The sequence below is a fragment of the Pteronotus mesoamericanus genome, unplaced genomic scaffold (genome assembly GCF_021234165.1).
Source record: "Pteronotus mesoamericanus isolate MK-2021 breed Mesoamerican mustached bat unplaced genomic scaffold, CSHL_Meso_final contig_20, whole genome shotgun sequence".
Taxonomy (NCBI): Eukaryota; Metazoa; Chordata; class Mammalia; order Chiroptera; family Mormoopidae; genus Pteronotus; species Pteronotus mesoamericanus.
This window is the reverse complement of record NW_026555085.1, coordinates 85763193-86021650: the sequence shown is the minus strand read 5'-3', so window position 1 is coordinate 86021650 and position 258458 is coordinate 85763193. Positions and strand designations below refer to the sequence as shown.

General features: G+C 41.2%; 1 protein-coding gene across 2 annotated transcripts; it reads left to right on the top strand.

The window, feature by feature from the left end:
- The first annotated feature begins 137356 nt into the window (after window positions 1-137356).
- On the top strand, window positions 137357-257156 carry NHSL1 (NHS like 1). Of its 2 annotated transcripts, XM_054570027.1 has the most exons (8): window positions 137357-138162; window positions 200576-200728; window positions 220359-220486; window positions 236081-236273; window positions 240793-240924; window positions 246445-249684; window positions 250206-250332; window positions 254435-257156. In XM_054570027.1, the coding sequence occupies exons 1-8, from the start codon at window positions 137961-137963 to the stop codon at window positions 255168-255170; spliced, it is 4911 nt and encodes a 1636-aa protein (XP_054426002.1). In that variant the 5' UTR covers window positions 137357-137960; the 3' UTR covers window positions 255171-257156. The 2 variants fall into 2 exon arrangements, with proteins under 2 accessions (XP_054426002.1, XP_054426003.1); XM_054570028.1 differs by lacking the exon at window positions 240793-240924.
- The last annotated feature ends 1302 nt before the right edge of the window (window positions 257157-258458 follow it).

Here is a 258458-nt window from a genome sequence, read left to right as displayed (position 1 = left end):
CGACCTGAAGATCGGACTGTCACTCCTAATATTGTTTCTATGAAAAGCTTACTTTGAATTCAGAACTATTTACAAATTAAATTCTGAGGGCACCCTGATCATTTAGCCCTGATGCTGTCGACCCTTCCTCTGCAGTGCTGCCCACAGGAGCAAATGCAATCCCTGAAATGAAATGGTGTGCGCTTTTTTTCCAGGATGAAAATTTTCAAAAACCTTTTGCTTCTCCAGTCCTCATAAATGGGAGGGGTGGGGAACTAAGTAAAACAGAGAACTATTTTTTCCTAAGAAAAACAAAAATAGAAAGTTTTAAATGTTCAAAAAAAGTCTTCAAATTAGGAGTAGCTAGATACTTGTGGCATTCATTCATATAGTGACTTTTATTTAAAAATTATTCTTTATTTCATGGTAATACAAGCTTATTCATTCAACATGTATTTATTAAGCATCTACTATATACCCCATATTTTCTAGCTCTGAATAGTGCAGACAAAAATCCTGTTCTCGTGGATCTTGTATTCAAAGGTGAGCATGGCAAATTATAAAAGAATAACTGCAATAACCAAATCACTTCTGTAAAATAGAAAAAGATAAGTATTACAGAAAAAAAAATAGTCTTGGGAAAGAAAAATGGGATTACCGGTGGACAGTTGCAATTTTAGATAGGACGGTAGGAGAAGGCCTAATTGAGTGGGCGAGTTTTAAAGAGTTCAAAAAAGGGAGGAGACTAGAGAATGCGGAGAAGGAAAACTATTAAAGATTGAGCCCTGGGAAAACAGGAGGGACCAGCAAAATTAGAAAACTGAGACAGAAAAAAACTAGAAAAGGATAAAATAAAAAATACCCACCAACAGCCCTGGCTGGTGTGGCATGGTGGCTTGGGGGCTGGCCTGTGAACCGGCCTGTGAACCGAAAGGTCACCGGTTCCATTACCAGTCAAGGCACGTGCCAGGGTTGCTGGGTTGTGGGCCAGGTCCCCGGATGGAGGTGCGCGAGAGCCAACCAATGGATGTATCTTTCGCACATCCTTTGTGCACATGAAATGTTTCTCTCCCTCTCTTTCTCCCTCCCTTCCCCTCTCTCTAAAAGTAAATAAATAAAAATTCTTAAAAAATAAAAAAATAAAAATATTGAGAGGGTAAAACATGTTAAAATAGAATCTTAACTAGACTACCCAAAATAAAACAACCAACTAGTGAGTAAGGACAGCTAGGAGTTTTACCACCCCTTAACTTCTGTTCCCTCTCAAAATTAACTTGTTAGTAAAATAATTCTGCAACTGAAATATCTTAAACAAGAATGTCTTTATCTGTACTCCAATATACTAATTATTAGTAGTATAATACCCATTACAATTACTTTCTACTGTTATTTTTCTAAATTACAAAAGTAATGTTTATTATAGAAAATTCAAAAATAGAGATAACAAGAGTAAGGACATTGTTACCTGTAGGCCCACATTGCAGGGGTTGGAACCCCCAATTTTAATCAACAAAGCACTTTCCTGATGTGGATCCCTGTATGAGGATTAGATGGCGTTTCAGAAAAGGCGAAACTCCAGGGGAAGAAAACAGTGGTTGCCAGAGGCTGGGCTACACAGCCGTACTGCGGTGGACAGAGTGTTCTGGTATCTTTGTGGGGGTGCTGGCTACACAACCGCATGCGTTTATCAAAACCAATAGACCCTACAAGAGTGCATTTCATGGTATATAAAGTATACTTCAATAACCCTAGTGAAGAAAATTAGCACCTTGCTGTATATTCTTCTATACTTTTTCCTATATATGTATTGTAAACATATATCTTTAAAATAGTTTGTCATTTTTATTAATATACATTAGCTTTTAGGGCATTTCTAGATTTACAGGAAAATTGCAGTTACTACAGAGTTCTCATTTTACCCTCTCTCACATTAGCATTTTACATTAGTACAGTACACATTACAGCTTATGAGCCAATGTTGATACCATTATTATTCATTAAAACCCATAGATTATTCACATTTTCTTAGTTTTAACCTAGTGTCCTTTTTCTGTAGCAGAATCTCATCCAGGACACCACATGACTTTTACTTGTCAAGTCACCTCATGGTTCTGACAATTCCTCAGGCTTTCCTTGTTTCGATGACCTCGGCAGTTTTGAAGTACCGGTCAGCAATACTGTAGGATGCTTCTCTGCTGGGATTTGTCTGATGTTTTTCTCATGGTTTGACTGGGGTTATAGATTTGGGGGAGGGAGACCACAGAGATTAAGTACCATTTTTATCACATCCATATTTTGCTTTATAACCTATTTTTTTTTCATTCAAAAGTATATCTTAAGCATATTTTCTACTCACTGCATGTAAATCCTCTTAATGGTGACAGTAATATTCTGTTGTATGGGTGTAGCAAAATTAGTTCAATCACCTGTTATTGGACACTACCATGTTTTTACTATTACAACAAATGCTACAATATATACATTTGTGCAAGCATCTTTGCAAATTTATCTGATGATTTGCTTAGGATAAATTCTAAGCTTTAGAGCTGCTGTGGCAAACTGTATTCACTCTGTTGTTTCCTTCCTTCCCTCCCTCTCTCCCTCCCTTCCTTCCTTCCTTCCTTCCTTCCTTCCTTCCTTCCTAGGCTTTGGTACCAAAGTGCCTTCCAGAAAACTTGTTGCCAATCTGAGCTTCTAGCAGTAGTTGTTCAGGGCTCTGTTACCTCACATTCTAGCTACTACTGGGTACTATTCTTTACAATTGTAGTATCTTTACAACATTTGTCAAAATGTATCATCTTGTATTGTATTTCTTTCCCTATTGGTCTTCTGCCAGAGAGTGAGCTCCTAAAAGGGAAAAAAAACCCCAACAAACTACATTCTATTCATTTTCTGACACCCAGACTCTGAGTTACTGCCTGAAAGAGATAGGTACTCCAGAGAGGGAGGGAGAGCTGAGTCATCAGTGAGTGTGAGATCCAACGAGGGAATCCATGCTGAGGAGAGGAATAGTTTCACCATCGCTGGGTGCAATTGTATCCTCTGGGCCAATGCCCCATATGCATTATGTAATCCGCAGGTGTGGCTCTAATAGTGTGAGCTGCAGACCAGGTAGGAAAGAAAGCTATACTAGACCTAAAGAGGCTAAACAGGATCTTGCTGTTTTCCTCAAATAACAAGCAAGTGTGTGGGGGTTAATTTTACCAACTCTGAAAAAGAGAATCACCTGGTAGTTCCTTTAAAACGTAATGCTACCAATATATTCTCATGCCACTTTTTGAAACAATCAGATATATTTGTGATTTCCAAATCTTTCTCCTTCTGTCAATACCATCTTCTATTTGTAACATTACTTATCAGTCATAGATGCCAAAATTTTTATTTTTTTCCTACATACTTCTCCATTATTTTATTTACATTCTTTCTTATAAAACCTTGACTTTCTCCTCCTACCCAGACCTTGCTGTTCCTAAATCTTGGTGTCATTTATAAATGTGTTATATACAATAAAAGATTGGTATTATGATAAATGATATTTCTATTTGTCACTAGAAGAGGATAGTACAGAAAATGAAAGGAAATGTGAGTTTTCATATAGACTATTTTTAGTTTTGTTTTCTTGGTTTGCAAGATTGACTCATTGAGGAGGTTCTGAAAAAAAGAAAAATGTGCCCTGGCTGGTGTGGCTCAGTGGACTGAGTGCCAGCCTACGGACTGAAAGGTCGCCGGTCTGATTCCCAGTCAGGGCACAGGCCTGGGTTGCGGGCCAGGTGTCCAGTTGGAGGAAGGGGAGTGTAGGAGAGGAGGCCAACTGAAGTACCTCCTGCACATTGATCTTGCTCGTCCTCTCTTTCTCTCTCCCTTCCCCCCTTTCTAAAAATAAACAAACAAACAAAAAAATAAAATCTTTTTTAAAAAAAGAAGAAAATGTTTTTAAGGCCTGATGGTAATCCAGCAGACTTCTGAGATTATTAAATTTTTCAATTTTCAGTGGGAGATTTTCTTGAAGTGATGCTGTACAGAGTATACCTTTCACGTAAGAATTCCTGTATGTTCTTCACAGAGACTTTTCCATTCCTTCCAGTCATCCCTTAACCTCTCTCAGGGGTATTTTCTCCCAATCTAGGCCAACAAAGACTGGGCCACAAATTGTCAGATAGGATAAGAGAGAGAGGGGTGGGGCTGGGCGTGGGGGGTAAATATCACAACATATATTAGAAGTTGATGAAGAGAAATTCAAAGATTTAGACAAGCTCCTGGTGTAAGAGGTACATCAGTATTAAAATTAACTTTTTGATTTGGATCTTTTTATGATCTCTAAAGATCATAATCTATGATCTAATCTATTGGCAGAGGAAAGTAAATGATGCTGTTTTATTACGTAGAAGAGAAGGGCTTACAAGGTGGTGATAAAATATTAAAACAAATATTTTATAGTGAAACAAACCAAATCACTATTCTTGTTTGTTTATTAGTTAATTTCTTATAAAATTATTTTTTCTTTACATACTTGTGGAGCTATAGGCATTTAACCTGAATGCTTTAAAATGATGACTTTAGTTTTATCTCATGTCTTTAGTAAGTTCTCTTATTACTTTTGTTGGTTTGATTACTTAGAAATTACTCAGTAATTCTTTTCATTAAAACATTTTCAATAATTATGATATTTAAAAAGATAAGTCTATTTAAGTTAAATTATTTTGTCTTAATAGAATATTTTTGTTGCTGTGAATAAGTTATAGTTATCATTCAACTAGCCAAGCCTAGACAGCCTTACTATTAACTATATTAATCTAGAGTTTAGAACTGTGTTAAGATAAATAGAAGTCAAAAGAATAGAAGGTGGGAAACAATGAGGAAATTAAAGATCATTAAAGTATCAATGTTGTCCACCTGAGACTGTAATTGAGAGAGAAGGAAGGATCAGAATTGAGTTACAAGAAGGAGCTTCTTACTATTTCTATCTTTACAGGATCACACTTGATAAGGACTCTAGAATGTTTCCTTGGCAATCTGAGGAAAGGAGGCTTGGGCTCAAAAAGTCCCCTCTGTCCACTAGAGTTTAGGCAGTTAATGATCAATTGATAATGATGAGTCATCTAGGTAAACTGAAATGAACATATCTGACTGAATCCCATCACTTCAATTCCAGAATGTTCAATCTTTTAGAGTAAGCAGAATATTAGAGCTACATAAAACCTTTCATACATGAAGTGAGGCATATGGAATTCCCAATAATGTATTTCAGAAAAGACATTCCCCAGGCCTGTAATAGCTCCTTGGCAGACAAGCATGCAGAATGATGTCAGTCTGGTCGAGCGTTTTGATAAAACAAAACCTGCAGATGGAATGATAAATTTAGCCATTGTTTAGATCAGTAAAGATTTTTGTAACATCTCTGTAAACTTAAGATGGCAGAGGCAAACTTTCCCACATAAAACAGTAAGGGAACACATATGTAGCATTTTCTGTCCCTATACTCTCTTTCCATCATGTCTCTGTCTTGCTCAAACCTCCTATTCTCCCCTATTTCTTAGAGGATCATCTCCCCAAATCTGTGCCACAGAACACTTGGTATCTATAAGACAGTAATAGACCTTGCTGAAAAATTCATACCAGTGGATTATTTTTTTTCCAAAATGTATTTTTTAAATCTACAGATAGAAGAAAAATTTTAAGTACCTTTAAGAAGTTATTCATATAGGGTAATGAGCCTTTCAGGAATTGAGTGCCAACTTCTGTGTATCAAAAATCACTTTTATCAAGTTAAAAGACACTAGAGACTGGAGGAGTTAGATGGTACACATATAACTGACAAAAGATTGGTATCCAGAATATACTACAGCAACCTGAACTTGAGTCTTGGCCTCTCGCCTTTCTCCCTGAAATTAATGACTGGGAAGTGAACTATTGAAAATATTACAGTGATTTTTTTTTGGAACAGCCAAATTCAAAAGTACCTGGATATTGCAAAACGTGCATTACTCCCTTTTCTGTGATGCACCTTGTGAAATGTAATTTTTATGTTATACAACAGGGAAAGCAAAATGAAGGAGTAGGCTTGATGCTGCATCTGATAGGAGGACCTGACCTACAACACTATTACTTCACATGAAATATCCTCGTCATGGGGAAAGGAGAGCTTCTTCTCATTTAAAAATATTTCATCATGTTATTTTGTAAAATAAAAATATAAAATGAGAGCCATTTAACGTATTCATTCTTAATAAAAACGTTTTGAATTTTCTGTGGGTGAGTCTGTTAAAAATGAGGAAAAATTAAATTTTGATCATTTTTTGCTCATCTGAGGGGACTTTTTTGGCTGCTTGCTTTAATTTAGGCAGACAGCATACCCACTGATTTTCTGATGCCATTTCATTGAGATGCTATATTAAAAAGCATTTAACTCCTGACGGTCATCCATGAACACATGGTAATGTTAAAAAACACTCTGGGTTCAGTAGTTAGAGGGAAGGATAAAGATGAAACTCCTCAGCCCTTCTTATTCTGGTTCCCACTCTTCTTCTTCCCTCTTACGAACCTGTCTTTTAGCCAAAATGTTCTAGCTTTGTCCCCTGCTTCCACTTCATTTCTTACATTTTTCAGATCTTGTTTCTATCCCTTTTCTCACCTGGATTCCCATGCCTCACCCTCCACTTTTAAAGCTATGCTTTAGGCCTTGACTGGTGTGGTTCCATTGGTTGGGTGTCATCCCACAGAGCAAAAGGTCACTGGTTCGGTCCCCTGGTCAGGGCCCATGCCTGGGTTGCCGCAGATCCCAGGTTGCGGCGTGAGGGAGAGGCAGCCGGCCCATGTTCCTCTCACACATTGCTGTTTCTCTCCCTTTCTCCCTCCCCTCTCCTCTCTCTAAAAGTAAATAAAGTCTTAAAAAACAAAACAAACTCAAGCTTTCCCTGACCATCCCAGCTGCAGTGACATTAAACTCCACCCAAGTCCTACCACATACCGTGCCTTTACTTCACTAGGTCATGATCATTTACTGGGTGCAGTATGCAGAGTAACGCCGCTCCCCAAAGATGCCCGTGTTCTAATCTCCAGAACCTATGACTATGTAGTAAAGGGGAATTAAGGTTGCAAATAAATTAAAGTTGTAAATCAGGTCATCTTAAAGTAGGCAGATTGTCCTGAGCTATCCATATGGACCCATATAATTATAAAAGCCCTTAAAGGTGGAAGAGGGTGGCGGCCATAAAGATGTAGCATGAGAGCCCAGCCAGGCATCGCTGGCTTTGAAGGGCGCCATGAGCTAGGGAGTGGGGGCAGCCTCTAGAAGCTGAAAGAGGCGAGGAAACAGATGCTCCCACTAGAACCTCCGGAAGGATTGCAGCCCTGCTGACACCTGGTTTTAGCCCAGCATGACACAGGCTTCTGACCTCAAAACTGTAATAGAACCAACTTGCACTGTTTAAGCCACTAGGTTTGTGGTAATTTGTTACAGCAGCAATAGAAAACAACTATACTAGGATTATTTTGGTATCTTTTAGGTATTTTGACATCATCCTCTGAAATGATTTTAAGTTTTGAGAAAGTGGCCAGCGAGCCTTGTGTGTCTTTATAGGCCAACATCATAACCATATATTGAGTGTAGAAATTGTTATAATCTGATTCCGAACATTCAGGGAGGAGAGGGGAGAGTTAATCCACTGAGAGACTAAATGCTGATGTACAGATGTCTTATTTACACACATAGGCTCTATCTACGAGGGCCATCATTCTCAGCTGTAATAGTTCTGACAGTGGCCATGAGCATTTATTCAGCCATGCGCCACATAAAGATGTTTCAGCCAATGACAGAAGGCATGTGTGCCAGTGGTCCAATAAGATTTCAATGGAGCTGGAAAATTCCTGTCACCTAATGACATTGTAGCTGTCTTAACATTGTGGAGCAACTCATTATTCACATGGTTGTGGTGATACTGGTGTAAACAATCCTGCTGTTTAGCTAGTCATATAAAAGTGCAGCACATACGGCTATGCACATACAGTACATAACACTTGATGATAATTATAAGTGACTATGTTACAGTTTATGTATTTACTATACTTTTTAATGTTATTTTAGAGTGTACTCTTTCTGCCTATTAAAAAAAGTCCTATTGGGTCTCTGAACATTTCACTGAAGTAGCAGGCCTTTGAATCTTTGCAGGGTATATTCCCCTCCCTCAGGCACATAAGAGTCTTACTAGGGCATGCAGAGTTCTTTCTATTTGCCAAGTCCATTTAACATGATGTCATAGTGAGCCAGCTTGGTTTCTCTGGAGAATGTCAAGAGGATCAGGAATTCTGCAGGCATTTGCCCTGACTGGTGTGGCTTACTTGATTGGGCACCATTTGGCAAAGCAAAAGGTTGCTGGTTTGATTCCCAGTCAGGGCACATGCCTGGGTTGCAGGTTTGGTCCCTGTCAGGGTGGGTACGAGGGGCAACCATTCTATGTTTCTTGCGCATCAATGTTTCTTTCCCTCTCTTTCTCCCTCCCTTCCCCTCTTTCTAAAAAGAAAGAAAGAAAGAAAGAAAGAAAAATTTAAAAAAAAAAAGAATTTTGCAGACATTTTGAAGAAAGGAGAGTTTATATAGCCCTGAGTCAAAACAGTAAGATATACTGTTGTCCTCCTCATGTAAAAGTAAAATTTTTTGATCCTCTTTATTATTGGGTATTGAAAAGAATGTGCTTGTAAGATCAAGAGCTATACACCACATCCAAGCTTGTGTTGGTCTTTTCTATTAGAGATATTCCATTCAGCCCATCAACCGCAGTTGGAACTACCAAGTGGTTAAGTTTAATAGATAACTGTTAACCCACATGATCCATTTGTTTTTTGCTGGGGTCATACAGGTGAATTAAACAGAAATATGATGGAAACCATCACCTTTGCATTATTTAAATATTGAGTTGTGTGAATTTCTGAAATTCCTCCTGGGATATGTTTGAAATACTATATTGGCACTTCGACTACGGCAGGGATTGGGGGAGGTTGAGTGGGTATGTCTTTAAGGATTATTTTTTATAGCCCTTCTTACCATAGCTTTTACACAGTAAACCAGAGACTGGGAAACCTGTGCCAAATGAGTTTGATCATTCAAATTTGATGCTTGGAAACTGGGGAAATAACCACAGAATATGTTATTTTCCATCTTCCAGATTTTATTTTGCAGATCTTGGGGTCTCTGGCCTTGGGCCACAACCGCACTTATCACCTGTCCCCATAAGCCCTTACTCTGCGTAGGGGCCTATGATAGCACTTGGGGCTGGCTTGTTGTGGTATCAGTTCAGACCCTGTCATGTACCAAAGAGGTCTAGGAAGACTCCTTTCTTCAGTACAGAGTTTCTATAGTAAATGGCTGCAGGAGCTTTTGGGGAATGATTGGGGAGGATTTATTGTGTAAAGAACACCTATACTCGTCTTTAATCATGGGCCCTGATCTATGAACTGACTTAAAACTGGATGAGAGGCTATCGTATTTTTCTATTTTGAAGCTGAAGTTAATCTTTTAGCAGTTTTTGTTTTTTGCTTTATAAAGCAAGTATGTCAAGTAAGACCTTGATTGGCTCTATCCATCTGTCTTGACCCTAGGACCATCCTGATCTGTTAACTGCCACCACAGGCTTCTGTAGGTCAGGACACTGGCTGCCAGTCCAGCCTTGCTATCTGTTATGACAGTTCTGTCCACATTGCCTCTATCAGTTAGGTGGCACTCCCTGACCTCAGCCTTTCTAGAATCCTGCTATCTCTGCTGGTACTCGAAGGGCAGTTTCAAGGCCACCTCTCATCAACATGAAGTAGAAATGTATCATTGAGTTTCTCAAAGATCCCAGTGCAACCTTCTTATACATTCCTATTCCTTAGTGAAGCCAGTGTCCTCCAGGGCTTCCTGGGGAGTAGAGTCAGTGGGTACTTGGATCATAATGTAATAAGTGTAATCTTTTTGAACATCTTCACTTTCCTGAGTCTTATGCCTGCCCTTAATAGTCTCCCAAAATAGTTCTGGCATCTCAAGCTCATTTATAACAGGACACCTGCATGGCCGAGCTTCAAGAGCCCATGTCAGCAGCATGTTAGAATGACCCCGGATTTCCTTTCCAGGAGGCTAAACCCCAAGTCACAGGAGAGCACTTCTAGGTCAGCAGGTTGTGAACTATGCAGATATACAGGGTGGGGCAAAAGTAGGTTTACAGTTGTTTGTATGAAAAATAATACCATAGTTTATAAATAATAATATAAGAAGAAACTTAGGTGTGTCGCATACTCACAACTGTGAACCCACTTGCGCCCACCCCCGTGTATTCTTTCCCTCACCACCACGCAGCTCGACACTCTCAAGATACACTCCCGCACATGTTCTTCCAGTTCTTGCCAGTACTTATTATTCTGGTGCTGTGATTTCTTTGATTCTATAAGCTATTTCCTCCCGGGGTAGGAAATGTATTTTTCTACTAAACCCTTGTTTTTCCTGATGCAATGAAAGATATGGTGGCAGACCTTAGACAGAAAAAAGCATTGTCTTGTAAGATGCCTGACCCACATGAGGTTTTTGCATAGCTTCCAGCTATTGTGAATTTTTCTCTTAGCAAGGAGAAAGGGCTGCTGCTTCTGGAAGAAGACTGATAGGAATCAAGATATTTCAGTTTATCCACTCAGATGTCAGGATAGAACTTTTCCTTGACTTCGGCACCGAAGGCTTTTTGAGGCCGTGTATTCCTTGTCCTTTGCAGTTTTGCCACCGTACAATGAAAGCTTGGGTCTGATTTTTCAGCATACATTGCTTCCCAGCTATGGGAAATAAAGGTCATTTTATATCCCCCTCTTTTTATTTACTTTTTATCAAGGCATAACTTACATATATTTAAATGTACATATATTTTACAGCAAAGTACTGTACATACGTATTAAGTGTAGAGCTTGATACATGTTCACCTGTTCACGCACCCATGTAACTCCTGCCCAGTCGGGACACAGATCACGTCCAGCACTCCAGAAGGCTTCTCCATGCCTGCTTCCCAATCCACATTTTCCCCACAGTGGTACCGCTTTTTAACCACTTGCATCATAAATGTAGTTTTCCTATTATTATTTACCTTCATATAAACGGATCCATTGTTTGTATTCTTGCTCATCATTATCTCTGTGAGAGGCATACATGTTGTGTGAAGCAGTAGTTCTTGTTCATTGCTGTTTAGCCTTCCATAGTATACCATAATTCATTTATCCATCCTCCTATTGATGGATACTTGGGTTATTTCCAATTTGTGCTACTATGATAAAACTGCTATGCACACTTCTACTTGACTTTTGGTGGACCTAAACGCTCATTTATTTTGGGAATGGAATTTTTAGGAGTAGAATTGTTTAGTTATTGGCCATATATACACCTAACTTAGGTAAATACTACCAGGCAGTTTTTCAAAATGGTTGTCCTGATTTAAATGCCTCCACCAGCCAAGTGTAAGGTTCCAGTTGCTTCACACCTTCACCAGGTACTTACTTAGTATTGACAATCTGCATTTAAGTCATTCTTCTGGGAGTGTAGTAGTATCAAAATATACTTTTAATGTGCATTTCCTTGATGAATGACACTAATCATCTTTTCTTATGCACTTTGCCATTTGTTTATCCTCCTCATGAAAAGAATTTGGGGGGAAGTTTTTAAAAATCAGGCAGTGTGGATTTTTTCCCCCTACTGATCTGTAGGAATTCTTTATATATTCTGGATTTAAATACTTTGTTGAATACATGCTGCAAGTCTTTGGCTTGCTTTTTCACTCTCTTAATGGTGTCTTTTGGTGAATGGAAGTTCATAATTTCAATGAAGTCAAATTTTCAATCTTATAGTGTTCTTTATGTCCTATTTAATCCCAAGGTCATGAATATGTTCCTGTGTTTTCTCCTAGAAGCTTTGTTTATTTACATAAACGATCTACCTAGAATTAATTTGGGAGTATGCTCTAAGTAGAGGTCAAAGTTCTCTTTTTCCATATGGATGTCTAGTGGATCCAGCACCAATTATTGAAAAGACACAGGCATGGAAGATTTTTTTTTTTTAATAGTGGGCCTGGAGTTGCTAGTTAGATGACAGGAGTATATAATTTCCTTTTTTCAATACTTAAAAGCAATCAACAAAAGCCAGACCGTTGTATAATTCTTATAATTACTATTGCCACCTGGTCCAATGCCCAATTACCACATAACCCATGCTTTGCTTTCTACTTCCACCACATTCCAATCCAACATAGATGATTGCAATATGTGAAGCCATTGCTACCAGAGATTATAACCATACTACATACAACCAACAATGGGGTTCTTTTTGCTGCATGATCAGGGGGAGATTCAGGTTTAGAATACTGTCTTGCGGGTTTTCTTTCTATGGCCATTTCTGATAGCAACTTGCTTATTTTGGGTTTCCCCAAAAGCAGAGCCTGGGTCTAGGGTTGCATGCAGGTAGTTTATTTGGAATGTTATTCCAGGCAGCAGAAATGAGAGACCAAAGACAGTCAGCTAGGGAAGGAGGGAAGGCTGATACTAGACTGCTTTATTAGGAGACTGGTGCTTATTACTGCTGAGTCCTTCTGCAAACTTCTGTCGAACAGACAAAATGAGAAGCTTTGGGCTGCGTTGTCCTTCACCGCAGCATCAGAGAAGCCCTGAGCAGGAAGCAAGAGTGTGCAGTCCACGCTCGAGGTGAGATACTGAAAAACAAAAGGAGCTGAAGCCTATGTGGAATCATTTGTGTTGTCAGCAGTGAGAAAAGATGTGCCCAAAAGATTTCCAATGCATATGTTGATAGAGCTTATGAGACTCAAGGGTAACATTGCAACCTGGTATCAAAAAGTATCTGAGGTCAAACAAAATCCCATTAGGTCCTCTCTCCTGATGTGCTTATCTCTGCATATTTGCTTCATTTCCTGCTCCTGGTAGTCCAGCTTTCGAGTATGGAGTGGTGGGAAATGACCATCCCTGTCTTTTGTGTTTCCATGTTTCTTGACTATAGCGACAAGCCTGAACTATTCCAAGCTGTTTATTCCGAGTCCAAATTCTTGAAAAGTAAATTTGATTGGTTAAGCTTGGGTCAGGTATCCAGTGCCGATCCGGCATTTTTTGAGCTATGTGTCCAGCATGGTTGCTGAGAATGCAGTCTAATGGATTTGGTACGGGACAGGGTTGTTGGCTCATGAGTTAGGTAGACCCTCTCTTGGAGGGGACCACATTTTGAGGTATGTACTACAGCAATGAAATCTATGAAAACCTTATGACTTCTATCTTCAATGTAAGGCTGAGAAAGTCCTTCTCTAACCCTGAAATATTTTTATGATTCCTTTTTTTTAAATTGACCTAGAATCTCTTTAGGTGCAAATTATGAGATAAGGACCTAATTTTTAAAAATGGGTAGTCACTTATCTCATCACCAATTATTTAATAATTCATCCTCTTCTCACTGATTTAAAATAACAATTTTTCCATATATATCAATTTTTTAAACTTTTTCATTTTTTTAAGAATCTCCATACTGTTTTTCTTTTCTTTTTAAAAAATTTTATTTATTTATTTTTAGAAGGGAAGAGAGGGAGAAAAAGTAGGACAGAAACATCAATGTGTGGTTGCCTCTCATACATCCCCCTGCTGGGGACCTGGCCCACAACCCAGACATGTGCCCTGACTGGTAATTGAACCAGCAACCGTTTGGTTTGCAGGCCGGCACTAAATCCACTGACCCACACCAGCCAGGGCCCATATATCATATTCTTATACATGTGTGTATGTAGGTATAATACTGTTTCTGGAGTTTTCCATTGGGTAGTTTATTACTGTTTTAAATATATATTAATACTTCAAAATTAACATGTATGCTATGAAGGCAAATACTCCTTTTGGTTTTAAGTTCCTATAGTTGCTTAACACAGTATTTTATGCATGCTAGATAATGATGCCAATAATTATAGTTTCTAGAGAAGACATATGTATAATTAAATATAAAAATGCATATTTATAGTTTTCAGTGTGATTTTATAAAGTATTGTACATTGTATGGAAAAGAGCATATTGATATATCGATACATTTCTCTATTTGATACAGTTTATATGGTAAACTGGTAGATTTTTATTATTGTTCTAAGTAATTTCTCTTCCTGCAAGAGGATTATATATCCCTGCCCATTACAACTTGCACTGTCTTCCATGTCAGGAGTACACATCCTTGCTCCTTTGATACTGGTCTTAACCATGTGTTAAGCCAGTGTTTTTGCCAGTGACATGCGAACAGATATGACTACATTACACCCAAAGAGAAGTGTTGATTATCATTGTTTTTGCTACCCTCTTTCTCTGTTTCCTTGTTATGAGAAAAGCATGTCTCAGATCTTGAACTAGACACATGTGGCAGGCGAGAACTGCCATCTACTCATAGCTAATGAACAACATGAATGAGAAATAATCTTTTATTGTCTTAAACCACTGTGCTTTCAGGTTGTTATTGCAGCCTTACAGTGAAAGCTAATATATGTGCTATGCTGACTGTTGACAATCGGGTTTTGACTGCAATTATCAGTTGGGTAGATCTGGTTCAGACAGATATCTTTAATGATAACCTGAAGGATTTCCTTAAGTTGGAGTTTTTAATTAATATAGCAAAAGGATTAATTAAAATAAGTAGCACCTCACTACAGACGACATGTGCCACATAAATTTTACTCAGCTGTTTTCTTACGTACAGCCAAGATATTAAGCTCTTCAGGTTACAAATAAAATAGACACGTTTCAGCAAGTTCTAATAATTATGATAATTATAAAGATATATTTGGCAAAAAGAGAGATAGAAACTTAAGAGCAGTAGATACCTTCAGAATCTGGAACATGTCACTAGGTGTCACTGTGTGGGAAGAGTGGAGCACGGTCCCTTCAGTGCTCTGGTAGTAACACGGCTCTGTACTCTTGATCTCTACTTCTCTTAGTGTCTTTTTGCTTCTCTTGGTGCCACCAGCTGGCTTCCTTACAGCCTATTCTGTACCCTTTCTGTTCCTCATTTTCTTCTGTATTTGTGATTTCTGATTTTTCATGCCTTTGTCTTGCTTGTAAATTTGGTTTGCGCCTGGCTCCATCTAGGACACCTTTTAAACTTAAGCTCCCAATATTAAGCTACCTCATCTACTCTCTCCTTTTTCAAATTCCTGAGAGGATGATTTTGGTTGACTCAGCTATAGCAAGTAAAACAGTGCCTCCCCCAAATTCCTGTCTACTCACACCTCAGAATGTGACTGTATTTAGAATAAAGGTTTTTGCAAGTGTAATTAAGGTATGGATAGCGAGATGAGATATCCTAGAGTTACGTGAGCCGTAACTCTAAAAAAAGGAGAATACATAATGACACAGAGAAGAAAAGGCCACATGAAGAAGGATGCAGAGATTAGGGGACAGCCACAAGCCAAGGAATGCCAAGGACTGTCAGCCACCACAAGTGAGGAGAGAGGCTGGGAATGGACTCTCCCTTAGAGCTTCGAGAAGGAATCAACCCTGCCAACACCTTGCTTTCAGATTTCTGATCTCCAGAACTGTGAGAGGATGAATTTCTGTTGTTTTGAGTCATTCGGTTTGTAGTCGTTTATTACGGCAACTACAATAGTATTTTCAGTTACCCGCTGTCAATTATGGTCCAAAAATATTAAGTGGAGAATTTCAGAAATAAAAAATTCATAAGTTTTAACTTGGGCACCATTCCGAGTAGCATGATGAAATCTTGTGCTGTTCCACTCCGTCCCTCCTGGGACGCGAATCTTCCCTTTGTCCAACATATTCATGCTGTAGATTTTCCCTGCCTGCTAGTCACTTGGTTATCAGATCAACTCTCATCGTATCACAGGCTTGTGATCAAGTGACCCTTATTTTACTTAATAATGGCCCCAAAGCACAAGAGTAGTGATGCTGGCAATTCATATATGCCAAAGAGAAGCCATAAAGGGCTCACTGTTAGGGAAAGGGTATGTATGTATGTATAGGAAAACACATAGTGTATGTAGAGTTCAATACTACCCCTAATTTCAGGCATCCACTGGAGGTCTGGGAATGTATCCTCTGTGGAGAAGGGGAATTACTATATAAGAAACTAAAACCCTAACTTGTCCTTGAGAGGTTTCAGCATCTGTAGGCCATTGGTTGTGTTATAGAGCGATCACTCCTGGGTGAAGGGCTTAGAGATGGATCATCAGTAGGGCTGTGGACATGCTGATTTTCTTTGAAAAGACAGTGTACATGAGAGACATGTAACTGGCATGTCTAAAACAATTTACTGCTGGGCTTCCGGGCATCCATATTCTTCTTCTGTTATGAATAAAAGTGTCTTACCGGATGCCATGCAATTGCCCCTCATAGCACTGCCTATGTCCAATGGGTGAACACCTGGGGGTGATGTCACAGAGATGTTTCAAAGTGTACTTGTCATTATCAGAAGGTTCGTTGTCTGGGCAATATCCATTTTTCCTCAATTTAATTGATATCCTGCTTGTTGTTACATCTTTGCTATTCAGTATCCTATCGATGAAATAGAAGTTCTCAAGTTTGAGTGTGCTCTACTTTAAAATGACAAACACTGCTGAAGATCCCCAGTCTTGACTTAAATCATTTAACAATAATACTATTTTAAAAGCATTAAAATAAACCTGTAGGTATAAACCTACAGAACAGGGGTTGGCAAAGTTTTTGTGAAAGGGTCAGACAGCAAATATTTCAGGGCTCATGGGCCACGCAGCCTCTGCTGCGACTATTGTAGCATGAACACAACTACAAACAGTACATACACAAATGCATGTGGCTGTTCCTCAAATTTTACTTGGGGACACTGGAATTTGGATTTCATGTAATTCTGACATCATGAAATATTCTTCATTTGATTCCCTCCCCTCAACTATTTAAAGATGTAAAGACCATACTTTGCTAGTGGGCTGTGTAAACACAGGCGGGGGAACAGACCTGGCCTAGGAGTGAGCCATAGTTTGCAGACCCCTGCTGTAGAAGATTGTTGATCCTTCTTGTCTACCCAAACTTGCCCCTTATTTTGCTAATAAAACACTCATTTCACTTGTGGAAACTTCCCCCACACTGACCTCTTGTTGAAAACAATCGGTCTGTGAGCTCCAGCTTGTGCCTCAGGAGCACGTGGCCTTGGTGACAGAGGTTGGTTCAGCTGGAGTGAATATGGGTCCACATCCTGTCTTTCCACAGGAACTTTTAGCTGTAAGGAAGGTGTGAGCCCAGAGATACCAGAGGCCACTGCATGAATCTTAAGACAAAGCTGACACAGCAGAAGGCTGAGCCAAGGAACTAAGAAACTGAATTTCAATTACATTTTTGGAGCTACTGGATCAAGCTACTCACAACATGAAACAACCCCAAGGCTGTTCCAAAGCTGCATGAATATATACATTTTCTTTCCTATTTAAGTTCGTTTGGATTTGGGTTCTCGGTCACAACAGGACACTAACTGAAGCAAAACCCGTTACCCCTAACATTTATTTATAACTAGAAAACAAACAGTTTTAAAATTAAATGCCAATGTAACTATTAAACAAGGAAAGTTCAAAGGAGCAATGTTTTCATTTGATTATTTTGTTTCATTTTCATGACACTAAATTCCTTCCCATTGTGACTTTGGCATTGGCTGATACGTTGTGGGTTGTTTTCAGTTCTGCATATTTTTGTGTCCCACACGTGCGGTGTGTGCTATGCTTCATCACTTCTCTCTGTTTGGACTATTGCCAACTTTCATTCACAGAGCTTGCTACGCCAGCGTTCAGCCTTCTACTGGTACACACATTTACCTTACACAAGCTGTCTCTGCACTTTCCTTAGTTGCTAAAAGAAAGAAGAACATCATTGTGCTTGCCTTTCAAATTATATTGATACTAAATTTGTCTCATTTTATGAAATTACTTAAGCTAAAGTCTTTGATCTGTGAAAATATGTTTAAATTATTAAAAAGAAGCTTTGTGCTTTGAACAGGAAGTGAATTCAGCTGTGGCAATTTGTGTCAGTTCGCCATTGGGACATGCCAGTTCTCAGTAATTAGGCTCGCCTGTGATGTCTAGACCCGTGTCCTTCATTCTCGGCCCTGTCTCTACACCTTCCACTGACTCTCACCTGTGTCCCATAATTCCACTCACCAATGTGGTCTGTTACTTCTGTTAGGGAGTTTTAAATTAATTGCACAATTTTTTAGTCTCTTTGTCTATAATTGCATAAAATGTGTTCATACTCTCTTTTAGTCAGAGTGTGATAATCTATATATATAACCTGCTTATTTTAACAAGGAATGATGAATTAATCACCTCTTGCTCCAAAAATCTAGCAAAGAGACCTCAAAAACACTGTGGCTGATAATACAAAGCAACCATATTCTTGCTCACAGGTCTGCAGGTTAGCAGGGTAGCTCTGTTTCAGGCTGCAGGTCAGTTTGGCTTGGCTCTTGGCTTTCAGTCTAGTGTCTGTGACTGCCTGTGTATCTCACCCTGGGGCCCAGACTGAAGGAAGAGGAGCTAGCTGGTCTATGTTCTCTTTTTGGCAATCACGGGAGTGCTAAGGACTGAGCCAAAGAATGCAAGGACTTTTCATTCCTTTGTGCGTGTCATGTTCACTGATATTCCAATGACTAGAGCAAGTCATATGTTGCAACATCAATAGAATGGCGGAATGCAGCCATCCACTCTAGCGTGCTGTAGGTTTAATGGCTGGGGGGTGGAGGGAAGAGTTGTGACTAATCCAATCTAGTACATATGGCTTTACTTTGTATGAACTCTGTCCCTGCTCCTCCAACCCTCTGATCTCAATTTCTATTGCTAATGTGCCCTGTGGGAGTGCGAGGGCTTTCTATAGCTAGTTTGAATTTTAAAGGAAGAGAATAGTTTCCAGATAGCTTAATGCCCATAAATTCAGTAGCTGTTGCAGCTGAGTTTCCATTTTGGCTCAACCATCTGGCTTCTTTGTTGATTTATTTTCATGGTAAAATATTTTAAAATATATTTAGCTTTAATTTCATGTTCTAAGGTAGTAAGAAAAAATGTAAATGATTCTATCATTTGACATATATTTATGTATACAAAGTAACCAGTAAGAAACGCAGGGGTGTCCAACCTTTTGGCATGTCTGGGCCACACTGGAAGAAAAAGAGTTGTCTTGGGCCACACATTAAATATACAAGCACTAATTAAAACTGATGAGCAAAAAAAGGTTTTAAGTAAGTTTACAATTTTGTGTTGTGCCACATTCATAGATATCCTGGGCCGCATGAGGTCCACGGGCCACGGATTGGGCACACTTCACTGGGGACTCATTCACTGCCAGACGTAGAGGACCTAGCATAGTGCCGAACCGATAGTATGTGCTTAATAAGTACTTGTTCATTGAAGTACATTGTTTTCTTATTCACTAATGATTATTACTGACCCACAGATAGCAACTTATACCTTAATAGGCATTTTCTTTTTTAATATAATTATGTATATATAGTCAGTGTCCTCCAACTTCATTAGTGTCTGTTACATTAAAAAAGTGTTTATAAAGTGAAATGTAGGCAAGTGATAATTATGTGTTTGCTCTTTTTAGGACTAATACCAATTGTTGGTTGCTTTTGTTTCAGGCTTGTTTTTAAAATTATTTATTTATGTCGCCTTTTAATGTGCTAAGAGTCCTTAGAAGAAGATCTGAAGAGATAGAAATATTATCAATATAGGAAAAACCTACTAATTTTCAATTTATAAATATCAGCCAGTGAAAATACCATTTAAAATTACTTTTAAAAAACATTTAAACTTAAAATTATGTATGACGAAGATATAAAAGGATAATAATGCATGAAAAGGTAGTAAAAAGAGTAAGTGCTATCTGAAAGATTATTTCCTCCTTAGAAGGAATTAAGTGAATTCCTAGGGTTGATTTTATGAAAACTGATTAGATCATAAAGCAAAAAGAACTTAACTGAAAGGCAAATTGCTTTTTATAATAGGTCATCCACTTAGGAGAAGAAGACTAAAGCAACTAAATGCCTTCTTGGGTCTTTTTCAGTGCTTCTGAAAATTCAGGCAATTTCTTTTGCTTTCTTACAGGAAACATTTATTATAGTTTAAACATGCACTAATGTCTCAAGTTATAATCATCTTGCCAGATATGCTTCTGGCATAAAGAAAGGAAGGAAACTAATATTCATAAAGTGTCTACTCTATGCGTGGTAAGGTGCTGGAAACAAAGACTTGCTGAGACGAGAAATACTCTCATTTCAGAAACTAGGCTCAAAAAGTCTGTGATAGTCTTTTGACTCCAAAACTATGTTCTTTGGCATGAGCCAAAACCCAAGAAAACTGTTCATTTGATAATATGGTAAACTGGCATGAACTACACTTGCAAGTTCAATAATTGCAGTGTAGTAAAACCAAGTTTTATTTAGAGATAAACAAACAATAACTACATACACATGTGTTGCAATAGAAAAATCACAGTTGTCCAAAGTCCTGCAGTGGGTATTCCCCAATGCCACATTAGAGGGCACTAAGAGTGGTTCAAATGTGGATCTGCCCACTAGGATGCTTCCCAGCCATGGACCTGAGTTGACACATGGACTCCTCCTGGCTGGAGTTTCTCCTCTCTCCTGTGGTGGTCCCTGCAAAGTCCGCAGGGCTGACCTTATCCCTAGCTCTAAATCCACTTCCTCTTCTGGTGGTTTCTTGTTTTTCTCATGTTTCTAACCCACTTTCCTAGTCTAGTGAACCCTCCAGACATTATTCTGTGACATTTCTCCTTCTCCTCCCCCCGTCCCTCTTCCTCCTCCTCCTCCTCCTCCTTCCTTTGACAACTTTATTTGGAATTTATTTTTTACTGTTGGATTACTGATTTTTCCTTCCATGTGAGTATGTGAAAGAAAGCATTTCATATAGATTACAAGTTCTAAAAGTAAGGAATAAGGATGAACAATTTGTATACTATAAAGTTATAAAATTGTATAGATTGCAGGAAACTTATTTTCCTAGAACAGCATAATTTAAATTACCAAAATGGTACCTTGTTTAAAAAGCCTTTTATTATAGTGTCAAATAATCCACAATCTATAAGGTCAAAGAGATTAGTATAATGAACCCACATGTTCTTATCACTCAACTTCAAAAATTAACAATTCTTAGGCATGAAAAATACTTGACAGTGTCCAGTAACTAAGAGGTAAAGGAACTCCAGTCAAGCTGAGTTGACATATTCTTGTTAAAAGATATCCAAATACAAAACTGTGTGAAGTACAATCAGAATACTCATGTCTCCCGTCATTTGTTAATAATCTCTTTAGTAAGGATGCTGTATCAGTCAGGGTTTATAAAGTCACAGTGTCATAATTTAATGAGTGATTGAATGATGGATAAAAATTCTGGTTCTATTCTTACAGAGGATGGTTCTGACATATCAGTTATACAAAAATCTGAGTTTTTCAGAATAAAGCTCTTTAGCTGCCCTTGTGTTTTAAATCATTATAATGCACTTGTTTTTTGATAAATACGGGTTACAAATTTTACAAGTTTCTGTAATTATGGTCACAGAAGAAAACAAAAATATACATAAATATAAAAATAAATGACTCTATCTGTATTACAGGATGGTATATTCTAATGATGCTTTGAGTGAGGGATTATAAATGAGTAAAAGAAAGCTCATTATCACCTGGTAAGGTTCAAAGGCAACATCTTTTTGGATGAAAGGTGATTCTGATATTCACATTTAATTTATAAGAAGGCATCCACATTCCTCCCAAATTAGACAGGAGCTATCCTTCATCAGATCCTTATCCCAAACTGAGAGGATCCTCCTCCTGATTATCAATTATAAACATTTAGCAAGTGCCTACTGTCTTTATACTCTATTTTTTACCTGTCCTTTCTGTTCTCAAAGAATTTATAATCTACCTAAGGTGAAAAGTCACTCACATAAAAATAAAAGCTGTCAAGTGAGAGTTGCAGCTAGAACAGTAAGTGTTGTAAGACTTCACAGGAGGGAAGTATGAGTGTGGACTGTGGTTCTGAGGGACTTGAGACTAGAGTGGGCCTTGAAAGCCAGTGTCGGCCACAGGTCCTCCACTGCCTCCCCTCTCCCAACATGCACCGCCCCAAGCTAACTCCACGCTCTGGCTGGCATAGAAGGGCACAGCACAGATGTGAGGAACGCCGCGGAGCCACCATTCTGGAAAGACAAGGGCATCACCACACTCTTTCTCCTATGATGAGTCACCTGCCATGACCCCTGCAAAACTTTCTTCTTGGTCCCTGACTTCACCCTCAGATCCCTCTGCTTAGGAGAAAAGAGGGCCTGGCTCTGCTGGGAGCTTAGCGGGGAGACCTGCTTGTGGCTTCTGTCTCGTCTAGCCCAACTCACAGAGTAGGAGATAAAGATCAGGCAGAAACTCTGCTCACAGGAATAACCAATGAGCATGTCCCTCGAAAGAGCTCTGTCCTGTTTCTAGAGAGCTGAGGCGGTATGTATAGCAATGAAGAAAAATGGCTCAGGGCTCAGGTTTGGGAATAAAAAAGTATTGTCCTTAAAGCAGTTGTGTCAAGAATAGCAGTAAGAGATCAGAGAGAGGTTCAGAAGGCTTCAACAGAGCCAAATTCATAATTTGGAAAAATATCAGATTGCTCCAGGATAAGGCAGTAGTCAGTGCTCAGGATAGCTGGGACCAGAGGTTTCTATGCTTCTAGGTGCTTCATACAAGTTCATGGGGTCAAATATACCTGGTGAGGTGGTAGCTCCGTTATAACAGACGAGAGAAATTAACTTGCTGGCATTAACTTGCTGGCATTTATGAAACTATTAAGTGACGGATTAATTAAACACCTGTTGAAATGTGAGCATAAATTCATGGATTGCACTGATTTTTACTTAATGCAACTGAAGAATTAACAACCTGAGAGTCAAATGAACCGTCCAAGACTGTTCCACTGCTCTCATTTACTAATTCCACTCCATTGCAATGTGTATGGGGAGGCAGATGAATTAATGTTACCTCTCCCAAGTAGTATATTTACATTTATAAATGACTTTAGGGTATATCTTAATCCAGCTATTGCTTTCTTTTTTTAAAGCAATATGAACTTGCTACAAATGAAAACTTACTCCGAAGCCCCTTTAGTAGAAGTCCCTAAAGCGCAGGCCATCAAATGTGATGGTCTAGGGGAGCTGGTGGACTTATGAAGGTCTTTCCTTCCTTCATTTTTACCCTCAAGGTAGCCACTGAGCAACCCCAGTGAAACACTATGCCCTAAATTATATGTGTGGTGACTGACCGCTAACTCAGTCCCAGGAAGACGAGAACTCTGAACCAGCAGATCCGAAGAGATCTGCAAGTGTACGCCCTGCAAGTGGACACCGCGCCCTTGCAGGCAGCTCAGCTTTGCCTATGGCTCAGAATTAAGTCTTTTTCCTTTGAGGGGGATTGGCCTAATCTAGATAGCAGGAATCTTTCTTCAGTGGAATGTCCAATTATGTCATTTTGATTATAAAAATTCAAAATAACCAAGACATCTCCAAGATTCACATCACTTCATGGGTAGGGGATTGGGGAAGGGAGTGGTTGAGTGTCAATAACTGTATTTGGTTTTGAGAGTTGCTCATATTTACTTACTTCACCTACCCCACCCACCCCACCCAGAATGAAAAACATTATGCAATTGTTTCATTGTGATATCTCAACTTAGAAATAAAGAATGTTTGTAACTTCTTTAGAAGAAAGGAACTGAAAAGACTGACTCTATTCTATATCCACAAGTTGGAATTTCATTGGTATTCTTTAAGTTATGTATTCATTCTCTATGAAAATAAAACTTCAAAATGTTTACTTTTCTCATTAAGTTGATTCTGGTAATAGGCACAGGAGAGCAAAATTCATATTACACATTATGTAAATTAAGTTTCTCAGGCATTTCTAGTGCAATTTGATAAAACACCTTTTCTTATGTGCCTTACAGTCTCTGGAAAAATAAATTACTAATGTCAGGGAGCAATCCGTTCTCCCTGGTGTATTAATTTTATAAGTTGTAAGTGTATTTGCCTTCAAGCAACTGAAAACCCAAGAAAGAGAGGCATAAACAAATAAGAGATTTATTTGCTTTAAGAAACAATGTGTCTGGGGACAAGCTTCCAGAACTGAAATGGTGGTTTAGCAATGTCTTCATGTGGCTTTCCTTTTTGTGGTTGAGAGATAGCTTCATTTCAGGCATCATGTTAGAGTTGCAAGTGGTAAGAAGGAGGAAGAAGGAAGAGTGAAGTGTAAAAGAAGTTGCCAGGCAGGTCTTTTAAAAAGCTTTTCTAGAAGCCTCACGCAGAGACTTCTGTTGACACTACGTTGCCCAGAACTGGATCAGAAGGCTGCTCCACATCCATCTGAGGAGTCTAGGAAGGCAAATATCTCACTTTCCAACTTAGTAATAAAGAATGTTTGTAACTTCTTTAGAAGAAAGAAACTGAACTTCCCTAGTCGAGAAGCCAGGTAGCCAAGGCGGTGGGATGCACGGTGAGGGAGCCAGTCTATACTATCTGTCGCCGCTGACTGGGATTTTTTTCTCTTACTGATCCCCTGCCATGTAGAATTGTTTTTCAACAAACAAAAAGTTTTCAGTTCAGAAGTTCTAGAATAGAATGCAATGCCCTCACCACTTATTTCCTCTTTAAAATGATAGATTTGGGCTGTCTTGTCTCTAAATAGCTACTTATTGCTGCTTGTGTTTTGAGAGCAGCATATCTAAGATCAAATGATAAAATGAAGGGAAACATCTTGTGACCTTTTTGGTTTTAGTCATTGGGAATGTATTTCTTGCCAGGACAGACAGTTCAGTGTTTTTAAATATTCTGCTGTTTATTTGTTCAAGGCCAAGACAGAACCATCAAGAATAACGAATATGTGAAAAAAGAGCCAAACAGTAAGGTAATATACTTGTGAAATTCACTTGAGTTTATTGAACAAACACAGTTCCAGTTGAAAACTGCAATGATTTTCCTTGGAGGGAAAAATTCTGCTAATTTACATGGCTAAAATTCTTAAACTCTACTAAAGACAGCTAAACATTATTGATTATTAAAATATCTAATTTGAGTAGCAGATTCTACTGTAATTATAGTCATCAGGTTATTGCAACTCAGAGCTTTAAAAATACTTCTTTTTACAGTTAGAATAAAATGCTCTCAGAGAAATGTAAAACAAGAGAAGATCCCTTCATACATTCTCTATGACAAATACTTAACATTTTGATGTATTTCTGTTTATGACTGGGAAATAAACAACAGCAATGTTAATTGAATACATACTCTATGCTGGTAATTTTAGACATATCATGTTATTTGTTCCTCTTAGAAAGCCTAGGATCGAGGTACAGTTTTATCCCCATGTTTACAGAAGAAGATAGTTGTGGTTAAGCAACTTGCTCAAAGTCACACGGTTAGTAAATAGCAGAGCTGAAATGTGAACTCCACATGTCTTCAAAACTTCAAAATTCTCAGGACCCAAACAGGCGGTGCCAGGTACCTAGGAGGCTGGAAAAGAAAGACCTCAGGGTTTGCCAGTGTTTTTCTGTCCTTGTATCATTTGATTCAAGGTTGTGACTCCCAGGGAAGACTGATGGCTCAGCTGTCTATCAGGGGCCTGGATCCAAGAGCCACCTTGGTTCTTGTTCTTCCTGGGAGCTGAAATTTCATGTCCCCTCGCATCCTGTGAGCCCCTTTTTGCCTAATTTCCAGAGTATTTCTAATGCTTCCTATCAAAGAACACTGATAAAACAGATTTTTGTCATAACTAGAAAATGTCAACATTTTTTCCTTGGGAAAATGCAACAAGAAACCTGTAGGTGAACTTCTTAAGAACAATCCATTAAAAAGTCAGACATTGTATTCATAATTATAAAAAAATTATGTTCCTTCTGTCCTAATCGACCTTTTAAAAAAGGTCTCCCTCTTAGTATTACTTGGTCATCTTAATGTTGTAAGTACATGCATAGGCCCCTTATATATGCATGGGCCCCTCATTGGATAAATATTGTGTACATTTACCCATTTCCATTGGCAGGAACCTTACTTATTTTATTACATAATAGCTAGTACATTGTTTATACTTAGTAAAACTCCTTCCCATGCATTCGTTTGTTTTAAAGTTCTAGTGAGTTTATTTATGTGTAAAAACTTCAAGCAAAACATGCAAAGTGAAAGTCTTCTTGTACCTTCACCCAATTCTCTCCCCTCCCTAGAAGTGACCTCAATTACCAGTGGATGGAACCTTCCAGTTCTTTTGTATTCTTTTACTTACATGCATGCTCACCTCTATATAGAAACATAGAGGTTTGTGTTGTATTTTATTTTTAAAAACATACACGCTAATGAATGAAAGTGATTTACTTATTTCACATAACAACATATCTTAGAGCTCTCCTCTGTGTCGGTACAAAGGCATCCATCCTGGTTTTTAGACTGCTGCCAGGCATTCCATGGTGTTAGTCCACAGTGGCTTACGTTCTGATGGACATTTCAGGTGTTTGTAATTGTTTATTAGTACAATGAAGCTGCACTGAGTATTCTTATACATTTCTCCTTGGGCCCATGTGTCTGTATTTCTCGAGGATAGATATCTAGCAGTTGCTTTTTTGAGTTGAAATATGTGTGCTTTACACTTTGAATAGATTGTAAAAACTGAACTTACAGCCAGCTACATGATCTTATACCACTGGCTCCTTGCGATCACACCAGATGTTTCGTTTTTCAACAGTTACTCTTACAGAAAATCGTTTTACATTTCCTCTTTTGGTTCCTCCCTCTGATACTTCCATTCCTCATAGTAAAGTGACTCATATTAAAGACATATTTTTGGTTCCAAGTTTTAGAAAACAATCGAATCGGCTTAGACAGAAAGGCTCGCGCATAGGCCAGGTGAGCGGCCTGCGGGGAGGGCCCCAGCCCAGGAGAGCCAGCCCTGCGGGCAGAGCACTGCCGGGGCTCTCGCGGTTTTCTTAGCAGTTTCTCCTGTTTGCTGCAGGACAACTTCCTTTGTGAGGTCTTTGTATCTGGACACAAGCCTCTCATTAGACATATGCCTTGCAAATATTTTTTCCCAATCCATGGCTTGCTTTTCTTTTGTTCTCTTAAGATCCTCCAAAGAGTAGAAGTTTTAAATTTGGAGTAAATGCATTAATTAATATTTTTCTTCTACAAATTGTGTTGTAGCTAAGAAATCTTGGCCTAACTGAAGGTTACAAACATTTTACATTTTATCTTCTGTTTTCTACTAGAAGTTTTGTGGTTTTAGTTTTTACATTTAGGTCAATGATAAATTTTGAGTTAATTTTTGTGTATGGTGCAAGGTATGTATAGAAGCTTATTATATTATTTTTGTATATACTCATTGATATCTGATTATTCCAGCACCATTTGTTGAGAAATTATTTTTTCTCCACTAAATTGCCTTTGCACCTTTGTTGAAAATCAGTTATACATTTATGTGTTGGTGTATTTCTGCACTCTCTATTCCATTCCATTGATTTGTTTGTTTTTACTTCATTACCACGCTGTTGTGAATAATGTACCTTTATAGGAAACATTGAAATCAGATAGAGTTATTCCTCCAATTTTGTTCTGCTTTTTCAAAGTTGTTTTGGCTATGTCAGGTCTTTTGCATCCATATGAATTTTAAAATCGATATGTCAATTGCTACAAAAACACCTGCTGGGATTTTTTTTCAGGTAAATTTTTAAACATTGAGATAAAATTCACATCACATAAAATTCACCATTTTAGATATTCTAAAGTGTATAATTTAGTGTTTTTTTTCATATATTCACAAGGCTGTACAACCATCATCACTCTTTAATTCCAGATTTGTTCATTATGCCAAAAAGAAATCTTGTATTCTCTAGCAACCACTTCCCATTTCCCTCCCACCTCCTTCTTTCGATGGATTTGCCTTTTATGGACATTTCATTTAAAGTCTATCTTCTTTCATTTGGCATAACGTGTTCAAGGTTTGTCTCTGTTGCAGCATGTATCACCTGCTGGGATTTTGATTGGTATTGCATTAAGTTTATGTATCAATTTGGAGAGAATTGGCATTTTAACAGAATGAAGTGTTTGGACCGATGACAAGGTATCTCTTCATTTATTTAGGACTTCTGTAACTTTCCTCAGCTGTGTTTTGTAGTTTTTAGTGTAGAGAGCTTGCACATATTTTGTCGGAGTTACCCCAAAATGTTTTATATGCTTTTGATGCTATTGTACGTCATTAAAAAATCAATATCCAATTATTCATTGCTAATATATAGAAATACAATTGATTTTTGTATTGTTTCATTGATTTTTGTCTACTGTTTCTATGCTAGTTTTAAAATTTTCTCTATAATCTTAATTATTTCCTTTCTTCTGCTTACTCTAGTAGGTTTTGATGTGCTTTTCTTTTTCTGATACTTTAAAGTGGAAGCTGAACCATTGATTTGACACTTTTTTTTCCCCTAATACAGGTATTTAGTGCTATAAATTTCCCACTTAATTGTGTTTTAATTTTCAATCAGTTAAAAATATTTTCCAATTTCTCCTTTGATTTCTTTTTTGACCTGTGGGTTATTAAAAGTATGTTATTTTGTTTCTAATTATTTGAGGACTTCCCAGAAATCTCTCTGTTACTGATTATTAATTTAATTCTATTGAGGTCAGGGAATGTACTATGTGTGGCTTAAATCCTTTTAAATTTATTGACATACTTTGTGGCCAAGAATATGGTCTATCTCAGTAAATGCTCCATGTGCAATTGAAAAATTATGTTTTCTGCTGGTGTTGGGTGAAGTATTCTATAAATGTCAGTTAGATCAAATTGATAGTGTGGTTCACTTATTCTATATCTTTATTGATTTTCCTGTCTGCTTGTATTCTCAATTATTGAGAGAGGAATATGGAAATCTCTGACTTTAATGGTGGATTTTTCTCTCTCTCCCTGCAGTTCTATCCGTACTTGCTTCGTCTATTTGAAGCTCTCTAATTAAGAACACAGACCCTTATGATGACATATCTTCTTGATGGATTGACCCATTATTATTATAAAATGACTTCTTCTTCCTAGTAATATTTAAAGTATTTTCTATAGGAAGCATAGGGCTGGTTCTGTTGTTTTTTGTCTTTTTGGGTTTTTTTAAATCCAACCTGACAATTTCTGCCTATTTGGGGGATGTTTAGATTATTTACATCAAGATTATTTTTTTAAAGATTTTATTTATTTATTTTTAAAGAGAGATGGGAAGGGAGGGAGAAAGGGAGGGAGAGAAACATCAATGTGTGGTTGCATTTCGCACACCCCCTCCTGGGGACCTGGGCCACAACCCAGACATACACCCTAGACTGGGAATCAAACTGGCGACCCTTTGCTTTGCAGTCCAGTGCTCAATCCACTGAGCTACACCAGCCAAGGCTACATTAAGATTATCGACATGCTCAAGTTAAGTCTATCATCTTGCTATTTATTTTCCATTTGTTTGATTGGTTCTTTGTTCCCTTCTCTCTCCCTCTCTCTCTCTCTCTCTCTCTCTGCCATTTTAAAGTCTGAGTATTTCTATAATTCAGTTTTATCCCCATTATTGTCTTATTAACGATAACTGTTTGACTTCGCTACTTTTGTGGTTCCTTTGGGTTTATAGCATACATTTTTAACTCATCACCGTCTACCTTCAAGTGATATTATATCGCTTCCCATTTTTTAATGTTAAATAATAGTACACTTTCGCTTCTCCCCTCTCCCTTCACTCCTCGCCTTTATACTATTGGTATCATTTATTTTATTTAACAAATGTTTAGTGTGATACATTTAATTATATATTTGTTATTTTTTAAAAAATTTAATTATGCATGCTATTAATTCTATAGCACATCATTATATTTGTTTAAGCATTCGCTTATCATTTTAAAGTATTTAAATAATGAGAGAAAAAATTACATAAAAGCCCCCATCGCTACTCTTTCCATTGCCCTTTCTTTTTTGGTTTAGACCCACATGTTCATCTGGTATCATTTTTTCTTCTGCCTGAATGACCTCCTCGCTATTTCTTAAAGCCTGGGTCTGCTGGTGATGAATTCTTTCAACATTTGCATGTCTCAATAACATATGTAGTTTGTGGCGAAAATGATTTAGTCTTTCTAATTTAGTCTTTTAAAATTAAGTCTACAGAGATTGTGTAGCTCACTTAATGACAATGATTATTTTGCCAGCCAGGATTGTTTTACAATTTATTATGGGCTTGAATGTGGAATGTATACTTATTCATGTTTCTATTTGTATTTTTTCAGCACAGTAGTGTCTTACTTTTTTAACTGGGATTATTTGTTTTAGTGCCTACAGTGGGTCGGGCTCTATTTCCGCGTAAAAGGCCTGTCTCACAGCACAGTGAACACCGGTTCCTGGGGTTCATGGGGTCTCCTGTTCAGTGCATCCAGCTCCCAGTCACCACTGCATAACACTTGGACCTGGATGGCTCCAAGAGAACATTTTCCTTGTAAATCCTGGGACCTTCCTGAAAGAGTTTTCAGCTTTTCTCCATTCCCTTCTTGAAATCTGGGATTATTGAATTGCTCGGTCAGTACTCATTTAAACTTTTTTTTGCAATTCTTTAGGCAAAAAGTTCTTGTACGAAGAACATCAGAAAAACAGAGGAACGTAACTAGTTTTCACGACTTTCTGCTGAGTGGCAGTCATTATGTAGTCCAGCTTGTTCTCGTCCGAGCCACCAGCGGGCACCTCCCAGGTCTCCACGGAACTTGGTTTCGCGGGGCAGCTGATGCTTGTTAATCTGACTTTGTGTCAGTAATTCACTCTAAAGGGCTTATATAGCTTGCTTAGGGAAAATGATAATTTTGCCAGTCAGATTAACCAGCACTAATTTAATAAGAGAAAGTTATTTGAAAATATATACTGAGCAACATTTTTATCCAGTTCTCCCATGTTACCTAACAGAAGTAAATATATTGCTTTGTGTGACATTTGCTCAGCTAGCAAATATAATTTTTAAAACATTTTATAAAAAATATAAAAGCATCAAAACTAAGCACATTATAAAACTTTCAAAAAGATGTTCCATTAAAAAATAGCCATTTTATTTTAATAAATCATTTTGTTGCTGGACTATGGGTGCCGATGGGTCAGGGGTCAAAGTGAGTGAGAGGGAAGCCAGACTGGAAATGCGGGACAGGTTGGAATTGTTGTGGACAACAGCAAGATGGAGTTAAAGGGCACGGAGCTTGGTGATAGAACAGTCAAAGTGGAAGGATGGAATGGATTGCTCCATGAAGTGGTGAGTTTCAGTAGATGTGCTCAGCAGAAGCTGGACCATACGGAATGTCATAGGATATACCTGAATTAAGGAAATGTGGCTTCTGAGATCCCTCCCTATTTTAAGAGTCTTTTATTTTAGTGATGCTACACATTACAGCAAAAGGTTGGAAATAACACAAATGCTCAACATCAGGGTAAAGATTACACAAAAAATGACATGCATACTTTAGAATATATAAAGTTACACGTCTACAGGCTGAATTATTAGTGTTTTGCATAAATAATTTTTAAAAGCAACTGAAATCACAGGTTTATATTTGTTATAGTAGTATAAAATGTTTGTTAAGTATTATATAAAGAGAATATGAAGTAATAAAAATTAATGTGTGTGGTTTCTTTGATTTTAAAGGACATCTTTTAGAGTCAGAAATTTCATTTTAAAGGTCAGTCTATGTATTTTCTTTAACAAACCCTCATTTAGTGCTCAGGGATGAACTAAGGATTAATTCATTAATCCTTACAACAACCCTAAGAAGTATTATTATTATTATATGTTTTATGTTAAAAGAAAACAATGTAGCAAGAGTACAATACAGAGATAGCCTTGTATGTGATCTAGAAGAATAGTTCTGTCTGTGTTTCTCTCCGTCTCTGTCTCTCCCTCCCTCTGCCCCACTTTCTCTCTTTTTCACACACACGCGTACGCAAACACACACACACACACACACACACACACACACACACACACACCCCCCCCCCCCCCCCCGCCTCTGGAGAAGAGGTCCTGAGTTTGAGATGAGTTCAATAATTTTTATACTATATAACTTTTTAGAATTTGCATGCATTACTTTAAACACTATATGAAAAAATGAAAGAAATCTTAGGTTCTGAATGTCAAGTTCAGAAAAAGGATCTAGTAGCTTGAGTAGAAATGGGTGCGTGAGATGGGTTAAACTGCGTACTTGAGCAGTATCCAGAGGTTCACATAATGATTGAAGATGCAGACAAGAATGAAACCAGCAACTAGGTAATGAAACAGATTATGACACAACAAAAGTTGATGTAAGTTAAATGAGAAGTCATAAATCAGTAATGAGAGCAATTTCTAGGCAAATGTTATATTAAAGGGTAATTGCCACCGGGTGGCTGGACTTAAAGATGGTAAAAAATTCACAACCATCAAAAGAGCAAAGAGTCAAAAGGACTGGAAGTCGATATCCGCAGTGTTTCATTTAAAAGCAACAAAACTTCAGCCCTAAGACAGCTTCCTAAGGGTGACCCAGGCAACCTTTGTACTTTTCTTATTGAGGCAAATGGCCGTCCTCACTAGGCACACACAGGCCTCGCAGGGGAGAGCAAATCCCAAAGCATGTTCATAGGGAAACATTTCTTTCCCTCTAACTCACCCTTTGTCAGACATCCACTGCCTAGTTGTGCACTGAGCACCTACTCTGCACCATCAGCATTTTAACAGGTATAAGCTAATATATTTAAAAATGTAGGGAGAAGAGGGCTATTTTAACTTGTATAATAAGCAGTCTAACCCTTGAGTTTCTAGGCAGGTGTTGTAACTTAGTACCATCTGGCTTACCCTATCATTTGTGGCCTACCAAACATTACAGATGAGTGTTTTAGTTTCCTGTTGCCACTAAAACAAAGTGTTACAAACTTAGTGACTTAAAACAACATCAATTTATTTTTATACAGTGCTGGAAGTTGGAAGCCCAAAGTCCATTTCAAAGGCCCACAGGGCTGCATCTCTTTGGGAGTCTCCAGGAGTAAGTACATTTCCCCGCCTTTTTCTCCTCTTAGCAGCTACCCACATTCCTTGGCTTGTGGCTACGTCACTCCGACTCCTGCTTCTGTCCTCACATCTCCTCCTCTGACTCTCTCCTTGCCACCCTTTTTCCTGGTAAGGACACTTGTGATTGCTTTGGACCCACCCAGATAATCCAGGATAATCTCCCTTATTTAAAATCAAATGATTGTGGACTTTAGTCACATCTACAAAATATCTTCACACAACACTGACATGTGTTTGATAAAAGGAGGGAATATAGCCCCGAGTGGTGTGGCTCGGTGGATTGAGTGCCAGCCTGAGACCCAAAAGGAGGGACTGTTACCGAGCCACAGGGCTGATCATCACATTTACTTAATAATTTTCTTTCAATATGCTCACTCTTAAGTATTTATACTGAAAAAAGGAAATTTTGTTTTACTATATAATGAAAAACCCATGTTACATTCCATTCACATAAATATGTCAAAATAAATACCGTGAAAATATGGTTGAATGCCAGCTAGATACCACTGCCTGCAACAGGCTGAGTCTGGACACGGTCTTACTGTTCGCACAAGGAGAGGGGCCAGGGGTAGAGAGGTGTTGACAATTCAGCAACAAACGGAGCCTTTCTCTTTGATAGAAAAAGAAGGATTGAAAGACCTTCTAAAAAAAATGAGACTTTCTCAATATTTAATGAATCATCTGTGCATCAAATAAAATCTTATTTGCCAGAGAGATTCTGTTTTAAAGTTTGGGAAATATTGGCATAATGTTTCCAAATCCAAGCTCTTGAGTCAGACAGGCTGAATTTAAATCCAGTCTCTTGCTCACTTCTTGGCTCTTCGTTGGTATACCATCTCTCTGAATCTGTTTTCTTACCTGTCTGGTAGTAATAATAAAACCTCTTTCACAGGCCTGTTTATAGATATTTAAATGAAATAATTCATGTACAGGCTTTGGCATAATGCCCAGCATGTGGTATGAACCTGGAAAATTTTAGTCACTTTTAAAGCAGGAAGTCACTATTGTAACTCCCGTATCAGGACACAGTGTGATGTTTTCAGCTGTCTCCTCTCCCTCACTACCCTGAAGTTGACACTCAGCCTTGACCTAATGTCTTCAGCCTCGAGCTGCAAAAACACACCATTGAACCTTGTATATTGACGGTGAAATCCGTAGCACAACTCATGTGTAAGTGAGTTTGTGGAAGGGGCACAGAACTTGAGCATGGTGGGGATTGTGGGCAAGGCTATCTGAGCAATAGATAGTTGATACCGGCTTGCTGTAATCATCATGGAACATTACCAACAAATATGTAGGGGTAAGTACCTACTATGGGTAAAACTCCATGACAGCTTTGTGTAAATTATGTGAGATGGTCTTTGAGAGCTTTAGGCTGGTTGTTTGAACACACTCTGAGGGGCCATCTGGAAGCCAAGATCATTCAGTCCAGCCACTTGACAGCTGAGAGGCACAAGCTGCAAGAATAAAATTACAACTTGTTCAGAATTGTACTCTCTAGTTCCTTTTGGCAGTCGTTTTGTTTCTCTGTATAATTTGAGGTATTGACTGTGCACCACAAAAATCTAGGTGGTTTTGGGTACCAAGCTGTCTTATGAATTACCTTTCTCTCTAACTTCCTGGTAGCCAAGATTAGTAAGCATCATTTAGGATTATAATTGCTGGATTTAAACTACAGGAAGAGTGTTCTTTGATGAAAGTACTCATATTTTGTAAATGTTCTGATCTGATGAAACTCTAGCCTCCTTACCAACTGGTCATAATGGATATGTAATTTTTTTTATAGTTGTTATAGTTTTTTTTAAGAAAATATGCTTTGTCTAGAAGGGAAAATGCTGGAGGAGGCATATTATTTTGATTCTTTACAGGCACAGATTATTAAAAATCTGGTTGTGTCTGTGAAATGTTAATTAAATATTGACCCATTGCCTAGTTCTCCTAGTTTATTAGGAAATATGAGTTACGATTATATTATGAATAGAAGTTAAAAGCTAATAATTGAAATTACAGTTGGACTTATTTGAATATTAAAAATGCCATTTTTCCCCAAATTGTATTTCCATATTATCTTAAAAATAGCCTATATAAATGGCCCACATAAGCACACATTCTTCCTTAGTCTTGCGGAATTAAAACAGTGTCTTATAGAAGAGCACTGTTTCGCAGAATTACTTTGGAGAAAAATAAACTACCAAATTGCTTTTCACTGAGATGAGGCATAGATCCAGGTTTTATGCAGCCTGAAGCTTATGCAATTTTGGAGACCCTCTTTGAGAAAAAAAAAAAATCAAACAATTGACTTTTGCAAACTTTACAAAAATATGTGACCCTATGAACCCATTGGTAAGGTCCCTGAGGCTTTAGCTTCATTATCTTCACAATAAATTCCCCTCTGACTAAAATATATTATTGTGGAAATTTCCGGGAATACTCCAGTTTCCCAAAGTAATCAAAAAGCTCTTTGATTTTGACCCTTGGGGGTGGGCAGTATTACAAATAATCAATTACCTACACAAGATGATGAATTATTCTGTTATTGACAGTGTTTTCTTATCAAGTATATTTATCAAATCATGATACAGCAATGAAAAATTGTAACGTGTTGCATTTTTCAAAAGATACAGCCAGATTTACAAGTAGCCCTTGTAAGAGACTTGGGGAAAACAGAAACAAAGGATTATACATATCTGAAAGCATTTTTTCCTTCAGTGTAGATTTTTCTCCTAGAGACTTAATAAGTAAGGAAATTATACATTTCTTGTATTTACATAATTAACTTTCCAAAAGAGTGTTATATACATGTATTAGGTTTAACTAGTGGTAGAAAACTAAGAAAAAAAGAGGAAATCAAGGAGCTTAACCTTAAAATAACTCCTCCATAACCAGGAAAGACAAAATTTTCCTGACCATACCTTGCTTAGGTCTCCAAGATAAAAAAGATGTGGACAATTCAGACATTTACTGCAGGAAATACAAGCAAGCTTTACAGATAATTCAAGAAGAAACTTTTTTTTTCTAGAGCTTCCTGACATAAGAAAAGAATGTCCTTAATTTTCCATTTGGATTGTAGAGAACTGGACTTTGAGTTTTTTCTTCTCTCAGGTAGTTTAAGCAGCCTAATATTTGGTTATGTTTTTCCCATTTCTTCCTTTTGAAGATGAAGATTTAAATAATTAAATGGCCAGAAGAGGGAGGAAGGAAAGAGGCATAGAATAAAGATCCTTAATTAGAATTTGGAGAAGGAAAATAATATAAATTTATTGAATAGCAAACTCCCTGGGCCCCACCTCATTATCTCATGAGGCCACGTTTGGAGCCTGGACGCTGGACCAGAGGAAGGTCCGCTGTTCGGATGAGAGGACCGGCGCACCCAGGGGGCCGGCGGCCGCCGCGGTTGTCAGGGGGCTCGCCCGGCTCCGGTGCCTCCCCTTGCTAATGCACAGACTCGGTGTGTGACCTTAGAACATTAAACACAGTGAGAGGGATTACTTGGGAATGACGTCATCCATATTAAATAATTAATGTATTCATAATTTAAACTTAATGTATACCTCACCTTTTTCAACCAAGGATTTGAGGTGACTCACCAGATGTAAATATATAAATATATATATATATTTATACATATACACATATACATATCTGTGTATGTATAAAACACATTTTAATAAAGGTACGGCCATGGAGAATAGAGTAAATGTTAATAATTGTGGTGGCAGTATTGGGTGGAAATAGAACACATATGTCGAGGAAAACCAGCACAGATACTACAACAGGGCAATGAATTTGTCTGTAAGCTTCATAGACACCAAAGTTAAAAGGGAACTACAGTCAGGTAAAAATTTTTGATTAACCCTGAGAGAAAAAAACATTCTCATTTCTTCTTGGAAACAGTGCTTTCCCTAACGTAAGTTTTAAAAGGAATGTCTCAAATGCAGCTGTAGTAAACAATATTCAGAACAAACGAAATAATGGGTTTCTAAGCTATTTCTTGTGTTGTCAGTTGATGAAGGCCAGCAAGTATTCAAAAAGCTGCTGGGTAGAATCAGCTCTGCTGGGGTTAGTCCATCCTGTGGAAAGAACCAGATAGAGTTTGCTACTAAGTTAGTTAGCCAAAGTATAAATATGAAAGCAACAAGCAAAACAAATAATAATATGCAGTATAATACTGGTACTCTGAATTCCCTCTCTATAAGATGGTGAAATTGGCTAAGAGAAATGTTTCTGTCCTGGTTCTGATTTGGGTCTTCTTTTATTTTTGCCTTTGTTCTTTTGTAAGCTTTGTGTATTATAGCTGAGTAACTCTAAAGAACTTGTTTCTAACTGCCCTGGTTGAGATTTTAAAGGCTATTTATTTGGTGCACGTTATTTTCTATAGCTATTTTGTCCTTTTGGACCACATGCCCTTCATTGTTTCTCGAGGTGGATACTTATAGAACAGGAGAATGGCAACATGATTTCAGTAAGGTGTTTTTTATTTTAATAGACTAGATGGTGGAATATAATTTGGATGGCAGGTTTGTAGCCAAGTGAGGAACTATATTCTAAAGCTGTTGACGGATAGATGGCGGTCGTTCCGAGGGGAGGGCTCTGGCAGGCTGTGAGGATTAGTCTAGGTGTAAGATATGCTGACAGAAGGCAGAAGAATGGGAGAGGGGTGGAAGGCAAGGGACTGGATGGAGGAAGGAAGGTCCAGACTAAGCCTCTGGGCTTTCAGGCCTTCATTAGTGTTAATCCAAAAGACAATGGAAAAGGCTTAAGGTGTTTTTTACAAATATTTTATTGTTTATGCTATTACAGTTGTCCCAGTTTTCCCCCTTTGCCCCCCTCCGCCCAGCCTGTCCCCCACTTCCATGTCAATCCCCTGAGGAGGGATGCCATCAGATATGTATTTGAAGATCTCTCTGGCTAATCAAAGACCGGTGTCATTTTTGATTTGGGGACGATTACCACGTGTCTATCTGTGTCTGTTAGAAGCAGAAAGGACTCTTTGTTGTACAGAAGTCTCCAGCGTGGCTAGACAGGAGTTTCTATCACTTGGCAAATCCTGCAGATGAGCTACAGTATTTCATGGGCAGAGAGAGTTACATGCTACAGCTCGTTATACCTGTTGCATCTTTTTCACATCATAATAAAATGTACTTTTTTTCCTCTGCTGGGCAAGATAATACTAACAATGCCTCAACCACCAGACTTTTAATACAATAACAATTTGTACTATATATCAAAAGTTGGTAAACACTATATACTATTTTAGGATGTCTTATTTTGGTTTCCATTCATTTTTGTAGTCTTTACAACATACATAAGCTTCTACCACTTTGGTCTTGGGATTGATTTAATAGAGTTCCCCTTTTTCCGCCCTTCGGGTACGTTGGTGAACCAGTGGGGCGAGGCCGTGCTGGCTGCAGTTCACAGGCAGATGCAGCCCAGGGCCTCAGGCCTCCGTTCCTGCTTTCCCAGCTGTGGATGACTGTTGAGCAGAGGTTCATGGAGTCATGGGACAGAGGCCAAGCCCCTCCTGAATGTGTGGGATGTGGAGGAGGGGTGACACCCACTCAGGAACAACCCGCAGGAGAGCTGTGACCAGAGCCCCGACACCCCATCGCCCGGGGTCTCTATCCTGCCACCCCTCCCCGGCGCCCCCTGCCTTTCTCAAGGTGCAGAACCAGGACCAAAGAGAAATGTACCGTTGTTTTTTTGCCTTTAGTAACTCAGGCATGTAGATTCTCTTGATCTCCATAATTAACCTAAAAAGAGTTTGTTTCTGTCATCTCACTGGGTTGGTGTTAGTGGTTGAATTGTGGTTCCCAAGAGATATGTTGCAGTCCTATCCCCCATTCCTCAGAATGTGACCTTAATTTGGAAATAGATCTTAGTGGATGTGATAGGTTAAGATGAAGTCTTACTGGAGTAGGGTGGGCCCTTAATCCGTTATGACTGGTGTTCTTATACGTGGGGAGGCACAGAGACAGAGACGCACAGGAGGAAGATGACTGTGGGAATATGGAGGCAGAGACTGGAATGACGCCTTCATCTATAAGCCAGGGACCACCAAAGACTGTCAGCAAATAGCAGACGCTAGAGGAAGCAAGGAAGGATTCTCCCTCGCAGGTTAGAGAGGGAGTGTGGCCCTGCTGACACCTTGATTTCAGACTCCTAGCCTCCAGAACAGTGACACAATATATTCCTATTGTGTTAAGCCACTCAGTTCACGGTAATTTGTTATGACAGCCTGAGGAAACTAATATAGTTGGCTTCAATTTTTATCAGAAGCCCCTGGGGGGATGGCCAATATCTATTATCACTTAAAGTATGAATCAGTTTTTATGATTTACTGAATACTGTAGGGGAAAAAAAAGATTTTATTGAACACCATAGAAAATATTTTTCAAATGGAATATATTATTTTATTTCTATTAAAGATAATTTTAATTTTTACCTTTTGGATAATTATCAGGAATACATCAACTATATATCACTTGGCCAGTTGATGTAGTTTCCTTTCCATTCTCATTAAGAACAGTTTCTTTTTTCAATTCACATAATTTTAAGTCATTGTTTTATCTCTGAAATTTCAAATTTGGCACCCCCCCTTTCTCTTTTTTATATTTTACTTATTTATTTTTAGAGAGAGGGGAAGGGAGGAAGAGAGAGAGGGAAACATCAATGTGTGGTTGCCTCTCGCGTGCCCCCTACGGGGAACCTGACCTGCAACCCAAGCATATGCCCTGGCTGAGGAATTGAACCAGTGACCCTTTGATTTGTAGGCTGGCACTCAATCCACTGAGCCACACCAGCCAGGGTTTGGTGCCTCCTTTTCTAATGCTCCACATTCTTGCCTATTTTCTAATCCTCCACAGCTGCTCAATGTCCACTTGGGGCCTTTCCAGGACTGCAGGATCGACATTCTCCCACTGAACCCAGGCCATTGACTCACTTTTGTCCACTGCTTTCTTTCCACCTTATACTTCATATTCAGCCTTTAAGTGATGATCTTAATCATGACCTTGATCCCCCACCCCACCCCCGCCCCCGCCCCAGCCAAAGTTTCCTCTGTGTTAACCTGTAACCATATGCTATCTGTGTTCTGGAGCTTTTAGAGGAAAAGTGAGATCCATAGACCTCTAGCCCCTCCTTCCTCAAGCTGTCCAGCTTACTTGAGCCCTCAATCAGTGATTCTTTGACTCACCACTTGCTGAGTCACTAAGAAACTCCCCACCACTTCCTCTTTCTGCGTCCACTTCAAACAGATGATCCTTCTGCTTTCTCCTTACTGTGGCCTAGGCCACTCCGTAACTTCACTTGTGTTCTTGGTCTCATCCTTCCATTTTCATTTATTTCCCTCCAAAATCCTCAATCCCTTGATTGCATTCTCTCCTTGTATGTCCCTATATTTAACTGTAAGTAAGGGAAAGCCCAACCAACAGGAACTTACACTAGCGCTTCTCAGATGAGAATACAGGAGTCAGCTGGGGAGAGAGTGGGGGCTGAGATTCTGAATTTCTAACAGGCTCCCCAGCGATGCTACTGCTCCTGGTCCCCAGACCTCAGGATTTACACCTTAAGTGCATGGAGTCCTCTTTATGGGGTACGCTCATCATTTGCATGGCGCTCTGATCCTCCCTGTCTGCCCTTCTTGGTCTCAAGATCTGACGCACCTCACCTGCGTGCATCCAAAGGCGGCAGGTAGGGGTCTGACCGGAGCGATGAGGATGAAAGAGCCTCTCCCCTCCTTTTCTCCTCTGATCAGGGAGCTGAGCGTTTCTCAGAAGCCTCCCGCTTCCCCTTACCGTTTCATTGGCTTAGAACTGGCTCTCACTTGACCCATCACGGTCATAGCAGAATGGGATAGGTGAACGATGATTTATCTCAAGAGGCTGGCCATACCGGGAAACAAGGTGGGTTCTGTCAGCAGAAGGGAAGGCAGGCCCGATGCAGTGGGCGTTTCAGCCAGACTTGGTTTTCATGCGGCACAAAATATGTTCTATAATATTGCTTCATCTAACGAGTTTTTGAGCTTCTCTCCGTGGCAGCTTTCTCTATGAATGTTCCAGGTCTGTCATCTGTACATCCTCTCCAGCCATCACCGAGACCCGGCCTCTGCCCCCACTGTCCTAGTACAACTGCACCTTTGAAGGTTGCCTGTCGCCCCTCCCCCGCTCACTTCTCTCTGCCTCTGTTGACTGCCTTCTCTATCTTAAGCCTCTCTAACACTGGAATTGATTTTCTCCTCCTGTTTCCTTCAATGCTCCTTTCTCCTCCTCTTGCCGTCTGGCTGCGGGCTTCCCCTCGCTAGGCCTTATCTCTCTGCTCATCACCCTTCTGCTCACCTGTTCCCGTGGCTGTAAGCATCACATCCGTGGCTCTCAGTCCTTACCCGAGTTCCACTCTGCATCTTCACCAGCCCCAAAGACGCTTCTAACTGCACATCACACCGAACGTTTTTCCTCCCAAACTTTCTTTTCCTACTTCCCTTAATTCAGGGGGTGGCATTAAATTCTTGGAATAACTTAATATAATATTTGGTCTTGTTTTGTATATTATTTTGCAAGATGCTAAATGGGAAGTTGTGACTGATGTACCAAGAAATGATGGATATCAGCTACCAGAATGCGTTGTGATAAAGAGTAACTATGGTGTGGAAATTTTAAATGGTTGAAGACTAATGAGATCCTTGTTCATACAGAGGGTACAAATGACTCAGGTGGCCATTAGGAAGGTTTCCGGGAGGACGGTTTTTAGATAGGAGTGGGAGTCCAGCCCTCACCCCCCAAAATGGGCTGGAGCACTGGCATCAACACCAGGCCCAGGGAGCCGGGCTTCCCCGGACCCCCTCAGAGCGCTTGGTGGGTGCTGCTGGCTGACTGCGAGGAGACAGGAGCCAGGCTCCTCCGTGGGCAATACGCTGCAGCCCACAGCACCTATGGCAGCAGGGTAGAGGCCTGCGCCTGAGAGGAGATTGTTCTGCCTTTCTTGTTTTTCCTTTTTTTAAAAAATCCTTACCTGAGGACATTTTTTTCATTGGTTTTTTTAGAGAGAGGAAGGAAGAGAGAGAAACATCAATGCGAGTGAGAAGCACTGATTGGTTGCCTCCTGTCCAGGCCCAGACCCGGGATCGGATGTGCAGGCACTGGGGAACCTGCAACCTAGGTATGTGCCCTGACTGGGAATGGAACCCGCAACCGAAGGTTACAGGACGAAGCTCTAGGCAACCGAGCTGCATTGGCCAAGGCTGTTCTGCCTTTCAACCACGAGCTTTTAAATGGTAGGTGGATCTCAGAGACTGCATGTGAAATCTCCAGTTGGATAGTTGGCCCTGGATCACTTTAAAAGGGATTCTGCTTAAAAGATCTTACCTAGATTTTTAATAGGACCCCCAACAGTAAGAGTCTGTACAGAGTGGGCAGAAGGAAAGCCAAGACTGAGGTGGTATAAGCAGTTAGAAGAGGATTCATTGCTCGCGCCTTAGGAGGTATGGTTAAATACTCACAGTAAGGGACCACGAAAGTGTTTGTTTATGAAAGGGTCAGCTTCAGACACCCCCAGGCCCGGGAAAGCGATGCCATCTTGTCAGAGCACTAGTCCAGCGCACACAGGGCTGCCATGGCCCCCTCCCTCCCCAGGCCACGGTTAGCCGCCCGGTGGGGGCGGGGGGAGGGAGGGGACCAAGCCCTTTGCCCTGACCCCTGACCACAAAGGGCCCCTGCGGGGGGAGCGGCAGGGTCTTAATTATGGGCCACCGCCTACTTACAATGTTTTGACTTTACAGTGATTCAAAAGTGATACATGTTCAGTAGAAACCGTACTTCGAATTTTGACCTTTTCCCGGGCTAGCAGTATGCTGTAGGACATTCTCTCATAATGCTGGGCAGTGACAGTACGCCACTGCTCCATCCTCTACGTGATCAGGAGGGCAAGCGACCGATGCTCTACAGTGTAGTATTAAATGCACTTTTGACGCTATTTTCATCTTAGGATGGGCTTATCAGGATGTAACCCCATTGTGAGGCGAGGGACATCTGTACTGAATTGAGAGCATGTCTTATCTCTTAAAGTAACAGTAGGGTTTTATGTCACCTGGGAGAGAACAACATAGTTATGGGGGTGCTTGAGTTGCCACTCAGTAGAAGAGGAAGAACAATCTCATTGCACATGTTCTTAAAGAGAGAGTGGGCAACAAAAATTAAGTTGCTTTTATGGGTACATGCCATGAATCCTGTTTTTTCAATGTTCAATGGTTATATAGAGAGTTCAAGTTCAGCTTCTGGAGCAGTGAAATCATTTTATATATAAAAAAAATTCTATTCATTGTGCCCCAGGATTACAAATTTATAAAAAGTTTTTGCTCTGTTTATACTGCATTAGTTTATGTGGTTAAACCATATTTCTTTTCAGATCAAGAAGACAGTCTCAAAGGAAGAGAAGGATGAATGAATAAACTAAAGAACAATTCTTAACTACAGCAAACTGTTGAAGCAATTAGTAAGTAAATGTTATACATGATACAGGATATGTAGGTAGACTATATAAAGACCATATGTATGCATATATATATTAAAACTTAATAAAAAGGCAATGATTGAATTTTAAAAATGGACAAAAGATCTGAAGAGACATTTCTCCAAATGTATGCAATCATATTCCAAAGAAGATAAATAGACAGCCAATAAGCACATGAAAAGATGCTCAAAATCATTGCTATCAGGGAAAGGTAAATCAGAACCACAATGAGATTCCACTGTACAACCAGTAAGATAGCTATAGTAAAAAGACGTAACAAGTATCGGGGAGGAGATGGAGAAACTGGAACCCCCATACATTCTTGGTAGGAATGTAAAATGGTGAAGCTCTTTGGAAAAGTCTGGCAGTTTCCCCAAAAGTTAACCATAGTTATAATAGAGCAATTCTCCTATGTGTATACTCAAGAAATGAAAACATGTCCACTACTTGAACAAGAATGTTCACACTAGCAGTATTCACAATAGCCAAAAAGTGGCAACTCAAATGTCCATCAATGGGCTTCACAGGTGGGGATCATAGGGCTGGGTGTCATCCCTCAGGGTGGAAGGTCGCTGGTTCAGTCCTGGTCGGAGAACATGCCTGGGTTGCTGCTTTGTTCCCCAGTCAGGGTGCATGCAAGAGGCAGCCAAACGACCTCCCTCTAAAAATAAATAAAATCTTTAAAAAATGTCCATCAGTGGATGAATGGATAAACAAAATGCGGTATACCCATACAATGGAATATTATTCAGCCATAAAAAGGGATTGAAGTACCGATATATGGTAATGGATGAACCTTATTCTAAGCTAAAGAAGGCAGACACAGAGGGGTACATACTGTATGATTTCCTTTATGTGAAATGTCCAGAAGAGGCAGATACATTGAAACAAAGAAACAAGTGTGTACTAAAGAGAATTGTTTTGCTGGCGGGGCGGGGCGGGAGAGAAGGTGTGATTGAAATGTGCTAAAACTGATTATGGTGATGTCTACAATATACACTGTGAATATACTAAAAACCACTGAAACGTACCCTTTAAATAGGTGAATTGTATGGTATATGAATTAAAGACTGTTGTATGTAGTCCCCCAGACTGGCAGCCTCATGACGGCAGGGAAGGAGCATATTTCCAGCCGGTGAACAGCACACTTTTATACTGTACCTGATGTTTATACAGCGCTTCATAAATTTCACTTTTTTTTTTTCATTGATAGCAGCAGCTCTTTTGTGCCTAACAACCCTGAAGGTGGTCAAAGTGACTATGAGACCAGAATCGCCCATATTGCGAAGAACGATCGGTTACACGAGAGGAAAGACCAAAAAAACATTTCTCTCTACCAACTTTCGCGTGGAGATGCTTCCTCACTCTCGAGCCTGTTTGCCTGGCATTTCTCATGAGGGAGTCCACTTTGTAGAGCAATCAGCACAGCTCTGTGACACCGGGTTCCCAGACTGCGACCCAACAGTGCTGCAGAAACCAAAGGAGGGGATATTCCTATTTTGAGCAAACAGTGATAAGGCCAGCGGGACTTTAGTTCCGGGATATTGGGCTCAGCCTCGTCAAATACTTCCAACCAGAAGGTGTGAGTTAGTGGGGTGTCCCACGACCACGATCTCAGCAGCATTTAGTTTAACCGTCTTCCGGGCATCAAATTCAGGGTTCTAGGTTAGGGTCCCGCCCCTCATCCCGCTCCCGTGCGTGGGCGCTTTTCAGCTGGGGCCTTTCCAGTTGGAGGGAGAGGGAGCCACTCCATTAAGAAAAAATCTCTTGAACGCCCTCGCCCCACCTCCCCGCCCGCCAGAGAGGTTTTTGAGTGGAAGGATTCCTAGTCAGCTACGGGACCCTTAGCTACTGGGGGATTTAATGTCCTCTTTTAGGTCCACCGAAGCGACCAGAAGCCCTGGACGCCCTCCAGAGTGGAGCTGGAACCGGCCAGGTGGACCTACTGAAGTCTCCGAGCGTTTCCCGTGGGGCGGGGCGCGCCCGTCTCACCGGCCCCCGCGGGCAGGAGCGCAGGTGAGCGGCCCGGCAGGGCTCGCAGCGGCCGTCCCGGCGCCTCCGCCTCCGCGGCGCCCCACCCCTCCTCGCGGCGGGTCCGGGAGACGGGCGGGGACTCCGTCCACGGCCGGTGGGCTTTGGAGGGGAGCGGGGCGGCAACGTGGGCGCCCCCGGACAGTGCGGCCGTGCGGCCCCGGCAGGGCGCGCTGAGTCGCGGGGCCGCCAGCTCCCCGTGGGCGCTGGGCGCGGCGCTGCGGGAGCCGCAGGTGGTTCCTCGGGCCGGCCCTTTTCTCCTCCCCCTTTCCTTTCTTTCGCCTCCCCTCCCTCGCGCCCGGTGTCGGCGGCACTTCCCCCGCTTCCTCCTCCCTCTCCAATCCGGAGGGAGGGAAGGAGCCGCCGGCTCTTTCCTGCCTCCCTGCAAACTTCGGCGGGACTCCGTCTCCCCTCGCCGCCGCGGCCGCCGCGCCCCCCGCCCGGGAGCTGCTGCTGGAACTTCCTCTTGCCGCCCGGCCCGAGCGCCCCGGCGGGTGGGAGGACGCCGCCGGGCGCCGGGCAGCCGCTGCTCGGACCGTCCGGAGCTCTTGCCCGCGGCTCCCCGGGCTGCCGCTGGCTCCTCTGCCTCGCTGCCTGCCCGCGCGTCCGTCGGTCCGTCCTTCCCGGCCGCCTCGCGTTTCCCAGCGGGCAGCCGCCAGCAGGCTTCCCCTCGGCGCCCCGCCGCTGCCCGGGACTTTTCTTTGTGTTGAATGCGGACTCGCGCCCCGCGCCGACGGGGGGCGGCTTAAGGGCTTTGCTGGCCCCGGGCGGCCCGCCGCGCCGCGAGCCCGAGCCGCCCGCCCCCGGCCATGCCCTTCCACCAGAGGACCGTGGAGCCCGCGCGGCTGCGCCGGCCCGAGGCGGCCGGGGCCGGGGCGGGAGCCGCGGGCGCGCCGCTTTTCCGCTCGCTGGAGCAGGTCAGCTCGCATGCCCTGGTCTGCGTGCTGGCGCAGCTCGCCGACCTGTCGCGATTCGCCGGGGACATCTTCGGCGAGCTCGAGGGCCAGGCGGCCGCGGTGGGCCGCCGCCTCGACGCCCTGCACCACCGCCTCGACGCCCTGCACGCCGCCGCCGCGCGCCTCGACCACCGCCGAGTGAAAATCCGTGAGTGGCCAGCGGGTCGGGGGAGGGGAACGAGGCGGGGAGGCGCCCGCAGAGCTGCTCCCTCCCGCCCCCTGGCGGCCCCGGGACGCCCTTGGGCTGCGCTGCGAAGCTCCGCGGCCCCGCAAGTGTCGGGCTCTGGGGTGTAGACGGCCTGAGCTGAGACCGGGTGGCCGTGCAGGTGGCCGGCACGTGCCGCACTTTTCGACTCTCGAGTTCCAGGAGGTTCTTGGTCGCTTTGATGGAGTGGGACGGAGGGAAGGAATTGGGCTGACCCTGTCCCACTGTCCAGCGCTTCTCTTTGTGTGGGAGACTGAGAGGCGACCCTGGGCTCTGTAGACAGAAGAGGAGCCAAGGTCCTGGGCACTGTCTTAGCGGAAGGTCACCTGTTTCAGAAGCCAGGGTACAATGTAGATATTGATGTAGGTAATGTTTACAGTTCTGGAGACCTCAGGAGGATGATTGTAAAAATCTCCGTGGATCTCATCTAGCGTTGGGGCTGCCCGCCCCCTCTCTGCCCACCATCTACCAGTGTTCTTGCCTACCAACGAAAGTGTGCAGACTTTTAGTTTAGGGTTTTCTTTTTTGCTGCTAATTTTTGTCTTGCTCTCCATAACCTGCCAGCTTTTGGTGACTCATACATAGGTCCTTGACCTTGAGCTCAGACTCTGAATCCCATTCATCTTTGTCTGACCTCCTCCAACCCTGAAAATCAGGTCTAAGTTCCAACGCAGTGATATCTCCAAGCATCCATTTCAGCAGCTTAACTAGCTCCAGTGAATGAAGTAACTGGAATTTCCTGCTGGCCCCAAACAGAGAAACTTTCAGTAGGATGTTCGTGTGGTTTCTCCCCTTTTTGATACGTGGACTTGATCGTGATCCTAAGTGTGAAGAGTAAATTGAAGCTGGTTTGATGGATTGCAGGGTGGGAAGGGAGATGTTGGTGTAAAACACGGAGAGATGTCAGCGGCTCTTGGTGAAATACGGGGTCTCTTGGCACCACTTCGTCTGCGATCTCGAAGAGCTGGTTTTCCATGTATTTCCCTGCTAGAAAAACGTATCTCTGCTTTAACTAACTTACAGCTGGAAGAGTTCAAGTTTATAGTACTTTAATATCAGTGAGATTACTTGCTAGAGTACATCTTTCTTCCAGTTGTGAAGTTATCGCGTGATGGTTTTACACTTTACAGTTCATCTCTTTGATTGTGCTGTCAACACTTCCTTATAAGCTGTGGACAGTTCCCAGCTAGGGGAAGTCTCCCTGTCCCCAACTCCTCCACTCCCCACCCCCCCAAAAAAGAAAGTCAGAGAGGGGAGGGAAATATCAAAGTGGTTTCATTAAGTTGTTGGACATGAACAGAATATATCCGCTTAATGTGAATAGTGATCTCATGCATCAGAATATACTGCCCTGGTGGACTGGCGTGGTCATCTCTGTAATCACTAGTTGCCGCTCTGCTCTTTCTGTGCAGAGTGTCTGTGTGTGGGTGAAGGAGAATTTCACCCTTGAGGAATGAGGCGATGAGGCAGATCTACTAGGTAAACAGATCTATTGTGGGAATTAAGAAACAAGAAGAAACACCCTGAAGGTCATGAACTCCTTCTTTTGCCAGTTTTGTTTTACGTTTAAACATTGCTTTTCTCTCTCTGTGTATATACGAACCAATAGCCAAAATCCCCCAAAGTCCCTAAATAAGTTAAGGTTGTCCTAAGGGACTGCAGTAACTCTTTTGAAAACTTTTCACAAATTTTAAAATCATTTGAATCTTAAATGGCTTTGATTTCTTACCACAAAACCTGGCTCATCGTTTTTTCTGTTTTATGATTGAGGAAGAAGGCTTTTATTGAATATAATTATGTCTGAGAGTAGAAGTGCACGCACAGAGAAGAAAGTCGAACTATGTATAAAGACCTTAGTTTTTGTGGGTTTTCACCTTTACACACTTTTTTATATGCTAAAAAGCAGTGAAACACATACGCATTCATTTCATTTAGCTTCTGTTAAGATTCTTTTGAAAAGACGCGTCAAACGCTGTCACTGTAAAAGCTACATTTTGAAATCATATTGGTACCTTTTTAGGCAGGGCCTTAGAATAACATACTTCTTCACTAGAATGGATGTGTAAAATTCTACATTTGGAGTTGTCTGTAAAGACCATCATATCATGAACTCTTTTTAAAAATTTTTAGTTTTCAGCTACAGTTTACATTCACTGTTATTTTGTATCAGTGTCAGGTGTATATTTCATGTGCTCTTAACAGGAGTGGAAGTCGGGCCTGAGGGAGTTGAGGTGATTTGCCCAGGTTATGTGGTGAGGTTGGCTCACCTGCTGTCCCACTGCTTCTGCCTCTTCCCTTTAGGATGGTGTGGAAATGGGACACAAAGTTCAAATACATTTAGTAAACAGTCCCAAGGATAACTCTGACTGTTACCTTCACCCCTTCTTGTCAGGTGAACTTTTTAATGAGTCTCCTAAGGAGCAAGTAACAAAACTGAGCAGCTTACAGAAGTCCGGGTGCAGCAGGAGACTGCGTATTTCCCCGCTTGATGGCCTTCTACGAGTAATAAAGGGTGTGAGTGGAGCTATTTTAAAAACCTGTGGACTTTGTCTCTGCAAGATAGAAACAGCGTTTTAGTCCTGTGGGCCAGCCCTGCTGGTGGTCTCCATGATTCTCAGAAGTATTTCATCAAGTTTGCCATTCCTCCAAATCTCATGGGTAGAAAGTCATTCAAAATAATTTCCTGTCATCAGCTGGGGAGAATGCGCATTACTGTTTTTCTCTTACTTATCCTTAAAGCCTTGCCTAATGCTTTCTCTGAACCCCCGGATTGGAGGGAGCGCTCCCACGGTACCCAGCATGGGCATCGCGTGTGCACCTCCAGCACTGCATTTAACGGTGTGGACTGCAATTGTGCATTCACTTCAGCTGCACCTTTGTGTTACTGAAGCTCACAGCAGTGCCTGGAGTGGGCTGGCTCAATAGGTATTTGAACTGAATTAATATATAGTTTCTTAGTGATCAGTGTCAGGAAGAGTAAGTACAAAAGTTTTTGGGAGGGCCCTGGCTGGTGTGGCTCAGTGGATTGTGCCAGCCTGTGAACCAAAGGGTTGCTGGTTCAATTCCCAGCCAGGGCACATGCTTGGGTTGCAGGCCAGGTCGCCAGTAGGGGGCACTCGAGAGGCAACCACACATTGATGTTTCTCTTCCTCTCTTCCTTCCCCTCTCTCTAAAAAGAAATAAATAAAATCTTCAAAAAGTTTTTTTGGGGAGGGATTACTATACTGACTGGTGGAAATCTAAGTGAGCAAGGCAATTACCTTAAAAACAAATCAAAAAATAAACTTTTTACCTTTTCAAGGTTTTGTGCTTAACTACCACTCTGCTTCTTTCTATAAAAGTCAAACTTCATTTATTTTGTTGACACAGTAAGCTCTCATTGAAAGTAGTGATAGTAGCCAGAAATGTGGGTAGTTATATCTTGGCTCCTTAAACAATCAAAACAAACTTTACTGTGTAGAAATCAATAGGCACCCAACCTGATAGCACTGTTTTATTTTTCAGCCCTGTGTGATTTGTTTCTTCTCATAATTAATAATAACACTATATTTATGTAGTGCTTTTATGATTGAAAAAGTATTTTTCATATTCATTATTTGACTCAACAGACTCATCAGGTAGTAAGGCCAGGCTTGTATCCATTTTACAGACAAAGAAATGGAAGTTCTGGAACCAGTAAGAGGCATATATAAGACAGACTTTGAGTTTTCTGATTTCTAGGCCAGAACTCTTTCCGCTTCACCTTAAAAGTACTTCCTAGGTGAATATAAAATGTATTGTTGAAAGAGAAGAGGAGAAAAGATGACTTGCTGACTTTTTTTTTTTTTTCCTTACAGTGTTAGAAAAGCAGATTTCCCCCCCTAAATTCTAGAAGTATTCCAAGTTAGGGAGGTTTGTTTCGTTGCGCAGCTAAAAGGGTGCACCATTCACATGTCAGTGTGTGTGATACGGAGTTGACATGGTTCTCAGCCCGTGCACCTGTATGCGATGGCCTTGGGACAATGTGAACAGTTTTTATAGGTGAGACCGGTAATGTTCAAGGCAGCTGGTTGGCAGACAGGTTGCATGGCCACTCTGCATAAACAAGGCGGACACTGGAGCCTTCATACCTTCTGGGTGGTGCTCAGGCTGCATTGTTGCACCTCACAGGGGACTGTCCCTTAACCCAACCAGAGGGTTGGCTGGTCCTGATGTCAGGATTTTTTGCTTCTTCCTCAGAATGCACCTTTTATGTGAGGTGCTTGTCAACGTTTTCAAAACAGAGAGTGGAGCCTTCACTGCACTTCCAGAACAGGTTGTGCCTTCCTGCTGATAAATGTTTGTATTTCTGGTGAAATTGGCACAAGACTTGCTTTCATTGAAACATCCCACAAAGGAGGGCGGATGCTGGTGTTTGAATATGGTCTCCACCTTCCTCTAATCCCTGGAAGTCCCTCAGTGTAGAAACTGACAGCGGAGCACCACACCTCAGGTTAAGGAGGCGCCGTGAGATGGAGCAGTGTGTCCCATGCTTGCTTGACCTTTCAGTCGCCTGGGACTCCTGTGAAAGTTACAGATTCCCAGATTCTTCCAAAGCCCTGCTGAGCCAGAGAGTCCAGTCTGTGTAACAAGTGCGGCCACCGCGGCCACTGTGTTCTCTGAGCTCATTGGCTTGAGAATCAGGAGCCTTGAGTTTGGCATCACCTCTGCCATTTTCTAATGCAGTTTTTGAGCAACTTACTCATCACCTCCAGGTCTTCGTTTCCTTATCTGTAAAATAGAGATTTGACTAAATTCACTTTTATGGGCCTTTTTAATTTTGGCATTTTATAATTCTAATGAGGGGTGACTATTTGATAACAGCAGTAGCTCAGGTGACCTTGTATATATGACTTTGATCAATAATCCCTCTCTGATTCCTATAATTAGGGATTAAAAAAAATCTTTGTGTCTCAGATAAACTCTTCATGACTGTGTGGCCTCTTTCCCCTCACATTTTACCAACATGGAGAGTGTGGAGCTTCACGGCTAGAGGGCTTCACATCTGGTTAGTCATTTTAAAACAGATCAGGCAGGTACTTGTTTCAAATTTGTGTATATCCTGCCCACAGTCCGTTCCTGGCCTCCTTGTCATCTTTAAACAGTGCTAACATCATTATGCAAAAAGAATTGTTTAAATTCATTGCCATATGTCAGATGTCCAAAAATTGAGAGTTAACTTTTTTTTTTTTTTTTAAATTACGAGAGTCTATCGTTTAAATCAAAACATCAATTTACTCATTGGCTCTGGGGTATTGAAACCATTATTATGTGGTATATAATGCTACCTACATTTAGGTTGAAACAATTTATCTAGCAGTAGTCTAGTTTTCCTTTACATTAGAAGAAAAGCCAATATTAAAACTTCATCTGTGTGTATTGTTAGGATTGAGACTAGCAAATGAAAAAAATCGATGAGAGAGAAATATTTGCGATTCTTAATATTTTGGAAGAAAATTCAGAATCAGAGAAATAACGTAGTGTTGTCTTGGTTCTCATTTTAATATCTTTTATAAAAAAGTCAAGTTTTAAACATAAAGTAAAATGGTTTGCACCAGAGTAGACACTTAGTAGTCGATTTAGTTATTTAATTCTATTTCTCCTCAAATCGGTTCATGTCCTGGAGTGAATTAATTCTGCAGGCTTTGAAGTTCAAAATCAACAGGACGGTGCTGATGGCTATCTTGCTTTCACATGTTCCATTTGTTAGCAGCACTTCAGACAAATGTAGCAAAAGGGATGGAGCTTCTGTTCTTGAGTGAAGGCTCTTCTAAGAAAAGGCCCTGGAGATCCCCCAGCCTTAGTAATTTTCCTTGTGGATTAAGTGACATGTCTGAAAGCATTTAGTATCATTCAAACAAACAGTGACATTCTGATATCAGTATCGGGGCAGCAGCCCATTCCGATTTCTGATATTGGGCTGTATTTTTGGTGACTTTTTATTGCCTAATAATACAGACAGCTAATGAGCATTTGCTATAGGCCAGGTACTTTGATATGTACAACAGCTGTCTGAAGTGGATACTGTTATTATTTTTGTTTGACAGATGATGCAGCTAAGAATTCGTTCGCTCACATTCACAACTTGTCAGTGATAGAGCTGGGATGCGAACCCAGGCAGGCTTGTCTCCTGACCACCCTCCGGTACTGTCTCTTCAAATTATGACATTCTGTGTTCACATGAGGCAAACCAAAGCCAAGAAGATATGGCAAAAGCCTGTCAAATATCTGAGAGGGAAAAAAAAAACCCCTTAAGTCTTTGGTCTTTTCCCTTTTTCTTCTTTTTTTGTTTTGAAATCTCTCAAACTACTAGCAGATGGCCAAGAAATTTGAGACATACATCTAAAGTACTTAGCCTAGTGCCTGGCTCATAACTATCATACACTTAACATTTACTGTTGTTTAGATGACAGAGAAGGCTGAGTTAACATCTGTGTGTACATTGCTGTCCATATATTGCCACAGATGGCCCGGTCTGTGTAACACCGCCCCACTGAAGCCTGGCAGATGAAAGCTGACCAAGCCGGAGGAGAGTTTGTATCAGGCCTACACATAAAAATACTTCTGATTTGAAAACTGGACTGTTCTGCCCAGGGGTCCTAAAGCACACCCATAAAGTATATGTAGTTCCTGACAGGAATGTGCGAAGAGTGGTTCTTTCTGCCTCACGGGGGTTGGGCTTGTGGGGGCTGGGGGGCCGGCCCCTCTCTTGGGGTCTTTATGTAGACGTCCTCTTTCTCAAAGCCCTTCTGGCCTCCATTTCCTCCTATTGTACGAACTGCAGACCCAAGTCAGCCCCCACTTAGCTTCCCTTTGGCCTCAGTCACCCAGGGGCTCTCAGAGCCTAAACCCTGCTCCTGTCTGATTTCCTGTCCACCCTCAGAACTGAGCTCAGCCTCGAGCTCTGCTTTCCTTGGGCATCTTGGAGCTCGGCAGTTGTTCACACTGTTCATTCATCCCGTGTTTCCCACAGCTTCTGAGTCATCAGATGCACTGCGGGCTTGTTGAAAAGCAGATTCCCAGAGATTCTGGAGATTCTGAGTCAGCAGGTCTGGGGTGAGGCCAGGAGCAGGCCTGGCCGACAGGTACCCTCCGGTGATTCTGATTAACTGAGTTTTGGAAGCGCCAGTCTGTGTTGTGTGCTAGGAATCTCGTCCATTGAGGGTGGCAGGATAGTCATCGTGAAGTATATTTTGGGTTATTCTGCTATGGCTGAGTTGTGGGGATTATTAGATCAATAAAACAGAGTCTTTCCTTCAGGTCCTTTACAGTTTCGTGTGAGTGATTAAATATGTAAATAAATATTTAATAGAGTAAATCATCATTTATAACATTTTTCAGAGAAAAATCTTCTGAATTCCAAATTGCCAATTTAAATTGGATTTTTAGAAGCTATTTTAACTTTTGAGACCTGCCGGTAAATTTGTGGGACAGTGGCAGTTTCGCACATATAAAATACTTATTTTAATTGTTTACAGCATATTTCATCTAAAAATTATATTCTAAAATATAAATATAATCATCTCTGGAATAAGACTTTTTCTCCCCGCTGTGAGATGGTGGAAATATGCTTCTGTTAGTATTGCTTTATTTTCACTTATTGTTCTGATTTGTTTCACAAGAAATTTTCCGCATGTAGAAAAGCAGTGTCTTGCTTTGGGAGGACAGACAGCTGCTTCAGGTTATTCCTGTAGGGAAGTCCTCGTAGGGATGGGAGGGTGATTGTATGGGGGGAAGGCAGAGACAAATGTATTTAAAAAGTAAATAAATTAATTAAAAAAGAAAAAAAAAAAGAGAATAATAGCTGGGAGGATTGTGCCTTCCCCTGCCCCTGCCCCCGCCACCCCACCCCATGGAAAGCTGCTAAGGGTGTTATCTGTAGTATAGAGAGGACTGTGTAATAATTGGCTGATTTAAATTCCAAAAACACATGGTAAAACATAGTGGGGGCTTTCTATGACAGTGTTAGATATATGATGTGTAGCAAAGGAAGTTGAATTAAGCAGGGGCTATGCTATCTACGCATAATCTAGTTATGCCAGATTATGTTGGCATCGGAGAACTGCTGAGGGCACTGCCGTTCCCAGCTGGTGGTCTGGCTGCCCTGGCTCCGTCCAGGCCAGGACGCTGCCCTCTGTTTCTCAGGGTGGGACCGTTGTATTCATTAGTGGGCTGGGGACATCTTAGAGAGCTCCGGGCGGCCGACTGCGTGGCCTGGGTTCTTCATCTCCTACTTGTCCTGGAGCCCAAACCATTTTAGCAGACATTTTCATTTAATTTATTGGGTAGGCAGTACATCCACGTTGTTGAAAAAAAAATAAAAAGCTGTGCAGAGAAGTGTCATTTCTACTTCTGTCCCCTATAAGCTTTGTCCTTTGCTTCCCTGGAACAACGACTTTTTATCATTTTCTCCTTATTCCAGAATTTCTTCATGCAAACACAAAAATATTGATTTATGTTATTTACCTTCCATTTGTTGTACACACAATTTCTGGGTTATTCTTGGCTTTTCTTTATTTGCAAATATTACCCAAAGTGATTATATTTTTAATTTTTATTATTTTTCTGTGTCTTTTAGCCAGTTTCTTTCCTATTTGCAAAATCCCAGTTAACTTTTATTATATTTTTTTACCTGAGAATGCACTTGATTCAGAAAAAATAAGATGAATTAAGACTGAAGTGGATTGTCAGTTCACATTTTCTTAAATTTTTTATTGATAATACTTTGATTTAGCTATATTTAATTAATGTCTTTTAGATTTTATTTATTTTTAAAGAGAGGTGAAGGGAGTGTGGAAGAGAGGGAGAGCAACAGCCATGTGTGAGAGAAACATCAGTTGGTTGCCTCTCATATGCTCCCTGACTGGGAACCGAACCCGCAACCCAGGCATGAACCCTGACCAGGAATTGAATCAGCAACCTTTTCTTTTGATTTGTGGGATGATGCCCAACCAACTGAGCCACACCTGTCAGGGCAACTTAGCTATATTTTCAGTCTGAGCTTCCCAAGGTATGATTAAGCTTTTTGTGTATTAAAAAATGAAAATGGAGGGGCAGTTCTGTTAAGTATCCGTAGTAACACAGTGTAAGTCGTTGATGTAAAAGCTGGCACTTTCTGCATTTTATCTGGATACCCTGCACATTGAGTATGAATTACTTCCTGACTTGGGCAGGGGTATACTGATTTAGGCCTGCTTTTGAATTTTAGTGTGGAGTGTTTTATTCTGAGATAGTGACTTCATTAGCTAAATACATGGATTTGATCCTGGGGTCAGCTGGGTAGCGTAATTTCACTGGGTCGGTTATAACCGCCTTGGCTGCAGTACCAGGCCTGCTCTGCTAGGGCAGTTCCATGGACGGGTATCCGCATGAAGCAGCGCTAGTCATTGGAGTTACTTATTTTTTCCTCGTTGTTACCTTGCTTAAGACTAAGGGTTGGTACTAAATTAGTGTAGAAATGACTAAGTAAAGCATTATTCGTGACTGTAGACTCACAAATGTAGTCACTGAATTACACACCCTGCAGTGTAAGTTTTGTGTAAATAAAAGTACATTAAAAAGCTTTCAGCCTTGTCCTGCCTGGGTGGCGCAGTTGGGTGAAGCATCGTTCCCATATAGCAAAAGGACACCGGGTTTCCTTCCCCGGTCAGGGCACATACCTAGGTTGCAGGTTCAATAGCTGATTGGGGTGTATACGGAAGGCACCTGATTGCTGTTTCTCACATAGATGTTTCTTTCTCTCTTCTTCTCTCTGTAAAATTGATAGAGGGATATATCCTCAGATGAAGATTAAAAAGAAAAAGAAAAAAAAGGTTTCAGCCTTATAAAGTATGTTATAAAATCATTCTGATTATAAAATTAATGTATATTCATCATAACTTTTGAATTTATGAAGAAAAGATAAACTATCATGACCTAGATAGTGTCCATTTCCTCTTTCTCTTTTTAGTTAAAGTCTTGATTGGTCTAGCTGTATGTATGTATTGTAAGGATAGTAATAGTGTTTTTAATGGAATGGGGTACATCCCTATCTGTATTTTGTTTTGTATCTTGATTTTTTAAAACTTAGTTTATATTGTGAGATTCCCCCCCAGGTCATAGACATTCAGAGACATTTGGGTGTATCTTTCTGGCGAGCTCGTATTTTGCTTCGGCTCCCAAGCAAAGTCCTCTGATGTTCTCAGGAGCCTGTGTGTTCACAAGAATTATCACGTGGACTGAAGTTTGTTATTCTGGCGCTTCCTAGGGTTTCTTCTCTGTGTCTAGTTATTTGTGAATCTCTCAATTGCACTCATAAGGTAGCTGAGGAGATGACATGGGATTTCTATCAATTAGTCTAGTATATTACTAAGTCTTTGATATTATTCCCATTTTCTGAAAAAATGAATTGTATTTTATATCTAAGATTGTTTACCCTCAATGACAGTTCTCTGTATCTTTCGAGCAAACAGATCATTGAGTCAAAAGATAGTTGTCTCCTTCCTTCCTTATTTGGTCTTTAGTTGAGCAGTGCACCTGTTGTACTAATAAATTATGTTGCTTTTTTCCATCTGAATTTACATTTCTCTTTTTTCGCTTAGGAAACAAGCAGATTTTTCCCTTCCCCCTTCACCAAAATGGCAATCAGACATCTGTCTCAAGGTTTCTCACCTTGGCAGGTGCCTGCTCTTGGCAACATTTGGGGTCTGTTTAAAGTATACTCAACAAGGTTTTAAAAACAAAGGCCTGTCAACTGTCTCTTGCTGTAACTGTGGTTCTTGTGTTGTGGAAGAATGAAGAGGAAGTTTGTTCCTTTTATTCTAAAGGAGCATTTGAAAAATATATAGTCTATAGAAGAATTCGGGGACTGGGCAGATTTGCCTGTGGTAATAGCGCAGGAGACGAAGGTGTGAAATGGGGTGGGAGAAATGTCTTTGAGTGCTTTTTACATAATCTACATATGTTGTTTGCAAATTGCAAGGTCTGCTCAATAATAATCTTAATAATAATTTACATGAACATTAATGGGATATTTATAGCTAACATTTATTGGATAGTTACTATATGCCAGTTTCATATAACCCTCATAAAAACTGTATCAGAGACATATTATCACCCCGTTTTTACTGATTTTACTGAGTGGCACAAGAGAGGTAAAGTAACCTGCCCACGGTCACACAACTGGTAAGTGGGACACCAAAATATGGTGTAGGTGAGTTCTGTGTTTAAGCACTTTTATTTATAATTGTAATTAATTTTTGTGAACTTTTAAGTTCATTTTAAGATAGAAAATTTTCTGAATTTGGCTAGGGGTTGATAGGCCTTTCCATTTTATTCTGGTTTTTTAAATCATGTGCCACTGGCCCAATGGCATGACCTGTGGCGATGCATTAGCAGCCCATGTGACCATGCCGTTGTGAATCTGCAGAGAATTAATAATGTTTGTCTGGTGCTTTGAGCTGCACCGATGAAAGGTACTGTAGTCGCTGAGCACAAAGTCTTTTTGTTCATGCTTCCCATCATCCTGGCCTCTTTTCCTTTGCCAGGCATCCAGATCAGTGTCAGAAGATAGGTGATAGAGGACCAAATCAAATTTCTGGCTTATTTTTCTTTGATATGCTAGGGGACTTTTATTTTTTTTTTTCCTCTTTTTTCCTTTCCCCTCTCTCTCTGAGCTTGTGGTATTTAGTGTGACTGTAAAATGCCATCTCAAGCCTATACCCCCAGGGCATTGCTTAGTTTGTCAAGACTTTAATAAGGGAGGCAGGGAGGGTGAGGAGCCGCGAGGAGCCTAGCTGGCTGGTAGTCTCCTCCCTGGTACATTTTTATTTTTACTTTTACTGATGAGCAGTACCTTTGACTACTGGTGCTGACTGGCTGTACCAGCCAAGGCGGCTGTGACCCATAACCATTAACTGAAATCAGAAGTTCTCAAAGTGGAATACCTGGGCCAGCAGCAGCAGCATCTCCTGGGCACTTTCTAGCCATGCAAAATCTTGGCCCTACCTCAGCTCTACTGAGTCAGAATCAGTGGAGGCAGACCCATCGGCCTGAGTGTTCACAGCTCTCCAGGTGACTCCCATGCTGAAGTGTGAGAACCATTGTCTGCAACATCAGCTGGCCTGGGGCCAGAGGAGTACATCTGCTCAGAGACCTGTAGCCTGTGTTGTGCTTGTGCCGGGGCTGCCAGAACAAAATTCCCAGGGGGTCCTTTAAAAGGCTCCTGCCTCTGGTCCAGGACAATACAGGTTTATGAACTAATGCTTCATTACCATACAACAATGAGAGTCTGGCCGTCAGAGTCTCTGAGTCCCTGCCAATGTGTGCTTTAGAGACACGCTTGCTTGTGGGCCTTCACTGGTTGCAGATTAGTAACCTGGCCCCTGGATTGTTCCTGTCCTCAGGGCTAAGAGCAGGCTCTCTGATTTCCTTTTTCCCAGAGACTTTAAACAGCATCCAGAGAGCAGGGAGGTGACTCACCACAATCACAGGGTAGGGACATACATTCTAAACAAAATATGAGGAGAGAGGGTTATTTTTTTCTAAACACTTATGATTACATAAAACTCCTTTTTCGATATTTTAGTGCCTCCTAAAAAAACGTAACTAGGAAAACTTGAGGCAGACATGGGGAATTTTACTTGTTGATTGGACATAAACGTTTGAATAAACACGAGAAAAATGCACAAGCATGAATGTACTGAGTAGTTGGTGTTTTGTTGTTGGTATTGGAATCCTGTTTTGCTTTACCCAATATAAATCAGCTTTTCAATTGATTACTTTCTTCTTTATGTAATCTATCTATAAAATAGCTGTTAGTACAATATAATTCACCATAATTTGGAGAAGTCGAAGATAATTGAAGTAGGTGATAAAAGGCAGCAAAGCACAGTGGTTAAAAAGATTTATTAGCTGTATGACCTTGAATAAATTACTCAACTTCTTTGTGCTTAAGTTTTTTCCGCTGTAAAATATGTACTATCCTTCCAATTGTTGTGCGGATAAAATGAGATATACAGAACAGTGGCTGGCCTGTAATGAGCAATAAATATTAGCTGATAGATACTTTGGAATGGCCCTTCCTATTTTTTTAAAAAAACAATTTCTACTTTTTTCCTGAGTACATTTTAAAATCAAAATGTAAATGAAGTTAAGACCTTGGAATAAAAGATTGGATTTAATCATTTGATTGGACTCTAATAGTGTAAAATTTCCTAATGAGTGTACTTGTGTTCTGGTTATTTGAGTTTCTAGAGAGCTGATGTTAGGTTTGATAATTGGGTTTATTATGGGACTTAAGATCATTGTTTTGAACATCATGCTAATTCAGTTATGAAGGTCCAGAATATTAGATTAACTTTATTCAGCATGTTCTCTAAAAACTGTTTTGATTACATCTCTGATATGAGTTTGTTTTGATGTCAGTTTCCTCTTTTCAAATTGAGATCAGATAAAATCATGTTAGGGGTTTTGGCTTGTTGAGTTCCAGTGAGTTGGCTTTATTATACTTGTAATCTCTAATTTAGAAACCTGTCAGATTATAATAATTTGTAAGCTACTTGGAAATTGTAATACATTTTTCCCTTACAAACCATGTTTCTAAAGCAGGGCCAGGTACAGGGCAGCCCCTCAAAGCCTGTCCAGCCTGAGATAGAGACCTCCAGAGCTCTAGGGCCACAGGACCTGATCGTCACGTAAGAATTTTTTGTAAGGGAATGGCTGATGCATGACAGCCAGGATACAAGATCACATTTTTCTGTCCTTTCAACCCCTTCCCCATGCTGTGTGATCTGGCTGCGTCATAGCTGGATGTGTGAGTAGAAAGCTTTGGACTTCTGGTCAAGATGGAGGTGTAGGTAGACACGCTTCACCTCCTTACACAACCATAGAAAGAATTGCAGCTAGATCTCAAAACAAGTAACACCCAGAACCATCAGGAAAGTGAGCTGTGTGGAAGTCTGACAATTAAGGATTTAAAGAAATCACATTCATCGAGACAGGTAGGAGGAGCAGAGAGTTATAGAGATGCCGTGTAGTATGGGGAGCCAGCAGTGGTGGTGGTAGTGGAATGGATAGTCCCACATTCACGTGTGGTAGATAAAAATCGTGAGGGATACCTTGGGAGTGAGTGATTCTAGCCTGGGGCCAGACTTCACAGCCCAGGATTCCAGCGCCGGGAAGATAAATCTCCATAACTTCTGGCTCTAAAAACCAGCAGGGATAGGGGCAGCAGAAGAAACTGTCAAATTTTTAGAAGACTCTGTTTAAAGGGCCTGCACAGACTTAGAGCATAGACAAACTCACCTACTCTGGGATTCACCACCAGGGCAACAGCTGGAAGGGCACCAGTCACATACGGGAAGTGGGTGAGGTGAGAATGGGGAAAAGGTTCAGGGTTAAAGAAGCATAATTGGAAGGTGCAGAATAGACAGGGGATGTTAAGAATAGTATAGGAAATGGAGAAGCCGAAGAACTCATATGCAAGACCCATGGACATGAACTAAGGGGGGTGGGATTGCTGGAGGGAAGGGGGTACTGAACGGAGAGGGGCAAAGGTGGAAAAATTGGGACAACCGTAATAGCATAATCAATAAAAAATATAAAAAAAAAATAGAAAGCTTTGGAAGCAGGGGATAGGAGAGTCTCCAGGGTGAATGAGATGAAGCCCTTTGGGCCCTGCCCTCAGCAGAATCTTGGCTGCGTGTATTCACTGCAGGTGAGAGCTCGGCAGCTCCAGGGCCGGTGAGCCAGCAGTGCCTGCAGGTTCCTGTCGGGAAGTTCGCAACTCTACAGGGCCCTTGTATCTGTTGTAAGAAGTGGGCTGCCTCTAGTAGGGCCTGTTTTAATTTTTTTTCCTAGGAGAGTTTAAATGGATGAAGGTCAGCAGTTTTATCTGTTTTAAAAGCCATTTGATTTTTTTTTTTAAGCTTTTACCCCTGTTTTCAGTGGGCATGCATTTACATTTGATTTCTGTTCAAAGATTGTGGGTTTAAAAAAAAAACTATGCAAAACATTAAAGACCCTTTCCACTTCCCCTGTGTATTCTCTGTAAAAAGGATCTGAATTGTTTATAGAATCCAACAAGCTTTTGGTCAAGTACATGTTTTTAAATTGTGTTGAACATGCAAAAAAAGACAGACTTGAGCTTGTTAAAAGTTATTCCTGTCAAGTCCCATGTAGCTTCGCATGTCAAACATGACTTGAAAATGTTTTCCCCAAGTGGCCATGTCTTAACAATTTATGTTCTTGAGGGAGTTCCTTGGAAGGAATTAAATTCTGGGAGGTCACATTTTTCTTTCAAGTTTGATTTCCAAAGTGAAAATGAACTTCTGTTTTTTAACTTGAACTTTGAAAAAAATTCAATGAAGAGCTTTTAGAATTGTGCAATGATTGTGTTACATGGAACTGGGCTTCCCCATCTCTGTAACCAGAAATGAAGCTTGACAGCTTTCTTTGTAGCTATAAAAAAGAAGATAGAATGAAAAGATGAGGTAAAAAAAAATGCTGAGTCTGGGAAACTGTTCTAGTCACTTGAATCTTAGTGACATAAATGTCTATTTACATGAATGGGGCAGGACCAAATAACAATAGTTGTTTTTTTTTTTAGTTAAATATTTCCCCCGCTGGGAAATCACTTGCAAATTCCGCAGACTTTTTCACAGGAAACATATGAGTGGCCAAAATTTAGTATTTAGCATAATTAGGAAATATATGGTTTTTACAGTGAAATTCTAATCAAAGTGGTATATTTGGTTACTCTTTTTTTTTTTTCTTGATTATTTGGGCTAATGGAGAAGAGGTAATAAGAATACTCTAGAAATATTTGTACTATGCTAAGTCTTTGAAAGGAATATATTTCTTGTTTTGAGTCATAATGTAGTACTTTAAGTTGAGCCATGGTATCTGTTTCAGAAAGGATAGGAAAATGTGTTTTAAATTACCTGTTATGTCCCTTTTGTTCAGATATATCTTGTACCCCATTTCATATTAGAAACAGACCCCATCACCTCTTAGGTGGCACTGTGGATCTAGATCAAGTTGAGGTATTCTTTTAATATACTGTGGTTTTTATTTTTTTCTGTTAGAGATAATAAATGTTAATTTTAAGTGTTGTTGTTGAGTGGTGGGTGGTCAAAGGAAAAACTATAAAGGGGAAAGAAAATCAAGGAGGAGGCAGTGATAAAATTCGTTATTGACTGATAGTCATTGCAACACCTTGGAAGGTAGTGTATTATCTCTAGCATTCCAAGATGTAACTGCTAGGGGACTGTCAGACCACCTGCTTTGACTTTTCTTTAATGTCTGTAGAGGACTTACGGTGATTCATCTCATCTGTATGCATGTTCCTGCAGGATGAGCTGGCTTCATGGCCTTGGAAATGAGCAGTGGGGAGTGGCATATGTCAAAAACCTATGGACATGGGTAGTTACTTAAAAATTTTAGCTGGTTTTTTAAGAAATTTACTTCAATCTCTCTAAACATCATGCTGTTTTTGTTATTCGTGATTTTTTAGTTTAAGTTTTAAGGTATTTCCTATTATCTAAATCCTCAAGGTGAGGCTTTTGCTCTTTTTCCCTCTCTCCACCCATCCCTGCCACACATGCCTACTGCCCGGCCCACATTCAGAGTTCACCTTTGACAGGGTACCCGTTCTGAGCAGAGCCAGCCAGGATCACTTTCTCTTTACCATACACCTTTTGTTGTCGCTGACTTTATCAAGGGTCCTTTTTGGTATCTATGGGTTTTTTTGTATGTGTGTGGTTATCTCATCTTCCAACTGCCCTATCAGTACCTTCTTTTTATCTTAATTCTATCAATTTCACCTTTTTAGAAGTTTCTCCCAGAGCTTTCCGCTCTAATCTAATCTAGGTGGTTTTTTCCTGTGGCCAGTGCGTGATCTCCATTATTATCATCCTAGAGATTTCCTCGCTTCCGCTGGTGGTCTCCTCTAACCCAGCTCCAACGTGGACTCTGTTTGGGTGGAGCTCTGCCTCTGGGCTGATTTTAGGGTCAGCTGTTGAATCCCAGTGTTCTGGAATTTCAAATTTTAAATGATGCCATTTGGCGTGTGTTTTAATTAATATTGTGGGGTGCTTGATGAGCTTTTTGAATGTAGAAACTCTTTTGCTTTAGTACTGAAAAGAAGTTTTTGAATTAATTCTTAATTTCCTCTCTGTAGTTTTCTTTATAATTTCAGATGTTAGATCTCCTGGACTGATCCTTAAACTTTATCTTTCCTTTGTGCTTTTCTGTGGCATTGTCTCGTATTGCTTTCCGAGATGATTCTTACACTTTTTCTTCCCATCCTTCTGTGGCATTTTTCATTTCTGTGGTCAGGTTTTTAGTTTCCAAGAGCTCTTTAGTGGTTACTCTGAGTGCTTTTACTATAACGGCCTGCTCTTACTTCATTGATATCCTGTCTCCTGTCATCTCTTTGAGAATATTAGTGAGTTTTCTCAGTTGTCTTCACCTTGAATGGCATTTCTTCCAAGCTGTTTTATCTGTTTTGGTTTCCGTTTTAGTGACTTTTTTCTGAGGTGTCTGGTGGTCTTCGGTTGTCTACTGTTTTCCAAGTGGAGGAACAAAAAGGCTGCATGGGAAGGTCTGAGTGTTTGGACTGAGCTAGTCAGCTGGTGGGCAGGTTTTGTGGAGGGACCCCTGCTGCCGGTAACTCTAGGTCATCTGAGGCTGGTCAGATCTTCCAGAGAAAACTCTTCTAATCTCTTAGCTAGAGGGTAAAACCTGGCTGTCAGCTTTCCAGGGACTATGTGCCGAGAAGGCTGGGGTCTGAGCATGGAGAATGCATCTCTTTACTTAATCCCTCTGCTTTTGGGAGGTTCTCAACTGTGCTTGTATTCTCAAGCCAGAAGCCCTGTGTGAACTTCCGAGAATTAACCTCCACCCTTCTGCTGGGCAGGTGAGAGATGGTCACGGGGCTCAGGGGAGTGGGGTGGGGGACGTAGTGTTCAGGTTGCGTAGGCAGTTTGCAGCCAATCCTCACTTTAACTGTTCCCTCTTTCCAAGAAAATCAGTTCACCTCTACTCCAGAAGTGCTTCTCAGCACCAATGCCTGTGCTTTGAGAACTCGGCAGTGTAAATTGTGGACGTTCTTAGCTTTCCTCCAGGCTGGGTTAGAATCAGTTTCTTGAGTCGCCAGTCAGATACTGCTGGTTATTTTCCTATTCCAGCTTCTCATTTTTTTCTTGTTTTCTCTGCTCCTATTCTCTCCATTTTCTTAAATACAGTTCCTCTGTTTCAATGGGACTTGGAGAGGGTTCTAGATTCGATGCTTATGTTCAATTCATCCCCTTTACCTAGAGCCCCTGGACACTTACGCGTGTATGTTCCTCTCTTCTCCAACAGAACACCTTCCCCTCTCTTCCTCCACCTTCCCTGTTCTGCTGGGGAGAACACCGTCCTTCTAGTCATCAGACCCAAACGTCGGGGCGGCTTTGACTTTTCCGTGTCCCTTGCTTCTCCCATTATATTTCCAACCAGGGAACAATTTCTTCCTGAACAAAGTGTCCCTTATTCTGTAGTCACAGGGCCACTGTGTTCCTGAAGAGATCGTAAAAGTAGCAGAGCGGACAGCGGCTGGATTAACAGCCTGTCCCAGTGCGCCTCAGTCCATTCCTAAATGAGATACCTTATTTGGAGCATCCTGTCTGGTTCCTGGGGAAGAGGCAGAAACTGGGTCTTCAGGTTCTCTCACTTTTTTTCTCTCAGGGTGGAGTGATGTCTTTTGGGTGAAGTGGACACTCCACTGAGGGTTGTCAGAAGGGAGGAAAAAACCCTGTTTATTTATTCACTTATTTTTTTCCTGCAGTTTTGCCATATCACCAAGACTAGCAGGCCAGCCACATTTCTGACACCAAATGTGGGAGTTTCCTCCGTCACATCAAGCAATTCGGACACTAACTCCCTGGAGCCAGTGAAGACCCCACAGGTCAAGGGCTTAGTCTCATAAGACTCCCCCTCTACTTCAGTTGCCAGTTGCAAGTCCCAGGTAATCACCTGTATTTGTGACCAACTGGCTATAAATTGGGGGATCTTACAGCTCCCTCCTCAGGTCTGATAATTTGCTGTGAGCTCATAGAATTCAGGGAAATGGTTACTTGACATATTGGTCTGTTAGAAAGGATATAATAATGGATACAGGTGAACAGCCAGACGCAGAGGTGCATGTGGCCGGGTCCAGAACAGTCCCGAGCACAGGAGCTCCGGTCTCTGTGGAGCTGGGTGCGCCACCCTCCCGTGGACGCGGTCATCAACCAGGATCTCCCTGAACCCCGTCATTTACTGTTTTTAATGGAGGTTTCATACATTGGCACAGTGGATTATATCATTGGCAGTTCTTGCTTGAACTCAATTTTTAGTCCATCAGTCTGTCTTCCCCAGAGGTTGGAGTAGGGTGCGGCTTCAAGTCCCAGACCTCAAACAGCTTGGTTGGTGCCTGTGGTAACCAGTCATCTAGAGTCGCCTCATTAATGTACATTCGGATATGGTTGAAAAGGGCTCAGTATGAATAACAAGGATACTCCGCTCGCCTTTATCACTGAGGAAATCCCAAGGGTCCTGGAAGCTCTCTGCCTGAACCCAACGTGTGTCCCGGTTCCTTCCTCTGCAGCCTGGGAGAACTGTGACATCCAGATTCCAGAGCTGGGTGAGGAGCAAATGAGGTAAATCTTGAATGAAACAATTTAATGAGCTGAACGTCTTACGAAGATCTAACCTTTTAAAAATTTATATGAGTAAGTGTCAAAGTCTGTCTCCCACTTTTCTCTGGTGTTAACCTTTTTTCCCCCTAGCTAGGCTAGTTTGTAACAGTTCTCTGCATATAATGTGCTCATTTTTGCCCCCACACTTTTTCTTTATGGCAATATTTGGAACTGATGAACAACTGGATTAGTAATCGATTGTTTAAGACTGACATCTGCTCTGGTGGGTCAGGGTCCGAGCATGGTGTCTGTGCTGAGCGTATTGTTGAAGGTTCCAGTGACTCTCCTCTATTTACATTCTCTCCTAGGAAGATCTGCCCTTTCTGTTCTCTGTATCTGAAATGGTACCTGTATTTCTGGGCTGAGTTCAAAATCCCCTTTATTTCCAAGTGTCTTTCCTACTTAAATAATGATGCTTAGAAAATGGTTTGCCCTACATGTTATATATCCCGGAGGCCAGTTAAAATACCAACCCCTCCAGAATGGGAGCTGCCTGTGTTTCTGAAGGTTCTTTATGTGCACACATTCCGCAGCATTCCAACAGATCCAAGCGTAGTGACAACGGGGGAACTGAAAAGAGTTGGAATTTCGAAGGTTTTACATTCTACTGTTTGACATTGTGACTGACACAACTTGGCAAGTTATATCACCTCTCTAGTCCTCTGCTTTCCCACTTGAAGCATAGGTGAATGAGATCACATGGTCTCTAGGATCCAAAAAAAAAAAAGGTATTTTTGTTACTAAATTCCCGAGTAGCTGCTCAGTATGAACTGTGATAGTATGAACAGATGTCATATAGAATGGATGGGTAGGGTAGGAACTGGGTTTCTGATGATTTCATTCAACAGCATGGCTCTGGTTACTAAATGCAGCTGACATTTCTCCATTTTGGGTAAAAAAAAGGGAGTTATATTTTCCTTGGAGTCCTGCTTCGAGACTACCTGTGCTGGTTTAATAGCTGGCATATCTATCTATCTATCTATCTATCTATCTATCTATCTATCTATCTACCTATCTACCTATCTATCTATCTATCTATCTCCATTAAATGAGTTCTTTCAGAGTGGTCCTAAGTTTTTCACACAGTCCGTAACAAAGATAATAGAATTTTTTTTCTGATTTCAGAGGAACAGCTCAATATTAAATATTAAAATTGTAGAACTACATAAGTAAAGAACTTTCTCTATAGTCCTGTTTCACAGATTTAACTACCGTTGGCCGTTGATGTGTAACAAGGATTTGAAAATTACAGATGCTTGCCAGTTACCAATTCCTCATTTGATGTTTTCCTTTTTAAATTAATGTTAATGAGTATATGGCAAGGATATGAAAGTAGAGAAGATAATGAACAAAATGAAGGTACACATTCCTTGAGCAGGCAATTAAAGGGTCTGAAATTTGTTCTGTTAGCTGTTCTGCATTTTGACTTACTTGGGATTTGGTGAGTGAATGAAATTCTAGAAGAGAACTGAAAACATTGTGGTTGACCAGACATTGACATTTTATCTGCCTTTTCTTCCTGTTCTTCAGAATAATGTCTCAAGTATATGCATTTCTACTTAGTCCTTTCTAAGAGAAATTATGTAGTGTTGAGTGATGATCATGCTAGCCTCTTTAATTTTTATATACATTTACTTGAATGGTTTTTGCATTTCTCAGAATGACATAACATGAAAATCCAAAATTTTGGTGTAGACAAGAAGGCAAAAGTATTGAAGTGTTCTGTTATTTCAGGCTATTTTAACAATGCCAAAGTTGCTTCCTTGTTTTTATTTTTTTGATTTCTTTCCTTCCTTTTACCTCCTATTGACCCATTGTAGAAAGAAATATTCTTTAATTTCAGTAAAGACATTATTATATGGCTGGATATACCTTTTCCTGTCTTAGAAAAAGTCTTCAACTAAAACATTGATGGTATAAACTGTTAATTGGATTTGAAACACTGAAACAATCCCGGAATAGGCATTTTAAAAATTCTGCTTTGCTTTCTCTTGTTATGCTTGTGCTATTAATTAGGTTCAGAGACGCGACTCTGCTTGCCTGTTCCTGCACATTGAGCTCGGATTGGGGTTGCACTTTGCTGAGGAATTGCCATATTAAAGGGATGTTGACAGCAGTAGTAATGAGGGCCCCAAATTTTCCCATGGGACGCAGTCTGGAACATTAATGGTTTCAAATAGACATAATTTGACATTAAAAAAACACGGACAAAAATATTCTATACATTTCAATGAAAGCATTCTTTGCATAATAATCATGTTGAGAGAGTGTGTGTTTAATCCACTGTGGCTGATGTCGCTAGAAACATTGTTGAATTTTAAAAAAAAAATTGAACCTGAAATCTGTTAACGTGTTTATAGTTTTGGTTTGTAATCATGTATTAATTGTATAATTAAATTCTTCAAAGGAGCCCAGTGCTACAGCATTTTATTCCCCACACTCACCAGCTCTCCTCTCCTCTTCAGAGTTAAATGCAGTCAACATTTTTGTGTCTGTCCTCGCAGCCTGCAACCCATTATTTAAACGTCCTCCTCTTGATAGACGTTTGGGTTGTTTTTCAGTTTTTACTGGTACCCACCTCATTGGGTAGTAGTATTGACAATATTTGGCATTGCTATACAGCTGTCCTTTGAAGAGCATGGGTTTAGTTTTTGCCAAAGTTATATATGGCAAAAATCTAGTGATAAAGTATGTGCTTACACTCTTTAGGTATCCTAATTTTAATATAGTGTGAGAGTTTCCAGACTTATTCCTGGAATAAGTGATTCAAGATCATTAACTTGAAAGCTGATATTGATCTAGATCAGCGATTTTCAGCTGGTGTACTGCAAGAATTTTTAAACATGCAGTATCTGAATAATTCAGTCAGGGGTGCTGACCTCTTTTCCCTTAGATTATCAAATAAAAAAGAGAACACCTAACACAACAATAGCTGTCCTGTGTGAATGAATCAATATTATACCTATTTTTTTGTCAGATTGGGAAAAAAAAATTGTACTTTTTGGTGTGCCACAGAATTTTAGTAATTAGCGTGTATGTGTAATGAGATGAAAAAGGTTGAAAATCTCTGATCCGGATATATCAGTCCCTGGGGTATGTGTTTAATTCATCTTATTTTCTAGTCAGACAATTAAAGTCTGTATAGCTTTAGAACTGTGTTTAGTTCTAATAGATGATTTCTCTGAACCTTTAGTGAAACAGATGTATTTTGATTCCTCATTTTACTCATTGACTCCTCCCCCCTCAAACTGTTTCCTGTAGTCTCTCATACTGTCTGAATCTACTGATTCTTCTAAGGAGGTGGCATTTGAGCAATGCTGTGACTATTTCCTGATGCCTCACTGTGTTCTCAAGATCACCTGGTACCTACCCGTCTTTTTAGCATCTATATGTTATGTTGTGTTCATTCTTTACTCTTGTGCTCAGACCAAGAGTGTGAGAACTGGTATTGTTTTATAGATCATTTCATCCCCAGGTAGACAAGTGTATGTTAAATACGTGTCTGAGTATAGTAGTGGGGATACCTGCAGCGAGAGCCTGAGGCTTAATTGGGAGGGCCTTGGTCACTAGGTAGAAAAGCCTGGTGCTGAATTCAGTGGCAAACGAATAGATGAGCAATAGGATTATAGCTGTAATTAATACTATTGAAGGTAGTAATGTATAGGATGAAATAGAAACCTGAGGAGTTGAAAAACAAGGATATGGTTAAAATGATCTGGCTTGTATTTGTGTAATAATAATGGAAAAAGAAGGGGTAATATTTGAAATAGAATTCACCACAAGTGACAGTTCATTGGGGACAACATTTACTTTTTCATCATCGTCTTTTTGCGTAGCGTGATGTGCCAGGAGCTGTGTTCGGCACTGGTGGTAAGGTGCAAGAGCAGGTCCGAGCCGAGGGCGCTGAGCTTGTTTGGAGAGATGACCTGTGGGATGATGGTGGTGGCTACGGACAGTTGTAAACCCAGAAAAGAGGAAATGGTTTTGTTGGGCAGTTTCATTAGCTTTTGGACTTGGAGAGTTTAAGCTGCCTGAGGGTATTCAGCAGAACTTTGCATTGTGAGTGGAGGTGATAGTTGAAGGCACAGAAGTAAAAATTACAGAGCATTAGATTCTGAGTGTTTGAAAGTTAGGCCGATCTGTGGTGTGCTATGGCATAGAAGCCCAGGATTTCTGAAAGCCCTCCTCCTCTAACAGTAAGGTCAGTAGGCACCAGAGATGAACACTGAATTTGGGTGAGAAAAAGGGAAGATGGAAAATAGACACAAATGAATTGAACATGAAGAGCTGATGAGAGCTCCTAATTTTATTGCACCTGTCTCTTACTTCACTTTTCTGACTTGGCTTTTGCAATGGTTGATTTTACGTGACAACTTGGCTGGGCTGTGGTGCCCAGATGTTTGGTCAAATTCCAGTCTGGATATTGCTAAGAAGGGTTTTTTTTTTTCTTTTTTCTTTTTCCTTTTTTAAAAGATATGATTAACATTTAAATCAGTAGACTTTGAGTAAATCTGGTTATCCTCTGTAATGTGGTTGGAAGGTCTCATTCTACCAGGTGAAGTTCTTAAGATAAAAAACTGAGGTTCCCTGAGGAAGAGGCAATTCTGCCTCCTACTGCCTGTGGACTTAAGCTGCACCCTTAACTCTTACCTGGGTGTCCAGCCTGCCAGCCTGCCCTGCACATATTGGACTTGCCAGGCCCCCCCAGTTGCATGAGCAAATTCCTTGAAATAAATGTCTCTCTCGATAGATAGCACCACCATACATCCTCGTGGTTCTATTTCTCTGGAGAACCCTGAGTAATACAGATTTCAACTTAACTGGAGTCAAATTGTATTTTCTGTTTACTGAGCTTTTTCTTTAGGACTTAGTTCCATCCAGATTCTTCGAGTCTTTTGACAGACAATTGTCTTCCCCGGTGGTTATCTATTTCTGCTCTTGCTCGTACCCTGTGTGTAACTCGCCTGTGCCATTATATTACCGTAGTTGTTGGCATGTGTGCCTGTTTCCCCAAAGGGCTCTGTAAGCTTCTTGCAACCTAAGACTTTCTCTCCTAGCTTGTGGAGCTTGGGCAACCCACCTGGCTAGCATGGAAGAGCTTGTCAACATGAATCTGTTGAGCGAAAGGATTTAGCTCTGACCTGATTCTAGAAAGAAGCCGAAAGAAGTACCAAAATTGGAAGTGTGACCCAAAAATGCCAGGAGAGGTCGGCAGCGCCTTCTCGGAATAGTCTTTTCTGGGCTGGCAGCTGTGAAATGTATTTTGGTTATTGGGACACCACAGTGGACCATTATCTAATCAGTGTTTGTTTGTTTTTAAATTTGTCCAATATTTATTCAGATGTGACTTCCCTAGTCATTGCCAGATAAAGCTAAACTTTAAAACATTTCAGAGAAGTTTTCAAGGAAACCCAGAAGCATCAAGAAGGACAAAGAAATTATTGTAACCTTATTACCCACAGTTATCTGAACATTTTTTGTGTAGATCTACCTAGAATTTTTAATAGGCTCAAACATAAGTAATGATAGCACATCATATATGTTTTGTTACTTTTTTAAAGTCAACATGTCATGACATCTTTTGCTGAAATTCATTATACATTATTTTTAATACCTGTATAGTATCCCATTATAGGGAAATATACATAATCCCCTTATTATTGGATATTTAATATCTTTTTTTCTTTTTGCTATTTTAAACATGGGCTCAGTAAAAATATTTGCACATCTATCTTTATACTTGGCTATTGTTTCCTGAGAATAACTGTTAGAAGTAGAATCTCTGGGTCGCAGGTAGCCAACTTCATTTTTAAAGGAGTTTTTTGCTATGTGTTACCTAAGCACCCTCCAAAAATATTTTATCAACACACACTACTGCCAGCGGCGTAGAGAGTCCTGTGAAATGCATTCTTAAAACATGTACAGGTATGTGACTGATTTGTCTCTGTTCTTGTAGGCCAACGTGATTTTTCTTAAATCTTGAATATTCTGCATATGATCTTGTTCAACCTGTTAAACCTATTAGTGATCTTACCACGATACATTAACAGTCATCATATATCCATGCTTGTTTGAACAAAATGCTCAAGCATCTAAAATATGAGTAGCCAGTCTTGCAGCATTCATGTGTGACTCACTTGTTTGTTTGAAATGAGAAAGATGGGAGGAGGCAAGTCAAATGACTGTGAATCTTCTTTAAGACCCATGGTGTATATATTATGTAAGACCAAAAGACTCGCTGCAACCCCAGCCCTTGAGGAACAGAGTATAGCTCATTAAATCATGGTATATTGTCACAGATTTCCAAATATGACAAGTCATATAGCTATCAGTTACAAATAATGCTTTCTCAAGACACAGATCATAACATTTTAATTCATACCTTAATGTATCTTTTGTAAGAAATGTTAAAAGAATAATATTCTTCAAACTGAATCTTTCTTACATAGGTTCCAATTAAACTATACTTGTAATGTTACTTAATGATAACCCAGGAACCTTTTAGAACAGAAAGGAATCTATGAAAGCTGTGGTACTTATTCCTGTTTGTTTGTTTGTTTGTTCATAAAGCTAAATTTATTTAACATATAGGATTAACATTTATTCTTAGATTATTTTATTGGAAAACAGGTTTATTCTAGGAATAAATTTGTTTTCTCATTTAAATTATTTAAGAGTCTTTTTTTTTAACCTAGATTTTATTCTCCATTTAGTTCAGTGACATTCTAGACACTTCGGATTTCTACCCTGGAAATGAAGACACGATTTCATGGGATCAGCCCCGGTTTATCTCTGTTTACTACTGTTAACTAATGGAATAAAAGACCAATCTGTTATATGAGAAATGAAGTGTAAATTTTTGCATGTTAGCCATTTTTATTTTTATGATTAAATTCCATTAAACAATTACTGGAAATTTGAAAGTGTATGGATAAGTTTAAAGCAGTTCCCATGACACTGATAAATTGAGGGGGCACGTGGGAATGAATAAACCTGGCCTTCTGTGTCTTTGGTCACAGTTCTGTATTTTTCTCAGAGCTCAAGGGAGGAGTACTTTCATGAAAACATTTTAATGTAATCAGGTTTGTGAGTTTGATTCCTTAAATATTCAAATGGAAGTACTAAGACACACGTTAACCTAAAACTTTCTCAGACTTTTCTAGTGTACATCATTGATACCTTAGATGTTCCAGTACTGCCTAAGTAAGAGGTAGAAGAAGTGTAGAAAATGAACAAGTGATTTAAAAACACAGTACTTACTGATCCTGGATGTGCTCCTGCAGACAGGGAGTTCTGTGGGCGCAGGTCCTACTGCTGGTTGTATTACACCTGCTAGGTTAAAACCCTGGGGCTCCTGGGTCTTCAGTTGTGCAGATGTTTTACAAAAGATGTAGTATTTTGAATCAGCAAAGGAATAAGAGGAATGGGAGGTGTTCTGTGAAGGAAGGACATCATACAAGTTATGTATTTTAGAAAGGGTGTGGTCAGGGAAAGTACTCGCTCTGCTAATTATTACTTTATGTTAGTTGCCTGACTTCAGATTACATTCAATTAACATAATAAGTCAAAATGTCATGAAATGTTTTTCCTGCTGGGTTTATTTTATAATTCCTGTGCTCTGAAGCTATCAATGAGTCAATTGTTAGATGTTAGAACATCACTTTCTTAACCCCAGATCTGTAATTTGGTAGTAGATGCCCAGGATCGTTTTGGCTTTTCTTTGGCGGTAGAGAACTATGAATTCTTTTTCACAGCTGCCATTTTGAAATGTCTCAGATTTATTTATACTTTCACTAGTAGTCAGGAGACATATGAGAGTAATTTTATAAGATAAAATTTAAGAATTATATAGTAAGTACCTCAAGCCATATGCTACTTCTCGTTCTTTGGCCCTTCGTCAGGATGTGTGGGCGCTCAGTGTGGGTTCCAGCCCTGTCTTTGTGCAAGTACAGCTCAGCTCACTAGGCTGTAGATACCACATGTGTGTAAATTACAAACCCAATAAACACAACTTTATAAACTCTGGTTTCCACCAGAACAATACCTGTATTGATTGTTCATGTACCCTGGGTTAGGTACCTTCCTGTTTTTTTCTGTAGTATTGAAAATAAATCACGCAACCTTCTCAGCACAGCTCGTTAGTGGGTGTGATTTCCTAATTACTCATCAGTGTGGTCAGCATGGAAATGCAGTCCAAATAGTAGAACATCAGCTGTGTGTGTGTGTGTGTGTGCATGTGACACAGAGGTGGGGGGGAAAGGGAGAGAGGGAGACGGTTCATGGGGTAGAGGACAAGGCATGCAGGTGAAATACATAGTAACTTAGGCTGAAGTTGCTGTAAAGTGAGAATTGAGTATTGCAGCTGATACATGTGGAAATGGGTAATGAAAACATAGTATGTACGGAAATCTCAAGTTTTCTTCATAATTGTCTTCTTAGGATAATTTAGGATGTTGAGAACCTGCCTCAGGTTTCTTAAAAATGTTTTCTTAGGTGGCTAATAGGGAGTGGTGCTACTGTTGTGATCTAAAAAGTATACATCTCCCAAGGAGGTTGCCATAGAAGGGGAAGCCTTGCTGTGTACAAATCTGGGAATGGAATTTTGACTTTAGGGTGAATGACAGAAGTTGATCACTGATGTGCTTTGTATGTACCATCTCACTGTTCTTCAGTAGCTGCTTTGTTTTCCCTTCTCATTTATATATGGTTTTATTCCAGGCCTTCTATGTCCCCGTATTATCCTATGTTCTCTTGCAATCTCATCAGCAGGATTCAGTGCTGAGTGTGGTGGTAATTTCCGCCCCATAGATGATGTATCACTAGGAATGCTTTCGTCTGTGGCAGAAAACCCCTACCCTGGGGTAAACAGACATTTATTTTTCACAAGTAGCAGGTCATGTAGGTAGGAAGTCCAGGCTCATGCAGCTCCTCAGCAATATTGCTAAGTGCCAGGCTCCTTTTATTTTTTTGGAGGTGGGGAGTCTTTGTCATATAGGTTCCTTTTTAAATAGTCATGAGTTGGCTTTTGCATCTCCAGGACTTATTCACAGCTCAAAGAAGAGGAACGAGAGGAGGGCTTTCTCCTAGCGAGCCTTTGTGACCACTGTGTATGCCCACCACTGGTTGCAAGGGTGTGTGTGTATTTATCTGGGTACGTGGCTGTGTGCTGCCCTTGAAAGTAATTGGTGTTGTGTTAGAAAGAGGGGCCCTGGGCACTGGATTGCCAGTACACCGTGCACCACAGAATGCTGTTATTATTTCACTGATTTTATTTGGCTATACTCCTTTGGAAATAGTTGCTCACACAAAGTGATAGTACTTCATGAAGCTTTGCATAATCCTTGCAATAGTTTCAAAGTTATTAAAAATACAAAAATCTTTAGTAGTCAGTGTATTTAGAAGGACCAATGGTAATTTCTTAATTGTTTTCAACTAGTGCTATTAAATATGATCCATTTTTCCCCCTGGACTCATCTCATCACTATAAACTAGTCAAAACACATTCCAAGTTAGGTATTTGTTTCACAGATTGTTAAAAAAGAAAACCCAAAACACAAAACCATCATTTAAAAGAAAACAAACCCATCCTTTAAGAACAGCAGTTTTTAGAGGGAGAATGGATAGTGATCAATGGATGGGCGCTGGCCTCTGACCTGACCTTCTGAGCCGGTGGGGCAGGCAGGTAGACCAGTTAACCAGAATACAAGAGAGCACAAAGTACAAACCGGACATGCAGGGCAGAGGTAATAACTTTGCGTGCACCGTGGAAAGAGGGCAACAGTGGGGACTCCAACCATAGGTAGTGTTCCTCCTTAATTTCCACATTTTAAAATCTTTCTAAGTATGTTTAATTAGTGTATTAAAGAAAGAGCTTATCAGTTTAATAAGGAAGGAAAAGGGCTTTTATGACTCAAGCAAGTCATTAGAAACATGTCCATCCCTCTTGTTCTTTCCTTCTGTGTTTTATAGCTCTTTCAATAGACACTACTCAGTCACAGTTCTCAAAATACCCACTTAAGGCTTGTGAGTATATTATGGATTTTAGTGTCCCCAAATAAAATATTGTTAACCTAATAAAACTTAACCACTAGTCCAGAAATTGTTTTTTGTAAAAACAAATCTAACAGTATCAGAGCTCGCAGAGCAGAACTTGTAAATCTCTCTTCACATGTCTCCAAGTTCACTGCACTCGTGAGCGCACACACCAGAATGTGGTTGATTTATTTCCTCATAATTACAGTCCTACTCTATATATTATTCTGCAGCTTGCCTTTTGCCCCTGTAACATCTTTTTTTGACCGTTTTCTTCACAGCACACACAGAGTAGTGGTTTTCTCAATCAAAGATGGTACTACCCTACCCCAGGGAGTGTTTTTTATTTTTGTTTTTTCATGTAGTACTTAGTAAATCTCTTTCAGTACTGCTCAAGATAAAAGCAGTGAAATAACCTGGCATCTGTTATGTACTTGCCTACTGATGCTCACGTAATCAGATTAAATAGATAACTTGTATTGATAAGTTTTGGCAAGGGGCCTATAAACAAACAAAAAAAGGAATAATTATAAATGCTGTTGTAATAGAGCATGATGAAGCTCTTCAGCAGAAGGTGGGGAACTCCAGAAGATGGATTTATTTGTCTGTTGGTTGGTTGGTCTTATCTTCGCCAGATTCTTCATATATTGAGGTAATTGACATTAAATTCATACAACAATCAGACATTACCATGAGTGAAAATTCCTTCTTCTTTTGTAGTTTGGTAAATAGGAACCATGGATGCTTAAATAATGTTTTTCCGAAGTTCCTTTCATGGTGTTTTGGTCAGAAAAAAAGAAAATATTTAAGGAAAGCAATTTCGATTACTTGTAGTTTCAACATTAAGTATATCTTACTAGTCTTTTTGTCCCAGGGAGTATTTTAAAATAAACAGCGGCATTTCATGAAGAAATATCCTGCCTAAAATGCCGATAGCATCCCACTGAGACATGGTGATGTGGAAATACCTTGTCTTTTTAACATTTCTGTATATAACTTTTAAAAGAAGTGGTTGTACCATAAATAAATATTTCCTCAGTGATGGTCAGTGTCTTTACACATAGCTCTCTGTGCATCTGTAAAAGCCTAGTATAAATTATTAGAATTGCTGAGTTAAAGGGTTTGCATGCTTAATATTTGGTAATTTGCTCCCAAATCCCTCTCCAAACAGGCTGTACAAGTTACAGTCCTAATAACATTGCACACATTTCCCACATCCTTTTCAACACCAGATATTATCAGTTAAAAAATTCTGCCTACATAATAAGAAAAAAATAAAGTCTTGTTTAAATTTCCATTTTCCTGTCCAAAAAGGCCTGTTATAAAGTACTTTCAGTATAGCGATAAGGGACTAATTGGCTTGTAGAGCGGTGTTGTCGGTGCTCATCTGCTCTGGATACCCTGCTGCCTGCTTCATGCATGTTCCAGAAACAGTCCTGTTTCCACATCAGCCCCTCTTTGGAGTGTCTGTTTAGTCTCATCTGCAGGGAGTGTCATACCAACAGTGATTGGCGGGGGGGGGGGGGGCGGCTTTTTTTTTTTTTTTAAATAAAGAACTAGGAATTGGTATTTATATAGAAGGAACTATGTTTTCCAAAGTCTGGTTGCTGCCCAGTTAGTGGGTTGGTAAAACCAAATTAGGGATCATCAGAGCATAAAATAAGAAATAGAATAGAAAATAATGGAGTGTCTCATATTGCTAAAGGTAAGGCATAGTTTGTGGCTTATTTCATACTCATTTTTGTGTGTTTTGAATATGTGTTTATGGATATGTAGATATAGATGCATAGAGTGAATGGTGCATTGTGATATGAAATATATCTCTGTGGGTTGATGATCGCTGATATGGATAATCTTAGCTTTAAACATTTATTCAAAGCATTGTTTACTTCTGTCCTAACAGTTTCATACTTGGTTGTGGCATTAAAATAAAATAAATTGCCCAAAGTACCAATATTTTGCAAAAGGTTAAAGACTAAGCCTTTTAGAGGGGCTGAAATGCTTAAAGACAGATGTAACCTAATTGGAGTTGGAGACATACTGGGTGTGGAAAGCCCAGTTGGCTTGGGAGCAGGATGAAGAAACGATGTTACACCCTACTACACATAATTCGCTGAGCGATGTAATTTATCTGCACTCCAGTGCAGTCCCCGCAGTTGACTGCAGCAGCCAGGTGGCTGCCCGGGCAGGAGAATGTGGAGGAAGACCTGATTCTCCCTTTGAGCAGGCACGGGTACATCCGATCATCCAGGAGCGGCGGCTTGAACTCATAGCGACTGCTTAGCCCACCTCAGTTCCAGGGCTCGTCTTACATCGCTTAGAAAATTACCTGTTGGCGATTATAATAAATGATGGTAATTAAAATGAAAAGCCACGGAACACTCTGCATGTGGGTGTATTTAATCACCTGGCAGGTGTTCATATTTCTAGAGTGTGAAACTTATGCATAAACAATGGCCTTTCTGTTAGAAATTCTGCCCACACTTTTGTGTTTCTTCCCTTTTATAGTCGGGTATTTTCCATCGCGTGGGGCGCCATAGTGATGATTACTCCAACTAATTTGTGTTGTACTGTGTGCTTCCCGCACTCGTTTTACCTCAACCAATTCTAATTTTCCTGCTTCAGGTATCCTTATTTAATAATCGCATCTTCATAAAATACAAATGGAAACTTACAATTTTCTGGGTTTGTAAATAATAATGTTAGAAAATTTGTGCTTTCAAAGTACTGTGATGTAAACATAAGTTAATTTCATTAAAATTTTATGAGGTATTACTGATACATTTTTTGGTAAACATAAACACTAAATAGTAAGATTTCATAGGGCAAAGATGGAAGTGAAAGGTTTTTAAAGACTGTCAAGCACCACGTAATATTGAGTACTGATATTCTCTATTGTTAACATGAAGCATAGACAGGCAGTGTTGACATAGAGTGTACTTATTGTGCTACTTTAAACTCAGGTAAAACCTTTTACTCCCCCATACCCCCCCTTCCAAAGTTTAATTTTATACATTCTCTAGTCAATCTAATTCTATGAGATGGCATTCTGGAGACAGGGCATGAGTTTCTCTGTCCATCTCAGTGTCTGCTCAGTGGTACCTGGTTATCTGATAATCTATTGTGATTATGAATCAACATCTCCTATCCACATAAAAACTGTGCTCATGCAAGTGCTTTGAGCTCTTTGCCAGTGGTGAACGTATTGACTGATATTTTTGTCAAGTGTCTCATAGACCATTGTTATTTAAGCAGTGCTCTTTCAGATTTATTTACAGTTATTTTTCTAGATACATGTTATTTCTCTTCTTCCTCCTTGAAAAACACTCCTTCCCGTTCATATTTGGTCTAAATGAGCTGCAGCATCAGGAAAAGAGAAGGCACAGTTTAGATGATTTCTCAATGAGTGTTGGAGATTCACTGTTTCTACTTCAGCCTTTCTATTTTGTAATCATGAGTCATAACTTAACATGATGTCAATGCTAATTCAACCAATTGGCTTGATGAAAGAATCTTGCATATTGCAGAAAGCAAGTGTTATTAGTATATGCTTAGAAATAAAAAGGAAAGCTAATGTAACATTCTATGCTCCATATGTTAAATTAAGGAAGACATATTTTGTGAGTTTATTTTAATGGAATTATTTGTGTTCCTCAACAACCTTTTTACTTTTTTTCTTCTTTTTCTAAGATATGCTCTCTCCAAATTTAAATAATTATTAAAATAAAAGGACTAGTCAACATTTAGGGGTAAAAAGCAAACAAAAGCAATGCCAATAAAAGTAAAAGTCAGTTATATATGATTTTTAAAAAATATGTATATTGTATTAAGTTGGCATGTGTTGTTCAGGATTAACAGATGAGTTTTATGGCATGTTATCAAAATATGAGACAATTACAACAACAGTGTTACAAATCTAACTTGTTCTTATTATGCAAGACCCACGCAAAGAAGAAAATAATGATCTATATAGGTCTAATTCATGGACGAACCATGGAGTATCAAGTTTCAGAATAGCTTCATTGCCTTGGGAAAATAAAGCTACTAAATAGAAATGGTATATTGAATGAGGGTGTTCTCTACCTTTCTCAGTAAGGGTCTGAAAGAAGCTTGCAGAACCCACACCCTCCCAGAGCAGGGGTCAGGGAGTTCTGGATGTAAAGGTTAAGCTGCTGCTCGCTATTTTCTCTCCACCAATTCTGCTTGGTAGGCTGACAGTCATTCTAATGACCAGAGACGGGGTATGCTTATACCTTCCTTTACTAACCTGGTGTATCATTCTCCTCCTTCAGCTTCTTGAGGATTACCTACATGATGCATAGTAAAAAATGGCTCAGTGTCTGTGTGTAACTCCTTAATTTTCCAATAAATAATTTAACACATCTAAAAAATATATAGGTACACACTTTTTTTACATCTAATCTGTTTAGTTATGCTATTTTGTGGTTTTCTATATTCATCGTACCAGTAAGGGTTTTCTCCCTCCTCTCTGCCCCACTACTACCCCTGTCTATTACCTCTCTTCGAAATATTTTACCTGAAAATTCTTTTTATTCTTGACAATTCCTTGGCACTTACTGCCTGAAGAAATACAGTGTAAGTTTGGAAGGCAGAATATAAATTGTCCTGATGGTCTGTTACTTTGAGGAGGTCCGATAAACTGCTCCACCCAATATTTGCACCATTGTGTAGGCCCATCCCTGGGAATGTGGGTTGGGTCTGAGAGTTTAACTGACAGAATCAATAGAAGTGACACCCTGCAAGTTCTAGGCCTAAGCCTTAAGAAATCGGGAGGGGGGTGTGTGTGGAAAGAGCGTGCATGCGTGAGAGAGAGAGAGCTGGCCAGCTGGGCCTCGCCTAGATTGCAGGATTGTGAGCAAATAGAACAATTGTTTTTGAAGCCATTAAGTTTTAGGGTGGTTTGTTATGCAGTGATAAATGCAACCACCCCTAGATTACCGTACATTGACAAGTGCATTTTAGTAGCTACTTAGCAATAATTTGCATTTACAAGGGGGGACCCAAAAAAACCCCTGTAATTTATTTATTAAAAATTGTGGATTTCTTCTTACATGTTTAAACTTCAGTCACCTTCAAAGTACTCTTCATGTGATGCAATACACCTGTTGAGACGTTTTTTCCACTGCTCTAAACAGTTCTTGTTGATTTTGATGGCGTTTAGTGCCTCTGCCGTTTTTTTGTTTCACCTCTTCCACACCACAAAGCGTTTTCCTTTGAGGACTTTTTTCATCTGGGGACACAAAATAAAGTTGCTGGGGGTAAGATCAGGTGACTAGGAAGGGTGGGGCATGAGGGTCATGTCATTTTTGGATGAAAACTGCTGAATATTCAGTGCGATGTGGGCAGGTGCTCTGGTAAATCACCCATCATGAAATGGGGGGAGTTGAGAGTCTTCAAAAAAAATTCGCTGAAACCACATGCAGCCTCTCACAGCAGCTGGTGCACTGATGCAGGGGGCGCCTAGAACACTCACGAGCAGGGGAAGCCTGGACTACGAGAGGCCCTCCCTCCAGAAGAGAATTCTGTTTTTTGGGGGGGTACCCCCTTGTATGTGCTAGAAAAGTAAAATGTAAATTATTGCTAATCAGATATTAAAATTGATTTCTCAATGTGTTATGTAGTTCTATTGAGAGGGAAAAAGATAAAGTAGCCATTGAAGAGATTTTTCCATCACAACTTCATAAAGTAGTGATGACTTAAAATTCTGGCAACATTTTAGACCGCAACATGGGAAGAAAAATGTATATAAGAAAAGTAAAAATATTTTTTGATGGGATGAGTTTTTAAGTTCCTTTTCCTCCCAGAATGGTTTTTTTTTTTTTTCCTTTTTCAATAACGTTTCAAGCTAAATGCCTCTGTAGGTTGACTGATTACAAATGTTTTCACTCAAGCACACTCATTTCTAAATCTGTCTGTAAGCTGCTTTCTTAAAAAAGTGAATAAGCTTAGGAAATAATTATTCCTCAAAGTACACAAAACTCCCGAGCAAACTTTTATTCTGCAGACGGATCTGATTCATCGAGAGACATCAAGATAATTGTCACGATTTAAATTTTTAAAAGAAACCAAGAAGCCTTTGGCTCAAGTATAAAACTTTCTGCTGCTTTCTTGGCATGCTGCCTTGAGTTGAATATTTTGTGCTGTACGTTGCTCCATTTTTTTGTTTTGTATTTTTGCCCCTGGGACAGGAAACTACTGAACAAAATAATTCATTTTGGTAACCAATGCTGGTCCCTTGGTGACTCACTATTCTTGAGTGATTAGTACAGAAAGGAGAGGCTGACACTTGAATGCTGCTCCCTAGTGGATGCAGACGATGAGCCAAGATTTTATTCTTTCATCCCTGGTATTTTGTAAAACTGGGGATCACTGTTTGACACAAGGAAACCCACATTCACAGTAAAGTATTCTTCTGTCTCATAAACTGTTTCTTTCAGGCAGTAGAATGCTCTGTTTAGATGAAAATTCTTAATGGACTCAGACAGTTTGCACTTAAATACACCAGTGTTCCCTCCCTTTTGGGATTAATCTGTGTGATTGTGTAAAAGTAATTTTATAGAGAAACATTAACATTTTCTTATATGACTATGAGCGTCGAAAGGGCAGAATCATGTTTTACTTGCTCAAGACTATAAAGCCCAGAATCTGGGGCATGTCCTTGTATTTATGAGTCCACATTCAGATTAATTTTTGAATTAATGAATATAGCTTTTTAATACATTTTTTTCCCCCGAGGAGTTGCTGGTTAGCTAGAATGTCAACAATTTCCAGATTGGCAGATCATGCTGAAGGAGTCATGTTTTCTAACTTTTCCCTCAAAGGGTAGTTGCCGATTTTTTTTTTCCCTACCTCAATCATGTGAAGTGTTGATAATTTTTAATTCAATGATCTATATAATATGCTGAGTCTTTTCAATATCTTATTTCTGATTCTTACAACAGTTTATTTGGAGTTAGGAGTTTAAAATGTTGGTATAGTTGATTTTCTTATAATTCCCTACTGAAAACTTGTATAACAAGGGATTTATGTGGTGCGCTAAGAATGTTTAGGTGGTTCTGGAATTACGGAGTTGGAAGATGCTTGAGTGAGAGATTCAGTGGGAAGGCTGTTGTGTTCCTACAAATGTACGACAAGAGGGAGCTCCTGGGAACTTCACTAAGATTCTATGGTAACGGCTCATATTTAAAATTTTCCCTCACCCGAAAGGATACAAAGAAATCTTGGTTCTAGGTTCATCTTTCTGCTCAGATTATAACATACTCTACGTTGTGCATTCCTAGGAAACTTTTCATATGCCAAAGTGGCATAAAGTCAAGAAGCAATTACCAGTAATTTATATGAAAAAAAAATCGAGCATTTCCAGGCCCCTCCAGGTAACCTATGATATCATACCAGGTAACAACACGTAAACCTAAAAAAACACTAACGTGATAAAAACAGTGCTATTCTCACCACTTGGGGTTGGCCGGCCTTTCTAACGGGGCCCTGGGAAACAAGCCCTGAAAACTACTGTTATAAAAGTGAAAACCCTCTTTGGGTTTCTTTCAGTTAGCCAAAAATAGGTACCTATGCCGGCCTTTTGTAACAGCGAAGTGGCAGAACTCGAACTTTGAAAAAGCGGGGGCCACCTGTTATTTATAGTGAATACTTACTTTATGCCAGATACCTCTGGACTTCTTGAGGTACCACAGTTAACAAAAAGAGGCCAAAATTCTCACTTTGGGATAGTTTGCCTTGTAGCACAGGGAACAGACAACAAAAGTAACACCAGAAGATAGGTATCACATAAAGTAGGTTCTAGGGTGGGAACAATATAAGATGGTAATGGAGAAAGTGGGTTATCATTGTAAGCAGACCATGTAGGCTTCATGAAGAAGGTGGCTTTCGAGCCAAGCTGGAGGAGGCGAGGAAGTATCAGGAAGGTGCTTGGAAGGAGAGCCTGGCAGAAGCAGGTAGGGGGCGGGGAAGGGCCAGAGCCGCGCTGGGGGCCTAGGCTGCCTGCGGCCCCTGAGGAATGCTTTGATGGTTAAACTTGGTCCAGGTTGCTGCTAAGTTATGCTGATGCTTGTGCACTTTATTGGATGATCGTTGTGTGTATCACTATGACCTTATCACCAAATCATAAAATAACACCAAAAAGAGAAATTACTGCAATAGAACCACATAGTAAGATGTGACCTTGAACCGTTTCTTTTGTCCTTTGATTTTGTGTGCCTACATAAATCACACAGGACCTCAGTGACAGGCAACTGCTGTTCCAGGAGACCTGATCAGGCCCCAGAGGCCTTTCAGATGTTGAGGGTTCAAATCTATTGACTTTGTAGTCAAGATTAGAGACCATATAAATCAGTTAATTAGAACAAAAGGAGTTGGAGTGTGTAAAATTCCTTAAATCTGTAGGTACTCTGCAAATATTAAAGTTAATTTTTAATTTAAAAAGTAATCTGTTTTATCTCTTACCACTTGTTTCCCTATCTTAGTCTCTGCTTCTCCAAATTAAAATCAGAGTTTGAAATAATAACACTGCAATGCCTGTGTCTCCTTTTTGAAAAATACTGTGTTGTTTGTGATACGTATTTTTCTGCTTTTCAATACAGATGGATTTTTAAACTGAATACCTGACACTTTGGGAGGAATTGCTTTTTATTGAACATTATAATATGGAATTAAGTGTTTTTAGAGAATTTTTTTTTGCTCTCCTTATTCTGTGATTTCCTCATTTGAATGACTAATACCTATAAACTTGAAAAGTAGGTTTTATCACTAGTTGAAAGTGTAAATTCTCTGACTCTGTTAAAATGGTACATAATTATACCATAATTTTGATGATTGAGATGTATTTATTTAGGGCATGCTGTGTGCCAGGTATTTCCTAGGTGTGAATACAGGTGTATCTCCCTCTTATGCAATACGTGTATTTTTTAACCATATGTAAATGAGGGTGGGTTTAGCTATTGACTCTGCTGGTTTTCGAGATGTGCCCTTACTCAGGTTAATTACTTAAGTCAGTGAGACTCAGTTTCCCCATTTAAAAAATAGAACTGATGATACCTACATCTTCAGAATTGTGAGGAATAAAGACGGTATCTGCACAATGCCAGCACAGTACTTCATACAAAGTGAGCCCTCAATAAAAGGTAGCTGCCATTAATTTTTAAAAAGATCATCTCATTAGCTTTTGTTTTGGATTGATTTGTTTCCGTCTTTGAGATGTCTTCTACCTAAAATTTTAAGCTCACCTATTCCTACCCAGTCCTTCAGCCTTTTGAAAAGAACTACTTCAGTGTTTGATGCAGGTGTTTATGAAGCAGATCCAATACTTAAAAGAATCTGAGAGTAAAACACTTTGAGAATGACTACCCTTTAATTATAGTGTCTTTCTTTGAACTCTTGAGTTTCCTTTTTATCATCATTTTTCCTATGTGACCCACAACCCTTATCTTCCTGTGCCTGGTCTCCTTTTCCATCTCCCCTCTAATTACTGCCTCCCTCCCTTCTTCTATTCTACCCTCTACATTGTTGCCAGGCTAAATTTTCTAAAATGCCACCGTACCCCTCCTTTTATTTTCTTAAACATTTTTACATTGGCCATTTGTATTTCTCCTTTAAGGGAGGATCCGTTCAAGCCTTATGCCCATTTTAATTGGGTTGATGGCTTTTTATATGAGTGATGGGAGTTCTTTATATTCTGGATATAAGCCTTTTGTCAATGGGATATTAGCTCATATTAGCTTTTTGTTCTTAGCACCTGGGAGGCAACAATTCTAGAGGGCTCCTGAAGCTTCAGACGTTACATCTTCACAGGACTGTGTAAAGGCAGGAATTTGGGGGGAGGGGTAGAGGCCAGGCAGCCAGAGATCTGCTATCATTTCTTTTCTCCTTTTCTCTTCTAAGAAATGTTTCTCTTTTTTCCCCAAAGATCCTCACCCGTGGCCCTCCCAGAAGACGTCTGTGTCTTATTAACAACACCTGAGTTATTTGACTAGTCTTACCTTCAAGAAAGGCTGGAAAAGTGTCTTTAAAAAAATTCTCTGTGGTGGTAGATGGATGAGTGAGAAGGGGTTAGAATGCTTGTCGTGTGAGATACTTACATGGCAAGGTCACAGGGTCTCAGGAAAGGAAAACTCTCAGAGGCGTGAGAGCACAGCCTGCTCAGGCAACTGGTGTTGGTTTTGAGAGAAACACGCATTTCCTTCTTGAAGAACCTTTGTGCGTGTCTGTTTGCACGTGTGGGTAGCCAATAGTCAGAACACCTGAGCTGGGGTTTTGATTTGGAAGCACGCAGAGAGTAGATGGACGCTGAAGCTAGGGTGGCATGGAGATTCCTCAGTGACAGTTGATAAAACACCAGGAAAAGGCAGAATGCGGGCCCCAGGGAGAGCCGCTTTCAGGGACAGTCAGAGGAAACGGGTCTCCAAAAGTAGCCTGAGAACATCGACCAGAAGCACGGACGGTGTCCGTCTAGCCATGGAAGGCACCTCAGGAAGGAGGGAGGGGTCAGTGGAATGGAAAGTCCCAGAGAAGGTGTTGCCAAGGTGTAACAGGTGACCGCTTGGATTTGGCAGTTTGCAAGACATCCTGAGTCTTTTCAAAGGCAGCTATTCGGAAGGAAGGGAGTAGAGGCCAAATTGTAATCAGCTGAGAGAAGTTTGGAGGTGAGAAGGTGACATCGAGTTACAACTTAATCAAGGAGCTTAGCTGTAATTCCATTAAAAAATGTTTTATATAGAAATGTTTTACAGAGGTTTATGATGTGGGAGAAAGGTAGGAGGCGTTGGCCCACCTTCCCTGTGGAGGTGGGAGCAGGGAGAGTGGGGTTATCTTTCATTGGAGAGAGGAATTTGGGAACTAGTAAGGGACACTCTTTTAAGAGGGGAGGGAAGGATGGGTGCACTTATCGGGGGGAAGGCAGCGATGGATGGTTTGGGTGGGCACATTGGAAGCAGAAGGCATACTTCTGGCGGGCGCTGTTTCCTTTCAAATAAGAGGGACAGGAGTGGTCATCGGCTGAGATTGGGTTTGGGATAGATGGGAGAACTGTTTTATTCCCCTTTTGCTTTTCATTTCTATGTTTGACCAGGTCTGTAATATTTTGGAAACATTCCTCACCCGTTAGAAACATTGCCCGTTGATGTCAGTAGAGCTGATGGTGTGTCTACGGAGAGTTTAGTCTGGTAATACGTATGTCATCCCATGCACTTAAACGTCCTTAAGCTTGAAGGAGGCTTTGGTTTTATCAACCAATAAATATTTTTAACATGCCTACCATATACCAGTTATTTTGATAGGTACTATGAAAATATTAAGGGGTACTAAAAAGTTACAGAATAATTCTGTAATTTAATAATTCTATAATGCTATTCTCTAGCCTAAAAGCTCACTTTTTTTTTTTGTAATTTAAGGGCCTCTGAATTTTCTTATCTATGTAGGAAGGTGTAGACTAACAACTAATAGGTACTTAATATAGATAATAAGACCTGTTAAGACAATAATAGATACTTGATGTAGACAATAGGAGCTGCAGACAGTAAGAATGGAGAACAGTTACAAATTACAAATGTGTATACTCTTTACCGATTTGCATGAGAACACACAATGTTCAAAGATAGGACTGCTTACCATTCTCCAGAAGTTTATGGTCTGTGTAGTACAATGAGTCTTACCACTGAGAACGTTGAAATGCTGATAAAACGCTGTCAGATATTTATGATGAAATAGAGCGTTCTGGACAAAAAGCTGAATTTCTTAAAAGTATATAAAACTTCAAAAATTTGTATATGAGGATAAGAAGGTTGTTTACATTAGTGTTTTAAGCAGCTGATGAGTAAAAGTTATTATATGGCAATTACTTACTTTGTGGTGAATGAAATACACTTATGCCAAATTCTTAAGTTTTTATATAATGTGTTTTATCCTGAAGATATTTTCAGGAAATATCCTTAACTGCTCCCAGGAGTCAGTGGAGAGAAGGAGTAATTTGACAGTTTCCAGATGTCCATTAAGAAAATAATAAATTTTCTTCAAGTTCCTGATAACTAACACTATGAATTTTGTTGTATCTCCTCTCCAGACAAATCTGATTGAGTGGGAATCGGCTGTAACCCAGATTTAACTTTATTAAAACAGATGGTCTAAAAGAAGAAGAAAAGTCTTTTACCATCCCCTGCGGGCAGGGCTCAAACTTATTTATCCTCATTCAAGGGCAGTTTCTCTCTGTTTTGGCCTGACTTCTGGGAGCCCAGAACTCTTAAAGGATGTTTTCTTAAAAATAGCGAGCTCTTTTCTTGTCTGTCCTAGTATTCTTGGCTGAGCTTCCTATATTCCGGCTGCTTTTACTCATTAATATTCAGCTTGATCCCTAGTGACTGAGAAGGCAGCAAAGGGCTGGAAGTTAGTGCAATGAAAGGCCTTAGGAGTGCTTTCTGCGGAAGGATGCAAATGGTCCCAGGAATAGTGTAACCAACTTTCATTTCCTCAAGTAAGTTGAATGCTTCAGCCTTTCAAATGATTTAAATAGAAAGTTTTTTTCCCCCTTCTCCTTTTGATGTAGATTCAATTGGGACTTAACTTTTTTCGGCCTCCTTTACAGTAAGTATGCTTTTCTTGTTGAAAATAAAATAATGAATCAGATTAGGATAAGCATAACACATTTCGTAGCTCAAGCGTACTTACGCAGATTGACAGATGTTACGTTGTTTAAGAAGCGCTGTCAGCAGTGTGGCCGCGATGAAATGGATTGTAAAAATGGGGAGTGTCTAACCTCAGAATGAGTTGTTTCCCTTTCAGCATATTGAAAAAACACATTTAGCTATTCATCCAAGGGTATAATTGTTTCTTTCAAAGATGGCTTTGAAAAGAATAATCAACATACATCACTTATGAAGTTTTACGGTGTAGAATCTTTTAATAGAGATTTTGGTTTATTTATTTTCAGGAGGAAGTGCATTCTGTTGAAGAAAATCTGAAAAATATGTAACTAAAGAGTATGGTCATTATTTCTCCAGACTCTACTACTTTTTATAAAGCTTGCTTTCGTAAAAATCCACTTCTACTTGTTTGCTCATTAAGGTTTGGCACTTCATATCAGGTTAGAATGGAATACTGTTACCACAAATGCTTTTGTAACAATTCCCTCTACAACTAAAGGTGTGCGCTTAAAAAAGATGTGGCAATTGCGTCTCTTAAATTTAATGTAATAGTGGTGTGAAAATTTGGGGGCAACAAATAAGTTTGGTACTTTTGAGTCATAGTGGGATTGACCTTTTCTGAAATAATAAGGGATAAAGATCCGCTACATCATTTACAGTTCAGTTGTCCAACGCAGCAGTAGCTTGGGGGGGAGGGGGCGGGGACCATCACCTCCCCCACAGAGCCTGGGTTTCTCCGGTCACATTCTGAGGAGAGCACTCCTACAGGTACAGGCAATAAACAGTGCTGCTTAAGATTATTTCAGTATTGAACACTTGTTTTTTAAGTTGCTGCCGTGGAAGAAAATTGTGCTTATCATTACAATTCCGCCAGTGCCCCTCAGGGGCCGACATGGGATGACTGGACGTGGTTGAGCTCCACAATGACATGTCTCATGTTTTCTTCTCAAACCTTTCAGTGTTTGATGAAATGTTGAGTTTAGTTAAAGGAGTAATTGGAGCCCTGGCCAGATGGCTCAGTTGGTTGGAGTGTTGTCCCATTTGCCGGGTTGCAGGTTCAGTTCCTATATATCGCGGTGCTTAAGGGAGGCAACTGATCAATATTTCCCTCACATCAATATTTTTCTCCTCTCTCACCCTCTTCTCTCTCCCTTTCTCTCTCTCTCTCTCTCAATAAGCATGTCCTCTAGCGGGGATTAAAAACAATTAAAGATTAATTGGATATGATTGCTGAGGGGCAGTTTTTAGTCATTCCCCTCATACCCCTCCCTGCCCCCCAGCTATATTATATTGTTAGTGTATAAGAATACAGTTAGTCTTTATGGGCTTTTTTTCTCTCTCTCAGGAAACATTATAGCTTACTTGTCATTTTAGGAGCAAGCAAAGCACAGATCTAGAGAGGAAATTTGGGAAACTGTACTAAAAGGGCTAGGAAAAGCCCAAATAGCTCCACAGGGACAGAGAGGAATATTTATTACATAGACTTAAGTTGCCAAGACTGGAGAGGAGGAGATAGAGCCAGGAATAGGGACACTCCACTGATTTCTGGTCTCTCTTTCTCTCTCTCTCTCTCTCTCTCTCTCTCTCTCTCTTTCTTTCTCTCTCTCTCATAGAGAGATGTTTGGAGATTGGAAGGAGTGCACTCAACACCTGGCTGCCCTCCACCCTACCAGGGCTGTCAAGGGCAGTAGGGACAGAGGGGTATTTGACTCAAGTCACCGAGAGGAAAGAGAAGCTGATGCTGAAACCATAGAGGACAGCTTGTTGCAGAAAAGGACCTGGTTTCCCATTGTAATGAGCCCTCAATTCTAAGGGGCCTGGAAAGGTGTTTTTATTTTTAATACTTAGTTAAAGCCTTCCCTTCACAGGCATGTCTAGTACGTCAGAATCAACCTTTTACCAAGTTGATTATGAGAAAATGATTATAGCCGATTGGGGGTTTTGCCTTAAGAGAGGAGATGGCTGCACTAATGTCCTGCCTTTAAGAGCTGGTTCTCTAAACAATGTCTTTAGATTAAATTAAGTGAAACGCTCAGGCAGGACTGCATGGTTGCTTTCAGATGTTTCTTTCTCAGATCAACATTGATTTGTTGGCTGAGAAGTCAGATGGATAATTTGGACACCACAGTGTCAGGGACCATTTGGTCCGTTGAAAGCAGACTGGGAGCAGCCTCCTGCCCAACCCTGATTCTAACAGTGCGTTGTGGTAGCACCAGCTCATCTGCGGGGACCAGAAGTGGCCCTGGTGCTGAAGGCCGCAGGAAACCACCCTCAACAGTAATTTTCCATAAGATAAGATAAGGAAAAAACACTCATTCAACAGATACTTTTGCACTCTCACTGTGCTCATGGCACTGTCTTCTCCAAAAATATGGGGAGAGAAAGAAAAATCCTTTTCTCAGGAATTTCTTAAGAAGTCCCACCCTCAAGGGATACAGAGCACTTACACGGGAGGTGTGATGAGTTCTCTCCCGGGAGTGTGGAAATGACATGAGCTCCGGAAAAGAACCACCAGGCTCTTCCTCTGGTCCTTTATTCACACTCACCTGGCAGATCTTTAGGAAAACCTGGAATCCAAAGTAGGAGCGGCAGGTACAGACATTTTAGAAACTTGGTCCTGATGAGAAATCCTTGCAAGGGCTCACCCAAATTTGTGCAAACATCCCTTCTGCTGCCAGGCATGGTGAAGAGCGAACCCTTCATTAATTCACTCAGTCCTCCCAACAACCCCATAAAGTAAGCAATTCAATAAGATTCTCCCCTTTCTCTGTTTACACAATTTGAAGGCAGCAGTTACTGTTAACTAGGAGTGGTGACACAGGGCATCCTCACCTTGTTGCTGTGTGCACGCGCGCGTGTGTGTGCGCTTTATGGTGTATCGTATTTCTCCAGTAGGCTTGAGGTTGACTCTTGGTTTTAAACATGGGACGTTAGCCCCTTTAGACAGACACTTGCGTCACCGCATCCCTGTTTCCCTTTAGAGGGGTTTGTATTAAGATCGGCTTGTATTTACAGCCCCCTTGCCATCTCCTAAGAGAAATGTTGTATGAAGTGGAACCTGCCCTGTTAATCTGAGAAATCCCGATTACTTTTTTGGGAAAGTCATGCTGAGTTTCTCATTTTAGGAAAAAATTGAATATGGGTCATAATTTTTCTTCCAATATTTGGGATCAAATTATTATTTTCACTTAAGTGAACATTTCAGCTTTATCTGTATTTCACAATAATTTATCTGATAAGTAAAGTGATTATATTAAATTAAGTGTAGAATGGGATTTGAAAAAGTGTACTGGTATAATGCTGGAACTGGCTGTTTGAAATTAGAACTATAAACATCATAGGGATGATTTGTTTTTTAAAGATTGTCAGATTTCTCGAGTTGAAATTTTCTTGGGGAGTGGAATTTTCTTAATTTTAAAATTTCTTCTTTTTTTAATATAGATTTTCTTTCCATTTATCAAACTTAGTAATGTATTTTCAGTTTACATATCTTTAGTTATAGTTTTGTTCCCTTTTTAATTTTGTTTTGTTTATTCTTCTTAATTTGAAAAATTGGAGCTTTTTTCATTGATTGTTAATTTTCTAAAGAATCGTCTACTGTCTTGGGTTGTCGATGTCATTGCATTTTTTTCTAATTTACTTGAAAGTTTTGTTACTTTGTTCCTTTTCTAAGTTCTTTATCAAGAGACTTGCTTTATTATACATTTCTTTTTTCTTTTAATTTTGTCACCAATATAATCACTTAGCCTTAGAGTAATAAACTCCCCTTAGTACTGCTAAGCAGTTTCTCATGCATTTTTATTGTTATCTCATCTACTAAAAAATATTATATTCTGACTTTTTTCCCAGGTTCAGTCTTTAAGATATTTTGTTTTTAGTTGTATCTATCTGAACATTGTTCAAAACTCATTTAAAAAAAGTCTTGTTATAATAATTGCCAAGGTTGGCCAGATTTTTCCTTGGTTACATGATTGGTTTTTTAAGTGATTTGGTTAGAACGAAATAAAGTGTGTTCTTTGGTTTTGTTCATTTATCTCTGCAAAGCAGTTAGATTATTCGAGGCTGATGTCACCGTCCCCAGGAGCTGCCCTGCACTGTCAGGGGCCATTGAGGTCTTACTCTTTAGCTGTCCCTGGGCCCATCTTCCCAGCCCTCTCCCTTTTGTTTCCATCGCTGCTGGCTCTTCATTTGTATACTTATTTATTTTCTGGTAGACCAGAGCATTTAAGAATAGGTTTGCTTTAAAACACTTTGAGGTTCTTTGTGTGATTCCCTAATAGATATCTGTGTTTTGAGCACCCGCTTCACACTAGGGTGTCACTTTTACACGCCTTATCTCATTCGGTCTTCACAGGATCTCCGCCAGTTAGGCGGTGTGATTCTCATTTTGCAAAGGAAGAAGCTGAGGCATTCAGAGGCTGGACACGCTTCCCAGAGTCACATGCCTGAGTCACATGCCTCCTGGGAGAAGGACTCGGCGGATGCAGGGCTGTCTGTGCTGGAGTGAGTCCAAAGCATGGCCCAGCTGTGAGAAGTGACGGTGTCCCTCTGCCCTGGTTGTTGTACACACGGGGTGCATCTGAGAATATCCCCTCACTCTTAGTCTGCATGCATTTTGGGGGTGGGGTGGGTAATCAATTACATTAAAAAATTCAGTAGTACTTTTAAAAAACAGGGAGTTCTTTCTATCTGTATTTTCTTTTACATTTGAGACGGTTTATAAGATAAGCTACCAGCTGTAACAGAGGCATTTGTGCTATCCTCCATTCCTCTTACACTTCTGAATCCTTCTGGGATGGACTGGAAAATTTTGTTTTTCCATGGAACTAAATTGGAAGATAATGATACATGCTTATGAAATGTATGTGCAGCTCCGAACTTGTCGTATATTTGTCTTGCATACCATTTGTAGTGTAGTTAACCCTTCTCAACAAGCTCTTGATTCAGAGGAGATTGTCCCTTCAGATGTCTTGACTCTGATGTTAATATATCAGCAGTGACTTCAGGGGAAAGCCGGGGTGCGGGTGGGGGTGGGCGCTCATGTTGGCGTTACTATGGTCTGATTTGTCCGACTCCCACCTCCTTTTCATTGCTCCCTTTTCACCCTAAAACTAGCTCGTTGGGCCAGTCCAGAAGGGCTGCTCCTATAGCTCCAGCCCCTGACTCAACCTGTCACTCTTCCCCAGCCGTGGCTTGTGTGTGGAGCCAGGTGGAATTACCTTCGCTCTCCCATCTCTGCTACTGACTTCTGCCCTCGGTCCCTGGCACATCAGATGTTTGAAAATTGGAGACTGGCTCCCAGGGCCGTGAAGGGGAGAGCACCAGGGAGACCGCCTGCTTGTCTGAGGGCTCTGTAGCTGTCTCCCGCCCTGAGATGCTAGTCAGCATTGTCATGAACCGTCCAGCTGAAGGAGGCTGACTGCTGGAACAGTATTTGGAAATATTAATACATATTCTTTGGTTCTAGAATCAGCTTGCTGCACAATATTTGTTCTAATCTTAGGTGTTTGTGTTTCGTCATGCTTTTAGAATAACATTATAAACAGAACAGAACAAAACAAAACAAAACCGGAAAAGAAATGCTTATATTTCTACTTGTCCCATTGGCGTTTGTAGTAAAATTGTTTAAATTAAATCTTATTTTGTGTTAGCAACCAGCACCTTGACCTCTTTTCTGGAACTGATTTGGAGCTTCCTTAGCTTTTTGAGTAAGTCATATTCTATCATTACAGTAATGATTCTTTTGTGAAGTTTGGTTGTTAGCCCTTCTCAAAACAATCTACTGAATTATTAGCAAATAAAACATTTTGCTTTTGGAGGGGTGGCATGAGTGTCTTTCATTAACTGTCTCTACTCTATCGCTTTCAATGTGACCTCAGATGTTGGGCTTGTTGATGAATTGTTTCAGATCATTTAGGTCATGAAACACTTTCTTCTATCTTCAAAGGAACCCTGGGTTTTGCCTCAGTCCTGGGCCTGTGGTGATAATTTCCTTTGTTCAGATTTTCTTTCAAGCTCTTCTTTCTTTTCACTTAAATCTGAAGGATTCTTTTCTTTGCATCTTAAATGTTATCTCATCTTCTTCCTTGGCAGATGCTAAGGCATATCTTGTTTTGGGTTTGTTTTTTTTTTTTTTTTTTTTTTTTGTCTCTTTAAATACAGTTTAAAAACTTGACCACTAGGTTATGGTGGGTTTTGTTTGTTTGGGTGGCTTTAACTTGAAGATTGCTTCTTAATATTTTATCTCTGGTCCCCTTCAATTCTTAGAAATATAAAAAAAATAATTTCTGCAATTTTGGTTCATGTTGTTCAGTATGTCAAAACTTACCGATCTCTGTGGTTTTCTTAGTCCTTAAATTTGTCTTGCATTGCTATCATTTGTGCACATTGTACTAGTATATCATCAGATCAGTTAATTCTTTGAAGAGGGATATGGTTTTGATTTTGCCAGCTCATTTATACTTTAGTTTCTTTCTGGAGGAGGAGTTCTTAAACATTTTGTAACAGTGGACTCCTTTCTGAACTCCAATACATTTACTGATGATTGTCTTACAGAACAAATCTGGACCCCTTCCCCAGAAAAGGGAATATCTAACTTCAGAGCTTCATGGATCCCAAGTTTCCATATGACTTTCCCCTCCTTTTAAAAAACTTCATGGAGAACATAGTATATGTCCACTGTTTGAACTTGCTTTTTCACTTAAACCTATATTGTGAATGTCTTTGGCAAATCCTTTAATTAGCTGGGAATGGTGAGTGTGAAAAGTAACAGCCAATCGGTCTCTACCATGACTGCTGGAGTAGGTGATTTCTGTTGTACTTCTAATTAAATTAGCTTTTAATAATCACATTTTTATGTTCTTTTCTCTATAAATATACACTTAACTTGGGGAAATTTTGGTGGACCATTTGGTATCTACATATTTTTCATTTCACTTTTTAAAATGGCCTGTATCCTCCATTCTCACTCGTAGACCTGGACAGTGCAGAGGAAGTGGGAGGGGCTCCTGAGGTGGGTGCAGGGACACCCAGGCCCAGGGGCCAAGGCAGGCGGCTCCAGAGATTGAGGGGCTCCGAACCCATGGACCCCGACTTTGTAGCTGATGATTTACATGTATTTTTATAATTTATTTAAGAAGATGTCCTCCAGCTTTGAGATATAATTGACATGTGAGATTGTGTAAGTGTATTTTTCATATCAAGCATTAAAAATTAGACTTAACACATAGCCAGGTGTCAAACAGGCCTCCTGTTTCATGTAGGTGTGATTAGAGTGGTGCCTCCTTTTTGCCAGGTCACATGTGCAGGTCATTATTTCTTTCCCATGGAAGTGTCATAGAAGAGCATAACCCTGCAGAAGCAGAAGAAAGAAGGAAAAATATTCTTCCCTACCGTAATAGTGTTTCTTCAGCTCTCTTTATATCTTTTTCTTCTGAATATTATAGTTAAATGTGTTAGCTTTGCGATTTAATCTTTATTGTATTTTTTTTCCATTACCATTTAGTCTCCTTATACCTCCCTCTCCCTCACAAGCAATCACCACATTGTTGTCCATGTGTCCTTTATCCTTTTTGCTCGATATAGTTATATAGTTAAATATGCTATTAAAAATGATTTCATGTCTTGTTGTCAAGGTATCCTGTACCTTTTAAGTCATATTAAGCAGGTGAGTGGTTTTTCTTCAATGATCTAAATGGCTTGTCAGAAAAAAGGTTCAAGCAAGGCTTTGCTCTCAGCTTGGTATGTTTATTATTTGAAAAGTGTTTCCTCTTTTATGTTTTTAAAATTTTATTTATTTACTTTTTAGAGGGAAGGGAAAGAGAGAGGGAGAGAAACATCAATGTGTGGAAGGTACATTGGTTGCCTCTCGCACGCCCCCAACTGGGGAACCTGGGCCACAACTCAGTAACGTGCCCTGGCTGGGAATCGAACCTGTGGCCTTTGGCTTGCAGGCCAGTGCTCATTCCACTGAGCCACACCAGCCAGGGCATGTTTCCTCTTTTAAATTGGACAGGGCTTGAACACAACTACTGATGAAGATCCTATGAATTACCCAAAGTGTTAGAAGTCATTCAAGTGCGTGGTTTGGAATAAAGGTTTTACCTATGTGTTGGAACTGGTTGAAGGACCGTTTTCAAAATGTACATGCCTGAACATCACTCTCATCCCAGTGAAACAGAATCAGGGTTGGAGCCCGGACATGTCACTCTCAGCAAAATCCCCTTGGGTGGCTAATGTAGGGCCTTCTCGGAAGTGCTGATCTGACAGGTGTGCCTCCTCTGGCATTACCAAGAATGCTTGCATGGCTTTCCCCTACAGGAAGAAGTTTCTGTTTTAAGTTTCTATGAATTAATGCTTATTAAATAGTGGCATACAAAATCATAGCCACCTGAAAACATCCATATGCCCCTCATTAATGAACTTGCTAATGGATGTTTTCTGTTTTTGAAACTTCTCCTTCGCTCTGCCTCTGTGTATCTACAGAGTTTTAGTCAAAACCTGAGAGTGGGCACGAAGCTTCGCTAGGAGTGTTTGGTGGTCAGAGTGCAAGCTCGCGCAGCAGTGCCAGCTGCAGATGGGAGTGTGAAGCTGTCATCGCCTGCAGTTCACTGCGCTGCACAGGACATGGCAGTTTGAACAGCATTGGCTGGGTTGAGATCTGATAGGGAGGTGGGTGTGTACCTTTCCATAGTACTTGGGCTGCCTGTCCTCTGGGAGTAGTGTGAAGGTGATACTTGCTGTTCTGTAGAGTTCCTGACACACTTGGAAACTCTGTCAAGCTTAGCTAATAGCTGTCTCGTGTCTTCAAAAATTTTGTTCATTCTCTATTAGTTTCACCAGCACGACTTTCTCCTCTTAACTGTTCTCAACAGGCAAATCCTTGTGCTAGAAAACAGTGTTTTCTCTATGAATAAATAGTGAAGGGAGGGAGGAATGAATAGGTTAATGGACGGGTGAGTGAGTGAAAGGGGAACCTGATGTCTTTGAATGGAGAAGGGTGGCTCTTTGGGGGAAGATGGAGAAAGAAGAGGGAGGCAATTGACTGATTCACCTTTCCAGTGAATCTGGGAAGTAAATGGATTTCATTAGGGTGGGGTTTGCACTTTGTGTTGTTTCCTGGGAAGAAGCCAGGGCACTAACCTTAGTTCATGTACGTGTTGCCTGTGCCCCTTCCCACTACCTGAAAAGATCTCCTTTCCTCCTCTGATTAGCCAACGTTTTCCATTGTAGTTAAGTCTCACCATAACCATGTGACCATCCCTTCCTTTTGAGTCTCTAGTCTTCCTCCTCTCCCCTGAGTTACTATAGCATTTGACTTGTCCTTTCCCCTTTTGCATTTAATTATAGTCTCTCTTTATTTGCTTCTTGTTTTATGGGAGCGAGGTAATTTATCTTCCCAAACAGATGGAAACCCCATGGAGAGCAACACTTCATTTAGGTCACTTCTGCGTCTGTGTTGCACCTCGGAGAGCAGAGCTCGCGCTTCTAGGTCCTGCCCAGACCCTCCCTGAGAGTGTGAAGAATCACTTCCTTTCAGCTTGTGGCGTGATGGATGGTGGACGGATTTACCTCTGCACCCCAGATGGGGTCAACCCTAAGAACAGTGACTCATGCAACTGAAATTCATTGTGTTTCTTTGACCTGGTTCTAGCTGACTAGACTGTTTTCCTAGAGAGTTTACTCCCCTATTACTAATAGTATTGGTTGGGAGGAGGGGGAAATAGAGACTTGTTCCAAAATTCTAGCAAGACCTGTTCTAGGCCCCTCCCCTAGCATTCAGATTGTTGTCAAGTGGGCCCTATGGTCTAGTTTATCCAGACATGCAGTAGCACCTGTGTACTTGCTCAACATTGACCCAAATACTTGGGGTGGGAAGGTACACCGAATGAACTTTCTCCTCTCTTCTGCTTCCTTTTTCCCTCTGTCTCCCCTTCCCTTATTCCTTCCTTCTGTTCCTCCCTTTTATCCCAACTTCTCTCACTAGAGAAGTTATATCATCAAGAATCGGCCTGGATGCCCCTGACATAAGTTTTGCTATTCTTTGCTAATCCTCATTGACTAGTATGTCTGTGTTCAAGAAAGGTGGTGTTGGAACTAAGTGTCTAATATTTATGAAGTTACATTTGCAATTTTTTAACCTTAGATAGCAACTGTGCAATAATAGTAATAGCTGTGCTGTGATGTATGGAGTCTGCACATGTTCTTCAGCATGTATTTCAGAAACAACATTGATAAATAAAACTTGTGTACAAATTTGGTTATTTGTTCTGCTTCAAAAAATAGCACATCAGGCTTTAGATCGATTATTTCTGGGACTTTGCTAAATTTGATTAGAGCAGATACTTTGAAATAGAGTACTAAGCCTGCTTCCCGGTCAGTAGAGACACAACCAGAAGTTTGCAGGTATTGACATAACCTTGGGTATTGCACTTCAAGCCTGTGGACTTTAATTTGAATTTACATAGTCTGTCTCCTCGTCCTCTTATTATTTAGAAAATTTTATTATTTTAAGAGCCTGGCTTGGTTGCTCCAATTATTTCTATATCAAAGAATTTTCTTAAACTGGCCATCTCCATTCATATATAACTTGAATGCCTTTTTGTAGCTGAAGGTGATTGAGAATATGTTTATGAACAGAAACATCATTTTCACCAATGAAGGAGCTGCATTGACAAGAAGGGACTAGAAGGCGACATCAGACATTTGGTGAGAGGACCTTGAACCATGCGGCAGTGTGGTTTTCGTCAGGTTGCTGCCGGGAGGCACGGGCTGGAAGGCTCTCCTCCTGAGTAGCCAGAAGGTGCGGGTGGACGTCGCTGGCCTGGCCACACCCTGCAGTAGCCCGTGGGACCGAGGGCTGTGCCACTTGGGAGGCTGAGATCTGGGGAGGGCTGGGCTTTCTTACCTTTTCCCAGAGCTATTCCGTCTGAACGCAGATCCATGCCTGCTTTGCCATTTTCTGCATGTGTGGTCTAGGGGATATTATTTAAACTCACCGTGTCTTAGTTTTCTCAGCTAGAAATGGGGATGGGGATAGACAGTAGCCACTTCACCTGGTTATTGAGAGGACTCAGTGAGTGACTCATGTCAGAACCAGGCCTACTAAATATTAGCAAGTCTTTGTTTCATTTAGTCATCATTCAGCTGCAAGTAGCAGATCCCAAACAGTGGTGATGAATACATGCACATGTTTGTGTTTCTCCTGTAAAGAGAAGTTCAGGGCTGGTGTGGCAGTTTTATGAGGCCGTCATCAGACTCCAGGATTTCCACTTTGCTGCCCTTAGTGTGAGCCTTTGTCACCTCATAGTCATAACATGGCTGCTTCACCTCCAGCACCTATCTTAGGTTCCAAGCAGGCAGAAGAGGAAGGGCAAAGGGCAAAAGGTGAACACAAGCTCAATTGCCTCATCTTAGTAAAAGATTTTCCAGAAGCCTCACCCACAGTTTCCACTTACATCCTCTTGGCCAAAGTTATATCATGTGGCCTTATCCATATGGGAAGAAAGGAAATGTAGCTTTTTAAATGGGCATATTATTAACCTCCAAAACACCCCGGTTGCTATTCGTAGGAAGGCAGGAGTAGGACACTGGATAGGCAAACCACAAGTGTCTGCCACAGCACTCACTCACTTGAGGATGGCTGTCTCCAGAGAGAGGGGCCTTGGAGAAAGAGGGTGTCAGGATCCTGCTTAGGAATTAGGGAAATGCGCAGACCAGCCCTCATGGAGCAAAGCAGCAGCACTGTTTCCAGCCTGCCTTGGGTGCGAGCCTCGCTCTGACCCATCCCACACCTTCCTCCTGCTGCCCAGCCTTGCCCGCCTCTCTTCCCCCTTACTCCTCCGGGACTTCAAGTCCTTATCAGACACTTTCCCTTTCTTTTATTGCCCACAGACTCCAGCCTGCTTCAGGGGATCACCTGGAGACAGTGGCACTCTGGTGGCTCCGCCCTCTGGCCTGCAGGCACTGAAGGCAGGATGCGGGCAGCCGGTCATTCACAATGGGGAGTGGAGGAGGCAGTAGTGTGCCTTCGGGGAATTTTTCAGTGTCTCTCTCCTCTCTGCTTGTTCTGCTTTTTCCTCCTCTAATCGCATTTGTAGGTCTACGTACTTCCTCGGTTTTATTGGCATTCCATTCCCATGTGAAGTGTTGATGAAATGGAAAAAGAGCTTTTGCCTGAATTTGTCAGCAGAGGAAAACCTGGCTCATGCTCTTTGGACCCAGGCGCGGTGTGTCCCACCTGTGGTGGCCGCCCCGGAGGGACTTGCTTACAGCACACATCAGCCAGTGGTCTGGTAAGGGGGAAGGGCAAGAGGCCAGATGTCATCATCTACAAGGCCACCTCAATAAGAAATGATAAAAGCTCTGGGAACAACTACATAAAACTTAGGCTTGGGCTTTGTTATAGGCTGTTTTATTAATAGCCAGTATTTTGGCCTGCATTTTGTTAAAAGCACAATACCAGCCAACATTTCAGCTGCGCTCCTTACCTATTTGCAGCACTCTCACTTCCCCTCCAGAACCAGTAAACCTTTCATTAGAAAAAAAGGGGGGGGAGGGGTTCTGGTGTGGTGTTATCTAAGGATTTGCTTTGAATCTACTTCTAATTCCATTAGCTCTCAATAGAGAGCCAATGCAAATACAATTAAGGACGGCTCATTATGAAGGCATAAACATGCTTTGTAGTCTGGCCAGAACTAAAAGTGGCGTCTCCAGTGCTCTCTCCTTTAAATAAGAGATTTTATTTTCTCAGTCAAGTGGTTTGTACATGCAGTGGCTCAGCAAGGGAACTCAGTTTTTCAAGAGTGTATGTTTAATTTGTCTAGTGCTATTTAGATTCTGCAAACCAGCTCTTGTAGTACGGGGAAGATATATTTAAAATCCATAAGTAAAAAGTGAATGGTTCTGTGTCAGACTAGTTAGAAAGGAAAGTGATTGAAAGACTAGTATGTCAATTCAATTATAAATATATATTTTTTTGTATATGAGAACTCATAGTAAAGCATCCGAACATTCCAATTCTCCTTGACTATCCTACTCCCCCATAGTCCTCTATTCATAGGTAAACAGTAGTTTCACCCTTTTTTCACGCATGCATTTTTATTTACCCATGGAAATTATCCTTAAAACCACATACAGCAGTACAGTTTACATTATACAACTTGCTGATCTTATCAGAACAACACATCTTTTTTTTAGTTTCCTTAATGATTTTAGAATAACACATCTTCTTAAATCGAAATATATTTGACATATGACATGTAAAGTAGAGGCATACAACATGTTAATTTGATATTTGGGTAAACTGTAGCATCATTGACATTGTAGTAATAATTAGCACCTCTGTCACAATATGTGATTGTCACTTCTTTCTCATGGTTGGAATAACTGATTTCTAATCTCATAAGTAGTTTGATGACTAGAACACTATATCTTGAAGAGCTTTGCAAAGCAGCACTTTTATATTTGTCTCTCTCCTTTATTGCTATGTAGTATTCCGTATTTCAGATGTATCATAGTTTTAGTCATTCCCCTGTGATATGGGCATTTAGATGGTTGCCATTTTGCTTTGGGCTTTGTTTTGTGGGTATGACAGACTGTGATGCGGTTCTTTAATGTGTCGTCCAGTACATGGGTGAGGGTTTCAGCATGGTACATGGTGAGAAGTAACATTTGAGACAGAGTGTGCACGTTTAAAATTTTAATATCTCCTTCCAAATCGCCTTCTAGAGTGGCTGTACTAATGTCCCTCCCAGCAGTGTGTGGTAGTTTCAACATATTTTATTACATGGTATTTCTTTCCTATGTTTTTAGGCAGCCCTTAATGTTTAGCTTTTATGTACATTTTTATTTTATGACATATGCTCTGCAGCTACATTTAGTACATATGTGTATTTAATAATGTTTTGAATTTGAAATGATGGTAAATATGAAAACCACTCCTATTCCATTGAAGCAGCAGAGATACACTGAGAATTGTGTCACTCTAAATTCTCTCTATTTTAATGAAGTACCAGTTTTAGGTAGTGAAATGCTACCTGTTGATTTTTATGTACAGTTGGCGTTGTTAGTGGCCCACCAAGCATCTATCCTCCCTCTACTCTTCTTATTAGCAGAATCTGTTTTTTTTTTATTCTTCAGAAAAGTGACCCCGATTCAGGAGCAATTCATTGAAATCCTCTTTTCCTTCCACTTGAGTTCAGCGTAAGCATATGATGTAGTTCTAGCCTAAAGGGGAAGGCAAGACCCTTGTCAGAGGACTTCTGAGAAGGATTTCCTCTTTTACAAAAGACACAGGAAGAAAAGACCTCTTATTCCCCATGTGTTTATTTCTCACTGTGACACCGGTACGACTGGTGTCATCCTCTGGTACGAGCCGCCATCTGCCGATAGGAACCCCACGATGAGGGGCGATGGAAAGGTGTTTTGCCTTGGTCCACGGGAGCAGTTAGGCATGCGCTCAGCGGCACGTAGCAGAACCTCGGCTGACGTGGCTTCAGTTGGAGTTTCCTTTTTCTCATTTATCTTGGCTCAGCTTCTCAGTAATGCCATGGAGGCTGAGGCTACTGCCATGTGCTGACTTCTCCTTATACCATTGCTTTCTGGCCTGAGCTCTAGGGAAGAGGAGCCACTGAGGCAGGAAGCTGAGAAGCCTGGCAGAGACCTTGGTCTTTCCTCTCACTGCCAGCACTAGGTCAGCGGCCGTCTCTGCCCCCCAGGCTAACTGGGAAGTCAGAGGTCACATATAGGGAAAACGGTTTCCAGGATTTACTTATCACACCGATCATGATTTAGCTCCCCATGCAGTCTTCGCACTAGTCATGTAACAAATTATCTTTCAGTTTGAGCCATTTTGAGTTGGGATTTTTTTTTTTTTTTTAACCACTTGGAGCCAAAACAGTTCTAACAGATACATTTAAACAAATGGGAATATAATGCCAAAATTAAGAGGTTTCTTTAAGGCATGAATCTAGTTATGTGCTTTTTGCCTTTTCCAACATCTTTTGTTAAAATCTTTTGTTTTCTTTTGGGAAACTTCTTATCCTGTCTCTGTTTATATTGCTTTGGGAGCAATAGTGTAAGTGAGGGCACATGCCCCAGGTCTAGAACAGAATTCTCCTGCGAAGTGTGTTGAACCAGCCAGAACCCTGCCGTTCTTGGGCTGGAACTGTGAAGAGAGGAAAGGAGTGAGGAAAGACTTCTGTGATCTCATCTTTTGAGCTATTTATCCCTGGACACTGCCCTTTTGCTTGTGTGTTTAAGTTGTATTTGCCATGGAATGCCTAAGTAATAATAGCCTCCAGGCCGAACTCTTCCTTATTCTCAAGTCTTAGCTGGCTTGAAGCCTTGTTTGGGGCCTTTGGGAGGAGATATTAGTAGCATCCTGTGGGGACAAACAGCCCACTTAGCTCTTTTGTCCCAGGTGAAGCAAGTGCAGATGATGGTGGGAAGAAGGCTGTGAGTGCCCAGGTGAATCCTCACGTCAGATGTAAGGGGAGATAATGACGTGATCCCAGGCGCCTAAGGCACGTGCGCAGCTGAGCACGTCTCTCCCTTCCCGGGGACACCTGTGCGGGCCGGGTGGTGCCGAATAGCAGCCGCGGTATTGGTGGTAACAGTGATAATTACTGAGCCTCTCCCTGTGCCAGGCGCTGTGCCCAGCACTTCCTATTCATTATCTTCATGACCATGTGTGTGAGGTACGTGATATCGATATCACCATTTTACAGAGGAAAATGAAATTAAGAAACTTGGTCAAGGTCACGTGGTCAGCGGCTGTAGTGGGAGCGAGCTTGGGCGGTCTGACTCTTGGCTTGTGTGTAACCCTGGGTGGTGAATTTCCAGTGTGCCTGAGTGGTCTCTACTGTGTCCCCGTCCTCCCTGGCATTGATGCTCTGCCGGTTTGGGCCCCCAGCTCACCCACCCGCAAGTCCAGAGGGGCACCATTTCTATTAGCTTTGGCCCGTGAAACTCTGCCCCCTTTGAGACTGAGAGAAAATCGACTTCCTTGTCTGCCTTTCTTGGTCACTTTATTTGGAAGTAACATATTTCTTGGGAACTCACCAGCGTGTATTGTCTGTATCAGCAATTTTTCACTTTATGGGATTGTACACTCTTTGGGTAAGCTTTATTCTCCCTGCAGAAAAATGCATATAGTCATGTAAATTTGCATAGTTTCTTGGGCTCATAAGTGTGCTAAAAACCACGGTTTCTCTTTGCATGCCTAGCGTTTAATAGCCACGGACAGAGAAGATGTACAGTGCAGTGGGGATGAATGAAATGTTTCTGTCACGTAAATATCTTTACTGTGTAAGGTTTTTTTCCCAACCCCCTGGAAGGCACCGATAGTCTCAATTTTCTACTGAGTGGATTTGTATATTATGATATAACTAACACAGTTATTTATCTTAAAAGTTGTAGAGTTTTGTTGATAGTGGCAGTTGAAGGAGACCCCTCTACTTTATTTTTTGCCAAAACATCCTGTTTCAAGTAGTAACTGCAGTCTCTAGTCCATAGTAATGGACCAGGAATTATCTTTATAAGAAGTTAACTGAAATAAGAAAAGTTATTAGAAATGAAGCTTTCAGTATCGGTAACAAGTTTTATCAAACCTAATAGACTCAAAAAATGAGTTTGTCCTATAGACCTATCAAATTATTAACAATGCCTCTTTTATAAAGAAAGCAGGAGTCTTGGATACATGTTGCATTGAAACTTATATAAAACTCCCAACTCTTTTACCAGTTTAAGTGATTTGTCCATATGCAATCTGAAAATGAGCTTTTTTTTTTTTTTTTAAAGACCAACTGCTGAAATTCTGTTGCATATGTGAATGTAGTTTTTGTGTTTGGATTATTAATGCTAATACTTAAAAATCTTGAGACTGCTATTGAATACCGATTTCCTTTATCTCAGAAATTACTTGGTATGAAAAAATATGTCATTCAAAGTAGTTTCCGTGATTTTTCAGATAGACATGTTAGCGCCTTTCAAACAAACTAAAGCCTTCATTTAGTATGACTTTTGCTCCTGTAAAGTAAAATATGTGCTTGGACAAAGGAGTACCTTGGTCTAGAATTCTTTTGTTGGGGCTCACTGTTGCAGAGTAGATGTCCCCGCTGAGCGGCCACTTTGCCCTGCGGCTGGCTAGTGCGTGAGGCTGGCAGTGTTGACGGTCAATGTCGGGAGCTGGGAGGAGGCTGCTCTCCTGCTCGGATGCTCAGGCGAAACCACAGCATCTCCTGAGGGGCCTCCAAGGGGATTGCACCTCAGAGGCCCAAAAGAGGAGTGCAGTGGTCTCCTCTTATCCACAGTCTCACTTTTTGTGGTTTCAGTTGCCCATGATCAACCATAGTTGGAAACTATTAAACGGGAAATTCCAGGACACAATTCATGAGTGTGAAATTGCATGCTGCCCTGACACTCAGTGTGAGGAACACGCTGTCCTGCTCTGTTGTGCCTGGGAGGTGAATCATCTTGTCCAGGGCACCTTGTAGACGCTCCCTGCCTGTTAGTCACTTAGTAGCCCTCTTGGGTTTTAGACCGACTATATCGCAGTGCTCGTGTTCAAGTCACCCTTATTTTACTCAGTAATGGCCCCGAAGCACAAGAGTAGTGATGCCGGCAATTTGGGGATGCCAAAGAGAAGTCGTAAAGCGCCCTGTTTAAGTGAAATGTATGTATGTTTGCACAGGAAGACACATAATATATAGTATATGGAGGGTTTGGTACTCTCCACAGTTGATCTTGGAACCTAACCCCCAAGGATAAGGGAGACTACTATACTGCCTTCTCTTGTGGTCACGTACTGCTAGAGTCTCGATTGTGGAACTTTTTATTTACTTTATAGTACGTATGAGTTTAAAGCATCACAAAGCATCCATGTGGGTCTCCCGAGTATGTCCCCTTTAAGTAGTTGTCCTTCAGAAACAGACCTCAGCATTTAACTCCAGAGCCCTGCGGGATGGAGGGAGGCACACACACAGGGAGCGCCACTATGGCTGTGACTACTGATGGTCCTCGGTTCTCGTGTTTATGAGGCATCGTCGTTGCTTTTGTTCTGTGTGAAGCAGCTTGTTTTTCTCGCATTCCCCACAAGCTCCCGTACACAGAAGGAAAACACACGGCATCACCATTTTAATCCTGACCAGATTCTATCTCACTTCCAACTCAATGTCAAAGAAACTTGTGCGATTTTAAGGTGTAATATGTAGATTGAAAATCATTGCTATTAGATTTTTTGCTTTTTTTGCCTATGGACTAGATGAGGTGTTTTTGCCTTCTGATCTGTTTCAGGGCTGATCTGTGTGAACACTTACTTTTGGTTGGTTGTGTCAGGTGATGGTGTGTTTAGAAGTGATGTTCATTGCTATAATGTCAGAAACTTAAAAGAGAGAGACTATGGCAGATTCATCCCTGTTCATAACGTGAATGAACGCTGTGGCTTGCACTGAGTGAGTGGATGTATGCATAGCTTGAGCGCTTACCGAGTGTCAGGCATGGGGCTAATTTCTGGAGGTACAAAGTTAAATAAGGTGTTGCTGTTCTTTATGAGATGGAAGAGAGAGATAAAGAAGAGGAAATAATTCCTAAACTGTGTGGAGCATCACAGGCCAGTGCGCAAGGTATAGGGAAGCACTGGAGAGTATTTTATCCCACTCCGGGCCACCAGCTCTGTGAGGAGGTCCAGTCTCAGATGTAAAGGAAGTAGCACAGGGCAGCCAGACAAAGGTGCAATCACAGAACATAGAGGGGCAGTAAACAGCATGACTCATGCCAGGGAATGCAGGCATTGGGGGCAGGGTGCTAGGCAGCTGGTGGCAAGAGGCTGTGAAGTGGACAGAGCACTTATCATGGGGGATTTGGTCCCAACCTATAGAGTTGACCTGGAGTGACAAGGTCAATATGTGGAATAAGTAAGCGACTCTGTAGGCTTGGCAAATGAGTAGACTTTTAAAACATCCATCATGATGGACATTGTGGTGGCAAGTATCATTTTGTCGTTTTGAAATTTTATGATGATTGATAGAGCAATTAATCACAGTCTTAGCAAATGGGAATGAGGCAGTGATAACAGCTCTTTCTCTGTGGGGAGTGAAGTGTTTTGGTTGCAGCGGGAGAAGGAAGGAAAGGAGGAGAGAGAAGGTGCAGGCGGTTTTCTTCTCCAGGCCAGAGGGAGGAGGACACAGAGGAACGTGCAGGTGTAGGTTGTGATCTGTAGGGGGGATGGTGGCGGGGGGGGGGCAGAGGGCTGTGAGAAAGTCATAGATACTTGCATTCTTGAAGCTCTTCGCTGCTTTGTGAAGCCCCTTCAGCTGTATTATTGATTTCGAACTTGCCAGATCCCTGTTTAAGATGCAGAACAATAATTCTCTTTGAGTTGAGAGAAGCTAAGTGAGATTGTTTAAAAACATGCAATTAGGAATTGGAAGGTATGGCATAAACCCCAATTTCTGACTCCAGGACTCATATACTTTCTTTTTCTTTTTTTAAAAATATTTTATTTATTTATTTTTAGAGACGGGAAAGGAGGGAGAGACAGAGGGAGAGAAACATCAATGTGTGGTTATATCTTGCCCGCCCTCTACTGGGGACCTGTCTTGCAACCCAGGCATGTGCCCTACACTGGGAGTTGAACCGGTGACCCTTTGGTTCACAGGCAGGCTCTCAGTCCACTGAGCCACACACCTAGGGCAGACTTTCTATATTGATGCACTTTTGTCCTGCTTGGTGGCAGCTCAGAGTCCTGGCCCTTTTCCTCCCAGCTTTGCAAGTAGCTTCCTTCAGCAGAGAAAGTACCGTAACGACAGACCCCTACTAGTGCGCAAATGTGTCTTACGCAGATGAAGGTGGGACGGGGCTCACTCTCTGTAAGTAGTCATTTTGGTCGTATGATGGAAATTTGCCTCTGTGGTTGTGCCTAATGTCTTAGAAATCCTCTTCCAATCAAATAATAAAGTCAAGGCGGGGACACTGGGTGAGTGTCGCTAGGACAGTGCCAAGAGAACCAACACTTGGTCTTTGTTTCCCTGCTCGGTGTTTCCTTCGCACGTACTCGGGCTGATAAAAACCTGTTCTATTTTTGACTGCTGCAGTATTTTAATTCTGGAAAACTTTTTGAGGTGAGAATATGAGTGTTTAGATTTTTATTTGTTTATACAAAGGTTATTAGATGAGCACATGCCAAAAAAAAAACACAACCGGTAAAATCTGAGTTCTGAGGTCTCATTAGTTGTGCTGTGCCCATCAGCCTCCTGCTTCTGATAATGTGCTGTAGTTTTGCAAGATCTCACCACGGGGAAGCTAGGTGATGAGTACTCTGATCTCTGTACTATTTTTGCAAGTTCTTGTGAGTCTATAATTATTTTAAAATAAAAAAAAGGTAGAGAGGATGTGTCAATCAAGTTAATACCAAGAAAATCAGGTATTTTCATTACTTTGGAGCAGTTTGTCATGACTAAATCATAGTGCAAACAACATGCTCATCGTTCATTCATTCACCCGTTTTTGTTGAGTTCTTGGTGTCAGGCATTGTCCTGGGTGTGGAATAATGGAGACAGGCCTTCTACAAGGGCTCAGCCAGAAAGACCCCCTCCCCCCACCCCCCGCCCCTCAGTTTCTTTCCATGCTGTAGAGTTGGGATTCTTAACCTGATCAGGGTCCATGGATTTCATGGGTAACATCTGTGTGTATGTGCTTTCTGTGAAAAGTGTAATGTTCATCAGATTTTCAAAGGTAAAGGACCAGTGCTTTGGCTTATTACTTCTCTTGTGTGGATTTTGAAACGAAATTTCAATGTATAGGAACATCCTAAGGCAGGGGAAAGTGTCAGTCTTAGAAAAAGTTTGACTTGCTAAACTAAAATATTTAGAGCTGTTGATCAGCATAACTGTGATTTTGGGGTGCTCAACTCATTTAGCAAAGCTCACACTAATAAAGAAACTTATAAAAAGCTTGTGTTTGACACCTAATACTGAACCCTGTTGGCTCTGAACATCTTTTTATACCCTCTGTTCCAAGTAGCCAACTTGCCTACACATCTCTGCTCTTCAGAATCTGTGTGGCCTTCTAAATTAGTTCCAGGTACATCTTAAAATTCATGATGTTTTACATGTTCTCTCTTCTGCATGTGGTTGGTACCGTCATGTGGTTTTTGTCTCCGAGAAAAATTAAAATCGATCTGGAATTTGTATTGAACTGGTTTTCCCGTCAGCCCGCTTTTGCTATGTTCCTTGGTAGCCCTTAGTATGTATGACATGTTTCCATTTTAAAGGGATAAGATATTCATAGACTCAGAGATTCAAAGTGAGAAAATGGGATTGTGGAGTAAAATTGAAGTGATTATACCTGTGAGCATTTGTAATGGTAACTGTTAAGTCAGCCTCCCATCTTTAGACTGTGGGCCACCTGAGGGCAGAGGTTGTGCTCATTCCTGTTTCTTCCTCAGCATCTCCTGTGGGTCTGGCACACAGGTGTCCAGTAATTGTCTGGTAAAAGACCGTCTCATGTGAGCACTGTTTCTGCTGTGCAGGTGCCACCAAACTTCGTCTAAACAGTGATCACCACATCCTGGGGGCTAGAGCTCTGAGTGGATTGTTTTTAAAGTGCTCAGAATCCTGAAATGGTTTCCCTATAAATTGTTCTTCTTTCAGCAAAGTATTTCATTTCAAAAGCTTAAAACGAATCATTACATTTGGACCACTTATGTATGTAGCTAATTTTGAGAATGGAAGGCATCTTTCTTCTTTTCAAAAGGGAAGCACAGGCCAGCAAATAACAGTGGGGGCTGAGTTATTTTTTGTTCGTGTTGGCAATTTCTCTCTTTTTTGGAGGGATTTCTCTGTTTCATATGTTTTACCATGATGATGTCCGCTGCTTAGGAAGGAATTCTGCTTTAATTTCTCACAGCACAACAGTGTCTTAAATGCATGGATCGTTAACGGCTCTGATGACGAGGGTGAATTCTAAACGTTTACGCACGCTGATGACGAAGAGCATGCCCTGCTCGCTACATTATTCGTGGGAGATGATCAGTGCCCCAAATTGTTGGAAAAAATCTAAGACTAGATTGAATAAATATGTTAAAATAATTCTATCAACATGCAGAAATCATGTTCATTTCTAGGGAAGCTGAAATTTTAAATGCAATACCCTTAGTTGCTCTGAGGAAAATGAAATAATAAGTATAAACCAGTACAGGACCTGTATGCTGGAAATTATAAAACACTGATGAAAGAAATCAAAGAATACCCAAATACCTACCATGAGACATGCCGTGACTTGAGATATACCGCGTTTGTGGGTTGGGAGAAGCACCATAGTAAAGATGTCAATTCTCCAAACTGATCTTAGATTTCACATAATTTCAATCAGAGTCTCAGCAATTTTTTTGTAGACGTAGACACACTTATTCTAAAGTTCATATGGAAAGGGCAAGGCCATAGAATAGCCAAAACACCTGTGAGAAATAAAAATGAAATGGGAATAATCACTCTTCCTGATGCTGAGGCCTATATAACTACAGTAGTGAAGACACTGTGGTACTGGAGATAGGTAGACGGTCAGTCTGTGGAACAGAATGGAGAAATCAGGAGTAGATGCACACAAATAGGCTCAATTTCCAACAAAGGAGAAAAGCAGTTGAAAGAAGAGAGTTTTCATTTAATGATGCTGGAGTAACTGGACATCGGTAGGGAAAAAAAGTGAACCATGATATAAACCTTATACATTAAACAAAAATGAACTCAAAATGGATCATGGACTTAAAAGTAAAACATGAAACTATAAAACTTCTAGGATAAAGACCCAAGAGAAAATCTTAAGGACCTAGGACTAGGTAATGATATGCATAGACCCTTCACTAAAGAGGTTATACAGAAGCCAAGCAGGCATATGAAAAGATGTCCAGCGTTGTTGGCCATTAGAGAAATGCAAATTAAAACCATAATGAGATCCCACTACATACCACTCAGAATAGCTAAAATAAAAAAATCACACCAAATGCTAGCATGGGTATGGAGAAACTGGATCATTCCTATATTGCCAGAATAGCCATTCTGGAAAATAGTTTGGCACTTCCATTTAAGACTAAAAATGGAGTTGCCATATGACCCAACAGTTGCACTCTTAGAAGTATATTCCAGAGAGGTGAAAGCTTGTATACAGTTGTTAAATAGCTTTATTTGTAATAGCCAAAACCTAGAAAGTATCGATAGATCCTTCAGTGGTTGGACTAACTATGGTATATCCATACCATGGAATAATACTCAGTAATAAGAAATGAACTATTGATACACAAAACAAAAATGAACCTCTGGATGAACCTCAAAGAAATGCTGAGTGAAAAAAATGATATTCATGAAATAACATAATTATAGAGTTGGGGAACAGATTAATGATTGTCAGGGATTAGGGATGGAGTAGTTGTGGCTGTTAGGATCTTATGGTGACAAAATATTGATTGCGGTTGTGGTTCTACAAAGTGATAAGTGGTTCTACAAAGTGGTAAAACCGCATAGAACTACACACACACACACACAAACACACACACACACCCACCCAATTACATATATAACTGGTGGAATCTGAATAAGATGTATAGATTGTACCATTGTACATTCCTGGTTTTGATACTCTGCTGTAGTTACATAAGATGTTAATATTGGGAGAAGCTGGGTGAACGGTACATGGGACTTCCCTGTACCTTTCTTTGTACCTTCTTGTCAATTGATAATGACTTTTAAATAACAGATTTTAAAAAATAAATCTGATTATTCACCTTTACATTTTAAAAAATTGCCAGTTAATTCTTAGTTATTTTTCAGTATATGCATGTTGCTGCCTTGTAGTTTGAAGGAATAGCAACACATTTATTGAGCTTTAAGCACGTGTAATCTAATAGATCTTTTCATGAGAGGTTAAAGCATATACATTTCCTTCTTTTTTAACCTTAGTTTTGTTTTTGTTAAAATAAACGGATCCAAGAGTGTTTATAGTGCTCTTGCCTGTTTTAAGAAGAACGCTGTGGTCGCTATTAGTTACCAGTTTCTATTTATCAAAGGGTGACTTTTGTAAGAACAGTGTTCCTCACATGCGTCTTTCTGCACGACAGGTGCAGCCGAGCAATAGGAGCACGTGCCCAGGGATGGCACTGGGTGCGTGGCAAAAGGTTGAAGTGTTTTCCAACAGACTACAAAGAATGCTTTGTATTTCCATAACAACCCAGGTGTTGGTGTAGCTTGAGATTGGGTATACATAAACCAAAAGGACAGGACATATTTAAAAAAAAAAAACAGTGGATATGGTTGCTGTGTTAGAATGAAAGAGCTAAAATCAGGTCAAAGGATGTAATAAAAAGATGCCTGACAGTCCCGGTGAGGTTTACTGTAGGTCAGAGTTCCAGGATAAATGGTTCAGGTTTGTAACGAAACCGGATTTTATAGTCATCCCTTTCCAGTTAGTCGAAATTCTGTCATGTACATGTAATCTCTTAAAAGGTAAGTAACGACACAATGTTGGAACAGAATTCTTTGTTTTCTGTTGAATTTAATGGCTTTCGTAATTATCATGACAGAATACTTTCAGATGGTTAACAAATGATTTAAAATGGAGGCAGCTTTTTCCAGAGAGAATTGTATTGTGCTATACAGCGATACATGCAGACATATCATGTTACAGAATTAAATTGCCATTTTTGTGGGACGAATTTTCTAAAAACATTTTTTACAGTGTTGGAGGTTAGGATTATTGTAAAACACAATTTTCCTCTCACAAGTAAAAGCTTTTAGTCCCCATAATTGCCAAACATATAAATTTTAATGAGGATATTAAGATCTTAGTGTCTGAATTCTATGTTTATGAAAACCACTAAGATAAGAAAATTCTAAGTAAAATTTTGGATTTTTAAAAGCACCAAAAGTTATTTTTCCATTTAAACTTACTGTAATTTAATAAGAAACAAATGGTCTGAACCCAAGAACACATGGATTGCAGTTGATTTTGCTTACCAATATTGTCTTTTGATTAAAAAGTAAGAGTTTAAAACAATTTGGGAAAAAAGTTTTTAGGATTTTATCACTGAGCCACCTAGAGTTTAATGACCCTTTATGGTGCTGATAAACACTTAAATTTTTGCACTAGGTTTTGCTAATTCAAGTTGAAAGAAGGTGGCAAGAGACTCAAAACACCCCTGTATTACTTTATTTAAAATTTACCATAGTTTTGTCTGAGTATCCAGAGTATTTTATCCTGAATTCTTTTAGAACTAATCAATAGGAAAGACATACAGGTGACATTGGAAAGTTATTTTCTGGTTTCTTCTACAGAGACTACTAACCTGACCCAACCTGAGACCTGCCTTGAGATCAGATTGGACCAAACCGAACCTCTGTCATTTGATAATCTCAAGGTGTCTCAAGCACCCAACGGGAAACTGGAGGTTTCTAGGATATCTGCGTTACACACTTGGTTAGATAAGCCAATTCTAATTTCATTAGCACCATTATTTCTGCATTTATTATAAAAGAAAGAAAAACAACTTTAAAGAGTTCCAAAATGTCTTTCATATAGTACAGATTACCATAAAACACCATACTGTGTAGACTATGTTTTGAAAACTGTATGACAGAATTCAAAATAATGAGGTAGCTCAGAATGTTTTATTAGGTTATAGTGTGTCCCTGTGTTGAGAGGTAAACAAATCTGATCCTAATTTCACAGCTGGATAAACTTGAACACACCGAGAGTAGGTGAGCTGCTGCTGATCAGACAGGCCCTGGCGGCAAGCCGGGCTCTGAGCTCTGGGCTTTGACTCCTGTACCTTTCGCAATCGAGTGATTGAAAACAGAAGTGGGACCTGAATTAAAAAGAAATGTGCAGAAGGTCAGTTACTGAAATTTCATCTTCATTATAGTGCTTAGTGTGTGAGGAGGCTGTCCTCCTAGAAGGAAGAGAGACAGGATTTAGCATGGGTGGAATCCTATAGGCTCTCCCATCCTACTACAAGAAAATACTATCATCCTTTTAGTCTGTGCGAACAAATCTGGATCTGTGAGCATTGTGGAGAAAGGGTCTGTGCTCAGGGATTTTTCTGAGTTGTACTTAGAAAGCAGGTGACCTTTAGGAAGGTGGCAGATAGTTTCTCCATGTGCTGGCTGTTAGGAGTCACCAGCAAGGTTCGGAAGAGTAGGGCAGGCAGGCAGCTATGCTGAAGGGTTAGGAAAATGAAAGGATTTTAGGTACTTGATCATTGATTCACTAGCTCAATAAAATAAACACTATTTTGTTTCTATAGCAGGAGTTGGAAAACAAAGAAATAGGGACTCTTAAGTTTAGATATTAGATTTTCATATTATTAGTAATGTCTGTTATCCTTTGGCTTTTGGTTACAAATCTGCATTTCTTTTCATTGTCTTATTTTAACCCAAGATGACCTATTGGGAAACCTAGTAGATACCTTTATATTTAAGTGTAACTTTGTCAAATTGATACAGTGATGTACTGTGTTACATTAAGAGAACAATGTTGTATATCCTTGATTTCCTTTAAACTTTTAATTGAAAGATAACATGCATACAGGGAAGTACTTAATTGCTTTTTAACTTGTGGATGCCTTTGGTCTTTTGAACAGTTTCACAGCAGACTTGGTTTGTCCAACTCCTTGCACTGACTTTAATGGATCATAATGTCCAATTGTGGGCTTTCCTAATGTTCAGCTGCTAATGGAAGTGAGGAGGGTAATGTTGACATTAAAATACCAACACAGAAAGAAAATGTCATTGACCTAGGGCCGGTTAGAAGTGCATGTTAATTAGGTGGGAATCCTGTGCACTGGAAACTTTCCTTGAGGGTGTTTTTGTGTGCGTGTGTGTGTTTTTTTTTTAACTTAACTCATGCAAGGTAGGAATAATTTGCTGCTGCTTTCCCTAGAAGCTGTTTCAAAGGGTCATCTCATTGAGGCTTTGAGAACCTCCTCCTCCCCCTGCCACCTTGAATCTGGGTCCCTTGGGAGCAGCTCTGCTACCATAAATTCATTGCAGCAAACTCTTCGGGATGTCCTTTTGTGGTGCAGATTCTTTCAAGAACGTTAGACGTTTTGCCAAATGTATATCACTCCTTTATAATCATAAGCATTTTAACAAATAACTGTTGGGTTTCTTCACTTGCTTTTAAATATGTTATGATAATTCAGCAATTCACTTAGTCCATCAAAATCCTGTTTTTACTTGTCCACATAATCCTTTTAGTCTATTTTTAGATTTATTACTGCTTTTCATTAGTTGATGAAAAAGCTTTCATTTAAAAAATGATTTCCACATGACCCTGGAGGCTTCCCATTATAGTTTAGCAAACGTTGGGCTGCTGCACCGTTTGCTGAAAGTGCAGAGTCAGTGCTGGCTCGTCAGGGAACCCCGGACTTAGAGCTGGGGGCACCTCAGGGGTGGGACTTGAGCCTCTTCATTTTACAGCCACATGCCCAGAGTTTCAGCAACTAATCCCTGCTTTCTCCGCTGGTCAGACTGTGTCTGTTCTGACTCCTAGGTCCTGTTCTTTGGCCTTCATCTGATTGACCCTTGAATACATGAAGACTTCCAGGTTTCTGCCAAAGAAATGGCTTACTACTTGCTTTGCATGAGAGTGGCGAAGGAAGAGGTACTTTTCTCTGAATATTTTTGGTTTAAGCTTTCAAAGAGAAGTTTGTGGCCTCCCCCTCCCTCCTTTTTTGAGGTTGGAGAGAAGACCTATTAAAGAGGAAAGAGTCCCAGAAACGCCACCATGCTATTAATGACGAGGAGAAAGGTGGGCCATATAGGAACTGTGTGTGTCAATTACACAAATCCTGTAGCACGCACGTGTTCAAAGGTTGCGTGACAGCCAGGAAGCCTGGCTGCATCGTCTGCACTCCTTTTCTCTTGCCTAACCTCTTCTCAGCTCTCTCTCTATGCTGGACTCTTTTCACCCATTTAATGTGCATGGGCACCTTTTCTGCTGATTACAGAAATTCAGAAAAGAAAGAGGGAGAGATTCTTTTTATATTCTATTCCAGGGTTTCCTATTATAGTGAAGTTGGCCTTCTAAAACATTAAAAAAAAAAAGGCTTCAATTTTAACTCTCTTCTTCCTTCTTCCCTATTCTGACATACTCTACTTAAGGCCTGTATGTATGAAATAGGTTGAGTAAATATAATTTAGGAAGAAAACTGGTTTTCAAAAATCACTTTTTATCTCATGTGAGTGAGGGGCCTACTTATGAGACATCCCCCCGCCCCCAGCCCACTGCAGCAGCCTCTGCCCTGTGCTGTGTATTGTACAGTAGCCTTGGCTTTAGCACAGCGAACACTTCTGGTTTTGACTTTCTCAAGTGACCTCCAAAGGTTCAAGACACACAGTGGAATGCTGAGTCCCAAATTAGGGTCCTGTGCCACCGGGTGGGCCATGTGGGGGAACTGAGACTTAGCTCCTGTGCGAACCAGCAGGCACCCAGTCCCGGCCATCTGCACCGGAACGAGTTTGGTGGAATACTCTTTGTTCTAAGCACTGTATTTCTCTCAAAATAATACATTTTTATTTCTTTGTAAAAGTGGCCTACAAGAAAAAAGGCCACCTGCGAATGCTGCTGATTTGCCTAGCAACTTGGGGACTCACGGAAATCTTGCTCTGTAGCCCTTATCTTGTTAATGTCAATGTGCCCGGTTTACAGTACATGCACAGTCAATTATTTGTCCATTGACCTCATCTTCCTCGGAAGCAGAGCAGTGGTTTTCAGCTCTGGCGGCTGCTCCTTAGAATCATGTGAGATTCTGCAGATCTGGCGTGGGGCCCAACATCTGTAGAGCTGAGCACTCCCTAGGTGATTCTGATTACAGCCATGGTTAAAAGCCATTGAAATAGACTAGAGCATGTAGATCAAAGAGTTCAGGGAAGAAAACAGAGCTACTCTGAGTCATTCCGCAGAAACAGGTATAGAGACTGTTTTTACTTAGGGCCAGGCAGCAGTCTTGGAAGCCCCAGGGGACTGGCAGTGCTATTGGCAACAAGAAGTTAAATTTTCAGGGATTTAGCTCTGTTTAGACCTCTTCTCCCAGTTCCCATTTGACTTAATAGAGACTTCCCCCTTATCCTGGAATCACTGCAGATGGGAGTCTAACTGTTCACTGCTGCTGAAGAACAAAAACGTAGGTTGCTTTCAGGAAAGTCAGCACTGCACGCCATTGCTTGGGAGCGACTGAACCAGCATAGTGTGTTGCTCATATTTATTCCCAACCCCCTTCCAGATAATAAATGTGATCAAATAAACTGAAATTTCCATCCTTGGAAATTTACAGCATCATTAGCATATCAAAGGCTGGGAAAGTCCTGTGGTTAACAAAACAAAAAACCTTTTAAAAACTTTGTTTGAGTTAAATAAGCTTATTTGCATAGGAAGAGGCTTTTTACTCCCATACCTACAACTGAGCTGGGGTTTTTTTTTGTTTGTTTTTTGTTTTTAGTTTTTTTTTTTTACCCCTTAATACCATTTTAGGAAAGACTGGCCAAGTCAGTTTTTGATTCAGTAATTTTCTTAGGGTTAATTTCTGACAGCTGAACCTCCTTTTAAAATCCTCTTTGAAGTTGGACTGAATTAACAAATGGAAGGCTTGGCAAAGTGGTTTACTAATTCATAACTACATCCCTCTGCTTTCTTTGTGTTGCTAAGTACTATAATCTTTGACCTGAAAGGAAGAATACTGCTAACAAGTAAATATTTAAAAGGCCCCGTGAAGTATAATGTGCATGAGTTTGTGCCTGGGGAGCCTGTCTGCTGGATGAAAGAAATGACTCACTTTTCATCTCCTAAATAGGCCGTTGTTTTACAGTAGGTTGAAAGGAAGTATTTTAAGTGCTAAGGGTGAGATTTCTTTTTATTTTTAGATTTCGTTAGCCATAGGCTTCACCGATTTGAAGGTGGCGTGTTAAGTCACAGTTCCTGTGTGTCAGTGCTCTGTGTGAGTTAGCAGTATTGTGAATGAATGAACTCGTGCTACCAACGACGACTTGGAACAGTGCAAGGAAGCGGAAACCTGACTCACTGATGTATTTGAAGAGCATCAACGGGGCCTCGCTAGCTGCAGAGCCAGCCCCCAAATGTGGTAGGGCAGGGGGTCCGGATGGGGGCCGGGCACCCAGGGCTCTCATCCCCACGGCGCCGCTGACCACCTCAGGGACGGCGGTCTGATCACCACGCATCTGTGCGTAGTGGGAGGTGTGAATTATTTGTTGCTAGGATAACGTCCGGCTCGGAGGTTAAATGAGTTCTTTGAATTCTAATTTTCTGGTTTGTGTGGAAGTGGGTGTGTGTGTGTTTTAATGGCCTTCAGATGGGATTTATCAAGGATCATGAAAGGAACCTTTATTTTTAAAATTTGAAGTGAATTGCTATGACAGTTTGATGAGGGGAATCCAGAACAGAAAATGAGGGAACAAGCAAACTTTGATATTTAAAGCTGTGGGGAACTGATTTCGCGTGGCTGAGCCATTTGATGTATAGAATGATGCATACATAATAGTGTTGGGGAAAAATTTGTTATTGTCTGTAGGCAAAAGTTTTGCTCTGTGTCTGGATTTCTTTTCAAAAATTATGAAATAACTCCTAGATACCCTGTTTGATATGCTCTACTATTTTTTTAAGAAAATAATTAGATCACCCTACTTGAAATACCTCCACGGACATTTTTTCTTAAGAACAGCAACCTGCATACCTGATGTCTTCCAGTTTTTAGTTTTTGCATACAACAATTTTAGTTTTGGCACTAAAATACTTTTTAGTTTTTGATTGTATAAAAATAATCTTCTGTCCTACTATTTTCATTCGGTGACCTTCTTTCACACAGGCTGGATTGACAGGCACCTTGCAGTATCAGTGCTCTGCCTCTCAGAAACTTCCTTTATATTTTTTTAAAAGTGGTAATCTGGCTTATTTAGTTTAATGTGTTGGGGAACAGGGAGGTAGCACAATTTTCTTGTGGGTCATGATTAATTCGCTTTAGTTTTATTATGGCTATGGAAACATATTAGTTATCATGAAATAATTGTAGGAAAAAACCAAAATATTTCCAAATGGTAACTTTCAAAGTTAAATCATATATATGAAAATGCCAATAATTCATTTTTTTCTGTAGCTTAAGCCACAGTGTAAGATTTACTACCAGTGTTGTTTTTTTCTCCTTGAAAAACTGGCAGCAATAGCCTCTTACCTAGTCCTTTTTCTAAGTATGGTTTGCAAATTCTCAAATTCAAAAAAAAGTGTTTGACAAGAATGATTTCCATGTATTGAGGGCCTCCTACAGTGCTACATGCGTGACTCATAAATAACCCCACTAGGTGGCAGTATTGCTGTGTGTGTGTGTGTGTGTGTGTGTGTGTGTGTGTGTGTGTGTGCGTGCGCGCGCGCGCGTCCATCTCTCTCTTCTCTCGATGGTTCAGAGGCTTGCCTGAGATCAAATTATCAGTGAATGTGTTGAAACTGAGATTGGAACCCAGCTCTGCCTGATTAAAATATTAGTGCTGCTCTCTCTGTTTTACCAGCATGTTATTTTTGGGTAGTAATGGTGGGGAATGATACAGCCTTACTTCCTAGGCTATCTATTAAGTAAACATTTACAGAACACCCACAGAGTCAGGATTTTCCTTCTCAATGAATGCTCATCATAGGTGTGTAGGGGAAGGGAGGATGCGGGTGGCTAGACTTCCTCAGTTCCCCGAGGCAAACGAAGTAATTCTGTATGACCAGCTTCATGGCGCCATGCAAGTTCTTGGGGCAGAGGGATTAAATATGTAACAAATAGCCACGCTGGGGAGTCGGAAATGATGCAACAGAGGAGGGGGCACTGAGACGAGTCTAGAAAGGCAGGTTGGCCTCCACTGCGGGGGGCCTGATTTGAAGGCTGGGAAGCCTAGGTTTGCGATGGTGGCTGGAGAGAAGGGGGACAGGGTCGGGCTGTGGCAGACGGGTGCCCAGGAGGGCGTGTCACCAGCATGAAGCACAGAGAGGGACCACGCAGAGGTCGGCTGCTGCTGGAGCTTTCCTGGGGGAAGAGAGAAAGGTAGAGGGACATCTCCACTGTTCACGGGGTTGTTCCAAGGGAGGTTATCATTGAGTTTGAGTGTAAAGGTGGGGAGTAAGGCTGAGAGGAAAATCTCAAGGTTTGGAACAGCCAGGAGGATGTGAAAGGGGAGAATAGAAATATGTAGAAAAACACAAGGGCCCATTGGGGGTGGGCAATCAAACTAGTTGGCAGGCTTTCTTCTCCATTTTGGAGGTGGTTAGGGTAGGACAGAAGGATGAGAGTGAATGCCAAGTTGCAGGGGCCAAGGGAGCTAGTGCTGAGCTGGGACTGTGCAGACTCCAGACAGAATTGGTACTGAAGAGCAGGGCGACTGGCCGGAGGCATTTGGTGTGAAGCCGAGGGGATCAGAGGAAAAGGAACATTGTATCTAGAAAAAGAGATTGAAAATGCAAAGAAGGGAGCCAGTTCATTCAAGCTGCAGACAGCAATCGGGAGGCAGGAATGGACCGGGCCGGGGAAGATGGGAGACATGGGGTTTTGAGGTGAAAAGGAGGGTCTGGTGCTGGTTGGGGCACCTTGAAGGCCCCACAGGTGACTGGGCGTCTTGCTGGGCAGTGGTGGGGCCCTACCCTGTGTTGAGCAGCTTGAGATAAACTAGTGCTGTTCAGCTCCCATTGCTCACCTGACCAAGGCTTGGGAAGCATTTCCTCACCTGTGGGCAGGTAACGCCAGTGCCCGTCTCACACCACACGTCAGGCGGTGGAGCCCGTACCCTTCGGGGAGCTAGTACCCAGCCCCGGAACTTGTCTGACACTTCCCCCGGGCGACTGATTTCCTATTCCTTTGTCTGAGACATTCTGAGCATTGGGAGCCAGGCCCTGTCCTCTGATTCTGAATCAGCAGCCCCAGATCATGCCGCTGATCGGGCAAGGCTGGGAAAAGGCTGGACACTGTCCTCTGTAATACTTCTCTTTTAGCTCGTCACCCTTGCTGGCACTTCCGAATTTTACCCTGCAGCCTATTTCAGGGAGCGGGCACTTGACTGTTTTTATTTTTTAAGATAGCTTTCAGTCTCCTTCGCTGGTTCCTAACCCAGTCTTGGCCAGTGTTTGAACATAAATACTCCTTCTGGCAAACCCCTCAGAGGATGGATTGTTCTGTTCTGCCACCTGCTGGTCAACTGCAGGCAAACCATGCGTGTTTTGAGGTTGGCCCCGTGTCTGAGACAGGATTTCACACGCACGTTTTGATGGAGCATAGGTGAGGCAAAACTCTTATTTCTGTAGAGCCATCTGCTCTAAGTTAAACCTTTTACACTTAATGTTGCAAATCTGACAAAATTAATTTCCTCCTGTCTGGGTCTTTTTTCTAGCCCCGGGGTTAAAATGTTGATAACAACACATTTTGAGAGATCCGTTTGCCGTGCTAATCTCGCAAAGGCGGTTTTCTGTGTGCCTCCTGCCTGTGCTGTGGACGAATGATGCTGGCGATTCTGGGCAGCGGTGAGGTCAGGTGGGGTTCAGGCTGCGGAGAAGATGTGTGATCTTGGAAAATGGCTTTACCTCTCTTAGCATCAGCTGATTTTCCGCGGTTGGAGCACATCATCATCGTTACTTCATACCGTGCGTGACTCTGGGTCCTAACTTCGCCAATGACCTATACCTCGCAATTAATTTCTAAAAACTGTACAGAGTACCTGTTAGGCCGCACAGGGGTGAAGTACTGAGGTGCGGCGCCTGCGGCCACGGAGCTACTGGCAGGAGTAGCACACGGCCTCCCGGGCTCCGTTTCCTCACCTGCGAAATGAAGGTGCAGGGCAGGTGATCTCCAGGAGCTTCTTTGGTCCAAGTTTCTGGAACTTAAACAGCACGAAGTGTAAGACTTGGTTTTCCTAGTGACTGGAAGGCAGTGCTTGTTTTGGTCCTTGGGCGGAGTTCCAAGCCTTCAGATCCCACCTGGTCCCCACTGACACCTGTGCATAGAAAGCCTCTGAGGAAGCTAATTTCAGGCTTTTTGTCTGATGTTCTTTGAAACATTTTTTAAAAATTAGAATCAAAACAATGACAGGCTTCTTATTTTTTCCTTTTTTTCTTACATATAATTGAAACACAGAACTAGCACTTAATTTAGCTCTAGCTATAAACAAAATGTTAACACTTTCAACTATTAGTGGCTCTTAATTGGGGGAACAGGGCATACCTTACAGAGACCACAAAGCGTTTTTAAAAATAAAGTACCAAACAAAAAGCCTCAAACCTGATCTACTCATGACTTAGTGACTGAGAATCTTTTATGAAAGATGAGTTGGCTCTTCACCCATGGTTGAGAATCAGGGTACTGATACATCTGCTGTTGGACCTCTCCCATCATCCTTTAGGGCAATGCTGGGCCATCCAACCTTTGGGAACATGCAGCATCCCAGGAACTGGGCTCAGCTCTGGCCCCCGGACACTGACAAATGCTTACTGATTCTCCCCTGTCCCCATCCCTCTCTCCCATCTTTACAAAGCTGGTGGCAAAACATTTTGTTAGACTATTGGCTTCTGTACTTACCCCTCAGTATGAGGCTGCCCCTTAGATGGGTAAATTAGATTTTGAACTTTCTTCAGATTCATTGTAATCTCATTTTGCAGCGGGCATCTCTTCTGGGTAAGCATATACATATGTGTTAATTAGTAAGTGAGTTAGGTAAATCTGAAGGGATGGCATTTGACCTGGTCTTAAATACAGGCTGTAGCCTGCTCTAATTCCGACATGCTGAATAAGCAGTATTGTACTAGGTGATAAATTAAAGGTTTTTTTTTGACACCGTGAACATCCTTTTCTTACTTTGAAATGAATCAATAAATTACTGTTAGCTTAGCATTTTCTTTTCGACTATAACCTATAAAGTATATTTTATGGAGTTATACATTTGGTACTTTTCTCCTGTATTCATTTTTTCCCCTAGAAAAATTTTCAGCAGAGTAAATATTAGAAAGTACCTGGAGGATATTTTGAGTGTGAGCATGCGCTTTGATGAAATTTGGAGTTTTGTATTTCTGTTTTTAGCTTTTAAATAAGTGGTATTACTTATGAGGAAGCTACACCTGTGTTATTTTTGCAGCTATCCCTTTTAACTTGTCAGGATTTCACGCTTTTCTTTGAACCATTCATTGCCTCACATTTTGGGGAGAGAAATGTGCCCAACAACTACAGAAACGGACACAAGTGCAGCTCCTTGAGAACCTTATGTTATAGGTGAGGCTTGAGGGCCCCGGTCTCCCCTCAGAATTCCGGTGCTGGGTGACCGTTTCCCTGGCCAGAGCCTGACTCTCCATTCCGGCTCCCCAGCCTCTTCCTGTTCGTTCCCGGCGTAATTTCAGTCACCTGCTTCGGGCCGACTGGCCTCTCTGCTTGTGCACCAGCCACCCCTACTTCAAGGTCTGTAAGGTGGATGGCGACCTTTATGCTGCTGCTGGTGATGAAACTAACCTACCCATTATTGAGTGCTTGTGATGTCAGCATTTCCTCATTTAGGTTTTTTGTTTGTTTTTGTGTTGGTAAGAGAGAGAGGAAGGGAGGGAGAACGCGAAGGAGAAGGAGAGGAACATTGATGTGAGAGAGAAGCATCCATCGGTTGCTCTCATACATGCCCCAAGTGGGGTCTGATCCTGAAACCTAGACATGTGCCCCGATTGGGAATTGAACCTGTGACCTATCCCTTTGCAGGATGACACCCAACCCACCGAGCCACACAGGTCCGGGCTCATTTTGGTTTTGTAACAACCTGGAGAGAGAAAGTCGCTGGTGTCTTTGTTGGGCTGGGGTGTGAGCACGTGACCGAGAACTGGGTGCTGTTCACCTGGATGCCCTCTGAGGCGGCGCAGTCCCGTGACTCAGGAAGATGCCTCAGACCGCGTGGCTTGGCTGGGGTCGGGGGCAGGGCGACCAGAGGAGGAATCTCTGTAACTCACACCTTCTTTGGTGCCTGCCACTCTCGGTCACCCCACTCCAGCCTGCCATCAGGGGAAGGGGTCTAGTGTTGATTTTGTAGAAGTACTTCATCCTTCTTTGAAGTTCTTTTGGTGGTGTATCCTGCTTGGAGTAGCGTATTATGGAAATGAAAGTTCTCTTGACTTAACATCCACTTTGACCCTGTGGAATAAGTGTTTCAGCCGAAAATTTCTGAATGTCTTAAGTGTGTTTTAGGCCTTTTGTTTTCTAAATTTCTCCTTGTCAGGAGGAATTCATTATTTGAAGACTCTGACAAATGTGATTGCAAAGTGACAACTGAAGTAGTCATTATCAAATTGGATTCCCCTTCTCTGCATAGCCTGTTCACTTAGAGATTTTGATGACGATCAGGAGAGTAGGCAGTGTATGTGCCTGTAAAAGTTGTGCTGAAGAGAAAAGCACATAAAGCTAAAGCTGTCTTTGTGATCTATTTTCATATGTTCCAGAAAGTTTTAATATATTGGGCTTTTTAAAAAAATACTCTTAGGCAATGAGTGAAATTTTGATAGACACAGTAGATGGGAGAAACACAAAAAGCCATCATGCTCTTAAGCAAGTGGGCACATCAACGACAGAAACTTAGAGATCAATTTTTGCTGGGAAGGTGTTCCTTTAATTACCCAAATGAGGCTGTGGGAGAAGGATCAGGCCAATTGCTTTATGACAAGTACCAAGTCCATAGTTCTTTCAGCTGCAGAGTGGGAAAGTTTTTTAATACTAATGATTTTATAAAAGTAACTTTAACAGTGATTTCAGTCATGTAATGCCATTTGTGAAGCTTAAACACATAGTACAGCGCTACGCCTTGCTGATAAACACACGGGTGTGCAGGGAAGATGCGACAGGTATGTCGGGGACTGACAGGCCGCAATTTCAGAGGGTTACCCCTGGGTGACCAGGCCGGGGGCAAACTTACCTGTAGCATTTTATATTTAAAAACTGAAGCAAATATAGCCAGATGTTCATTATTAGATGTGATGATTTCTCTTCTGTATGTTTAAAATAATTCTGAATGAAAATTAGACATTAAATGACTAAAAACTTTAAGTGTCTGTGTATCATACAAATTATGGTAAAACAAATGCCAGAATGAAAAATAAAATAATTGTTATACGCTGCTTGCAATATCCACTAATAATATTTTCAGCACAGTATCCTGGTCCATTATTATTCATTTGGTATTACATAGATACTTGGGGCATAATGTTTACATTTTTAGTGAAATTGTGAGTAGAGATATGAATTTTGAATATTTACTTGAAATTGTAGTGTAATGGAGTTGGAACTAGTGGTTTTCAAACCTTAATATACCTAAGACTCATCGGAAAGCTTGTTTAAATATGGATTCCCAGGTTTCTCTCCAGAGGTGTGTTCTAAAGAGGATTCTGGAATGTACATTTTTCACACACACCCCCCCCAGCCCACCCCAAGGCGATTCTGTACAGGTGTCCTACGGAGCACATTTTGGGGAAGGCTGGTTTGAACTGCCCGTGCTCACAGTCCACACCACTCTGAACACCACGTATACTATTTCTAATCCAGGCTCAGCAAACTATGGTCTACGGACCAAATACAGCCTACTACCTGGTTTTGTAAATAAAGTTTTATTGACAGCCAACCACTCTGATTTGTTGACATATTGTCTGCGTGCTTCTGTGCCACAGTGGCAGACTGAGTAGTTGGATTAGAGACCATAGAGCTGGCAAAGCCTGAAGTATTTGCTCTCTGGCCCTTTCCAAAATGTTTGCTGACCCCTGCATGTAATCCAGCATTTTCTGTGGGAGAAGATCAAAGAAAGCTCAGGAAAGAAACTGGAATACATTTAACAGAGTAGTTGACTATGACAACGAAGGGCATATCATTGACTAGTTCAGTTCAACAAGCATTGATTTGGTCCTTACTGTGTGCCCGGCACTGCGCACGCTGTGACAAAAGCCTCGGTTTCTCCCCTTGGGCAGTTTACAGTCTTCAGTGGCAAAAGCATGACTTCCGATGTGATAGATGAAGGGCAGCGTCTCTCTTTCCAGGGTGCTATGGGAACACGTGGCAGGGGCAGCCAACACAGCCTATTTCGCAAGGTCTAAAAGGGAGTCCTGGGGGTCTTTAGTGAAGATACTGCCCTGCCCCAGTCATGGTGGGCGTGGCCACATGACTTGCTTTGGCCAATGGAACGTTAGTAGCTATAATGGCAGGAGAAGCTGTCCAGGTGAGTTTTGCTCCCTTACGCCATTGCCGTGGGAAAGATTAGCTTGGATTGGCCTGCTGGTGCTGGGAGTGCGGCAGTGAGGAAGGAGAAGCACCTAGAAATCACCCTGGTGTGCCCAGGACTGTTCCCGGTTTAAACAAGTTCCGTGTCCTGGGGAGTTCCTCAGCCTGGGGCAGGGCGGGACAGCCGCCTTGGAACAGAGCAACCCCGAGCCCAGTCCAGCCTCGATTGGCTGACCACCAGACCACCCACAGACTTGTTTTAAGCCACTGAATTTTGGGGTGGGTTGTTATACAGCAACAGTTAAATGATAGAGTTTCCAGTAAACATTTGCTTATTTGAACTAGACAGCTCCCGGTAGTTTTGGAGGGTGATTAAAAGTTAAGAAGATGAAAAAGACAAGGCATGTTTCGTTAGAACAGAGTGAGGGACCAAGGGGCTCAGAGTGTGGCGTGGGCCTGGCGTGTGGAGGACAGCTCTGAAGGGGGCACAGCTGAATCAAGGTGGCCCGTTTCTCAGGGGATTGCAGTAGCCCAGGTGACAAGGAAACCCAAAGTCTGTGACTGTCACTATGAACAAGTTTGGGGAGTTGGACAGACCTTCATTCAAATCACGGCTTAGGTCCTACCTTTTAACTTGGGGACCTTGGAAAAGTGTTTTTTATTACCTTATCCTCACCGTTTGCATCTACAGAATATGTATGAAGATACATATGTCACAAGATTTTTGTTAGAGGTAAGAAAGTCACAGGAAAGTCTGTACTTTCTTCATTCTGACTTGACACTTACCAGCTAACCAAGATGGTGGCCATGACCTGGCTAGACAGCGTGTCTAAAAGCCAGTCGGACGTTATGACTCTATGCTCACTGGTTTTAGAAGTTTCCTTCCCCTCACTTCTTTTTTAATGGTTTAATTTCTTACTCATTTCCATTCAGTTGTGCCTTATGGGAAAAGGGATACTTTGAGCTTGAGGAGACAGAATATTCTGAAATAACTTAAGATTACTTATTGCATTCATCTACATATTCTCCTCAGTAATTTAAAATTCTCTTTTCAAATTAATGCCACTTTGTCCAAAAATAAAATAAAATAAAATAAAATAAAGCAGCACTTTACATCATGTCACGGCCTAACTCACACAAAACTAAAAATATTTTTTGTGTGGGGACAGAGGTATATGAGAAATCTATAACTTCCTGTCAGTTTTGTTTAAATCTAAAACTGCTATAAAGAAATAAATTCTATGAGAGAAAAGAGAGAGAGCTGAAAGTAATTTCCAAATTAAAAAAAAATTTTTTTCCTAATCAACCAAAGCAGGCATGGGTTTAAAATTGGATTTTTATAAAGTAGAACTATGAACCTTCTAATCGTCTGAAGCTTTTTTTCTTATTATGAAAGGAAGGCATGTTAATGACAGAGACTGAAAGGTTAAAAAAATAACAGCATAAGGTCACACAGTCAGTCACCAATTCAGTGTCAGTAACTCACACTTGGTGTATATACTTCCAGATCCATATTAGGTTTTTTGGTTTGTTTGTTTGTTTGTTTGTTTGTTTGGTCATATATTTCAGTGTCTCATCAGTTGTTGGCAATTTAGGCAGCTCCAACTAATCTCTGATTAGGCCAAGTATTTCCAACTTTTGCTTTCATGAACAACACAATAAGTGCCTGAAAAGAAGTTAGAAATTTGGAAAAATGTTAAGATTGCAAAAAAACCCAAAAACAAAAACAAAAAAACCCTCAGAAGAATTCTTACAACATGAGCAGAAATGCTTAAGGGTATAACCGATTGCAAATTCCACATTGGTGTCCCCCTGAATTAATTTCCTGTGATACCATAATGAACAGCCACAAACTTGGGGGCCTAAAACACTGAAAATCTGTCCTCTCACAGTTCTGGAGGCCAGAAGCCTGTAATCCAGGTGCTGGCAGGCCTGCATTGCCCCCGGGCCTCCAGGGAAGGCCCTGCTCTTTGCCTCTCTCAGCCTCTGAGGCTGCCGGCCTCCCTGGGCTTGAGGCTGCATCACTCTAGCTTCTGCCTCTCTGATCACGCCGACTTTCCCTCTTTTGTCTGCAACCTCCCTCAGCCTCTCTCTTCACAAAGGACTTTTATAAAATGCATTTAGGGTCCACCCAGATAATCCAGAATAATCTCCCATCTAGAGACCCTTAATCACATCTCCATAGCCTTTACCCATAGCATGGACAGGTGCCTCCCCACCCCCATTGCTAATACTAAACAAAGTTAGTGATTAGGGAGCTATTCATTTCTACCAGGTCATTGATTTCACCAAATTGCCATGTTGGCCAAATTCAGTGGTACACTGGAGCCAGTGTGTATAGGCAGTGAGAGCCAGTTGTTAAAATTTTAGGATTTTAGTAGGCTGCTGGTGAAATGGTTGGTAGCTTGCATTTTGGCCTTGGTGAGACTTTACACCGTGGAAATACTGCAAAATCACGGCCTCCCTCATCCTGACCCCCACTCCAAGGAGCTGCTTTACCAAGACACCACTGATTGGCCAGAGCCCCTGGATCTCTGGGAAACTCACCTTAGAGTTTTCTTACCGTAAAGAGCCCTCCAGGCCCCCCAGATGCTTGGCTGAAGGTCCCTACTTGTTGCTTTTGTTTCCTTTTTTTTGCACTGTCTTAAAAACAGCTCGGTGCATATCTGTGTCCTACAATAAAGTTTAAACTCCTCATGGACAAGGTCCTATCTTTTATGCTTTAGTATCAGCCTGCCTGGCTGAGTGCTTGGATCAATAAATATATGCTGATTCCTGTATCTGGGCTCTGTCCCACCTCTGGGGATGCCTGGGGGAATTGCAGTAATTCTTTCTCTCATCCTATCTACCTACCTACCTACCTACCTATCTACCTATCTACTTACATTTCTGTCTTTCCTTGTTTGAGGATACACTTCAACTTGGCTACTGGGTACCACCAGTAAATGCATTTTAAGTACTTTATGCCCAACTCCGTTTACTCATTTCTTTTTAAATTTTTTTTTCTTTTATTGATTCTAGAGAGAGGGAAGTGAGGGGAAAAAAAGAGGAAAAGAAACATCAATATCAGAGAGAAATATCGATCAGTTGTCTCTTGCACGTACCCCTACTGGGGAGCAAGCCTACACCCAGGCATGTGCCCTGACCGGGAATTGAACCTACGGCTATTTGGTTTGTGGGATGATGCCCAACCAACTAGCCACATTGGCCGGGGCTGTTTACTCATCTTTACATGTATGATTGTCTGATTCAATGAAATGACTGCAGGTGTCGGCAATTTTTAAAATTGTGTATTGGTTTTGGGTGTGCAGCTTAGTGGTTAGACAATTGTATACTTCATATATAGTGTTCCCCTAGGGATTCCCAGCACCCCGGCTCGCACCTCGCATAGTTATCACAATATTATTGACTGTGTTTTCTATGCTTTACCTAACTTCCACGTGCCTATTTTGTAACTGCCGATTTGTACTTCTTCAGGTGTCAGCAATATTTAACAGATGTTTAGCATGGAATGGTAGTGCAATAAAGGTTGGCTGAATTGATACAATGTCTGTTAAGAAATAGATATATTCAGTGTTCTCTACAGAGCCATAGTGAATGTAGTTTTAAAGAGAGCTGTATAGAATAAACCCTTCGGAAGGTCACTTAAGGTTGACTAAAAGAATTTTTGTCTTAAATATGTACCAGGAAAACTGATGTAAGAAATATTTTCCATTGCCGCAGAACAACTAAACTCACACAGTGGAGCCCAGGAGGTCCCAGCCTGTCTGTGTGGGGCACCAGGCAGGACGTGGGCCACTCCTGAGTTTGGTTCATTGTCGATTGCCCTTGGGCCTGAGCCGGATCGTTGGATTCTGGAGTTTTGGTGGACGGAAGCAGTGTAGATGACCCAACACATTTTCAAAAGGTGTACAGCTTAGCAGTTAATAACCCTCTTTCTTCTCTTTCTAAAGTGAAGCAGTACAACTCTATGAATTTTGCTATTAGGTCTTTAATTTGGACTACGTATACATTTTCTTCAGTTTACAAATTTTCCTTTTACCTTTTGAAATTTCGCAATGAAGAAACGATCGCTATAAAAGTCTAAGTGCCTTTTTGTTAAGAAGCGTGTTAAGATCAAAAGAAAGACCCGCATTTGTTCACTGCTGATTGTGTGTTAGGTACTGTAAGGGACTTGAAGGTGACAAGATGGGATCCCTGTTCTTGGGCAGCGTCACAGTCCGGGACCTGCTGACTCAAAGGTGGCCTGTGGACGGGCGTCGCCCGGGGTCTCGGAGGACTTCAGAGTTTCAGGGCCCACCACAGACCCGGCTCAGGCTCTGCATTTTAGTGAAGTCTCCTATGGTTTGTAGGTGTAACCAAGTTTGCACAGGACTGGTTGAGTACGTAGAAAAAAATCATTTTAATGATCACTGGAGAGGCCATAGGAGAGGCACCAATAAATTTACTTATTTTATTTTAAATATATTTTACTGGTTATGCTCTTACAGTGGTCCCAATTTTTCTCCTTTGACCCCTTCTACCCTGTATCCCCATTCCCTCCAGCAATCCCCCTCCCTCCGCCTTAGTTCATGTCTGTGGGTCATGAATGTAAGTTTTTTGGCTACTCCATTACCTATACTGTTCTCATCTTCCTCCTGTCTATGTTGTATCTACCAATTTGTGTTTTCGATCCCTGCACCTTTCCCTCCATTTTCTTCCTTCCCCCTCTCAACTGATAACCCTCCAAATGATCTCCATTTCTATGATTCTGTTCCTGTTCTGCTTGTTTGCTTAGTTTGTTATTTAAAGTGAATAAAGTGATTTAATTATTGATAGTTGTATATTTATCGCCATTTTAATGTTTATAGTCTTGACCTTGTTTTTCTTATAGAACTCCCTTTAACATTTCATATAATAATTGCTTGGTGATGATGAACTCTAGTTTTACCTTGTCTGGGAAGCACTTTATCCTCCTTTCAATTCTAAACGATAGCTTTTTTTTTTTTTTTCCCCAAATTTGGAATTTTATTTCCATTTAAGAGTAAGTTCATTTTGGTCTTATATCAGAAGAATCTCGAAGTCAATGCTGTGTTAGGGGACCTTCTCGACTGAATCGCTTGGATGGGGACATTTTCACTAAGGTTGCGACAGAGTTTGGCTGCTTGATTAGTGACTACTCACTGAACCTCTGACAGTCCAGGGTCTCTATCTGCGATGGCCTCTGTACCAGGGGCAGCCTTTCTCCCCTCGCAGAGCGCCCTGCCCCAGGGGACTGAGAGTGTCGTGCGCTGCCATATTGCTGCCATATCAGGTGATCCCACGGGAACAGTGTGGCTAAGGCTTCGAGTGTCAGATCTGCTCAGGAGGCCTTTGCAGACACGAAGACACTGAAAGGTGGGATTGAAGCTCGCGATCCTCCATCAGTACAAATGCATGTACCTAATCTTTCCTTTTAGGGAACCACCACTGTGAATTCTGTTGAAAGGGACCTGTTCAGACTGCTAGCACTAAAGCTTAGTGAAAAGGCATGTTTTCTTTCTTTTAGATGTTGGAGCAGTGGTAGGTGAGGGAGGGGCACCTGGCAAATAGGCCCTGCTCTGAACAGGTGATAGGCTGTGTCCTTCTTGAGTCAGTTAGTTGTTTAATCCCTTAGGGGCTAGGAGGGGGATGAGGAAGGAGGATTTAGTGTACCATGGGAGTTGGCTTGCTGTGGCCCTGAGGGTAAATATATTTTTTTCTTTTTCTTTTTCTTTTTCTTAGTTATAAATGCCTGGCTCAAACTGTTCACTTCTGGATATTGAGATAAGCTTTCATTATTAGTGTGTACAAGTTATCCCTTTTCCATTTGAATCTACTCTTAAATTATTTATAAGAGATGACAGTTGGAAAACCTACTGCTCCCTGTCCCAGAAGCTGAAGGTCCCTGTGGGTCGTCTTGGTGATTCATAGGGTAACCTGATAGGGTGCACACTTCACTGCTCCTACCCAGGCAGGGCCTCCTTAGGACAGGACACAATTTAGATGGACTGTCCCTCTAACCATATACAGTAGGTATATGTATTTTTTTTTCCTGTTTCCACTTTTGTTTGTTCATAGCGTTCTGTCTGGGCCCCGCTCCCAGCCATGCCAGGGTTGGCAGCCAACCCTGCCAACTCTGAGGTGTGTGTATAGCACTGTTCTTCGTTGGTTTCTAACGTCAAGATTTTGTTTGCCCTTTCTCCCTTCCAGATTTGAAGGGGGGGGGTCTGGGAAGAAAAGGCACACATGGAAATTAAAAGCCACAGTGTTCATCTGTGGCCTTTGAGGCCAAAAAAACTGATGGCACTTGAAATTGGTTCCCACTCTGGGCTGGCATTTGACACAGATGGCAGGTGGACCAATTACATGCCTGAGTGGGCCGCAGGGTTTGTCTAATCCTGTGTCCTGTCATGTTTAACAGTTTTTTATTAAATCAAAAACTTCCACTTGAGCTAAATTCCTTTTTTAAGGATGGGTATATATTAAAACATGAAATAATGTCTTTTCGCGAAGACCTTCCAAATGCATTCAATCTATCCCTTTGACTCTTGGTAGAAACAAATAAATCTTTTCATTAATGGGTATTTGACTCAGTAATTCCCAAAGAAGGTGATTCTAGAACTTCCCTTACTAATACAGTCTGGTGCCTTCCAGTTCTTATAGTTAACTTCTTTGCTGTATTGATTAATACAGTAGGGCCATTTCTTAGAGAGCAGTGTCAGCCTCTCACCACCCTCAAGTGCTAAGAGCTTCATCATAAACCTGGTATGTAGATCCTCCAGCCATCTGAACTTCTGGGGTTCATCCCGTAAGCTTAGGGACGAAGGTGCCAGCCGGTGGCAGCTGCGGCAGGCCTCGCTGCTAAAGCCGTGCCTTTCATCCTGCGAGCCTTCGTGACTCCCACTAAACACGTCACGTAAGCAAGCTTACTCGTCTGGTTTCCTGGTGCCTGAAGCTCCAGTGTGGCAGAGGGGTCGGAAGGGAGTGGTTATTGGCCTCTGAGGTTTGACAGCTTGACAGTGAGAAGGGAGAGGGGAAAGTACTTCATAGTGAGGGATGTGGGGAAAATCTGTTCTGCAGGCCTGTTGAGAAGGTCTAAGAAAAGTGTACTCTTGTGTAGATTTCATGGGAAAAAATGGTTAAATTAAGATGTTTCATTACATTGAAGATTATAGCTGAAGCTATTTGAAAGAAAGTAGATTATATTCTAAAAATTGGGATTTTCGACTGCAGGGTGGTTGTGAACATGAGCTATAACAATATACACAAAGCACACGGGCACAAGTCAGCCGTGACCTGGCTGCTGGGAGGGGTGGGTTTGCAGGGCCTCTTGGGTTCCTGGTCCAGATAATTACAATGTGTGGTTCATCGTAGTTGCCAAATAAATATAGGCCGAATGAATGTAATAGCTTTTCAAGGAACCCACCTAATGATTTTCAAAACTAATTGGAATATACATCTAACATGAATAGTTAAAATCTACATGTTTCCTCCAAAGCTGATTTAAGCCATTATATTCTAGCTCATCAAAAGCTGATTTAAGCCATTGTATTCTATCTCATCACATAGGAACTTGGATCCGGTTGTAATAGTTAATTTATCTGACCTTCTTTTACATAAATGAAGATATTAACAATCATGGCCTGATATAAGAGAAGCATGGGAGAGCCAGGAGATGGAGAACTGGTAATTGCACAAACACACCCATAGGTCTTATAAATAATGGGAAATCCAGCAAGTTTTTCGGAAACCCGGCATCAGTGTGTACTTACTTTGAGGGAGAGTGAGGAGTCTAGTCCCTGAATGGACAGTTACCCTTCCTGGCTGCTTGGTAGTGACTGTTCCTCGGGCCCCTCCCCTAAGCCCTTTCCCAGATGTGTGTAGGGACGGGAGGTACCAGACGAAAGCGCGCCAGTTGCTAATGACATCGATTCACCTATGCCATTGTATGCCATTGTGAGCGCATTTCGACACGCCTGGGCTGGGAAAAGCATTCCTTGGCCCTTACTGTGTATAAAGAAGAGTACAAGGTTTATTTCAGAGCTTAGGTTTCCACGTTAAAAGTGGAGCTGTGGCATGGAGACATCAAGGAGGAGACAGCCGTGCTTCTGGTTTGAGGTCCATGGATCCTTACAGAATGCAGACATGGATGCCAGGGTGCCAGGAATCTCTGAAATGGTAAGCCGCATTGGAGATGAGTATTTTCAGACATGATGGCCCTTTTTTGCTTTTTATATTTTGATTCTCAGAAGTGTCTTTGACTCAGAAAGAACACTGGATGTTTGAACGTTGATGTTAGCCACTGGTGCTGTACATAATTTATACCATTTTTGTCCTTACACGAGTGATCAGCATAGAGAGATCATTCCAGTGTAATAGCTGAGGCGGGTCCAGAGTGTTTGGTGATATAGGCAGCTTTCCTGGTAAATGGTGAAACTTTTAACCCAGTGGTGTCTGATGTGAGATGGTTCCATTACTGACTCTTCAGTGTGACAGTGGGTATGTCACATACCTTCTCTGGGCCCAAATTTCCCCATCTGTAAATTGAGGGTTTTAAACAACATAGTCTTTTGAGGGCCCTTTTACGTTTAAACTGAGCACCTATCTGTTTCGTGGCTTCGCCCTCCAGTCCCGGTGCTTCTCTTCCGCTGTAGTTCCTGTGATAGTATGAGCTGCCTGTCCCAGGAGCACTTTGCAGGAGCTCTGTGTTTTTCTAGAAATGTTCCAACCCTGGGAAGCTTGTAGAGCCCTTTTCTTATAAAATCTCAATGAATTCTAGATGTATGACACAAAATCCTGCTTTCATAATTTTACATCAAGGTTTATTTTTTATTGAAATTTGTTTTAATATATTTGCTCAATTCTGAGTAAAGGAATGTGAGATGGACCCAGTTCTCTACTTGTTGCTTATTAGCCTTACTCTGAGTAACATTAAAAAAAATACAGTTATTGATTTGAGAGAGAGACACACACACACATCGATTTGTTGTTGTTCCTGTTATTTATGCACTCATTGGTTGATTCTTGTATGTGCCCTGACCGAGGATTGAACCTGCAACTTGATGTATGGAGACAATACTCTAACCAACTGAGCTACGCTGCCAGGGCCTGAAGAAAATTTTGGGTAGAGGATGCTAATTCAAGTGTCTATGAAGGAAAGTTGCAGGGACTTTTAACACTCCTCAGACCATGAAATTAGGCTGGGTGCATTCCAGCCTGTGGCTGTAGGTATTTTGCATGTCATGATTAAGGGTTTACATAGGAGTCTGGGGACAGAGCCTGGAGCTAATTGCTACCCAAGTGGCTCTCAGATGATGTCTCTCTCTGATAAGATGGTCATTCAGAGCTGGAGAGGAATCGCCCGGGGCGGGGCTCGGGGCTGCCAGAGGACAAGCCTAAGGGGTGGTCAGCCCTGTGCTGGCTGCTGGTGGAAGACAGGAGAGGCCAGAGCAGGTGCAAGAAGGGCTGCATTGCACCTTTGCTGAAAGCTGGGAGTGAAGTAATAGCTGTCAGGTTTATTCTCTTTGGAAGCACAACATTCTTAGATCATGACGTTCCTAAATCCACCTAAGAAGCTGCATGTGTATATCACTATACATTCTTTGAAAACTCCTTCTCAGCGTGGTCTGATAACAATCAAGTTGTTTTTTATGCCGAAGTCAGTAGTCTGTGCAGACTTGCATTTCCGTAGATTTGCTGGAGTTCAGAAGTTTGAGCTGCCACTGAAGTATTGGCTGTGCAGAGGCGGGGTTTTCCGTCTCCAATGAGGCGCCTCCAGTCCCCGGAAAGCCTATCGTCTTTCACAGGGAGTGCTTGCTCTGTAATCCAAGCAATAGCCACGCAGCCCGTTTTATTGTTTGTGGAGTCCTGTGGATCCCAAGCGGCTACCAGCTGGGAAAGAGGGCAAGTGGGCGGCTCAGGATTCTGCGCTGGGCTGCGGCAAGTGAGCTGAACTCTGATTTCTCCTAAGTCACCTGTGCGGGTGAACTTGAAACTGGGCACCTGCATTGACGCTGAATCTCTTTATCCAGGCTGAGGAGTTCCTTCTGTCTGCCACAGGCGGCTGGCTCTCTGCCCTTGGGGAGAAAGATGCCTGGGAGAGGAGTAGGATTTCAGGTTGGGATGCTAGGCGCACACCGGGGAGCCAGAGTGCCTTGGTCCTGTGCTTCGCAAAGTCCTGACAAGTATTCCTGAAATGAACGCCCTGCTTGATTTTTAAAATTGTACTTTTATTTATTTTTATTTTATTTGGGGGAGAGCCGTGGCTATCCCTGGTCTAGAAACCAAGTAGCACAATGTGGCTGGAGTAAAAAAAAAAAATTTGTGTTTTTTTAACCCCTCATTTTCCTTTTCTTTGTAATTGGGTGCCTAAAGCCGGGCTTGACTCTCCACACTCAGTAAGTGGGAAGGAGCAGGCTCGTTAGAAGGACCTGGACCAATTTAAAAATACAAGCTTTTTGTTTGCGGGGCTATCCTTTGTCTCTAGTGGATTTTGGTGTGAAAGAAGATGAAAAAGGAAGGCTCTTCAGGTTCCTTCAGACTCAAGTCAAATTCAGGCTCTCTCTCACGTGCCGTAAGTTGGATAAATTTCTCCTCCTTGTCCAGGCAGACAAAGAGGCTGTTTCGCAGTGACGGAGAGCTCTCGGTCTGTGGGCGGCAGGTGGAAGCAGAGGATGAAAACTGGACCTACAGAACCCAGCCCAGAAAAGGTGACTTCATTCTTTTTTAATTTAAACATATTGTAGAAGTTGGCCATGTAGAATTCTTTGTTCCTAGCACCGACTTCCCTTCACCATCTTTGGCCTCATTCGGAGTTTTCAGTTGTTTTTGTATTGGAATTCGGTGTCAACCGTGCGTTACACACCTAAAATAAATGGGCTCTTCCAATGCGATTGAGTTTGAGATTGTGTCCCGCGGAGAAGGATAAAATAGCTGTTATTCGTCCTCAGCGCACTCCCCCCCCCCACCCCCATCAGACCTGTACGCTCATGTGACTGGTGAAAAGTTCAATAGTAAACCACCACCGCAGAAGGAATCTTTTGCTCTTACGCCAATTTGAGGTTAGGACATGGAGCTCTTTTGTGAAACTGCACTGAGGAAACTTTGGCAATCGTGGCTAGTCCCCTTGGCATCTTTTCATAGAAGACTGATGAATTATCTGAATGCTGGAATTAAACAGGTGTCGTTGGGGTGACAGCAAGGAAAATTAACACACGAAGGAAGGGTTTGGTCAAAAGGAGTTTTGGGGTTTCTTTCAAGTTTTTTTTCAGATCCACGTTGGTCTCTTTTCAGGGTTAGCATGTTTTGCCTTCTTTAAAGTGAAGAAAAGTATCAGTCCTGGTGGGAGAGAGGGAAATATTTCAGTATTTCTTAACACACCCCTATTTCATATTTAGAATTTGAGTTCTTCCTCTTAGAATGTTTGCCATAGGCTGGATTGTTAAGCTCTAAAATGGTTTCTCCATTCAGTGCTGTGGCAAAGCCCAGCAGGGGAGTGCTATTTAAGTATTACAAAGGAGCCCAGTCCAGACATTCCGCATGATTGTGTTTTCTCTGTTTATCACGTTTTCCCCGTGCCCAAAGAAGCCTCGCTGGAATCTTTCAGGGACCTGTTCTTTCCCTTCTTTGGGGAAACAAACCTGCTGAAATATGAGAGAATAAACTAAGTTAAATATGTACAGTAATTGTTTTTCAGAGACTGAGACTCAAACGCAGCCCTTCTTCCTGGATCCTGTGTGCTAAGTCATTTGTTCTTGTCTGTTCAACTATGGTACAAGGGCAACCAGCTAATGCTCTTTGAAGATCACAGTTGTTTATTGTGTCAAGGAGGTGGCCAACAGTGGTCCACTGATACTGAGCCTGAAAATGCAGGTTTTCAGTTCAGATGCTGTGTAATTGCCAGGCGCAGACAAGACATTTGTGCCTTCCATCTGGAGTCGTGTAGTTTAGTTAAGTCCGTGAACTTTACTTTTCTAAATCAGGCAGAGGCTGTGGTTTGGGTAAATGGACGGGTTACGATGATTGAAACAAACATGTTTGAAGGGTGGATCCAGTAGTGCTGTGGTTGCAAGAGGGTATAGTTTTGATTCCTTCGGACTTTGCCAAAGGTGGTTTTTTTTTTTTTTTTTTTTTATTACTTGTTTCAAATTAAATCAGCCACCGTCAAGGTTTTGTGAAAGATTGTGTACATGAGTATGTGGCTTTGGGATTTCTATCATAGATGCTTTCTCTCCGTTTACATTAATGGACCCAAGACACTGAATTTGCATGTGTTCATGTTAGTTGGGAAATGAAACAAATACTGTACATTTGACTTGTGAGAAATAAAGAAGTCATTGTAAAGAACAGGGGTGACTTGTGAAGGGAAGGGAGGACTTGTTTATGCAATAATACAAAAGATTCTGCCCTTTATCCCTTAATGTAATAGAGGACACAGTAGCCTGATGAAGATAAATGGAGGTGTAATACAGTGTGTAAATTGATGAGGTACTTAGAAATTATTGGGCAGGATAATATTATCATTTTTGACATAATGGAGTTAGGGGAAATCCTTAAAAAGCTGCCTATAGATCAACATTTACGATATTGTATTCTGTTTTCACGTTTGTCTTACAAAAGAAAATTGACTCCCAACTTTGACACACTGCCTCAGAGGCATGTTATAACAGTTGATCTTTATTCCACATAATTCTTTCCTTTGGAGGAATACAGAAATGACATTTGTTTATACTTGCAGATCAAAAGAGGAAAAATCCTAAAGAAAAATTATGCAGGATTGGAATTTTGTCTTAGGAGCATCAAACAAGCTAAAACTCTAGCAAGGATTAGCAGCCAGTGCTCAGCATGCCCGATGGCCATATTAGCATTTGGTTGCAAATAAATATATACTGAAGACATGTTGATCTACTGGGACTTGTATAGTATCCTTTCCTTCTTATAGATCTGTCTGCCCAGACCACAGCACCTGTATCTACTTTCCTTTCGGCCTACCCCCCAACCCCTGTACCTCATATGAACATTTTTTGGATTCATACAGGTTTCTAAAAACTTGCTTGCCCTCCGCCCCTCCCCCACATACACTACCCCGTCAAGCAGTGACAGCTAGAAGTAGGCCAGTGCAGCTTAACAAGTCAGCCTCCCCGCAGCAGTCGCCCTCCTCCCCCCACCCCCCGCAACCACGGGTTCTCTCTTCCTCCCACCCTCCATCCAGCCGCGGCTGCAAGGCCAGCCGGGGTGCCTGCCTGATCTCTCCCACTGGTTCCAGGTCACTTTGCGCAGTTATCCCACTGAATCTCTGCTATCGTTGTGGGTAGTATGTTGTGTTAAGGTATGCAATCATTTTATGAAACAGATCTTTCAACTTTTGTTAAAATCAAAGAAGTTCTTTTTATAGTGACTCTCCATGTTGGATTGCTCATCAAAAACATCAAAATAAAGTGTTTAAAGGATTACCCTTATGGATAGTTATCAGTACACAAACCTAGAGCTTTACAATTTAATGTTGTCATTTGTACTCAAGAAGCTAAGTGTAACATTACAGTTCTAGAGACTTCTTTGGAGAAACTTTTTATAAGAATATAATGCTACTCATAGGTATCTTTCCAATTATACTACTCTTCCTGAGCCTCAAAAGTACTATATTTTGCTGAGTATAATGCACACTTTTTGCCCAAACTTTTTGCATATGGTACACGGGTAGTACTGAGGATGGGCATTATACATGAGCAGCTCTAAAACCACAGGTGTGCATTATACACTGCAAAATACTAGGAGATACATACTGATATGTCCAAGCAATTGCAAGTGAACACCTGTCTGTTTACTTTTGTTCCAGCAAATGGCACTTTTCAAAACTCTCTTACATTGACATCTGTACTCAAGAAGGTAAAAATGAATTGAGTAAACAACAATGATCAGTTCTCACATTCTTAGGGAGTGTGACATGACCCACTATAATAGCAGATGATGTTTTGACTTAGCCATAAAAATCAAGGGTGTGAGTATGTATCTTCTTGGATATTAAAGTTAGTGAATCATGAGCTATTTTGTTAGGTGCCTGTGCAGTAAAAAAGCAGAGGTCAGTTGTAGATGAGACAATGTGTAGCTTTTCATGTGGATTTGTAAGAGCACGTATTGAAGGAATTTTTCCTGAAAAGTATGTGTGAGACACACAGAAATATAACATACAGACTCTAAAGTAATGAAGCCCATACCTTAATGGAGAAGATAGGTAAGGGGGAATTAAGGAAAAAATGCAGGATAATTGTGGAAAATGGTAAAAATGAATGGCTTAGATGAGAAGGTTGAGATAAAGCTGTAATACTTGGAGCATTTTCATGTTTTGTATGGTCTTTTGGCTGTTAGCTTTGGTTTAAACAATATTTAAGGAGCTCTTGCTTTGTTTTTAACATTGTGGGAGGATTTCCAGGGAAACTGGTAGCTAATAGAATTTATTCTGTGCTCCCCCAGGCTTTCTCACTTCTCCTTTTCTTGTGAACTAAAACCAGAAGAGGTGGAATAATAATGGAGTGCCCTCCCATTGGGCAGAGCATGTTTTGTTGTGGTCTCAGCCCTGTGTTCAGCTGGGCAGAGGCATGATTGATGATTGGGGTATTGACAGGTAGCAGATAGAGAGGGTAACTGACATGCAAAGCCTCAATTTAAACAATGCTCTCACTGTCTTCTTCTGGACTTTATCATATATATATTCACATTACCAAATTTGAATTATTTGAATTTCAGTTCCTTCCCTTCCCATGGACTACAGAAAGGGCCAGAATGGCCTTACTAGGGATCAAGGGTAATGGATAATCCATACACGAGGCAATCGATTATTGAAGATGGGGATTTGGTTATATTTAAAGTAACTTCATTCCAATGTCCTCCCTAATAAAATTATTGCAGAAAACAGGATCCATGCACATAATTAGATTAGCAATGACTTCAGATATTACAGTGGAGAAAAATGGCATGGAAGACCAAACACAGCAAGGTCAAGATCCTGCTTCTTTGTAAACAGCTGTGATTTATTTTTTATAATAAAAATCTTTAAAATTATAGGAATTATGAACACTTTCATCATAGCATTAAAGAAACCTAAAAAATATTGGTAAATAATATCAAGGCATAACACCAAATTTGAGAGTAAAACTAGATAAATGAGTAATATTTATTTTGAGGGTTACTATATACGTTGGAATAATAGCTAAATGGAGTTTATCTCAGTGTCTTAATAAAAGAGGTTAAGAAGAATATTATCAGTGAATGTAATGTTTCCCTGCATTCTTTCTACTGAAGTTGACATTCTGTGAAAGAGGCAAACAGTGAGTGCCACTTAATATTTTATCTGGTTCATTGGGACTGCTCTTTTGACCTTTGATTATTTTTTCTTTTGAAGTTGGGAATCTCTGTTGTCTCACTGCCTTGCTTTGTTGCAAAAATGATTTCATTTGTTATTAAATTGGTGAAGCTCTATTGAAATGATGTCTTATGTAATACTCATTTACTTATTTTAAAAAGTTTGTGGATTTGAGAACTAGACATACTTAGATTACTAAAATATCATAAAGTGATAAAAGAAGTAACTTACTGTCAGAGCTTAATTTTGGAAGTGAGCACCTGTGTTCTTTTCTATTACAATGTCTGCACTGGGTTTTGGAAACATCTTTGAAATTGTTCTTTTCAAACAGTTATTTTTTAAAAATACTTTAAAAATCCCTATGTATTAATTTGGGTTAATTTTCATAAGTCTCTTGCAGCTGTTATAAAATGTGTTACATTTTCTTGAAGTTTCAAGGGTTTTGGTTTAACTATAATGTTTTCTATCAAATTAAACTGTTTTAAACTACAGTATTTTCTTTTTGAAAAAAGATTTTATTTTTAGAGAGGAAGGGAGAAAGAGAGGGAGACAAACATCCATTGGTCGCCTCTTGCACACCCCCAACTGGCAGGCTGGCCTGCAACCCAGGCACGTGCCCTGCCTGGGAATCACACCAGGGACCTTTCAGTTTTCTGGATGACACCCGACCCACTGAGCCACACCAGCCAGGGCACACAGGACAGTATTTTCTATGAAATACATCACGTCACTTGAGTCTTGTCAGTTTTATCTGCTCAAAGCCTGTTGGGTCTGCTCAAGCTTGTCCATGGAACTACGGCTCAGGCCCTCCTCGGCTTCTACCTTCTGAATGCTCTTCTTTCCTGTTGTCTTTGCTCGTGCCCTCCTTTGAGCCATCCTCGCGTCCACAGTGCGGTCAGAGCAATCTTCCTCAACTGCGCATACTACAGTCGGGTCACTCCTCCGTGGCGCCTCGTTGCCTACGGAGTGAAGTCCGGATGAAACCCTGCTCCGTCAGACTCCTGTCCTGTGCCCTTTTTAACAGACGGACCCATTGCTCTGTCACAGCTCCAGAACTTTCCATTTCCCATCCCCTGTCTTTCACATTTCCTGTGCCAGGATGCTCCAGTGCCCTCCTCTGCCTGTTGACTTTCTGTTTAGCCTTCTCAACTCCCTGTGAAGCTCTATGAAGCCTTCCCTCACCCCTAAGGGCAACGCTGATTACTCCCTTCTCTATTTTATTTCTCTGCCTTCTACATACCGCAGTAATTGCTTTTATCATACGCTAGATTATATTTATTTGTTTACTTGTCTGTGTCTTTAGCTAGACTGTGACCTCTTTTAGGACAGAGACCAAGTCTTATTTATCTTTTCTTATCCCCCAGGCTAAGTTCTGAATAAATGTTTGCTGACTGGGTGAGCATAACTCACCTGGGGCACTGTTCACAGTGCTGTTTGCGCAGGCCAATGGGCCAAACAAATACTCTCTGAGTTTGCTTAAAGCGCACACATTCTAGGTCGCACCATGTTCTTACTTTGTTGATTATACTGATGAATGTAATCTTACAAGTGCTCCCAACTCTGAACTTTTTTGAGTGTAGCAAGAGAGAGTTTGTGGGCACACATATATATATTTTTTATCCTCACCCAAGGACATTTTTTCTCATTGCTTTTGGAGAGAGAGGAAGGGAGGCGGACAGAGAGAGAAACATCAGTTGCCTTTTCATACATGCCCTAATGGGGGACAAACCCACAACCTAGGTATGCGCCCCAACTGGGAATTGACACTCAACCAACTGAGCCACACTGGCCAGGGCAGGCACGTAATGCTGGTGGCAGTTTGCTGTTGCCTGTTGCTCCACTGAAGTTGTGCCTGTAGCAAGGACTTTGTAGAAATAGTTGATCGTGATAGTTTTGCCCATTAGTAAAGCTCACTAAGTGAACAGAGAGAAGGATGGGATGGGCAAGGCTCAGAGGCAGCTCAGTGCTACTGCAGTCTTGTCTTAAGCAGCACCCCTGCTTTATCCTTACCCACCCACCACCACCCCGAGCCCCATTGCAGGTGAGGCTGAACTGGACACAGGAGCCTCAGTGATCCTGTAGAACATCAAACATAAGTCATGTTGTGTAACTTCATTGCTTAAATCCCTTCACTGGCTTTCCTACTCAGACAGTTTAAATACTACAGTCTTTACTATGATGTACAAGGTCCTACCTGATCTGCCTCTGTCACCCCATTGCTTCCCTTGTCTGAGCGCCTTTGCCTGCCTCTCACTGTCCTCTCAGTCTCGTTGCTGCTTCTGGAATATGCCCAGCAACTTGACCTTCCCTCCACCTAGGATCCCAGCTGTTCACGTGTTCTCTCCCTGACTGTCCCTGAATCTCATTTACTGGATTCATTCCCAGGATCGGGTGCATGTCATGGGTTCTTGGGTTCTGCGAGCCTCCAGTGTTCGGTAGACTTTATGGAAAGCAACACCTTGTGAAAGCCACCAGGAGAAGCAAGCCTCTCTCTGATGGAAGGCAACAGTGGCTTGACCTGAGAGTGACCTGGGACAGAGAGCCTTCCCTAGAGCAGGCACTCATTAAGGGCGGTGCATTGGGGGTGACCACCCTGCCATTTTCCTGGCCTCCTATTTTAGAAAAAAGCTATGTTGAAGGCAGTAATGGGTGGAAGATAATGGAGGAAGGTGGCAATCAGCTGGAGGAAGAGGAGGGGATGAGTCCTCAGGGGAGAAGAGATGATGAGTCTCCATACTTCTCTGGTCTGCCTTCCCTTTGCCAACAGTTTTCTGATCCTGTCTCCCAACTCAATAAAGTTACGGTCGTCTCCTGGGAGTCAAGGTTCTGAATACGCTGCTTGCACAACTAATTGTGCACTTGTAATAATTTAGGTCTGTTTGTTTTTAAGACATAGCTAAATAAAGTTTCTGTACATGGTTGGAAAAGGCATGGGCAAGGATGAAAACTAGTTTATTAACTGGTTAAAATAGCTTTAGTGATACAAGTAAACTGTCAGATTTGGGTTCCATATAGCTTTATCTTTCTCTAAGAAAAAGCCCATTTATAAGTGAAAGCCACAGGCAGTTGAGATTTTAATGAACTGTATCACCTGATTTTTGTCTTTTGAATAAACTTTGAAAGAAGAGTGAGAATAACTATATTTTATTGTTGGTACAGTTCCCTTGCCTCTATTCCCGAAGGTTCTCTTTCACTTTGTAATTCTAAACGCCTCAGCTAAAGTAGAAGCTGGGTATCTGGTGTTTCTGGATTACATTTGGAGATAAACCAGAATTCTTACCTGAACAGGTGTGTATTGCTTAAGTCTGGATTGGTTTGGGATTCTTTTACAAAGCACACAAAAGACAATTTGTGAATTTCTCTTCGTGGGTGGTTGTGGCTGGTACTTGGCATGGTTGCTGTGGTTATCTCCTGGTAGTTATTTATTTACATAATCTTTTCACCAATAGAAAGTACGTAGAGTGCTTTGACTTCCTGGAAAAAGAACTTTGATTGTTACTTTAAATTAATTTTACTGCAGAGTTAATCAACACACTCTATTCCTACTACATAGAAAGATCTTTTAACTACTTTTTTCCCATGCTAGTTTTCCAAGTCCAATTTTTTGACCTTAAGCATGAATGCCTGAATGTTGTTCTGTTGAGACACCTTGTTGCATTTTGTGGTGTTCTTGTGCTATTGATGCTTTATGAAACTGGAGAGGTTGGGATTTCTCTTCTATAACATTCCTTTGGGTCATCAGACCTTGATTACATCCTACACACTGGGATATGTGTCAGTTGATACAGTCATCTGTGTTCTTATGTCAGTGTAGCCAGGGGAAGATTATGTAACTGACTTTTGAGGATATGTTTCAATTCTAATAAAGATTTGACCAAAAAATCCAATTAGTAAATTTTCCTCTAGTTTCTGAGAAGGTTGAGTTAAGTTTCTGTACAACAAATGCTTGTTTGGAATGGGAGAAATCTTTTAGAGCAGATCGATAGTGTGACTGTTTAGGGTTTTACAGTGCCCAAGAAGTTTAATTGTTTTTGGATTTTTAAGTCAGTGACTTTTGAAAGTTTGCCTGGGTCTGGATTAATAAATATACTATATTTGTTCATAGCCCACACAATGTGTACACACACACACACACTTATACATATACACACAAATATAATAAGTCCTCATTTAACATCATCGATAGATTATTGGAAACTGCAACTTCAAGTAAAATGACATATAAGGGAACATATTTTACCATAGACTAGTTGATATAAATGAGTCGAGTACCGACGGCATGTTTCTATTCACAAAAATACATCACCAAATATCTAAATAAAGACCCAAAACTCTTCTAATATTAAACATTGACATGTGAATGCTACATACATTGAAGAAATTTGGATAAAAACAAGAAAGAGAATGATTTTCTAACCTGCTGATTCCAGGTCAGGGTCATGGTGGCTGGAGCTAATCCCAGCAGCTCAGGGAGCAAGGCAGGCACCTGTGCTGGTCAGGACGCCCCTCCAGCAGAGGGCATGCGCCCCCACCCCCGCCCCCCAACTGGGTTAAGATTGACACTCCATCCAGTTCACTTCCTGTGCTGCACAACGTTGGGGTGTGGGAGGAAACTGGAGGGCCTGAGAAAACCCACACAAACATGAGAAGGTCCAGGGAGAATGCGCAAACTTTGCACAAACAGCGGCCCTGCCTAGGAATTGATCTTTTTTCCCCCTCATCAACATTATAGCAAAATGACATAGAATGAGATGAGGTTATTTGAGGACCTGTTGCATGTAAAACAAAACAAAAGCCTTGTGAAAGTAACTACCTTTACTGCACGTCTACATGTGATACTCTTAATTTTTTCTCCTTTTTAGTTTTATTAGACAAAAAAGGTCAATTGCGACCAAAAGTGGTTTTATACCTCCCTGTTAGGTCATGGCCTTCAGTTGGCAAAATTGGTGCTTTCCGTAGACTTCACTTCTTTTGGTAGCGTTTTACTATGCTGGATGCCACATGGCTCCTTCACAGTCTTTAGAAGTTACAAAACTGACGACCTTTCTGTGGGTAGTCCACTGTCATGTCAATGTGGTAGAAAGGCCTCGCACACCAGAAATATCTTGAGAGGCAATGTGGATTAGGGGTGCATCTCAGAGAATCATCTAGTCTGAGAACTAAGGACAGTGAGCGCCTAACCATTCATTCACCATGTCAGTCCTCGGCCGGGTTTCCTCTGCGCTCCCAGCCCGGGACCACGACAGTGGATGAAGGGAAATGCCAGGAAATCAGCAGGCAGGACCGAGCCACCTGCAGCATGCGCCTCGCTCCTGCTGGAGCACAGTGGCGCGGAGCCTCCCTAATGCGCTTGGAGGGCTGCTTGCACCTGCTCACCGACCCAAGGGAAAGCTCGTGAATTGCATTGTGTGTCGAATTTCTGCCCAGTTCTGGAGATTTCTCTGTCATTATGCTTACCAATCTACTGTTTATTCCCCAAAGGACAAAAATTAGTTGAGAAGTTCAGTCCATTTAACTTTACTTTCACATTGTTGGACTCTAGCCTGTGTGTATCAGGGATCCTATCTGAACTGGAAGAAAAGCTGTTTTTGTTTTTTTTTAAACAAAGTTATTGTAAAAAAGTGATGATTGGTTAGAAATGCTTTTTTGAATTGTGATCATATTAGTTTATAGAAATGTTAGAAGAATATGCCTTTCATTTATTTGCATTTCCATATAATGGAAGTGTGCCTCATTCGTCTTTCAGAATTTTAAAATATTTCAAAAAATTTTGTTGTATTTACAAAAACCTTTCTAAAGTATACTCTGCAGATAGGGTCTTGCTTGCAGGCCTTGTTTTATCCCCTTGCTTCACCCAGTAGTCACATGTGTAAGGTCCCATTTCATTTTTTGGCAGTCCTGTGGGGTGGGGAGGCCAGGTGGCATTGTCTCCTTTTGTGGTGAGAAAGCAGCCTCTGAAAGGTTAAGTGACTACTTGCCTAAAGCCATATAGACATAACAGTATAGGTTGGATTTGAATGCACTTTTTGTGATGTAGTCCCACACTCTCTGTAAGATACTGTGCGGCATCTCTACCGTCCTCAGGGCACAATCAAATCTTGCTTTGATGCCGCGGTGTCATCAAAATCCTGTTTTGATGCCTTGGAGATGCGTAAGGATCTTTGCCTTGGTGGGAAGTGGGTCTCCTTGGCTGCCTCTTGTCCCGCTTGTGCCGTTGGCTGGGAGCTTTACCTTTTCACCTGTGTAGCTATGCCTGCCTCCTGCAGTCCCCACCACTCTCTGGCACGGTGTTTCTAATTTGTTAGCTTGTGCAGAGGCTCTGGGCAATCCCAATTTATTACCACAGTGTTGACGGGAAGATTATAATGAGATCCTGAGCCACAACCCTGGGAGCGATGCTATCTGGCCAGAGACCGTTTTGACTTATTGGCCATATTTTGAATGGTTGGTCTGTCACAAAAGTGATCCCTCGATGAATGGGATGTTACTGTCCTGTGCAAGTATGGGATTTTTGTTGTTTTTTTTTTTAAATGTTATCCACTGTTGGCTTTTCTTTTTAGTCAGGTCAGATAGAGAACATGTTAGCATTAATGTTACAGAATTGTGACTACATGTGGACTTCCCCGTTCTTTTTGTAAATGTTAACTTTTAACACAACAGTCGGAGTTTTCAAGTGGGATTACTGCCTTGTTTCACTTACTAAGCATGTATAACTTTTAAGGTTTGATTTCACCAAGCACTTTCTCTAATAACTTGTTAAGTTTTCACTCTCTCTCTTCTCTCCCCTTCTCTCCATCTGATGTTTCGACACCAAATATATTTTCTTGTTTTTCATATGGGTGAAGTTGCCTCCTCGTATCTTCAATTTCATATTTTTCTTCACATTATCTGCTTATAGAAAAAGTTCAGAAGTTGTGAAGATAAGGCATATTTCTCAAATAATTTATAGTATCTAAAACCAATTCTACTCACTAATACTTTGGACCAAACACTTTAAATGACATTTGATCTTCATTAATACAAATGGGAATTATATATAATGTGACTGAAAAAGCAGATTGGACTCTCTGCCTTTTTTTGTGAATTTTTTAATAAACTGCTGTCTCCCCAGATTCAGAATTATCATGATCTTTTAATAGTTTCTGCTGAAATGCCGCAGTCCCCATTTGTATCCTAGGCCTGTAGTAATTGCTCAATGAATACTTTGATTTACACACAGGAAAGCTGCAAAAATGTTTGGATATAATTTGAATAAATTGAAAGTAGAGATTAAAAATATCTTTTAAATTTTCTTATTGTATTTTTTCCATGTCCGTTTAGCTCCCTCATACTCCTGCCCCTCCCCCCAGTTACAACTCTGTTGTCCACGTCCATGAGTCCTTTTTCCTTTTTGCTCTATTTCTCAACCCCCTAACTCCCCCGCCCCCGTAGCGGCCATCTTGCTCTCTACCAAAAATATTTTTTTTCTGTGACACAAGAAATGAGGCTTAGAGAAAAGCAACAATTTCAAAAAGCACTGTTACCTTTTCTCTTCCCCAAACATTCTCTAATGTTTGACGCTCAGTCCTGATATCAAAAGCTTTTGATACCCAAAATGTACTCTCTGTTTTGGATGTAAAAATCTCAGAGATGATGACAGTTGTAAAGATGTCTTTTTTTTTTTTTCTAGGTGAAGCAAATTTCAAAGGATTCTGTTTTGTGTATACCTCATTAGAGAAATCAACTTTAGCTGTTACATAGAGAGAGAGCTTATTGAAGCAATGCCCACATACTTTTCTCTCGGTGCCATTTGAGAGCACTTAAGTATATACTTGGATATTGTCCCTAAATTGGAGCTATGAAGGGATCCAAGTGGCGTTTCCTTAACAAAACAAGGCTAACTCGTTAGGGCTGGAAGGACCCTCAGAGAGAGCCCTGTCTGGTGTCTTGTGTGACAGGGGAGAAGCAGGGATCCAGGGAGGTGAGTTAGGCCTTGCTTAAGGCCTCCCAACTGAGAGTGGCCCAGTTAGGCTGTGCAAGGGCCTTTCCTTTCTCTTCTCTCAAATGGTATTGAGATTGTGTTCATTTTTATTAGTCTCTGTAATTTTGACATTCCTGACTGCCCTGTGAAGGTCAAGTGACAGATTCCTTTGCTGACCTTTCAGAGCAGGTTTGGGAAGCTTTTCATTCACTCTGTGTCACACAGACGTTTTCTAAATAGATGTGCCTAAGACAGGCAACTTACTAATGAGAGCAAAGGCAGAGAGGGACATTGAGCCTGGAAACAGGCTCTCTGGTGTCACTTTGATTCCACTCACAAAAGCAAAATTCACTCAGCTTTCAAAGAATCGAAGGGAAAAAAAAAACAAAACCCCCCAAAACAAACAGAAAACCCTAAGGGCCCAAGGCTGCAGCCTTTCTTTTGTAGGAGCTGAAGCCCTTAGAGACAGTGGAATAACTTAATGGAGCTCTCAAAAGCACACCTGCCTCAAGAGCAGTAAGTGCATTTTCAAACTTTAAGCATAATGTTCTCTTTTTGACATGTAGCTTCTTTTTTTTTCCTTTTGAGAGGCTGTAGATTTATTATCATTAATAGCTGAATTTGCAGAGATGCATTAAATAAAAATTGAACGAAAATGCCAGCCATTACCATCGACACAATTGTAGACTTTTATTAGAACTTAACTGATGTTAAGCAAGGGGGTGTGTGTGTGTATGAGAGAGAGAGAGAGAGACAGAGAGAGAGAGAGAGATTGAGAAAGAGAGAAGAGAGTGAGGGGGGAAAGGGAAAGAAGAGAGGAAGAGGTAAAACAAAAATGAAAAAGGAAAAGGCTCAGATCTGTTTGGCATCAAAGAGGAGGATCCGAAAAGAGCTGTTCCTGTGGAGAGCTCTGTTCCCTGTGGCCCTTGTAACTCTGTGATTATCATGCGCCGTGGCAAGACGCCTCCCTGAAATTGGTCTGCCAAATTGAAGAATCATTTTCTTGCTTATTTTTAAACTGCTAAGAACAGGGAAAAAGCCTGAATGAGCCTAAATGCTGTGGTTTCCTCAAACCATTATTGTTGTAAATCCTACGGGTCCTGAAATAACTCGCTGTGCCTGGGAAGCTTCAAACTGCCTGGCTGCTCAGAAGGAAGACTTGGAAGTTGAAAGGGAAATGATCAGCGCCTTTCTTTAAGCGTTGTCACCAAGGTTGAAGTGGGTCAAAAGCTGGAGAACGTGGTGATGTCAGAAATAAACTACCTTTTTATGGAAATTCCCTAGTTCTCTACAGAGCTTTGTGTTTTTCAAATATAGAATTGGCTTAAGCATAAAATAGTTTAAATTTATAAATCTAATGTAAGTTTAATATTAGAATAATAAACAATTGTCAGGAGCTTGGGCACTTCTTGTGTGTCTTCCTTTTAACTTCTTTTTGCTTGGTGATTCAAAGTCACTATAGGTCAGTTACTCTCTCTGGTTATGAGCTCATGTTTTATTAACAAGTAGATTGTGGCACAGCTTGTGTTGCTCCTGGTTGGCTGGCTCATGATCCTGAGCAATGCTGATCTGTAGACTGACTTCTCTTCAGAGTGGTTTAGGATGGGGGTTTTGGGGGTGGAACAGTTGTACCTGTTTCTATAGCTGAAGGTTGGTTATTGTTTTAGGTTCCTTAGATTACACAGACATTTAGAAGAAAATAATACAAATGACCTGTTTATTTTAGGTTAGTAGCTTTTTTGTTGGGGAGAGGACTGCTGTTGGTATGGTCTATTAGGAGTCAGTTCCTGAAGGAACACAGTGATGGAAGATACAGCATGAAAGAATAGGAGGTTCTTACATTTTTTTAGATGTAAAACTTTCTTTATGCATAGACAACATGATGGTGGATATTGAAAACTTTAGGGAATGCCCCTAAAAAGCAGGGGTGCAGAATATGAGAGCAGCATAGAAAAACCAATTGTATTTCTCTATATTAACACCAAATAATTAGAAAATGAAATTTGGATAACAGCTCCATTCACACACAAAAATATTCTTAGGAATAAATTTAATGAACAATGTGACAAGTACAAGATATTACAAAAGGAAATTATACAAGACCTAATTAAGTGTGTGTATGTATTATTCCAAGGATAAGAAAACTCAATGTTGTTAACATAGTAATTGAAATGAGGTTATTTTTAGGTGCTTTAACCTAGACTTTCCAAAAGATATTGTATAAACACACACACACACACACACACACACACACAGCATAATATGTAGGCCTAATATTATGTATTAGACAATGGCAGAGCTTTAAGAGAATTACTGTAAATATAGACTCTAGCAGTTTTATAAGGGAAAAACAAAACCACTAGAGGGGACTTGGGGTCATAGTTATGACACCTTTAGTATCCTCCCTCCAGATGGACACAGTGATGTCATCATTGTTATATGGATATTTTCAGAAAAACCCTTTCTTCCTCCTTAGGAAAACTGCTTTCTGAGTTTGCTCTGGCTAACTCGCCTTGAGAGAGAATGGCGTCTGTGTTTGTGGGTTTGAAAACGAGGCCTCTTTAGACTATTAATTGTTTTAATAGTGCACTTTTATGGAGAAACAGTTGACATATAACATTATATTAGTTTCAGATATACAACATAATTCAATATTTGTATATACTGTGATAGACTATTAATCTTTAAATTATTTATAAACATTCCATCATAAGTTTATTAATTATCAGTAACTATTATATAATAATGAGTTTCAGTACAGTTTTATGTAGGAAAATAGTGTCTATTTCATTGTAAGTAATATGTTAAGTATTGTTACGACTTTTCACAGGCGTCATTATGCTGTTGGATAGATACCTCACCCAGGTTTTATGCATATTCTTTTAACTGTTTGCCTTTGGATGAAGTATTAAAGTGATAATAATTCCGGTTTATGCTGAGAATATTGATTGTCTATTATGTTCCAGGCACCCCACAGGGCATCGAACGAGCAAGTTCCTACTTTGCAGAACTCTCATTTTAGGCGGGCGGGCGGGCGGAATTGTGACACTATGAGAGTTGCATATATAACGTACCACGGAGACATGGTGAGAGGAGAGATTGATTCTGCTGGGGGAGAGGAGCAAGGTCAAAGGAGGCTTAAGAGAAGTAAAATAAAAACAAAAACAAAAACAACAAAAAACCAGACTATGGGGTGGGGGCTGCATTCCAGACAAAGGAAATAATGGCCTGATCAAGGACAGTGGAGGTATGAGACCATATGGAAGGAATATGGCACAAAGCCTCCTGATGGGGCCACTTAACGGGAGATGTGGCCAGAAAATGTTGGGAAAAGAACTGAGTCCAAGTCCAGAAGGGCCTTTATTGCTCGACGGGGACTTTGGGATTTATCCTGACCTTGTGTTTTTTACATAAGTTGGAAACAGGATTTTTTTTTTTTTTCCTTAAGGGAGTGAATGGAGCAATTGGAGCTCTTTTGAAAAGATGTAGAATGTATGAAGGTAGATTGAGAGGTCAGCCTTGGAAAGAAAAAATTAATAACTACAAGTGTTTAAAGGAGTATTGTATCTGAATGAAGCATCTCAGCCACAGGCACTACCTTTTGGAGTTACAGCGGGGGGTGGAAATGAATGGAGCAAGGCTGCGGAGTGGGTTCCTGCCTGCTGCTGCTGCTTATGTGCTGGACTGTGCCTCTAAGCAAGCGGGTGGCGTTGTGGAGCCCAGAGGACGGCAATGGAGTCAAGGCCCATCTAAGAGAGCTCGAAGAGTCTGTGAGATTATCTACGCTAAGAGCTCAGGTAGACTTGGAAACGCATCATGACATTCCCTGAGAAATGGACCGAGGATGGCTCAAAAGTTCTTAAAAATAGCACCTCATTTAGGGATTGCGAGAGCTAAGGTGCTGTGGATGACATTGGGGAAGATTTCACAATAAGGAGCCACAAGAGGGCTGCTTTCTTGGTTGCAATGTCAAGAAGTCCAGACTTGGCTGTGAAGAGAAAAAGTAAAATGGAAATAGCCCTAAGAACGGGTTCAGGTGAGCATATACTAAAAAGGCCAGTTAGAGCAGAATTCCCATGATTCTGGGCAGACATACAGTGACATGAATGAAGCTACCTGGGGCCAGAAGCCTTTGAAGAATCACAGTGAAATATTTGCTGGTTGCCTGTGAGCTCCACAGTTGGCTTGTGTCCAGCGCAGAATAACCTGTCCCTTTAACAAGCCAGGATCCAGATGTCTCCAACAACTAAAGTGACCATAAAGAGGATGAAGGTTGTCCTTGGGTTCAGAGTGCAAAAAAATCCAACAGGATACGGGGTCAGATGAAGACAGGAGAAGGTGTCTAGAGCAAACCCTGTCTGTGCTCCAGATTTTCCTGTGATGAATGGACGCTGCCTACAGAGAGGTCCAGATATAGGAAAACCCAGACAGTCACTCTTCCCTGAGAAATTCCAAATATCGGTAATAACTGAGTTATTCTAGGACAGTTTAGAAAACTGAAGTATTCTAAAACTCGGGTAAGGTGTTCAGATGACATCAGGCATGAAAGTCACAGGTGCGATTCAGCCTTGGCCACCATGAGTGTGGCTTCTTTTCCAGGGAAGTGGCTTAACTTGGTCCTTCTAATCTGAAAAGGATCAGGGGCTTTCGGCACCTTTGGTCCCCTGCAGTAGAGGGAGAAATGGAAAGTGGTGACTGGAAATATGTCTCCAGTCTCCTCTGACTTTTAAAGCAGGCCTTGCCTGGTGCAATACTTTCCTAGTTAATGTGAAACATATTCTTGCATGATATGGAGAGGTGTCTTTCCATCTTTGCCTGACTTTTTTGGTAAGAGTCAGGATGCATAGGGAGAAACTGTACTTTGCTTGTTTTTCTGTGTAAGTTTCTTTTGCATTTTGCCAGGAACAAAGTAGGCTTTTGAGCTCTCTAGACTCGTTTATTCTATGCATTATGCAAATTAATTCCTAATTTACCCATATTCCCACTATTTTATTGAAATCGAAGGAAAATTTTTTTAGCATATAAATTTCACATCATGGGAGTGATTTGGAGGACGAGTATCTATAATTTTTGGCTAGTTGTATGGCTACACTCCCTCTGGCTGAGATGATAATGTTAAATTTTAACATAGCGCTGGATGTTGTAATCCTACAAGGGAGAAAAGTGGTTGCTGGCTGCTCTAAGGTCATGGTTGGCAAAGACAGGACCTTTATCTTATCCTTAGGGATGTAAATCCTGGGAACGTTCATCATCCTGGGCCAGCTCCCAGGCTTCCTAGGTATTTATTTTATCAAACCGGGTAGCAATGATCAAGGTGGTAGATAATCATAATTTTAATAGATAATTCTTTTTTTTCCCTAGTTTGAAAAAATGTATCACAGTGTGCCTTTTCATGGTTTGTTTCTCAAACGTATTCACACTTGTTTGATAGTGGAAGTGAAGGATTTAAAAAAATGACAATCTTATATTTGATATTAGTAAAAGCCTGTTCTATTTCCATTGCCTGAGTCTAATGCTGTGATCGTTTCAGACGGTGATATCTATAATATCACTAATTTATTAGAAGATGATATTTGTGTTCTGTTTTTTTTTTTTTTAGTGAGTGGTCTAGGAAGATTTTTTTTCCATTGAAAATTTAGCCGCCATAAGTATAGCAGTGAGGAGAAAACATGTTTTAAGCCTGATCTGAAGTTGGTTTAAAAAGAAAAAAAAGTCATGCCCTTTTCCTTGGCTGTTACCTTGGCAAATGTGTTAGTTCCTTAGGGCTGCTGTAACCGATTCCCACAAATGGGGCACCGTAAACAGCAAACACATATTCCCTCCCAGTTCAGGAGACCAGAAGCCTGAAATCATGCATCAGCAGGGCCGCACTCGCCCCCAAGGCTCTGGGGGAGCTGCCTCCTGACCTCTCCCTGCTTCCCATGGCTCAAAGGACTTCTTGCCTTGTGGCCACAGAACTGTGGTCTTTGCCTCCATCTTCATGTGGCCTCTTTGTGTCCTCTTCTGCCTTGTATAAGGACATCTTATTTTCCTGAATACGTCCCTAGTCCAGTACCATCGTCCCTTGATCCTGCCTTCAGAGTGCCTGCAAAGACCCTGTTGCCAAATAAGATCACATCCTGAGGTTCTGGGTAGACAGGGACTTGGGGGGCACTATGCAACCTATCATAGTAAATTATAGATGTTATCACATTGTATTATAGTTGTTTATTCACCTACCTACCTCTTGCACTAAACCGTGAGAAGGCAAGGATTCTTTTTTTTTTTAAGGATTGTCTTTTTGCATGGTATAATGCACCTAACAAAATGATGATATATATTATATTAATATACATATCTGTCTATGTCAAAGGAAAAAATTAATGGAGTCAGCTAGAAGGAAAGAATATTAGAGTTAATTTAGCCCCCACATCTGTAGGTCGTGGACTACTCTAGAGACCAGCTCAGTAATGCCACTGAGGCAGCTGCAGTCACGCTCTCCGTACCTCCCAGCTCGACGTTCTTTCCAGCGCCTGAAGCTGTCTCTACATGAAAAGGTTTAACTGTGAGTATACATAGAGAAGCATGCAGCCACCCAAACCCTGCGTACGAACCTGTGTTCAGAAATCTCAGCTCTCGAGTTGTAGAGTTTCCCTGTGTGTGTGTGAAATTTCAAAAGTGGTATGTAACACATAAGAATACTTTCAGGAATACCTTTGCAATTCTTAACATTGCACGGAAGACCACTCAAGACAGGAAAGGACAAGGTATGACTCCAGCCATCTGTGGAAGAGTAACGTGGTGAGATGGAAAAGGCTGAGTCAGGCGGTGCCTCTTTGATCTTGATGCAGCCAGTTGTCAGTTGAGCAAAGCACCTCATCTCTGAACCAGTCTACCCCATGAGATGAGCTATAAGCTTCCCTCCAGTTCTGTTCTAAGAGTTAATATCACTGTTTTTCCTTCCACATGCAAGGTTGTTTTTTTTTTTTTTTCCCCCATCTCAGTGACCTGCTGGCTAGGGGGTCTCTGATATTTCTTTGTGATCATAGCAGCTAGGACAGTGACTTTCTCATGGTAAGAAACTTAACCGGCGCTGCTGGGGATACTGGGAGGCGAGGAGCAGACTCCCAGCGAGGGGGGTGCTGCACTGTATGTTGAAACCAAACACATAGAGCATCCAAACTCTGTAGAAAGGGCTGCAGCCAGCCCCCCAGGACACAGACAGACAGACAGATGGGTTCTGTGAGTCAGTTTCCTGCATCCTGTGGAGTCAAAAGGAAGATCTGCTCACAGCAACGGGCCTTTTGAACAATGGCCACTTCCTGTGACCAGGAGACTCCACAGGCTGAGGGCCGTGGGGCCACTCACTGCCTGACGGCACTTTCAAGCAGGGCGCTCTCGAGGCCACGTTTGGAGACCATTTCTCTTCAGATCTGCCCAAGAAACTTCTTCTTCTGCTTTTTGACCTTATTAAAGAGTGTATAGGTAAAGTAGCCCGTAACTCGCCAGAGTGGATTTATCTCTCCCGGGGAGGAAGAGAAATGTCATGACCTGATTATGGCTGCCAAAGAGTTAGAAATTCACATGTGCTAATGCCAACTGAAGGATATTTATTTTTGTTTCCTCATCTGAAAAATGGCAGTGCCACAGAACAAGTGTAACGTACTTCACATTTTTATCCTAAGGCTCAAGTTTAGTAATAATAGTAATACTAGCAACGATTGTCAACGCTTGCATGGTGCTCACCGTGTGTCCAGCGTTGCTGTGAGCACCCCGCACCCATTCACCCACTTACAGAGCCCCAGACAGCTGTGTGCAGAGTTTCATCTCATAACGGTTAGTGCTAATTATGCATCAGCCTATGGGTTGTCCCATATCAGGAAAAAAGTTACAATGTGGGTAGCAAAGGAATAATGAAGTCAAAGAATAGTCATAATTAATAGCAAACAGTTCAACTGAATCCAGTGATTGTGTGTGTGTGTGTGTGTGTGTGTGTGTGTGTGTGTGTGTGGTTGATCACATGAGCTGCTCCATCTGCTGCAGTGGATAATGCTGATAGCCAGACAGACAAATGGACTCGCCCTTGTCCTGTTCTCCACAGGACTCTGTGCACAGTGACTGCTCACCCCTGCTCCCCTGCTCTCCAAGACGATCCTGGCTGATTCTGTGGTGTGAAACAACGCCTGAGAGATAGGGAGGTGTCAGCAGCTCAGCCCAGAAAGCTGGGGATTGGGCAGTGGCTTCCTGTAATCGCAGGCGCTGGCCGGCTGCCCCGCGCTCTGGCAGTGAGCGCTGGGGAGGTGGGCTGGGAGACAGCTGTGCCTAGCACTGCAGGCTGCGTCCGGCTGCAGAGCACCAGCCCCTCCATGGGACTGCTTCAGAATGTTCTGTCTGAAAGGTGAGGGGGCTTGGGGTCCGCTTGGGTGGTGAAGTTCTGGTGAGAAAAATGGCCATTTTGCATCAGAATCTAAATCACATGGCTAGTTCTATTAAAATCAAAGTTTGAGGGAGTTTTGTCAAGTATGAAAGTGAAAAAGTCATTGTTCTTTTTTTGTTGCAAACAGGAAGAAAGACCTCCTGCTGGGGAGATGGAATTTTCTTTTAGATGGAAAGGATAGTTCTCCCTTTGGCTATGTTTCCTATGTGTTTTGTCATAGACAAAAGTAGTTAAAAGTTTAGAATTAAAGGGAACGTAATAAAAGTAGGAATAGTTTGCAGTTGTAAGTGTAAGTCCTATTAGAGAAGTTTTTGTGCGATGAGTTGCTCGTAGGAAGGATCAGAAGGAACTGTTCTACTGCTATAAGCTTTAACATGTGAATTCAGGAATGAGATTAATTTCCAGGAATGAGATTAACTATAGACACAGTTCTTGTTCTAGCTATGTATGGTTTATAGTACTTCTGAAGTAAGATGGTGAATATACGAGTACACGTAGTGATTTCCTGATTAGCTGTGGAGTATCTTTTTCTTTTTAAGCAATTATTTTTTCTTCAACTCTGTTTTTCTTCCAACTCTTGTCATAATGTAATTAATTTGGGCATTCGAGAGTGTGTTTGTCTATGAGATTGCTGAAATGGGGGAGTTAAAATGAATTTCCTTGGAACCGAAATAGATTATTTTGTTCATTTCTTTCAGTGTATGTCATTCTGCTGATGTGAAATTCTTGACAGCTTTTCAGTTTTTGGAAATAAAATGGTCCTGGCTTGCTTTGTTGATTGCTTCTTTGTCCTCAGCCTATTAATGAGAAATAGACATAGAGTCTCTAGTCTTAACCTTTACAGTGTAAACCCTAATTTGACACCTTAGAAACCACCCAATACTTTAATATAGAGCTGAGTGTCAGATATTTGTTTATACAGTTGGTACAAATTTGATAAAATGAGGGGTAAGCACAAAAAAGAAGATCCCATTTTTTTCTCCCTAACAATTCAGTTAATTTATGCTATAGAGATTATCCAGTTGCAGTGGATTTCTAAGGAGCTCATAAAGCTGAAATGAATTTGAATATTTCTGAAAAATAATTTTTGTTGAAATAAGTTATGAGCTCATGATGCTGTTTCTTAAAAAAGTTGTTGTTTTGAAAAAGAATGTGACTATGAAGAGCCAACATTCAGTATTATTGGATGAGGGCGCTTGCTAACCTAAGTGTGATTTCCACAGTGTAGTTGAAATCATTGTGATCTAATGATAGCTTAAGGTTTAGGATTTTTAATTGAATGCAGGTGCGGAGTTGTTGCAGGGTATGACTTTTGCAGCTTCAACATATTTGTCTCCACCCATTCCCATAACAGCAATTTCACTTTATTAAAGAATCGATCAATTTCATGGACTCTGAGTTTCCGTGGTAACTTAGGACATTTTAGAAAGTCAAGTGAATGGCATGTGATGACAACTGAGTGCTTTTATGCTGAAGTGTGTGTTTTAATCAGGAATCCACAATCCCTTTTAAAGCCCTCTTCTGATCTCCTGGCAGCCAGGACAAAAAGTTGGCATTTTGCTCTCTTCCTGTGATTTATAGCCTCTTGATTTACAGTAATGATTTTTAGGTTGCCCTTTGTGCTACCTGAGAGCAACCCCATGATAAGTAATGGTGAATGAGATTCAGCACAGGACTATTAAGGGCTCCCTGTGATGCCTTGTGTCCTTGCTGTGTTTGTGTCCCCTCTGTTGGAGGTGTTTTCGGAGGTTTCATCAATTAGCCTGTTTCTGTGGCTAGCTGCGGTTCTGGGGGCTGTGGAACCTGTGCTTCGGGTTTGCACAGACTTGAAACGAAGCATGGTCGCCCTACCTCTGGGTTAAATCATGTTCCTCTGTGTTTCTTTTAATTGTTTGAAGAAAACACTCACAGCAGGTCGCCTCCCACACTGATGCAGGGTTTTCTTTGGTCCGTTTAGGCTACTTTTTTCTGAAGTCATGTCTACTTAGCTTTTGGTTGATTTGGTGCTAGAAAAAGAAATGCCTTCTTTTGAGAGAGATGTCATCTTTGTCATTCTTGTCAGTAAGAGCTCATATAGTTACAATCACTCTCTACTCTGGCCATTGAAGTAGCTCAGACACGCCCACTCCACCCAAATTCATTTTGTATGAGCAACGGCTGAACTCCCCATCTCTGGGAAGATGTTCTCTCAAGTCCTGCGAAGGTCCCTGTGGTTAAGAAAGCCATGGATGTTCCTTCGCTGTGTACTCAATGTTCCAACATGGTCTGGGAAGTGAGTTTCTGGCTAATCAAATAATATGTTTAATGGCAAACTACCATGCATGTATTGCATGCCATTCATGGATTACTGTGTTCAAAAAATTAGAATAAACTATTTTTACCACTAAAACTGCATGGAACCTATTTAAGTTTGAGACAATTTAGAATGCAGATTTCTTAATTGCAGTACACCAATTCATCTTTATAAATATTAATTATCTTTGTAATGCATCTCTGTGAAGACTGTTTTATTCTTTTAATTTCTAATCCATGACAGACAGATATTTTGTAAAACATAAAATTATGTGCTGTGGGATATCACTACAGTGTCAAACAGCTATAAAAGTTAAACATTTAATCTCATTTGCTTCAGTAATCTTCTTATAGACTGGTAAGCAAAACATGACCAACTAGTACTGGTTAGTAGATAAACCTGTATTAGTTTCCTAGAGCTGCTGTAACAAATTACCACAAAGCGAGTAGCTTAACACAGACATTTCTCCTCTCACAGTTCTAGAGGCGGTAGTCCAAAATCAAGTTGTTGGCGAGGTCATGTTCCCTCTGAAATCTTTAGGGGAGAATCTGTCCTTGCTTTTTCCATTTTTCGTGGCCTTACGTGTTTCTTGGCTCGTGGCAACCTCTCTGGCTCTTTCTTCACATGACTTTCCTCCCTGTGTGTCTCTGTATCTGTGTCACGTGGTTTGCTTATAAGGACAGCGTTGTTGGATTTAGGGCCCCTCTAATCTAGTATATGACCTCCTTTTAAGTGATTATATCTTCAAAGACGCTATTTCCAAATAGAGTCACATCCTGGGGTTCCTGATAGACATGGATTTGAGGGGGACACTTGGCCTTATCAGGATGGATCGTATGTAAAGTCACGGACTGAAGGTCGCAGAACAGGAGGTGCATTTAATGGACAGCTGTAAGGAGGACTGTAGAGCTGCTCTGATGATGCCTTTGAAACTTACGGCAATGCAAGTTTAAGACAAGTTTATATGTGTAGGTACAAGGGTTGAAACTACACTCATGTGATCAGTCATGCAAAAGCAGAAAATGTTGGCGTCTTTCCTCCCAATTTCTATATTGATTTGAGAGACAGACAGACATCGATTTGTTGCTCCACCCCTTTAGCATTCATTGGGTGATTCTTCTCTGTGCCCTGACTGGGAATCAAACCCGCAACTGTGGTTTATTAGAGATGGTCTAACCAACTGAGCTCTCGCGGCAGGATGAATTGTTGCCTTTTTATTTCCTATAAACAATCCAGTTTCTCATGAACTCTTATCCTGCTGAGAAGGGGAAAAACAAAAAACAAAAATGAACTCAGTTCACTGCAGTCAACTCAGTGTGAGTCAAAAATTTAAACAGTTGCATTAAAGAGCTCAGTCTATTGGATGACTCAGTCGTTCAGAATTCTCCTATGATCCTTCTCTCTGTTGCTGAGTTTCCCCTTTATTAATAAAACAGAAGTGATGCATGCTAAATTACATCCTTTTGAATCGTTGGCTTGATTACTACATAGTTAAAAATATTGTAAAGCAGGATACCTCTGTGTAGTTGAGTTTAAAATCATTGTTCCTATGAAAAGATTAATGAATACATTCTTATGTGCTCTAAGAATAATTTTAGCCGTGTTTTATCATCATGGACCTTAAGTTTCTGAATTTAATATTGGGTTTTACCTGGCCAGTGTTCTTGCCAGAAATTTAAACCTGGCTTTGGCGTTGGACTAGATTCTTTTTCTTCCTTAGCTCTTTATGTGCCGTCCAAGATCTAGAAATGCAGTTGCATGGATTGGAAAAGCGGTGAATTGTGTGGAGTGGGTGTATCCCAGCTGCCTGCATGCTCCGCATGGTAGGGTCCTGTCTCCATCCTTTTCTGCTTCCCAAGCTACAGATTTAGGAAAGCCTTTAGGTTGTCTAATAATAGCAGAGTTATGTTGGAGATTACAGCTCAGAACTATCTCAGGCATGTGCTTCTGCTCCCGTGAGGGGGGTTCATACCAAAAAACTCAACTCTCCTTCCTCATTGTGAACCCTAGAGCCCGTCACAGGCCTCTTCCCAGTTGTCTCGTGTGTGTTGTGTATGTAAAAGAATTCCTTGGATTCTTTTCTTGGCAGCATTTGGAAAATGATGTCTGGAATCAGAAACAGATTTGTTATTTCTGTGCTGAAACAAGTGCATTTTTCAAGTTAGCTAGCAAGCAACCATTTGCTCTGGCAGGTTCCCCGCCCCTCCTTAAATCTAGTAATAAACTGTCAAATAAGCTTTGAGCAAAGTTTATGCTATTTTAGTCTTTGATCTGCACATCATTTGAAGAGACTTTAACAACTAAAATGCAAGCAACCCTGAAATTGTTGCATCTGTCTGAATCTGGACATTTTACTACCATACATTTAGATTTTGAGTTTTACTTAAACTAGCAGCAGCTTTAGAACCACGGTCCTGCAAGTCCTCCCAAAGTCTTTCCCCCTTCTTTCATTTAAAAATTGCATAAAATTGGTAGTCAATAACTTACAGCTACCAAGGGGAATTCACACTTGCTCAATCTGCAATTTAAAGTAGCACTTTTAATAAACACATGGGTGATATCATGCACTTTTCAAACTGGCACTCAAAGCCCTTGAAATTTAATAAACTAAACAAAGCTAGCCCTTTATTTCCTTTGTTTTTCCCTTGAAAACTTTGTCATGGCTTCTAGTTCCCTTTCTTCCTTCCTTTCACTGCTAATCAAAACCTTGCTTTTAAATATGTTGCAGTAGAAGCTAGATCACCTTGTTGAATAGATGACTTACTATACACCAGGAGATGCTATCCTTAAGGAACGAAGGAGCAGTTAGCAGAGCTCTGCTGCCTGAAGCGCACAGAGCTGGAGGTCTGCTTGCTTCTGGAGCATGCTCTCTGCAAGGATAGTGCTCTGGGTAATTTGGTGGGTCTTGAATGAAATGAATGGCCAAAAGCATTGGCAAAACGTTTGGTTAAATTCTTCTTTTTAATATATTCTGTCCTTTTTTTTTTTTAACCTATTTTTGTTTCCTTTTATTTGCTGATTCTCGTGTTTTTCTTTTTTAGTTTCTTTTCTTTCCTTCTCTTATTGTCTAATTGCCTGTCAGGGGAGCCGTATTATACCTAAACCGGCTTGAACGCTCTCTGATTACAAAGGTGTGATCAGTAGTCTGCACACACGTCAGTAAACGTGGTGGTTAATAGACGAAGGCAGATGGATCAGGGTGATCGAGGCAGTTCACCACTCAGGACACCCCGTCACCACCAGCAACCAGGCACAAAGGTGTGCCCGGGTATGTATTTTTCTCCTTTAAATATCAGAAGAAAATACTGCTGAAAACAACCCGAGGGGCTTTAAGCAATTAACAGCTTTTGCATGACTAAACAGCTTGGCAAGATTTTTATATCAGGACTCTGGGTGGGAAGAAGATGGATATTCTTACATTGAAAAAAAAGTCAATTATTTTATAAAATCATACATAGCGCTTGAGTTTGAAATCAGAAGATTTATTTTGACAGGCGATATAATGACAAACTATTTGGTCCAATGTTGACAGGATTCATCCTTCATCTGCTAATTGCATGGCATTTATCAGGTTTTGTTAACTTAGATTGGGTTTAGAATTGTTATTGTTATTGTCAAAATGTGGCTAATACTGAGAACTATTGAAGACAGATAACCGTGCTGACTTGAACTCGGGTTTAATTTGTTGGGAGGCTGGGTGCATGATAAGAGAAATGTGAGCACTCATAGCCACTCTCTCTCTGGAATGTCTTGTAACAAAAAGGTATAAATAGCATCAAGTGAGGTTTAGGAACCATGGGTTGAAATGTAATTTAAGTGAATTTCTATTTAAATAGTGAATGCTTTTCAAAGGTCAGACTGTATATTATGTTTGTTCTTGAGTAATTTTGCAGGACAGCATTTGAACACTAAAGAGAAAAGTCTTTTTTGAGGACCAGAAGAGGACATGTGTGTTCTTTATTGTTTTATTTCACTGAGCGAAACTGTATGAGGTTCGTTGTCACTGAAACTTTTAGAATGAAAGTTGGGACAGATGCGTCACCTCTCCCGTGGGAGCCGCTGCTCAGAGCAGGAGTGAGGGCAGGGTGGGCCGTGCCATCTGAGGGGTCTTCTTAGGACAGGGAGCCAGAGGGCGTCCAGGTTTAAGTTTACGGCAGCTTCCTGGGAGAGGCAGGGGATTCCAGAGTTGCTGGAAGATCTGCAGGGAAACTGATTCACACCAGAAGTAGAGGGGAGTGACTTTTCTGTTTTCAAACATAAAAAGTTCCTTTGTGAATAAAAAGGGAGCCTCAGAAAATAAGAAGAGAAGAGAAGAGAAGGCAAAAGAAAATATCACATGCGGACGCACCTAGCACCTGTGGTAGTCCATCTCTTTTCCCTTAGCTGTCCCCTACAGATTTGGGGTTTTGCTTTTTCCAGACCCTTTCCTGGTTTTAAGAGGGCAAAGGGAGCTTTAGTCCCTTCTTTTCCTGGAAAAGTGCTGCTGTAAGAGAATACATAGTTTTATGTGAAGAAAGGGCCAATATTATCCTTAATTTATATATCTAGAGTCACCCAAAATTTGTTGATATTACACAGTGCTTGTGAAGCTCATGAAATCTGACCAAGATGTTTTGGCAGAATTTTGGTCTAAGTGTTAATTCACCGGACGTTGATGGGTACCTACCATGTTCCAGGCCCAGCCCACAGGCCCGGAAAGCGCCCCCAGGCCTCTGTCCCTGCACTTCCCCAGGCCTGGGGCCCTTGTGCACCCACTGCCTCAGCTGCTTTCCCGGACACTTGGGCCCACGTCTGCGGGACCCTTCTTCCCCAAGATTCACTTGAGAATAAAGCAAAGCTAAAGGCTTCTTAAAGGTTTCCCTACTAATCACAACCCCGATAACACAAATAATTGACAGGGTAGTGAAGCGAAGAAGATTTAACAAAACCCAACTCTGTCTGTTCATGTAAACTTGAGTAAAGAGCTCTTTAGCTGTGCGAAAAGAATCCACCTGATAAAATAACTGAGCATTTTATCAACTTACATAAGCTGCTGGGCATTTTCTCCTAAGTATGTAACCATGCTGTTTATTTTATTAAATTGTATTTTTCAATTGCAGTTTACATTCATTTTTATTTTGTACTAGTTTCAGGTGCACAGCATAGTGGTTAGACAAGCGTATACTTTACAAAGTGTTCCCCTGGATACTTCCAGCACCCAGCTGGGCCCGTACATCGTCATCACAGTACTATGGACTGTTGGCTGCACTTTGCGTCCCTGTGATTGCCTTGGTCCTGCCCAACTGTCCTTCTCAGTGCCTTCACCTCTTTCACCCAGTCCCCCAACCCCTCTCTCCTCTGGCAGCCACCAGTCTTTCTCCGTATCTATGAGTCTGTTTCTATTTTATAGTAATACTAATTAAATTTGACCTAAGTGCTTCATCAAATTACTGACTTGACTTACCTCGGGCTTGTGAAAGTAAACATGAACTTGTACCATAATTTGCAAATATGGTGTAGCTATATAGTGAGAGAGGTAGATAGACTTGTTGGTTATTTTATCGCAGCATATTTATACCAACTGCTGTAAAGTTTTCTGGAATCACAGTTGTATGACTACCCCCAGATGAATAAAAAGTACGGTAAGTCACATAGACTGGCAAACGAGCACTGTAGCAACACAAATATTTTGAAAGCTATGGAAGCCAGCGAGGGTATCCTGATACTGTTCTGACTGCTCCAACGGAAGCGTTTGCTGCCACAGCAGTTGCGACAAAACCTTTCCTTTTTGGAAATATTCCTGGCAGGACAAATGCTGGATAAAAATTTAAAATAAGATTTGGACTTCTCACATGGAGCCTTTTATAAAATTGTTTTGTGTTCACAAAATCTGTCCCTGTCTAAGAATGGATGAATGGTTAGCTGTATCCTTACATGGGTGGAAAAGTCCTTATTTTGGGTTGATTGCCAAGGAGTTGGCACCGAGCTCACCTTAAACTGCTGGGGTATTTTCTTCTCTATCCTGTCTCAGCCATATTCCTTCTTCGGTCAGTAGCTGGCAGCCTGTTTTTCACCTCAGATATAACTGGTTAGTGAGCTTAAGAGCTGTCCAACTGAGCTGTCAGTAAATCACAATGGAAGTTTTTTTTAAAAAGTAGCACGCTCAAAAGACGACATTTTATGTTCATCTCTCCAAAAATGCAGAGTCCATAAATGCTGAAAGGATTTGAATGCAGATGAGTGAATTTTTGATAGCTTTAAGCATGATTTAAAGATAAAACAGTAGTTTGATATTTACCTGCACCTTTAGGTTTGGGTTTACAAGACTCCTCCTACAGAGACTGCTTCTGTTTAGTCACCCACTGAGAACATCTAAAAAGCTTACGCATCTGGTACCTTTTTGGCTTCCCACAGAAAGTTAATGTTGGTATGGCAGATATTCTGAATCTTTATTTATATGCTTTTTGGCTTATGATCAATTTGGCTGAAAATGAGTTTGTCTTAGTTGCTCCTCGCCCCTCTCTTACCTTCATGAAATTGATGAATAGATCCATTGTTGGTGTTATCTGCAAAAGATAACGTGTCTGCAAACGGTGGGGAAAACAGGAGCCCCTAAAATAGATGAGATTCTTTGGGCACATGACATATCAAAGGGTTCTCCCAGACAGCTACTTTGGACTGTGTTTGACTAGGTTTTCTTTAATTTCTCTTCCCCTCATTTCACCATTGGAAGGTGACCTTCATGCTCTGAGGGTGAGGAGCAGCTACCTTCCTCTGTCTCCTCCTCAGTGTGGTGTCTAAAATTGGGTCAGACTGTATGGATAATCCTGTAGGGAAATGAGAGAACAGGCTTCTCTCTGCCAAAGGAGTGCTTCCCTTACCTACAATGAGAATTGTCACTTCAGTGCTAAGAGAATTCTCTCCCTCAGCGGCAAGAGTCCTTCGCGTACTCTAACATTTGTGATACGCCGGTAACTCTCGAGTTTCCATCTCCAGCAGAGACCTCTCCCCTAAACTCTGAATATGACTGCCCGCCTGCTGCTCCACATTTCCAACTGGATGCCTAATAGACTTTATGAACATATCAAAACTCGCGCTTGCCCACCACCTTTGTCCCCACATCCGGCCCACTGTGGTCTTCCTCATTTCAGTTGATGGCAAATCCGTCTTTCCAGTTGCTTAGACCAAAAACCTGGAAGTCATGAGACTCCTTTTTTCTCTCATAACCGGTTTTTGATGTGTCAAAAAAATTCTACCAACTCATTTTTTAAACCTTTCCTGGGATCTGACACCCTCCCAGCACCCCCGCGACACCCTCCTGCCTGCGTCTTGCCCGGGCTGTCCTCGGAGCTTACCTGTACGCCTGCTCTCAGCCCAGCAGCCAGAGCGAACCGTTAAAAACACAAGAGAGGGCGTGCCACTCTTTTGCTCTAAACTCCATTTCACTCAGAGTGAAATATCAAGTCTTGGCAACTGATCTTTTATTTGTGGTGTCCATCACAGGCCAAAGCTATACCATAGAGCAGAGGGATTGTTGTCTACGCCACAGAACTCACAGTGTTGTCAAATCCTTGAGTCTGGCAGGAAAGCAAAAGGCTTCCCTGCGACACTCCAGTCCCACATGAGTCGTGTTCTCATCTGATGCGCATAGAAGGTATGGTCTTTAATGAGACTCCTCCATCTTTTCTGTGGTGGGAATGAAGACTGCCCCATCCTACCTCATTTTGCCATTAAAGGTAGCAATCTGCATACTTAATGCAGCGACTGTGCTGTACCTTTAGTCTTTATTAAATAAATTTGATAAGAGAGTTTCTGTCAGAATTTTAGGAAATTAATTCCCATGGCTTTTATGATAGGACAAAACAGTAGGGAGCCTGTTCAAATTAGAAAGCTAACTTACATGTTTAATAAGCAGCTCAGTTTTTATTCTTATGCACACATAGATTTTGCTGAGCCTTGCTGTGTTATAAGGAATAGCAAACAGTCCTCCCCTAAAAAGTGCAGGATATTTTACTCTTTTCATAGTAGCCTGACATTTCCTTTCATGGAATTAATAAAATGGATGGCAGGATCTGACCTCATCCCCACCCCTCAATGAGTGGGACTCAAATGTTCTCCCTGTACTTCCTACGTGTGTGGTAGTGATGAGTTTTAGATTCTAAGCTCCTCAAGGGCATAGCGCATTAATGCCACTAAGAAGGAATACCAGTCAATATTTGTGGATTAAAGGAATGAAATGTAATATTTAACTAGTTCAGGTGAAAATGGTTTTAGCCATCAGTCTCCATGAAAATAAATAGACTTTTTTGAGGATAGCTTAAATGGTAAAAGTAAAGTTTTCTACTTTCAATGGGACTGAAAATATGCAGACAGTAAGCATAGCAAGAGAGATTTTTAAGTTTTGGAGTTTTATTTTCTATAGCAACCAGGTAGAAAAATCTAATGCAACAACTTGAATCATTAATGGCTTGTAGGAGGGGGAAGCTGATCATAAAGGAAAGTTAATGTGTTTTTAGAAATCGAAACATTCAGAACAAGTGAGTCTAGGCTTAGTGGTGATTAGGAGGGATGGGGGAGAGCATTTCTCAGGTACCTTCTTAGTCTTTGAAGTGGCAGGTCACCGTCAGGGAAATGGCCAGGTACCCGTTGGCTCCTCTCAGCATCTGGCTGGAATGGTTTTATTTCTCTTGATTGAAGGATTGAGGATTTACTCTCCATGGAGAAACATACTCTTTATGTACTTTTTTCCCCCTTGTGTTTTTAATTAAACACACACCCCCTCCAATGCATAATCTGATGAATGAGCATAGGAAAAAAAAGTGGTAAAATTATCTATAGAAATATGGCATTATTTTCTCCTAGTAACCATTATTTAAACATGTAAGTTTTTCAACTTCTATAGAAATTTTATTCCATTTGATCCTTCCCATTCCTGGTTCTAAATATTTAGATCCAGTGGATTATTTTCTAGGGTCCTCCTGTATGCATTTCATTTTATTTCCATTGCTCCTCTTGTTCCCCATTTTCTCTTTCAGTATGCTTTCAATTTGGTCGCTAGTTTCTCTGTCCATATTAGGTACTGTGAGAACAAGCTGGTTGTTATTCAGGACCTTATGTCAGAGCGCACCTAGAGGGGCCCTATTAACACCTGTTGAGTGATTGAATGTTTAGCTGCATGAAGGACTTTATTCTCTCTCCTTTATTTCTGTGAACTGTTATAGTTATTAAAAATTATGGGCCCTTTGACCTATAGGTTGTCTTTTCAACTCAAAAACTGCAAATGATGGGCCCATCATTTAATGACCAGTTGAATTCTTACTAAAATGCACATTCAGGATGATGAGCCTGAAATCTTCATGATGTGATTAACTGTGAGTAAAATTTCTGTGCAGAAAGCCCTTAACCCAGGGATCAGAGAGAGTTTCTGATCCTGGGTCTATCATTTACTAAGTCTGAGGAAGCCCCTGAACCATTCGGGGCTATTTCCCCACCTAATAAATACAAGTGACTGCCCTGCCTACTGGATGCGGTGATTTTGTGGGACTCAATGAGGTAAGATGCCCTGAATGTGGCAGGAAGCTGGCGATCCTCGTTGCCCCCTCCTCTCGTATTCTCCTACACTTCTTGTCAATTCCACCTCTTTAACATGTTCAAGAATGCATCTTTCCTCTCTATCCCCTGGGCCAGCACTGCCTTAATGTGGTGACTAGTAGCATTTTATGCTTTTATTGGCTCATCAGCCTCCTAACTCCCTGAATCTAGGCTAATTGCTCTCTAATCCCTTCTCCAAACTCTAGCCAGAATGTGAATAACAGAGCTCACTGTGTTTCTTCACAGGTTAACACTCTTCATTCCCCACCCCCCACCTCCACCATCCCATTACCTTTAGGGTCAAGTGTACTCCCTTAGCATGACACAGAGGCGCCTTCGTGAAAGGATGCTTCCCTGTCTTCCTCTTCAGCCTCAGTTTTCACTGGCCTCTTCCCCGCTCCGCATTCACGTTTGTTCGTCTTTCTTTGCGTGTGCCAGGACCCTCAGCTTAGAATGAATATCTGGTTCTCCCCTCTTTCTTCTCCCTAACGCTGAGATTTGACCGGCAGGATTCAGTTCAGGTGGTCTCTCCTTTTGGAAGCCTTCCATTACAGGCATTTCAAAGCCGGGTTTGAACCCCTCGCCTGTGCCCTGTCACAGGGCCACACAGGAAAACAGCTGTCTGTTTTCTTGTTCTAGGCGGTAAGAACCTAGAAGGCAGGGAATGTGTGTTCTTCCTTATCCTGCCAAGAATCACATACATGTTGGTTGAATTTTTCATTAGTATTTGGAAAAATATGAGGACAAATTCTGGTGTATCATTCAGCTTAGTTTTGGAGGCAAAATAAAAAGTATTCAATATCACCTTGCCCTTGTAGAAAGTTATAAAAACTGTTCACACCTGGGAATTCTTTGACTCATGCCAGCTATTCTTGTTAAATAATTTCTAAATAGTTGAAACGCACAATGAATTTCAAGTAAGATTATCTGTCTTGGAAAAAGTAACTATGCCAAGAAATCCTATAATAATTCAGATTTTATCTGGGAAACTGTGTTTGGGATGCAGAACCACAACATTCTGTAGAGGGAAATGACGTGGATATTGTCACCCACAGCCAGGTATTCGGGACGAGGGCTGTAGTATACCCTGCCTGGAATGGTGGTGCAAACCAAAAATATTAATCCATTCAAGAAAAGCCCAGATACACAATTTAGTAATTAATTCATAATTGATTATTAAGGTAAAAATGGTCTTTTTAAGAAATTTTGACCTTTTTGAGGAATAATGGCCGTTTCTGGAATTGGGGAATCCAAACAGTGGAAGATAACTTCGCTCCACCAAATGTGATCGTCAAAATTTTTGACTTCCACGACTTTCAGCTCATCATCGTGCCTGTCAATATGTTACACTATATGCAAAAGGACTTTGCAGATGTACTTAAAGTTACTACTCAGTGACTTTAATAATAGGATTAGCCTGGTTTACCCAGGTGGGTTTAATGTAATTACACAAGCCTTTAAGGGCTTTCTCCTAACAGATGGCGAAGGGGAAGTTGGAGAAATTCTAAGTGCAAGAAGGATTCATTGCTGGCTTGAGGATGGAGGGAGCCACTAGGAAACTAAGAAGGAACTGAATTCTGCCCAAAACCTGGATAGTCTTGGAAGCAAATTTTCCTCCACAACCTCCAGTTAAGAGCCCAGGCCAGCCAACACCTTGAGGGAGGCCTGCGAGACCCTAAGCCGGGAACCCAGCCACGGCTGCTGGCCAGGGGGCCTGTTCAACTGTGAGGTGATAAATGGGCATTGCTTTACGATGCTAAATCCATGGTAATTTGTTACAGAAGCAGTAGAAAACTACTGCACCAACATAACAAAATGAAAAAAATGTGACTGGGAAACAGGAATCTTTGGGTTTGGGAACCTTTTCTCCTAGGAAGACATGGTTTCCAGTGGACATTGCTATTGAATGCACTGTGTCTGACGAACATTCAGATTGAATGCCCTTTTGGACAGCTGCAAGGGCCCTTTATTTCTGGTGGGTCCATGATCTTTCACTGACCTCTGGAAGGTCATAGTTGACCCAAGGCATGCCTTTGAGTGTGTCTCAGACTCCTTGGGGCTCCAGTGGAAAAATCAACCAAGGGATCTTACATTATTATGTGCTGATTCTGTGCAGGAAAGATTAACAATAATAAATTGGAAGAATGAAGGTTGTTTTTGGTAGTAAAATATCAAAGGCTCATTCTCAGTTTTTCCAAGCGTTATGTAAAAGCAGGACATTTGAGATGCTGACTTCTGTTTAGCACTGTTTTTCTAATGTTACCTTCATGAGAGCCATTCTCTTTGTCAAAGGCCTCAAACCCCAAATGCTTGTAATAGACTAATCTTTTGTTAATGAAAAGAGAAGATTTGTTTTTGACTTCATTTAAGAAGTACTGTATTCTCATTGCAGTTCTAAAGCCATTTATTTTAGTTGTGATGTACAGGACAAAGACTTAAGTCTGAGCTGCGCTTTGCCAGTGTGTTGAATGTGTCCATATTAAATATTAAAACAGTTGACTTAGTATCAAAATAGGGAACAGTTGTGTCTGCGTAAGATGATTGATAATAGCTGAGTGAGAAATTAATGGAGTTGATAACCTACTTAATCACTTACCTTTGTGGAAATTGACTGTTGCCTACATCTTTCTAGAGGACAAATCATCAATTATAGCATTATTTTTTCCCAAAACACAAAATAACAAGCTTATAGATAACTTTTTGAATGACTAGTCAAAGAATGAAAATTAGAAAGACAGGCTATTGACTTGATGCACCACCACTGCTGCCATGAAAACTTAAATTTTTGATTTTTTTTTCTTTTTTGCTTGCTTTGGTTATTTTATGTGTAAATGAATTTGAGATATAATCTTTACTTTGGAAATGAGACTTTTATTTGATCCACTGCATGCTCATTTCATCATTCAGATATTTTCTACAGTTCCTTGCTTTTCTTAGCCAGTCTCTCTTCTTTGTATTAACATATTTAATTTCTCAAAAGAAGCATTTACTTAGGATGAGCAAACCTACTGCCCAGTCGTATTTGAATGCAGGGTGGCTACTAAAGTGTCGCTGCCCCTTCCTTTCTTTCATGATCCTAACACCTGGCACAATTGTTAATTCAACTCTGCTTGTTGTTTTTTTCCCTTCTAAATGTGTTCTTCCCTTCCTTCTGAATGGAAGGTGGCTGGCACTCTACATTTTACCACTTGTTTACTTCTCTATTATTCTAGTTATTCTCTGAATATTAAGAATATATTTTTGAAGTTAAATGAGAAACAAAATCTTGATATTTTAAGCTTATCATGTCATCTTCTGAAGTTATATTTACCTAAAAGCCTTACAGTTATGCCAAACAATTTGCTTTCTCTTCCTGATCTTCTCATCTGCTTCTTACATATGCTACTTACCAGTTGGTTCCCAATGAATTACAAAATGTGAATTGGAAAATGGTCCATGTATCTCAGAGGAGGAATAGAAGAGGAATACATAAGAAGGAAGGCTTGACTTCCAACTCACAGGCTCTTGCGTTCAGCTTTCAAATCTCCAGTGACTTTGGCTCTGCCAGCCTGTGGAGCTTGGTGGCAATGGGGCAAGTCACTTAACTTGCCCGGGTTTCAGCTCTTTCATTTCTAAAACACCTAACTTAACAAGATTTTCATGAACTTTCAATGGGATAATGCATGCAAATCTGGACTGGAGCCTGGCCAGACCCGATAACTGTTACCTGCCAGTTTTCTCCCTGTCATCGGTGTATGTTAAAAGCTCCATAGGCCCTGTACCTTTGATGGGCATTTGACATACTGCACTGTCCAAGAGGATCTTTTCACTTTGGGTTTTCAGTTCCCTAAGTGGGTGGGGAAGGGGTGTGGTAGGTACCCACTGCTTTCTCCTGTTCATATGTAAATGCCGTCAGCCAGCGCCTGCTCGCTGCTGATCCCGCCTCACTTGGGCTTGCCAGCTCTCCCGAGCTGTAAACTCAGCTGCCAGTCATGGATGTAAATGAGGGGATTTGTTTTCGAGGTGCCGCAATCCCGATAAGCCTCATTCCTCTTTTGTCCCTTCAGATTAAGGTTTTTAAAAAGTGCAAAACTTTTATTTTGCACTTCTGCCTTTTCTGTTGCAGTGCCCCAGACTGCCATGTGTGTGCAAAATCAGAATAATCCTCTAAAGGTCTATATGGTCTTTGGTGTTCCATAATTTTTTTTTCTGTTGTACTTAATTTCAATTTCCAAAATATGTGTTTACAAAAGAAATCGTTATCTGTACAAAATTCAGGGTCGCCTCGCAGCACTGGTTTGCCCTCAGATGTCAGTAAGGATAAAGAGGAGACGAAGAGAGAGGGCATGATTTGCGTACTGCTTATACAGCTGGCTCAGTTTGCTTTCTTGTTTCAACACTGCAAAGCAAAGACAAGCTGATGTTACCCACTTGACAGGACATACTACCTTTTTAAAGCACATCCAAGGGCAAAGAAGCAAGGATAGATTCTGGGAAAATTTCAAAAATGTACCAAGAATGACAAACTTCTTATGGATACCGTCAAGATGGGTTTTATTCAACTTAAGACCATGAGTCAGGTTATTTTAAACTTTATTCATTGGTATTGCAGCTAAAAAAAAAAAAAAAAAAAAAGAAGGAAACCATACAAAAGCAGACTCTTTGGAAAACAATGATACAGAGAAAGTTACATTCCAAAACTGATGGGATGTAGCCAAAACTGCCTGAAGAGGAAAAATAGTAAACTTATACATTTTTATTTTTAAACAAAAAAGAATAAAAATCAAGCTCTGACTCAGGAAAACTATACGGATCCTAGTTATTCAGAAACATAATACAAATAGGAAAAAGACAAACCCACTGGAACGTGTTTCATGTATTACTGGTGTTCTGGGTAAGAGAAGGGAGGGCGGGAAGGGGCACAGATAGGAAGAAAGACAACTGGGGGCTGTATATGGCGAAATACGGTGTTTTAGCATGTGACTTGGGAACCCAAGAAAACATGTAAAATTCTATTCTGAATCTTGGGATCATTTCGGCCAAATATTTTCGAATCATATCCCACAATAATTCTCCAACACCAATTGCCCTTAGAACTCCCTTGTATTACCTCATGTAGCAGCCCAGCTAACCTCAATTTTTATTTTATTTCTCATTTTGCAACAAAAGTACGGCAGTGGTTTTATATCTTTTCACTTTGGGTGCATTAAATAGGGAAGTGTATAAGACTGAATTCTTGCTGTTTCTGACAAGCTAGCAGCATTCTGTCTTTTATCTATATCACAAAATTCTGTACCCAATATTGAACTTGGAGCTCAACTAGTGCACGTCTATCATTACCAATGGGAAAAAAATCAAGCCCTAGCGACATTCAGTTTCCAGGTCTCACACAGCAAGGTGAGGACTAGCAGTCGCAACGTCCATCCAAAGGCTCCTGTCTCCACCTTAGTTTGTAGCCGGCCCGGTTACTATATGGGGCAGTAACCCTTTGAATACCCTTTCAGCCAATTTTCTCTTTAGCTTTCATTCTATGAAGTTTGATAAGCATGACTTCTGTCATTTGGATGATTTTCTAAGACAAGGACTATTTAGTTTATTTCTTATACTTAAGAATGACCATGTGATAATTTTTCATGATACCCTTCAGTATTTTAAAATTCTGTTTGTACTCGAATGCCCATTTGCTATGGGAGAAAACCTTTCAATCACTCTGTTAGTCTTTTCTCTTTGGAAATCTTCTTGACAGCATCTACTAAAGCTAAATCTACACATGTCCTATGAACCAGCCAATTTCCTGACTAGGAATATACCCAACATGAAGGTATAAATCTGTTCACCAAATGGCATGGATGAGAATGTTCATAGCTGTGCTGTTCAGAAAGGCCGCCAATTTGGAAAGAACAAGTGTCCATTAATAATGCAATGGATAAGTAATTCTGTTACTGTACAGCAATAGTAGACAAACTGCTGCTACACACAACCACATAGATGGCCCTCACAATCATCACTTTGCGTGAAATGAGTCAAATGCAGCAGAGTGGGATTCCAGTTATAAAATTTAAAACCAGGCAGACTAATCTCTGGTAGTTGTATCAGGGTGGGGGTTACCGTTGAGGATGGGGGCAGACAGGGGCTTCTGGGAGCTGGTAGCCATCTGTATCTTAATCTGGTTGTTGATTACATGGGCGTTCACTCTGTGGCATTTCACTAGCTGCACACTTAAACAATTTGTGCACTTTTCTGTACCCAATAAAAAGGGCACTTAAAATCCAGACTTAATTTTAACGTTCAGTTCTCTCGTTTTGTGTGAGTGTGTTTGGGGTCCAGCTCTCTGTCGGCTTAGCCAAGCGCCCAGTCCTGCCCTGGCGGTTCCCAGAGGTCCTGTGGAATGGAGACTAGTGAGGAAGGAGCCTCCATTACCCTAGACTGCATTGGCATTCACCACCCGGCTTTGAGCTACCCCTTGGAGGCTCATGTAGCCTTCAAAAATGACTTAGTTTCTTCCTGATCTCCACTTCCTCAGCATGAAAAATGGGCACGAGAACAGCTCAAACACCTCAGGGCTGTGATGCGAGCCGAGTGAGATCGTGGGCATGAAATGCTCAGGTCACAGTAAACACTATGAACGGCTAGCTATTATTTTTATTTTATTTCCCTGAAGATGGTTCTGTGCTTATAGAATGCAAAGCAGCCTTGCCATTTGGCACCAGGCTGGACTTACAGTATAGTCACAGGTTTGGGTTTCCTGTTTTAAATCCTCAGAGAAGTCTTCATAGTCTCAGTTACTCATCTCTTCCAGGACTTCCTGCTCATGATGATTCCATATCCAGTGAACCACTGAAGAATTCTCCTGTCTCGGTCCACGTCTCCTACTCCTGGAGCTATTTGCTCCAGTCTTTTTATCTTGAAACGTTCTTATTGATCCATTGCCTCCCCTAGCTCCCTCCTCTCAGTTATTTTTTTTTTTTCTTCATAAATATTTTTTTAAAAAATGCTGAGTGAGCTGCAAGGCTCTGTGGGCCGGACTTTCTGTAACATCCTTGGTGAGCCCAAATGAGTGACACGTCTCAGGAATGTTGTGGAACCTGAACCCCCCTCCCCCATATTGTTCATTGGTGGGAAGATGGTGATTGCAACGGCTGTACAGAGAGATTATGAAAGGGTGAAGGTGGAGTGGGGACTTGTTTTTTTATTAATGAAACTCATTAATTTAGGAAATAATTCCCAGCCTTTCTGCCTGAAGATTATTGTTATTCATTAACCCAGATTGTTGAATCTTGTTTTGTAATGTGAATCTGAAAAGGGCTTTTCAGTGACCCGTGCACTCAGAAATAAATTAAGAAAGCTTGAAGAGGAACAAACGAAACATTTTTTGAAAAAGGAAGTTATAATGACTTACTTCCTTGACCTCACATATCCTTTAGTGCCCACTGATTTTTCTGTTTCTCTTCAAGGCAAAATGTATTCATGAAGCAGGTGGTCTCCATCTGATCTCCCCCCTTGCCCTCCTCCTCCTCTTTGCTTTTTCATCTCTGAATCTGGGTTCTGACCCTCCACTGTGCTGTGCATTCTCCCCAGGGATACTAAGAGCTTCTGTCTTTGCCTGGCTTAATGTATAAGCATATTCTGTGGAGTTGACCACCACTCCCCGCCTCCAAGTATTGGGTTGGCCAAAATGTCCATAAAATAAAGAGCACATTTTTCATTTTCACCAATCACTTTATTGATTTGGATATATTGAGTATGTCAGCTATCTCCAGTGTGGTAAAACATTGATTGTTCTCAATTAATGTCTCGATTCAATTGCTATCAATTTCAACTGGTATACCCAATTGTGGAGCATTGTCCAGCGAGAAATCTCCTGCATGAAGCTTCACAAACCACTTTTGACACATTTTATCAGTCACAGCATCTTCTCCATAACACTGCACAAACGTTTTTTTTGCGTTTCAGTTGTGGTTTTACCTTCCTGAAAATAATAAAGTATAATATGCTGAAAATGTTACGTATTTTCTTACATCATCAATATTAAAATGCCCACACAAAAATTCACCAGTTTTTATAAGTTTTTTTTAAAGTGCATGCTGATATGTCAGCTGTCACAATACAGTCTAACAACATTGTTTTGAATGAAGTTAAGGACAATGAAGTGCTGCTAGAGCCATCTTACAGAAAAAACAAAACAAATGAACTTTTTGGCCAACCCAATAGTTTCCTCATTGGCTCTTCATCTTTCTAACCCAGAACCTTAAGTTCCAGTCCTCAGTTCTTTTCTCTATCTGCCTTCCTTCCCTAAGTGCTCTCATTCAGTGCTTTAAATACCGTCAATATGCTCATTTCAAGTTGTTTTTCATCTCCAGCTCTGGCCTCGCATCTGAGCTTCAGACTCACATGCAACTAACTACCCATGTGAGATTTTCACCTGTACGCCCAACAGACGGCCTCCATGTAACATGTCTTGATTTTTCCCCTTCCAACCATTCTTCCCCCAGCGGTCCCCATCTCAATAAATGGCATTGCCAGCCTCCATCCAGGCACCTTAAGCAAAAGACTAGAGTTACCTTCAACTTCTCTCTTTCTGTCTCACATTTAATCTTTGTGTTCTGTCTCCAAAATATATCTGGAATCTGCCTGTTTCTCATTTTCAGCAGTAGTTCAAATACCCATCACTTCATGTCAAGTTCATGATAATAGCTTCCTACTTCTGTTTGCTCATACACAGTCTGTTCTTTACACAGCAGTCGAAGAGATCTGGTTGAAGATCATGTATTTGTTGCAAGAAGTTGAACTCAAGGTGGACATGGCCAACTTTGCACTCAGGCTCTGTCATAGAGATAGCTCTGACATGTCTCTTTTTTAAAGATACAACATTTCAGTAATATAAATTGGATGCAAAGAATTGCTAACTAGCACTATCTGAATTCTGAAATGGAGTGAGTAGGAAATACACCCGTGTAAGTATTCTGGATCTTTTCTCCAACTGTGCTGTTAGAGACCCCTAGCTGTATGTGGAGGAGAAACTAGCACCAGGTAACAACCTGGAGTCACTGTGCCTGTTTCTGAAGACTGCTTAAGAAGTTTTCTCCTGCTCCCCTGCTGACCTTCTGATCGGGTCTATGTATCATGGTCAATAGGAAAAACATCTTGTATAAATGTCATATTTACCTTGCAAACTTAAATTATTTATGTATTGAGATGGCAGCAAATTATTTTCTTCACCCAAGAGGATCGTTCTCTAATTTTTTTTTAAACTGGCAAGGAATGTTAATATTTCATGGTTGTATTACGATATCTGGATGTTTATGAAGAAATACATATTTTTTAAGTAGTGAGATACATAGAAATTCCATTTGATTGCATTTGTTTCTTGATAAAACTTTTTAAAGGCTTTCACTTTAAGAAAAATTGGATAGCAGAATATAATTTTTTGAAGATTCACTTTCTATTAAATTATTATCACAAATTATACTTTGAAAAAATACTTTGAACATATTAATATATGCATGGCAAAGTATTTTTTTCCCTGCCCCATTCAGAAAAGGTTTGTTTGTTCAGTTGTGCTCAGAAAAATTATATTTTCTCAATAGATGCTTACCTGTTGAATGTTTTATTCTTCAGTGGCATTTTAGAATGTTTAAGTATTGGAGATACTATGTCATTGCTTAGATTATTTATTGTCTTCTTCAAGAGACCATATTATATAATGGAGAACTAAGGCCAAACATAAACTTTTCTAGTTTCCTCCCCACCCCCAATTTTAATTACATAAAATAATTAGAAAAGTAAGTTTATTGAATTTGCAAGTCAGATTGGAGTATTCTGGTTTCCTGAAAATCATTCCTGTGAACCTTACCTCTACTGCCATTATTTTTCTTAATATTATGTGAATTTGAGCATGTCTTTTAAACAAAACCTGCTATATAACTTTTTTAGTTCTCAAGAAGGGGATCTCTGTCCCTGGAAAGAAACCACTACTGGACTGTGTTGAGTTGATTCACTTAGTAGGTAACAGTGTTGAATATAACTTGGTGAGTTCTTGTGGTCCAATGATGCAATTTAAGTAAAAGGATTCTCTTTCTTAGCTTCTGATTCTAAAGGTTCAGATGTATTTTGGATTTAAATCAAAGCAGATAAGATTGTACAAATCCGAATTGATTTCAGACCACATTAGTGATTGTTCTTCCTGAAGAACTTGGCTGTGAATCCTGAAGCAAGTTCTGTCATTGGCTTACTAAACTCCCATCTACTACTCCCTGTCTGGCCTGACTTCCTCTTAGCCAAGCTAATGCCTTCAGTTCTCAGACTCCTTTGCAGCTAGAGTGCAAGTATATGACCTAGGCTCTGTCAACAAAACCTGCTTGTTGAATTTGGAGCCAAACAGGAATGTTAATCGGTAGCTCACAGGTTGTTTGGATCTACTGCTAAGCCCAGCAGTGCTGGCCCCTTGCTTTTCTGGCATTGGCTTCTTTAGACACTTGGCATCCAGACTTGTACATGATGGGTGGTGACCAGCAGGTGGCAGCAGCAGCAGCAGTGTTTCACTGAGCATGTAAACATACTCTGGCCCTCCTGAAGATTCTGAAAGCTCCTTAATATGCCCCAATAAATCCTTTTTGCTCAACAGTGCAATGAATAAATCCTGCTGTTTGCATCTAAGTGTTCTGGTATTGTTTTCACAACTGCTTTACTAAGGTATTGGTTGTCTTGTTTCAATGATCTGATGTTCACTGACTGAAACTTAGTGGTTAGATGTTCTTGGGTGTTCTTTATCAGAATTTATGCACTATTTCAGAATCATGCATAATTAAGATTGGGGGAAACTCAGCATTTAAAAAATAAATGCAGAGAGTATGTTATTTTTCATGTATGGGCTTTGATCATGACCACACTGTTTGTGCAAACCCCCCTCTTAGAAGAAAAATCAGTCTGTCAAAATAGGAAATAATCAGGAGCTAAAATATACACTCAGAATTGTGCAAAAACATGAAATTGAAAGAGAGACTCATCACCCTAGAGGCTAACCTGAGTCAGGAGGTGCCTGACTCGTATCCTACCCCCGGACAGCTGGTGTCCTGCCTGAACTAGAGAAAGCATTCAAGAGAGGAGGAACAGTTAGGCATGGGAGTAATCATTAACAAAAGGAGGACAGACTGTCTTCATTCCTTCTTTCAGCATTAGTTTACCTTGGACTTACAGAATTTGCCTAATTTTTCAATTCAGTGTTCCTTTGTCTCTACATTTTTTTTTAAAAAAAAAAACACAGGTCAGTGTCTCCTATGAAAACTTGTGATGTGTAACCAGCATTAACCCCTTTGATTTGGTAGGCAAGGCTCCGCACAGCTGGTCTGACTTCCCTTTCCAGCCCCGTCTCCCACAGCCAGCCCTGCAGATCCCACTTTGTCGCCGCCTCGGGACAGCTGATGGTCTCAAGCAGGTTCAGGTGCAGGCAGTGATAGAAGCAGAAGGGGCTTTAACACAGGGTGTATGGGACTTACAGTGTCATTGGAAAAGCTTGGGAAATAGGGCCAGGCTGAACTCCTAGGAATGACTCATGGAACACCCCCCGGAACTGGCTCATCCAAGGAACTGCTGCCTGTGCTGCAGTCAGCAAGCTGGCTCCCGGTTTTGGACTCCCAAGACCACGCTGCCTCAGATGTGAACCTTACCAGCAAAATGAAATCCTCTTCCTACCCCGTCACCCCCCGAGAGCGGGGATTGGACACCGAGACGGCAGTTACCGCTCCTACTGAAGTGCCTCATGGGTCAGACTTCGCAGCAGTAGGAAAAGCAGCAGAAGTGTGGACTCAGGTCCTCAGCCAGGTTCACCACGTGCCCCAACTTGCCAATCAGAAAGCCCAGGTGTAGGGGAGCCTGGGAAATGCGGTTTCCAGCTAAGGGCCCCCTCCACGCAGTGTGCTCTGCAGGGCTGTCTGACTGGGGCTGTGAGAGGCAGCGTAAACCATCCGTTATACACGTGACTCAATATTCCCAGCACACAGATGACTCGTTCTCTTTTTTATGCCATCGCTCTTGCTCATTTATCTAGTTGGAATGTGTTTCATATCCTTCCCCATCTAGCAAACGCTTATTCACCCTTCAGGGTCTAGCTCCCATGTCACCTCCTTCATCATGTTTTCTCTGATACTTCCTTCCAGCCCCCATTAGGGAACACCCTCTATTTTAAAATGTGTTTTGTCATCAGTTGACTGTATCTGTCTTCTCCCATCCAACGGAATTCCTTACAAACAAGGAATAGATTATTTGTTCATTCATTTTGTCATTCAACCAACAAGCTTACTGGCATCTCCAAAGCCAGTAAAGTCTGGGTTCCCGTCCTCAAGGAGTGAAGGTCCTAGGAGGGGAGACAGATAAACACAATTATGGGGTGGATAAGCCGCAAAGGAGTGGATAGTCCACTCAGCTAGAGAGGTCATGGGAGCTGAAAAGGTCAAGGAAGGCTTTCCAAGAGAAGATTGTCCTTGTCTCAATATCTTCAGTGCCTAGAGTAGTGCTTGGTGAGTAGCGTCTTTAACAAACAAGTTAAGGCTGGAAGTAAATGATTTTTTTAAGTGAATTTTTGTCTGTAGTTAAAAGCTTTCTACCAGTACTGTAAGCCTTTAACTTTAGTTAGTTTTTAATAGCCCTGAACAAAGCTAATTTCTCTAGAGCTCATGTTGTTTAAACTGTTTATTTTCTTCCTGTGACCCATCCCTTTAATAATATCAATTGCATGCTCGCTGTGTATCAGATCTGGTGCTCAGCCCCTAGACCCTGTGGATCCAGCGAGCCAAGGCCTCCGTTCTGTGGTCCAGATTGTGTTTCCAGTGGGAGATACAGACACCAAACAAGTAACTACACAAACACAAGTGGTAATCTGTCCTCAAGGAGAGTAATGGGAGAGGTGCCTGCAGAGCGGAGGGCCGGGAAGGGGCGGCTTGCCTGGCAAAACGATAGTAATGGGAAGGGGGCAGGCGAAAAGTGATCTACGAGTCTCCTGTCTCCCCCTCCCTCCCTTTTAATGTAACACCCAAAAGAATTTTTTCCTTTGACTGTTACTCCTCCCTTTGTCCACCAGCACCTGTAATTGTTTGATTGCCGATGCACTTACTAGAGTCAAGAAAATAAACTCAATTTCAACCTGCAAGGAAGCTTTTCAAAAAATAACTTGCATTCATGAGGTTGAAACAGCCATTATCTGTGTGGAAATTTTTGCTTAGTATTTGCAAGCTATTAGGAAAAATTTTCGTAAAGGTTGGACAGTTACGGCACTATGAGATAAATGCTTTTAAATTCTCTGGTCCTTTCCTCCCTCATCCATTTTATAAAGATGGGTGCTAATCCCCTTTCTTTGAATGTGCCTGTGACTGTTGCATGTTATCACATTGTATCAAATTACAGAGTGACTGATTCCGTGCAGCCCCAGGGCTGGCGCTGTGCAAAGTCAATGCGTGCTTTTGGCTCTGGCTTTCCAGGGGCTTACAGAACCCTCAGAGTGGGGCTTGCCATGTGTAAAAGACACAAAGCATTAAGCCAAACAATTTTTTAAAATTGACATTAACCTAAGAATTGGTCATTGATGCTGGACTTTGAATAGCTTGGGGATACATACATTTTATTAGGAAAGCAGGAAGAGGATTAAATTTCTTGGGGAGAAGGGAGGCGACTTTAGGGACATGCCAACTACACAGGGCAGGCTGGGGGGAGTTAGCTGATCCCGCTTTGATCACTGTGGGAATCTTCTGAGACCGACCTCTCGTCATTTGCATGGACCTGAGAAGAATTTGCAGACCGCTGCGGAGAGCACTTCTCTGCCGCAGGACTTCCAAATGATGCTCTTTGCCACTGTGATGTTTTGGGGACATGCTACACATTTCACTTCTCTCTGAATGAAGCATTCACGTTGCCATTCAACATGTCTAGTTGGGGGTGCATTCTAAGTCAAATTATACAAGAAGCTGTTTGTGGTATTCAGCAGCTGCAGAGAGAAGAGGCTGTTTGGGGGGAGGGGTTCGTGGTGTTACACACAATTGAAGTGTGCTGGAAAGTTGGGAAGATAGAGTTAGTTATCGCTGTTGATGGACAGTTGTGAGTACTGACCGGAGGAAGAGGGACGTTACTGAGTGAGGAAGTGAGTTTTCTCCTCTTTCAACATGGGCTGAAATGAGCCCTCCATAGATGCTCTTGGATATATTTTGATAATGAATGTAATATATTGTCTGGAGCCTGTGGCTGATTCCTCTCTCCGGTGGGGTGCAGTCGGTGAGTATTTCTCTCTAGAAAACAATTGTAATAATTAAGTTCTGGTCAGATTAAAGCTGATTGTGGATGAACATAAGACAGCATGGAAAAGTGTCGATTTTTTAGGACTGCCCTTGATAGCCTCAGTGTATACTTAACTAAATACGGTTTGCTAATGAAAATTGATTGTGGCAGCTTCATGTGAACTTGTTTTCTCCATAATGATTTATATTGATTGCCACTGTTGAAGAGATAAATGTTTCAGATAAGGTGATAAAAATGGATCTAGCTGATTATCCAAAGACTTGCTATGAAATTTGAGAGAGGTTTGAGAAAATTATTTGATTTTGTAGAAACCTATCGGTTGTCTTTTTCTCCCCAAATATCTTACTTTTCTTTTTATTCTGTCTCAGGAAAACATTGATCACCTCTGTCTTCATTGTCGGTCAAATTCCTGTAGTGAATTCTTCCCCCTTCACCTTTTTCTCTTTAGTGAAAAAAGCAAAAATTTAATAAATAATAAAATATCCACACCTGTTGTCTTTACAATTCCAAGCTTCATACTTTTTGGCTGAATGTTAAAAATATTGTCAGGTATGTGAAAAATATGGCTGATCTCAGTTCTTCCTGATTTCATTTTTTTGCTATGATGTGAAGAATCCCATTATTACGTCTCTGTTTCCTGTCTCAAGCCCCCGCAGTGCTGATGGGGAGGAGCCACGCATATCGGTTTTATTCAGTGGCTGGCCGTTACCCAGGATTAGCATTGTTGTTTTGATTACCATTTGATTTTTCTCAGATTCTGTGAACCTAATTAGGTGGGCTCTGCAGTTGCCACGCCCCCCTTCCCTTCCAGCTGTGCCTGGCTGAGCTGCCCTCTGGTACCAGGAAACGCTCCCACACATGGGCGCACTTCCTCCCAGCCAGTGCAGAAATCCACAGGGTGAGGTCCTTGCTTTAGAAACACTGGGTTTTTAGGATTGTACCACAAGCCTCCATGTAGTAATGAATGTTTTTATTCTTGTTGCTTGTTCTCATTTCTTGTTTACTTATTAACAATACTCTTTATCTTTCTGAATTGAAAAAGAAAAATCAGTGAAAGAATATGAGAGACTGAGTTTACAGGAAGGTTTTATTGATTTCAAAAATCTCCAACGGCCTGACTTTGAATGGAAGTTCTGTCCTCTCTGGACTAATTCTGAACGTCATGTTAGGCCAGCCCGACCTGCCCATGCTCCTGCTGTGGCACCTCCGGCAGAATGACGAAGGAGCTCTGGGATCTCCGAAGGATGTGGCTGCTGTTTATGCAGCCATTTAAGACAACGTACACATTTTTTTTCTTTTTTTTGGAAAAAAACACCACCACAGGGCTAATCAGATAAATATGATCCTGGCCTAGATCAACCTTTACCATTCCTAGAAAACCAAATACAGTTGGAGACATTTAACTGTGAGTGTTGCTGTCAGTGCATCAGCAAACCAAAGCAGTCTGTCTTAATTTCTCTAATTATCATTTCGCATGTGAACCAGCTGGCCTCTTAACAAAAGCAAGGGCTCACACCAGCTTATTAACTAGCATTCATGTTAGCCATATGTGAAACAATGTAAGACATCACAGGAAAGAGAGAAAAGGAGAGCTAACAGTTCATGAGCTTGTTCTATAGCTTAAAAAATAAATGAGCACAAATGATCCTTTTCTCTAAATCCTTATACTCGTGGATCATTATTTGGAAAGAACTTAGGTGATAATACGTCTGATTTCCCTTCTGTCGCTTAAAATTAAATAAAGTATTTTTCATATTCATGGACAGAGTAGTTTCAGAATCATCTTCTGTCCAAATGAAAAACACTTTCCTTTGTATCCCTTTATTGAAAGCTTTTACCCTTTGGTTGTAAGTTGATGTGAACCTCTTAGCCTAGTTACTCAGATACAGGCAGTTGCCCCCTTATGGGTTCAAACACGTTTTATATAACTTAGAGGGGTGCTTCCTTAATCTGAGCTTGGTTGCAGATACTAGGTACTTTGTGAATATTTATGAATTTTTCTGAACATATGAGATCAACTTTATGTAAATTGGGGCTCAAAGGGGGCAGAGAGATTACAGAGCCTTTCTTTGGTGGAAGAAGGTGAGGGCATTCTTTTGAGGCAAGACCATAAATGGCAGTGTGTTAAACCAGAGCCTTTTCTTCCACGCTCTTCTGTCTGGAGACCGCAGCAGGAATCCTCCTCCTGAACCAGCGTTTCATTGCGTGTACAGCAGCAGCCTCCTGTAGGTGGCGCTCTTCTGCTGTAGTTTCTCAGCTTTCCCCAGGTGGTCAAGATTAGGAAGCCTCCTTTGCTCTCTCTTTTTTAACCTAAGCAGAAAATTCTCCTCTAGTATGGATCCCGTGTAGGTTTTGTAACACAATCAATCAAGCAGGTTTTTAATATTGTCCAATTTAAAAAGTACAAGAGAGCCCAGAATATAAAGCACTTTAGCTAATCACATGACTTCCTTAAATTAGATTTCTAAGATCATCACATTATTCTTTGGTTTTTCATCCCACAGTGAGATTTTCTTTCTCTTCCCTGAAGATTTTAGAAGAAAGGTTGCATTAATTTTTTTTCTTTTCAAATTTTAAGATTGATTTCCCTTTAAATTATTTTTATTATAAAAGGATATGATTATGTTAAATTTAAGTAGCACAGAAAATAGATTTTATTTTTTATTTTTCAAGTGATTGAAAGTTATTCTCTTCTGCATGATGTGCTAGATTCATAAAATGCATCCAGAAAATGTGTTTTGAATAGCAATTGAATTGGGAAAGGTAAAGTGGGTTAACTTTACGATTGAACTAATTGATATGTAGCTCTACTCATATACATCATTTCTCCCCTGAAATGAGTTTTTATATACCTGATAAAGGCTAAGTGGAATGAGGCAGATGAATCAGTACTACTTAGGTGGGTGGATTAGGGCTCCACAACAACCCATGAAGAATAAACAGGTTCAAGTGTAAGAGGCTTATGGTTAATGAAATTCATTCTCTTTCCGCAAAGCAGATATAGTTCACTTTTGAGAAAGTTGTCCTTGAAGTAAAATGACATATATATTTGAAAAAAAAAAAGTTACCACAACTCTGTCAAGGAATGCTGCTAAAGGAACATTTGACTTACCACTTGAGAAATGAACAGGGGCATGCCAAGTGGACGTCAGGGAGCAAGTGCAAAAGCTTGGAGGCAGGAGCGAATGTGCACAGCTGGAGCGGTCGCCCCGCCAGCCCTCTCCCAGTGAAGGCAGAGGCAGCGCTGTGTATTGAAAACTTGAGCAGAAGATAAATTAGCTCAGATGTTGGGTGATTCTCTGGTCTAGTGCAAGTCACTTATTTTGTAAAATACAAGGAGTGGATTTGGCAGTCCTTACTGCTCTTTTCCAGCTCTCTCTTTTAGGAACCTGTGAAATACTCCCTTTCCAACTTGTCCTCACTGTGTCCCTTCTCACCATTATTTCAACCCCAGGGTGCATTTTCACAGAGCTCTCCTCTGCCTGGCCTACCTTGTGTCCATCATGCCCAGATAGTCTCCAAGTTGTCACATTCCCTGCATTAGAGGCAGCGCATTGCTCCAAACCTGTAGGCAGGTGGAACTTTGAACGCTCTGTCAGCGGGACTCCTTTTGTGTTTTGCACTTTCGATTGGGGTTTCTCTTTTTCATAGCATGTTGTCTGTCTGCCCCACCTTTCATTTGTTCAACATTCATCACATGAATATTGTGACTTGACTCACTGCAGTGATAGCAGACGTTTTGAAATTGACCAGAGCAGATGGTAGCAATGGTTTTTGATTAAATTATTAACTAGGATCCAGAGCAGAAGCCTGTAGCATCAACATGTGCAGAGTTAAGGGTGTTTCCTAGCATCAGAATTAACTGGCAGAGTGGGTGCCAGATCAAGTTTCTTCTAAAGAATTGATGCATGATCATCTCTTAAGGTTTCCCTTTCTACCCCCTCCTTCCCCCTTCCCACACTGGATATTGAAGAGAGCGATTTCCATTTGACTTGTTTTCAGTATGCCATATGATTCATCATTAAAGATTCATTCAGAAGCAAAAGAGAGATCATTATACCAATGAACTTCTAGAATATTGGTGATTTTCAGTGAACTTTTGTGAAATAACATCATTCATGGGGCAGTTAAAATAATTCTTCTCGAGCATGTGCTGCCAGACATGTTTTCATTCATTAAACCCTGCGTGTGTGTTTTTAAACTTCATTATACAATTGTATAAAAAGAATAAGGTGACACTTATACATTCAGCTTTCCCCACTTGTCTGAAACAGGTTTTTCTTTATGCCTGATTTATACAAAACTAGTATCCTATCCATGATCATGTACCTGTAAATCCCTTAATTTGGCACATTTCTATTTTTTAATTATTATTGTTAATATTTTATTATCAGTATTATTATTTGACTTATTGCAGAGGCTAGACCAGCAAAATGTTTCACTTTTAGTTTGACTGGTTGTTCTGTGTTTTTTCCCCCTACCTCTTGTATATTCTGTAACTAGAAAATGTTAACATCTCAAAAATGTTTAACTTGAATTCACCATAGGTGATATTTACACTTGGTTTGCCTTCCCATGGGGCATAGAATACCGCTGTCCCGGTGGTGTCTGCTGGATTAAGGACAGGGTAGGCTGGTCCTTCCACTGAGCTGTGACTCTAATATTCATTCCTTTTATATTCATTTCTTTCCAGCTAACTGGAAAGTAAATCAAAGAGAAGTAGAAGTTTTAAATGCCTAAGATCTTAGACTACTGAGAGATGAATAGTAGTCATTTTTAAGAAAAATGCCTGATGTGAAAAATAAGAGATTGGTTCTTCAGTCATAAGTGACCAACTCATCTTTTGGTTTTTTCTAATCAATTACATACCAAACGGCAATAACCTATAATTGATTCCATTTGCCTTGAATAATGTGAAGTATATTTTTTCATCTGTTGTGTCAAATACTTAAGGCTTTTTTTTAACACTGTAAATTATAATTGTATCAATGAATTTTACTGTAGATTTTTTAAAAATTTCTTAATTTTGAAATTCTGTCTAAAGTTCAACTTTATCTGGGCATCCTGTATTTTATCTGGCAGCCTGTTTTAAAATTTTACTCTCACATTTACACATTTATTGATGATGTTAATTCATCTGCTTATATTATTGATTTGCTCTGTAGCTACAATAATGGTTGTTATTTTGATTGATATTACAGACTGTATGTAATTGCTCTCCATGAGAAAAAGTTTATAAAAACATGACATAAATTTTTTTCTCCAAAAATTAAAGTTACAGGAAGATTTTGTTCCTTAATAAATAGAGGATAGGCCTAAATTTATCTGTAAGTTTATCCGTTACTGAAGTGTTATTACAAGTGTTTATTAAGTAGAGTATGTTGCTAGTTAATTTTTAGAAATTTCTACTTACTACTAAGTGTGTGCATTTCATTTTATAAGACCAAGGGCTTATATTGGAGACTTTCTGCAAGGATGTTTTCCAAAGCTCCAGTGAGTCTGAAAAACACAAGAAATAATGGGTGTGACTGTGGGTTTAAAAATTATATTTCAAGTATTTTAAGCATTCATGAAGATAATGAGTATACCTAAATTAACTTGGTCTTGTACAACCTTCTATTTCGGATGTTAAGCTTGATTTTAAACTAGCCTAAAACAAACTGACAGTCAGTAAAAGCACTGTTTATAGATAAGGTTGGACCGAGAAATTTTCTATTTTTGAAGTCAAAGTTCCTTTGAGAAGAGCTTAAAATTATCATTTAGAAACCAGAAAAGAGCTCCATTATGTCTGATTGTTATTTTCCTTTCCTCCTCTTCCAACTTAGAAGGCCAGAGTGACCTTTATTGATTATATATTCCATTTTGAATTGATTTAGGGTTCGATTTTATGTAGTTCAAATGTTTCTGTATATTATATGCTTTCTTTCTGCCTATACCTCTGTGTACAGTATTTGAAAATGTTTCTTTTTAGTAACATTTAGTAATCTTTTTGAAGATTTTAGGATTCAAAATGAAGGCTTTTAATACCCTGGCTGCATTCAACGCACCTAGGAAGGCCTGGGCTTTTGTGTAGATGGGCACAGGGAAGGGGGAGGGGCCTGGAGCCTTGTGTAGGAGACCTGGGGGGGCCCCCCCGACAGCTCTGCTCTTAAGGAGCTTTTAGGCCTAAACATACAATCTTTTGTTTCTAATAATAAAAACCCTGAATATATTTTAAGGTTGTATTACAGAGGAAGCCTGAATGGTAACAGTCATTTATTAAGTTGGTAGGATTTTCCTTTTTAGGCTATTATACCTTAAGTATATAATGGTTCCAGAAACATTACAGACTGTGAAATGCAGGCTGATAAGACCAAGGGAGTTATAAAAAATAACCCTAAATGAGAATGGATCTGACCCCCTTGCCTTTAGCGTGGATTGCTGTTCCGCAGTTTCTCTCCTGTCCCCCAGTTAAGCTGTTGAAATGCACATACAGACGTACAACACCAGTGTTTTTGTTTTTGTTTTTTCAATATAACACTGGCCATCCAGCTTTCCTTCTTAAACTCCTTCAGTGACTCCCTCGTCCATCAACTAAAACCCACCCCCTTAGCAAGCGGGGTCTCCAGGGTCCGGCCCCAGCTTCCCTCTCTACCTCCTGTCGCGGCCCCCCTCCGCCCCGCATCACCCTCCTGTAAGCCTCACCTCTGTGTGTCCCTTGACTGTGCTATACCCGGGCCCCTCGCCTCTTCTCTAACAGCTGTTTGCGTTCTAAATGAGGTACATGCCCTTTGTCATCTTCCCCTTTCCCAGCCTGGTCTTATCTCTCACTGTGCTTGTTCATTATTTTATTGTATTTATCTGCTTGGGTGTGTCACCCCACTGGACTGTAGAACCTTTCCAAGGTCATAGATCATGTTGGATTTACTTTTAACCAGACACCTAACACAAACCAGCCAGTAAGTGCTCGATGTAAAACTGCTGAATGGCTGAACATGAATGCATAGTTACCATCAAAACAATGTGTTGCTTCGCAAAATATCCCTATTCCTCTTTGCTGGTATATTATATACTTACTCCTGGGAAGTAATCAGAGAACTATGGAAATAATCAGGTGATTCCTAGAGGAGAAAATTAAAATTTGATTAGAAATAAGATTTTACTCAGTTTAGAAAGATTAAGCCAAAATTTTGGAACTTTACGAATAAAGATGCCAATATTTATACAGTAGCAGTGGTAATAGAATTTCAAAATCCTGGACCAGAGCGTATGTTTTCCTATAATATTTAGAGAAATATGATTTACTTTAAATATTTTTTGTTATGGTACTTAGGTTGTGTAACAGGACTTTTGTGTAAGATATATTAGCTTGAGTGTACTACCTAACGATATCTTTTCAAAACTTAGTACTAATGAAAGGGAGAGCAGGACACCCAGATTCTCATCTTAGCTTTAGACGAGAGCTCAGTTTTCATATATTTTTAAAGGTTTTATTTATTTATTTTTAGAGAGACAGAAACAGCAATGTGTGAAAGACACATTGACTGGTTGCCTCTCGCACACCTTGAACTGGGGACTCCTCCCACAACCCAGGCATGTGCCCTGACGGGGAATCAAACCGGCAACCTTTCGGTTCACAGGCTGGCACAACCCATTGCACCACACCAGCCAGGGCAGTTTCCTGATTTTTAACTGGAGAGTAATTTTACCTGTCTGGCTTATTGAGAAACTGACTATAGCCCCGAGAGAAATGAAAATGTTCTTGATAAGCAGCTAGGGTTTGCGGGTAAAGCAGATGGGTTTAAATTAGACATCTAGTTTGAGATAATATGAAATGTGGACAGAGGTTAGCAGCATGGACCTGAAAGACAGGCCACTGACAGACAGTAGCTGGAGGTGAAGGCCGAGCGGGGTGTTTAAAGGCACCAGCTAACCCATGGGCCAGCAGTCTTCCTCGGCAAAGGTCCAGGTCAGCAATTCTCAACCTTTTTCATTTCATGGCACGCATGAACTAATCACTAAAATTCTGCAGCTCACCAAAAATATATTTTTTGCCTATTTGACAAAAAGTAGGCATAATTTTGATTTTTTTCACACCAGACTGCTATTGTTGTGTTGGCTGATGTCAGTTTTTCATTTGACAATCTAAGGGGAAAGAGGTTAGTGCCCCTGACTAAATAGTCAGGTATTGCATGTTTTAAAAATTCTTGTGGCACACTGGCTGAAAATCACTTGTCTAGAAAGTCACTGTTTTTTGCTTTATAGGCCAGACTGTCTCAGCTCTCTGGTGCATTCAGCCTGAGAGCTGCCCTAGATGTTACACAAATGGGCAGAGTGGCATTGCATTACAGCTTTACTGTTGGACACTGAAATCTGAATTTCATGTAATTGTCTCATCATGAAATAGTCTAATTCCCCGCCCCCCAGCATTTATAGATAGGCCAGCTGGATTCGGCCCATGGGCTGTAATTTGCGGACTCCTGACTTACACCAGCAAAATCATTAAGGTTTCAAGGGGTAATAAGTAAATAGCATAGGAAAGATGTTTAAGGACTAAGTCTTTTAACTTGTTAAGGGTTTGTCAGAATTCAGAGAAGTAGCAATCAAATGTAGGAAAGGAACTACAGTTGACCCGGGGCTTAGGGGTGCTGAGTCCCACTCTCAAAAATCCACTTTTGACTCCCCCAAAACTTTACTTACTAATAGCCTGTTGACCAGAAGCCTTGCCAATAATGTGAATAGTCAATAAACATATTTTATGTTATATGTAGTATATACTGTGTTCTTCCAATAAAGTAAGCGCAAGAAAAGGGAATGTTATTAAGAAAATCAAAGGGAAGAGGAAATACACTTACAGCATTTATCGTGAAAAACCCGCATGTACGCGGGTCTCTGTGGTGTGAAGCGCACTGTTCAGGGGTCTCTGCAGGGCGCTGCGGGGTGGAGACGAGGGAGCCCAAGCCCCGGCAGTTCGCGGTGTGGGATTAAAAAGATAATTAGAAGGATGAGAGAGAGGAAAAAACCCACCAGGAGTAGTCAGAAGTTCACTGGTGACTACTGAGACCTTTTCTTTTTTTTTTTTTTTAAGATTTAGAGATGGAATTTTAGGCTGTAGGAAAAAAAGATTCTGTGTGCATAAAAGTGGAAGTGGCAGGTTTCGGGCTGTCATTCATGGAGCTGGCAGTTTAACTGGGAGACAAGGAGGACAACTGAGGTCTGCGTAGCGGCCTTCCCGTCGGGTAAAGCTTGGCTGACCCTTTTTGAAGCTCAGGGCAGCTTAGCTGTCTCTTGAGACTTTATTCATCTAACAAATATTTGTATGTGCTTACCACATCCCAGGTTCAGTTCTGGCAGCTTTATTGACAATAACTTTAAGTTCTCAATAACCTTATAATATAAATACTGTGGTTGACCTCCGTTTTACAAGCAAGGTGTGAAGAGGGCTTCCTGGCCAGGCTGTCAAGGCTTCCGTATTTGCAATATTAGAACTTTTGTGTAACTGTATCTGCTGTTACAGGGCCAGCATTGGAATAGGAAGCACCATGGATTTAAATGTTTTCTGCCAAATGTATAAATTGAGCAATTAAAAACTATTAGACCTATCCATAAAAACGTGGCTTTTCAATAAACGAGGACATCAAGGCGATGTAAATTATAAGAGGAAAGCACTTCCCTGTTCTCAGGCTTATATGCGGGATATGAAGAGATGGTAAAATTATTGAAGAAATTTTTATGATTAATGAGCTCTTTGAATACACAGCGTAGTATGTCACAACAAAAACCATAATTTATTTGGTGGCTACCTGAAGTCCTGGACTTGGGGAGCTGGAATAATGCCCGGAGGACCAAGTGCCTGGGGTGCTGGGGGGGAAGCCTGCTTCCTACCCCGACGCTCACCACTGACTGGTGTATAACCAAATGGTGGCGTTGTCTTGACAAAACTGTGGCCCTTGAGTATCAAGCTTAATATTGGCAGAAAGGAAAGTACTCCATGCATGACTCTTACTACTATTCATTTTCTGAGAGCGCTCCTCTGACCAGACCTAGTGGATGGGAAAAGCCTCACTACCCAAGGAACCTGTCTCCCTGATTAAAATGAGAGCAGGTGAGATTCTCTGTGCAGCTTTTTGTTTTCTTTCCATCACGTCCTTTTCCCCCAGCCTCACCTTTTCAGTGAGACCTACCCTGACTCCTGTTTAATACTGCAGCCTGGCCGCCTGCTCATCCCCAGAACTCCTTTCATTCTGTTCAACTTTCTCCTTTGTCCATTGCACTTACTGCCTTCTAACGTACCATGTAATTGTAGTTTATTGTCAAATAATGTAAGCCCCATGAGGGCAGGGACCTCACCGATGTGTCTCAAATGAGTGGCACTTAGTACATGCTCAACATTTACCTTTTTAATGACTGAATCGGTGTTTAGATGCCACTGTTGTATACATGCAAAGCTACTGCTGGGGGGGGGCGGTTAAGGAGTGGAGGGATTGAGCACAAAGGAGAAGGGACTCATGGACGTGACAACAGTGTGGTGATTGTGGGGAAGGAAGTGGGTATAAGGGGGCTAAATAATAATGGAAAAAAATACGTTAAAATTAAAAAAAAAACAAACCGCTACATGCTGTTTTCAGTTGCAAGTATTCCTGGGACATGCAGCCTATCGACGTGAATAGGAGTGCTTCCGTCCAGATCACGCGCCTACCTGCCTCTAGTGCGATGAGGGTTGGAGGCAGCTCTTGAAGCAGAGTGAGGTCACTGTTGCTTATACATTTGTTTTCCTAAGGGGAACTCTGCTGGCTAATTTAATGCAGCTATATAATTTAACTTACAGTCTCAGTTGTTTCTTATTTGCCATCTGGCTGTCTGATTACTTTTAAGTAATGCTATATATAGGATGAAAGAATACAAATTGGTAACCTGTAATAATATGTATGGTAATATGATAATATGTGTTTTATTTTTTTCTCTTCTTTTGTTATTCAAAATTTAAGATTAAGGGGAGAGGAGACTCGAGGAGGAATCATTCCAAAGCTTTCCCCAGAGGGAGCCCCTTATATAAATTTTATTCTTTGACTAAGAGCTTTTGTTATAAACTAAATGTTTTGAGTTAGTGGATTATTACATTTTTCCATTCAGTTGTAAGTCTGGCCCAAAGCAATGAAATAAGAGGTTGTCTAACGTGTTTCAAAAACTGTTTTACCACAAAGTGGAGTTGGGGAAAGAAGTGAGGAGCATTGTTTTCCTTTGTTTTTATAATATTTATTGATCTGTATTCTTTTCCTTGTTGTTCCTGTTCCTTTACCCCAGAATGTATTTTTCTAGTGCCTGCGTGTACCCCATTTCTGATTCTTCTCTCTCTGTTTGTGTTTGTCCAGTTCTCTGGGGTTAATTATGAATAGACAAAAGAATCAGTACAGTATTACATTCACAGCAAAGAGAAACCCAATTAATATTTGAAATTACTCCTCTTCTTCCTCATTGGGAAGGGGGTGTGTGTGTGTGTGTGTGTGTGTAATTTATTTAGCCAGGTGCTTAGATGATAATCAAATTAAAAATACTGATTTAAATGATTAGGATACTTTTATCTAATTTCTCCTTTGGGGTGGGTAAGTTGGTTTTGGTGGGGGGAGGGAGTTGCGAGAGCTAGATGCAAATAAGATCAAACTTTGGAACAACTACAATGCTGATTCTCAATCACTGGCTAAAAAAAAAGCCACTGGGTGAAAAGGCTGGGCATACTAATTTGCACAAAAATGCAACCAAGTCATCACTTACAGCTCCGTGGAGATTCTATTATAAAGTTTTACTGCTTGTAAACGCTCCTTTGGTGCGGGAGGCAGAGCCGAAGGGCGTGGTCGGGAAACAAAAGTTGGGCTCTTTTTTTCCCCTTAAATCAGTTCCAATGCCTGAATTAACTGGAGAGTCAAAGAATCAACACAGACTTGCTCTAAGACTTGTCGGCTCCAGTAAAAAGATCTGGACATTCATGGTGACCTGGTGAAAGCGGGGGCACATTTGCTTCGCCTCGGCTTCTGTAGAGGAAACCTGCACTAGTCTGTGGACTACAGAGAGGAGACACTTCTGACCTGTTGGAGAGAAAGCTGAATAAATGAGCCCCGAGGCAGAAAGACTGAGGTGGCTATCATGCAAATAAGAACAGTGATTGGCTTTCCCTTTCTGCGCACGTTGTCACTGGAGACTCTCAGCCTTAAAGATTAGGTTTCAGTGGGAGATTTTCAGGTTCAAGGACTGTTAATGGTTTGTAACTGCCTGACAATAAGCTCAACCTCCAAGTTACATCAGCCTGGGCAGATGTCTAAGGATTTGAGAAGAGAGCGAGAAGTCAGAATCTGGAGCAGAAGGATGCAGCTTGCCACCTGCCCGCTGGACTGAGCTTTGCATGTGATTTAAATTTCTAAGCCCTGTGTAGGCATCCTGGAAATGGTGGTCTTCATTAATGCAAAGCTCAAGTCTTTCATTAAACTTTTTAAGAAGAAAAGTAAGTAGTTTCTTTTCTCCCCATTGTGTGTGTGTATGAGAGAGAGAGCGAGAGCGAGAGAGAAAGAGAGAGAGAGAGAGAGAGAGAGAGAATTTTATGTACCAGTTCATCCTTTTGAGTGGCAGGATTAGAGTGTGAAACGGCATAATTAACACAAGTTAAACTCCATTCTCTGCCAGGTTGTTCAAATACCGCAGACTTCTGTAACTCTAGGGCAGAAGTGTGTGATCTCAGCATGCCTTATTTATTGATGGTTCAGATTTCAGGTGAATTTACTCCTTTCGTGCTACTCAAAAGAAGCCCTTTGAAGAAATGGAGGGGAGGAACCTTGTATTTACTTTATGTCCAACCTGATGTATGGTGTTTTGATTCTTTGGCTTAGTGCTCAGGGAACCTCTGTGCACTGTGTCACATATTTTCGGTGGAGATGATCCTGTAAACCCCCCTGGCACTCTCTGTTTTGTATTTTAGAGCTGGAGGACAAACTCTGTCTAGACTGATCTGTTGTCGTAAAGTACACAGCTTTCCTGGTGGTGGCTTCATTGTGTACTTACCATTGGTTTAAATTTCTTTTATTCAGGTGCTGTTTCTTTCCCTGGAAAAGTATAAGTTTTACAAACACATGGTTTTATCTTTATGTAGTTATTGGTTTATTAGCTTACTTTAGTTTGGGGACCAATTATTTGAACTGGATAAATGTGCATGGGTAGGAGCCATGGGTAAGAGACACTTTGGAGAAAGCAACAAAGAACTGTACCCTGGGATCACTTTCTGCAGCTCTTTCGCTCGAAGGCTGTCTTTGGATGGACTGATTAAAATCTGCCCTCGCAAGAGTGAGCCACACCGGGGAAGAGACAACTGTTCTTTCACAGGAGCCAGTTCGTAGCTGCAGAGCGGGGCTGATAGTGTGATTACGCCGACTCAAATACCATTACTCGGATTTGATTTGTAATTGGCAAATAGGACGAATTTCAGTTTTCAATCAGCCATGAAGGATGGGCATGCAGACTTCCAAATTAATGGCCATCAGCCCAAAACATTGTAATTAACTAGATCTACTCTTCGAGGGACATATAGTGAGTTCCACACTGTGCAAGATTTTCAGCTATGTAACTAAGACTAAGACTAAGTCAGGTCTTTGTGGATGTTATATGTTAAGATTGATACCTATATGTGCCATGCAAAACATTTGTTCAACAAGATACGTGAAATACTAGGTGCCTAATTTACTTGCTTCTTGGTCAAACATTAAAAGCAGAAAGCACACAGGACATTTTTATTTTTAACTTCATGTCGAGTTCTCAGTGTTTATTTTTCCACTTAGAAATTGGTGGAGAAGGTGGTATCCCTTATGAAATGAATTATTTGGAGGCAAGGATTGTAGAATTTAGTAGCTGTAGGAAAGGCAGTATTTGGGGCGAGGGCTGACTTGTGGCTCCGGTTCCCAGAGTGCTGAGAAAGGCCCACTTCCTCCTTCACGATGGTTCTAAAGTCGGGCTCCTTTGGAGTCATTTCAGTGTTTCTGCCACAGCCGTGCTTTACCTGAGTTATTTTGTGAGCTAAGACGGCGTATATTAGGTCACTTGAACTCTGTAATAGCTCTAGTAGCTGTGCTGTGGGGTCCACTGTGTTAATTTTAAATACGTTCAGATAGTTCTATAGTTCACGCATGCTTGTTCATTTTATTTGGCGATTCTATTTTATGGTCCAGTTACCTACAAGAGACATTATTTGTAGAAATGGATATGCTCAGTGTGCACTCTGTAGCGTAGGTCAGAGTTAGAGGAGTCTTGTCCTGATTCCCAATTCTAGTTAACACTGCAGGTGTTAACACTTGTCACCTCCTGTAAATGACCCAGCACAGGGTCTTTTTCTTATACTTCTCTAATCTATCCTATGCTTGGCCTACAGTGGCAGACACGTAATTGCTGATGAATTTGTTTGGTGCGCCAGTGGTATGCCATTTTAGGTTGTGTTGTCAGGGAAAGTGAAATAGGAAAGAGATCTCAAGCCCTAGGGGGAGGAAGGGAATTGGAGAGATTTAATATTCTCTCGTGATTACCTATCATCCCCTCTCTAATGATTTTGTCTTTTTTTGTGCTGGGAAAATTCCGTTGAATTGGATTATGTTGGGAAAGTAAATGACATTGGAATTAAAAAGAACATTTTAATACAAAGGTATTTCATGAAAGCAAAAAATACAGAGAAAGTTTTATAGTACCAGTTGATTTCGACTTCAACTAGATAGTGCTGTTTAAATGTTATTATTACATTGATAGTTTATGCTTAATTTTTTAACTTTGAGTTTATAACAGTGTTGTTTTAAGATAATGCTTTAGGGAGGAAATATTTGGTCTATACCTCTCAGTGGGAAATTTGTTTCTGTTTGACAATGTAATGTTTACTGATGCAGTGGTATTGTGTACTTGAGTAACAGATACCTATCATGGTGGACTCAAGTAGGAATTGAGGTCTCGCTCAGTTTTGTCAGTCATTTTCTAACACTGAATTAGAGAGAGGGCCTAAAATGCTAGGAAGCAATGAACTGAGTAAACAGTTCTACCAGAACATGATGGACAGTTTCACTAGTTCCTTTAGAGACAAAGCACTGTGGGAAGGGACCCCTAGAACCTAAGATTAAAGCTCGCTCAGAATTTGCTCCAATTCCCTCTTGCCAGCCCTTACCCATGAACGTGTTAGGCGCCAACAACCCATCTTGAAGTGATCCGTTTGGAGCCAGCGAAGCTTAATTTGGCAGCTGAATCGATTCTGTCTCTTCTCTCTACAGCGGTTTCCAATCTAGACGAGGAGAGTAGATGGACAGTCCACTACACAGCTCCATGGCACCAGCAGGAGAACGTGTTCCTTCCCAGCACACGGCCCCCCTGCGTGGAGGACCTGCACCGCCAAGCCAAGCTCAACCTCAAAACAGTACTGAGGGGTAAGGTTGCGGCCCGCAAGCTTGTTGTTCTTGGATGACTGGCCATTAGAATGGGGAAGCATAAATTGGACTGTTACTTGTAACAGATGACTTGTTTATAATGAACATAGAGTATGTGGTGTCTTTTTGAGATACCATAGTACTCTTAACTCTCAACCTACATGCCCAATATGTTCTGGTTCTGTAAAAACCTGCCTGTTTACAGATATGTCCTCAAAGAACCTAAACCAGTTTAGGAACCCTTGAGTGAGTTTAAATGACCAGTACTAACTTAATCCAATTAAACCCCTGCTGACAGGGGACATGTTGCCGCTGCCTTTCTGAAACCACTGTAAGTATTCAAAGCAAATTTGGTAAAGCTAAACTTGCTAAAAGGTTGTTCTGTGTAGTTCAAGTTGGGAGGAAAGGAGGCCTATGTATAGACCTTGAGTGAGTGCAGATTGTTTGATTTATCGGAACTTGGGCAGCACCCACTGGGCTCCAGCACGCGCAGGGTTCGTGAGCTGGGGGGCAGAGCGCGCTGAGGTCGGCCGTAAATACAGAAAGCGTGTCCTCTTGTTTAAAATTCTCATTTTTGCTTCAACTTACTGTTGATGTTAAAGAGTGTGTGACAAGGAGGGCTTCCTAAAAGTGGGAAAGAAGGGAGGAAGTTCTTTAAAAAGGGAAGGAATGACTTTTAAGACTTAGAGTCTTTTTCTTAAAACAGCAAACCAATGTTCTTATTCTCCTAGATGCTGCTTTACTAGTTTCCTTACCATATAATATTGGGACATAGTAAAAAAAAAAAAAGTACTTGTTTATCTAAAATTTATTTTAACTGGGTGTCGTGTGTTTTAATTATGAAAGACTTAAATCTGGGAGAAATCCTGTCAAAACCCAGCATGACAATGCCTCTAATTTTCATGATAGTTTTACTTATGTATCAGTCATTTATTAAGTAATTAATTCATTAATGTACTGTTATTACGACTACTGATTACTAGTGAACATCATTAAATACTTAACTATATGCCAAGTGCCATTCTAAGCCCATTACAGGTGACATCTCGTTTAATCCTCGCAGGAATTCTGCTGCTTACTATTTCTGTGGCAGTTTTACATATGAAAAAAATGGAGACACAGAGATTAGAAGCTTTCCTTGCATCTCAAAGTTAGTGGTAGAACCAGGACTTAAACTTGTACCATCTCAGGCCACAGAGCTCATACCCTTGACTGTTGTACTAGATTGCCTTTCACAACCATTTATTAGAAATCTGTTATCCTGGCAGCAGTGCAGAACACAAAGGCAGGGCCTTGGCTCTCCGGAATTTATACTTTTATTTATAGTGCAGATCACAATGTGAAAAATACTTGAGATGGGCCAAAAATGCTGTGTGGGAGTTAGAGAAAGCAGATAATTTCAGCTTCAAGAGAGAAGGAATAGGTATCAAAGGACTAACGAGAGATGGGATGTTCTGAACAGAACTCTACAGACATAGATCATATGGTCTGTATGCTCTTTTTAGCTCTTTTTTTGTTCCTCGAATCTTTTATGACACTCACAGTATCTCCTGTGTGTCTTGTTATTCTATCTTCTATCTCACAGCCTTGGTATTTAACTCTCCAGGATTGAGGACATTATTGGATTCTCTTCCTCAATAACCCAAGGAGCCTATATACTTAGTGACTACAAGCCGAGTGAGAACAATGGCATTAGGCCGGCTACTCTGTATGGCCCTGGAGTTGTGCTTTGCCCTTTGCCTTCCTGATGTTGTCACGCAATGCACCTAAATCCACCCACAATTTCCTCTAGATCTCTTTAGTTCCTAGTGATTATCTTTAGTAAATTTTGACGTGGAGTTTCTCTACTCACAGCTCACCTTCCTCCTCCAAATAACTAATAAGAGTTATAAAGGGACCGGTTCCCAGGACAAACAGTGCCCAGACCGTGCCATTGCTGACATTTCTGAGAGCTCTGCTCTGCCTGGTCTGGCTTGCAGAGGATGCTTTCAGAAAGGTGTGTGTGAGTCTGAATATTCAGGCCCAGCTTGTTTTGATCGCTCTCCAGGAAGCGGTGCTTCCCTGCTGCTTTCATGGATGTTCAAGGACCAGAGAGATCACAACTTCTCTTTTCTTCCCTTTGAAAATTAAACATTTGCATATAGGTTTTTCTGATTTTGTTTCCTTTTTGACTACTCAGGAGATCCATATGAAATATCATCACCACTGATTTTGCGTATACTTGGATTTAATTTTGAAAAGATGAATGCTTTAGAAATTGCTTTAATGCCCTAAAATGGCTCATCAAAGGGATTTGTCATTAATAATAACTTGGGAAAATCCTTGGAGCTCAACTTTTAAAGTCTGGATTTAAGTGAAATGCCCCTTCAGAGATTGTAGATAATAACTTTAGGAACAGTGGCTGGTAAAGATAAAATAAGAAAGAGCATCTGAGTTCTTCTTTTTCCTTCACTTACTTACTTTTAATCACGTGTACAGGACTTCATCTTCCATTTTCCCTACACCACGTTAGCAGCTGAGATAAACAGAAGGTGAGTGCAGGGTTTTTATTGCCTCATTATCAGTGAAGACTAAAAAAAAAATTCAGCCCCAGAATATATGGCACTATTAAGGGCTGACGGTATATAAGGTTATCAGTTTAAGTTAATTTGACTTCCACGTTCTTTGCTTAAAAATCTATTGTAGAAGGTAGTTAATTATTCACATTGGGAAATCTATTTTCTTCCTTCTATTCTTACTAAGACCTTGACCATAATTTTAAGGAAGGAATACTCTTTAACGTTTAACAGGTTGGTGCCTTTTCATGGTCATTTAGTGCTCATTGTACGAACTGTTGTGTCAGTTTTTATGGGCAGTTCAGTTCTCCTCTTGAGGGTCATAAAATATGCAGGGAAGTGATGCAGTGGGTAATATAAATTAATAACCAAGCATTGTAAACATTTGCTTATTAAAGTAATGTAGAAATGCTCATCGGTCAGTAGAGTGATTGAGGAAGGCACCAGGTTTACTGAAAATGTTATTAAAAAACTAAGTTTGAGTTAGGACAAAAAGGCAAATATATACCATTTAATAAGTATTTGAGCTTCAGTTCTCTATCATGACAGGAGTTTTTAAAGGAATGGATTAAAGTCTATGGGTCTTAAACTTTAAAGAGCTTCTCTTGCTGCCTTGTGTCAAGACTGAAGTCAGCAGACAGCAGCGTTCTGGGGCTGTGGATGTGGTGCTCTGGGCGCACGGGCGTTGGAGCAGGGGGAGAGAGCCATCCACAGGCAGGGAAAAGGCATTGGAAGCCGCTCCTGTTCCCCCATGGGAGAGAAAGCGGGCTTCCATGGCATTTTAAAATGCAATACCCAAAATAGGTGTCTTCCACGTGCAATTTTCCCATCTTCCAGTTCAAATAGCACAGAAATCTTTAGTATTTAGTACTATTGGCTGACCTCTGGAGAATTTGATAGAATTTGGTGGCCATGTTCTTAGGTCAAATGATTTGGTTTTGTTGAGTTATTTGTTACTAGAGTTAAGTTCTCACTTGGAACTGCAGCATAATGACATATAATGACACCAATATAGGCTAATTGATATAAACAAGAGTTAATTTCCTACAGGATCTTATAAACATTATAATGAAACAGTGTTGAATGAAAGAATGCTATTGGACGACCTGCTGCGCTGAGATATAAAAACAGCATTTTGGCGTTTGACCCAGCAGGACACCTGGCTAGCAATGAAGAGTGAATTTCTGAAAACCGATCCCATTATCCATAAAGAATTCTCAGCTTTTCATTGAACTTTTAGAAGAATTCTACCCTTTTAATCTCCATAGTTAGTTAAGCCCATCGTGAATTTCATCCACGTTGTGATGATGAGTAAGCTTTACCTAACTGATTTTTATCTGGATGATTTTTAGCTTTATTAGAAGGACCACAGTTAAGCTGGAAAAGGGGAATTGAGGGAGGGGATGGGCCTGCTCAGGCTCAGTGAGAGGTCTAGATTTTATTTCTTACAACCTATAGACCTCATTTGACAATTAAAAGCATATTAAAGGCAGAAATAAAGCCCTGCTTTTTTCTCAGGCTCCATCTCCCAAAAGCCCAACCTAGGAGAGAAATAAACATACTTACTCACAGCATGTTTAACGGGCAATTTAGTTACTGTATCTGTGTACACTGCTGCCTGAATTAGTTCCCAGAACATCTGTCGCTGGTATCAGAAATGTTCTTCAGTCACAGCTCTCTTTCCTGAAGAAACCCGTTTTAGCAGGCCAGTCCGCTCTGCGGTCCTAGAACTGGGAGTGTGAGATGAGGGAGGAGTGTTGAATCTGGCCTGTTAGCTCAGTGTCAGAGCATTGCGTTTATTCTATCTGGAGATGTAGGAGTTGAGGGTTTACAATGTGAAAAATGACTATTTGTTCCAAGTGATTAAAAACAGCAGAGTGTGTGTGTGTAAGTGCACACACACCAACCTGTTCAACATTAGCGAATGATGCCCCTTTCTTAAAATTCCGGACAGGATTTCCAAGCAGCGGTAGCCAGGCGTCTCTGACAGTTTCCGACATACAGACTGTAGCTACGGCTCCCTGCTTCTCCCCTTCATTGCGCGGCAGCCTCCTAGGTCATCAGTGTTTTTGAAAAGTCAGTTTCAGTCCTCTGGCATAGACAGGTAACACGCTATTAGCTAAAATAATCACCAGGACACATTTGATACAAAATAAATGTTATTAATAAATATGAGTTAATTCATTAAAAAAAAAAAAAGCCTCCTAGTTCCCTGTTGTTCTGCATCTGCTGAGGAGCCTTGGCTGTCTCATCCGTCTTCCTTGGGCACCTGGGTCCCTGGGGCATCCTGGCTGCCCTGTGGTTTTGGCTACCGACTCTGCTCTTGGGGGCCCTGTGGCATTCCTCACAGGGCCGTCCGGGAGATGCCTTTCCGTGCGCAGCCTCGTGGCTGGTGACTGAGAGCCTTCTCCCCCGGACCGATGCGTCAGCTCATGACTTCACATACACTCCGGAGGAGGAACTGCTTGGCCCACCTTGTGCTAGCAACATTGAATTCTTCATCTTTTCTCCCCTGTCACTTTAATAAAAATACGACATACAACACAAATACATAAACATGTACAGTTTAAAAAAAAATTATAAAGCAAACATCTATAGAATCATTCCCATTACTAGTCAAAAAATAGACTATAACTGCGGTGATTGCTTTATAAGGTGTATAAATGTCTACTCGCTGTGTTATACACCTGAAACTGATATAATATTATATGTCAACTGCAATTGGAAAATAAATTTACAAAAACTGACCATAACCTAAACTCCAGAAACCTGTTGTCCTTGCTGCCTAATAGGAAAAGTCACGTGTAGGTCCAGTCCTGACTCTGTTCTGTGCTAGGGGTATGTGGTTTGAGTGTAATTTTGAGTTTGCACTTTGTACCATTTGAGCTTTTCTCATCTGTAAAAGAAAGATCAGAATATCTGCTTGCATGGGAATAAAATGAATCTTTATGTATAGTATCTCAAAGTGGAAGCAGTTTGTGGAGGGAAGGACGGACACATTTTAAGTGCGATGGAACACAGCTAAAATTTTTCATTAGCCTCAGCCTGGCTGTCATGGGTTAGCCGGTGCTTTCTCTCCCACCCCTCAAACTGCAGAGCCGTGCTGTGGGGTGGAGGGCTAGAGGAAGACAAGGCGCGTCGTCGGATGACAGTGACAGCCACAGGGTTAACACTGAGGCTCATTTCCTCCGCATAAGCAAGGTGCCTTTCTCCCTGCTCACCCTCCCCACCCCCACCACCCCTGCCTACGGAAGGTGCCTGGAAGGCGAGTGCAGGAAGGGACCTCGGGTCCTCTGAGTAACAAATCCCTCTTCATTTTTCTTTTTTTTTCTTTTTTTAAATATATATTTTATTGATTATGCTATTACACTTGTCTCGTTTTTTCTCCCCTTTATTCCCCTCCGCCGTGCACCCCCCGTCCCACCAGCATCCCCTCCCCGCTTAGTTCCTGTCTATGGGCCATACATACAAGTTCTTTGGCTTCTCCATTTCCTATACTATTCTTAACCTCTACTTGTCTATTTGGTGCCTACTATTTATGCCTACTGGTCTTATTCCCAGTACCTTTTCTCCCATTCGCCTCCCCCCAATCTCCATTTCTGTGATTCTGTTCCTGTTCTAGTTGTTTGCATAGTTTGTTTTTGTTTTTAGGTTCAGTAGTTGATAGTTGGGAGTTTGTTATCATTTTACTGTTCATAGTTTCTGATCTTCATCTTTTTCTTAGATAAGTCCCTTTTTCATTTGGAGGGTGAGTAAACAAGGCTTATCAAAGTTTCAGGACTAGTTTATGGCTGCTGTGCTGTTTATAGATGACCCTGCCAGGACTCGACATCATGGTTCCAGCCTCAGCCCTCACTGGCCTCTTGTGATCTCAGACCCTGAGGACCCGTCCCTTTGATGCCTCTACAGTGTCCTCAGTTTTCCAAAAGGTCACAGGCACAGGGCTCACTCTGGGAATCGAAAGGCCCAAGGCAGATTTGCTTTCTTCAACCAATTATCTTAGGGAATGCAGAATAGCTCAGGGATGCCTAAAGGTGCTGGCTTCACAGCTGCTTCACTCTTTCCTGATTTCATTAAAATCCAGTTAAGTTTAAGAGAAGTAAAGAAATGAACCTTTATCATGAGGCATCATGCCTTACTAATATCTGTAATCATGTTTCAGCTTAATGACATTTAATGCTTATTATTAGGGTTATAATAGGTCATTAGTACATCAGTAGATTAAAAAATAAAACCACCAGTTATTGAAGGGACACATAAAAGAAAGATAAAGGTTTAGAAATATTAAATACACCCAATGACTTAGCTCTTACAACTGGTTTACTCTTTGCCTAGTTCATTACATGTGTTCTTCCTGAAGAATCCTTCTGTAAAATTGATTTGTAAAAGGAGAAAATGAAATATCACTGGTTAAAGAAAGATTCTTTTAAATCTTTTGCAAGTAAAGACATTAAATTACTTATATTGATTTATATAGAATTTTAAGTTATCTTCTAGTTTAAACAAAGATAGGCCTAGCATCAGGGTGGAGGGGGGATGGTTTGTTATTCTGAAAAATCTACTGAATGAGGTAGGAAATACGGTGTGTGAGCTTTCCTAACCACAGCAGCACTGACACCTTGTTAGTGACAGTTGTCCCAGAGGATGAGAATAAAGACCAGAATGCGATTCCAGTGCTGCCTGTGGGCTGTTGGAAAATCATGTCCCGCTTTTGTACTCACTTCCTCTGTTGGAAAACAATTTACCATCTCTTAAGTTTCCATCTTAGCTCTAACATTCTGATTGGCCTCTCGGTGCTTAACTGCTTAAGGGTGATATGTGTGGAGTTTACTGGCACAAGTATATAATTTACAGCTGGGCATAAGTCCTGGCAAATGTGTTGACATAAAAATTTCCTAAGCGGTTTTACCAGGGAGGCACTGGGCTGGATGTCGTAGGGAAGTCAAAGATGAAGGATGGTGCCGCTGTCTGCCAGAGGCCCCCAGCTAGCGAGGGAGATAAGATATGGATGTGAGTAACGTACGCGTGCGGTTGATCATAGTGGTATGTTGAGCCTCACCCTTGTCCCCGGGTGTTGTCTCTAAGTCTGATCATGCCTCTGTTAAAAATTCTTCACCAGTCCCTCATCACCAACAGGATATAACCTAACTCCCTCAGAACCTGACAGCTTTTATTATCTGACCCCTTTCAATCCAGCTTTACCCGCCAAACCCTCCTTTCTCCCCATGCTTCTCCACCCCTTCAGCCAAGTCCTGTACCCTGTGCCTTCCTGTGTAAAGATGAGGTCCAGTTGGAATGCGAGCTTGTCCTGTCCGCACTTTCTCTCTGTGATGTGTTGCAGTCCATTCCTTCTTCCGTCTGGACCACAGCCTCTCTCACCCGGCCGACTGCTGCTCCTCCTGTAAGAAACCCGTGGGTGCCCAAGTCCCTGAAGAGCTTCCCTGGACTCCCCAGGGCAGACCCTGGTGTTCGTTCTACACTTTTCCACACGTTCCCATGGAACCTTACACCCCTCCATTAAACTGCTTATGCTGAGCTACATAATTGTGCTTACATGTTTATCTCCCCAACTGATAGCAAGATCCTTGGGACAGACCTTTTGCTTGTCACTTGGGTGACCCGGCACACAGCCCAGTGCGTGGCACTGTCAGTACTGTTGGGTTTGTGCAGGTCCTGGAAAGGTCCCCTTGAACTTGGGCGAGAGATGAGAGCCAAAGCCAGAGATCAGCTGATGAATATGCGGGAGTGAGATTAGGGATGAGGAGAGCGTGGGGCGGAGCCAGGAAGGCTTTATTTTAGGGGGCTGGGACAAAGTTGGTAAAGGTAGTTGTGGAAGAGAAAGTAAATCGGGATATCATGGTGCACACAGAGTCTGAAGACAGGCTCCTGAATGACTCATTAGAGCCGTTTCAAGGAAGTCTTTGGATTTAAGAAGTCAGATTTTATGAGATAAGAATTATTTTTATAAGCAGAAAAATAATACAAATAATTTTTTAAGAAATAAAGCAAAAAGAAAAGGGACAGTATTTTGAGGTGGTGGCAGGGTAGAGGTAATAGTGTTGCTTGGTTTAAATACTGGAGCCGATTAAAACACAGTTGTCTAAAGGAGCCTTCGGAGGGGCAAGGGTTTCAGAGACAAAGAGAGAATGGGAGGGCGTTCCTGGAGGAGGGGGCAGGCAGGGAACCCTGGGGCACAGGCAAGGGTGGGTTTTACCGTCTGTCTCCTAAACTGAGAATTGGAGAAAGCGCTTTTTGAGATGGAGCACAAGAGTGTCGAAGTTCTTCCTTAGGCAGCATTGGAGGCTGGATGGCAACGGGGCCACGACGATAGTGCCAGATCTTGGGTAAGAAAGATGACTTCATTGGGTGCTCTTTTGTTCAGTGCTTGTGAATTTAATTAGGTGGACTTTTTCAAGACAAATGATGATGCTATCAGAGACTTTAAAAAAGAAATATAGGTATTTCTTTTGGAATTTATGTCCTTAGAGAAAGTTGCCCAACCTGATGAAACAGTGGATTAAATTCTCTGTTGAGAAAAGAGAAGAGCAAAGACAAAAATAAGGTTGACAGATTGGAAATGCTACACACGAGGTGCAGTTTAACTTCTCATGCTGGATTTGATGGCTCACCAATTTTTTTGTAACACTAACTATTCTGAGCATGGTAACCCTGAAAAAGTAGTTAACAACCTCTGAGAGGAAGTCAGATGCAGGAGGGAGGAAAAATGAACACTCATTGCTTTTACAAGAGGTAAAGAGACATGTTGTCTTTTTCTAATGGTAAGCAACACAGAAAAGATAGAATAGCAAAGACAGTCATTTAAATGATCCAGGTCTTAACAAAGCACTGTGGACTGTTTAAACAAAAGGCTTTTTGTTTTGTGTGTGTGTGTGTGTGTGTGTGTGTGTGTGTGTGTGCGCGCGCGCGCGCTCGCACACCTGTAGCCAGTCTGCTGTTTCAGCAGTTCTATTTTAATTCCTGATAAAGTGAGTAACTTGAGTGGCCTCTATATTTCACTCCGTGCAGCATAAAAATGCTACATTGAAGGTACTGTGGATAAGGTTTGTTATCATCCACTGGACAACTGAAGTCTCTAGTGTTGGTTTCGAATCTCTGCAGGCCATTTGATATTGAGTAACCTTGGTGATGCTCCACCACTGCCAATGATAGGGCTTTGTCATTCTGAAGTGAAATGATAGCGCCTCCAGTTTGGCTGTCCTGGGACTTGCTCAGCCGGGACGTGCAGACCCTTCGTGCATTCACAGTAGTCAAAGGCAGCAGGCAGTTCTCGCCTTAATTTCAATCCCATTTACTTCAGCAAGACTCCTTTAATTTGTGCGTATGAAGAGAAGAAATGTTCAACTTTGGTTTTCTGCAGGGCAAATAACATTTTAAGAGTCATTCTTTCCATGGTTTGCAATGAAAAATAAAGCAAGCAGTTTTATCCAGCTCTTTAAGTTTTAACATTTAATTCTTAACTTTTGGGAGAAGTTTTTATTCCACTCTAATAGGAATTAGCCATAGAGGGAGACTATTCATCAAAATGACTATTTTTCTTTTTTTTACTCTTCTACATGAAATGAGTTGCCTTATGGTATTTAATATTGATGTCACTGGTCCCAGGCTATGGGGAAGGGGGCGATTCTTTGCAGTGTGCTAATACATTTGTCAGCAAATTCATTTCCTGCTTGTTGAGCTGATGACACAATTAATGTGTATTTTTTCTCTTCTGTAATACTCCGCCTTCTCCATCCTGGTCACTTTATTTTGCCAAACACACCATGTAAATTGAATGAGAAGTCATTTGGAATGGTGTTAAGTAACTTTTAGGCATATGAACTTGGCAGTCTCCTCATCATTCCTTTTTCCTCTTTTGGCAAAGAAACCCATTTATTTCAAAGTGGCACTCTATCACCATCTCCACTTTTCTACCTTACTCCTCCCCAAAACAGCTCTGGGAGGTTTCTCTATAAACGAAGCTTTCCTCTGACATCTGTTCTATCTGAACAGAAATCTTTTGGGAGTTGCCTATGGTGTAGTTAGTTTTTCTGTGCTGGATTTGGCCATTTGCCATAAAATTCTACTACAGCTAAATTTCCTTGGATAGATAACCCTGGTAGAGCACTAAACATTATCTTCCCTATTTCCTACTCTCCCACCTGCTCTTCCCTCATCCTCTTATTTCTTGAATATATATGATGGGGGCCCCTCTCCCATTAAATTCTGTGTTGGTGCTGGCCCCAAGCCATGCTCCCCAGTTTTGCTTAATTAACACTGATGATATGGCTGGTATAATTTGGAGAAGCACTGTTCCATAAATTGTCACATGGACTTCTTTTTCCATCATTTAGATTGTAAGCACCTTGAAGGTTGGAATGCATCCCTTAAGCCTGACTAGCTCAATACAAACTAGGATTCAAACACACAGCTATGAGTCAGAGTTTGAGCTCTTGACTGTTGTCATTGATTGCCTGGCTGTTAGCAGGGTTCTTGAGCAAATTGGGACTTACTCCCAATTTGGAGGAAGTCCTTTTTCCTTGACACCTGGGTTATAGTTGGTACTGATTGGCCCTCTCTCTTACCCACAGTTAAGCAAATTATACTCTAGCAGCTGGAACATTTTGTTTTATATGCACCATTAAGAGAGGAGATATTTACTTTCAGAACTTTTAGAGAGACTTGGGCTTAATCTTAAAGCCATACATTTTCTCCTTATCCTTTTATGTTTTATGGTGCTTTGGATGCTAAGTATCATTGAAGTGATGACTGATGAAGAAGTGGTTTTATGGGTTCAAATATGCATTTATTGGAAGATAAATTTGGATTTAATACTTCATATATAATTTTTTTATGTCATTGTAAGTATTCCTATATAACTACATATAAACTCTTACCCTAAAGGAGAGAGGGGAGAAAAGAATGAATCATTAATGTAATGCTAAATCCAAAGGGCATATTTATTGGAATCTGTCAGTTAAAATTGTTACCAAATTATCTAAAAAAAATCTGCTGACCATTTATAGTCTCTTAATTATGTTCTATTTTGTTGATTCTTAAAGACAAGTTAAATACATTGATGTTCAACTGCTCTGAAGAATTTTGGGAAAATACAGATGTAATTTTGGAAAATTCAATGTGTATCTAATAAGGCAGAATCTTAACTACAGTATGAGTATGGTTTCTTTTTTTCTTTTAGTATTGCCAAACTCAATAAGATAATGAACTGGAAGGTAAATCCCTTCCATTTTAAAATGCATTTTGGTTTGATTTTCCTTAAGAAAATAAGTTCTCTAATATTTACAAAGCATAGTATTTGAGTGCAGTAAATTTTTCCCGTGTGCTTACTTGAAAGCTTAAACTAGATTCTTTAGCTATGTAATAGCCGATAAAGCTATTGAACTAGAATTGACTTTCTTCTAAACATATATGATTGCGGTCTTACGTGCTCTTAGTCCTCTGATCCTAGACGAAGATATATGGTACAACTGGTCTTCAACTGTTCTTGATAATCTGATGACTAAATAACTGGCATAGAAGCTTGGAAACCTGGATCTACTAAAAATTTGACACCTCGGTCTCGTAAACCATAGACAGATATTTATCTGCTTTCCCGTGGCCATAATCTTAGAGCATTGTGGAAGGAAACTGCAACAGGAATTGGGCATTAAGAGACACCCATGTGGCCACTGAAAAGGTGTGCAACCCTGAACAGGCCACATCTCCTTCCGCCTCAGGGACTAATCTCTATGGTCCCGAGAAAAGCTACCCTTTGTGGTGGGGAAGACGAGGTGTGATGACAATTCTCCGCAGACCTGACAGTACTGCATATTAATAATATTCGCTTTGATTGAGGGCTCCCGTGAATAAGCCACTGTTCTAAGCACTTTGCATATAGAAAATTATTTACTCTTCACAATGACCCAAAGAGATGGGGATTATAATTATCCACATTTTACATATGAAAACCCTGAGACCAGAAAGAAACTTGTTCCAGGTGGTGGAGCCAAAATTAGAATCCAGGCGTTTTGGCTCCAGAGCTGGTGTTCTTCCCTGAGAGTAAAGTGCAGACAATTATAGCCTTTAGGATGAAGAGCTACCCTCCGCCATATCTCTCTGTTCCACGCTTACCAGTGTCTCTAATAACACTAGGCTTTATCTAGCAAATCAATACATTCCGTTTGAGGTTTTAGTGCCCTTGAACTCTTTCCTAGAAAGAAAAGATGTTAACTTAGTTCTATTATAGTTTTTTTCCCCTACATTTACATTTCCATAACAAAAAAAATTAGTGAATACAAAATGAAATAAGTAAGTAAATGTTCACCTTAAGGAATATTGGTATTTAGGGACAATTGAAATTCAGGTCAGAGGACTCATTTCTTCCTCAGTATATGGGGCAATGAAAATGGTCTCAGCATTTTAACATGGAAAAGAAAATCCTTTGATCCCTTCTGGGAGTTATTTTATAAATTCTCAAATGTATGCTAATTATACATAATAACATATAATGTGTATTACCATCACGAGTCCCCAAACACGCTTACAGGTGACTGCAGTACGCGTTCTGCTGGACCTCCGGGGCCACGGCTGCGGCCGCCACCGTGGTAGCTGGGGACCCAGTTCTGTGCCGTTTCAGGGCAGCTTAATCAAAATGTCATCCTCCATTGAAGTTTACCTCAAATCCTCCCTTCTGCCAAGCCTTCCCTAGTCGCTGGAACCTTCCATGCTGCCTGAACTCTTCAGTATTAGAAACCGTATCGCACACCTTTTCCTTAGATCCTCTCTGGTCTGCCTCTCACAGTGAAGGGGTCCAATTGATGTGTTTAAGGAAAGACTTGCGAAGACAAGCAGTAAGGAAGTGCAGTAGCGACTACTACCGAAGAGGCAGGGTCATAATTACAAGAGGTCAGTAGCCCCTGAGACAGTTCTCTTTCCTCAGCGTCTCATGCATTGTGCCTCCAGGGCAGAGCTTCCCATCCCACATTTATCCCTCAGTTCACAACTGTGCACGGAGCACTTACTCCTCGCCAAGCACTGGTACAGGCACAGGAGATCCCACAGTGATCAGAACAAACAGAAACGCCTGTCTCCAAAGAGCTTGTGTCTTAACGAGGGCACAGACAACAAACAGAAAAAATAGTCAACTGCCCAGCCTGCTAGAAGGTCCTGAGAGCTGAGAGAAGAGCCAAGCACAGAAGGGACGAGGGGGTGGCGTTGGCACAGGCCTCATTCAGTAGTGGCGTCTGAGAGCAAGGGGGTGTGTGGTTTTGGCAGAGTGAAGGGGGAGCACAGGGGGGGGTGTGGTTAGGCAGGCAAAGGGGGGTCCGATCAGTTAGGGTCTGTACGTCACTGTATGGACTCCGGTTTTCATGCGGAGACTGGGGCGGGGTGGGGAATAGTTTTTTTCAGAGACTTTGACCAGAGAAGTGGCATAATCTCACTTGCACTTCTCACCTTGTTCCTGTTCACCCCCTTTCCCAAGACGCTAGGTCTCAGCTCAAAACTTCCTAAATATAGAATTGACTTCTTTCCAATATTATGTTTTCTGATCCTTGAACACAGGATCTCTCTTGATTTATTTGGATCTTTTAAAGCTTTCTGTTTTGAGGTTTTGAGTGTACAAGTCTTGTACATTCTTTGTCAGATAGATCCCTAAGTATTTCATACTTTTGATACTATTGTAAATTATATTACTTTTTAAATTTTAATTTCTGATTGCTCATTGCTGGAATATAAAAATGCAGTTGACTTTTATATATTGATCTGCTATCATGCCGTCTTCCAACTCACTAGTTCTAGAAGCTTATTGGTGTATTCCATACAATTAAAAAATTTCTGTGGGAATTGAGGATCCTTATGAAATTTTTCCACATCTTAGCATCTCCTGATTCCATATTGTGTTAATTTCTATGGTTCGTTACAAAGTGCCACAAACTGGGTGGCTTAACACAACAGAAGTTTATTGTGTTACAGCTTTGGAGGCTAGAAGTCCAAAATCTAGATATCAGCAGGGCCATGCCCCCTGCAGCCTCGAGGGGAGACTCTCTCCTTGCCTCCTCCCACCCCTGCTGATCTGAGCACTCTTTGGTTTATGACAGTATGACTCGTCTCTGACTCCACCTTCCCGTGGCCTCTTCCCTTTCTGTCCGTGTGTCTCTGTTTTTTGGAGGCTTAGAGAGATGTCGTGTTTAATGGCAAAGCATAGCACACTCAGCACTGGGCATGGCCTGGGGTTGAAACATCAGGAGTGGATAGGTGACCCCCCGTGGAGCGCCACCTGGCAAAGAGGATGAGGAAAGTGCCCATCAAAGAGAAGAGCCTAGAATGGCAAAGGGAGGAACTGCTGCTGGAGAGATGAGTCTTCACATTGTCCTGGTGTCTGTTTTCTCTTGGCCTAAGGACATCAGTTACGTTGGATTAGGGCCCACACTAATGACCACGGGGTTACAGCTGGGGAGACCCTGTTTCCAAATAAGGTCACATTCACAGACACCAGGGGTTAGGACTTCCACACATCTTTCAACTCCTAACATGTACTTTCAGCTCAGAGAACCTCTGTCCTTTCCTTGCTTTGGCAGTTATGGTATAATAATATAATAAATATATTTACCAAGCCCCTGGCTAATACTCTTCCTACATAAAATGTCCCTGCATAGGAGGCTTCGAGTTAGGTAAAACTAATTAAGCAATGACTTTATAAATTCTGCAGTTAAATCCATTAAAATATTTCAGCTCTATTTTGGATTGAGAGGAGTTAGAAATAAATATTCGGGCCACTGACTGTAAGAGAACCTCAGTATGATGTATTGTACATACATAGGGAAAAAAAAATTCAGGCTGATGATGTTTTGATAAAGATGGAACCAACAGCTTTGTAAAATGGTAGAATCTTAAAGAATTGTGCAGCCAAGTAAATCTTGTTAAGGAATTGCTCGCTGGCTTTTAAAAGTGGCAGAGTGCAAGGGAGTTAATGGTTTGCGTGGTCCCTCCTACCGGCAATGGCCTGCCGATTGCTGAGCAGCCGCCAGTGGAGGGTTCTGTGCGCAGTGCTCGCACACCTCTACCTAGTCTCCCCGGGCGCTGGGACACCTCTGTTCAATGATTCTCACCACGGCTTCCCGGCAGGAGTTACGTCCCCGCTCTGCAGAGGTGGAAGCTGAGTTTCCAGGACGTTAAAAGGCTGGGCCCGCAGTCTCGCAAGCAGTAAGTGGGGCCGGGCAGCCTGCACCCTAGACAGCCTGCTGCTCCCCCTCGCAGCGCCCCTCCCGCGGTCAGACCCCCCTCCTGCAATGCAGAAGGAGAGCTGTCTGTTGCTGTTGCACATTTCACATCAAAAGCCTCTCGACTTCATTCAAGGGATGGAAATAAACATTAAGTAAGTGTTGGGAGAATGGTAACAGGAATCTGGAAAATCTTAGATTCAGTGTTACTACCCCTCTGTTTGGCAGAGTCTAGAGCTGTTTTTGGATATTCTCATTTTCTCCCTTGCTTATGAGGTAGGATTGCCCTTCCTGGCCCCCTTTGAAGTGAGGTATGGCCATGTGGCCTGTTTTGTCTAACGAAATAGTAGTGGAAGTAACCCCTGGGTCCTTCTGGCAGAAGCTCCAAGAGCCGGTGTGAAATGCACCACATTCTTGTGCACTGCCTTTCAATTGTGCAAGCACAAGTTGAGGTGGACCTCTGCCTGGTCCCCGGTCCCTGAGCGGCTGTGGGGAGCAGAGCCCCTGCCAGCTCAGCGTGGATGAGGAGAATGTGCAGCAAAGGATCTTCTGGTGCTGTCAAGCCACTGAGATTTTGGAACTCTTTGTAACTGCTGCATATTCTAGCTCCCTGTGACGGATTCAACACATTTAAGAACAAAACATAGAAAGTAGAAATTCACCCAAGATTCCCAGCACAGAAGATTATTTCAAAAATAACTCTTTAAGGCTTCTTGCAGAAGACTCTCGTAACATGTCTAAGATGTTAAAATGGAAAGCCTAAAGAATAGCTTTAATGCATGAGGCTTCGAAGGCCAAAGTGGTATTAAATCCACGAGATGGTTAGACAACCATCTAGTGCTATGAAATTTTTTTCTTCTATATTTAAAACTTTGGTTTACCAAGAAATGTTTGTTCATTGTTCTTGCACCAAGGAAAACAGTTTGACACATAGGGAATGAGGAGGAAATTGGTGGTTGGGAAACCAGAGGACACACGAACAGTGTCACCTTTATCCAGGCAGCACTGTGAGAACGGTAACGGGGTTTCACTCTTAACTTCTGTGGCAAGAGGACCATGTGTCTAAGATGGATCTTCTATTACAGCTAGTATCTTGTTTCCAGCCTGTCGTTGCTGGCTTCACCTGGCTTTAAATTTTGCTTTGCCTTGCAGTTACTCAGTTTAGTGTTTGAAAAGTCTGTGTTTATTCATGGTGCCGTGCACTTGTATCTCACTCCGCACAGTCAACTCAGTTTTTGATGAACAAGCCATGGTTTTAGAAATCGAGAACTGTTACCACTTGACAAGAGAAAATTTCCTACATTCCCCCTAGAGCTGGAATAAGAAAAATGACAGTGGATATTGAGGAGTTTCTGAGATTTCAGGAAATTTGTAAGAGTCAAAAAAATCGGTCTTCTGCCATAAATTTATACTGCCTAGTTTAGTCTTAGATGCAGCAGCATCTTTCATTTGATTTACTGCCCTTTGTTATATTACTATTTAAACATTTCTGTGATATAAACTTCATCGAGGAAAAAAGGCATTTTCTTTTCAACTAGGGTCAAATGGTGATGCACTGTTTATTATTAGAAGTACTATTAATTGCAAGACTTTTATGCTTTTAGTATATGAATAGCAATTTTCTAATATTCTAGTCTTTTAAGATTTAACATGTTTCAAGTCATGTGTCAAGAATATCAAAACTAATAATAATATCAACTTTAGAGATGATCTAGTTCAGGGGTCCTTATTTCTTGGAGAGGAATCTCTTTCAAACATTATCTGACATGGTATCCAATACATAATGCAGATTCTTAACATTATAAAATTTTACAATTTCAAACATACTTATTATAGGGTCAATTAGTGAGGGGGAATGTACTGTTGTGAACAGCATGAAGACTTCATTTGAAAGGGCATTGGCCTTCACTTTGTATGTACTTTGTTTCATTTGGCAAGTATTTTAAAATACTGAATTACATGGTAAGTAGCTGCAAGTGGTAACAGTTTTTATTAGTTTGTTTTACAAGGTTCACTCTGAATCCTTGGGAGACTTCAGTTTTATAGGACCACAGAAAAGTTAATTTAGCAGCACAAGTTAATGTGAAACTGTTGAGTGGTGTTTTTTAAAATCTAGCTTTAAGGTAATTTTTAAAAAGTCAAATAAAAAATTTGCAGAATCCCAAAACTGCACAGAACAGCATTTGAAAACTATTAATTATGCTTTCTGTAACAATATCTCTGTGGAGTGACAGTGTAGATTCTGGTTATACTATTTTTTGAAGAAATTGTCAAATATTGGAGAAAATGTGAAAATAGCCCTCACTGAAAAAGGTTAGGTTAACATGAGTAGATCCTCATTAAAAAATAAGTTGTGTTCTGGAAGTTTCAGAATTTTTTTTTAAATTTCCATTTTTCACGACATTAAGAGTGGTTGCCAGCCCAGCCTACAAATTATTTATGCCGTAAGTGACTGCAATAACAATATTTAGCTACCTTTTGTTTATGTATGCACTTTTAAGTTAGCTTGGCATTTAAAAGACCCTCATGGCTATTTCCATGGGATTTTTAAAAATCTGATTTGCGGCCTTGGCCAGGTAGCTTAGTTGGTTAGAGCATCATCCAGATATGCCAAGGTTGTGGGGTTTGATCCCTGGTCAGGGCACATAGACGAATCAGCCAATGAACGCATAAATAGGTGGAACAACCAATCGATGTGTCTCTCTCTCCCCCTCTCTCTGCCCTCCCCTACCTCCTCTCTCTCTAAAAAAAATCAATTAAAAAAAATCTGACTTGCAGCCCTGGATTGGAAACTTTCTCTATCCATTCCCACTGTGAGGCAGCAAAGAGAGTGAAGAATTTTTATTCCCTGGTTGGGAAATTTTTATCCCTGCACAAAAGCAACTGCTCTCTCTTCTTTGAAGAAGAATCATAGATCCTAGTGTTAGAAAGGAATTCTGAAGATGCCCTACTTTGTTCTGTGCCTTTACGTGCATGGTTTTGTAAAGCTGTCAAAGAGAAAAATTTACAGAAGGAAACACATTTTGCATTGCCTTAGCAAGCTAGATCTTTAGAGGAACCCTGTGGCAAACACTTTTGCAAGGCAAATGCCCCTCTAAGGTGGCATCTGGGTCAAGGGAAAGCTTCTGACGCTTTAAAAAGCCTTTAGAAGTCGGCTGCATTCCCCACGTGATGAGAGTAATCAGCGCAATGGGTCCTCCTTGAGCACAATCCCAGTCTCTGCGCAGCCAACGTCCCAGCCCCCTTGTGACCCAGGCACCATGCCCCCTAATTACCTTCCACTCGGTGGTGCCAGGCACTCCTCTGTGGGCTGGCAGGCCTCTCAGGATGCCACCGGCTTCAGATTAAATTCCCCACAGTGATTATAGGCTGTTTGGCCCCAAAGTTAAATTGAGAACTAAAAATGTGATCATAATCACCTGTGATTCCCTCATGCCACTTCCAACTGATGAGTCTGGGTAACAAGCGTAACATGAGGATTAGTTGTGGGTTTTGATGTGGAATTACATAGGCAATTGTCATATGAAGAATTATAGTAAATAAGACCGTGCGTTAAAATTCTGAACCCACTGCTCACTTGTATGACACTACAGAGGGACTAATTTATTTAATTGCCCTAAGCTTGATTTGGAAGGTTGTTGGGAGGTCTGAAGGTAACCTTTTTGAAGTATATTAGCATAGCATGTAGTCTGTAGTGGGAGCTTTCCTAATTCTGAGTCATTTCCATCATTTTCATTATTAATGTTACTATTATTTAAGTCTTATATGGGAATATGACTAGATAAAGTAAATAAAGAAGAGTACAGAAATTCTGGTTTCTAATGGTCTGTCTCCGTCCCCATCCCGTCTCCGCTGCAGAATGTGACAAACTGCGGCGGGATGGCTGCCGGAGCTCCCAGTACTACTCCCAGGGACCCACCTTCGCTGCCAGCTCCAGTCCACCCTGCGATGAGTATCAAGATGAGGATGAGGAAACAGATCAGAAGGTAAGGCATTCCACACAGGATCCTGGATTGGACCCCAGGACAGAAAAAGGATGTAAGTGGGGACACTGGTGAAATCAGAACAAAGTCTGTTTTTTTAAAAGCTTTTCTTAGTTTTGAGAAACTAAGTGTACCATAATGATGCGGCACGCCAACATTAGGGGAAACGGCACAAGGAATTCCCACTCTTTGTGAGCTTCACCACCGCGCACCACTTCGCGGTGCTACGCCGCGGCCTCCGAGCTGGGCAGCCATCAGTATGCATCGCTTGGAACCAGACCTGTCCCTTTAGCCTTCCTCCAGGTGTTCTTCAACAGAGCTACTTTAAGCACAGGATAAGAATTCATTTTTAAAACAGGTATTTTCTAAGCACCTCCTGTGTGCCAAGGCCTATTCTAGGTCTCTGGTGAGGCACCAAGAGTGAAGAAGCGATGGTGCAGCCCTGGAGAGAGACGTGTGCTCCACAGAGAAGTCAAGCAGAATAAGGCAGGGGGGGCGGCTGCGGCTTTCAATGTCAAGGGTAGGCCTTCCTGAGCAAGGAGGTGGTTGGGGTTAAAAGAGTGAGCCATGCGGAAATCTTGGGGAAGAACAGTCCAGGAAGAAGAAGCAGTCAGTGCAATAAACGTTTCTTAAGGATATATGCTGAGTACCGGATTCTGCCACATGCAGACAGTAATAAGGTGTCTGTATGTGCCTCAGGGATCTTACGGCTCTTATGTAGAGACAACTAACCAGAATAAAAGATTTTTATTGCATTTTGCAGATAATGCCTTTCTTTTTTTCACAAACTAAAGGTTTGTGGCAACCCTGCCTCAGGCAAGTCTATCGGCACCATTTTTTGAACAATATTTGCTCACTTTGTGTCTCTGTGGCACATTTTGGCAGTTGTTGCAATATTTCAAACTTTTTCATTACTATTATGTGACCTGTTACCAGTGCTCTTGGATGTTACTAGGGCAAGACCCCCTACCAACAAAAAGATAACTCACTGAAGGCGCAGGTGATGGCTAGCATTATTTAGCATGAAGTATTTTTAAATTAAGGAATGTGCAGTGTTTTTTATAGAAATAATGTTATTGCACACTGAATAGACTACAGTATAATGTAAACATAACCTTTATTTGTACTAGGAAGCCAAAAAAAGTCCTGTGACTTGCTTTATTGTGATACCCACTTTATTTTTGTGGTCTGAAACTGAACCCTCACTATCTCTGAGGTATGACTGTATGTCGCATGCGACACTAAGTACTTGTCATATAGTCACATGTGAAAGAGAAATTCTTCTGACTTGAGCAGTCAGGAAATTGAGGGGCATCTGAAAGAGAGTAGGGAATTTAAGAAGAATAGTTAAAAGGCTACTGCAGCAGACATGACATAATAAGAACCTAGACCAAGAGAGCGGCTGTGTGAATGGTGAGGACGGGGGGAAGTTAAGAGATGATGGCGGCATTTTGGGAGTTAGGAGACAAATTTCAAGTCTTAGCCTGACACTTGCTATTTTCTTTGGATGAATCACTTGGCCCTGCAAGGCATTCATTTCCTTATCTAGCAAGTGGGGAGTGGAATAAGATTTCTCTCTGAGATATTTTTGAACAGGCTGTTTATTCATTCATTTACTCAATAAATATTTATTCAGCATCTCTAATATGCCAAGCATCGTTGTAAGTCCTGAGAACCCATCAAGTGGAAAAAAAAAAAAAAGTCTCTGCCATCTGAGGGAAAATGATGGTAAACAAACAAGTTTCCTATAGCACCAGGCGGTGATGAGTGTTATGAAGAAAACACAGGACAACGGTGAGGAGAGTTAGATAGTGACAGGGCTGCTATTTTAGACCGAGTGTCAGGAAGGACCCTATGAGGGCACCATTAGGGCAGACCTCAGAATGCCATGTGGGAAAGCACACATGTAGGAAACCACACATGAGTATCTTTGGGGAGAGTTTTCTAGGAAGAAGAGATAGTAAGTGCCAAGGCCTGGAGACAGCAATATAGCTCTCCTGTGGGAGGAATGGCCAGGGACCCGAGAGGTAGGCGGTGAATAAGGGGAAAAGAAGTGATAATGACTCTGGGGAGGTGACCAAGGGCCAGATCACATGGGACCTAATCACGGTAAGGACTTTAGATTCATTGTTCCTGGGTGAGATGAGGAGACAGTGGAGGACTTGAATGGAAAGTGGCTTGATCTGATTTTTCCATTGAATGCAATTTGTCTGTCCACTGTATGGAGACAAGACAATGAAGAGTTGAAGCTGGAAGCAGAGGCAAATCAATAGGCTATTGCAGCCATCCAGGCAAGATGTAGGGCTGGGGCCCAGGTGGCAGTGGTGGAGAGTCTAGCTTTCTTTTAAAGTAGGTTCTACAGAACTTACTGAGGTCAGGAGAAAAACGCTGAGTCAGGGATGAGTTCACCTGTCTCTCCAGCTTCATTCCTCTAGAGTCCCACCTCAGATCCGCGGACTCCAGCCTCTTTGTGCCCACCGTCATTCCTCCCCCGCTTACGTGACGTGGCCCACCTTATGTCCACTCCTTTGTGCACACATTCAACTCTGCGGGCCCCTCTCTCCTTCTGCCACTTTCCTGGAGAAATCCCAACCCCGGTTTGATCCAACCCTCCCCCTGCTCTGCACGAAAGCCTTACTCACTAAATAAGACTAGAGAAAAACACCAGGTTATGTTAGCTAGTCTCACTGTCAATCTAGGACCTCAGACTTGAAGTGCTGTGCATGAATCCTACTATATTAACTCATCAGTGTACTCTTCCACTTTCCCAAATCAGTTTTCTACCTTGTTCCTAAATCTTCAGACACCACTTTCTTTGCTCAGCTCTCAGCTACTGTCTTAGATTCCCCACTGGGGTGGGGGTGGGGCAACAATCGGAAGGCATATCCTTTCACAACCAAACCGATTCAACTGCTTCCACTCTCTCTGTATCTACTCACCTTTTCCTGCCATTGCAATGGGTGAACAATCCTCACCTATTTTCTGCCCTGTTGCGTCCCAAGTGCCGAGATTAGGACCTGGCACATAGTAGGCCTTCAGTATTTTTTCAGAGGAGTGATTAAGGCCAACCTCTCAACACCTTCATACCTGCAATTTACCTCTCTCTCTTTTGCCTAATCAGTTTTCCCTTCTCATTGTATCTTAACCATCATTATTAAACATGCTGTATTTTCTTTAATCTTGAAGAAACCCTCCTTTGACCTTTTATCCCCCTCCAAATTCTGCCACATTTTTCAATTCCCCTTTATAATAGAACTTCTCCAAAGAACTCTCTAGACTTGCTGTCAACACTGCCTTTCCTCACTTTCTCCTTTGAAGCCCCTTCAAACACCCTTTTATCCCCAGTGCGCTACTGAAACTACTCTTGTTAAGTTCACCCGTCACCTCTACCTCGCCAAATCTAATAGTTTATTCTCAGGCCTCCTGTTACATGACCTCTCAGCAGCATTTGACATAGCTTGTTGTTCTTTTCTGCTTAAACTACTTTCTTTATTTGGCTTTCAGGAGACCACACACTCTGGGTTTTCCCCCTTCCTCACTCCTCACTGGCCAATCATGTGCTTTTTGGTCATTTGCTGGTTGCTGTCCTTTCATGTCTCAGACATCCATGTAACATCGCACCTTTGCTCCTCTAGAACAGACTCACTCCTTGGGTGATTTCATTAAGTCCCATGGTTTTAAATTCCATGTATTGAAGTTTCCTAAATTTCTATCTCTAACCCAGACTCATACATCTATCTGCTTGCTATCCATCTCTACTTAAATGCCTTATAGGTATCTTCAAGTTATTCAAACCCAAATATGTGACATCCTTCTTCAAAAAAAATATGTACATATCCACTCCTTTTATACTTTTCCCTGCCTCAGTAAACCACAACCCCATTCTACCAGATGTGTAAGTCAAAAACTTGGGTACAGTCTTGATTCTTTGCATTTTCTCATACCTTCAGCGAATTCTGTAGGGTTACTAATGATTGAACCACTTCTAAAACCTCAGTTCAGACATCGTGTAATGATTAAGTTCAGCGAATGTACCTGAGAGTGAGTGGCGGGGGCATGTTGGAAGTGAAGTTGAGAAGGGTCAGAGCAGGTGTGAGAGGGAACGAACACCTGTGTCTGTTGAGCGCATGGAGTTTTAACAGGAACAGGGCGAAGGCTGCTGAGGTGAGGTCACAGGGGGGCTGAGAGAAGGAGGTGGCTTTTATTGCACAGCTCATAGGCAGTAACACATTTTTTAAGCAGAGGACTTTATGATTAGGAATAAATATTGTATACATCATCTTTTGTTAGGTGAAGATGGCATAGAATGTTAAACTTGATTTTCTAAATTGTGTAACATGTCAAACTTGACTCTGGAGCTTCTAACAAGGGGATATTTTAACAGACTGTTAGAATTCTATTTAAACAAATGGACAAATCATCAAAAATTACACCAAATAGATTTTAGAAAGTGGTAATTATGTGAGGTGATGTATGTGTTAAATAACCTTACTGTGGTAATCATTTCACAATATACACATATATCAAATCATCACACTGTACACCTTAAACTTACACAGTGTTATGTCAGTTATATCTCAATAAAGCTGGGGGAAGAAGTGAAACATTAAAAAAAAATATTGAGCTAAATTGGAAAAAGAAAAAACCCCAGCAACCACAGATGGCTTCCTATAGAGAGAAGGTTTTACTAAATAAAGCTTTTAAAGAGTAGGTTAATCCAATGCTTAACTCCTGGGGGGCGGGGGAAGAAGGAAAAGATGCGATTTCTTTTTTATTAAGTTAATTTAACACTGATGCCAAAACTTGACAAGACTGTACAAAACACATCAATTGGCCAATCTCACTCATGAATATTGGCAGTAGAAGTGATAAATGAAACATATTCCAGCAGCTCATTCCAAGATGAATATTCCACATCCACCTGGATTTATTCCAATAGTAATGAAAGGATGTTCAGTATTAGGTAATTCAGTTACCTTTGATCATATTAATTTTTTTTTATCCTCACCCAAGGACATTTTTCATTGCTTTTTTTTTGAGAAGAGGGGAGACAGAGAGAGAGACAGAGAGACAGAGAGAGGCATCTATTGGTTGCCTTCTTGTACACACCCCAACTGGGGATTGAACCTGCAACCTGGGCTTGTGCCCTGACCAGGAATCAAAACCACGACCCTCCGGTCTATGAGGCGATGCTTCAGCCAACTGTGCCACACTGGCCAGGGCCACGTTAATGCTTTTGAGGTGAAAAATCAGATCAAAACCGTAGATATAGGCAAGGTATTTGATTACAGTTTCAGTCATTCCTTTTTTTTCTTGGCCCAGACGTTAAAATTTTTTTTTTTTCCAATTACAGTGTACATTCAGTATTTTGTATTAGTTTCAGGTGTGAAGCATAGTGGTTAGACAACTGTATGCTTTACAGAATGTTCCTCCTGATATTTCCAGTACCCATCTGGTACCGTACATAGTTATTACAATATTATTGACTATATTTCCTGTGCTGTACTTTATATCCTCTTGACTATTTTGTACCTATCAGTCTGTACTTCATAACCCCTTCACCTTTTCTCCCAGTTCCCCAACCTCCCTCTCTTGTGGCAAACATCAGTCTGACAGTCGTGCTTGACACTAACGCTCAGTCATTTAAGAACAAGTGGATACTTATAACTTAACAAAATTTCTATCTTGTCACCAAATCCAACATAACTTTTAAGGGGCCATTCTCATTAGAATGAGGCATAAGACAGGGACATTCACTGTTACTGTTACTACATTTATGGGAAGAACCAGCCAGCATGGTTAGAAAAGCTGTAGAATAAAAGGTTCAAAAATAGCAAAGATTGAGATTATATTATCATTCTTGTACATGGTACGCATGTATACTTGGTGAATCCAGGAAAATAAAAATGTAAAACTATTATCACTAGTGGAATTCAGGGATATAGTAAGGTATAAAATTAAGATATAGAAATCACTAATTTTCATATCTACAAAGGCAAATTAGAAGATATATAGGAAAAATGTATTTAAAATATCTATCGTTGACAAAGTAACTAGGAATAAATTATAAGGAAAGTGTAAGATGTATATGAAAAAATTTAAATACTATAGAAAACCACAAATAAGATTTGAAAGATGAAAAAACATATGCTCTGAGGTTAGAGGACTCAATATAAAAAAGCTCTCAATTCTGCCCAAGTTAATTTATAAAATTAACACAATACAAATAAAAACCTGTGGTTATTTTGTTTTGGTTTGTGATTAATCCGGGGATGAAAGGGGAAGGGAGCGGTCTAGAGGAGCTGGGCCTGAGGTTCATACCTGGGCAAGTGGTGAGACAACAGAACAATGAGGAAGGAAATTGGCCAGGTGCCAAAACATAAAGAGTCGGGATTACTCCAGTGTGGCCCCTGAATGTAGGGATGAGTAGGACCGAACATTAAAAACAGTAAATAGTCCTGACTGGCATGGCTCAGCCAGCCTGAGAACCAAAGGGTCGCTGGTTCGATTCCCAGTCAGGGCACATGCCTGCGTTGTGGGCCAGGCCCCAGTAGGGGGTGCATGAGAGGCAACCACCCATCGATGTTTCTCCCTTTCTTTCTCCCTCCCTTCTCCTTTCTCTAAAAATAAATAAATAAAATAAATTTTAGAAAAATAAATAAAAACAGTAAATAAAGCTCAGACATAGACCTACATCTTCATGGGATTTAGTATATGATCCAGTTGGCATTTCAAATCAGGTGGGAATCCAGTTAACTGTTGTAAAGGGCTCTGAGCCAGCAATTTCTGGTCTCCGTGTTAAGACTAAGTCCTCTAATTACAATTCATGTTCTTAATAGTCGCTTGCACTGTTGGGGTCATTGTAAACACAGAGTCTATAAAAGACAGATTCAAGGGAAGATTCTGTTGGGAAGACCCTTCTCTTTGTATTTCCTAGGTAGGTGGTGGGGGTGGAGGTGGGGAGACCAGTGGGCTGTGTAGGAGAGACACATGAGTTGAATGTTTAGGCTACAACAGCTCTGAGATCAAAAGCAGTGTTAGATAAAAGCATTATTTGCATTCAACAAATATTAGGCGTCTATTATGTGCTTAGGACAGAAGCACTCCCCTAAAATGAGAGTTGCAAATAAGGCAACAGTTAAGAACATATAAATAGAACAGAGAACCTAGGGAATATCTGTTCTGGTTATTTATTCTGGATAATTATTATACAATAATAAAAGCAAAACACCAGGAAAAACTCAAGTTTATGGTATGAAGAAAAGTACTTTGCTAAGGATATCCACATACATCTTTCAAAGTGGTGATGTAGTGTGACAAGAAAAACATTGTTTGAAGTATTTCCAACTATATATGTTTTCTACATCATCTAGATAGTAAACATGTTGCGTGAGAAATGCTGTCTGCAAGGGGATTTAGAAAGCCACAAAATACCTTTTAATTCGACTGCAAAATCAAAGAGCTTTGATTTTGCTTTGGTATCGTTCTAGTCTTGACATTTATTTTTTGTTCTTCCAGTTTTCACTGTGTACCAAGTACTACCAAAGCGGTTATTCAGGTATTTGAAGGAAGTTCAGTTATAGATGGCAAAATACATCCTGTGAATTGACAGGGCATTTCTCCAGCTGCCGTTGTTGGAGGTTACATTTGATGACATGTTCACTGAATCATAGAAGCATTCATAGAGGCCCCATTGTCTCAGCAGAAAGCATGTCAGTCATGAGTTACTCAATCTCTAGGGTAAAATTCACTCCCAAACAGGCTAATGAGACTGGGATTATGACAATAAAAACGGTTGGCATTAGTGGTATTGATAGAAACTGAAATTTTCTTTCCTATTTCGTGATATTCTTTGAACCGGCATCTGGGGTTCTGTTTTGGTCTTGAATGTGAAGATATATTTAAATCAAAGGAGGACTTTGAAGAAGACAAAAGGAGGGCAGCCTTGCTCAGTAACTACAAATGTTGGAGGCTTATATAACACGATGCTTGTGAGCACTAGTTTGGGACAGCTTGCCCACCTGTCGCTGCTGGTGGCCTTGGGTAGATAGTTTCCCTCTGAGAGCTTCAGTTTCCTCAACTGAAAGAGTTGTAAACCACATGTTCTGGTTTGCCCAGGACAACCCTGGTTTACAGCTGCTCTCCTGTGTAATTATTAATAGCACTCTTTCACTTTGAAAGGCGCCCTGGCTTTGACACTAAATTACATGGCTCTGTTACCTACCTTAGAGGGATGTGGTGAAGTTGAATTAATGTTTGTAAAATCCCCAGCATGGTGCCTGGCACACAGTATATGCTCAAATAATGATGAATGGTACCATTAAAATGCTTGGTTTTTCAAACCAGACTTCGAGGAAAATGACTCAATGGGTAGTTTTTTGTTTTGTTTTTTTTTAAATGAAAATTTGGCCTCTCTCCCAATCATTTAACTCTTTCATTCCAACCCCATAGAATTTCCTGCCTAGAGCAATGAATTTGAGAGGGTTTAGCAACTAATAAAAAATGTTCAGATTGTTATGTTTTCACACCAGAGAGAGAGATATATATATCTACAAGCAGGTATACTAGTACTAACTTTATAGTAGTAGAACACTTAAGCATATTTTTGGAACTTTTTACAAATTATACCTCATTTTCCACTAGAACTCCCATGAAATAGATGGTAGTATTATTACTGTCATTCTAATGGGCTGGGAACTGAGGCTCAGAATTATGAAATTGCTTTCCCAAGATCACGTGGCTAGAAATTATCAGGGAGGGTGAGGACATAGGGCTTCTCACTTTGTACTTCATTTCTTCCATTGCTCCATGAGGGTTAAATAAAATGGGGAGCTCGCCAAATTATCCAAATTCCTTCTCACTGTGCCCGCTGCCGTCATTTTCATTTCATCTTTGACTTGTGTGATACTCGTTCATTCATGCTGGTTTTTCATGGTCTCAGTATGCAGACGCAGTCCCCGGCATAGTGAGCTGATGGTCTAGAAGACATTTCTGATGACTCTAGATGCAGTCTTCTGTCACGGAGTCTCTGAGTAATTTCAGGACCCAGTGGAAACACAGAGGAGTCAAAACTTCTCTGTATCACTGCAGGCGAGGACGAGAAGATTGGGGTCTATCATTTCCAGGCCTTTATGCATTCAGACCACTGAGGGTGCCTCAAGTGTTGATACCTTGTTCCACTTTTTCTTATCTCAGACATCCCATTACACTGGAATAAGGCTCCATTCATGCCTGCCTTCCCTTCTAAATGGGGCGTCTCGTTGATCTCGATTGCCAGCATGGAGCCACGCACCTGGCGCTTGGGAAAGCAGAGCCTGGGCTCAGGGCTGCGTGTGAATCTGCGTGATACTCCTTGCAGCCATTCAGGGTGGCTTGGATCGTCATATCACAGATGAGGAAACTGTACCTTAGAGAGGTTATATCACTTGTTTAATGTCACATAGCTTTTAAATACTGAAATTCAGATCTTTCTCTGTTTTAAAACAGTGTTGTTGAGGTATTATTTATATAAAATAAACTCCACATATTTAAATTACATAATTTAATGACTTTTGTCATATCTTTACACACAAGATCCCATAACCACAATCAAGATAGTGAACCATCTATCACCCCAAAGATGAGCCAGGATTTAAATCCACAGCTGACTCCAGGACGCGTTTTCCCTCCAACAATCAGTGTGTGGGGAATTGAGCTTCAGCTCCAGCCCCTTCCTTCTAACCACTCTCTTATGGGAAGTTAGATAATATAAAAATCATCTTGACAGCCCAACTGTCCATCAGTAAAAGTATAGATGAGTAAATGCGGTGTGGGAATAGAATGTACACCACAGTGAAACCAAGGAATTATAGGCTCACACAACACTATGGATGTGTCTTAGAATAATGAGTAAATAAGTAACTCTGAAGAGAATAATACCATTTCTATAAAAGTCAAAATAAATGTAAACATGTAATTGAGGCATATTTATACACACTTGTAACAGAAGTAAGGGAATGATTAACAATCAGTTCAGGAGCGTGGTTCCCTCTGGGGGAAGCGGGAGGAGCGTGAAGGTTGATACGGTTATTGGTCTTATTTTAAGCATGGGTTGGGTAGTGAGTTCTTACATATCCATTCTACCATAATACATACTTTGTGTCTATGATTTATTCTAATCAAAAGATCACTAACCATAATAAATTACTATCTCAGTTTAAAAATTTTTGCTTCAATTACCTATTTTTATTATTTTGAGGAAAAGATCCAAACTATTTTAATTCAATACATGGTAAGAAAGTTTAGAGCCCTTGATAAATGGCCTAGGTTTTATGACAAACTAATATACTGAATAAGAGAGAAGGAACAATTAATTATTTAATAATGTGACTATGAAAACCACCTCCCAGCCATCATCATGGAGTTGCTGGACGGACCGTGAACTGGTTGCTTTTGTATGGATCCATTGCTACCGTGCCTGGTTTTCTTGGTTGTTGGGTCGGGTTGGAGGTTGGGGAAGGAACAGGGGAGAACAAATTAAGTCAGGATCTGTCAGGTCTAAGTGTACTGGAGGCAGGAGCGGCATGTAGCCAAGGAAGACTGCAATAGTTTTGACACCTTATAAAACTATCTAGAATCTTGGAAACCAAGGGTCAACTCAAAAGAGATTTAATTCTGGGAGGAAAATCACCAAAGACTGGGTAAGTGTACTGTAGAAAGGACTAGAATGTATGTTGGTATCCTTCTAAATAGTGCTGTATTAAGTTTGATTTGTTCTACGTCTATTTTTATGTAATGCCTGCTAAATGAATGCTAAATTTAGCTTTGTTTGTAATTCTATTTTCTAATTTTTAAAAGCATAGCAGGTTGTTCTTTAAGCCTGAATTAATCTGTATTTCCAGTTAAGCCCACCTTTTAGTAACTTGGCCATTTGCCAAAGAGACTGTATTTCAGGCTCCACTGTCCATCTGGTGAGAAGTTGTCTGGTTTCCAGACAGGACCTAGTGGTCTCTGAAATGCAGTTCTTACAGCCTCCAAAATCTACAAAACCACCACTGGTGTAGCAGGTGATCTCCCTGTCTCAATTAGGTAATTTGACACGAGGAATTGTGGCTCCTTAAGTTTCATTTGTGACTATGTTCCTTCCAGGATCAGAGTATGAGCTATTGATGAATATTATTGACCAATTAACAGCTTTAAAAGTTGCATTGAAGTTCTGAAGGCAAGACTACTTTAAATTCAATATTTAAAGAAATAATTCACCTTATACTAAAGGTTCCTGTTAACACGAAGCATGACTGTACCATTGGAGTTACTATGTTCTCGACACAGGGAGCTTGAATTGCTCAGGACCTACAGCTGCTAGTAAATGCCACAATGAGGATGCTGATCCTTAAGGTTTTTTACTCCAGATTCCAGTGTTCTACCCACTGTGCCACACTGCTGCTGGCTTTTACGGATTTTTGAAAGGTGGTGTTCTTTTTGTTTTTTTCTTTTAAGTTTTAAATCATTTTTTATTTTTCAGTTACAGTTGACATACAAGTAGAATAATAGTTTCAGGTGTAGGTTTTGTTCTTATTTAGAAATGTAAATGGAGTTTTGTGGGGTTTTTTTTCTTTTAGATCAGAAAATCTAATTCATTGCAAATATTGTCAAGTTGTAATTTTACACTGTTTAACAGAGGGACTTTGGAGCCAAGTCTGAACTCTAATTCCAGTCACCCACTTGTGAACTTTCCAAAAGTAAAGTTACTTTAGTCCATTTTCTTATTTAGGAAATAAGGCTAATGCTGTGAAAACTAAATGAGATACCAATTCCTTTAAAGCCTGTAACCCATGGAAAGGCATGTAGAAATCAGACAGTGACCCCCTTTTCAGCTAAAATTCTGAAATAGCTCTCTGTACAACTGATTTAAAGTCCTCAGGAATTTACATTCTCGTGGGAGAAACAAATAAGATAAATAACTAAAATATGTGTGTAGTAGTGATATGAGCTAAGGAGAAAATAGAAAGCAGAGAAAGGGGAGATAAAATCTTGGGAAGCAGTTAAAATTTTAGGTAGGGTGAACAGCTAAGACCTCAACAGAAAGGGGACTGTTGACTGATCTAAACACCTGAAGAATAAGAAGGTTCTGCTTGCGTAGATGTGTCCGGGAAACACATCTCAGGTAGTGGGAGCAGCAAGTACAAAGTCCCTGATGCAGGAGTGTCCATGATCCGTGCAAGGAACTTCAGAGAGGATGGTATGATCAGGGCGGGATAAACAAGGGACAGCACAGTTGAAGGTGAGGTCATTGTTAGCAGTGGGCCAGTTCGTAGATCATGTGGGGTTTTGTAGGTCATAGTAAGAATGCCGGGGGGTTGAGAAGAGGAGCCCCATGGTCTGACTTACGTTTTAAAAGTACCTCTCTGGCTGCTGTGTTGAGAGATGCACTGTGGGAGGAGGAGGAGTAAGGGAGGTGGCCAGCAAGGACAGAAGCACAGAGACCAGCTAAGAGGCTGCCGCAGTAACTCAGAGAATGGCGGTGTCCACCTTCATAGAGTAACCGTGAGGCATTCTGCCCCCGGAGGTGCAGGAGGCTTTTCCTGTGTTCCCACTGTACACGTAAAGACCAGGAGGGGTGGGAGTCAGGTCGTTTTGGAAACCATACCATCCTGGTTTCTTCATTTTCTTTAGTAGATTGCAGCACTGTATAAAGGCCACTTTGCATATAACTTTATCTGTGCCCCGCTTGCCTGGGAAATTTTCTTGCAAATGAAGGGAGCACTTTGTAAAATAGATGATCTTTGTCAGTTGTCATAGTGGAGCTGTCCCTGGTGATCGTCCCATGGCAACGAGGCTAGCTGAAGCACTGTTTCATTGTGGTAGCTATCGATTCTGACATCTCAAAGAAAAGTAGGTTACTAGGGCTGACGAGCACCACCGAGACGCCTGCAGACCACAGAACGGAGCTCCCCTGCCTCCCTCGGCAGACAGACGTCACAGGGAAATGGGAACCTCTCTGCAAGATGTCACCGTGCTATTTATTCTCCCGCTAGCTGAAGCTGTACTTTTCTTTCTTTTAAACCTTTCTGTTACGATTTGCTTCTTATGGCCTTCGAAATGTGTGTTATATTTCAAGGTTGCTTGAAAAAGTAACTGTGAATATATCAGAAAATTGGAATGACCTTTTAATTTACTAGATTAAGATTCAACTTCAAACATGTGACCTTTACACAAATTGTCATGAAATTCTCAAATGAAATTAGGCTTAATTTATGTGTATGCATGTATCTGCACTGTAAGAGTAGAGACTATGTACTAGATTATAAATCAAACGCAACAAGAGTGTCACAGCTGCACAAGGGGCAGAAATAATTGATTTACGTCAGCCCGGCTTAGCTGCTGCCGCTGACTCAAAACTCCCTTTGTCTTTCAAGGATCTGTAGGAGTTATAACCAATATCAGATCACACATGAATGGATATGGTATAATTTACTATCATAATTAAGATGTCAGTAACATATGCTCAAATTGAGTATGTTTGTTGGTTTAATTACAAACATTTTATATTTTCCTAAGGTGAAAAAAGAAACTAGAGTATCATTTTACATGTTTTATGTATTAAGAAGATAAAGTCAAAAAGACTGAACTGTCTACTATTTTTTTGTAAAAAAATATAATTTACTATATTTTTACTCCTATGTCTTTATTATTGATAGTCTTTTTGCAATAAAAGAAAAAAGTGGGTACTTGTCAATTCATGATTTTGTTTCTGTAAAGTCACGTTTCTGTGACCACCATCTTTATGTCTATGGCATTTAACAGTTGTAGACATTTCCACAGCTGTCGCCTCTCTAGGTTCTACCAGGGACCCTTGGTGGGATAGGGAAGGTAGGCAGGATAGTCCCATTTTACGGCAAGGGACCACAACATTTAGGAACAACCTCAACGTCATTTGACTATAAGGTATAAAGTGAGTAGACTCAGGTCTTTGGAGTCCTGTCCTGGGACCCTGTCCCTAACACCAAGCCATTTCCGTCTTCTCTGTGTGGCCTTTTTCAGATCTGTGGAGTACTGGTACTGGTAGAATGAATGGAGATATGTTGCAGAAAGACTAATTCAGGAGCAGCCGGTAGAGATGACAGTGCTATTCGAAGTGTCTGAGATTCCTGACTGATGGGCTTCTGTAAATGTTTACCGATGTCTTCTTGGAAACTTGCATTAAATCCAGAACAGCATCAACACATGCTATTTAAAAACTGATAAATCCTCTCAAATGTAATGTTGAGTGAAAAAAGTCACAAGAGAGACCTGCAGTGTGGTTCCCTTTACGGAGAGTTCCAATACAGGCCAACAAAGCTGTGACGTTAGAAGTCAGGACAGCAGTTACTCTTTTACGGGGGGAGGGTGTGAGGGCATATTGAATTGATCTGGGTCCTGTGATACAGGTATTCCTTTGGGAAGGTTCATTTGACATTTTATTCTGAAGTAAAACTCTTTTAAATGCTTTATTTTCATAGGTAGTAGTTTGCTTAAATGTCTTCGACTTAAAGAACAGTTCTTATATGTTTATTCTGACTGTAAACTACCATTTCCCAGCAGAAGTCAATTACCCCTTTTTGTTGTTTCTGAGCACAGTGCCTTTATTATGACTTCTTGGAGCTTCCTCTCCAGAAAAAGTTGCCATGGAGCCATCATAAGATGCTTGCCAAAAAACATGCCCTGGCCAGTGTGGCTCAATTGGTTGGAGCATGGTCCTATAAACCAAAAGGTTGCAGATTCGATCCCCAGTCGGGGCACATGCCTGGGTTGCAGGTTTGGTCTCCCACTGGGTCATGTACAACAGGCAACCTGTCAGTGTTTCTCTCCCTCTCTCTCCTCCTCCCTCCCATCCCGTCTCTAAAATCAATAAGGAAGTCCTTGAATGAGGATTAAAAAAAAAGAAGGGTGCTTTCCAAAACAACTTTCTTGCTTACACTTTTAAAGATGTTGTGGGAGGAAAGGTATTAAAAAAGGTCCCCAGTTAGGGTGTTAATCTGTATCAAAACAGACACTGCTAGGAATGTTTTCGTGGAATTCTGATAAGGCTGAAAGCAGAGCTTCAGTCAGCTCCTTGTAATTTAATAATTTCACAGTGATTTTTTTCTATATAAATGGCTTCAAAAAAGCACAAATAGTTGAACAACAATAGCTCTGTCATTTTCAAAATGTTCCTTGAGGTCAGAGCCTACAGGAAATGAGATTGAGGCTCGAAATTATTTTGAGCCAAACTAAATTTTAATAAAAATGGAAACTGATGGTCACAGCCATGATGTTTCTCTGGGCTTCTAATGTTAAACTAAATCCACAAGCTTTCTGACCACAGTAAACAGGAAGAATTTAAGATTCTGTGGGTCAGCAAAACCTTTGCAGCCATGGTTTAGCAGCTCAGGCCTCTGCAAATCATAAATATTATGGGTCATGCTCAGGATGATGGGCAGTTTTCTTGCAAACCATTCTCTTCCTAATGTGATTAGTTTTTTGGGGGGGAGGGAGCTTACTTCAAATCAGTTTAAATTTTTTCTTAAAAGATTGTATTTTTAAATGTTTCTGTCAGCTCTTTACACACTATGGTTTCTTCCTTATTTCCCCTTGCAGTATTCTCTCTCTTCGTCGGAAGAGGAAAGACTTATTTCCATCAGGAGACCTAACATGCCAACCTCAAGCGACTTCCCTGATCTTAATACTCAAACGAACTGGGCCAAGTCCCTTCCCTTGCCGACACCGGAGGAGAAGATGCGGCAGCACGCCCAAACTGTCCAGGCTGACGTGGTTCCTATTAACATCACCGGTATGCTGTGCTCTGCAGACACGGTTCAGAATGCACTCGGGAGAGTGACTGTGGCTTGTGGCGGTCGTGGGGGGTTGTGGTTTTATGGTCTTAGCATTTAATTTATACACCAGAGGTAAGGCCTGCGGGCTGGCATCCTGGTCTTTGTTGAATGAAGGGAATACTAAAACATATATGTATCTGTACATGTAAAATAGCTCTTGCTTTTAAATTAGAAGACTGTGTCACCAAAGGTTGATGTCGAAGAACTTGGTGGGCCAGCCATTCATGTAAAGTGTGTTTTTTTACCTTTTTTTTTTAAAAGAAAGGTTTTATTTACTTATTTTCAGAGAGGGGAAAGGAGAAAGAGAGGGAGAGAAACATCAATGTGTGGTTGCCTCTTGCATGCTCCCAAGTGGGGACCTGGCCTCCAACCCAGGCGTGTGATCCGACTGGGAATTAAACCTGTGACCTTTTGGTTCACCGGCCGGCACTCAATCCCCTGGGCCACACCAGCCAGGGCTCAAGTGTGTCTTTTTAAAATTGATTTGCTTTTTGCAAATATTTTGCTTATATGGGGCCATCTTTTAAATGTGACCTTGGTTAAGAAAAGGTGATGTTTATCTTCTAAAGGGTTATTTTAAGTAATACTTATAAAAGTAAAGAAATAACAACTTTGTGATATCTCTTAATGACAGATTTTATCTTCTCATTTTCTCAGGTTAAAAAAGGGAAAATTACTGGAAATAAAAATATCAAGTGAATTAACAATAACTGTAAAATATATTTTTAAGAAAACTCAATAGGATGGTAAAGTTACATTTTGATCTCTATAATTTGGATTCTACAGTCTTCAAGTAGAAGGTCATTTCTTCTAATATAACATTTTAGGATATGAGTATTAGTTGCCAGATGGAAAATTCAAGTTCTTTTAGAATATTATACTCAAGTTTTAATCATCTATGATAATTAAAGGTGACAAATAACAAGGTACATGAAACTCAAAGGTGGAATTTCACAAACTTAGACATGCTGTTAAAAAATATCAGTTTTTCTGTTTTGTCACTTTGGTAGCCTGCAGACAGGACAGGTCAGTGGTTTGGGGCATGTAAAACAGAGCAAAATAGATGCCTTAAAAGTTAATAGCTTCAGCCATTGTGGACTGTGTTTTTGCAAGAAACAGATTACTGAGCATCACTGTTGATAATCAGTCCATACAAGGCATGACCTGTGGAGCTAGAGCCTAAAAGAAATCAGGTGACCAGTAAGGATGAGTTTTCATGGAAAAAAAATACAATAAAGAATAAAGGAAATTTAAAAAATAAATAAAACAGCTGACTCTGTAAAATAAATAAATAGCAGCTCCCTGTCTGAAAAAAAGAAAACCCGAAGCACACTTGCCGTGCGTCTGAGGCTGCTGCTGCTGACTGCCGCTAGGAAGGTTTTGCCGTGGCATCAGTTAAGTTTTTAGGGGCTAATAATATTTTTGATAGTTTTTGGAGAATTTTTAAAAACCTTACAGGACATTTGAAAACTACATTTAGAACTCTATTTTTGAATTCCAGAGAAATTTAATAAATGAGTGCATGAATTATTTTAAATTGCATGTGCATTTTTCCACATTTATTGTGCTTATGCCTTAAGGGAGGACTGTCATGCCATTTTAGTCCATTTTCTCTGCAGATAACATCATTGATCTCTCAAATGTGATCCTTGTTCATCTAGATCATAATTTTCTAAAGATTATAAATAGCTATGTTTCAAAACAAAGTATAATGTTTATTGATCAATGAAATACATAGATGCCTATTTTCTATAAGAAAATGTATTACATTATTTGATGGGTTAAATGCAGCAGAAATGTAATTATATATGATTAAATGCCTCAGGAATAATATTATAAAAAGATTGTGCTACGAAACATGACAATCCTTAATATAATTAGGATAAAATGCATTATCATGCTGTTAGTAAATTTAAAACAGAGTAACTAGAATTTTAAGAGTAATGAATTATTTGCAACAATAAGGACATTGTCACAACTGTAGACAGTGTCCTGTCTTTGAACTTTTATTCTCCTCTGTTTGATGAGTTAATGAACATGAATTACACAAAGTTTAAAAGGAGGCCTCCAAAATGCTACTCAGGAAAGGTGAATGACAATAAACAAATGAGCAATATGAGTTATATCAAAACACAATTGATTTTTACTTGCGTGATTAATGTTTTTAGAAGTATAGAAATTAAATATAATACCTAATTACATATTTATTGATCCATTTTGTGGATACATGTATTCACATACACACATATAAATATTTCACGAAGGGAGTAGTTTTTCTAAGGGAGTAGGTATTAAAAAGCATTAAATGAAAAATTTTCACTTTTAGTGGTTGAATTTGACATAGGTTAGACATCTTCCTACTATTTAAATGACATTTTCTAAAACCTAGAAGACTTTTGAGATAGAAATGTAGCTGCTTGTAGGGAATTGTCACGTGCTCATTTATTGGGGTAAACATTGACCCTCTAGTTTGATTTTCAGTAAGTTTCAGCTGGGGCAAAAGTGCCGACAAATATTATTTTACATCCAAAGTGAAAGCCTGCCTGGCATAGAAGTAGAACATTAGCACAGTGAACTGCAAGTTTAAAAATTGATTTAATCCCTTTAATCATAGTTCTATGGGGACTCAGCATGTTCTAAATGTCACAGAGAAAAAAATGTTTAAAATAAAACACATATATAAGTATGTTCCACAATCTGCAATGTGGGATAACAACTCTTCCACCTGGAAGACAAGCATGAGTAAACATATTTAAACAGTTTCACAGCCTGGCTTTGTACTGATGTTTGAGCCAGCTACATATATTTCTAAGTAGTAACCGTGACTGACTTAACGCCACTTTTCAACAAAAGAGAATGATTCAATTCCTGTCAATTCCACCAGCTTTTACTGAGTAGCTACTTTGTGTCAGGCATTGAACCGGATGCCACAAGGGATGCTAAGTCCAGCAGGGGACACAGTCCTTTTAGGTCACAGGGCAAGTCGAAGAGTTTGGCCCCGATGGTGATGTCCATCCTCGTGATTTGCTTCTTGATTTCCTTGGAGCTTGAGGGGTTTGTCTTTTGTTTCTGTTTAGGAAACAAAACTGGAGCCTAAAAGCAACTATTAATGTTTTATTCATTCTTAATGCCTTGGGACAAGGAGACTTTTTCCCTCTGCTCCAGGGAACTCATGGACCACTGAAGTCGGGACCTGCCACCTACAAACACCATACGTAGATGCTATCGCACATGGTGACCCATTCACGACAGTGATGGCATCTTCAGGAGTTTTGGGTCTTCTCTCCATCATTTCTGTTTTCCCCCATTAGGAGCCAAGTTGCAAGCATTTTCAAGTTTGCGAGCATTTAAGTTTGCAAAATGTATTTTGATCAGTCAGGTCTTTTATCCTTTGTTTTGTTTACATAAGGTTCTATTTACAACTAATTCCTATTGAAATAGAAAGTACGTTATTCACAAACTACTCACTTTGAATGTGGGTCAATTGCTAAAAAGTGAATTTTTAAAAAAAATTTTCGTACAGCCCTAAGAATGATGGAAGTATGTAATTTGTGTGTATATATGTATTTTAACATCTCTTTTTGAGGAGATAACCTTTGGACAAGGTCAGTGCTAGAAAACTAATTAAACTGGCAAGTAATTTAAAGGAGACCAATCAAAAATTGACACTTTATTTTTTTTAACATTTTCCCACTGTGTGTCAATCACACAAGCTCACATGCTAGAACGAAAAGAAGTCGTCTGGGTCTGATATCTGGGGTTCAGCTGCAGCGTTACCTGAAGTGTCTGGATTCAGATCAGCTTTTACAAGGGATTCTGAAGTAAAGCAGCAGTTCAGCTTTAACAGCAGTGCTCCTGGGTCTCATTGTGATAAAAGTACTTTATCATTATAAGGCTTTTTATTTTTCATTATAATTTTATCTCACACCACAGCAGTTTCCACTGTCTATACAAATTGTTGGCCTCCTTGATTGGAAGAAAAAGCTCTTCAACTAAAAATTCCTGATTACTTGTTTCATCACATAGAACAAGACATTGTACTGGTCCCTGGAGTTGACTAAATGATTAAGATATATTTATTGCCCTCATCACACCCACGCTGACGTAAAGAGTGATTTTGGTGACCAGAGGACCTATGTGAAACGCTTCCAAAATGACTCATTTTTAAAATAATGCAGAATCACTCTTCTGGTGTGTTATTAACAAATTTGCATTTTCCACTCCAGCTCATTTGAAAATGAGATCCAGGTGCTTCCTTTGGAAAGACACACACATGGATATTGGAAAAGAGCCTTCTGATGATAATGTGCTTTCCTTCCCTTTTTTGCCCTTAAGCATTCATTTATCATCGTATGACTGGCTAACATCATTATTAATACCTTCTTATCATTTTACGACAAGCTTCTGGAAGAAAGTGCATGGTGTCAGCTTGCTTGAAAATAACATTGCTTTGCTTGTTCTACTGCTCTACATTAGGGGAGAATTTCGATCGCCAGGCCAGCCTTCGGCGGTCTCTAATTTACACAGACACTCTGGTAAGACGACCGAAGAAAGTCAAAAGGAGAAAGACTATTACAGGAGTCCCTGACAACATACAGAAGGAGCTAGGTATGGCTCATCAGAACTGTATTCTGTTGCCTCCCGTTGTTGTTCAGCATCCCTACGCTAACCTCATCTGTGGTGCTTATGAAATCGATACATTCTGATGGCCATTTGGTGCCCCAAAGGCCCAGCTTCTTTTCTGAATGAGGCACTGGGCACGAATCTTAACACCCCAAGCAGATGATGTATTGAATTTTGGTGAGAAGGTAAGAGGAGACGTTTCTGTGAAAACTCAGAGGGATGAAGGGATGGTAGAAATTCACAGTTATGTCATTATCTCTACGTGCCTTGAACAGTGGGGAATTTCCACAATTAAATTTACTTTCCATTTGGATTTTAAGTTTTCATAAAACTGAAAATTTATTCTAGAGTTTCAAGTTATGACCATGGACTTCATTAGTTATCCTGACAATATGGACGGCATTTGTCATCAAAGACACAGCAGTGTGGTATAACTAGTAAATACCAGCACAATAGCAAACAGTCATTTATGTTGGATAGTGCATTTATGTACTTCCAGTGAAAGCAACTTTATAGCTTTTTGAGTCAGTGTTTTTCAACCTGTGATAAAAACAGAAAACAAAAAAAATTTTTTTTTGGCTAGGGGAGAGGGTTGTTTGCTTCATCATTCACTTACCCATTTGTTCCTGCTTATCTTCATATAAACTGTGGATAATCTCTTCATTCTCCTCTTAAGGTCTTCACTTCCTCTCTCTGGTTTTTCATGGGCTCATCAGGAATGTCTGCAGAGGCAGCCGAGCAAAGTGGGTCAGGAGCAGGGGCTCGGGATCCAGGCTGCGTGGACTGGCCTCCTAGCGCTGCCACTAACTCTGGGGGACCGCCAGCTGGTTACTTCACCTGAGTCTACTTCCTCATTTAAGGGCGGGTGGTTTAGGATTTAATGAACTATTGCAGGTGAAGCACTTGGTACCTGGGACTCCTCGGAACATAACAGCAGCTATTGTAATTGTCGGAGGGAACTTAAACTGCCTTTCTTGAAATTTGTCTTCCTCTTCAGCTAACCTATGGCCTTCTTTCACTGTAGCTACTTCCACCTGACGTTTTTACTTTTATTTACAACTGAAAGTTATGCGCTAGGAATGCAGGATCCTTATTCCTGAACTTGCCTGTTAGTCTTTTAGGTAAAATGAGTTTACCCCAGCAATAGCAATATGCCTGTCCTAGCACTTTGAGGTCGCATTTCAGCTTCCAGGTGCTATAGACACTGTTCCTATGTGTTTTTTTCCAACACTCTGCTCACTGTTCTTTACCTGGCATTTCCTCCTTTACTGCCATTCAGTGCTACAGTATGTACGCTCCGCCTTCCGAACTGTCACCTGAGACAGGAAGAGCAATGCTCTGCTTCTGCTCCAGGTAGCTCCCGCGGCCCAGATGGCATGCAGGTGCTGTCTTATCCCGTGACGGGGGCTATTGCAAACAAAGGCAGGATAGCATCCGCAGGACTTGTGAAGTCTGTCTTTGGTTCATGCCCCCACACGCTGCTTTTTGTACTGGGCCAGCCCTCATGTCTCTCATTCTTTCAGACTCTTTCTTTTTTCCTTCTTTAGGCGACAGCTAACTAATTTGAGAAACTAATATGTACATGTATGTTCAGTAGCTGCTTAATGGGCTAATCTCTTCCAGCACCGAGGCGACATTTGTATTTGAACTGATCCTTTAGGAGGTGGCCTTAATCAAAAGGAGTGACTTTAAAGATAGGCCCTTTGTAAGATAACAAGGTTGATGTAACAAGGTAGGCTATGATTTAAGTGGTTTTCCAACCAAAATTGGCAGGTTTGGGGTGGCTTCGTGCAAATAGTGTAAGAATAGTTTGGCCCAGAGAAAGATACGTATCACATAAGTATTCAATATGAATTATCTGTACATGTTTGTAATATTAGTTCTAGGGCGTCTGCATTATGAACTTTTATCACTTACTACTGAGCCAAGCAGTATGGAGCCAATCACTGAGCTGTCTCTTTGACCTTGCTGCAATGTCCTGGCCAGCTTAGTAAATCATATCTTCTGTGATTTTAATATTTTTTAAGTGAATGTTTGAGCCCCTGGAGCTCATGCTTATTTCTCTTTGGCATGTGACATGGAACCGCTACTAAGGCTGGAGGAAAGAAAATAGCTTTTCCTATATCATCTGTGTTGTGATTGTTGCCAGATGTGAGACAGTTGATGTCATTGCACAATGACATGACCTGGATCACAGCTGGTGGTCAACTGAGACAGCTGTGTCAAAGTTAGAGCTTGTTTGAAAAAAGAAAAAGGACAATTAGGCAATGACTCTAGTTTATGGATAGACTAGTTGGAAGGATTGGTGGATAGAAGAAGGGAAAATAACATTAAATACTGTAAAATCTAGGGAAAAAATTTGATCATATTTTCCCTTCATTCATATTAGCACTTCAGGTTGACTTTTCTCCGAATATTTTTGTGCTTGTAAGTTATCTAGTTTGGAAACTTTGGGCTACCTAACAATTAAGCCAAAAATAGAAATGCGTCATATTATCTGCAAAAAGAAGACTTCTCTATATATATAGCGTAGAGTGGTATGGCTGAGTCAAAAAAATTAGATTTTGAAAAGGAAATGATTATCTAAAGGAAAAAACATTCATGAGATGTGCCCTGCCCAGTAAACACTGTCCAAGTTGCCAGGGATTTGGATTTTTTAAAATCTAACCAGATGTGTTTCCAGAATTAGACTTATATTATGCTTAATTATCTGCAGCTTTTACTTCAAAATCCCTAAATAGTAGAATCTAGAGACTAGCTAACATACAACAGTTTAAAATCAAAGTTATGATATGTTCTGTTTACTTCCAAAGTATAGTTGATGACTGATAATTTGTTTCCTTCCATTGAAATGAATCAGACAAAATTTTAATTTTTTAATTTTACTATCTTTAACATACATAGAAACATATTTGAACACCCTGTTGTGAGGTTTCACTTTTTTTTTTTAGAATCAGATAGGATTATTTTGTTGGTATGTAATTATATTTGGCTACTTCTGGAACTTATCCCAATACGTGTTTCCTAAACAGAAAAAGCTCCATTTAAAAGAATTCCCCTCTGAATAATTTTTGATAGTTTGTATAAAGGCTTGCATGACTTTTTAAAATTTATTTTTCAATTATAGTTGACATACAATAATATATTAGTTACAGGTGTTGAGAATTTTTTTAAAATCCTATATAAACCTTAAATAAACTAACTTTTAGATTTCTATCTATTTTTTCCATCTTAAAAAAAATCCTTAGCCGACGATATATTTATTAATTTGAGAGAGAGAGAGAACATTGATTGATTGCCTCCTGTAAGTGCCCTTACTGGGGATCGAACTTGCAACCTTTTGGTTATGGGACGATGCTCCAACCAACTGAGTCACCTGGCCAGGGCTAGATTTCTATCCTTGATTATGTGTTCTTTAAAAATGAAAATCCCCGTAGTATTATATAATAAGTAAAAGAAATATATGTAGAGATAATTATTTCTTTACATGATATTTTAAAGTTAGATAAATCCCATCAAAATTTTTAGCAGCATCTGAGTGGTTTAGATTTGTTTATAGTTCTCTTTTTGTAGTCTGTTTTTGTTCTTCAATTCTAATTAATATAGCATCTGTATCTGCAATAGTGCGACACTTTTTGTACTGTGAAAACATTGGAAGATCTGTTTTGAGAGTAGAATTTTGGTGGTCCCTGTGATAAATGATATCTGAGTTTTCCAATTTTTTAAAGGTCTTTAGAAAAACATTGTTATTTTAATAAGAAATTTGTACTGGTCTGTAGATGGTGAAAAAAATGGCCATATTCCCATTTTCAGAAGGCTGGAATGGTTTCACAGTCAAAATTGTTACCTAAAAGAATCAGGACATTGTTTATGGCCCTCAGAGACAGTTAAACATCTACCATGGACCCCTTGCAAAAACTACCACAATTTTGAAAGAAACAGATATTAAAACCCAGTGTCAAGTGAAATGAGGTATCTTGAATGTTTGGAATCAAACTGGTACAAGCTGATACAGCCATAAAGCCAGCCTCCCACCTTCTAAAGTACCAAATGGCAAAACATGTACCTTTTGTTTTTTCTTTCCTCAAAGTGGATTTTTCTTCTGCTCCTGCCCTTTTGCCTCCCTCCCCTCTTTCTGAGGGGGAACTTCATGTGTATATGTGTGTGTGTGTCTTTAGTGAATGGCCACTTGGCAGAGGGGCAGGGGAAGGAAATAGATCCTGTTGGGTAGAGAGACAAGTGCAGTGAGGGAGAGGGCTGGGTGCTGGGGCACCTCCCTCCCGGGGGGCCGTCTCCTTGCCGTTTGTACCAAGCACATTTCTTGCTATTGGGGTGAGCCCAAGGCTTTAGATGCAGTCAGGACTCTGCATGTGGTATGGAGGGAGGTCTCCCGCATCCCCTCCCCGCCAGCGTCTCCAGTGTCCTGGCCAGGTGCACGGCATCGCTGGTGGGCGCTCCACCAGAGTGGCTCAGCCACGCCATGCTAACTGTGGTTTTGCTACTAGTTATCGAGATTTCATTTGTCCTGCTGATTACTATGCATACAATGATTTTTTTTTTTTTCCCCTCTATACATTTTGAGTAAGTTCTTGCCTTCGTGGTTTTGTTTTTTGTCTTTTTGTTTTTTTAAGCCTCTGTTCTCTCTTAGGTAGGCTTGAAATCTGCTATCAACCCTTAAAGTGTTTTCTTATCCACTTCCCTCGCTGTTTGGCCTTCCTTGTGCTTTATTCTTTTTTAAACATGCTCTTCTTGGTTTAGTTGTAAAGCCCTAAGAAACGAATAACCCTAATTTGAGAAAAATCTTCACTGGATCAGTTCCTGCTGCTTTTTCCCCACCGGAACACAACAGATTGCTGTTGCATTTTGAATGTCACTGACAGACAGATGATAATGGCTTGAGATGGATAATGAAATGTTTGAAACACAGATGGGCCTGTAAATCATTCTTCTTCGTCTTAGGATTTCCTTCTGACATAGAAACTAATGTAATGAGCACGGTTTCATACCAGTATCCTTCATAAATGGTATCTTTGTAGCCCTATTATTGAACTCTTATGTGCGCCTCTCTTTTGGAAAGACAGTCCCTGCTTGACAGAATCTCTGTGCAGGCACCCGGTGGGTGACAGGCGACCTCGAAATCTTTCCTGAAAGGAGGTTATGTGAAAAGTAACCCTTCCGCAGAGCACTCAGCCTTGATCTCACAGAGAGTACCCGAGGGTTCCGTCTGCAGCACTTACTCGGTAGGAGGATTTGAAGACAAATTAAGAGAAGTACATGAAATTCATAGTAAGGGTTTTTATTTTTGGAGCTCTTGGTAACTATTTAAACTCTTACTTAGGTGCCTACAGGAGAAAAAAATTAGTTCAAATACAGAAGGGTTTTTTGTTGTTGTTGTTGTTGTTTGTTTTTTTTAAAGTCTGGCAGAGCCAGGAGGAGGTGAGGGTACAGGTGATGGACTCAGATACTGACTTTTAGGTAACAAGCCTCCTTCTGCTTCATCTCCAGCCTCGGGCCCCGGCCAGGATGACGGTGGGGGTCACGCAGTGTATACGCCAGACCACTACTCAACACTAGGAAGGCTCGACAGCCACCGGTCGGCTGGGCAACGCTCCGAAACCAGGGACTCCAGCTGCCAGACCGAGGAAGTCAGAGTTGTACCTCCCTCAATGAGAAGAATCCGGGCACAGAAGGGGCAAGGCATTGCTGCCCAGATGGGCCACTTCTCAGGCTCGTCTGGGAACATGTCTGTGCTGAGCGATTCTGCGGGCATCGTGTTCCCTTCCCGCCTCAGCCACGATGCCGGTTTCCACAGTCTCCCACGTGCCAGTGCGAGGGCCAGCATGCAGTCCCTCGAGCCCCAGCTCGGGGCCCTGGGCCCCGCAGAAGACCTGGATGGCGTGTTCCCCTACCAGAGGGCCAGCCTCCAAGCAGACGAAAACTTAGGGCGGTTAGGGGGCGCCTCGAGGAACGGAACCCTTCTGAGGCCCCAGTCCCAGGAGCTGAGGCACTTTGAGAGTGAGAACAGAACAGGCCCAGCGTGTGTGGTGTCCCCTCACGGGACCTACTCCACCAGCATCATCCCCAATGCCACCCTCTCCTCCTCGTCGGAGGTTATTGTTATCCACACCGCTCAGAGTTCCGGGCAGCTGGACAGTAAAATGACCAGCTCCTTGTCATACACAAAGATGAAATCCAGGGACCGCCTCCTCCCCAGGCACTCTGGTAAAGACGACCGCCAGTCTCCCAGCGGGCACTGGAGTGAGGGTCACTGCACCCTTGTTCCCCAGGCTTCGCATCCCCATTCCCCCAGGAGAGCCCCGCTCCTGCCCCTCTGCGATCCCGCAGTCTCTCTCCATACCCCAGTGAACCAGGAGAACGGGCCCCAAGCCATGGCCTGTAACGGTAGAAAGAACGCGAGCCTCCCAGCACCCCCCCAGGATGTGGATGGCAAGAGTGAGTCCAGTTATTCAGGAGGAAGGGGGCATGGCAGCCTGGAGCCCTGGGAATACGGTGCCTCAGGGAGTGGGCGGGCGTCCCCACTGAAGCCCCACCTGGCCAGTCCTGGTTGCTCCACTCCTCTAAGTAACATGAGCAGCTGCAGCTTGGACCAGACGTCCAACAAAGACGACGCCAGGTCCCTGTACTCAGAGGACCATGATGGCTACTACACATCTATGCACCCCGATGCTGGACACGGGTCTGGGAGTCTGTGCAGTAGCAGCAATGGCTTTGGGAACCCCCGGCACAGCGTGGTCAATGTTTTCGAAGGTAGAAGTCAGAAGAACCAAGGGGACCCGTCAAATTTCCATGAGAAATCCCTTTCTCGAAACATCTCTTTAAAGAAGGCAAAGAAGCCGCCTCTGCCACCCTCTAGGACAGACTCCCTGCGCAGGCTCCCCAAGAAGAACGCCCAGACCAACGGGCAGGTGCTCAACGAGAGCCTGATCGCCTCACTCCAGCACTCGCTGCAGCTGAACCTCCCGGGCAAGGCCGGCCTGTCGCCCTCGCAGAGCCCCTGCAGTGACCTGGAAGAGCCCTGGCTGCCCCGCTCCCGCAGCCAGAGCACAGTGAGCGCAGGCAGCAGCATGACGTCTGCCACCACGCCCAACGTCTACTCCCTGTGCGGGGTCACCCCGTCACAGAGTGACACGAGCAGCGTCAAGTCCGAGTACACGGACCCTTGGGGCTACTACATTGACTACACGGGCCTGCAAGAAGACCCTGGGAGCTCCGGCGGGGGCTGTTCGGCCTGCAGTGGGACGCCAACCGGCCATGGGCCAGCCCGCCCTGTCCAGGAGGGCTCCAGGGCCACCATGCCCCAAGTGCCCGGTGGCTCTGTCAAACCAAAGATCACATCGCCGGAGAAGTCACATCGAGTCACTTCTCCATCCAGTGGGTATTCCAGCCAGTCGAATACACCCACAACACTCACCCCTGTGCCTGTGTTTTTAAAATCAATGTCACCAGCCAATGGGAAGGGAAAGACCAAGCCCAAGGTGCCAGAGAGGAAGTCCTCGCTGGTGTCTTCGGTATCCATCTCCTCGTCATCCACGTCCCTTTCTTCTAATACGTCTACGGAAGGAAGCGGAACCATGAAGAAGCTGGACCCAGTGCCGGCCTCTCTCCCTGCTGCTCCTCCTCTCCCGACTCTTCAGCCTCCTTGTCCTGCCGACAAGTCTCCTTTTCTCCCCCCTCCCCCGCCTTTAGCAAATTCCCCCGAGGGCTCTCCTCTGCCTCCGTCCCCCCTTTTCCCCCCTCCCCCACCCGAAGTTCTTCTTCCCTTCTGCCCTCCTCCTCCTCCTGACATGTGCTTCTCTCCTCCCCCCACAGCAGGTAGCCCCCCTCTGGGTCCTGCCCCTGTGCTGTCCCCTCCCCAGTCTTCGCCCTCCTTGGTTCCCCCTCCTGCCCCACCCCTGGACCCCAACTTGATGAAGGACGCTAGGCCTTCTTTCCAAAAGCCTAGCCAGCCGGACCCCCCCCAGGAGGCCTTCCGGCAGCCCGGGGCCAAGGAGGAGGGCGGCAGGCGCCCCATGCCCCTGGTAACCACGGAAGCATTGCAGATGGTGCAGTTGAGGCCAGTGAGGAGGAACTCGGGAACCGAGGGAGCGCTCTTTCATGAACAAGCTTCTCAGGAAAAAAGAACTCCAGTTGTGCCCCAGTATCATTTAAAGCCATCTGCTCTCCTGAAATCCCGAAATAGCATAAATGAAACGGAGAGTGAAAGCCAGTCCGCCTCCGGGACAAGCTCGCTGCTGACTCCCGCCAAGACCATGAGTCAGGGTCACCGGGACTGTGCGGCCGAGCGCGGCCACGGCCCAGGCGGTGCTGGGGAGGCAGGGGCCGGGCCGGGGCCGGGGCAGGCCCCGCAGCAGACGGCCCCCGGGCCTTCACCCAGCAGGAAGCCGCCCCCCATTTCCAAGAAGCCCAAACTGTTCCTGGTGGTGCCACCTCCGCAGAGAGATTTCACAGCGGAGCCAGCAGGGAACGTGAGCGAAGCAGCGCCCGGCCCCACGAAGGCAGAGGCCAAAGAGAGTTGTGCCGCCGGGGCTGGTGCTGATGAGACCGACTCCGGCAACTCGGTTCTTGAGGGCGGAGCTGCAGGATCCACGTCCCCAGGCAGAGTGGAAGCCAATGTCCCCATGGTGCAGCCCGAAGCCTCGCCAGCCGTCGCCAAGCAGGAGGAGCCAGACACCGAGAACAGCGGGGACAGTGAGGAGAGCTGCCTGCCTGCGCAGGACCCCGGGCGTGAGTCTGATTTGCTCTCTCATTCCCCTCGACCCTATCTATGCAGCTGAGGCAAATAGGGCTGGTGCATGTTCACGTTAAAGCCAGCAGTCTGTGGGTTGCCTGCGCTGCCTTCTGCTTAGGTTACCAACTTGGCATTGTATGAAATTTTTTTTTAAAAAAAATCCAGATCTAAGGGTAGAGCTTATAGAAGGGCAGAATATAGCGGGGTGGGGGCGTGGTCTGCAGCCGGCTGGGTATTAAATAGCAATGAGTTATCTCCCTTCTGGAGAGCTGCAAAGAAATGTTACAACACAATTTAAGAGCTTCATTAGGAGTTCCCAGACTTGAACAGAAAAGAATGAGCTTGGGCTATCATGCTCCCCGATCTTCGTAAAATATCAAACTACAGACGCTACTGCCTGTCCCTCTGGGTCTCACATTGTCAGGAATGACAGGGAAGACTTGGGAGCTTGGCTGAAGACTGAAATTCAAGTCACTTGTGAAGTCTTGTGTTTGCTTGCTTGCTTGCTTCTCCGTAGCGGGGGTTCCGGAGACCGACGCAGCCATCTCTTCCTCAGAGGACTTCCCGAAGGAAGAAGGGAGCGATGAGGCGATGACCCCCAGTAGACCCCGGACCACGGAAGACCTCTTTGCAGCTATTCACAGGTATCCAAAACGCCTCATATTTCCAACTGCTTTCTGAGTCCCCCTTTCCAGACGGTTCCTCCATTTATTTTTCTTTGAAGCTTCCTCTGTTGCCCAGTGAAGTTTCATTAACTTGATTATATTGATCTCTTCTAGTGTGTTTCTATATTTTTATGTCCTCTGACTCCCGGTTTCTGTTTTACTTTGTTCTACTGATTTTTATAAAGACGTTGGGAGCAGAAGCTCAGTGCAGTGCCCCCTGGTTGGCACTGCTCTTGTTGGTGAGAAATGCCATGTGTCCGTCATTGTAACTGGGTATTTCAGAGTCGGGTTAGAGCAGCCACGGTCCACTCCAGGGAGAGAATGCTGTGTTCTGTGGATGCATAGACTAGCTCTACAGGAGAAGACCTTTCCTAAGGGTGTATTATTAGTAGTAGTATTATTTTACAGAAAAACCAGGATGTTATAATGTAATTTCTTTGGCTACTTAAATGTTTCAATAACAGAGTACATCTTTTTTAAGCAGGAGCAAAGGAGTTAACTCTGCTTGTTACTGTATGCTGCTAGTGCCACCTACTGGCATTAGAGGTTATTGGTGTAAAGCAATAAAGAGGAAAATTTTCAAGATACCTGCCAGTGAACTGATACACTCTTCACATGTGGCCAGTGAACTGATACACTTTTTACATGGGATCACGTTGAATGAATAGGATTGAACACTAAAGTTTTATTTATTGCCTCACTTTTTTTCTGGTTGTAAATAGCCATGTATCCTCACAACAGTGACATTGTAAAAATGGATGAGATTGTACACGTGTATTTTCTATACAAAACCTTTGCTTCCTTCTAGACGTCTTTACCACAGTATTTTCAGATGACACTTACAGGTGCCCTTATACTTCCAGAGCCTTCTATTGCCCGGAATCAAGGTCCCCTTTCTCCTCTCCTGAAACAGAAAATCTTGCAAAATCATTTGACTGTGTAAATAACCTTGTGTCGTGACTGTTTTCCCAATTCTTGGAATATAACAAAAACTATTGCGTGACATGAAAGGCATAGGGCTGTCCCTACCTGAAATTCCTCCTGCTGCAAAAACACCTGACTTGGGAGGGAAAAACCAAGCTGGCGGATTAAGGTGTTTGTGAGGATTGCATTTTTTTACCTCTTAGCTCTGGTATTCATATAATATCCCAAAAGACCCAAAATACTGCCCCTTTAACATTGTCTGACTGTTTTCTTTGATCTCAGTAGGAATGAAAAGGTAGCTACTTAATCAAACTATTTCTCTAAGCAGGGAAACAAAAAATGCGGCATCCTTTGGAACCAACTTCAGTGGCATTTCTAGATGTTTACACAGCTGTTTCTAAGTCTAAGCATTCTAGACAGAAAAGCACTCAATAAATATTTTCAGAATTAAATGAAACCAATTGATATTTAACTGTTCAGAAATTCTTTCAAGTCTCGACATCTTCCATTTAGTATGGAATGCACTGGATTGCTAAATATGCAGGCGTATATTTTTATAATAGCAGTCCGCAGAGGAGATGTGTTGCCTGGTTGGTCTGTGTACGAAACACTTGGTCTCAGTGAGAAACCCAACTGTCGTGGGCCCAAATTACTACATGCTTTTCCTAAAAATATGCCCAAGATCTCTTCTATAGTTTATTTTAGCAACCTTCTTAAGGCACTGAAAAATTTGTGGTTTCTCTTACTAGAGAATCATATCTAGTGCATAATTATAATTATATCTACAGCAGATGCAGAAATCGGCCAGTCTGTATTATTCTGTGTACGCATGGTAGCAGCAAAGGCTGAGTAGGATAGGCGTGTAAAGGGAGAGCAAGGAGACGTGCTAGTTTTAATTTTAGCACTCATCATATTAGCAGACATAATAAAAATCCACCTAAAGTTTTTGATTTTTAGGGCTTTATTTTATATCCCCTTCAGTACCTAAGCTAATAATTTAAAATAAAGAATATCTAAATAGAAACAGAGCTTTCAAGTTTTATAATGCAAATTAATTCATTTCAGATTCAAAGCCAGATGGAAAATGTAGAACACCAGTTGAGGTGTGAAATTTTTATATTTATTGAAGTAATTAGTTTTGAAGCCAGAGTTAACTGTTTAAGCCCTTTTTACGGCCGTCTTTTTTAAACACACACACAATATATGTGTGTACACACATACACACACACATGCAAAGAATTCAAATGTTTAGATTTACTTCTCATTTTAGGGGCAGCTGTTCTTGAAAAACAATAATACTTTTATAAATTTCCATCCCTTCTCTTAATTCTAAATCCACAATAAAAGGCCATGGCTTTGATCAGGCATAGCTGTGGCTTGCTGCATGGCTCTCAGCGTACCTTCTTCATTGAAAAACCAAACAAAAAATTATATCACAAACCAGTACCTGCGAAGATAAGATAAGCAACCTGTATAAGTTGTGAAGCCCTGTGCTACAAATGGAAAAATGCTCCGTCAGGTCCTAGTTCTTGTATTCAGCTGTGTGACTTCAGTCTTTAGACTTCAGGTACCCTCTCTGGCCAGATCGGCCCATCTGAAGTCTTTTCCAACTCCAGAATTCTGAGATGTCATTATGTCAGTGGTTTCTGTCAGTCACTCATTAGCGTACTCGACAGCACTGCTTTTACTGACAGCTGGGCGGGACCATGGGACCAAAATATCATAGGCCAGGCTCTGTATTCCGGAAGGGGCTGGTGCCACGTCAGGCCTGGCCACCCTTCAGCCCCTGAATTTGGGTCCTTACTTTCTCTCTTTTGGCTCTTGGTGGCTTGTTTTTGGCCAGCAGCACAGAGGGGTCCCTGGGGGCACCATGGCCCACTGTGCCCTGCACTCTGCTCTGTCAGCACGTAAAAACTGCACTGAAGCCTGGCCTGGTGGCGCAAAAGATTATTCAGCACCTGCCCTGTGCCTGGCAGAGCAAGGACGCAGTGGCAGTGCGGCGGAACCCAGGTCCACGTGACTCCAGGGTTCTGGGTCACGTGGAATGCTCACGAGCCTGTGAGGCTGAGGTCATTATCACCATTGACAAGTATGAAAACTGAGGTGTGGTGCAGATGAGTAATGGGCCCAAGGTCACACAGCTCCAAGCTGCAGTGCCCGGATTCGACTCTTAATCTGTGTGTACAGACAGCATCCTCTCAGCCTTTCCCTGCTGCGTAGTCTAGAATTTTATAGCAGGAAAAGAGACGTACCCACACCTTTATTTTATCAAATGTGCTGAGTCCTTAAAGCAAGTCCACCTGTGCTTTGCTAAGGGCAGCCCTGCACACTGAGTTGCTGTTATGAAAAGACCAGCAAGGGGCCACTTGGCTTGTCTGCTTTATTATCTCTGGTTCGCTCTCAGCAGAAAGCACATTGAACAGGGAGGTTCTTAGGGACTGAGGACAAGAAATGCCCTCCGGGAAGCATTTTACTTTCCCTGAAGGCCCCTCCTCTTTCATTCTGTACCCATATCCCTCATATTTTCTTGATCAACTAGAGGGTCTTGGACGTCAGTCAGGAATCAAGACCTGCCGTGGAAGGCGCGCTTTTGTGCTCTGGACCGTTGGGCTTCTAGGGGTTGGCAGGTGGCCCAGCAAGAGCCGAGGAAGATTGGTTTTATGTCACACTCTTCCAGAATTGTTCTAGAACCTGGCTGGGGGCCTGTCTCAGTAGAGGGGCTATTCCGGGAGTTGGCTTATCTGTGAGGCCCATTCAGTGGCAGCACCAAACCAGAAAAAGGAAAAGGAGAAAGAAAGGATGGCCGGCACGTGGAAGCCCAGGACTGGTCCACCATAGGAGAGTTAAATAAAAATGGCAGGTACTAAAAACTTTAGAAATGGCCCTAGCCAAACTAAGTTAATCTGGTGACTGAGATTTGTTTCACAATAATCCAGCGAGGTGTGGACTTTAAAGAAGAATGGCCCTAACTTAGTTACAGCTGAGTCCCGGGCACACATGGTAATGCAATGAACTATTTTTGCATGACTGTTTGGAGGTTACATAGCAAAAATAACACACCGTGACCTGAATGTGCAATGAGACAAGCAGGGTGGCTGGGCCAAAGTCCAGTGGCCCCTTGAGAATTAACCTTTATCTTAATGTTGCTAAATCTCAGATCCAAGAGGAAAGTCCTCGGCCGTAAGGATTCAGATGACGATCACGCCCGAAACCATTCTCCCTCCCCACCAGTGACACCCACCAGTGCTGCCCCCAGCCTGGCCTCCCCAAAGCAAGTGGGATCGATTCAGAGAAGTGTCCGTAAGAGCAGCACCAGCAGTGACAACTTCAAAGCTCTGCTGCTGAAAAAGGGGAGTCGGTCAGACACCAGTGCCCGCATGTCCGCCGCTGAGATGCTCAAGAACACGGACCCCAGATTCCAGAGGTCAAGGTCGGAGCCTTCGCCAGACACTCCCGACAGCCCATCCAGCTGTTCCCCAAACAAGAACAGAAGGGCCCAGGAGGAATGGGCTAAGAACGAAGGCTTGATGCCTCGGAGTCTGTCCTTTTCTGGCCCCAGGTATGGCCGCAGTCGAACCCCGCCCTCTGCAGCCAGCAGCAGGTACAGCATGCGGAACCGAATCCAGAGCAGCCCCATGACCGTCATCTCGGAAGGCGAAGGCGAAGCCTTGGAGCCTGTAGACAGCAGGGCGCGCCGTGCCCTGGGCGCTGCAAGGGGGTGTTCCCTGGATGGGCTGGCGGGGGATGCACTGGACGAGGGCAGCCTGCTCTGTGGTGGGGAGCCCGCCGCCTTGCTGCGGGCACAGGCCGCCGGCCCCGCAGATGGGACAGCCAGTGCCGAGGGCAGGGGTCCATCAGCACTGTGTGGCGGTCCTCCGAGGGAAGAGAGTTAGGGGCAAGAATGTAGTCCCCCAGGTGACGTGGGGGAGATGCCCAACACATGGCTCTAGGAAGCTGGAGGGGGACCCTTCGCTGCCTGCCCGTGGAGCCGGGCACTGCCGCGCCTACAATGGATGAGGGTTATTTAGGACTCACTTGGCACTTGCCCTGTGGCTAAAAGCAAGTAGAAGCTTAACTTCTGAAAGTGCTTCCTGGGGAAGACTTTTTTTCCTAAATGCTGGGGTGGGGTGGGGGGGAGGCAGTGAACAGGGGTGGGTGTGTGTGTGTGTGTGTGTGTTTTGAACATTTTTTATGTTAAAAAATATACACACACACAAATAACATGTACAGATATATGAGGAAAGAAGACAGAGTTAAGCTAGGTAGAGTATTGGATGCTTCTGGACTAGGAGATCATCGCTTTAACCATGAGTCTATGGAAACGAGTGTGTTCCAGAAGAAAGGAGACGACCATTACGTTTAAGACAGAGCGGGTAGCTTTGCTGGTTCTGAGTGCACAGAACACGTGGGTATATGCACAGGTGTGCTTTCATGGTAAACCCAAAAGGTTGGGAAAGGGCGAAGTGACTAATTGGTTCAGGTACTTTTTTCTGGGGGAGGAAAAAAAGACTTTGTTTCTTTTTTGTAAAAATGACAAGCATGTGGACCTGGTGAGACTGTAACTTGGAGCCTGCTGCTGTGCAGCCACAGACATGCAACGTGTAGCCCGAGTTTTGGAAGTTGGGTGATTTCTTCCATGGAATTCCTCCTGGAGTGGCAAGGGCCTCTGAGAACAGAAAGGAGGGTGTGCACATTCAGAGAGGGTGGGAGCGAGGAAGAGGCAGAGGAGGAGGCGATACACTGCTGGGATTTGTTTCCTGCTTAGTAAAGAAAATTATTTTTCAGAACTAAATTTGAAAACTTGCACTATAGAACTGTGGGTGGAGCGTTTCCTTTTACAACTTTTTTTTTTCCTACCAGAGTTTAAACTTCCATTTGGCAATTTCTTATCACTTGAAATGTCAACATTTGCTAACTTTTGGATATTCTTTTGGTTACACCAAAGAAAAAGTTATGGCTATTTTTCCTTGAACTGCCTGCAGGATCATGTCTTCACTGAGAAAGTTTTATCAAAATCTATTATATATTATCTTACTTTGACGAAAATGCTGAATAGCTCTTGTTAGTTTAATAAACTGATAAAAACTGGCAGGGCTTGGCTATGAATTAGCCCTGGGAAATGAGTTTTTAGATTAAAAAGATTTTTTGCATCATTTGGTTTGTGCGTTTTTATATTTTTTATAAATAATTGAGTTAGGTAATTACCTTCTAATCTTCTTTGGTTAGAATGTTAACACTTTTAGACATGGGGAAAAGTGTGTAAAGTATTTATTTTTATGTCATATTCTTGCAGCCCCTTCCCCCACTCCCTCCCCACTGACATGTCCTTGATTTATTGGTGAATAAAATCAGAGTCTTGTCTTCGAAGGACCTAAGGTGGCGACACTGAGGTTCTCAGATTACATACAAGGCGGCTGCCTGTTGCGATCTTTTCTGGTATGAAAATCTCATCTAAAAGCCGGACTGCTCAGGCCATATCATCATAAGGTTTGTACCATAAAACTTCAGGTACCCGTTCTAGACACGTCTTGGAGACAAGAAACAAATCTAAAGAATTAAGGCTCCTTCCATTCTCTGAAGAAAACAAAACACTTCTTTTCGCACAACCAGAGATCAAGACCTAACATTTGGCCGAAAGCGAAGGACTCTTTTTTCACTTTTTTGGAGCAATTGTCTACTATATTGGGAACAAGGATATTTTTTCTTCTAAATTTTAGAAAAGTGGTGTCAGCTTTTGAATATGAAATCTCATAGCTACCTAGAAAAGATTAGAATTTCCCTGGCTATCAGAAAACTTTATCGTAATGTACATTACGTAATTATATATGTTGAAGGGAAAATAAGCAACATCAAAACTAATGATAAAACTATTTTTTAAAAAGCCCATTTTTAAAGGAAAAAATATATTAGGTTTTTCAATTTGCTTTGAATAAAAACAACTGTAAAGTAAAATGTTTGTGCGTTCTTGCTTTTTATGTGTACATGCACTTCTGAAAAATGAGATAGGCCACCTTGGACAAAACTGTTGCATGCTTTGCTGGATACAAGCAGAACAGCGCTGAAGACCGGGAAGTGCTGTGGGAGGTGGGGCCCCAGAGAGCAGGTAGATCATGGGCGCTGAGGACAGTGCCGTCTAAGAGGACATACGGGAAAGCAACTCTAAATAATGCCCTGTAGACTTTCAAGTAAAATACAAATAATGTCTTGACGGATAGTTCAGATGATGTCATGTGGAGAGATGCAGGAATTTTTCCCAGGCATAGATGAAGTAGAGGGAAACAAGAACATAGACTCATTCCTGAATCATTCGGCACCTTTAGCTTTGTTGCTTTATTCCCCTGCGGGGGGCTCGCTGCTATTAACAGATCATATGATATTTAAACACTCAATGAGGATAGACTTGATGACCCTTCCTTATAACCAGAGACTGTAAGTGCCAGATAGTCGTAGACAGCAGCCCCAGGCCTAAGTGATTTCCACTTCAGTTTTTCAAGAAGTTGTGCGGGAAACATGTCCATTTGGTCTGTCTAATGGAAGAAGCCTCAACTTTGGTCTGATTTCTGCCCTCCTATTTCTGAAGAATATTGACAAACCATTGCTTCTCTTGTGGGGATGAGTATATATGTTTGGAGAATCACAATAACAAGGGGGAAAAAAGGTGGTGGTTTGTATTTCTCTCTTATTCCCCACTCACCAGCACCACACACAGCTCTGGTGGGGATCTCAGGGGACAGGTGAAGCTCAGAGTCGGCATCATTTGTTCTGTCTTAATGTGTCCTTAGTACATTAAATGAATGTGAATAATTATTTATATTGCTGAGATTCTGTCATGAAATGAGCAGGATAATTTACTTCGGCAGATATTAGGATATTTTTTGGGAAAGGTGCTTTCAAGTAAAACGTGGACGTGATCCTTGAGGTCTGTTTTTCTGTAATAAGCCATTCACTTACTATGATATAGCTGCTTTCAATGAGCTGCTTTAATCAACCTTCCACACAGGCCAGCCTCTATTCACAGAACAAGGGCTAGAGCAATCTGTAGTCATTTGTTCAGCAATGGGGTGGGGGGGACAACTCTCTATTATATACTTCTCATGTCCTAGGTTAGGATGAGAGAGTTCTTAGATCAAAAAACGTGGATGAGATATCATTAAGGAACTTCAAACCTAGTGAAAAGACAC

What these genes read in the sequence shown, in the direction of transcription:
- NHSL1 (XM_054570027.1), top strand. Translation starts at nt 137,961, where the DNA reads ATGAAAAAGGAAGGCTCTTCAGGTTCCTTCAGACTCAAGTCAAATTCA. An exon ending in CAGAACCCAGCCCAGAAAAG is followed by an intron (nt 138,163 to 200,575) that starts GTGACTTCATTC and finishes TTCTCTCTACAG; the next exon opens with CGGTTTCCAATCTAGACGAG. An exon ending in CCTCAAAACAGTACTGAGGG is followed by an intron (nt 200,729 to 220,358) that starts GTAAGGTTGCGG and finishes TCTCCGCTGCAG; the next exon opens with AATGTGACAAACTGCGGCGG.